This window comes from Mytilus californianus, unplaced genomic scaffold, assembly GCF_021869535.1.
Source record: "Mytilus californianus isolate M0D057914Y unplaced genomic scaffold, xbMytCali1.0.p SCAF_31, whole genome shotgun sequence".
Lineage (NCBI taxonomy): Eukaryota > Metazoa > Mollusca > Bivalvia > Mytilida > Mytilidae > Mytilus > Mytilus californianus.
In genome coordinates, this window is record NW_026262681.1 from 859376 (window position 1) to 1070613 (window position 211238).

At 33.2% G+C, this 211238-nt stretch overlaps 8 protein-coding genes and 2 long non-coding RNA genes across 10 annotated transcripts in view; 6 read left to right on the top strand and 4 right to left on the bottom strand.

The window, feature by feature from the left end:
• Positions 1-18546, bottom strand: part of LOC127736434 (DNA polymerase theta-like) — a 38650-nt gene extending 20104 nt beyond the window's left edge. The window contains exons 1-13 of the mRNA XM_052246978.1: positions 17535-18546; positions 16577-16726; positions 15871-16025; positions 12545-12701; positions 11421-11547; positions 9114-9478; positions 8652-8789; positions 7447-7662; positions 6799-6941; positions 4394-4723; positions 3744-4068; positions 2141-2384; positions 1-1794 (exon numbers count right to left, since the gene is read on the bottom strand). The exon at positions 1-1794 is cut by the window's left edge and continues 989 nt beyond it. Coding sequence (XP_052102938.1) covers positions 1-1794; positions 2141-2384; positions 3744-4068; positions 4394-4723; positions 6799-6941; positions 7447-7662; positions 8652-8789; positions 9114-9478; positions 11421-11547; positions 12545-12701; positions 15871-16025; positions 16577-16726; positions 17535-18534 — 5144 coding nt within the window. The 5' untranslated portion in view covers positions 18535-18546. The remainder of the gene's footprint in view (positions 1795-2140; positions 2385-3743; positions 4069-4393; positions 4724-6798; positions 6942-7446; positions 7663-8651; positions 8790-9113; positions 9479-11420; positions 11548-12544; positions 12702-15870; positions 16026-16576; positions 16727-17534) is intronic.
• Positions 18547-22449: 3903 nt separating this feature from the next.
• On the top strand, positions 22450-41559 carry LOC127736457 (chromatin assembly factor 1 subunit B-like). The gene is made up of 13 exons (XM_052247003.1): positions 22450-22624; positions 27101-27223; positions 28111-28216; positions 28686-28712; positions 30579-30690; positions 31738-31841; positions 32288-32384; positions 34882-35154; positions 35568-35674; positions 36498-36552; positions 38112-38237; positions 39102-39255; positions 41182-41559. Exons 2-13 carry the CDS (start codon positions 27101-27103, stop codon positions 41476-41478), a joined length of 1581 nt encoding a protein of 526 aa, XP_052102963.1. The 5' UTR covers positions 22450-22624; the 3' UTR covers positions 41479-41559.
• Positions 41560-56158: 14599 nt separating this feature from the next.
• On the top strand, positions 56159-57291 carry LOC127736437 (uncharacterized). The gene has a single exon (XM_052246982.1). The coding sequence runs from the start codon at positions 56162-56164 to the stop codon at positions 57272-57274; it is 1113 nt and encodes a 370-aa protein (XP_052102942.1). The 5' UTR covers positions 56159-56161; the 3' UTR covers positions 57275-57291.
• Positions 57292-65149: 7858 nt separating this feature from the next.
• Positions 65150-87331, bottom strand: LOC127736458 (betaine--homocysteine S-methyltransferase 1-like). The gene is made up of 7 exons (XM_052247005.1): positions 87204-87331; positions 75689-75879; positions 71917-72111; positions 70948-71059; positions 68881-69059; positions 66426-66507; positions 65150-65630 (listed from the first exon to the last, which is right to left on the bottom strand). Exons 1-7 carry the CDS (start codon positions 87223-87225, stop codon positions 65341-65343), a joined length of 1071 nt encoding a protein of 356 aa, XP_052102965.1. The 5' UTR covers positions 87226-87331; the 3' UTR covers positions 65150-65340.
• A 3462-nt stretch (positions 87332-90793) lies between these two features.
• On the bottom strand, positions 90794-96752 carry LOC127736459 (uncharacterized). The gene is made up of 2 exons (XR_007998972.1): positions 96709-96752; positions 90794-91874 (listed from the first exon to the last, which is right to left on the bottom strand). It is a non-coding gene; the product is annotated as an uncharacterized LOC127736459 (long non-coding RNA).
• A 5790-nt stretch (positions 96753-102542) lies between these two features.
• On the bottom strand, positions 102543-120397 carry LOC127736461 (uncharacterized). The gene is made up of 3 exons (XR_007998973.1): positions 120221-120397; positions 115806-115969; positions 102543-104133 (listed from the first exon to the last, which is right to left on the bottom strand). It is a non-coding gene; the product is annotated as an uncharacterized LOC127736461 (long non-coding RNA).
• Positions 112463-117030, top strand: LOC127736460 (uncharacterized). The gene is made up of 5 exons (XM_052247006.1): positions 112463-113111; positions 114012-114225; positions 114704-114774; positions 115875-115991; positions 116760-117030. The coding sequence occupies exons 1-5, from the start codon at positions 112751-112753 to the stop codon at positions 116972-116974; spliced, it is 978 nt and encodes a 325-aa protein (XP_052102966.1). The 5' UTR covers positions 112463-112750; the 3' UTR covers positions 116975-117030.
• An 8835-nt stretch (positions 120398-129232) lies between the features above and the next one.
• On the top strand, positions 129233-165094 carry LOC127736463 (uncharacterized). The gene is made up of 8 exons (XM_052247008.1): positions 129233-129377; positions 130941-131085; positions 131984-132099; positions 157899-158556; positions 159776-160004; positions 160810-160880; positions 163068-163184; positions 164646-165094. The coding sequence occupies exons 1-8, from the start codon at positions 129270-129272 to the stop codon at positions 164840-164842; spliced, it is 1641 nt and encodes a 546-aa protein (XP_052102968.1). The 5' UTR covers positions 129233-129269; the 3' UTR covers positions 164843-165094.
• Positions 144303-146362, top strand: LOC127736462 (3-[(3aS,4S,7aS)-7a-methyl-1,5-dioxo-octahydro-1H-inden-4-yl]propanoyl:CoA ligase-like). Its single transcript, XM_052247007.1, has one exon. The coding sequence runs from the start codon at positions 144406-144408 to the stop codon at positions 146050-146052; it is 1647 nt and encodes a 548-aa protein (XP_052102967.1). The 5' UTR covers positions 144303-144405; the 3' UTR covers positions 146053-146362.
• A 29450-nt stretch (positions 165095-194544) lies between the features above and the next one.
• LOC127736464 (3-[(3aS,4S,7aS)-7a-methyl-1,5-dioxo-octahydro-1H-inden-4-yl]propanoyl:CoA ligase-like) lies at positions 194545-196671 on the top strand. The gene has a single exon (XM_052247009.1). It carries the CDS (start codon positions 194863-194865, stop codon positions 196504-196506), a length of 1644 nt encoding a protein of 547 aa, XP_052102969.1. The 5' UTR covers positions 194545-194862; the 3' UTR covers positions 196507-196671.
• Positions 196672-211238: the final 14567 nt, after the last annotated feature.

Here is a 211238-nt window from a genome sequence, read left to right on the forward strand (position 1 = left end):
TCCTGCAAATTGTGATACTGAGAGACACCATTAGGCAGCTGCTTCTCATGCTCTTCAAAAACCCTTTCCTGTCCACTCTGAAAAGGAATATGTAAATCTTGGTAGGATTCGTTTTGTGGGATCTGACCTGATTCCTCAAATATGTCCTCTGAATTAACATACATGCATCGCTCGAAGTTACTAGCAGCAATTAAAACTACAGATTCATCATGACCATTTTTCTCAATGTAAGCCATCTTTGGTGATGCATCATGGGTAGCTGCTAGTGGGACTGACATAGCAGTCTTGCATGGTGGTTCTCCAACAGGACTTATTTCAATGATATCACAATCAACTGTTGGAGATGTCGATTTGTCCTTAGTTTTCATAACTGTTTGATCATCACTTAATTTTGGTTCATTATTACAATTTCTTTGGAATCCTTTTTCATTTAAACTCTTAGCTTGCATAGCATTTGTATTGTTCCCATTTCTGATGATGTTACCTTCATTTTTGTCTTCAGTATACCCTAAAAGACTTTCAGAATTGTTTTCATGATGGGAAAGTTCCATAGCAACTTGAGTGTTTACACAGAAACTATCTGCAAATTCATCATGACCATTGTCAGTATTTTCATCTCTTTCCAACTCTATAAAGTTTCCATTTTCATTATTTGAATGTATTTTCTGATCACTGGTTCTTTTCCTGTCTAGATTACATAACTGCTTTAAGTCTGAGTCATAGGAAAGTTTATCCTTTGCATTTTCATTTGTGTGATGTTGTATGGCAAATGGCTGACATGATACTTCAAATTCCTGGGTTAAACCAATGAACAAATCTTCACTTTCTTGTACCTCATTAATTTTTCTTTTATCACTCACAATGTAAATTCCATTCGAGAACTCACCAAGCTTTTCACTTCCAATATTTAATTTGATATTTTGAACTACTGGTTGATCATTTCTCTTTTCAGTTATATCATTTGGAGGGTTTTCATGTCTCTCAGTTTCAAGAATGTTTAGATCATTTATGTTCTTGTCGATGTTTTCAACATTTGTACAATGTTTCCCAATTGTAAAATTTATTTGTGAAAAATCTTCTAGATCATTAGTCAAATTACAGTCAAGGTCAACTTGCATTTTTTCCTCACCTTTACCAACTTCATGATGAACATCAGCTTGTATTGTTACAACATTTTTGCTCACATTTTCAATTTCCACATCTACTTTATTTGGAACAATTTGACATGGACGGCTGCTTTCAGTCTTACTTACTTCCCCATTGTTCGTATTGCTCACAACTGTGTCAGTTTTTTTCACTGTAGACTTTTCACCAGTTTCATTTAAATTTGATTTTATTTTCTTTCCAGAATCATGCTTTTCTAAGACAGGTGGATTTACAACAACCTGACCATGCAGCTCATCATTTGCTATACTAGAATTTGCCGATTTCAAACTCCGTCTTTTCAAACCTGTAGATGAACGCCTTCTTCCTTTACTAGTTCTTCTTCTATGAAAACTATTAGTTGATGTCTTTTTCTGCGTTAAGCTGTTTTCAGAATTTGAAACATTTGGAGTCACCAATACACTTGATCTTTCATTTTTATCTTGGTGAGTTTTATTGACAGAATCCTGATCATTTTTCCACTGAATTCCAAGACCACCAAGTTCCTCTTGTATGAGTGACTTTGCCTCACTAATAATAGTCTCAGCTGCTTCAAGTTCTGTCACACCTTTACGACCAGTCAGCCAAATACACCTGCTGCTTTGTCGTTGTGCTGCTTCATATTCTGTTTCATTTTCATGCTGTTTCTTGCTGAAAATTAGAGTCAAAAATGGGAATTTTGATTACTCCCTATATACTATTAACCAAATTATTTTTGCAGATACTTTTTCGACCCCATTTCTTGCTGACTTTGCAGGGATTTCTTGTGATTTTTCTCACTTGGTTAAATTTTTCATATTAGAGAAGATCCAGGTTTGGCATACTTGCAACAATTTATATCCTGAATATTTTTCTATTTGCAAAAGCCCCTTTAATAGATCACTCGCTCTACTGTATTTGGGTGCTGATCTTGAACCATTACTTATCAAGTTCAATTTAAAGATTCTACCCACCTATATAAATTGTTTCTAAATAGTCCTCTATAATAATAAAAAACCTTTGAAATGGAGCAGCATTCTTCAGAACCAATTCAACATCAACCTCAGTAGCATTAGCCAGTGCTGTTACAGTATGGTAACCAGCATTGTAAAGGACCCTGGCTCTCTGGCCATTTAATAATGTCAATCTGACCAAATCACACAGCTCTCTCTGTATACCAAATGTTAAACGATTCTGGAACTGAGAAAGGATCAACTCTAGGTTATGCCATCCAAGACGTGCACAGAAAACAGTAACCATACCTAAAATATATAAATTTGTTCAATGGCTATACAATAGCAAACACTCTGATAAGGGTTATTTCATTGAAATAAAGTTAGGAGGGTAGGAAGGGAAATTTATTTTTGGACATGGGCCATGTTTGTTTGTTCATTTGATAAAAGTATAATTACTCCAAGAAAGTATGTTCATTGTTGGGGGATTTGAAAGTCCCTTACTACCCTCCAACATCTGTTTTAATCAGATACTGTGGATTCATTTATTTTCATTGGTACCAATTTTCGTGGATTGAGGAAAACTTGCACTTTCGTGGATATTTAATTTCATGGTTTTTCAAAAGTCTGCATATATTCATAAAGCAAATTTGTAGTTCGTTGAATAAATCAATTCGTGGTTTCCACTAAAATTGGTATCTAACGAATAATAATGAATCCACAGTAATGTCTCCTTTCATACCTCCTTTCTGCAAAATGTTTTAAAATATTTTTTCTAAAAAATTGCTTTGTTTTATTCTGTATAAAGCAAATGTTTCATATTTTTTCCCTTTTTTTAACTAAGTCATTTAACTATGATGTATCATTTAGCATGCCTTTTTTGATGATGGTCTCCCCAGATATTTTAATAAGTATCATGGCATAGTGAAAATGTTCAAATAGTTGGTGATATCAATAACATCAGGGTAAAATAAAATTGTACATAAAACCTAAGGGAAATTCATTTCAGATTGGATCTAGGTAAAAAAACTATAGGATCAGTTATTCCCTGGTACTAAATGTCATATGTATATAACATTACATTAACCACTTTTCTTTAAACACTACTGTTTTATGAACCACATAAATTAATTACCAGTTGAACTTCCAATATATTTGAATATAATTCATTAATTACCAGTTGAACTTCCAATATGTTTGAATATAATTCATTAATTACCAGTTGAACTTCCAATATATTTGAATATAATTCATTAATTACCAGTTGAACTTCCAATATGTTTGAATATAATTCATTAATTACCAGTTGAACTTCCAATATATTTGAATATAATTAATTAATTACCAGTTGAACTTCCAATATATTTGAATTAATTAATTACCAGTTGAACTTCCAATATATTTGAATATAATTAATTAATTACCAGTTGAACTTCCAATATATTTGAATATAATTATTTTGAGTCAACATAATACAACCAAACTGTCAAGCTAAACAAACAATATATTATTTAGAGTCAACTTATGTACAGTGACACATAGTTGATTGTCAATAGGAGTCTGGACTCTGGAGGATAGTTGTCCCATTGTCAATCATATCACATCTCCTTATTTTATATTATACAATACAAACATACTGTTATAAATGCTTAATGTGTCAATACAAACCAGCAAAAGTAGCAGCTGACTGTTGTAATGACTGCAGCTGTCCTTTGTTACAATTATATTTCCTGGCCACCTCAGGAAGAGGAACCTCATGTACCAAATCATGTAATATAAGAGATGTGTAAAATCTTCTATGGATTGCCAGACTTCTCATCTGGGTCTCAGTTTTGGTCAGAATCCTTCCCCTGATGGCACGAGCTATGAAGCTCTCTTGTACCCCAACAAGCTCTGCTACTCTTTTCATGCCAACAGATAAGCTTTCCCAGAGGCAATAGTATTGGTACCAGTCTAAACTGCTACCAAAGTCCATACTATAAATAGGGGTTACCTGTAAATTATGGATAAATATGAACCAGACATTTTGACTGACTCTTTTGTTTTCTCCATTTTCTGTTGTTAAAATATATCTATTTGAAACATATTAGTTTGAATTATAACCTTATTCAGACCATAAAAGCCACTTATTACACTTAACATGCTAAGCAAAAGAATCAAACTTTCATATATACCAATATCCATTTTGCTTTTACTTTAGTTCATACTTTTTCATTTTTGGTTTTTGGTTAGGTTATTCTAATACTATAACACTGTACTTTTTAAAAAAAATCTTGTCAATATAAATGTAAAACAAGCAGTTCTGTCAAGTGTCATACCAAGTAAATAATATGAAGTTCATTTTCTAGGACAAAGCATTGCCTAGCTTTCTGTAACTCAGCAAACACCACCAATCCTTCACGTGGAGATAGTGATGAAGCTAAAACAGCTGACCCCAGTTGTGTTGGACAAAATCTTTCTTCTTCCTTCCCATCAGCCATAGCAACCTTTTGTAGGCATACAAACTCATTTTCCTGTAGGAATTTGACACAGGCTGCAATCATGTCTTCATTTGCATTGTCGTCTGCTGAGATAGCAGCAGATAACATGGTACAGGATGTATACAAGGCAACATCTGCTGGGACAGTGGCGACACCACTTACAACAATCTGGAAGAAAGATATTAAAATTTCACAGGACATGTTCATACATGTAATGGTCTGTAAAACTCAGATCAGGAGATTGGGAAATTTTGGTCAGGAGTTTAGACCTCAAAGCAGGAGGTTTTTTATCGACATAAATTTTGTCGTAAAAGTAACCGTCTGATGTAAAAATTGTCTTTTAAAGTGTTTTTTCTTCAATCTTCCATCTGAATGTAATTTGTTTCAAGTACCCTAGTGATTGATATATCATTTGAAAGAAATATTTAGAAGATTCTGTTTCTTGCTTTGTTTTTGATTGTTGAATGTTGACTGCCCATAAAGAAAGTAAATTTTTTGTACTATGATTACCTTTTCTTTGAGTGCTAAGAGAAAATTAAAGTCTATTGTTTTATTCATGCCCCCTCATCTTTTTTTATTTGTACTCAATGTCATTGGCAAAGAAATATAAGAAAGAAATATGCTACACATTTATAACATGATAAATAGATGATAGTTTTTAAGCATTAAATAGTAATTTTGCTAGAAACCTTAAGACTCATTGTTTCAAACACTGTAAAATATATTAGCTATTAAAAAAAAGTCTTTATTATATTGACAATTGTTATTTAATAACTGATGCACTAGTCTATGAACACTGGGTCATGAAATAAGTACAAGCTGACTTGGCTGCCTTCAATACAATTATATACTAAAGTAATCCGGATCCTGGTAAGAGTTTGTGTAGTTGTTTATCTCAACACTGTGAAGGTTGTAAATTGTCTTTGAGTCAATGTTTTTCTGCTGTGAGATTGGATTTTCTTGAGAATGTTGCAGGTCCTTTAATGTCCGCATTGGAGTGTGAAATAGCTAGTTTAACTTTGCTGATCGAGTTGAAAGTTTATTTAATGTTTTTTTCTGCATCAAAACCTTCCGATCAATGTTTTGTCTTTTGAAAACATATTCCACATTTCTATCATTGCCAGTATTTACTTTTAATCATCCTTGGTGTGTGCCATAAACAGAAGACAGATCGAGTGATTGATATCCTATCACCTGTTTATTGTTTAATCAAACTGTTATCACTTGTTAATTAGCCGCAGCTGTTATCACTTGTTAATTAGCCGTGTATGTTCTATACACTCAGGTTTTTACGTCTTCAATAATAAACATTTGTAAACATCGTAGTAAAAATGGCGACTTCAAATTTTCATTCATGATTTTTTTATACTTGATTTTTTTCTCTTCAACGGGAGGACGGGAGGAGACCCCTGAAAACGGGATTATTGTACTCTAGTTGGGAGGTTCACATGTATGCATGTTTTCTATTAATATTGAATCTAGAGAGAATATCAGTGATGTAAAATTTTGATATATCAAAAACATAGGTATGCATGATAACATGAAATAAAGAACAATACTTTCATAGTAATCAACCAATTGACAAGAAAGAAAGTTTCTTTCATGTACGTATACTGTACCTGAATTCATTTAAACATTAAGATTCAAATAATATTGAATTATTATAATGTTAGTTAGATGGTTTTAAATCAAGTTTCATGATTTTTGGTCAACCATGAAATTTCAAAGCGTCATTCCCTGTTTTCAGATGTGGAAAATCAACAATGGATAAAAGATATGTTAAGTCTTAATATGCATTACTGTGAACCAATTTACACATAATTTATGTTAAGCCTTTTTTAGCAGACAACACGATGATTTTATTTTATGATTTTCTAATTTTCTTGATGTATTTATATATGGGAGGTTTCAAGTTTAACATATTCCCAACAATTTTTATTCTCATTATTCTTCTACTCACGAAAATAGATCACTTGTTGGTTGTCAATGCGATATATCCAACCAATGTGATCAAACATCTTGAGGATCTATGAGGACTAAATCTGACTTAATGAGGAAATGGAAAAGTGGTATGATTTTTTAATTCATGACACTAAATTCCTACACACAATTAACCAACTGCAAAGGAACAGTGCTTTCATTGCTGTTCTTCTTCACAAAGTCACAGTGAGGCCTTCAACACGAAAGCAAGGCTCACTCTTCAGTGGAAATTTAAGACAGTCCCATTGAATGAATCTACTGACCTCTAAAATTGCTCTTTTTAAACTAGAGCTGAGTTCCTGTCCCTCCCTACTGACCAGACAACTTTGAACAGGAGGTAAGGAGGAGGATATCAATGTTACAGCTTTATCTCTCTCGTTTGGTCGGCAGATTAGAATACTCTCTCCTGAAAAGAAAACAAGACTAATTATCAAATCAGGTACATAATATTATGCAAATAGAAATTAAGCATGCAAAACGTTTCATAAAAAATCATAAAGCTTAATTGTTTTCTGTTTCTTCAAAAGGTTGTTTTAAAGTCCCATATTCAAAGAATAACAGGATGTATACACATTAATGAATACTTGCAAACATCTTGATGCATTAAGTTTATTTCAAAGCAAATCAGGAGTCCTTCCTTTTTCAATTGCTCTAAAAATTCACCAACCATTGCCCTTCTCATCTGCTTTCAAGAATCAAAAGCTTGATAAACAGTTTTACAGAGTTCCCATATTACAATATGTCAAAATAAAAAAGTTCATCAGTTGAATGGTTCAAAAGTTATTGCACAGAACAGCTGGAGCCACCAATCCAGCAGCCTTCCTAAACACTGGTCATACAACCACAAATCAATAACCAGTTTCTGTCAGAAAACCTGATTAAAAATGAATTCATTTGAATGCACAATTTACCTTCAGTATCAACTCCTTTTCTTCCAGCTCTTCCAATCATTTGTTTATATGTTAAAATATCAATGATCTTGCCAGCATGGAATGTAGGTGACCTTACAATCACTCTACGGGCAGGTAAGTTTACTCCCGAGGATAGAGTTGATGTGGCTATCAGAACTTTGATGATTCCCTGTCTAAAACTTCCCTCGATAATGTCTCTCTCATCAAAAGTCAGACCTGAAATGAAACAGTCAAAACATTTAACTAACTGGTATTCACATATCCTTGTTACAAATATTTGTAACATAATCTTGAGCTGTCTAACTAAAGATAACCAATAAAAGGATCTTAACTTTTGGACATGAGCATCATCAGACAGCCAGAGAAAATAAGTTTTAAGTTTAAGGTTTTTAGTACTCAACCCTCCCACTTCTAAACTGGGTCATTGAAACAACAAAAGGTTTATAAAAAAAAAATATATCTGTATAAAAGATGTAAATACTGTATGTCACAGAAGTACTTTTATTATCAAAACACTAGTACTGAGCAAGTGTTTAATACTGCATATCAAAGGCACAGAAGTACAATTTTATTATCAAAAAGCTAATAATCTCTTGTTGAAAGATCTCTTAACCAAAGCAGTATGATGTTTCATTTTACATACAGCTGGTCACTGAAAACAAATATATTTATAGATCAGTAACAACTGGTTCTATTTTTATTTCTTAGGTGAAAAAAGTATCAGTGCACAACAGACTGAACATAATTTTTATAATCTTTTATGAAAAGAATTTTAATAAAAACATAATTCAATAATGTAATGTGGATCACAGATCTTCATCTTTCATCTGGGATTTCCTTTACTATCGATCTTATTTGACCCTGTTATTTTGCAATTAGGATATTAGCATGCTTCCCTTAATTGCATGATTTCCTCTTACAAATAGGCTATGCAAATAACTCAATATACTGTAGTAAGCTGTAATAGTTCCAGGCATAATAAAGCATAAAAAAATTCAAATGAGAAAACCAACTGCCTGTAGAAAATCAAATATAGCAGACAGCAACCAAATAGCAACACTGAATTACAGGCTTAGGTTTAAGACAGGGGTATACAGTTTGTGGTTGGGTTAAACATGTCTTATTTGTAATGACTTTAGAAATAAAAATAAAAAGTATACAAGAATAAGAATAATGAATACAGTATATAAATTTAGATTGTAAACCTGCATGATGGTAGGCCACACCAAATGGTACTGTTCTGCCAAGTGTAGTATCCAGACCTACTGGTGTCCTCTTCAACTGTTCTACAACATCCATTAAACTGTTACCATTCAGTGGTAAAGGTAGTTCTTCCTTCTCACCTTATAAAAGAAAACAATTGAACATATGTGTAAATAGAACTCTGTGTCAAACCTTCATCAATTAAGAAGAAAAGCTTAGCCTATTGTTGATTTGATATAATCTTTATGACACAATTGTTAAGTATTTAGCATAGTTTCAAAAGTTGCAGCTTCATAGGCCTATTTAACTGGAAAGTTTTCTCCCTTCTGCTACAAAAAGGTATTTGTAAAGATCAAATATTTGGATTCAAAAAAATTTAAAAGAAATCTTTTATTATTTTTTGTGTACCAGTTAGCTTATCACCTTGTAAACAACAGCATATTAAAGTGCTAAAAACAACACACCATTTTGAGGTTTTGAATTCCTTAAAATCATGTAAAACTCTTTGGCTATGGACTCTGACAGCTTTTCACACCAGTTCTTGGTTGGACAAAATATCAAAACTGAATGACCTCCCTTCAATGTTTCTAAGCACAGAGGTATCACATGATCAGAGTCATCTTTAAAGGTCATGGTCAAATCAACATCCCTAATTTTCACTAGGGAACTATCATACAGAGCTGTACCAATCTTCACACATTCTGTTAACGGCACAGGTCTATAATCTGTATGATACAATTCAGCCTTCAGCCATTTGGCCAAGAGATCTAGATTTGGTAGTGTGGCACTCATTCCTACAATCTGCACACCATTGATAACTTCTGTAGATCTGAAAAAAAATTGTTTTTATCATGACTGTGAAGCTTCTATCAGATATACAATTTTGTATTCAAGTTTATGAGTTTGTATTGAATTTTTATTTATAAAATAAAATAAAAGAGAACAAATGAGAGCAATCTTACCAGATGACTGACCATACCTTGGTAATAAAATGTTGCAAAGCATTTTTTCTTATCATTTTTTTTTATATAACATTATATTTTATTCATCAAATCTTGCTTGATATAAAAACCATCAAGATTTCAAGCTTCACTTGATGTACACTGTTACACTCCACTGACTACCCAGGGAATAATCAGTTGATTAGACTTATTGACATACATGTATACATTTTTGTTTAGAAAACACTAAAATAACACTACCGTAATTGGGCTTGTATAGTTCGCACTGGTACATAGTCCGCACCCCCTTCTCCCCACAAAATATCAGGTAAAAAAACTTTTTGTAACTGTTAGAAAAGGTTAATGAAACTCCGGTAATTTTAAATCGTGTGTGGTCGTTTGTGATATTTTCTTGTAAAAACCTATTTTCCATCACCAAACAGAAGCTGAAACTGCTTTTAAATGGTTCTAAAACACTTCACGCTGGTTAAAATAAGTCTAAATCACACAAAAAACAATTCAGAAACTTGTGTATGTTTAAACCGGAAGTTTGAAAGGCACGTGTAAAAGATGAAAAAACCCAGTGAGAGTCGAAATCCGTACATAATAGATATCACTATAATACGACTTTGAATGTAAAACAGTTCCCTCCTTATGTAAAACAGTGTTTAATATATCTATCACATTAATGTTTGAAGGGTCTTAAGCTAATACAAAACATATTTGTCAATAGGAAACACCAAAACGGAACGAATAATAACCAATTACGTTTTGTAGTTTACACATCATAAGCTGGTTTACGGTTGTCTTTTTTAACTTTTTTTATACGATTTCATTCAAGCAGATACCAGTTTATATTTAGCAATGCATTGAAAAGAAAAGAGAATTTTGTAATGAAGCATTTAATTTTTAAATTTATCAGGATTAATTTGATATTGAATAAAAATAACTTATTAATATGGATTGGGTAAAATTATTGGTTTGAAAAATGATAAGAGCGCCCTCTACAATGTCAATAACAAACATGGCGGAACGTAAACAAACCACATCGCGAAATTGAAATTTTCTCTCTTATTTCTTGCTTATTGTACTCTATAGTCCGCACCCCTGCTGTCAGGGTCAATTTTGGAGAATAAAACCGCGAACTATACAAACCTTTTAACGGTACTAAAAAAAAATTATTCATTGCTTATGTTCCTTTTAATTGTTAGTAACATTGGACTTGTTATCTTATGTCCATTACTATTGGTGTCTACTCTATTATTATATTCATTCACAAAAATTCTGTAAACGTCATCTATATTTTTTGTTTTCTGCTCAGATTCATAATCTGACTTATGTAAAGAAAAACTAAGTATTGTAATTAAAAAAAATTTATTGAGTAACACTTCTTGTCGGTGATTTTGTATCCAAATATTAGATGTTGTAGCATTTTTTCTTATTCTTCAATATCATTTTAAATGAAAATCTGATGTATTACAAAAATTGTTTGCTTGCTGTAAATCCCAGCAAATACAGATTTTAGAAATTAGAAATTAAACAGATATTTACAACTCTGCAGCAATTTTCACGACATGATTCCTTAATTATAGCAATCAATGATGTGCAAAATTATGAATTATCTCCCTTTGTTGGATTTTCCTACTCAATTTTCACAAGCTATTTCTGTAACTTTGGATCATCAATTAAAGATGAATACGATTTCATAATATAACTATACACACAAAAGCACAGAGAGATTTATGAGGTTTTTATCTGTATTGCATAAATTGCACAAATCACAAAATACCACAGCTTAAAATAGCAACAACTGGGTCTTTGAAATCTTACTGGTTGCCTTTGTTCATCTGTTCCTTTTCCTTTCTCATTACATAGCAAATCTTAGTCAGCATAAGTTCCAACAGATAGCCTCTGTGGGAATCTCCTACCAAATGTAACTCATCTACAACTATAATTCCTGGAATAAAATAAATATAATTGAAAGTCAGTAGCACTAGCTGCACTGCCATTGGTATAGCAGGATTTACATGTATTGCGATTTTAAAGCAGAATAAAATTTTGTTTGTTACAGTTTGTTTTTTATCAAAACAAATATTTGCTAGTGAACTTTATTACTATCCAACATCTGACACCTGAGTAAAAATGTATTATCATGCCTCTACGACTTTAAGTTGCTATAATATGAAACTAAATGCAAAATCAAAGTCACTCATACACCAAATGCAGGCCAATGAAATATTGTTTTTAATGGAACTTCATTTACTTTATAAAAACAAGTCAGTTGACAAAATATTCTTCTCTAACCTGTAGTTGCTTAGATTTAAACCCTATCACAGAACATTTTCAGTGTCTTTTTAATTGTAGAGATCAGTTATTGTGGAGTGAGTTATCCTTTGTGATTTTTGATCATTTGAATTAGGGAAATGTTTGAAGTTTTACACAATTCTTGAAATGGTGACCCTGAAGTAAGGACTCTGTTGTTCATTATTTGTGCTTGATACTTTATTTTTGAAAACTCATTCCATTCTGGTTGCTTGATACATTAAATTGAGCTTGCTTTATGGAGTAATCTCATTTGTACAAGTGCATTCATATATATGGGAACTCTCTTCTTAAATGCCATTAAGGGACTTCAATATGCATTCTATATTTATTGCTTAATTAACTAATCTCACTGGTTAAATCTCCTGTCAGAATGATAAAATTAGTTTATTGGTAGTTGGTGTTTAAAGCCACTTCAGCACCTTTGGCTATATTCTTGCTTAACTCTATCTGAAAATATAAGCTAAAGGTTTTCTTCAAGGGCCATAAGGTAATTCTGCATAACAGTCCTGAAGTATTTCATTATTTATAAACAGTGACTGAGTGTTCATAATTTCTATGGGTTGTTGGGAGTTTGTGATAAAATAATAATAATGTAACATTGTTTATTAACATAAAGGTACTGCACATACCCAGCTTATCTAATTCTTTATGTTCCAGTAACCTATTAATTAGACCATTTCCTTTCTCTATTGTACAAACTGCTACATCAACAGATTTGAGGCCTCCAGGAGGGGAATGACTTCCCATAAAACCACTCACTCGGATTCCAGCATCTTGGTAAAGTTGCTGTTGATAATACAAACAGACTGTAATTGCAAATAATGTTTACATAGCTTCATTTTGAGACCTCATATTAAGACATGAGCCAATGCCTTACCCAAAGAGATATTTTGCTTCAATGTGTGGGCATTCCAACAGAAAATTTTGAGAGTTTTCATATCTTAGAAAAAAGATGCAGTCTTCATGTTACATGATATATCATGTACTAAGAGTGTTTTTAAGTTTTGAAAACATATGTTGAGGAAAAGACATTTTGAAAGTGTGTGATTTTCCATTCTACAATTTTATTATTATATTTTTGGATAGAGCAACTTTACTCAGACTGCAACTAGGTAAACTGAATGATTTTTGCTACTATGGTTGTTATGCTCTTTGATTCAGATTACCAAAGGAAAAAATTGAAACAAAAATTCGTAAGGGTTCCGCGGAACCCAGTGTCTCGCCTACTTTTTGCTGTTAATCACAGGCTCAGCAAAAATGAGGAAAAAAATTAATAAAAATATTCCTCTCTATACTATCTTTTGATTGTAAGTAGCTTCTGTCCAAGTTTGGTAAAAATCCAGGATAGTTTATGAATCTAATAAATGTTTTAAAAACTTAAACTGCAGACTGTATGTAATGTTAACTGGAAGAAAAACTAAGTCCATTTATAAGTAAAATACGGAAAAAATGGAACAAAATTTCCTTCTAGATACTAGCTTTTAATCATAAACAAGCTTCTGTCTAAGTTTGGTACAAATCCAGGAAAGTTTAAGAAAGTTGTTCAAATTTTAAAAACTTTAACCACAGAGTGAATGTAATGTTAACTGGCAGAAAAACTAAGTCCATTTATAAGTAAAATACGGAAAAAATGGAATTTTTTTTTACAAAATTTACTTCTGGATACTATCTTATGATCATAAACAAGCTTCTTTCTAAGTTTGGTAGAAATCCAGGATAGTTTAAGAAAGTTATTAAAATTTCAAAAACTTTAACCACAGAGTGAATGTAATGTTTCCTGGCAGAAAAACTAAGTCCATTTATAAGTAAAATACGGAAAAAATGGAATTTTTTTTTTACAAAATTTACTTTTGAATATTATCTTATGATCATAAACAAGCTTCTGTCCAAGTTTGGTAGAAATCCAGGATAGTTTAAGAAAGTTATTAAAATTTCAAAAACTTTAACCACAGAGTGAATATTTGTGGACGCCGCCGACGACGACGACGCCGACGGAATGTAGGATCGCTATGTCTCGCTTTTTCGACAAAAGTCGAAGGCTCGACAAAAATGAAATAAATCCTTGAGAATGCCTTTATGATATCAAAAATGTCCATAAAGAAAGAGATCAATGTGGTGTCAATGGTCATTTTGTTTTCTTTATGCAGATAACTATTTTAAACATTTCCCATTCGCAGGGTTTTTTTACCTTATAGGATTGAACGCCTTTTTAAAGGAATTTATTGGTGTATAAACTCGACCAATTCACTCACAAACAAATAAAAGTCCGAAGGACTTTTATTATATGTTTTGTGAGTGACTTGGTCCAGTTTATACACCAATAAATTCCTTTAAAAAGGCTTTTAATCCTTATAATTCTTTAAGATTGGAGATAAGGAATATATTTTTCCACACTAGTAACCTCTATCACACGTAAATTGTATATTTGTGTCATTGAATAGGCCTGGGGCATGAATTTATTTGTTTTTGGTTATTGCAAAAATATGTACTCAATGAAATTTGCAATCTGTTAAAAAAATAAACTACAAAAACTCTTATTATCATTCAAATGAATGTTTTTGTGTTGATTATTTAATTTAACGCGATCAACGTGCAGTGAAAATAAATTTTGTTAACGTCGGTGTTTTTATCGCCGCCATCTTGTTAACATTGGTTACGAAAAGAAGTTCGGTCACCGTCGCATATCGAAAAATAAACAACGTCAAGATCAACTAGCGGAAGTCGTCTCGACCAATCATATCATCGTATTCCCTAATATGCAATTCATATAAGAATTATTTCAAAATATAAAATGCCTACAATATCTCTTTCACATAAACTGTCACAGAGATATGTCTGCCTATTTGTTATTTTGATAATGCAAATGTTAAAATTAAAATAGCAATACTTTAACATGTAAGTTATGCAAATATTCAAAGTCAATGAACCATGACGGAAGGTACATGGCTAAACAATCTCCATGGAAATGAGATGTGCCAATGCTAATACAATTGCATACCAAATACCATTAACTTTTCATAAGTCGTTCCCTTTATACAAACCTTAACACAAACATTAACTTGTAAACTATGTAAAAGTTTCAAAGTCAATGAACCATAATGAGGGGGTGGGGTTATATAATCTCCATGGAAATGAAACTTGCAAATGCCAATACATTTGCATACCAAATATCACTGACTTAACATTAGTGGTTCATCTTAAACTGACCTAATCACAAACTAATACATGTCAACTAAGCAAAAGTTTCAAATTCAATAGACCATGACTGAGGGGTAAGGACCAAATATTCTCAATGGAAATGAGACATGCCAATGCTTATAGAACTGCATACCAAATATCATTGACCTACCACTAGTGGTTCCCCATAAACTGACCTAATCACTAACTAATACATGTAAACTAAGCAAAGTTTTAAAGTCAATAGACCATGACTGAGTGGGGCGTGGCCAGATAATGGTAATGAGATGTGCCAATGCTAATTCAACTGCATACCAAATATAATTGACCTACAACAAGTGATTCATCATTAACTAGACCTAATCACAAACTAATACATTGTTGTTGCCGCCGCCGCCCAAACCGGAAACAGCATACCTATGTCTCGCTTTTTGACTCTGTCAAGGCGAGACAAAAAATGTTGATGTGGCTAAAACATCTTTTTGGTTAAGACCTAGGCTCATATTTTGTTTTGGCTAAATCTATGTGCTAAAATGGTCTATGTCAACTGTCATGATTTTTTTTACTAAAATGTCCAGATTATATAACCCTATTCAATTATCAATAAAAGTAACATTATTTTGAAATAAATGAAGAATCTAACTATTTTTGCAATTTCAGGGGAAAGATAGTCCCTTTCTTGCTTTTTTATCTGATTGCTGCTTTTTACTCCCTCATTTCAGCATATTTTACATACATGTACCTTATTTTCTTTATCAAGATTTTTTAGAAGCCTTACCTGTAAATAAAACATTTTTTCTCTGGCAACTGATACAAAGGGTAATATAAATATAGCTTTCTTTTTAGTTTCCATAACTCTCTTCAGTACCAATAGTTCTGCAACCATGGTCTTGCCAGCACTGGTTGGGGCTGAGTATACTAGATTACCACCAGCTTTAATGGAAATCAGCACATTTTAACAAAATATATACATGGGCTGTTCTATATAAATATATATGTCATTCAGGAAAAGATATACATTGATATACACTGAAGCACCCATGTGTTGGCATCTCCATTATTTTATACTCTTTCAGTAAATGTGAAAATCCAAATAAATATGAAAATTGTTGCATTATATGTTACAATGGGACTGTTCCATTAATATATTAAGAGAAATATATACGTTTAATTTTTTCATCAGTCTTAATTTCACACTTATGGACACTCATAAGACCAGTTTGGCACCTGTTAAAACTTTTAAACCCGCTGCATTTGTTTGCACAAGTCCCAGGCTCTGTGTTGAAGGCCGTACTTTGACCTACAATTGTTTACTTTTTACACATTGTGACTTGGATGGAGAGTTGTTTCATTGGCTCTCATACCACATCTTCTTATTTATATCAAAGAACAAGATGAATTTTGACAATTGAAATCATTTGAATTTCCATTTTCGTCGTTATGCTGTTTGATAATTAAAATAAATAAATCAAAACTATTGTTACCCAGAGTATTTCCTTTACAGAGGCATTCTGCTTGCCATTCAAACATTGCTGTGATCCCTTTACTGTGATACTGGTTTATAACTGGTTCAGGAAGGCCCCAGTTGCTAAGGCTAAGTTTATCTCCACTGATATTCAGCATAGAAGATTTTTCTAAATAAAAACAAAGTAGATACATTTAATATGCAATTCTAGAACTTTCAGTGTTCTTCCCATGGACATTCAGCATCATTGTAACATGGTGCTATCTGAAATAATTTTCTTATACATTTATTATATGGATGCATGCTATAATTTCTTGAAACAAAATAGTATTTTAAAATTCCTGGTAAATCAAGATCCTTTATAAAATTTGTGGGGAGATCATTGAATTATTGCTTGATGAACATGACAAGGGTTTAGTTAAGTAGTTTGGATTAGTCCTATCAACCATACTGGTAACTATGCCAAAATCATATCAAAATCAAAATTAGTAAGGTAAGTTAATAATTTCAGATATTCTGTGTGATGTTGCAATTTTTCCCAATGGGGTGGGGTCTTTTTACAAGACCCTTATCACAAGGAATGCTTTAGAAATCATATACGATAACAAATATCCTAAGAAATAAAAACATCTTAAAAACAAACATAAATGAGTAACTCTCAAATTGTACTTTCTTGTTAATTTGACCTGTTGATACTATTTAGACCGTTGGTTTTCCCGTCTGAATGGTTTTACACTAGTAATTTTTGGGGCCCTTTATAGCTTGCTGTGTGGTGTGAGCCAAGGCTCTGTGTTGAAGACCGTAGTTTGACCTATAATGGTTTATTTTTATAAATTGTGACTTGGATGGAGAGTTGTCTCATTGGCACTCATACCACATCTTCTTATATCTAAAGACATGCAAATCAAAATCACCAATCTATTAAAGTATTTATACAAGCTAATTTTGAAATAGAACAGACCCCCTAGTATTCTTACCATGTAAATCTGATTTTCTTCTCATATTTTTTTCAATCCTATCTTTTTGATTATTTTTATGAAGTTGATCTTTTGGCAGTTGTTGCCTGTCAACATCTCCATCAATGTTTGCAACTTCTTGATGTGAATTATTCACCATTTCCAATAAAGATGTCTTACACTTACTGACAGCATTTTCCTTATCATTTTCTTTAACAGAAGGGTTTTGTTTCAACAATTTATTTTGTTGTACTTCTGACTTTTTTGCACTTTCTAGACAAGGAGATAAAATTATATCAGATATATTCATAGAAGTTTCAAGTGTAAATAACGATTTTAGCAGATGATTTTGCCTCTTTACATTTGATGCTATCAGTTTTCCTTTGCGAGAATTAGGTGTAGTTTGAGGAGTTGAAGCAATCTTTGGTGTCTGCCATGAAATATTATCATCATTTCTAAGATGATGAACAGATTTTTTAGTACTTTGATTCCAAATTTTTCCGTCCGTTGGATTATAATCTCCTGGTGACTTAAAGATGTCATTATTTGTAATTGATGTACTGGTTCCACTTGGTGTTGTAGGGTGGCTCTTCATTACTGGAATAATTTTTGCACCAGTTAAAGGTTTGCTTCTAAGAAATCTAGTTGAATCAGCAGCAGCTGATTGTGGTTTCAAATTATCTGCTAAATTTTTGGCAGAATTAGCTCCAGAATTAACAGTTGTCTTTTCTGAAGCATTATTGATAAATTTAGTTCCTGAGCTACTTGTTGTGGGTGACTTTGTTGTCGAATGAATAGCTGAATTTTTGGTTACAAAAGCAGATGCCTTATTTGTTGGATTTGCAGGTGACTTGGTTGTCTGGATCTGAAGTTGACATCTTCTTGATTTTGGAGTATTGGTCTTTTTCACAATGAAGTTTTCCTCCATCTTATCCATTACGTCTAACATTTCAACATCCAAATCAGTACAAAATGAAGAAGAGAAAGATGCCAACATGTCTTTGTTTTGATTTGACTTCATGTTGTTAACCTGGTCCTGTAGAAAAGAATATAAATAATATTATATATAGGGTTAATAATTAGGATTCTGAACTATGAGGGAAACATCAAATTCAGAAATAAGTATTATCCGACTATCTTCCAATTGATACTAACATAAAATTTATAATTTTGGGTCAATCAGTTGATATATAAAAATATTAACAGACGAAGAAAGTTCAAAACATGATAATTGTATATTGAATAATGAGTTACTACCGGGTATCTTAATTTGATTCTTTCCATGCTACAAGGTGTGGTATAATAAAATTTTGAAAGGATAGCTACATGAGATAGATATCAGATAAAAAATTATGATCCTTTATTTAGTATCAGGAGGAAAGTTGTCTCATTGGTAGTCATACCACATCTCCTTATTGTTATGTTTATGTCAAGCAACCATTTGTTTTCAAAAGGATAAACAAAGTGGTGACAGTATGCTTTCCCAATTATCGTTCTTAAGATGCAAATTAAATGTAAAATAAAATTGAGAATGGAAATGTGGAATGTGTCAAAAAGACAACAACCCGACCAAAGAGCAGAAAACAGCCCAAGGCCACCAATGGGTCTTCAACACAGCGAGAAAAATCCCGCACCCAAAGGCGGGCTTCAGCTGGTCCCTAAACAAAAATGTGTACTAGTTCAATGAAAATGGATGTCACACTAAACTCCAAAACATATAAATGAACTAAAATTAAAAAACATACAAGACTAACAAAGCCCAGAGGCTCCTGACTTTGGACAGGCGCAAAAATGCTTGTTTCTTGCAAACACATATGTTTTGCCTGGCTGTTTTGTACAATATCATGATGATAATTGTTACAACTGCCAACTTGAAAGACTTTCAAGTCAACTTGGCTTTTGATATTTTTTAAGTTCTGGCAATGAACAAGGACTTTAACAGTCTTAAACTGCTTTTAGCAGGTAAATAGAAATTTCAAAACCATGTTGTAATTCTGTTGTGTCAAACTTGTGTGCTAGTATTGGATGGTTTTTCCTTACCTGATTTTGATTTCCATCTATGTTTTTTACTGTGGAATTTGGATTCAAACCTCTAAAAATATACAATTACATGATAATAATAAACATACAACTATTTTCCACATTTTGTGATTGTTTTATTTAAAATTGGAAAATATAAAAATAAGAAAAAAAATAAAACAATATATGTCAAGCTCTAAAACAAGCAAATTTATGACATTTTTTATTATTTCTTGCTAATAGTAATAGTATGATATGTACCACCTGCCCATTTGAATTCTGGAGCATAATAGTGCATACAACAATGCATAACTCTTCAAGTATGCCAGTGCTGAAGCAATTAAAGAACCTTTGTGAGCATGCTCACATACCCCATGCCCCCACATTTTAATTGGGGAAGCAAAATCTCACTAAATTCTCATAATTCTTACAAAGGTCAAATGAAAAAAATATTGTAGATGTGCACATCTACATAGTATGTCCTAATTATCTACAAAGATTCATGAAAATCAGTTATGTGGTTTCAGAGGAGTTGTGATGACAAACTGTTGCAGTAGTATATATTTAAGAACAAAATTCAAAGTTCAAAGGGGCATAACTCCTACAAAAAACATTGAATCATAATTTCCTGTTGAAAAGCACTTCTACATAGCATGTCCTTATTATCTAACAAAGTTTCATGAAATTCTGTTGTGTGGTTTCAGACGAGTTGCAATGGCAAGAACAGGATTGACGGACTGAAAGACTGGATGGACAACAGACAGGTCAAAAACATTATACCATATGCAACTGCACACGAAAAATATCTAACAGTCCATTACAACAGATTCCAGTAGACTTTGTACAGCAGTGTAAGAATACTTCGTTAAACCAATCATCAGCCCATAATGGGCATTTTACATATATATAATGATTACAAATAGATATATGTAAAGAAACAATAATGATAATGCTTATGATAATATGGAGTTAACAATATCAGTTGTTTTCTTATGGTAAAACATTTAAAACAAATCAACGCCACAGTTTTGCATATTTCTTCATATTCACATGACAGACGCCAAATAAATGTATGATTTCTAATATCTTGGATTTGTAGGCTAGACAGTGCATAAATGTGTTGTGTTTTTTACATGTTTTTCCTTTGAGCTGCTGTAGTAACAGGAATTCTGCCCAATCTTCTTCTTGATGTCTGAATCTGTCCTGTTGCCATGGTAGCACTCCAGCACACTGTCAACTGAATCCATTACTTTTCATTTTGATGTAACCTACATGTATGAAAACAAAAGAATCATCATTATAATAAATGGTCAGTATAGATAGTATTATGTTCATTTCTGATTTCATTGATAGTACTGGTATATTTCTACTAGTTGAGGTAAAGCCGAGGACTAGATGGTGTAAATTATATCCTCTAGGAAAATATGACCAAAATTATTTTTTTTCTACTAATTGCAACATTTCTATTATTTTATGATTTACATGTACATGATGTAACTTAAATTTCAAAAGTGTAAATTTTCAATTTTCCATCATTTTTTTTTCTCATCTTATTGTCATTCACCAACACTACTGTATATACCATTTTCTTTTCCTGGTATTTTTAGAGGAAAAAGTGTCTATATGTATGACACAATTTTCTGCTGAATTATGTATGAGATATATTGGTTAATTGGTCTATATGTATATGCAATAAGGGGCATTACTTGAACAAACATTTATTAGTCCGTCAGTTCTTGGTCCTATTTAGCCTGAGGTATTATATAATTTTGAGTTATTTGTTTTCCAAAATTAGAAATAAATATGTATTTACAGTTAATAAAAGTGGTACCAAGTCACTTCACTTTCTGATAAGGGGACAAAGTCCCCTATTACGGTAGAAAAATCAATAAAAAAAAAAATAAAAAAAAAAAACGGGAAAATTTCCCGAAATTTTCATTCTACTAATGAACTCAAAATCGTTAACTTTTTTATTTTCCCGCATTTGCGCAGAAATCTACTTCCTTTTTCCGGTCTCGTTTGCATGAGTCTTTGAGTAAAATATATATTTATCAGTCTAGTAAAATATAGGAAGGAACGCAATACCAATTCCATTTTTAATAATTCCTTGAATGGCTTGATATGAAAAAACATTACCTGATAGCGTTTCTTTGTTTACATTGAATATGACGTCATAACATAAATACATCACAACTAAAATTCCGAACAACAGAACCGAAATCGGAAACTTAAGGGTATTTCCGTTTCTTTTTTGAACAGATTTTGAAGTTAAAATATATTTGAATTAAAAAAAAATAATTCATACAGACTTCGTCCCCTTTCACAGGTAACGCCTGCCTCATATTATTTGCCATAAATGTATATCTGGTGTATGTTCAGTCCCACTGTGACATATATCAAGGTGCTGTCAGGTCTTAAACCTTTCCAGTTGCACAGGTTTGTCAGCACACAACACATTTTGTGATGTAAACACAGTAATTATTTCGTCAGTGTTATTATAAATTCTGTGTAAAAAGTCGATTAGTGCAAGTTTTCTTTAAAAAAAACTATAAAATAAATTTAGAATTAAGGGACAGAAGCAGTTTTTCAAAGTTTACTAACACTAATTTGGTAGCCTGAAAAACTTTGTAGACTACAATTAGTCTTTCAAAATTTCCGCTTTCATCAACGTCAAAATTATGCTTGATTTCTAAAGCTTGGTTCAAGTACGGACACGTCATTCCGGAATTTATTACAGCAATATAACGTTAATATTTTCATGATTTTAACAATCTCTTACCTCTAACCAGCGAAATTTAACAACTTGTACTTTTTGAAATGAACACTTAGCCATTATAATCTAATTTTGTGATCCAGTTGATTTTTTTTATTGGAAACGGATATTAAGCACTAAACTGATTAAGACTAAACTACCGCCAAATTTATAAAGCTGTGTACCACAAAGAAGTAAATAAAAACACAAGAAGGTGCCTTTACAGAGACCAAAGCAAACTTTTTAATACAAAGAACACTAAAAATTACCTTAATCATTAAGAAAAAATGTCTAAACTCTAGAAAGGCAATAAAAATATTGAAAGATCTAATATTATACAGTAAGTTACATGTAATGTAAATCTCAACAAGTCAACTAAAAATTATGTTAATATCAATAATAATTGCTGAAAATTTAATATGCTTTCTAAAGCAGCATTTATGTTAAAATGGTCAATTTGGGTCTATACCATAAATGGCTATGATGTAGAAAATGCTTCAACAACACGGTGTTTTAACTTCTTGTTGGTTTTCCTTTATTTGGGATTTTTCTTGAAGGGTCATCAAATGATCCAGAAATGTCATGCAATTTCCCACAAATTTGTATCTGATTACACTGATAAGGAACATACATTTTCCTGCAAATTTGTCTGTTTACTGCATATATAGTACATGTAGTACTTAGCACTGCAGCTAAAATTGTGTCAAAATATCACTTCATTGGCTTGTACATGTATTAAACTTGATTCATATTTTAGCAAAATGCCTTATGAACAGTTCTTTTTGTATTAACCTCCAGAAAATAAAATTATACCGGGACAACTTAAAAAATGGTCTCTATCCAGTCAGGGGTACTACTTAAACAAGTGATTTCAGAATCACTCCCTCGAGTGATTTTGGCTGTGAAATATTAAAAATTTTCACACAGACTTTTTAAAATCACTGAAACAAGTAATTTTAGAAGTTAAAATGTAATCACTTTAATAAGTGTTTGTAACATTTTCTTGATATTTTTCCCACGAGCTTGATATTTTTGTTGGTAAAAAGACAACAATTCCATTGAAAAAACATCTATGTATATGCAGAAATTGTCTTGCTTGATAAGCCTGACACTTTTACAGTTTTTTTAAAATATGCAAAAACTGGAATAGTTTGTAGATCAGGTCATAACCTTGAAGTAGATCATTCTAACTCTAAAGAAAACCAATCAGGTTACCTAATATTGTTGATCTTTGTCTGATAGTAAGAGTAGTTAATGAATTTTTGATTACAGAAAAATTCCCAAGGGTACTTTTAAAAGCTTTAGCGCACTAACTTACTACCCAAGCGCACTGGTGAAATTAATATACAAAAAAAAAAGGGATAATTGATTTATGTAGGAAAATTATAGAAAAGATTGTGAAAATATGGAAAATCAATGAAATTAGCATTTGAAGATCAAAGAAAACACTAAAATCACTTAAATAGGTGATAACTGAATTTATCAAATCACTGAAATAAGTGATGATGAAATCACTTGTTTAAGTAGCACCCCTGACTGCTATCAGAACTTAGTTAACTGTAACATGCTTGTACAAATTCTGATGGACTGTACATGTACTCACAAAAGCATTAACTATAGATTCCATATGAAACATCAACAATACATAGATCTAGAAAACCTCACACGACTGTTCTGCTACGACATGCATACCAGTAGAATGAGGCAGATGGCAGGGTAGGGGCGAGGGTGTAATGACAGTTTATGTAGAAGCATATTATTTATTAAAAAATAACAACCATCCGTATGGCTATTTACCTACATGTATCGTTTATTTGGCCATTTTACAGCATAGTGCTTTTTCTCTTTTCCTGCATATTAACCGCATAGTGCTTTAGTGTACCTAAATTTTAAATATATCTACATATTCTGCAGATGAACGCATATATCAAATATTAACAGTATGTCCAAAATATAAGACATTAACATTTAGTGCTTACCTATAGACTGCTATAAAGCTAATGTATATATTCGCACACCTAGCATAAATTAGCAACTAGTATTTTAAGCATGGAGCAGTGAAGATGATCACATCCATCTTAATCGTAACTTCACTGTAATGTACAATGTATATAATATGTAAATAACAACACAGTATTTGTGCAGCACGCTTTTACCGTTACCGTTACAGGGCTCACTCTAGCAGGCGACTGGGGCGATAAAGTCACTTTCCCCTCCGTCACTTCGCTTTGCCCGACCGTCAAAAGGGAAATCTAGTCGCCCTGTTGTTCACCATACTCGCTTTCAGTCACTTTCGTCATCGGACATTTTCAATTTTTCCCAAGTCGATGAAACATCAATCTTTTATTGATAATTAAAGAAATTCAGACATAAATGATTCATTTTCTGAAGAAAAGAGGTTTAAGCATTGACTTTACGGTGTGTAGCAGGTTATTTAATAAAAAGACAACTTTTTATCACTTCATGCACTTCCAGTACTTGTTACTCCAGACAGACGAGAGCGTACAACAATTTAACTTTCGGCGGCAAAATAAGTTTGTTACTTCATTTGAACGTGATAAAAGTTGCCTTCAGTAAATGTTTAATCCATTTATTGCATTAAAAACGTCATATTCCTTTCCAAATAGCTTGTCAAACATCGTTTATTTTTGTAAATTTTCTTCGTCCGCCATTAACTGTTTACTATCTACGGATCGGAAACGGACCAGCTATGACTGAAATCCGTATTTTTACAATAATAACTATGGACGCATAAATGGAACAGCTGACAGAAGAATATTGATCCCAAAAGGAAAAATTACGCATTCCACACGCACTAACAGACTTTTGGTTAGATCTGCTTGATTAATGTATATAATTCCATACATATGGATTGTTTCAAAATATTGATTAAAGTTGCATAACTCTGTGACTATAATACTATTATATCAATATATTATGGTCCAGCTTAACTTTGTATATCTTTTGATGAGAAACACTGAATTTCATAAACATGATAAACAAGATTGTGTTTTAATTGAATTGTAATTGATATATTATAATTTCTTTACCTTTTTGACATAAAAAAAAATATTTTTTTAGTGCTAGATTATTTAGTTGGTAGTTTCTCACAAGAACCTAAACTTAAACAACTTTGAATTTGAACTGTTACTTTAATTGTATACTCAGATATGAATTGAACAATATAAAAAAACATAATTTACATATGACCCTTTGTACGATAGGTAGTAAAAACCAAACATTGTAGCGCAGCACGTGAAGGAGCACTTCTCTTTCAAATCTCACCACTTCTCCCTATCAGTTTCAAAAAGAGAAGTCACTTCTCCCTATGATTCTGAAGTGGTGTGAGCCCTGCCGTTATATATATATATGCAGGAATTGGTGGATTAGTGGCACATTCCTTTGTGTGTAATATGAGTTTTTAGTGGGTGCGGGTGTATATTTGTATATAGCCCATTAGCCATCCTACTATGTAGGAGTGCCCCGATCTAGAACGGCGATTCATACCTGTAGAAAGAAAGAAAGAAATTAACTGTACATGCTTTTTTTACCATTTTGTGTTGCTCATTATCTGGTCTTACAAAGAAGTTACTGACAAACTTTGGTAATGTTCTAATCTCTGAATGACATCTGATGAAGTTGAACAGACCTTGCATTCTTTCAAATGTCATTCAGACCACAATGGTCAACTTTGCATTCTTTAATAAAGATTGGCAAAAGACGTGATATGGCTATCATTGAGTTTGTCAAACGGCCGTAGAATTTAAATATATGCTTTTCTGCTTAGGCCTGGCAAAAACTTCTTTCAAGTGATAATTTGTCTACCATGATCATACCTTTTATAAATCTGACAAGCAGGCAGACAAATCAACTCTAAAGTATCAAACAAACTTCAAATCTTGTATGTTTGCCAGACCTCTAATAATCAGGAGATTAAAGCATGATAACTTGAATGACCAATTTTGATTGGCTAATTGTTGTTGATTACAATTGTTTCCCTATTGATTTGGAAAGTTAATAAATCTGGAACCAACAAAATGTTTGTGTAGATTTTCACAAAATCATGAACCACATTACTAGGACTATTTTTACGATCAGAACAAGGAGTCAAATTTGTGTATTGCACTTCTAAATGGTGAATGATGGCAGCAAGTAGATAAATTAGAGTTGTCTGGTTTCAGCTAAACATTAGTTCCTTTATTCATGTTATGGTTTTATCTGCTCTTCAACGTTTGTATGATTTTGGATTTTCAAATATTTTGGCCTTGAGCATCACTGAAAAGACATTAATTATTGAAATGTGCATCTGGTGCAGTAAAATTGGTACTGTAAATTTTATGGCATGTGAGACTTTCTGATGTATTCTTGTGACTAGTAAGTCACTAGTTTGTGAAAATCAGATCTCAAACTCAGTTCTTCAATATTGCTAAGCCTCTGTACGGCAGTGAATTATCTTTTGTCATGTTTATATTATGCAATTTGGCACCTATTTTTCGTGGCATAAGGAAAAATTGTATTTTCGTGGATATTTGATTGCTTGGTTTTAAAAAGTCTGCAAACAAGCCTTCAGAAAATTTGTGGTTCACCGGAACCCATGAACATGATGAAATTAATAAAAATTGGTATCCAACAAATAATAATGAATCCGCAGTATTTTTTATCAATAATTGAATTTTATCAGAATTTTTACAGGTTTGGAATATTAAATTAAATGGGTTATAGCAACTCATTTTATATCTATCATGTATAAATTCACTATAATTGACAAATGATTGATAGCTAATTAAATAAAACAAGTTATAATGTTGTTTTTCAGATGAAAGTAACAACTCCAGAAATATCTTGGCATGAAAGAGATCCAATATATAGTGTAGATTTCCAACCTGGTAATAGAAAAGTCAAAAGAATTGCTACAACTGGTGTAGACAAGTTTATACGTGTAGGTATATTAAAGTAAATGACTGAATCATAAACATGAGACCAGTACTTTGGTTAATTAAGAAGTCATGGCATGCATTCATTATTTTTAAAGAATGGACAAAAATGCAAGATTATTTATTGCAATTTCAGGAAATTATGCATAGAAATATATGTATCAGATATCAGAATGCAAGCTCTTATTATTGCGATACATAATTTCTACCAAACATGCGCTAAATACCAGATACATGTACTGACTATAATTCAGAACTGGTTACTGGGAAAACAGTCAATTTTTTTCCTGATTTTACTGAGTGATGAGTTGTAGCATGTGAGCACTTTTGAATCTGTCAGATAACTTCTTCCTGTTTGCCAATACACACGATACATTGAATTTTCAATATGTTAAATGAACTTAAATTTTTTTTGTCACTCATTTCACCAATACAACAGAACAAAATGACTTTACAAAGCTGCTCAACAGTAATAAATTGTAATGTGTGTGTGCTTTTGGGATCTGTCAGACACCTACTCCCAGTTTTCCAATACTTTGAAGTATGAGTATGGGTATGCTAAACGAGACAACACATACATTTTGGTTATATATAATTATACCCCCGCTTTAAAAAAATGGGGGTAAACTGTTTTACCTCTGTCTGTCCATCCATCCGTCCGTCCCATGAATATTTTGTCATGGCATCTTTCTCAGGAACTACATTACAAGGATTTCTGAAATTTGGTTTCAGGGTTTATATGAGTCAGCTATACCGTGTGATGCGTTTTCAGATTCATCACTCAACAACTTCCTGTTTACCTTATACTTGTAGCGGGGCGGGGGTATCATTAGTGAGCAGTAGCTCACAGATTCACTTGTTGCATCCTCAATTGGATTTTTTTTTCCAACAGATATGGGAAATAAAAGTTGGTGGTGATGGTAAAGGGACAGTTGAATTTATATCTAACTTGAAAAGACACACAAAATCTGTCAATGTCTGCAGATTTTCTCCTGACGGTAAGACTTTTACATCTATTTCAGTAATTTTTTCATCCTTTTGTTAGAGATAAGAGATTGACAGAAATGTATCATATAACAACAGTATGTACATAGTAATTGTATTGATAAGCTACATGAAATAAAACAAGAATAATAACTTAAATGCCAAGTAATGTGGTATTTTTAGAATACAAATTATGAAGAATGTTAAGATTTGGGTTGACCAAAATTTTTCTGTTCATATCTCTGTAAACCTATCTGGAGGTACTATTCTCCAAATTTTTTTTGAAGAGTCTATCCTGAAATTTGAACTAAAGGAGTTTTACTATATTTCTATAATCTTCTTATAATATTGTTAAAATCCCAAGCCTGTAACTTACAAATCTTCATTTACTGGCTTTGAAGTCTGTCACAAATATCATGAATATGTAATGATATTTACTTAATAAATATGCTTATTAGGTAATATTAATTTGTTCTGTTACAGGAGAAGTGCTGGCCACAGCAGGAGATGGTAGGTAGATTTTAACAGTACATATATTCTACCGTTATTAGTAGTAAAAGTAATACATTTGAGCAAAAGAAAGTTAACAATATATGCCAATTCTCATTGATTCATAGTTGTTCCTCAGAAATAAACCCAAGCAAATTATGAGCAAATTATGATTTTGTATTGATTTTTGAAACTAGATTTTATGATACTATAGAAAAACTAAAATATTGTCATCAAAGGAACATATTATATATAATCATTCTCAAAACTATTTTTAGTCATGCACTGTGTCTTTTCTTCTTATTTTTACATACTGGATTTCTAAGTTACATGTATATTTGTCCATACTTGTTTCTTCTGTATCATTGAATTTACTTTCTATGCCTTTGATTTATTTTAACTGAAATTTTACATGTTCTATAAGGTCCTCAATGCTCTTCAACTTCGTACTTTATTTGGCCTTTTTAACTTTTTTGATTTGAGCATCACTGATGAATCTTTTGAAAATGAAACGCGCATCTGGCATACAAAATTTTAATCCTGGTATCTGTGATGAGTTTATCTACAGAAAAGCTACTGTCCATTATGCTTTTTATAATTCAATGATTTATATGATCAATCAAAAACATATTCCTTGAGTTATAGTACAAACAAGATGATTTAGAGAATTATCTCTCTTTGTGGTTATTTTTCAGAAAAGGAGTGATGTCAGACGACACTAAAGGAATTTTATTTTAACAGGACATTCGGTCTGGTAAACAACCTAGCTTTACCAGACCGATTGAAATTTTACCAGACCAATTTTTTTTTACATCTAATTGTATATTATCTGACAAAATACAAAAAACTTATGACTTGTTGTGCCCTACTCCTCTCCAAAAATGCACAAAAACAAAATCATGTGACAAACGTGTAAAAGTGATGAAAGTTGTGCACAATTGCTTGAATGCATTTCAGTGATAAAAAAAAGTAATGTCACACTTTATTGGATTTTGACATGAAATATATTTGTGAACTAAAAATAATTTAGAGTTTCTGTAGGAAATATTTCCTCTTTCCCCTTTCTTTTTCATATATCTTTTGGTTTTCAATTCTAGTGTTTATATTTCATAGCTGTATTTTGTGACCTGTTTGGTTTTTTTTTTTTAATTTATTTATTGTATTTGATCTGCAAACCCGGAATTAGCCTTATCTGTTCCCGGAATCTGATCCATTATTGTCTAGATTTCCGGTTGATGGCAGTCATTGTTGTTTTTGTCAGTCAGATATGTTTTTACTCAGATTTACACATTACTTGTTGGCGATTTTCGGCATAAAGCTAGCGGTTGAACAAAATAAACATCGCTGTCATGAATAATAAAGATGAAAATGAACTTTGAGATCGTTTGGGAATTTTGCTAGAATGCTAGAAAAATCCATGAAAAAAAACCACCAGACATTTGGACTGGAATTCAACAAAATTTTACCAGACCGATCCATAATTCACCGGATTGGTCCGACGGTCCGACGAATTTCGTGTAGTCTGTGATGTGTGGTGTGGTGACCCCTGTAATATACTACTGCAACAGTTTTTCCGCACAACTTCTATGAAACCACACAACAGAATTTCATGAAAAATTTAGTAAATGCGGACATATAATGTAGATGTGCATATCCACAAGAAATTTTTTATCAGTTGACTTTTGTAGGAGTTTTTGAACTTAAGAATCTGCGACTCTTTTCACAAAAAATCTTACGATTAAAATTGATCGTAAGTTATACTGAAATGTGCATGACTTACGAGTATTTTTACTCTTAAGATTTTATGTGAAAAGAGTTGCTGGTGAGATATTTATGTCAATACTCTGATAATGCCTATTAACATATTATTTGATCCTTATTTTTCAGACAGTGTAATTGTGTTTTGGAAGTTAAGTGACACCCCTGTACCACAAAATAATATTTTTAATGAAGATGAAGAAGATAACAAAGAGAATTGGACAGCATACAAAATGTTAAGGTATTAACAGTTTGTTAGACAGACAAGGCAAACAAAAATATAGACCTTTTTCCTACCTCTTGACAGACCCTAAGTTTGATCACCACCCTAAAAGATTTATTGACTATTCAAAGGGGTCTCATTGGAGGGGTCTGAACCTGGATCCTGCTTATTGTTTTGTCAGAATCCTGTATCCCGCTTATCATTGCAATAATAGCGCTTGTAATTTCACGTGTCCTGCCCGACTTCGTTTCCTGTTTTCAGGCAAAATAATTTGACTTTCACACATCACGCTAAGACTCCAATGAGACCCACTTCAAAAAAATATTCAAGAAATAATGTTTTGTGATGTTTGAGAATGCTACAAATTCTATTTCTTTGGAATTTTTCAGGCATGCTTGTAATAAGATTGACCAAAATCAAGTGAAAAAGTTGTCAAAATATTAAAATTTTTAGATATGTATCATTGTGCATGTGTGAAATACTGAATGTGTTGTGTAAAATGGGATCAGACTTGGGAGAAAATATCTAACTTTTTCTTGAGTTTTGTCAATATGCCAAAAAATTCTGACCAACCCTTTATTTTAAGGCTGCAGGCAAAAATAAAAAAAAGAATAGCTTGAGGTGTAAAGGTATAGAAGTCAATTTGTTTTGGTATCGGACTTCATATTGGTAAGCTATTTCATATCTATTTATCTACTTCCTGTTTGTCAAATACATATCAATGTATATGTTTTAAACATTGAACACTTGTCAGGTGAGCTCAACTCCAATCTTATTTGACTGGGATTGTCAGTTTTCCTACTAAAGGTCAATGGTTCTCTCCAGGCACTCTGGCTTCCTCCAACTATAAAAACTTGTATCAACTTCAAATCGTGGCTTCTTGATATTTGGTTTATTATTGGTATTAAAAGTGTACTGTGTGCTTTATATTTTGCACTTTCAGTCATGGTTCATTTACTTTCAATGTTTTGCATAGTTTAAATGTTTAAATATTCCCACTACAAGCAGATTATATAGCATATCTGTCAGAAATTTGAGGGCTGTGTCTCTGTGTTTTTATTTCAGAGGTCACTTAGAAGATGTTTATGATTTGTGCTGGTCAGCTGATGGAAAAAGAATGATCTCTGGTTCTGTTGATAATACAGCTATAGTGTGGGACATAGTTAAAGGTAGGTAGACATACAATGCTAATACTATAATATAGGGGGGAAATTGTGTAAAAGTTTAAATTTAAAATGTTATATGAGAAAGTTCGGCAAAGATTTTACATTTTTTTACAATTTCTGCATATGTTCATTAAATGGGAAAAAAACATTTCCTCAGTTTGCACAACTTAAATAACTAACCACTGTAACAGTTTATTATCATACATGCATGGTTTTCGTAAAGCACACTGAAGAAGAACCACTTATTTCAGAAAGAGATGAATTGTAAGTGTTGAAAAGTACTTTGGTCTTGCACCCGCTGCCTATCAAAAGATGTTATTGCACTGTGATACGTTTGTTCTTTTGAATGTAAAAATGTTCTCCAACCATTCCATATCTCAAATTTCCACATTCACAAATTTTTTTCCTTCAAAGTTTAAATATATATATTTTACATGTTTTACTTCCAGGTGAAAAGTTGGGATTGTTTAATGATCATAAAAGTTTTGTACAAGGAGTAGCATTTGATCCTTCAAATGAATATGTTGCTACACTAAGTACAGATAGGTAAGGTAAAAGTAAAGAAATTATGCAGAACTTTAATTGTCAAACACTCAAGTGACCATCAAAATCTGTTCTTATTTCAGGGTTGTTCTACCGGGGTAATTTTAAGTATACTGGCTTATGTCTGTCAGTTTCAGATAAAATTTTGGTTGCATTTTTCTTGAGAAATACAAATCAGAGCTCCCTAAAATTTGATATCAAGCTTCATGTAATACATTTTTACATCAATTATCAACTTTCTGTTTAAACATACTTCTTAGCAGAGGTGGTATTTCTAAGCAAGTTCAACTTGCTTGTACTACCATTTTTGTACAAGGACTTAAAATGTTTTCTAAAATCTGTGGTGTTCTGGGTGTTCTAGAAATTCTTGAAGTGCAAAATTACTGTCATGGAGATTTAAAATGTTTGTCATTGATATATAGATATATTTTGCATGCACACGTACAAAAATTGCGGTTTTTATCCAATGCAATCATAGGTTTGAACCTTGTTTTCAATTTAGACTTGGATATATTTATATATATATATTGTAGTTTGTATATAACCTATTCATTTTTCAAATGAAACAATTAAATTAAGGCTCACATATTAACATGCGAGACATTGCTAATTTTCCTAAAAAATGGATGATGAACATGATGAATGAATTTGATGCCAGTGGCAAATATAACGCATATTTGGATGAGAACATGGTAATGTCATATAAATTTGAACCTTGATTTGTACTAGACTAGGAAGACATTTCACCGTACCCAGACACATTAGATTGAAAATTGAACTGTCATTATTACAATAACACTTTCAGTATTACTCAAGAAATTTATTAGATAATGCTTAATTTCTTTAATTTAGCTTTAAATAAACTCATCATAGATACCCGGATTAAAATTTTGTATGCCAGACGCGTGTCATCAGTGACGCTTATATCAAAAAAGTTTAAAAGGTTAAATAAAGTACGAAGTTAAAGAGCATTGAGGTCCCAAAATTCCAAAATGTTTTGCCAAATAAAGCTTAGGTAATCTATTCTGGGGTAGCAATTCCTAAGTATTTGAAAAATATCAAAGTTTTGTAAACAGTTAGTTTATGATTATGATTATGATCATATCAATGATAATTCTAAGGTAATATCCTGTGTTTAAATTTTTGTCACTTTATTTCATAAATTTAAATTCATAATTTCATGTATGCATTTATTATTGTGCATCTGTCATAAACAACAGTAATGATGATTGGTTCATGGGAGTTGTTTGCATACTAGATATTTTAATAGTGATTTTCAATTTCTAAAATCGTAAATATATCCTTTAACAGTTTGACAATACAGTGTTGATCCTATTATTATATGTGCTTGAAGTGAGGGTTATTGTTAATTGACATACTGCAAAGCAAACCTTTTGATGGATGATGAGAATTAAGAAAAAAAGTATTGGAATATTTTTAAAATAATAAATTTTTTATACAAGTTTGGTTTAATGTCCTCAATCAACAATTTCCCATGGGGCTGATCCAGGATTTTTGAAAGGGAGGCGTTATTCCTTAAAATGGATTATATTCAGTAAAAAAAAAATATAAACATGAAAAACATGATATAATAAAAATAATTTGGCAATGTAAGGGGGGTGGTGGCAAAATGCCATTTAAGCAGTTTTTTCTTTTATATATATGCCCCCACCCCATTGGATCCACCACTGATCCCAAACAACAATGATACTGGAATTATTTAAATTTCGGAATGAAATTTTTAATTTGATTAAGTGTTATTCATAAGAAAAAATATGATATAGCTTTACAAGTTAAAGGATAAAGTTTAAAGTCGGGAGATTTTTCTTGCTTTTGAACAGTTTTTGTCATAACAGTTTTCTTTTCTGGACAATCGTTAAAAGATAAAGAGGAGACGTAAAACTTTGCCTCAAACACGTGTGTTGCAAAGTTGTATATAAATCCTTTAGGTGACATGTGACGCCATTTAACCACATCATTTCGTAAAATAAGACAATCAACACCTTTATTTATTAGTCCATTGTTGCCTACAGCTATAAAATGCAATCAGCTAATTATTGATTTTCTGTCAAAATCTTAACGAGTTCAATATGAATTCCGAGTATTGTCTGATCAGGTAAAGTCCGAGAGACCCAAAAAAGTAAACAAGATGGATGAAATGGAATCGTTATATTTCTTTCGCAAATTCTTTCACCAATAATGAATTTTAATCGGCACAATTTTTATTTTTTTGCAAAATGCGAAAAGGGCGACCGCCAATGGAAAACCCTGGTTGATTTGTACCGGTAGAAACAAAGTTGACAAAACCCAGTGTAAAACATCTAGGAATATCAATTCTTCAATTTAATAGTACATTCAATAACAAAGTGGACAAGTGAAACCTCTGTAATTAAGAACTACAGCAAAAGATAGTGTTAGGAATTGTTATTTTTTCTGTTGAAATAGATAAGATATACACTAAAAGCAGCTTCATGGTTGAATATTCTTTTTTTTTCTTCAGGTCTTTGAGAATTTTTAGTCTTAGTAATGATAAATGTTTACATACGGTTTCAAAGATGTCGTTACCTCAACCAGCAACACAGTCGTCAGACAGCCCATCAGAAAATAAGCCAAAGTCTTTCAAAATGTTCCACGATGATACAATGAGATCATTCTTTCGTCGTTTGACTTTCACACCAGATGGAGAAATTCTGATTGTTCCAGCTGGATGCTTGGAATGTGGTGACAAAATGATTAATTCTACATATATGTTTTCACGACAATTGCTTACCAAGTAAGTATGGACAATTTATAGGAAATCTGTAAATGCTGTATGTTTACAAAAAAAATTTTTTTAATAAGGTAATAATCAAAGAAGTTAGATTATGCAATTCACGTTTTAATTTTTCATTCACTCTTTTCAATTTTCACCAAAATTCAAGTTGTTGGAAATAAAATTGAACATACATATCAGTGCATTGGCATGAATAGTTTAATTACGAAAAGAAGCTGAAATGTATTGTTTGTGTGGAAGATTGCTAAGTAAGAAGAGCTTGATATTTTTCTAAGAAAGATAATCTCTTTAAGTTGTTAATTAAATTCTTTTTGCTATACATTAATATAGGACCCACAAATTTGGACCAGCATCACCAAATCGAGGCAATAGAAGTTCAGCGTACTGAAATGTATTTATTTGTTTTCTTTCAGACCTTCTGTATATTTACCTAGTCCAAATAAAGTAACTGTATGTGTGCGGTGTTGTCCGCAGAAATTTGAGTTGAAAAAGATAAGTCGACAAGAATCTGGATCAGAAGGTATTCATGTGTAGATTTCTCTTCTGTAGTTTGAAGATAGATAGTGACTTTGAGGTAATTAAGGGGTAAGGGAAAGAAATGAAATCTAGGAATAGGGTACTTTAGCAAAGTAAATGTATCGAATATCTGTTTATTTTTAACAGAAAACCTGATGAAGAATGAAGAAAATAATTTTCTAGAAGAGTAGTATTATCAGTTCCTAAAAAGTAAAAATATCGGCAATATAATTGGCCTCAAAAACTTATCAATGCCAATGGTCTGTTACTTCATTGTATTCAGGAGGTACTGTAAACCAACTAGTTTTCGCGTGCTATTTATTTTCGTGACTTTTGTGAGTAGAAAAATAACATAGATATAAATCTCGCGAACATTTAAAACTTGGATCTTTTCTATTCTAACTACATCAAGTGAGTTTGAAAATCATGAAATTAAATCGTCATGAAGTGGGCTAGAAAGGGCTAAACGTGAAAAAAAGTATTCACGAAAATAAGTTGGTTTACAGTATTTTAAATTATGCGATTTAATAACTCAATAACTACATGTATACAATATCTTGCAAATTCAGATTGAACCAATATGACATTCAGAAGGTTAAAAGTACTGCAGATTCCTTTTTCGTAACTCTGTGAGCAAATATTTATAGGCATGATGAGAATTCAGAATTTATGTTCTTTTTAATTGATATTTTATCAAGAACAATCGGTAACATCCTTTTTATTTTTCAGGGTTTTTTTTGTTGTATGAAATGACTATTTTTGAATTGAAAACATAATGAATGCTTATTGTTTGAAGTCAGTTGCTAATTCAATGATTTCCCTTTCAGATCAGACCAACAATAACAATTTGAAGGAATGGGAGAAATATTCAACAATGTTTAGGTAATTATGAGGTGTTAAATCTTTTTCAAGTCTAGGATGTTTAAAGCAATATAAATGCAGTAATTTAAGTGAAAATAATGCATTTGTAAATATAGTTCTTGGAAATTTAAATTTGTATCATTTACAGAACAAAATCACAAGTCTTTAAAGAAAATTTGTCTGGATGTAATTAACAAAATTTAAACATTTTATTTTACGGAATTATAGCAGAGTATAAGAATAAGTATTAAGAAATGTTCAGGAAATGCTTTGCAGATGAGTGAAATTTATTGTCCTGATACATTTTTGTCTCGCCTTGACAGAGTCAAAAAGAGAGACATAGGTATGCTGTTGTCGGCGCGGGGAGGGCGGCGTCAACAATGTATTAGTTTTTGATTAGGTCTAGTTCATGGTGAACCACTAGTGGTAGGTCAATGAAATTTGGTATGCAGTTGTATTAGCATTGGCACATCTCATTACCATGGAGATTATTTGGCCCCGCCCCCTGTCAAGGTCTATTGACTTTGAAACTTTGCTTAGTTTACATGTATTAGTTTGTGATTAGGTCAGTTTATGGGGAACCACTAGTGATAGGTCAATGGTATTTGGTATGCAGTTGTATAAGCATTGGCATATCTCATTTCCATGCAGATTATTTGGCCCTGCCCCCTCATTCATGGTCTATTGACTTTGAAACTTTTGCTTAGTTTTCATGTATTAGTTTGTGATTAGGTCAGTTTAAGATGAACCACTAATGTAAAGTCAATGATATTTGGTATGCAAATGAATTGGCATTTGCAAGTTTCATTTCCATGGAGATTATATAACCCCACCCCCTAATTATGGTTCATTGACTTTGAAACTTTTACATAGTTTACAAGTTAATGTTTGTGTTTAGGTTTGTTTAAAGGGAATGACTTACGAAAAGACAATGGTATAAATTTGGTTTGCAGTTGTATTAACATTGGCACATCTCATTTCCATGGAGATTGTTTAGCCCTGTACCTTCAGTCATGGTTCATTGACTTTAAATATTTGCATAACTTACATGTTAAAGTATTGCTATTTTAATTTCAACATTTGCATTATCAAAATAACAAATAGGCGAGACATATCTCTGTGTTAACAGTTTATTATAGAACTGGTACAAAAAGCACCTAATACATTGAAAATAAAATAATAAATCTACTCTGGTACTCTATTTTAAGAAGTGAAGTCCTATCTTCTATTGTCTTGAACTTAAATCATTTAAACATCAAAAGAACAACTTTGGTTTACAGTGGTTAACATTTTATTAATGGTTTTGTATTCACTTTACAGATGGAGGTTAGAAAAGTATTATTTTTAGATTAAGATAAAGGACGGGGTAGATCTAAGATAAGAACTAAATTAGATGTACAATTAGGTCCCATGTGGTAAAATGTGAACACAAGAATTCTATACCAAACTTTATACCTGAATTAAGCTACTAAAGTTTCAACTATATCTGGGATAGACGAGAGATGTTTATGAAGAAGTCAATTAAGTTGTGGTTGACTCATTTATAGTTTCTGGAATCAATATGTGTTTTTTATTGTCAGTTTACCGTACAGAACAGTGTTTGCTGTAGGAACAGAGGACTCAGTATTGTTCTATGATACACAACAACAGATGCCATTTGCTCATGTGACTAATATACACTATCATCAAATTAGTGATTTGGCATGGTAAGATAATTTAATATTTGTATCCTCTAAACTTCTAATTAGAGTTTAAAGAAACTCATCAGATATCCTCAAAACTTCTAATCAGATCTTACTGAAAATTCTCAGAATCTTCACCTTATGATGAAATTGTGCACCTATTATTTTTTTTTTTACTCAAATTTTTATTGAGGTTTCCCTTAGCTAATTATGGACTTATCCATTGCTTTTTCTTTCAAATACATTTTTGTATTGTGACTCCTTTTAACTCACTATTAGAATTTATTGAAACTTTCTCAGAATCTCAACCATATTATAGCATTGTACACCTAATTGCTTTGTTTGAATTGTTTTTGGGTTTTCCATAAGCAAATTAAAGACTTGCTCATGTTGGGAAGGGGTATCAACATACAAATTTGGGTACAGATGTCTGGCTGGAGTTTGAAAACCATCCTCGTTCATATATTGATTTATACAAAAATCCCTACCCATTCATATATTTCAAATGAAACAACCCAATTATATATATTTCCCAGCTATCATGATCTTATTTTTTATGACCCTTTGACATATAAATGTTTACCCATTAGTATATTACCTCCGTGAAATAGCACCCCATCAATGTAATAAGACTTTCCAAAAAAGTTACAAATACCAGCAGCACATCTGTGTATATTTTTATATAAGAAAAGATACCCCCCACCTGTGGACTTGCCATTTTGGGACTGGGGTTTTATTTTGTGAGCTTTGCTTGCAGTTCCTCCAGTTTTGTGCAGTGAAAGATCCTGATATTGCCTTGTGAGTAGTTCTAGAGATACATTTTGTGAAATTAAAGGCCGTCTAATGAACAGCTTCTCATTTCTTCAGATGATTTTTCTACCATTTCAGGTCTCCAGATGGACAGTTTCTCATTGTGAGTTCTACAGATGGATATTGTACCATAGTAACATTTGACAAAGAAGAACTTGGTGTCCCATATATTGAACCTGTTAAAGAAATTGAGAAATCAAGTAGTCCTTCAGCATCCTCTGTTAGTTCTAAGGTATTTATTTTTTATGTTTTAAACTGAATATATGTTAAAATGTCTTTATTATAAAATTATTAAATTAAACATATTATTCTCTTAGCAGACCTGCCAACTATCCCGATTTTGGCGGTATTATCCCGATTTTCATGCCTCAACCCGAATCCCGATATCGGGTTCCTAAAACAAGCAAAAAACCCGATTTTCATAAATTCTACCCGAGAAAATTTTATTCTTACCGATTTCCGGTAATGGAGGACAACATAGAGATATTATCCAATCAAATTCATCGTAGTATCTGATATTCGGGTCATGTTGATTTACCTGAGGATTATCGATCTGTTTTGACACTTAGTATTATGTAAACATATACACGTGCCTCAATAAAATCAATGATTTGTCAAAGTTTTATGGGTCTTAATTGGTAATAAAATTATTGATCTTTGTTATTTATACCGATCAGCTTGGGAGTTACATAATTAACTGTTTTAATTTTTTTACTTATCATTTAATTGAGATTAATTATATTATAATCAAGTTAACTAGTTAAAAAAATTCTTTAATCAGGTGAACATAGTTAATAATTATCTTAATTATAACTGATCAAAGGAATTTTGCAAATTAAACGTAAAGGCTTGGATGCTGTTTGCACATTGAGACAATTGTTATAAAAGGATATGAAAAATGGAATTGAATCATAACAGTTCAAACTATCACAATGGTTGCTACTCCACCCAGCAAGAAGAAACGTTTGCCATGCCGTTTTCTTGAAAAATGGCAGAATGACCTGAATCAATTTATTTTAAATAGATACAGTGAAAATACAAATAAAACACTGAAATAAAACAAATATAACACTGAAATAAAACAAATAAAACAAATAAAACAAATGAACCAAATGAAAGAAACATCTTTACACAGAATGATACACACAGCATCAAAACAATCTCAAGAGTTCAAGAAACAAACCAAAATTGATCCTAAATATACATGAAATACTTTCTACTGGACATTATAAAAAAAAAACAGTCACAAGATGAAGCGATACATTTGAATTTTTTTCCCCGGGGAAAATCCCCCATGGAGGTTTTCAAAAGTTGGCAGGTCTGTTCTCTTAGTCTCAGTTTAACTATCACTTTGAGACAAAAGGAAAATGAAGAATTAACAGTAACACATAATTTTGATATTTTTTTACAAATTGATCCTCGTGATCCAAACAAAACAAATCACAGATGAAATCTTTAGCCATTTCTGACATGAACACTATATGAAGTAGAAATACCATTATGTTGGTATGAAGTAAAGTCCAGTATGATGCAAACAAAATTCTCAGTACATTGATGGAGAATATGAAATATCAAACATATATGCTTGCAGTTTCAATCTTCATCTTGTGAAGAGTCTAAAAACAATTAATGTAGACCTTTTCATTTATTCACATATTCTCTGCATCATATGGGAGCGGTTTTCCTGTACTTTTTAACTTGACAGTGTAAACTATCTGATGTGATAGCTGAAATTGCATTATTCAAAGACATCATTGTGTTTAGGGGCCAGCTGAAATCCGCCTCCGAGTTAGGGATTTACTCGCTGTCTTGAAGACCTATTGGTGGCCTTGGGTTGTTTTCTAATCTCTTGTCCGGTTGTTGTTTCTTTGACACATTCCTCATTTCCATTCTCAATTTTATTATTGAGTCAGTCTGGGTAAATGTTTCTGAAGTCAAGTCCTTTATTTATAGTCAACACAAATGAGGATGATGAATATGGAAATAATTTGAGCCTTCAAGTAATGGCAGTATGTCTCAGTTCTTTCAATTCAATACATTAGTAGAGTGAAAGTTAAAGTATATAACAAGCATAAGATAATGATGACTTTTAATAGATTTGTTAAACTTTTTTTTGTCTTGTCTTTGATAAAGTTACTGATTTCTTTTTCTTTTTTAGAGTGAGGAACCAGTTGTCATGGATATTGACAGCGAAGATTTAAAACTGGTCTTGGAAACAAGCACAGATGATGTTCAGTTGGCTGCAAGTCCTGTTACTAAGGGAACAAAAACTGACCAATCAGATAGACCAGCAAGTGAAAATGGTGAAAAAAATCAATCAACAGAGGCAGACAAAAATAGTGCAAATAAGAAAACTCCTGCAGCTCCATCTACAGGACTTACAATAAAATCGGCATCAGGAAACCAGAAATCTAGACGTATTCAGTTAATAACATTGTCCTCAAATAAATCTTAGTAAAATCATGTACGGTAGAATGTCACTTTAATGTATTTATATCTATGAAATAAAAATGTATGTATATTTTTATTATTTTAATTTAGTACTTAATCAAATTATAGTTTCTATTTGACATTTTTAGTTCACTTGTGTTCGAGGCTTTGGACTATAAATTAGTTTATTTTCACAAAAAGAGTTGGGTTGAGTATTAACTTACAGTAGGATTGTTTGTGATTGCATCTTGTCCTTTTATCAAAGGGACCTCGATGGCCGAGTGTTATAAGTAGTTCATCTACATTTATAACTAGCCTGTCAACACTGGGAAAGTGAGTTTGAATCCCTGCTCCTGACAATGTACATACACCTCTCATGTTATTGACTAGGAGTGCTAGGTTCTCTCTGGGTACTCCAGCTTTTTTCAGCAATATAAAACTGGCCGACAATGATATAGATGTGTGCTGAAAGTGGTCTTAAACCTCAACAGTCAATTAAGTTTAGAATCAAAATAAAAAAAAATTTACAATGCATCAAGTAATTCTGTTAACGGTTGCAGGAGAGTCCTTATATCATTTCATCTATAAATAAAATTAAAAGTAAGCAAAAAGGTTGTAATGATCTACTTGCTTTTTTATACAACAAAAATGTTGGTAGGAAAGAGAGTGAAACTGTAGATTATATACTTACTAGTACTTTATATCTACATTTGGGAAGTCTTGATTTGTTTTGGTTTTATTGTCTCGTCTGGGACGAAAGTCTCGGAAGGGGAGAAACGGTTGTTGCTTTTCCAGCATTGTTGGCGGAGTCAACAATTGTTAAGTTTTCTGCTTAAGTAAGTTTGAAAGGAACTACTTGTGATTGATCAATGATGTTTTCAAGAAAGTTGCATTACTATCAGTACATATCAGGCTGACGACTATTAGAAGGCCCCATCTCCTTTTGTCAGGATCCAGTGACTGAATTAATAACCCATTCTCAATGTTAAGTTTTCTCCTTAAGTAAGTTTGATAGGAACTACTTATGATAGACATTGATATATTCTATAAAGTTGCATAACTATCAGTACATATAAGGCTGGCGACTATTTCAAGGCCCCGACTTCTTTTGTCAGGGTCCAGTGACTGAATTAATAACCAATTCTCAATGTTAAGTTTTCTCCTTAAGTATGTTTGATAGGAACTACTTATGATAGACATTGATATATTCTATAAAGTTGCATAACTATCAGTACATCTCAAGTTGTGTACCATTTCCAGACCCTGCTGCCTTGTTCATCGTACAGCGATATTGAATTAAATAGCAATGTTGCTGTCCATCAGACTGTCTTTTTCTGAATTTTCTGAAGGTCATATTTCTGTGTCAACAGTTTGTTGTTGTTTAGGACAAATGGATGCAAATACATGTATAAACAGACTTTTGTTTAAATTGGCTTAGAGATTTTATTCAATGCATTATATTTGTCTTGCCTTGACAAGAGTTTAAAAGCGAAATGTAGAAATGTTGTTTACAGCATGGTTGGAGGCGTCAACAATTTGTTAAAGTTTGTGATTAGATCAGTTTATGGCGAACCACTAAAGCTAAATCCTTTGATATTTGGTATGCAGTTGTAAAAGCATTTGAATATCTCATTTCCATGAATATTATTTGGCCCTGCCCCCTCAGTCATGGTCTACTGACTTTGAAATTTTGCAATGTACATGCTTAAGTTTGTGATTAGTCTGTATTTAGGGAACCATATATAAGTCTTTAATAGTTTATATGCAGTTGTATAAGTATCAGTACATCTCATTTCCATGGAGATAAGATTGCCCTGTCCTCTCAGTCAAACCGTGATGGGAGTTATTGCCGAATATTGCCCCTAAATAGCAAATACTAGAACTTTTACCTATTACTTTGAAAGCTATAACAGATAGACAGAAACTGTAAAAGACAAATAAGACCAATAAAAGATCTACAGATATGATCAATATCATTTCAATGCTCAATTAAGTTTTTACAAGAGTTATTGCCCTTAAATAACGACATTTAGCATTTTTGCCTGTTATCTTTTAACTATAATCAGGTGGTACGGGCCCCCTTTATGGAGCTACATATATGGTTAATGCATGGACGTTTTACATGTCCCACTATAGACGTTGACTAGTTTGCCCCCCTCCCCCTTCGAAATCTTGGATCCGCATCAAATAATAGATGGAAAGAAACTGTAAACAGAAAAAAATATCTGCAATAGAAGATCTACTAAAATTTTTGAATGAAATGCTTAATAAGACCATATAGGCCCTTAAATCACAATTGTTTTGTCTATTGTCTTGAAAACTACTTATTGATAGACAAACTGTTAACACAAAATGATCTTCAAATATGCCAATTCGATTGAAATGCTAAATTAACCCCTAATAGTTCTTATTGCCCCTTTTGGGGCTTGAATGATGATTTTTGACAAATTTTAGTTCTTTTCCTAAATCTTATTTGGCAGCAAAATCTGTAGCGCGTCTGTTCCAATAAATAGTTTCTGTTCACAGAACAACTGACATTGACTCTGTTACTTCAAATAGCAAATAGAAGTAGCATGAATCCATCTTTAATGATGATGCTACTTATGATGCTACTTCAAATAGTATTTAAATTATTGTTAGTATATATTTGTGTTAAGATACAGTGGATCTATTTGACATCGTACCTGTTGAGCAAAATGACAACCATGAGACTAAGAAAATGAATTTACTCCTCTTGATAATACAATGTTATAAGCTTATATTTGGTATATGATTGTATAATATATTAACATTTCTCATGAATTTCATTTTTGTCGACCTGTAACATTGATGTCGCGAAAACGAGATATAGCGATCCTAGATTCCGTCATCGGAGGCGTCAACATTTAGGTTCAGTCTGTAGTTAAAGTTGTTTCAAGTAGACATCAACAACTTTGTCAAACCTTCATGGAATTTTAGCAAATTTGGATAGAAGCTTGTTAATGACCAAAATATATTATCCAGACCAAATTTTGAAAATATTTATTTCTCATTTTTTCCTTATTTTACAGATATATGGACTTACACTTTTTTGACATGATACATTTGCAATTTGTAAACCTTCATGGATTGTTATGAAACTTGGACAGATGCTAATCTTCAAGACCATGAAATAGCATCTAAAGAAAAAGTTTGATTTTTTTTTTCAAATTCTGTATATTACTGATAAATGGACTCACTTTTTAAGTCAAGATTACACTTTTACACTGACATCAGCAATCGCAGGCGAGACACAGGGTTCCGCGGACTCCCTTACGAATTTTTCTTAACATATTTATGGCTGCTTGGCGCAGGGTTTGATGGTCTTTTTGGTGATTGATGGCGAAAACACTGATCCGTATGAATAGAGAAGTTGAATATGATGCCTCGTGTAGGATGGGTTCTTTGGCTCTCTATGCGTTAAAAAAATCTCTTGTAACAAGTCTCTGAGGGGTCAATAGGTGGCTCGCAGTTAAAACAAAATTTCTGTCCCTATCCAACACACCCTTAATTTCCGGTGTCATTTGAAGTTTCCTATCCTTCATCTCGGCAGACGTCAACCTTGAAGATCCTATACCTCTCTTATTGATGGTTAAAACGTTCCGTTGTCCAGAATACGCATGAAACAATTGCTATTGGGTGTTAAGCAAGCAACCATCAACCAATCTAACCTAAATATGATTAAGTTAAACATTCTACTATGTTTTCAACCGGCAGGTTGACCTGATTATTGGCATATTCTAAATAAAATTACGTTCTGGAACTTGACTATGACTGCTCTCGATATTACTGCGATTAACCTTCAACATTTATTGCGAAAGACATGAAACTCTTCCATAGAATCATTTGCAGTTTACCTATCGATTCAAAATTTTGTCAGAAATCAACTTTTTATGATTAAATCAGTGTTTATGTTGAACAGATTGCATGAAAATATGTAGGACTCTGAACCGCGATGGTACTCGGAACCACGATGGTCACGCTGAAGTGCGATGGTTGGACGCTGTTCAAAGTGCGTTTTTGTTCACGCCGAAGTGCGATGGTGGCATTGTGCCGCTATCTTGTTGATAGCTACACTGAAGTGCGTTGGTAGTGACGCTGAAGTGCGATGGACTACATAAACTATATTTTCAATGCTTTTCATGTCGATGAAAAAGTCTATTTGTTTGTTAGAAGCAGTTTTTCGGGCTTTTAAGTTAATAAGGGGCTTATAAACTTTTATTACTATGGGAAACGGGGAGTAATTGGTGGAGAGGGGAAAGTTAACCTTCTGTAGGGGATTTTTTTTCGAAATATACAAAAGGTTCTCTTATTACACACTGGTCCACAGACAGACTCTTCGTATTATTATATTACGGTAAACGAGGAACTCATGAGGGATCAAATGCCCACATGCATAAAATCAAAGAGGACGATCTCTCATTTAGTATGCAACTGTAACTAAGGACATACATAGACTAGACAATAAATAATGGAAATTAATCTACTAACTATTAAAAAAAAATCTACTTCTCATAATATTTGCACATCTGCAGATTTTAACTAGCCATCACGCGTCATATAGACCATCGCACATCAGCGAACGGACCATCGCACTTCGGCGCAGACCGTCGCACTTCAGCGTCCCCATCGCACCTCCGAGTCCTACAAATATATTATTGATATTCACATGTTGATAAATATATTTTCATCTACTTAGAAGATATTTTTGTTCTTCAGCTAAATTAATCAATGAGTGATGGATTTCTCTTAGAAGAAATCTAAACGTCCCAGTGAATAAACTCCCCAAAGAAGAATAGCTGTTGTATTTATTCAATGGGACAAGAGAACTGACAAAAGTTTTAATCGACAGGTAAACTGAAAATGATTCTGTGGAAGAGTTTTATTTCTTTCGCAATATTACAAGAGTATTCCAGAGACACAATTTATTCATTCTGCTAAATCGGAAAAAAAAAGGTTCTGCAAGGACTAGAAAAAGTTCAAATGGAAAATGGACGTAAGAATTATTCATTGTTACATATCACAACAATGAAGGTTGATAGGTACATTGACGCTATTCATTTTTCTAAATTGTTATTTAAAAAGAACTTAATTTTCTTTCATTTTTTTCATTTTCCTTGTTTGATGTTTTCCATAAATATTTTCTTACACCCAGTGTACACTAAGCATTCAATCGGTCATAAATATGCTATTGGCCGCTTACAAATAATATTGACATTAAAAGACAGAATCAAATTTACGTACAAAGTAAACAATTTGACTAAATGTAGACCTTTGAAATTAATCTTAATTTGTTCGAGATTTTACCTTTATCAACTGTTTTTATTCGATTTATACAAAAGCGATAGAACCTTTAAAATACTGCAGTAGAACCATAGAAGTGTTGTAGAAAGAGGTAAGATAAAGTAAGTTAATGTTTGGTTGACGTGCTTTTGATGTTTTTCTGTATAACTTCAAATAACATACAAACTGCAAACCCAGCATAAGTAAGTCAGATTTAAATTGAATTTAAAGTTTTATCTATTTCTTTGACGTTTTGCATGCAAATGGTTAGAGTGAAAATAAATTTATTTGATTTTATATGTTTCCATAAATAACTAGCTAAACGCTTTTCTAAGGTTTATATAATTTTATGTAAATGGGTGTATATACCATTCAAGACAAAAAGTGGTTGTTACTTTTTTACGCTTGTACAAAAATGTTAAATACAGCTCTTTAATATCCGTAAATTTAAAAACAAAAAACCAACGCAATGTCCTTATATATATATATATACAAATATTCAGCATGCTAAAAAAGATAAATTTCGCAGGTTTTGTCAGTTTGCTTTACTTTTCGGGACGTCGGGATTGGGCCATTATTTTTGCGGGAATTCCGGATTTACACTTATCGGGACTCGGGAGTTAACGATTACTTTTTCGGGATTCGGGAAAGAATGCTTTATTTTTCCGGTAATTCGGGATAACACCCCTCCTAAGAGCTGATAGACTTAACACTTTCAGACAATCAGAAGACGTGTTACATCCAAAATTAAATTATTAGCATATAACTGTGTTATAGTGTAGAAAATGAATAGTATACAAAATAATTTCGATCGACTACATTACTACTATTTCAAAAACACTATTACGAATCACACAATGATTAGTAGTAGGATTTGCAGAAACAACTATTTCAAGTAGAACTGTAATGTATATAAACCAGCTTTACAATTAACAATGGTAATAGTACGTTCAAGTCAAAACGATTGAAAGTCCAAAAATATAAAATGTGGTCAGTCTTGTCTGAGTGAGCAGCAAGCATATAGTTAAGTGCAATACACACTGAAATACTGAAGGTACAGTCTTCAAGGTGAACATATTTTCTTTATGGTTTCTTTTTTCATATTTATGTTCAGAATACAACTTTATCATTTTATCTTTTGTATTTTCCAGTTTGTTTTTTTTAGATTCCTGTTATCAATTTAATGTATTATGCACTGTTGTTTGAACTGAACGGTGAAACATGGTTGTTGGTACTTTATGCAGGTGTGAGTCAGGAGCCTGTTTTTCAGTGGTTGTCGTTTGTTGGTGTCGTTCATAAGTGTTTCTCGTTTCTCGTTTTTTACATAGATTAGACCGTTGGTTTTCCTGTTTGAATTGTTTTACACTAGTCTTTTTAGTGCCCTTTATAGCTTGCTGTTAGGTGTGAGCCAAGGCTCCGCGTTGAAGGCCATAGTTTGACCTATAATTGTTTACTTTTTACACATTGTGACTTTGATGGATAGTTGTCTCATTGGCACTCATACCACATCTTCTTATTTATATATAGTAAATATCGTTGGACATTTCAGTCGTTAAATTGTATTGACACTGAATACTTGTATATGCTGCTTATATTGGTAAATGTTTTCTCAAGGGCCATCTTATGACCATACTTAGCAACTGAATTGATCGTTAGGGTATATTTACTGACAGGTAGGCGACACTTCTGTCGTTTACAAATAAAATAAATCTTAATTGTCATTTTAAATTCTGTTCTATGTCTTATTGCTACAGTTGCTTCATTCATACGAGTATTATTTACATGAAATACTAGTCCGAGACGATTCTGTTTTTTTTTCTTTTTTATATGCCCGTTTACGGGACGTACTATGGTATACCGTTGTCTGTCCGTTCGTCGTCAACATGTCGAACAATTAAACCAATTTTCATGAAACTTTGATGAATTGTTTATTTCTATTGATGTATGTTTATTTCTATTGATGTAAGCTCCCTTTCGATTCTTATAAATTTTAGATTTTACGTTTCCGAGTTATGGGATTTTATTCATAAAAAGGGGGAGGGATTTTCCAGTTTTCGGACAATAACTCAAAAATGCTTTGAGCAGTTTTCATGAAACTTTGGTGACTGGTTTATATCTATTACAATAAGATCCCGTTAGTTTTTTTTTTATAAATTTCTGATATGACATTGAGGATTATGGAACTTTATTCGTTGAAAAGGCGACTGGCGTATCATGAGCTCATGGCGCAGCTCTTTGTTAATTTTATCTTATTTTTATGGGTTTGTAGGATGTGAGGTAATTACATTGTTGGGTCATTTAAAGTATTTATTGGTTTAATTCATATATTTACAACTGTTTAATTGAAAGGATATGGTGAACTCAAACAAATTTCTGGAATGAGTAGTCATGATTTTTGAATAATTTTGTTGTTATATGATTGCACCCTTCTTTCTTCTGCCTCAGTGGGAAATCTAGTGACAAAATATTACCTCCCCTGTAAACACTGGAAACTTGATCTTCTCAATATTTGTCCCATTTTAGCAAGGACGCTATCAATTATGGATTCACGGAAAAACGTTCTGGTAAATAGTAAAAATAAAAATAAATTGAAATAAAAACAAAACTTCCTCTCAATGTTATCATTTTCCTCCTTAAGTAGCAAACGACGAGTAAAGCGGCCATAGAAGCTTGGTGTAAAATTGGTTTAAAATGTTGCTATGCGAATAAATTACCAACTTCAATTATTTTTTTTACTGTCTGTATACCTCTCTGGAACATGCTAATTATTCTTATATATATATATATATATATATACAGCTAGATCAGAGAAAGTCAGGGAAAAAATTCCAAAGGAATCGATTGATATGCAGCAAAGATTGGCACTTTTGAAATTAAGTTACTAAGAAAAATCAAACAGTCCGTATCTCGATGTAAACATTGAATGTGAATAGATCGAGAAAACCGCAAATACTTGTACAAAACTCGAGACGACCTTTTTTTAAAATTATATACAAAATAGTAGAAAGATACATACTTTATAAAAATAGTTATCTTTATTTTTTTAACCTGCACAGACAGACTTTTAAATGTTTATATTCACGAAAAGACAATAGTTCTCTATTGAATGTACATGTGACTAGCAGACCGGTGTGCTCGATAACTTAGGTGTTAAAAAATAGGCATACTTTGGGAAATTGTAACATGCTAAGGACTTTTTGGAACACTAAAAAAATTGGTGACCCGAAAGATCTTTCGATCTTGTATGTACATGATTTTTTCCATTTTTTTTTTTCAATATGCAGCAAAAATTGCCAGTTTTTAAATTTCAGTTTCACAAGCTTCTAAAGCAAGTATCTCGATAAATACTGAACATAGAATATCGTGTATTTACATGTATATTTCTAGTAATACAGTTTAACAAATAATTTCTTAATCAGTATCGTCACCGGTATTGTTTTATTATTGACTTTCTCGACTTAATCAAAAGAAAAGTGAATTTTCATTTGTTTTCGTTCACTGGATATCCCACTGTGTCTGTTTTACATCAAATTGGTTTATTTAAAAAAACAAATAACTAATTTTATTTCGATTTTTATTTATCTAAGCGGGTATGATTTTCGCTATAGACTCCATTAATATAATGTCCGTGTTCTATTAGTTATATTCTGCAGCATTTCGTAAAAATTATGAAAAATGAACTAGTATACGTGTTTGCAGGGATCTATAGTACCATTATATATGTCTCTGGTGATGGCTATGGATTTTATGTCAATAATATCACCTACAAACTTAATTTGAGAGAAAAGAAGAATGCTGTATTTCAACGACCGTTATTTCGTTATGGTTTGATAAAATGCAACTCGCATACAAGTTTATCCTGTTTTGATTTTGCATTTAGTTTTATAATCACAAAAAAGTTAAATACCATCAAATCTGAAAAACTTCTTTAGCAGACATGGACTTAAGTGCGTCACTGAGAAACATCTTGCCAGACTATTGACAACTTATCTTAACTCGTGAAAACAGTCTTATGAAGTCAATGTTCCAAGTGCCATGGAATCACATCCTTGAAAAAAAAAGACTTCTGAAATACGATTTTTGTTAAAAAAATTACACCTTGCATTAAAAATATCCTCAGGTAAGACATATTGTGTTATCAGAGTCATTTCATTTTAGCTGTTTGTTACTGAAAATCCAAAACGGTAAATTGACTGTCTCATTTTCAAAAAGCAGCTTGAAAAATCGTGTATTTTTCCACTTACAAAAATGGATACTTGACAAAAGGGATAATTATTTCTGTCATTTTTGTATGGAATTTACTATCCCTCCATGTAGAGGAAGAAATTCAAATATAGATATAGCGTTAGTGCAACACTTGACAGAATGGCGAGTTTTTGGGAGAAATTGGTATTTTTTTAAACTTGAAAGCTGAAAATTGAAAAATGAGTTAATGTTGGGAGATTGTGCACATGATATCGACAAAACATTCAGCTAGGTGTCGTATTTTTAGGCACATTAGTTTAGTCCGTATCCCTTGGTCAACATGTAATGACTAGTGGTCCTTAACTTTTTTGTCGAGTGCATATGCTTAAATATTTCTCAGAGAGTTTTATTTTACCAATTAGTTTAAAGAGTTTCTGTGGTATCCAACTATGCAACCAGACAGAAATGACTGTCGTTATAAGTTACTTCAGTCAGTACTGTGGAGATAAATCGCCCGTCGTTTCACTGACGATGTGTTTCCCCAAAATTACCAGTGTATATAAAGTGTTTCATGTTTTAATAAATCTATTAATTTGTGATACCATTGGGTTGAGAACGTTTGTTCTTTAACTTGCATAAATATATTATCTTAAAAAATTCTATTTCATATTAATAATCGAAAACTTCTACTCGATCAAGGGAAGACAATTAAATTTTACAATAAGAAATAATCATGTGTATTTAATGTGCTTTTAAATAATTGGCCTTTTATCTATTATGTGTTTTATTTAAAAATGAATACAATTAACTTTCCGATTCAAACATGAAATTCACTAATTTCTTTAAAAATAAAGTTGTTAAGTCTAATCCCATTATTCCTGTAAATACAAATTTGTTTAAGATCACGTAATTCTATTTTTTTCATATTTCTTGTCTCCATTTACGCACTTTCAAATTTAAATCATTCCCTTTAGGTGAGAGGGAACATACTCTCCGTGTTATAGATTTTTTTTTTCATTAGGAATAACTTTCAGACGTACAGTAAAAAACCTGAAAATTGTGTGGTGTCCGCAACAGTTTGTCTTTTTTGCATTTTGTACTTTAAAGCAAGATCATAAGAATTTTTACTCTACATGAATATGATATCTGACTAAGTTCTGGATATGAATATGGACCTTACCACGTGTGATTATTGCAATACTGGGGGTATATACCCTGCGTGTGCATCTGTTCTATGGCCACCTAAGGTAATGTGTTTTATATTTTTTTTTATTTTCTCTCCATTATTTTTTTTTTAGTTGGTCAAATAATTTAGTGCTTTGTGTGTTTTCTCACTGGAATTTACATAGACACGATCATGATTTTGCACCAATGCGGGGTTAAGCAGCCAGCAATCAATCAATCGCTGAATTTGGGGTTTGTGAACTTTTTTGTAGCCGGTTATTGTCTCCATTGCGACATCAGGCAGTTCTGTTGTTACTGTTATTGTTTCAATTGCAAAACTCTTCGCGCGAATGCTTCGTCAAAATTGACTGAACATTAAACTTAAGTATATTAAGGGTGTTAAAAACTTTAATAAAGTAATTTAATTTTGTGTTAAATTTCATGAAAATTGGACCAACAGTGTTTTTTTCACATGAAGATTTTGATTTTTTTCTCCTTCAATGAATTAATTTATGACACTTTAACATTCCACATTCCATGTTTTAAAGTTTTGAAACTAGTATGAAGTTCAAATATGAAATATTCAGAACTCGAATGAGATTTCTTAACTGGGTCCAAGAGAACCACCTATAACAAAGATTTGAAGAAAATATTTGAAATTTGTTCAAGTCTGGACCCGATTTTAACAGTAATATTTTCTTGGTTATTACTATGATAAATAGTTTATGAACCAGTTCTTCTATTCACATATCTAGTATCCCTTCATGTTTCTTTATCATATATCTATCCGTATGTTATTTATCTAGCTGAACAAATTTTCTAGTTTTCTTGTCAATATCTGGATCTGTCTTATGGATACACAATTATTCTATTTACGGTGGGGTTTGCTGGTTTTGTAGCTAGTTATTTAAGTTTGTGAGTTTCATTGCCACATTTGTTTAGGACAATTTAATATAAAATTGTATTTCTAATCTTATTTAAATTCAAAAAGATATAATTAACGCTTTGCCTTTTTCATTGTATATCATTTGTATATCGTAATGAATAGGTGTAAATGAATAGCAAGCTCACCGTCGTCCCCCATTTCCGGCCAAGGCACCAAATTTTGTTCAATATTATCAACCCGATAGGGCATTAGGGGGATCCATACATAAAAGAAGTTCCCAAACTCTTAATCAAAGTCCACGCTACTGGTAACTGGACCATGTGTTATTCGTAGTTGTTTTTGTTTGAACGTCAGTTTGTTTTTGTTTGTGTTTTGTATGCCCCCGCTGTAGTCATTAAGTGTTACCCTTGACCGTCCGTCTGCTTCCCTGTCCGTCCGCCTTTCCGTCCTTTCGTCCGTCCGATTTTCGTTTCTGCACTCTAACTTAAGTTTACCTCGTGCAAATTTTATGAAACTCGTACACAATGCTAAGAACCAAAACTAGCAGACATAGTTGGGCAGTGAGTCACTTACCGTTCTAGAGTTATGCCCATTTTTGACTTGGAAAATTGCAAAGCTTGAGCGGGGGCATTCATGTCATCAGACACATTCTTCTTTTATTATTTAGGAGTCGGGTGTTCGATATGATATGTTGTACAGTCCGGTATTTTTGTTGATTCCCGTTATCCATTTAATTGCATGTATTATTAAATTAAAGACACAACTAAACTATATCAACAGGTGAATAAGGTACAAAATTGAGAATGGAAATTGGGAATGTGTCAAAGAGACAACAAACCCGACCAAAGAGCCGAAAACATAACTCATTTTTTATTGAAGATATTTGTATTTCTCCATAAGTTTGAACCAAATAGAAGTCATTCATGAATACCTCGGAGCATAAAAACAATACACACTTGACCTAATGACATATTTCATTTTCTGAATTATAGTACTTTATATTAATACTAGTTCAATTATGATAATATTACTGCAATAAAGCACTAAATGGGTTGTTGAATATGCATTGTGACAGATACAAGACCCTTAATGTATTTGTATACGCCATCAATCCAATATCAATTGAACATTCCATTTATATATTTTGGATAGTATAAGTTAGGGGAAACCGTTGAACGAGATTACAACTCCTGTTATTTTGTTATTATTTTTTATCCTGTATTCAAGTCCAATGGATGCAGGACATCCTTACAAGGTGTGTTGAAACACATTTAAAAAATATTTTTATTATTATGATATTTTGTTTATTGTTGCAAAAGTAAAGTTTTACGGAAAAAAATTAACCCCAGGCCCCTATCAAGAAAACTTTCAATCGAAAACAAGATATTCAAATTAAAATTCCATTTCTAAAAGTAATATAAAATTTATACAGCTCCCTAAAATATGACCATTGTGTCACTTATCCGTTTACAGGTAAGATGCGTATAATTTTACTTTCTTTGAAATACTATATTTTAAAGTAAAAAAAAATATGTGATTACATTTTAGAAGACGGGATTTTTTTAAGTATAATTCAGGAGATGGGAAGTTCAATACATATGTTACTTTTTGACGAAGGTAAAGATATTGTAATCATCACTGAAGTTGCTGGACTAGTTCATAACATTAGTGCTAATTTTTATTGAAACTATGAGTAATAACATGAATACGACTTTTCACTGTAATACAGGGGAAGGGGGGCTGAAAAAACCCTTATTCGATATCTCCTTTATCACTGCTGGAAAATGATTTGGCAACATGATTATTTCAGTAATGATATAGTGTTATAGAGGAATTATACGCTCATGTCCATCCACAGTTGATATACACTTTTGCAGAGACATATAATACAACAGTTGTTTCAGTTTATGTCTTAAATAATAATTTATAGTTACACATTATATTTTTCCTCTTGTCATAATATATATATCTGACTTTTGTCTTTTAAAAAAGTATCAGAAACAATTGTCGGATCATCAACCCTACGGAGTGTAAATCAATCATTAGTTTCCGTTCTTTAAGACTTTTCCATTTTCATTATTATTATTCCCGAATAAGATTTTTACATAACGTTGACCTTTTATAAATGTTTTACCATAAGGAACATAGATTTCATGTAAAGGTAGCCGTAATATTTTAAAGTAGTACCAACTATCACGTTAGGAAAACAGAAAGTGTATAAATCAACGTCGCTGTTATCACCAAACTTTAGGTGTTCGACACCCCATGTGAAAGGCTTATCTTGGGCAGGGAATGTTGAAAATCAACATCAAATGTTACAATATAATTGTGGTTAAATAAACTTCCAGACAAGTTCTGATAAATTTTTGAAATAAATCACCTTTTAAAGATTGTTGTAAACCAAAACAATATCAATGCATGAGACATTTTCGCATGTCTACTTTGAAGGCTCGTTCCGATGACTTTTGATAAAAACGTATGCTGTGACGAATCTCAACATATCACATATATATACTGGAATATTAAGTCGTGATATAAGGTAATTCTTAAATAGTTCCTTCCATCAGAAATTATTATAACGATATAAATCAGATACATTTATGGCCTTTAAAATATTATTTGCTCTATTCTGTCGTCTTTTTAAACGTTTGAAAACAAAAGTAAATGTGAATTCTGTTAAAAAGCTTTAAAATTATCTTATACTTTAGAATAGAAATAAAAAATTATAACTAGATTTGCACGTAAGATGCCAGATGTTTTGACCAGCATTGGAAACCGTTCCTATATATTTTAACATAGAGAAAATTTTCGTCACATAGTCGAAAATATGTATAATCTTTTAATATTTGCAATTAGGTATGATATTTTGTAAAAAGACGTTTTATTTGAACAATCCGGTGTTTCCCCTGAAATGTCAGCAGTTTTTAAAATATTAAGATAAGATTTCAAATTTAAGCCAGTGTGAACTATTGGGACAACTTGTAGGTCCGCATTATCCGTATTGGCAAACAAATCCGCCGTTCAAACATATAGATAATAAATCTTCTTTTAATTTTGATTGACTGTTATAAAATTGTATTTACATTTTTAGCCTTCAGAAGTGCTGATCAGTCACATAGGCTTCCGACATTCACAACTATCAATTTTTTTTTTTTTTTTTCAGGCTAAAGTGATGAAAATGGGTTCAAAATCTTCTTCAAAGAAGAGAAAAAACGGTCCTCCCAAATATATGGAGAAAATGTTGTTTATAAACCATAAAGAGGATCAACAACTTCAATATAGATTGGAACAACTTCATTTGAAATCACGTGACCGAGAAATTGAAATGGATCTCGCAAAGAACCGTGTCGAGAAAGAATGGAAACAAAATAGCAAGAAGCAGATAACAATAAGCGAGTTAAATAATGCAATGGGAAAATATAACCGAAATGGATTTATACCGGACACAGCGACAAGAGCACGTGCCAGAAGAACGTCTGCTAAAATGGCACAAGATTTATCAGTAAACGATTATCTTATCGAGGAACATCGAAAACTATCATCTGTCATTCCTGAGATTTTGACTTCTTTGACTATTCCAAAAAATCAAAATTCAAAACAGTTAGTACCAGATACTCCTCTCCTTCAGCAAGGTCATGTGACAGATTTAGATGTTAACAAAATTGTCAAGATGACACACGCAGTCAAAATACTGCGAAAAAATATATCGACGAGAATGAAAGCAAATGAACACCAACCTCCGCTTACTGTGGTTCTTAGACCTTCAAGACATGACGGAGATCTTAATGTTTATACAAACGGTGCATGTGCACTAATGAAACGTAAAATTGACAGAAAACGGAAAGAGTCAAATGCGAATTATGAACTGCCGCCATCTATGCAGAGGAAACTTGCTACTCTGGAAAAGCAAATGTCCGACCCCCGTCGTCAATCGGTAATTGCCAGTATTCCTGACGTATCAAAATTGAAGAGCCAACAAAAAAGACATTCAGTATGCGTTCCTGCCATGCAAAGGGCACAGAGCATAGCAGCACTGCCACCTATTCCGACAACACCTGGAATGTTAAGAAGTCTCACGAATGTTTCAATGAACAGTGCATTAGATCATCGTAGAAAAAATTCAACAGAGGGAAATTCGCAGACTATTGACGAAGACGAACTTAGATCTAGACAAAAAATAGCCATGGAAATGGAAAGATATGATGCTGTCAGAAATAAGATAACAAATTTCCTAGACAATAAGATAAGAGAGATTGACTCTAACATGTATATAGATGCTAGATGATTGTTATTTTTCATTAAATAAATGTTCCAAAATATGTTGATAATTATCGAAATTAAACGAAATATAACACTTCACTTTATTGTCGATCATAACAAACACTACAACGAATATCAAAACGATAGATAAGAAATACACGAGGCTTTCATGTGGGCAATCAATGTACAGTGCATATATGTCGGGATCTGCTGAATATACGACCGTGTATATTAACATGATATATCACTATTTAACCGTAAAACTCCGATACAATACATATATGAATAAATAACGATCTATATTCTCGGCTCATGGGTTTTCGTGCTATTAAGAATGCATTGTGACGTCACAATTTCCATTGAAAAAGCATGGATAGTACGAATTCATACGACGTACGAAAACATATGATCTGACCATATATATGTTACAGGCATTTTCTAAATTTAGGCATTTTGTAAAATGCCTTAAAACTTTAGGCATTTTCTAAAATGCTTGCAAGATTCAGTCACTTTACATAATGACTAATTTTTCTATGCATTTTACAAAATGCCTGGAAAAATGTAAAGGCATGTTACAAAATGCCTGAAATTATTATATAGAATGAAATGTTAAAAAAACAATTGAAAGCTTTGAACAACAGAGAGTTTTATTTATGATAAATACTGAATGTTAAAGCTTGCATTTTAAGAGTTTTAATAATCAAAAATAAATTTTACTGAATTATTCCAAATTCACACAAGCACAGAACTAGACAATTATTTGTTATTTCTTAAAATGTTTGAATGACAGAACTGTTACACAATATTTGTCCTGATTTTTCTGCAAATACATTGTTTGGCGTAAAATTTGGTTTTAGCGCTTCGACCACATTTGGGGAAACCTGGATCATGACACATTTAGCTCTTTCATTCCCTTTTCAGATAAAACACTTAACGTTCGACAACATTGGGTTTCGCAATAAGCAGACACATCACACATGAATATCTTCTTTTTCATATGTTCCCAAAAGATTCAAAGTACATTATCATGATTAGTTTGACTTGTATCTTTTGGCTTATAGCTTTTAACGGAATGAAGCAGATCTGCCCATGACGGGTGATGCAGCTATAGCAGGAGACGCTTACCCTGTCAATGCACCGTTGTTTGTCTCGTCTATGTCGATTTTCGAGATTTTAACCACAGTTAACTACTGTTCGGATTGCAAAGACCCAGGAATTCCCTTGAGGCAGTGAAGATGAAGATACTCATATCTTTGCATCACAACCAAACACGACCTTGTATGGCGAAACCAATGCTATAGAGGGGAATTTGTTTGGATGAGGATGTATAAATTCTCATTATTTCTGAATGGGGACAGTGAATATATTGCCGCATGTTAGTAAAGTGCAACACTCTCTGCACGTTAAGAACTCTATGACCGTTCTGCAGGTGGAATTTTCTGTTCCTATCCAAAATACCTTCATTTCAATTGCAAGCGGCAGTCGAAATTTCATAATCCTTTATACAGGTCAATCCACTGCAGAAATAACCCATATGAATTATAACCAAATTATTCTCGTCTTAAAAATGCATGCAATATTTGCTACTGAAAGCAAACATACAGCAATCAGTCTTTTTAAAACGAACTTCTTTTTCTCTGCTTCATATGTTTCACTTCACTGTTTTGAATCTCGATTTTCTAAAAATTCGTTTGTAAATTTTGAAATTTTGTTCTATTGAAAGAACAATTTGTCCTTCTGCCATTTTAACAAAATAATCATAAATTTAATACTAGTATTTGAAATACATCTAGTGAGTACATACTTAACATAGTTTCACTAAACAAAAACATATCATATGACATACAAACTTTCCCAATTGTTTTTTGAAGAATAAATGAATTCTAACGAACCATCAGTTATTTTCTTTGCAAGATGTTGTGTTTGTGTCCACTTTTTGTCATATGCATCTCAATGATATCCTTTTTGTACAAATTGCCTGAAACCGAACAAGCAATTTATTGAATTTTGTTTCAAAATTTCAGTTATTTTACAAAATGACTAGGTATGTTTAGTCATTTTATATAATGCCTGTCAAGGTTAGGCATTTTTTAAATTGCTTGAAAATTCAGTCATCTTACAAAATGCCTGTAGCATATATAAACTAAAATTGCGCAATGTCGGGCAACACAGAAGGTTCTCTCTTGGCTATTTACATTTTAAAACGTTCGCAATATTTTACTATCAAAACTATGTACACTCTGGTGTTGCCTAGCTAATTACAATAACTCCAATCACTGATGGTCCTTGAAAAGAAAGATTGGTCGTGGGCATCTGTACTGGTTCTTTCTTGGTAGAAGCGTTTTTTTTACATCTGGTTCGATAACAATTGGGGTCAGATATTGTTGCCGGTCTATGTCGATTAGATCATGCTCGATCTTGAATAGCATGCATTTATTAATCTGTTTGTTTTCCTCCGTTCTTCAAGACTCTCCCATTATAATGTTTTAACCATATTTGTGACACCGCCATATTTTCGGTCGGTGTAGTTGTGCACAAATCTTGCTGCTCTTTTCAGTACCTGCTCTATTGCCTTGATCTTATTTTGGTTTGTTGGATCCCACCCTGTGCATGTATATTCCACTGCTGCCAGGTCTTACCATGAATACATATGCAGCTGCCTATAAAGGTTTTGTGCAGCATTTGAGATTTCTGCGGATATATCCTAATGCAGTATTTCCTTTGCCATCTGTATTGTCGATATGTTTATCCCAGGTTAGGTTGATCCTAATTGTTATATTCCTACGTATTTGCTGGCTTCAACTGTGTCTAGAGTTTGACCGTGGAGTTTGTATGATGTTTGTATCACTGGTAGATTTTTCTTTTATATTCTTATAACAGTTAATTTTTTGGCTTAGAAACTCATTGCCATTTGTTTTCCCTGTCTCCCAATGATGTTTAGTTTTGATGTTATATTTGTTATTCTCATCGGATTTTGTCAAATTTCTTATCGTTTGTAGTTGTAAATCTTATTTTTTTTCTGTTCTATTCGTGTGTTACGGTAAAGATAATTAATCACCCAGTTCATTTATAAGATTTTAGTTTGGGTCAACTAAATTTCTACGATGTATTTGGTTTACAGTTTGATTTAGAAGAAATACCGACATAGCTTGATAATACAATTAATTATCTAATTACTACCACAATTTTGTATTAATAAGTATTGCAATTTTCATTGTTATTAATACATGTTATATCAGTATTACAAACCTAATCTTTAACTCTATTCTATTTTTTTGGAAATTTATAGAAATTTAAATGTGACGTCACATTGTGCGTCGATTTCTTCGGCTAACATATAATACGTTGTTCGGCTGTGCCTTTTTTATGTGCTGATTTAGGTTGTTTTATGTATTCGTTTTTATTCTGTAGTTAGTGTTAACATGTATATCTATTCTATAGTCCTTTTTATAAATTTACTGTTTGCAAAAGTATGAATTATTCTAAATACTAAGGATTTTCTTATCCCAGGCATATAACCATAGCCGTATTTGGCACAACTTTTTGGAACTTTTGGTCCTCAATGCTCTTCAACTCTGTACTTGTTTTGGCTTTCGGGCTTTTTTGATCTGAGCGTCACTGATGGGTCTTATGTAGACGAAACGCGCGTCTGGCGTATTAAATTATATTCCTGGTACCTTTTGATAGCTATTATTTTTAACATTTAACATTGCCATAAAAGCGGTAGGTTTGGCTAGCCACAACCAGGATCAACCCACCATTTTTTCTTAAAATGTCCTGTACCAAGTCAGGAAAATGGCCATTATATTATAGTTCGTTTCTGTGTGTGTGTTGCATTTTAGTGTTGAGTTTCTGTTGTGTCGTTGTTTTCCTCTTATATTTGATGTGTTTCCCTCAGTTTTAGTTTGTAACCCGGATTTGTTTTTTTTTTCTCAATCGATTTATGAATTTCGAATAGCGGTATACTACTTTTGCCTTTATTTAAGACTTTCTGAAGACGGTCACTGTTTGCTTGGTTGGTGATGGTTCAAAGCAGTTTGTTGCCATATGCGAATAATTTGGTCTCTGATGCAGTTGCTGTTTCTGGTATGTCATTAATGTCGGCCAGGAACAGTAATGGTCCAAGAATACACGAGATTACTAGTTCTTCCGTGGAGACAGCTCCTTCTTGTATAACGATCCGTTTCCTGTTATGTAGGAAGGAGCGAATCTATCTGTTGGTTTTATGGTTAATATTCTAACTTGTGTAGAAGGCGATGATGTGGCACATTGTCAAATGCTTTTGCAAAATCTAGAAGAAGGATATCTACTAGACAGTTTCTTTTTAATTTTGATGCGATGTCGTAAATTGTTATGATAAATTTGTATTCGCGGAATCCATACTGTGCATTAGTCAGTATCTTAATTCTGTCGAAGAGGTCCATTATATTGTTATGTACAATATGTTTTAATAACATAAACGGTACCAACTTTAATGCACCAGATGCGCATTACGACAATTAGTGTCACTTCAGTGATGCTCGAGGCCAAACTTTTTGAATATACAAAATCTAATGCAGATGTTGAAGAGCGGATCAAACCAAAAAGAACTTAAAGTATAGCCAAACCAGGACAAGGAATCACCAGCCCAGTAGTCAGCTTCTGTGTTGACATGAATTATCATTGATATGGTCATAATTATAAATTAACTGTTTACAAAACTTTGAATTTTTGAAATACTAAGGCTTTTCTACCTCAGGAACAGATTACCTTAGCTGTATTTGGCAAAACATTTAGGAATGTTTGGTCCTCAATGCTCTTCAACTTCGTACTTTGTTTGGCTTTTTTAACTTTTTTGATTCGAGCGTCACTAATGAGTCTTTTGTAGACGAAACGCGCGTCTGGCGCAAATACAAAATTTCAATCCTGGTATCTATGATGAGTTTATTTTCTTAATTCAAAATAATTTCAAAAATTTCATAACAGCAAATTTTAATCAAACAATATTCATATTTTCATGCCAGTACCGAAGTACTGTCTACTGGGCTGGTGATAAATGTTTCTTCAGTGGTGCTCAAGACTTTGCATGTGATGGGAGTAAGAGATACTGGTCTGTAATTAGATGCTAAGTGCATGTAGACTTTTTTTGAAAAGTGGAACTCCACGTGCATTTCTACAATCTTGCGAGACTTCGCCAGTGTTCAGTGATGTTTGACATAGGTCTGTAAGAATGCCGCTGCTTTCAGTATAAAGAATGGTACTGGATCTGGACCAGAGGCTTTATGAGGGTTTTGATTTTCAACAGTTTGTGGACTCCGTTAGTGCTAATTTTAATATACCTCATGGTGGAATATGGACTTCTCCCTTTATTTGGGTAGTTCTTATGGGTTTCTTTGGTAAAAACTGACAACAATTGACCATTTAGAATGTCCGCTTTGCCCTTGTTGTCACTTTGAAAAAAATCCATTTAATGTTTTAACGGTGCAACTCTTGTCTATTCTTGGCCTTTGCACGTGAGGTATGACCAGAATTATTTTGCGTTGTCTTTATAGTCTTTATAATCAGAGCGGACTTGTTCCATTTACTTCTTATTCGTTTGCCTGATTTTCCGTTGTACATCTTGTTTTAGTCTCTGATGCCTATCCATGTCTCTTTCCTATTCAAGATTTTCTTGTCTTCATGTTTGCTTTTTATTTCTGGTTTATTTTGCGTTTTATTGTATTAATCCATGGATAGGTGTGTCTTCTTTGTGTCATTTCTTTTTATGGTAATCTCTTCTCTGTGGTGGTTTGTATGGCTGCTTTATTGTTTACGATTTTAATAAAGCCTGGTAGGTTTTGGTAGGATACTGTATGTGGTCAATTGTTTGTTCTGCCCAGTTAAATGTCTGGTAAGTTGAAGTCGCCACCAATAAGGAATATAACTTTTTGATGTTCCGCTCTGATGTTATTATTTCGTTTTTAACATTAATATTAATTTTGTCCAGGTAAGTGTCGTCTGTTTTATCTGATGTTCGATAGAATGTACCAACACTCATTTTCTTTTTTCCTTTTATATTAATCGTGCCAGTCTGCAGTTCTATATCTGCTTTTAATGATATTTCTCAACTGTAGTATTTGTTAAGCTGCTATCATTACTCCTCCGTTGGGGTCTTTTGTGCGATCTCTGCGTTCCATGTCATAGTGGAAGTAATCTGGTATGATCTTACTTGATGTGATGTTGAAATCTAGCCATGTTTAAGTGCCTATTATTACGTCTGGTTCAGTTGACTCAATAATTGCTTCAAGCAGTTTATCCTTTTCTCTCAAGAATTTGAAACTTAATGTTTAATAGTCTTTTTTTTTGTAGGCTGGATTGGTTTTAGTTGGTTATGTCATGATCGGTATATCTGAGCTGTTTGCCATTCATAGATTGTTTGAAATATTAAATGTTGAGCGCTTGTTGTCATCTCCATTTGGTGAAAAATATATTTTTGTTGACGAATTGTTTGGTTCGGACCAAGATGGGCAATATCATGTGTCTTCACTTTTGCCTAGGTTGCTGAATTCAGATGTTGACATCCGAATGCAATTTCTATGCGTCCACTCGTCACAGTTGTCGCAAGCTATAGATTCCGTTTTACATGCTTTTTGGCATATAGTGAATGGCAATATTGGTTGTCTCTGGCCTGGTTTTGTCCATATGCCACTCAGTAAGAGAAAGATGAGTCTTTGTGTACCCCTGTCCCTGGCAATTGTATATTTTGGGTGAGTCAATTGTATATGGTGGTTGCAGCTTTTTATGCAATAGTTAGTTTGTACAGTTGATGTTACTGAATAAGTTGTTCAGTTAAGTATATATTCCCCCTCCAATAACATTGGTTTGTAAATGGTCCTGTTGTATAAGTTTGTATTCATGTTGTGGGGTAAGTATTATCAGATGTACAATAAAAACTTGTCTTTTCCAAAGAGTAAGTGTAGCATGACAGTACATAAAACATGTTGGCTGTTGATCATGTTTCTTATACTAACGGCATTACTAGATGAAGGATGTTTCAATCAATTTCTCATCGAAGTTAAACGTGTCAAAGATTAACATCAGGAACATCTCAGACAATTTCGAATATCAGCACCGACTGAATATATTTCGGAAGTCATACCCCTTGGAAATTTGTTTAAAAATAAGCATCATAAGCGCTCTGTGGCTACTTTTTTCATCGGAATTAAATGAAATTTATGTCAGAGTTACATCAACAATATCTAAGAAGACTTCGATAAAATCAGCACCTATTGATTTTTTTGGGAGGGTATGCCCCTTGGAACTATAATTCATACAATTGGTTGATTGTGATTGTTGGTGTTTTACGCCCAAACACTGAAAATAGGAAAGAAAGGGAGTGGGATTGGATATAAAGAAGAAAGCCTAGTTCTGACTGCCACAGATAATATATATAGAGAGTTGGTTAGGGTCAGCAAATTTAGCTCAACATCGGCACCAATGAGCCTTCTTTTAATGGACGAAACTGATCGATACTAGAGGGGTATTTTTCGTGCAAGGATCATAGCACTCTCGAATCACCTGCTGCATATTTGATATGTCCACCATAACATCAGACGTTTGCAAGAGGATCACAACCTCAGTAGGACAAACTGGATCCCATTTCTATACCTCTGGGTTCTTTCCGGGGATGAAAAGGTTTGAAAAGTAGTAATATATGATCATTCAAAACCTTGAAAAGAAAATAGGCCCATACCGACTTTATTTGTGGTAGAAAAGCTCAAATGGGATGGCATGATTCCCAAAATGATAATTATTTTTTTAAACACCGAAGGATAAACTTGCTCTTAATATGCTCATTAAGTTAACATATTAAATATGAAAAATGAAGGCCACTTAAATGTTCGGTGTAATTAAAAAAAATATCAAATAATAAAACCTGACAGCATTCTGAACGTTAAATTTTATTCATTTCTATTTGTATATATTTGACATTCAACAAAATATGTAGTGCAGGTTATATAGACTGTTATACATATTACAAATGATATGCATAGTCAATAACTCGTCTAACCAAAATGCAGTGAACAGGTGCAGTAATCATCAAACTAAAATCATTAATATTTAAATCATAGCTTATTTGGTGCTTTTTCCTGAAACCATGTACTGCCTTAGCTTGTCAGAGCTTGAATATTTTTTACTAATTTTTTCCCCAAAAATAAAGCTTTGAGATATGTCGGGTGAATACTTTGATGCTTCTGGCTGTCTTCCATAAACTTGTGCTAATTCTCGGAAATAATTTGGTGCATTTCCGCAACATAATCCTATATATTGTATTCCAATTTCTTTTGCTTCAGTTGCGAACTGTCGAATGTCTGAACGGCTACACATGGCACAAGCTAAATCTAGTGGATACAAAGATTTACCTACAAGAGACGTAAATAATCTTACATAATGTGTGCAAAATTATATACATTTGTATGCACAAGAAAGCTGTAAGGAAGGGTAATGAAAAAAAAAATATTCATAGTAATAAAAACTTGTTTCTATTAGGTTATGACAATACACATAAAACTATCAGTCTAAATTAACACATTGTTCTTTAAAGTTTCAATAACATTTGTATCTAACAAATAATTGATGCATCAGACCATTTACCAACGTTAACAAAAAAGTCAGTCTTTTGCTCAATGTTTACATAACAGACATCTCTAAGAGTAAGTGGTAATATGTCCAATCTAAGCTGTATTAGTTTCACTCAGAAAGTTAAAATCGAAAACATATGTTGAAATCTACATGATCTTTTAACTATTCAAACATTTAAAAAAAATATCAGTATAGTTATGCTACACAAAGCTGCTGAACACATTTTTTGATAGACTTGTAGAATATTGAAAATTTCACAAATTTTAAAAGACACCAGAAACACACTTGGATCAAACTTTACTTGGAAGACAATACATAGATAGGCTTTTCACAAACTTTTAAATTTGATTTGATATCTCCTTTCTTTTCCAAGATATTTAAATCAATCAATATTGCAATTATAAAACATTTGTAAATATTCATGGTTTAACTAAATGATAAGAAATGTGTTATGGTGTTAGAACCTTAACAAACATCAAGATGCAAGATTTTAGGAAAATTCCCCAAAATAGACAGGAAATTTGGTTTACTTCCTTTACATTTTTATATATCTTTGTCATGCCTAATGCACAAACCTGTTTCCGGGTCCAATAAGGACTGAAATGTTCGATGGTCATCTGTTGTGCGGAAAGGTACCGGCATTGCAGCTACTGGACCCTAAAATATTTTCATTTTTTCACTTAAATAATTGTAAATGACAAATTAAGCTAGAACTTTTGGATTTGAAACAGTACTATAGCATAACATATAAGAACCAAGAAGCATCTCGTTTGAAGCGACGATTGACTATACATGAAGAAGTTCAGAAAAAAAATTATCAAAGATATCTGGCCTATAATTTTGTACACCAGACGCGCGATGCGCCTACAAAAGATTCATCAGTGACGCTTGAGCATTGAGGGCCAAAATTTCCGAAATGTTTTGCGAAATACAGCCGAGGTAATATATTCCTGGGGTAGAAAAACCTTAGTATTTCCAACAATTTAAAGTTTTGTAAACAGTTAATTTAAAAATATGACAATATCAATTATAATTCATGTCAACACAAAAGTGCTGACTACAGATGCCAGAAAAATCTGATGTACATTGTATTGATCATTGGCTTTGATGTTTTACAAAACTTGACACTTTAAAAAACCAACTGTTGTATTAAATTGCTCTACGACAAATGTCGTACATGTGAACAAATCATATTTGTAAAACTTCACCGCAATGAGAACATATTCCCAACATACATATAGTCATAATAGGTCTTTTTTGGGATATCATTCCGTCAAGGTCAAGTTCACGTGATATTACAAAACATCTGTCAATCAACATATTTCCATTATGACAACTGGCTAAAACACATTATATTTGTCAAACTTCATCGAGAATATGAGAACATATTCCCACGGTTAGTATTGTCGGTAGTTCTTTGGAATATATTCTGTCAAGGTCAAGCTCACGTCTTTTAATGATTTTATGAAGATTATTGGTTAAATGAAGATATCCGCGATCTCCTATATTGAGAGTGAATGTAATTAGAGGCTCTAAAGAGCCTGTGTCGCTCACCTTGGTCTATGTGCATATTCAACAATAGACACTCTCCAACATTGTCGACAAGAATAAAATTCATGACATAAATCTCTGTTTTGTTGATCTTGTATTGCAGATCATTTAGTCTGTTTAGTTTCTTTCTGTCTTCATTAGTTTTTGCTCAAAACACAAAAGAGGGTAAAAAAATCCTCATTTATTAGAAATCACTCCTGTGAAGAATGACAGTTTACTAACTATATCGGCAAAAATTGACTTGTTAGTAGTAATAACATAAAGTAAAACGGTACCAATTTTTCTGCACCAGATGCGTATTTCGACAATTAATGTCTCTTCGGTGATGCTCGAGGCCAAAATATTTTAAAATCCAAAGCTTATTAAAAGGACGAAGAGCTATAAACCAAAAAGGACAAAAAAGTATAGCCAAAGCCGGGCAAGGAATCAGATCTTTGCATGCGAGAGATACATTCCTTAATTTAAAATAATTTCAAACATTTTGTAACAGCAAATTTTAATAACACAAAATCCGTATTTTCATGCCAGTACCGAAGTACTGTCTACTAGGATTGTGATATCCTCGGTGACTATCAGTCCACCAGCAGAGGTATCGACCCAGTGGTAGTAATAACATAGACGGTACCAATTTTTCTGCACCAGATGCGCATTACGACAATCAATGTCTCTTCAGTGATGATCGAGGCCAAAATATTTGAAAATCCAAAGCTTATTAAAAGGATGAAGAGCTATAAACCAAAAAGGACAAAAAAGTAAAGCCAAAGCTGGGCAAGGAATCAGAGCTTTGCATGAGGGAGATACATTCTTTAATTTTAGATAATTTCAAAATATTTTGTAACAGCAAATTTTTATAACACAAAATCCGTATTTTCATGACAGTACCGAGGTACTGGCTACTGGGATGGTGATACCCTCGGGGACTATCAGTCGACCAGCAGAGGTATCGATCCAGTGGTAGTAATAACATAAACGGTACCAATTTTTCTGTAGAATTTGCCTTGCTGATCATTTTTGTGATTAAAAGTGTCTATTTATCTATAATAACTTTTATCATTAAAGGCAAAACGCAAAAAAATGGTAAAAATCGTCATAAAAGGGTAATAACTCCAAAAAGGAGTCGTCAGACGATTTCCTCCATAATTGTCTTAATTGTAGATCTGGTCTTGCTGATCATTTTTGCTTCTTTAAATTTCTATCTAACTATTATAATTTTAAAGATCTAAGGCAAAAACGCAAAAAATTGTTTAAATTCGTCATGGCAATAACTCTAATAAGGAGTCGACAATAAACGAAAAACAAATATGACAACAGCAACAAACGACCACTCAATGAAAGACTCCGGACTTGGGACAGGCACATATAGAATGTGACGGGGTTTAACCGGTTTGCGGGCGCCAAACCTTCCCACAACCTTGGACAGTGTTATAACAGCACAACATAAAATAACTTTGAACAAAATAATATTTATAGGATACTCACCTGACAAACCTTTTTAATTTCTCGTAACAATGGAAGCATAGTTCTGGGACCTCTGCCACAATTAATCCCAACGACATCTGCGCCAGCCTCTTCAAGACGACGACAAGCTTCCGGCAATGGTACATCGTCAGTTGTTTCATCAGGAATATATGGTGTAAGAGTTATTACTGCGGGTACACCTAAAAGATTTGCAGTACATTACTATTTAGAAAAAAAATATTTACCTCTTTTTTTGTTTTCGACAAAACAAAATAGTTTAATATAACAAATATGCCGATTTGTGACATTAAGTTGGTATTAGCAACACGTACTAGCACCACAAATGACACTAATGGGACAGGAACTGCCTACCCTTCTGGAGCCCTGAGTTCACCCCAGTGTTTGGCGGGGTTCGTGTTGCTGTATCTTCAGTTTTGTGTGTTTTGTTTTGTACTTTTGGTCGATTTTTGGCCAAGAGGTGTGTCTAAGTTTCCCCCGAGTTATGGGTTTTTATTGTCCCTTTTGTGTATTCCTTTTTTGGACGAAATAAGTATCTTAATGAGTTTCTGTGAATAATACAAAATGATAAACTGAACTTTTGCTCAAAAGTATATAGAAATAAAGGGAGAATGTGTCCATGGGACACAGATTATGCCCCCGCTTGCATAAAACGTTATAAAGGGACATACCTAGAGAACTGTCACTTACATCTGATTTACAAAGAAGTAATAAATAAATGTTTTATCTTTTCTCTTGTTCTTAAAAGAGCTATTAGTTTGATAAAACAGGAAAAGTGACATTATCTCAAATTTTCCAGATGCAGTAACACTTTCAGAAGATGTTTTGTAGTTATGGATTTGGAATGAAATGTTAATTGCGTCTATTTTTCTATCAAATTAATACCTTATCACTTCTTTTATATGGCAATTTGAATCGCCGTACTATCTTATCTTTTTCAGGTTCAATTTCCAAAATCTGAACTTTTTGTTGATAAATGATAACACTTCTATGTAAGTAAAGAAGTTGACACGGATGGATGATAAAACAAGTTTTAACGAGCTATGAATGATAGACGATGTAATGTATATATTAATATACCTGTGCGATTGGTCAACGACCTTTTAAAAGTTAACGACCTAGATAGATGTAGATGATTTCAGTTTCTTACTGTCAACTTATTTTAACATTCTCTAGAAATAACAAACAAGATACCCATCCTATGGCATTTACGTCAATTGATACGATTTAGGAGAAAATGTAGAAATCTATTAGCATATATTGGAATTCTGACTTGCACTGGATTTAAATTAGTATAAATAAGAATTTAAATTTCTACTAATATAAATTACAACTACAATAGTACTTTGATTCCGATTCATACTGAATCATAATTTGTACTGTAACATATACATTCAGTAAACATTGGCATTTCTAAACTAGCGGCTCCAAGGAGCTTGTACCGTTCACCTCGCACTTTTGCATAAAGCTGATTCACAGTTCAACAAGAAAATTGGTGTACAATGAGAACTTGTCTTGCTGATGGTTTTTGGTGGACTGTGGTGTTGTTTATCCATTTAATATAGTTTTCAAAATAAAAAGCAACATGATTTTTTTTAAATGAGTTAAAACTGTGATGTAGGGCCAACAGAGTCGATTAACGTTTTCATATCAAATGACTCATTTGCAGATCTTGATCTCTCTTGTAGATAATTTTTGGGTTTTAAAGTTTCTTTCTATCTATTATAGTTTCATGACTTAGCCATTGTAGCCATGCTGGTTTGCAGATGGGATCATCGGCCATATTTTTTAACAAGATACTCTAAGGATGAATGTGGCTAACGGTTGTTCCAATTGGTCAAGAAGATTCAGAGGAAAGGATTTTTGTAAAAGTTAACAGTCAGACGACAAGTGTTGGCAATAGTTCATACTAGCCCTTTGGGCCAGGAAATGCAAAAACAAAACGTATATAATCAGTTACTATGTTTGAAATTTTAGATAATGCTAAGGTTCGAGATTTACAAATAGTTCAAATTAATACATGTGCATTTTGTTTTAACATATAATGATAGCTTTTAAAACAATACAAACCATTGCCGTATTTTTTTATTGCTTCTAATGCTAACAGGCCCTCTCCTAGGTCGTTGAAAGTCTCTCCGATGATGAAGTCTGCTTTCTCTTCTACTGCCCATTCTACTTGTTCCTTGAAATGTAAATAATACTGTCGATCTCGTGTACTAGACTTTATTTCTGTATACTTTAATTTTTAGGTCATTTTTCTCTATTCTTTATATCTTGTTACCATTAATCTTAATTCTTCATTATTTTAGCGCCCCATTATTCTCTATTTTATTGGCCTGTTTTTCTCTATTCTTTATTTTTTGGGGATCATTTTCTGTAGATTTGGCCCATTATTCTGTAAACCCAATCCAGACTGGCCCCGTTAATGTCATTTTATTATCAAGACAGTCGGGACCATAAGGTGTATGTTAGCAGTTCTGACATGGGTTCGGGTTCAATATAGATTTATTATATAAGGTTGAACAATGGCTTTTGAGGGTGACCAAAATGTAAGTTAAAAAAGAAATACATGGTTATTTCGCCATGCAATAGTTTCGCTCAGAGTCAGTACAATAAGTTCAATGAAACCTAGGAAAAGAAGTAAATAATATTATATACGTCAAAGATATTTTTCAGAATTTTTACAAAGGTCTATAAAACAAAATGTGATTCAGCCCTTAACGAGATTTTTTCTACAATTTCGCAAATAAACATGCTTTCGTAAAAAAATCTCATTGAAGACACATACTTACTTATTTACTTTAATAATTTTGCTATTGGTATACTCCAGGTTTGATCTATTCATTTATTTTCTTTATTTCAGTTTCTTAATATTTGATGTTTACAGAATTTACTTTGAAATTCCGATTTTTATTTGCGTCTATTTATTTATTAATTTGATTTATTTACTCGTCCATCTATTCAGTAATTTATTCATTAGTTATTACTATTATTATTTATATTCTGTTCCAATTGAAAATGTATTCAAGACAGATTTACCTTGAACATTGCTCGTATTTTGTCGCTAGCTTCTTCATCCCCGGCTACATATATGCCTGTGTTGCATATTCCTCCCGCCATCAGAGTTCCAGTTTCGTCTGCAACTTCTCTTGCTATTTTTAAGGCAATGCGATTGAGTTTCTCTAAATCGTCTTCACGACCAATTAAGCGTAACTTTTCCCTATGGCCATAATACTGAAATTTTTACAATAGAATCGAAATGAAGACTTGAACTGAACAGTTCACGGTTTTAAAAAATAGTTTTAAAATAGGCATTTCAGCTAAAACAACGTGAACAAATGCTATAGTCTTCACGTCGTAGATGTTTTTTTCAACTTTATAAAATGACTGAACCTGTTTGATTATCGTATTAAACATGTCGAAAGTAACTTTTAACAAAATCGTTTAACGAAAACGATAGCAAGACTGAAATTCAATACAATACTACAGGAAAGCATTTGGTGTTGAAAAAAAACCCCAAAAAGCAGCCAACAAGGCTGTTGTTTGAACTTAGCTATCTCTCGATTCATTCAAACAGAAATAAATTCTATATAGTACTTCCATTCCTTCTATTTCTTCTTACAAAAAACGATATAGCCTCAATAATGCTATAGAATGAAGTGGGTTTTTCTGTGAACTCATTTTTTATGTTCATATAATGTACTTTTTTTTTCGCTGATCGACATACAAAAAATCGGAAAGTTTACACACTCAAAACTCTAGATTATTCTCGCCACATGTGCGTTCAAAAACTCCGGAACCTCCTCAGTAATTGTCTTTCTTGTATCATTGTGTTTTGTAATTTTATAATTCGATAATGATGGCAGATCTTAGTAGTCTCTATGTTATTTATTCACAACATATCTAGACTTAGGGCGATTTAGATACGACGTGTCGGTGTTTCAACTCACTAGCTACATATTTTCCCGGTCTTAAATCTTTAGATACCTGGGGCCAGTATCATGAAAACCTATCTTAAGTTTCATTTAAGAGAAGACTTACGAACGCTTTGCGAGAACATTACGATGGTGCTAAGAGCGTATCTCCAATCCCTTCGTGGGTTTCTCTTAACAATTTAACGCCTATCTTAGTATACAACTACGACTTTGAGTTAAGATGGCACTCTTATCGACTTTTCCGAAGTCTTTGATTTTTTAAGAGAATATTAGAATTCGCAGAAAAATCGGTAGTAAAATTCATGTGTGCGTTTAATAGAATGCTCGAAAAACATACTTAAATTAAAATTGAATTTTATAGTTTATTCTATGTTGTACTGTTACACCACTGTCCAGGGTGAGGGGAGGGTTGGCGCCTTTAAACATGTTTAACCCCGCCACATTCTATATGTGCCTGTCCCAAGCCTGTAATTAAAGCATGGGTTGCCGTTTTTTTTCTCTTATTGTTGTCGTTGTTTCGTGTCTGTCATATGTGTTTTTCATAAAATGTTTTGTTATAAGTTTACTCAATTGAATTGTTTTATGTTTTTCATGTGGGGGCCTTTTATAGCCGACAATACGGTATGGTTTTTTTTTCATTTCTAAAGGCCGTACGATTGCCTATAACTACTTATATCCACTTCATTTGAACTTTGGCCGATATTTGTCTCATTGGCAATCATACCATATCTCCTTATTTTTATGTTTACGTTATAAAAATGTTTGTGTTAACGAAATATTTTCAAACATTTTCCCTATTGTTAATTTTTCTTTTTTGAACGGTGATGTTCCTTTGCCACCGTCTTGTGGTGTTTATATATCCCAACTCGTTCGGTATGCCCGTGTCTGTAGTAACGTTTTAGATTTTAAGGAACATAATCTATGTATTACTGGTAAATTATTAAGTCATGAATTTCGTTACCATAAATTATTTAAAACCTTTACTAAATTCTTCTATAGATACAAAGATTTGATTTAAAAAGGTTTGGCTGTACCTGTAGAAAGATTTCAAACGGAATAACACAGCAAAACTTTTACGGTGATGTTGTTTACCGAGCCCGGAAATCTAGATACCATCTAGGTAAACTTATCAATCCTTTAAATAAACTTATTCTTAAAGGTTACCAATTCAACACTGAGTGTAATTAGATCTTTGAATATATTTTTTTTGTATTGGTTTAAATATTGATTTTGTTGTCAGTAAATTAAAACCATACTAAATGTTATTGTTTTACACATATATGCACATTGTGCTGTAACTCCGCTGTCAACTAGGGGAGGATTGAGCGCTCACAAACATGTTTAACCCCGCCACATTCGTTACGTGCCTGTCCCAAGTCGTAGCCTGTAGTTTAGTGGACAGGTTGTCGTTGGTTTATGTCTGTCATATTTTTTTTTGTTTTGTTATAAATTAGGCCGTTGGTTTTCTCAATGAATTGTTTGACATTTTTCTTGTCCCATTGTTGAAAGTTGTCTATAATTGCTTACGTCAACATCATTTAAACTTTGGAAGATAGTTGTCTCATTGTCAATCATACCACATCTCTTTATTTTTTATGAGAAAAGCCAACTTTAACAAAGATGATTTGGAAACAATGCTAACAGCTATTCAGCAGAACTAAATGCTGTTACTAGGGACATTTGCCGATTCTGTAATCACGGACAATCTTACGGTCGTCTAGAGGAAAACCAATTGATTTGTTCGATCTCTGAAGACCCTTTGGTTATCCTATTTTCTTCTCTTTAACGCACATGCAAGAACATTGCAAGCGCTAGTTTATCAACTAAGAGAGAGATAGGGGTGCCCCTGACCACTCTTGGAATTTTCTGTTAAGTTTTCAGTATAAAAAAAGAATGCTGATACACTTAGAATTTGCTAAGAATAATCAAAGACAATCTTAAGTTGATTACCGACGTTCGAGATACCCAGTCGTTAAGATTAAAACTAATAGAGCGTTCCGAGAAGGGCAAAGAGTACTCTTAGGGTTGCGAGTGGTACATGCATTTTAAGGGCTGTCAATCATACTAAGATTAATTCAAGATACACTTTTAGCAGATAAGATGATCTTAAGATGATCTTAAGCACTAAGATTGCTTCATGATACCGGCCCTAGCATAGTCGTCTGATCTGTAATTTAACCGATTGTAACATTATTACTGAGTGTGAAGTCACATGACGGGTGGTGCATGCATAGCAATTTCTCAATTTCTGTGTGTTACCTTTATTTGCCTCTCACTAATCGATATACGATATTTGAACATCGGTTAACTATTCTTGCCTTAATTTAGAGCTTGTCATATGGAATAGACGCATGTCATGTTGGAGACCTTATATGATCTCTTCATGTTTAGATTTTTTGTTGTTGTTCATTTTCATAGAAGTGTTATCATTCATCAGCAAAAAGTTCAGGTTTTCACACTTAAACCAGAAAAAGACAACATAGTACAGCAATTCATATTGCAATACAAAGGCATCAATTTGATGTCAGACTGTAATAATTGATGCGATAACGGTTTCATTTCAAATCCATAACTACAAAACATCTTCTGAAAGTGTTACTGCATTTGGAAAATTTGAGATAATGACACTTTTCCTGTTTAATCAAAACTAATAGCTCTTTTTAGAACAAGACAAAAGATATAATATTTATTTATTACTTCTATGTAAATCAGATGAAGTCGCATCATATCTTCGGGGCTGACGCCCCTCAGATATGAGAAGCCTACATCTAATACATGTTATGTTTTTTTGTTGTTTTTTTTTAAATTTTTGTGAAGGGTAGCGGAGTTGCAATGTTTTTTAGCTGACGTCTCCTTTCTATTTATATCAAACTTACAGTAAACGCCTCAACAACGTCTGTGCCTGCATGTACAAATTCTAAATGCATCTGCCGTATAAGTTCGGGTTTTTCTAATACAACTTCTGGAATAAAAGCCCCTGCCTTAAGATATCCTCTTCTTTCAAATTCCCACATGTAACCCTCAGCATTAAGGATACACTCTCCATTCTTCAAACGTTCAACTAATCCTTAAATATAATTTAAAATGATTTCATGAATAATCAGAGATTGATTGGCGGCTTCTTAACGTCCAGCGACAAATATTACATACATGTTCAGGACGTTTACATATTAATGAATTGTGAATATAACCTGCTTTGAACTAGACCGACATGCTGAGTAGAATTTTTAACGTGCTAGCTCACAAGAAGGCACTAACTAAACGTATGCATATTGCTATCAACAAAGTTGTACACACCTGAGTTCTTTATTCCTTATAGTTTGATTTCAGACGGATGTGTAAGACTGCCTTGTTGAAGATTAAACTTTGTCTTATTGAGACACCAATTATGAAAGTATTTTCCCAAAGTATAAAGCTTTGGTATAATTCATCATACTCAGGAAATACTTGTATTTACAATAGTTCAACTTGTAAGGGCATAATTTTGCACTAATAAAGTTACCTTTGAAAAGTTTCTTGTTTACAGTCTGACACACACGTTCATGACATACTATACATTTTTTCTATACTAGTTTACATAATATTATTATTAGTGATAATAGTATGTATACATATCATGCTTTTTGGTACGCTAAACTGGGTCAAGAATTGAAAAAAAAAGGATTGAAGAATACAATATGTTTAAAAAACACACACACGTTATGAATATGTGTACATAGTTATGTATCTAGGCATAATGTGTATATAGAGAAAACATGTGACATCCATGAGAGCTTGCTGTGCTCGTCCTCTGTATTTCTGACATTTAAGTCCCAGAACTGGAGAACTACAAAAATTGAAAGATAATAAAATGCGTCGCTGAGCGCAGCTGGATACGACCGTAGAGGTCCAACCCTGAACAGTTGGGGCGAAAATGGACACAATATTCGCGCTTGATACAGGTCTGAATTTGGATTGTAATTAAATATTTGACACATTATAGGTTTCTGACACCGAATAACTGTAGTCAAAGAACTTAGAATTGGTTATATGATTTGAATACTAGTATATATTCAATGTTTTTGCTTTAGTGCAATACACTATGCTGTTGCAAATTGACAGCCTCCGCCCCCCCCCCCCCCCCCCCCCCAACAAAAAAATAAATTTACCCCCCTTTTTTTTAGTTTTTGTCAAAAAAAAAAATATTTGAAGAAATTTTCTTTTTAATTTCTGAAATCTGAAATGAAAAAAAAAAATGCCCCCCCCCCCCCCCCCACAATTTCTTTTTTTGACAATTTAAATTGCCCATTAACCAGGAAACCCTTGTTTTTTTCCCTTACAACAACCGTGTTCTAATAACCCTTACGCAAGATAACAATAACCGTGTACTAATAACCCTTACATGGGATTACAACAACCGTGTACTAATAACCCTTACACGGGATTACAACAACCGTGTACTAAAAACCCGTACATGGGATTACAATAACCGTGTACTAATAACCCTTACATGGGATTACAACAACCGTGTACTATTAACCCTTACATGGGATTACAACAACCGTGTACTAATAACCCTTACATGGAAATACAGCAACCGTGTTCTAATAACCCTTTCACAGGATTACAACAACCGTGTACTAATAACCTTTACACGGGATTACAACAACCGTGTACTATTAACCCTTACTAATAACCCTTACGCGGCATTACAACAACCGTGTTCTAATAACCCTTACACGGGATTACAACAACCGTGTACTAATAACCCTTACACGGGATTACAACAACTGTGTACTAATAACCCTTACACGGGATTACAACAACCGTGTACTAATAACCCTTACATGGAATTACAGCAACTGTGTACTAATAGCCCTTACATGGGATTATAGCAACCGTGTTCTAATAACCCTTACATGGAATTACAACAACCGTGTTCTATTAACCCTTACTAATAACCCTTACGCGGCATTACAACAACCGTGTTCTAATAACCCTTACACGGAATTACAACAACTGTGTACTAATAACCCTTACACGGGATTACAACAACCGTGTACTAATAACCCTTACATGGAATTACAGCAACTGTGTACTAATAGCCCTTACATGGGATTATAGCAACCGTGTTCTAATAACCCTTACATGGAATTACAACAACCGTGTTCTATCAACCCTTACATGGGATTACAACAACCGTGTACTAATAACCCTTACACGGGATTACAACAACCGTGTTCTAATAACCCTTACACGGGATTACAACAACCGTGTACTAATAACCCTTACACGGGATTACAACAACCGTGTACTAATAACCCTTACACGGGATTACAACAACCGTGTACTAATAACCCTTACATGGAATTACAGCAACTGTGTACTAATAGCCCTTACATGGGATTACAGCAACCGTGTTCTAATAACCCTTACATGGAATTACAACAACCGTGTACTATTAACCCTTACATGAGATTACAACAACCGTGTACTAATAACCCTTACACGGGATTACAACAACCGTGTTCTAATAACCCTTACACGGGATTACAACAACCGTGTTCTAATAACCCTTACACGGGATTACAACAACCGTGAACTAATAACCCTTACACGGGATTACAACAACCGTGTACTAATAACCCTTACACGGGATTACAACAACCGTGTACTTATAACCCTTACATGGAATTACAGCAACTGTGTACTAATAGCCCTTACATGGATTACAGCAACCGTGTTCTAATAACCCTTACATGGAATTACAACAACCGTGTACTATTAACCCTTACATGGGATTACAACAACCGTGTACTAATAACCCTTACTCGGGATTACAACAACCGTGTTCTAATAACCCTTACACGGGATTACAACAACCGTGAACTAATAACCCTTACACGGGATTACAACAACCGTGTACTAATAACCCTTACATGAAATTACAGCAACCGTGTACTAATAACCCTTTCATGGGATTACAGCAAATGTGTACTTAAACCCTTGCACGGGATTACAACAACCGTGTACTAATTACCCTTACACGGGATTACAACAACCGTGTACTAATAACCCTTACATGGAATTACAGCAACTGTGTACTAATAGCCCTTACATGGGATTACAGCAATCGTGTTCTAATAACCCTTACATGGAATTACAACAACCGTGTACTAATAACCCTTACATGGGATTACAACAACCGTGTACTAATAACCCTTACACAGGATTACAACAACCGTGTTCTAATAACCCTTACACGGGATTACAACAACCGTGTACTAATAACCCTTACATGGAATTACAGCAACCGTGTACTAATAACCCTTTCATGGGATTACAGCAAATGTGTACTTAAACCCTTACACGGGATTACAACAACCGTGTACTAATAACCCTTACATGGAATTACAGCAACTGTGTACTCATAGCCCTTACATGGGATTACAGCAACCGTGTTCTAATAACCCTTACATGGGATTACAACAACCGTGTACTAATAACCCTTACACGGGATTACAACAACCGTGTACTAATAACCCGTACATGGGATTAAAGCAACCGTGTACTAATAACCCTTACATGGGATTACAGCAACCGTGTACTAATAACCCTTACACGGGATTACAACAACCGTGTTCTAATAACCCTTATACGGGATTACAGCAACCGTGTACTAATAACCCTTACACGGGATTACAACAACCGTGTACTAATAACCCTTACATGGAATTACAGCAACTGTGTACTAATAACCCGTACATGGAATTACAGCAACCGTGTACTAATAACCCTTACATGGAATTACAACAACCGTGTACTAATAACCCTTACACGGGATTACAACAACCGTGTATTAATAACCCTTACATGGAATTACAGCAACTGTCTACTAATAACCCTTACATGGGATTACAGCAACCGTGTTCTTTTAACCCTTACATGGGATTACAACAACCGTGTACTAATAACCCTTACACGGGATTACAACAACCGTGTACTAATAACCCTTACATGGAATTACAGCAACTGTGTACTAATAGCCCTTACATGGGATTACAGCAATCGTGTTCTAATAACCCTTACATGGAATTACAACAACCGTGTACTAATAACCCTTACATGGGATTACAACAACCGTGTACTAATAACCCTTACACGGGATTACAACAACCGTGTTCTAATAACCCTTACACGGGATTACAACAACCGTGTACTAATAACCCTTACACGGGATTACAACAACCGTGTACTAATAACCCTTCCATGGAATTACAGCAACAGTGTACTAATAGCCCTTACATGGGATTACAGCAACTGTGTTTTAATAACCCTGACATGGAATTACAACAACCGTGTACTAATAACCCTTACACGGGATTACAGCAACCGTGTACTAATAACCCTTACACGGAATTACAACAACCGTGTATTAATAACCCTTACATGGAATTACAGCAACTGTGTACTAATAACCCGTACATGGAATTACAGCAACCGTGTACTAATAACCCTTACATGGAATTACAACAACCGTGTACTAATAACCCTTACACGGGATAACAACAACCGTGTTCTAATAACCCTTACATGGAATTACAGCAACTGTGTACTAATAACCCGTACATGGAATTACAGCAACCGTGTACTAATAACCCTTACATGGAATTACAACAACCGTGTACTAATAACCCTTACACGGGATAACAACAACCGTGTTCTAATAACCCTTACATGGAATTACAGCAACTGTGTACTAATAGCCCTTACATGGGATTACAGCAACCGTGTTCTAATAACCCTTACATGGGATTACAACAACCGTGTACTAATAACCCTTACACGGGATTACAACAACCGTGTACTAATAACCCGTGCATGGGATTAAAGCAACCGTGTACGAATAACCCTTACATGGGATTACAGCAACCGTGTACTAATAACCCTTACACGGGATTACAACAACCGTGATCTAATAACCCTTATACGGGATTACAGCAACCGTGTACTAATAACCCTTACATGGAATTACAGCAACCGTGTACTAATAACCCTTACATTGAATTACAACAACCGTGTACTAATAACCCTTACACGGGATTACAACAACCGTGTTCTAATAACCCTTATACGGGATTACAGCAACCATGTACTAATAACCCTTACACGGGATTACAACAACCGTGTATTAATAACCCTTACATGGAATTACAGCAACTGTCTACTAATAACCCTTACATGGGATTACAGCAACCGTGTTCTTTTAACCCTTACATGGGATTACAACAACCGTGTACTAATAACCCTTACACGGGATTACAACAACCGTGTACTAATAACCCTTACATGGAATTACAGCAACTGTGTACTAATAGCCCTTACATGGGATTACAGCAATCGTGTTCTAATAACCCTTACATGGAATTACAACAACCGTGTACTAATAACCCTTACATGGGATTACAACAACCGTGTACTAATAACCCTTACACGGGATTACAACAACCGTGTTCTAATAACCCTTACACGGGATTACAACAACCGTGTACTAATAACCCTTACACGGGATTACAACAACCGTGTACTAATAACCCTTCCATGGAATTACAGCAACAGTGTACTAATAGCCCTCACATGGGATTACAGCAACTGTGTTTTAATAACCCTGACATGGAATTACAACAACCGTGTACTATTAACCCTTACATGGGATTACAACAACCGTGTATTAATAACCCTTACACGGGATTACAACAACCGTGTTCTAATAACCCTTACACGGGATAACAACAACCGTGTACTAATAACCCTTACATGGGATTACAACAACCGTGTACTAATAACCCTTACATGGAATTACAGCAACCGTGTACTAATAACCCTTTCATGGGATTACAGCAAATGTGTACTTAAACCCTTACACGGGATTACAACAACCGTGTACTAATAACCCTTACATGGAATTACAGCAACTGTGTACTCATAGCCCTTACATGGGATTACAGCAACCGTGTTCTAATAACCCTTACATGGGATTACAACAACCGTGTACTAATAACCCTTACACGGGATTACAACAACCGTGTACTAATAACCCGTACATTGGATTAAAGCAACCGTGTACTAATAACCCTTACATGGGATTACAGCAACCGTGTACTAATAACCCTTACACGGGATTACAACAACCGTGTTCTAATAACCCTTATACGGGATTACAGCAACCGTGTACTAATAACCCTTACACGGGATTACAACAACCGTGTACTAATAACCCTTACATGGAATTACAGCAACTGTGTACTAATAACCCGTACATGGAATTACAGCAACCGTGTACTTATAACCCTTACATGGAATTACAACAACCGTGTACTAATAACCCTTACACGGGATTACAGCAACCGTGTTCTAATAACCCTTACATGGAATTACAGCAACTGTGTACTAATAGCCCTTACATGGGATTACAGCAACCGTGTTCTAATAACCCTTACATGGGATTACAACAACCGTGTACTAATAACCCTCACACGGGATTACAACAATCGTGAACTAATAACCCGTACATGGGATTAAAGCAACATCGTACTAATAACCCTTACATGGGATTACAGCAACCGTGTACTAATAACCCTTACACGGGATTACAACAACCGTGTATTAATAACCCTTACATGAAATTACAGCAACTGTGTACTAATAACCCGTACATGGAATTACAGCAACCGTGTACTAATAACCCTTACATGGAATTACAACAACCGTGTACTAATAACCCTTACACGGGATAACAACAACCGTGTTCTAATAACCCTTACATGGAATTACAGCAACTGTGTACTAATAGCCCTTACATGGGATTACAGCAACCGTGTTCTAATAACCCTTACATGGGATTACAACAACCGTGTACTAATAACCCTTACACGGGATTACAACAACCGTGTACTAATAACCCGTACATGGGATTAAAGCAACCGTGTACGAATAACCCTTACATGGGATTACAGCAACCGTGTACTAATAACCCTTACACGGGATTACAACAACCGTGATCTAATAACCCTTATACGGGATTACAGCAACCGTGTACTAATAACCCTTACACGGGATTACAACAACCGTGTACTAATAACCCTTACATGGAATTACAGCAACCGTGTACTAATAACCCTTACATGGAATTACAACAACCGTGTACTAATAACCCTTACACGGGATTACAACAACCGTGTTCTAATAACCCTTATACGGGATTACAGCAACCATGTACTAATAACCCTTACACGGGATTACAACAACCGTGTATTAATAACCCTTACATGGAATTACAGCAACTGTCTACTAATAACCCTTACATGGGATTACAGCAACCGTGTTCTTTTAACCCTTACATGGGATTACAACAACCGTGTACTAATAACCCTTACACGGGATTACAACAACCGTGTACTAATAACCCGTACATGGGATTAAAGCAACCGTGTACTAATAACCCTAACATGGAATTACAGCAACGTATACTAATAACCCTTACATGGAATTACAGAATCCGTGTACTAATAACCATTACATAGGATTACAGCAACGTATACTAATAACCCGTACATGGGATTACAGCAACCGTGTACTAACAACCCTTACATGGGATTACAGCAACCGTGTACTAATAACCCGTACATGGGATTACAGCAACCGTGTACTAATAACCCTTACATGGGATTACGTCAACCGTGTACTAATAACCCTTACATGGGATTACAGCAACGTATACTAATAACCCTTACATGGGATTACAGCAACGTATACTAATAACCCTTACATGGGATTACAGCAACCGTGTACTAATAACCCGTACGTGGGATTACAGCAACCGTGTACTAATAACCCTTACATGGGATTACAGCAACCGTGTTCTAATAACCCTTACATGGGATTACAACAACCGTGTACTAATAACCCTCACACGGGATTACAACAATCGTGAACTAATAACCCGTACATGGGATTAAAGCAACATCGTACTAATAACCCTTACATGGGATTACAGCAACCGTGTACTAATAACCCTTACACGGGATTACAACAACCGTGTATTAATAACCCTTACATGAAATTACAGCAACTGTGTACTAATAACCCGTACATGGAATTACAGCAACCGTGTACTAATAACCCTTACATGGAATTACAACAACCGTGTACTAATAACCCTTACACGGGATAACAACAACCGTGTTCTAATAACCCTTACATGGAATTACAGCAACTGTGTACTAATAGCCCTTACATGGGATTACAGCAACCGTGTTCTAATAACCCTTACATGGGATTACAACAACCGTGTACTAATAACCCTTACACGGGATTACAACAACCGTGTACTAATAACCCGTACATGGGATTAAAGCAACCGTGTACGAATAACCCTTACATGGGATTACAGCAACCGTGTACTAATAACCCTTACACGGGATTACAACAACCGTGATCTAATAACCCTTATACGGGATTACAGCAACCGTGTACTAATAACCCTTACACGGGATTACAACAACCGTGTACTAATAACCCTTACATGGAATTACAGCAACCGTGTACTAATAACCCTTACATGGAATTACAACAACCGTGTACTAATAACCCTTACACGGGATTACAACAACCGTGTTCTAATAACCCTTATACGGGATTACAGCAACCATGTACTAATAACCCTTACACGGGATTACAACAACCGTGTATTAATAACCCTTACATGGAATTACAGCAACTGTCTACTAATAACCCTTACATGGGATTACAGCAACCGTGTTCTTTTAACCCTTACATGGGATTACAACAACCGTGTACTAATAACCCTTACACGGGATTACAACAACCGTGTACTAATAACCCGTACATGGGATTAAAGCAACCGTGTACTAATAACCCTAACATGGAATTACAGCAACGTATACTTATAACCCTTACATGGAATTACAGAATCCGTGTACTAATAACCATTACATAGGATTACAGCAACGTATACTAATAACCCGTACATGGGATTACAGCAACCGTGTACTAACAACCCTTACATGGGATTACAGCAACCGTGTACTAATAACCCGTACATGGGATTACAGCAACCGTGTACTAATAACCCTTACATGGGATTACGTCAACCGTGTACTAATAACCCTTACATGGGATTACAGCAACGTATACTAATAACCCTTACATGGGATTACAGCAACGTATACTAATAACCCTTACATGGGATTACAGCAACCGTGTACTAATAACCCGTACGTGGGATTACAGCAACCGTGTACTAATAACCCTTACATGGGATTACAGCAACCGTGTACTAATAACCCTTACATGGGATTACAGCAACGTATACTAATAACCCGTACATGGGATTACAGCAACCGTGTACTAATAACCCGTACATGGGATTACAGCAACCGTGTCCTAATAACCCTTACATGGGATTACAGCAACCGTGTACTAATAACCCTTACATGGGATTACAGCAACGTATACTAATAACCCGTACATGGGATTACAGCAACCGTGTACTAATAACCCGTACATGGGATTACAGCAACCGTGCACTAATAACCCGTACATGGGATTACAGCAACCGTGTACTAATAACCCGTACATGGGATTACAGCAACCGTGTACTAACAACCCTTACATGGGATTACAGCAACCGTGTACTAATAACCCTTACATGGGATTACGTCAACCGTGTACTAATAACCCTTACATGGGATTACAGCAACGTATACTAATAACCCTTACATGGGATTACAGCAACGTATACTAATAACCCTTACATGGGATTACAGCAACGTATACTAATAACCCTTACATGGGATTACAGCAACCGTGTACTAATAACCCGTACGTGGGATTACAGCAACCGTGTACTAATAACCCTTACATGGGATTACAGCAACCGTGTACTAATAACCCTTACATGGGATTACAGCAACGTATACTAATAACCCGTACATGGGATTACAGCAACCGTGTACTAATAACCCGTACATGGGATTACAGCAACCGTGTCCTAATAACCCTTACATGGGATTACAGCAACCGTGTACTAATAACCCTTACATGGGATTACAGCAACGTATACTAATAACCCGTACATGGGATTACAGCAACCGTGTACTAATAACCCGTACATGGGATTACAGCAACCGTGCACTAATAACCCGTACATGGGATTACAGCAACCGTGTACTAATAACCCTCACATGGGATTACAGCAACGTATACTAATAACCCTTACATGGGATTACAGCAACCGTGTACTAATAAATTACCCTTACATGAAATTACATGTACTAATAACCCTTACATAGGATTAGTGAACTTGTTTTATCTAATAGTAATTTATATCATCATGAACTTTGGCAAAGTATTAGGTGTACCCTTGTAAATATAGATAATGTCGTATATATACATCCTAGGCTATATGGGTCTATATATATATTACTTTATTACTATTAAATAAGTAAAAAAATATTCAGCATACGGCAGATCTATATTCTAATTCATTTCAAATACATAACAATATAACTGTTAAATGAGAATTTTTTTCTCTAAAAATACAAACTAGAAAGAAACAAATATAAATATGGAGAAAATGGACTGTGCTCATATTTTAATAAAACGATTAAAGATTAAATTCATTAATTTAATCTGTTGTGTTTCAAAAATTCGACTATTATATATATACTGTTCTGAACGAATGACCTCGAATTCTGGTAACTGATTACAATTCCAAAATCAAAACCCTGTTTGGGAAGGAAAGTGGAAATTTTAAGCACAACTAATTCCATACAACCGGGAAAATTATTTTAGTTTGGATATTTTGTTTCATATTCTCTGTTCCCTTTTCTTCATTACATGTAAATATGTATTTCTAAATGAAATGATAAAGATAATGCCACTTGACGGAAGAGACCTCAGTGACTGGTATTATGTAGTACAAATATAACAAAAGTGTTATAACACAATTAACACACAAGTAATGATATACGATATCCGTGTACACTACAAAGGTAAATCTACAAAAATACTATCAAATTTCACAACACAAATTAGCACAGTGTATGTTTGAATTATTTTTTATTTTGTTTCCGATTTGCTATATTGTACCACTTGAATGAAAGTTAAAAATAACACAAAAAACACTGAAATTAAAACAATAACAGGTTAAGATATGGGTCGAACAACTTATCAAATTTTAGATGACCGATAATATGTTACACTTATATCCCTTATCACAAAAGATTACTGGTATTGTTTTGTTTTTAAGTAACACGTGAAAATATTAGAATGTTAAAAGAAAGGACGATTACAAAATATATGTAAATATATAAAAGTTGTGCTACTCACCACGCGTTGACATCTTTTTCATGCAATGTACTAACAGCCCGACTGAACTACCGAATAACGCTGATTTAACTCGGTCAATGTTTACCACCGAGCATTTATCAGGGGTTAATATATCAGTCTGATAGTTATAAATATATAGTTTTTGACGAGATAAATAGAAATGTTCTAATTTCTAACTCCATAGATAGAAATGGTTATATATTATTATGATGTAAACCATGAGGCAATATTTAAAGTTAACAAACAGGATTAAATATGCGAGATGTAAAGGGATAATTTCGTGCAACGTGTTGGCGATTGTTATTCATATGTTCACGTTATTGAAGCTCATTATTCAGTGTTTTCTACAAATTGCAAATTGGGGGGAAAGTAACGCGTAAGCTATATATTTTTTTTATATTCGTTTATCGTATTTCCCGTTTGTCTGTGCACATATCCCCCTTTTTACTACCCCCTTTAATTGATTGATTGTTGGTTGCTTAACGTCCAGTGGCAACTATTTTATGCGTGTTCAGGATGATACCCTCTTTAAATATGGGATAAGCTTGTCAATGAATATAAACACGACGGGCGTCAGATAACCAAAATCGCCAACATTGTGACTGACCCTTTTAGTTAAGATAAATCGTTTTCTTCAAATCTGAAATAAAATTTAACATTAGTTCAGAAATAAATGTGTGTAAAAGACTCCAATGGACCGTAGCTGATTAATTGTATGTTATTGTAATACCTTTACATGATTTAGGCAGCCAATCTTTCAAACACTGCCCGGGACTAGCATGACAGTTTCGAACAAGCAAGTTTTTTTTGTCACATTTTTTTATCGTTTATTCCCCGATATCAATAAACGGCAGTACACATTGTATGAATTTGCTCATTGCTTTAAACAATCAACGATGGACATACCAAAATCTTGGCAAAATATTATAAGCTTAATCTTCTTCCTTTCCCCTTATAATCACAACACATCAAATGACAAGACGGTCATTCGTCATTTCGAGAAAAATTATCGTGAAAGGATAAGCAACTATATATGGTCAAATTAATGCGATTAGATCGGTAAGGTCAAATATTGGATCGTGAAAGAAATCTTTATCGATAGGACACATGCAATGTGGGTAGGACAAATAATGGGGAAAAATCAAACTGTCTGTCAAAATGATCAGTATCTAAAAATATCAAAGTTTAGAGCTAATTTCTTAATGCTTGTAGAGTAAGACTTTAGTTGGTTTGCTTGCTTTGTTTTCTCAAGCATTGTAATTAAAATTGACATCTGCAAACAATATAGATAGGAGTTAAACCTGTTTACATGTAAAATTGAATGTTCCTAACCTCCAGGATAACTTCCAATCAAATTTAAGTATAATGTATACAGGTTTAACTCCGCCTATCTATATTGTTTGCAGATGTCAATCTTAATTACAATGCTTGAGCAAACGTTTATTTAAACAAATCAAGCAAGCCAACCAAAGTGTTACTCTACAAGCATTAGGAAATTAGCTTTAAAACTGCACCGGTTTTACATAGCCAAAGGAAGATTGCTCATCAGCATATTAATGACACAAAATTGATACTAGTAACAAACATGAATGAATGACTTAAATACTATTCTCCGAACAAGGTCGTTCTATGTTACTGTTTCAAATGGTTGTTAAAATAATTTTGTAGTAGCTTAATCACAAAGATTGAAAAATTAAATATTTATAGAAAAAAAAATGATATTTCTGATCGTGAAAGATCGGGTACCGCTTTTTGATGACCATGAAAAGAATCCTGAAAGATCCGGTACGCTTATTTTTTTTGCCAAATCCAATCATTATGTAATTATATGATAATTGATCATTGTAATTGGTATAGAAAAAGACGATCATTGCATTATTTATTCCGGTTCACTTTTGTTGGGGAATAGGGCTATGATGGTTTAATGTCATTAGATCTGGTTCTTTAATAAGGCTACGCCAACTAGTAGCTGATGCCCTAAACAGTCTATCTTTACATCCATCAAAATGTTTATGTCGTTTGATAAGGAATGATTGCTGCATCTTATTTCACTCAATTGTATGCTCAGCGTGTATATCTTAAAAAGGAAGGTCCGAGTCGATTTTTGTAAAAATTGGAAAAAAATACATTGTAGTTTTAAAAATCACTTAAATCTTTTAAATTCATAAATTTTGAGAAATATGTTTTTTTTGTTAGGATTTCGATGAAAAATGATATGTAGGTATAATATGTTATTCGTAGAATAATTCCAAGGATGTCAAATTTTCGGCATCTGAAAATTTGGAAAAAGTGCGTCAAAACATTTAAGTTTTTCTCTAAATAAGAATATGAAAAACATCGTTATAGTCCCTTTCGTGCCTTCGAACTCTTTTTTGAACCTGAACAAATCAGAAACCTTTTGAACATGCAAATATAAAAGGTATTGAACCCCATCAAATTTGAAAGCTATTGAACCTAAACAAATCAGAAATGTATTGAACCCAAACGAATCAAAAAGCTACTAACAAATCTGATAGCTATTGAAACTTAACATATCAGAAAGTTATTGAACCTAAACGAATCAGAAAGCTATTGAACCTAAACGAATCAGAAAGCTATTGAAACTAAACAAATAAGAAATTATTTGGAACTAAACAAAATTGAAAGGTATTGAATGTAAACAAATCAGAAAGATATTGAACCTAACCAAAATCAGAAACCTATTAAACCTAAACAAATCAGAAAGATATTGAACCTATAAACAAATCAGAAAGTTATTCTACATAAACAAATCAGAAAGATATTGTACCTAAACAAATCAGAACGTTATTGTACCTAGACAAATCAGAAAGATATTGTACCTAAACAAATCAGAAAGTTATTGTACCTAAACAAATCAGAAAGTAATTGTACCTAAACAAATCAGAAAGTTTCTGAACCTAAACAAATCAGAAAGTTATTGAACCTAAACAAATCAGAACGTTATTGTACCTAAACAAATCAGAAAGTTATTGAACCTAAACTAATCAGAAAGTTATTGTACCTAAACAAATGAGAAAGTTATTGTACCTAAACAAATCAGGAAGTTATTGAACCTAAACAAATCAGAAAGTTATTGAACCTTAACAAATCAGAAAGTATTTGTACCTAAACAAATCAGAAAGTAGTTGTACCTAAACAAATCAGAAAGGTATTGTACCTAAACAAATCAGAAAGTTATTGTACCTAAATAAATCTGAAAACTATCAAACGTAGACTAATCAGAAAGATATTGAATCTAAACAAAACATTCCACCTACTAAATTTATGGCATGTTGATATGTATGCAACTTTTTTTATTTAAAAGACATCTATACGGTCTGGGATTTTCTCATTGTTGAAGGCCGTACGGTTGCCTATAGTTGCTTACATCCACTTTATTTGAACTTTGGTGGGTGGTTGTCTCATTGGCAATCATACCTCATCTCCTTATTTTTATATAATATCTTGTTAGGAAGATCGAAGGGAAAAGAAACTCTGTCCATTTTCAGTGTTATGAAGAAACATATATACGTTTACAAAAAAAGCAAGAATCATTTTTTAAGTCGACGGGAATATAGTCAAAACAAATGTAACTGTTGTGTTTTATTCAAATATACTGACAAATAAATTTACTTGAGAATCTACGTGGACGTGCGAGCAACCGTCACTGCTATATCCCCTAGTTTTGCGTTGCAGTGGGGAGCAACAAATGAACCATGATTGTTCAATTTTAAGTCAAATAGTTTTTATAAATGAAGACCGATTTAAGACTGTTATTAATAACTAATAGTTCATTCGTAGTGTGATTGTAGGCAAGTCCTTGCGGGCTATATATTCCATCTTTGACCGTCAAAATAACTTCTCCATGGCCATCACTTGATATCATGTGGATCGTATTAGAATCATTACCCGCCACGTAGACATTGTCTTTGCTGTCTATGGCAATACCATATGGATATTTTAGTTCAGGGCTGCTGTAAAACATTTCTTTACTTCCGTCGCCATGTACTCTGTATATCATTTCGTCATATAAACTTGTATAATACAATGTATCCGAACAAAGAGAATGACAAAAGTCCCACATAGGAATTGTTATTTTCTTTGTCGTCAAAGTTTTTCCATTCACATCAACCTTGTGTAGGGTATTTTTATCTTTCTGAATCCATATATCATCATTCACACAATGCATAAATCTTACAAAGTCAGATCTAATAGGTTCTACTAACTGTAAAGTTGATGTGTCAATAACTTCAATGCCGAAAAATCCACTAACAAAGGCTTGATTTATACCAATTGCTACTGAGACGTCAGATGGTTTATCGTCGAACGTAAACCTTTTCAAAATACTCCCATTTGCTTTACATACGTATACAGACTTATTTTTTTCGTCAGATATAAGCAGTTTGTTTTTGGGAAGAAAGCACGCTCTTTCAAAGCGGATGTCAGTACCCAGCTCAGAGGCATTAAAGGAATTCAATAGTTTAATTCTAGACCTAATCCTCATTCTTTTGCTTAACAAGGACGGATTTTGCTCGTCATTTCTGTCTTCAAGGGAGGTTTTTTCACTTGCTCTTTTCATTGCGTTTCTTGTATCCAGATCCAAACTTCTTGTTGATATTTATCCCTATTATTTTTTTAAGATAAACATATGTATGTCACCGTGTTGCTGACCTGTAAAATCATATGGAGAACATGAATATAAAACTCTTATTGTTCAAAATAAGCCGTTAACACATATCAAAATAAATTTAAGAATTATTAAAAGCTTCTTTTTGTTAACGTCTCCTCGGAGACGTTATAATGCTGCGTTCACATGTAATTCGAAAGAGCGTGTGAACGCGATTAGCGAATTCGAATCGCATTCAATTCGAATTCAATTCGAATTAATGCTGCGTTCACACGTAATTCGAATTCGATTCGCATTAACTGATTCGAATTAGTTTAATTCGCATTCGAAACGTTTAACGTCCAAACGTAAATTCTAATGCGAATTGCAATGCGCGTCAAATTCGCTTTACTGTCCTAACGACGTTAACTTTTAATTCGTATTAACAAAAACGCATTTCTAGTGCGAATTGGATAATGCGATTTAGCCAATTCGAATCAATTCGAATTAAAAAAGAAGAGTGTGTGAACGCGATTAGCGAATTCGATTCGAATTCAATTCGAATTAAATGTACGTGTGAACGAGGCATTAATGTACGTGTGAACGAGGCATAAGAATTAAACGATGGACAGTCAGTGCGTGAATGCCTCTTACTACCTGATTGGAAGATATTACGAGACGTGAATAATCAAAGTTTGTTGATTGGTTAGGACAATCCAAACATAGTAAATGTCTTTCAATCCGTAGAGTATCGGATTTGTCCTCTCTATTTTAGCAATTAGATTTGCCTGGTCATTTATCATGCATATTCATGAGATAGATACACAGGTAACTTTTATCTATAAATAGCCGAATCTTCTAGAGTTTTGTAAACACACACAACGTTAAACGATATACTACTTCATAACGTGTGACCTCACGTGAGTGGTAAAATTTGTTGATTGATATGCAAGACTATTCTGAATGAATTAATCTACAAAGCGAGAACACTTTCCATTTTCATCAGCTAAGAGACGGCTAGCCTTTTTTTGAAAAGCTATTACTTGTAATTTTATTGGGGTGCAAAAGCGTTGACCGAGGCACATGTTTTAAGAAGCACGATCCAACTCTATAAAACTACAAAAATAATTCAAATCTTAAAATTTAATTACATTTTTAAATTTTTGCCGTGAAATTTTTTTGTTTTTATATGCATTGCTTTAACGTTTTCACGGAGAGCACGTACAATCATAGATGCTGCATTTTATCAGAAATTAAAACATTAATTTTGGAATGCCTTGGACAATCAAAACTACAGAACCTTATATGTAATTGATTTAATTATAATAATTCATTCCACTGACCGGGTGTGGTTACAAATGCTTTGTAATTTGCTAATAGTCATTGAGTGATCTTTCAGAATGAAACTAGAAGAACTGCGAGCCTAATTACTCACAATAAAGCAATGAACATGTCTTTGATTTACTGAAATCACAAAATAATTCAAAATAAAAAAACAAAATACGAGGTTAGCAATGTAAGTATATGGTTAAAAATCTGAGAAAGTTATAATAAATTTGAATTAGATTTAGGAGGATTTACGGATATTAATTGGGCAAAGGATACAGCGAAGGCAAACCAATGATTCGTTGGGGTAACCCTCAAAATAATTTAGATCCGATAGAAAAATAGGAGCCGCAGAATGGCATTGAATGGAAAGATTCTAATACAAAATATTAAATTCTGATTTAAGGTCAACTTAGAAGAGAAGCGGATACAAATGTGTACTGTAGTGTGTGGACATAACAAAGTTATCATGTAATAACAAAGTTATCCTGTAATGACAAAGTTATCCTGTAATGACAAAGTTATCCTGTAATGACAAAGTTATCCTGTAATGACAAAGTTATCCTGACATGACAAAGTTATCCTGTAATGGCAAAGTTATCCTGTAATGACAAAGTTATACATAACAAAGTTATCCTGTAATGACAAAGTTATCCTGTAACGACAAAGTTATCCAGTAATGACAAAGTTATCCTGTAATGACAAAGTTATCCTGACATGACAAAGTTATCCTGTAATGGCAAAGTTATCCTGTAATGACAAAGTTATACATAACAAAGTTATCCTGTAATGACAAAGTTATCCTGTAACGACAAAGTTATCCAGTAATGACAAAGTTATCCTGTAATGACAAAGTTATCCTGACATGACAAAGTTATCCTGTAATGGCAAAGTTATCCTGTAATGACAAAGTTATCATGTTATGACAAAGCTAACCTGTAATGACAAAGTTATCCTGTTAATATAAAGTTATCCTGACATGACAAATTTATCCTGTAATGACAGAGTTATCCTGTAGCGACAAAGTTATCATGTAATGCCAAAGTTATCCTGTAATGACAACGAAAGTTATCCTGTAATGACAAAGCATGCCAAGAAATTGCCTCCGTTGAAATTTTTCAAACGTCCCATAAAGCAAATTACACGGATGATTAATATTGACCATTTGGTATATGGCTGTGTTCTAAGCGACACGTTTATGCAGGTCACAAATTAATTTGTTGAATGAAATCAAATCTTTAACTACTAATGGGTGCCGTAGGAGGATTTCTTGGTATGTAACAGATAGAAAAACTCAGGGTTAGAATTCATAGAACAGACAAGGGGCAGTGGCAAATATTTCATATATAGTTTGAACACAAAGAGGATTACCCAGACACCCTTTGCAAAAAAAAACGAACTGTTTCTTCTTTGTGCCTTCGGACCTTTATGTTTTGAATTATAGTTTCACTTTCCATATTCGGTATTTATTCTAATGTAAGCTCCACGTGGTAAAAAACACGTGGTGAAGGAATATATTATCTTGGAGTTAGGCTATTTCCTTCTTTTAGGCGGGGACTCCAAGCAGACAACATGCATGTGTATAACGGAACTGTAGATTTTCTTATTAAATAAAGAGAGTTGCCGGTCCGGTACATGAATAGATCGGTTAGAAAGCAAGGTTTTGATTTTTTATTAGATTGATAAGCTTAAATCGAGGGTTCAAAATGCAGAACGCCGAAAAGGGGGGGGGGGTTCACAGGGAATAATTTTATTTATGAGCTCTACATTTGAAAGGTTTTTTTTTTTAATTCAATTAAAAGAGAGAAAAAAATGTTAAACAAATTGTGAATGGTCTTTCTTCTTTTCTCCCATGCCAAGAAATTGCCTCCGTTGAAATTTTGCAAACATCCCATAGAGAAAATTACACGGATGATTAATATTGACCATTTGGTATATGGCTGTGTTCTAAGCGACACGTATATGCAGGTCATAAATTAATTTGTTGAATGAAATCAAATCTTTAACTACTAATGGGTGCCGTAGGAAGTCGACCGGAATTTTTAGCGAGAATTTCTTGGCATGGTTAAAAAAATGAAAACAACACGTTTAATAATTTATTGCGTCCGAAGACCTGATGACCTGTAATGACAAAGTTATCCTGTAATGACAAAGTTATCCTGAAATGACAAAGTTATCCTGTAAGAAAGATTCTGTTAAAATTTCAAAAACAATCTGTTAAGCAGTTTGGGAGCAGAGGCGGATACAAAAGTGGGACGAATGGACGAACAGGCGGACAACCCCATATTATACCGCACTTTTCACAAGGCGGAAGGGATACCCGAAGAATTGACTGGGGAATAAAAATAAAGGTATCCCTTGATCTTCTTCCAACCGGTAGTAAAACGCTTGCCAAAGTGATGGCATCCGTGTGGCTGTGCGTAATGTAGAAATTTGCAGCCACGTCCGGTCAGATTGGGGAAGTTAAATCCGATGTTTCGTGTTGAGAGAGTGTGCTACGCTCTCTGCACATTAAAAAACCTTACAACATCTCTTTCAGGGGTCCGTAGGTTGCCTATTGCAAGGATAATTGTCTGTCATTTTCCAGTAGCATTCCAAATTTACTGCCAATCATCTCAGTCGACTTCCTATTGCAGGACCTAACTATTGTGTTTATTGTTAATGTGTTCTCGTCCTGAACATGCATGACATGTTTGCCACTGGACGTAAAGCAAACAACAATCAATCAATCAAAACATAAAGTGGGGAGTATAATGATATATTATTTTTGCATTTGAAGTTACTTTACGGCAATTTAGAGGGTGCTCTCCAAATATTTTGTGTATGTAATATTTATTTGGCTTCAGAACATTTTGAAGCCCGATACCCTTTTTAACATAAATCCCTGGATATGTCGTTGCAGATGTGGATTGATTGAGTGTCGCTTGTTTAAGTTTGATACATACCAGGCCGAGACAAGGAGTATATTTAAAATTTTGCTCATTCAACGTTTCCAACTCAGCAATAGAAAATTTGATTGGAAATTCTAAATAACATCCTGCAATTTATATGTGTTACTTTCTATGTTTTGAAACTTGTACAATGTTATAATTCTTATATGATTTGCATAAATACTTGAAACGGATTGGTCAGTTAGAATTTTTTCCCTTGGTTTACACTTCGATAAACTACTTTCATAGCCTTCACTGTTGTCTATTCATACGCGATACACATGCATTCAGGGATCCGATCTCCGTTACTTGTACGCCTCAAATTCGGATAATATCTCAATAAAATGAAGTTTTTGAGGTAGTTGCTATTTCATTTTAGATTCTGTTGCATTTATCGAACATTTACGACTTTTAGAAAGCGCTTACTCACAAACGAAACATAGCCTCGGTTTACACATCAATGAGCACTAGAAATTGTGTTTAATCCTATAATGAAATTGTGTATCTATCTTTCTTTTGTTGCCGTAGTATACAAATCTGTTCATGGAAAACGATGTAATAGACAAGCCTGATGCAGTTGTGTAACCTGCAGATCAAAAATATATAAACAGAGGTTGAAATGTATATTTACTTTCAAACATACCTGTCGTGCTTCAAATTAAAACTTGCTTACGTCTACAACTTCGTTCTAAATATAACTATTATTTATTTAAAAACCAATATCCATAATGAATCGATATTCACATTAAAGTAACGGGTGCGATACAGGGTATATACCCGTTGACGTGATAATGATCATTCAATCTCCCGATGTTTCCGTTTTTCTAATGCAGAGACGTGGAATATAATCAGAAAAAAAAATTGAAAATGTGACTTACAAAACAAACAAAAAATGAGGTAACATTTGGGTAAATATAATTTCATGATTTAAAGAGTTTTCTTTGAAATAAGCACAGAACATATACGTGTTTTGTCACTTATTTCTAAATGCACAATGAAACTGCCAAATCTGGAAAATGTCAGTAGAGAACCATATAAAACTGTCCATTTTTGGTCGGCAAAATTAATCAATTTGGGGGCATGCAATACATTAGTTTAATTAAGTTTTGAAATTTGAAAAAAAAAAAAATGCAGACAGGTTTTTGTGCACGTTAAACTGACAACATCAATGTATGTTACGGCAATGCATTTGAAATGTATGGATAGGGGGATACTTTTGAGAATGATGGATCGGGAGAGTAGTCTTAAAAATGTATTAATCGGGATAAAAGTCTTGAAAATGTATGGATTGGGGGATGCTGGAAAATGTATGGATCGGGGGGTAGTCTGGGAAATGTATAGATCGGAGGATAATGTAGAAAATGTATGCATCGGAGGAAAAGTCTGAAAATGTATGGATCGGCAGGATAGTCGGGGAAAATGTCTGCATCAGGGGAATAGCCTGGAAAATATATATGGATCGGGAGACAAGTCTGGAAAGAGTTCATTATATTGCATTACAACAGGGCATTTGCTGACGCATCCAAACAATTGTTTACATGGTTTTGTTATGCTTAAAGCTACTATAGCTAAGTCTTATCCACATTGGGCATTGGATTTAACGTCACCATATTGACCAAACCTAGCTGCGAGTATATGCAAAACTAATTGTGTCAACTGGATTAAACTGTTAAGTTACATATAGTTTGCGATTTTGTTCTAAATAGTCTAAATATACATATCAATTCATTCCCCAGTTTATTTCCACCACAAGTTTTATGTCATGTGATCATCTTCAGTAGCGGATCCAGGATTTTTGAAAGGGGGCGTACATTGCATAAAATTTTGACTTGGATGGAGAGTTGTCTCATTGGCACTCATACCACATCTTCTTATTTCTATGTACATGTACTGCCGAGCGACGATATTTTGCCAGAAAAATATAAATTTTCCAATCAAAATGGGGCGACCAATGCCCTCTACGCCCCCTCTCGAATCCGCCACTGACCTTCACCTTCATATACCTTTTAACACTAAATAGTTTTGCTTGATGTAATTTGTCGTTTTTAGACTAGTGAATAGTTTTTTTTATAACATTATCAGTATTATTATTATCATTATTTCAACTTGAGATTTTTCATACCCAAAATATTGCGATATGTCAATGTCTAATACATTTATTATTTTTGTATTCCCTTTGCATAATTTACATTATACACGATTAGATTTATTCACAATATTTCCAATGTATGATATTAATATCATATCACAAGTATGATTATGATACATGTAATATTGCAAAATCGATATAAATTGCTCTGTTCACTTATACATTTATTCGATGCTAACCGATATGTAATTATAAAAAAAAATGTATTAGATATCTATGTGTTAAAAGTAATTAGGTAGACTATCACATTTAATTTATACAATTTAGGTAGTATGGGTCTTAGAACGTGCACTAAAAAGGTACAACGAAACAACATTAAAGTATATAACGTCAACATTGTATGTGTAATCCCTCGGAACAAGCTAAATTTAAAGCAATTTATGTGTAAATATCGCAGTGTACTTTAGGCCGAAATCGAAGGCATCAATTGACTTCTACCTGAAGAAATTCAATGCCATAGAGATATTAAAAATTTTCCGGAATCGCGTGTCAGACCCGAACAGAACATTCTTGGTCTAATGAATGTTTTTTTTTAGTTTTAACTATTTTATTTTATAGTTTCCTTTCATAGTCCCCAATTCGTGACCTTCAGACCCGCAGAACGGAGTCACTTTGTACCATATTGATAAAATTGATAAAATGAAACCGAAATAAAAATATATTCGAAAGTGAAAAAATACAAACAAACAAAAACACAGAAACAAAACCTGTCATAAATTTATGATACTGCAAAGCCCTCCATAGAAGGTTAACTTGATTACCATTTCACCCACTCCTTATTTAAATGATCAAATTTAGGCAATGCATTTTGAATTGATGATGAAATCGGATACATGGCACCCAGCTGAAAAAAATGACCAATATTGGTTTAATAATTGGGTCGTTTTCAAAGTCCGTCCATATATAAGATAGAAATTGAGAAAATATTTTTATCAATTAATTCAATTTTAAATATTCTAATGAACTCTTAATAATTTATATGAACAAAATCTAAAATATGCAGTCTTAATGAAACTGGGAAGATCATTGTAAATGCAAAATGAGATAACAGAAATGACGGAATTTGTCAGCTACATAACGATAGCAATTGTGCTGATATTTCAATGTTTGCTACTAATAAATGATGACCTTTTCCTCAAATATTATAAGATAAATTCACTGTTTTCTAATTACTTCGGTTATTACAGTGTTCAACATACGATTTTGACTATTGCTTTTTGTCACCTACATAACGATATTGTCAACTACATAACAAAAATGTCCACTACATAACAAAATTAGGTCAATTGTTATGTAGTTGTTATGTAGTTGACCGTTATGTAGTGGACGTATTCACACTTTGGGGCATTTTTTAATACCACTGATATTTCAACATCACACAAACACTGTGCTTTTTTTCTATAAACACATAACATTTATCATAATGATATAGATATGGACGTGATGTTCCATTGTTATCTTGAAAAAAAAATCCCGTTACCAAGTGGACAAGTTAAAAGATATGGGGCTACTTCTACTTACTAAAATGCCAATAATTGTTGATACCATTTACAGAGTTATCTTTTTATGCTTCCATTATTATAATGATCTGTAGAGTAAGTGCTGAGGCACTTTCTAGATAAAAAAAAAGGTGTCAGAAGTTATATTATAGCAAGCAAAAACGTTTTCGTTATGTAGTTGACAAAATATTAAGGAAACTATAAAACATTAAGATAACTCTGAAAACATAGCCAACAACTATTTAAATCCTTTATAATATCAATCTACATTGTATTTTCTATCTTAAAACAGAAAATTGTAAGATTTGTGTAGTTATAAAAATGTCTATTTTGATTCGATATTTGGTATTTTTGTAGTTGGGACATGCAGTTTGGGCTCATTTTAGAGCTTTGAGTACCCTTTCCAAGAAAACCCACGGACCTTTTCCTTATGTTTCTTCCGCAAGTATAGTAGAACTTACGTTGCACTATGCAGGACACCAACATTCAAATGATAATAAAGCCGTATTTTCCTCACAGGTCAGCCGGACAAGAATATAGACGGATTTGGAAAATGACCCATTTGCAGGCTGTTGCTTTCGCATCAAAACCATTGATTTAAGGTAAAAAAGCGTGAAATTTTTTATTTGTAGTTTTACTGATTTCGAAAATCACTGTTTTTACGCCCAAAATTTCAAAAACCGATATTCGAACGTAAAAATTGAAACATATAAATTAAATTTTGAATGCCTTTGTAAGTATTTGAATACTGAATTCTTATTTTCGAAATTGGGTTCCGATTTTGTCATCATTTTCCGCAAACTAACTTTGACCTTTGTGTTCAATAACAGTATTTTCCCACTTTTCAACTTAGTCAGATTGTCTTATGCATATGATTGAGAAAACCAACATTAATTTTGTTATATCTAAACAAATCAGAAAGATATTGTACCTAAACAAATCAGAAAGTTATTCTACCTAAACAAATCAGAAAGATATTGTACCTAAACAAATAAGAATGATATTGAACCTAAACAAATCAGAAAGTTATTGTACCTAAACAAATCAGAAAGATATTGAACCTAAACAAATCAGAAAGTTATTGTACCTAAACAAATCAGAAAGATATTGAACCTAAACAAATCAGAACGTTATTGTACCTAAACAAATCAGAATGATATTGAACCTAAACAAATCAGAAAGTTATTGTACCTAAACAAATAAGAATGATATTGAACCTAAACAAATCAGAAAGTTATTGTACCTAAACAAATCAGAAAGATATTGAACCTAAACAAATCAGAAAGTTGTTGTACCAAAACAAATCAGAAACTTATTGTATCTAAACAAATCAGAAAGTTATTGTACCTTAACAAATCAGAAAGTTATTGTACCTAAACAAATCAGAAAGATATTGAACCTAAACAAATCAAAAAGTTGTTGTACCTAAACAAATCAGAAAGATATTGCACCTAAACAAATCAGAAAGATATTGAAACTAAACAAATCAGAAAGATATTGAACCTAAACAAATCAGAAAGATATTGAACCTAAGCAAATCAGAAACTTATTGTACCTAAACAAATCAGAAAGTTATTGCACCTAAACAAATCAGAAAGATATTGAACCTAAACAAATCAGAAAGATATTGTACCTAAACAAATCAGAAAGATATTGAACCTAAACAAATCAGAAACTTATTGTACCTAAACAAATCAGAAAGTTATTGTACCTGAACAAATCAGAATGTTATTGTACCTAAAGTAATCAAATCAGAAAGATATTGAACCTAAACAAATCAGAAATTTATTAAACCTAAACGAATCAAAAAGCTATTAACAAAGCTGATAGCTATTGCAACTTAACATATCAGAAAGTTATTGAACCTAAACGAATCAGAAAGCTATTGAAACTAAACAAATAAGAAAGTTTTTGGAACTAAACAAAATTGAAAGGTATTGAATGTTAACAAAACAAAAAGTTATTGGACCTAGACAACTCTGAAAGCTGTTAAACCTAACCAAATCAGAAACCTATTGAACCTAAACAAATCAGAAAGTTATTGAACCTAAACATATCAGAAAGATATTGAACCTAAACAAATCAGAAAGATATTGAATCTAAACAAATCAGAACGTTATTGTACCTAAACAAATCAGAAAGATATTGAACCTAAACAAATCAGAAACTTATTCTACCTAAACAAATCAGAAAGATATTGAACCATAACAAATCAGAAACTTATTGTACCTCAACAAATCAGAAAGATATTGAACCTAAACAAATCAGAAAGTTATTGTACCTCACCAAATCTGAAAACTATCAAACCTTACCAAATTAGAAACCTATTGAACCTAAACAAATCAGAAAGTTATTGTACCTCACCAAATCTGAAAACTATCAAACCTTACCAAATTAGAAACCTATTGAACCTAAACAAATCAGAAAGTTATTGAACCTAAACAAATCAGAAAGATATTGAACCTAAACAAATCAGAAAGTTATTGTACCTACACAAATCAGAAAGGTATTGAACCTTAACAAATCAGAAACTTATTGTACCTAAACAAATCAGAAAATAATTGTACCTCACCAAATCTGAAAACTATCAAACGTTAAGAAATCAGAAAGATATTGAACCTAAACAAAACATTCCACCTATTAAATTCAAGACATTTATACGGTATGGATTTTTCTCATTGTTGAAGGCCGTACGGTTGACTATAGTTGCTTACATCCACTTTATTTGAACTTTGGTGGATAGTTGTCTCATTGGCAATCATACCTCATCTTCTTATTTTTATATATATCTAGTTCGGAAGAGTGAAGAAAAAAGAAACTCTGCCCATTTTCAGTGTTATTAAGTAACATATATACGTTTTTACAAACTAGAGGCTCCCAAGAGTCTGTGTCGCTCACCTGTATCTACTGTTGTTTTGGAAATCATGTAAAATGATACTCTATTGAAAATTGTGGCTAAGTTTAATAATATTTGATCCAGTAGATTAAGTGGAGAAGATTTTTGTAAAAGATTACAAAAATTTACGAAAAATTGAATATAAAAGGCAATAACTCCTTAAGAGGTCAATTGACAATTTTGGTCATTTGACTTATTTGTAGATCGTACCTTGCTGAACATTATTGCTGTTTGCAGTTTATCTCTATCTATAATAATATTTAAGATAATAACCAAAAACTGCAAAATTTCCTTAAAATTACAAATTCAGGGGCAGACAACGACGACGACGACGGACGACTGACGCCAAGTGATGAGAAAAGCTCACAAGGCCCATTGGGCCAGGTGAGCTAAAAACAGCAAGAATCATTTTTTAAGTCGACGGGAATATAGTCATTACAAATGTAACTGTTGTGTTTTATTAAAATATACTGACAAATAAATTTACTTGAGCCTCTACGTGGACGTGCGAGCAACCGTCACTGCTATGTCTACTAGTTTTGCGTTGCAGTGGGGAGGAACAAATGAACCATGATTGTTCAATCTTAAGTCAAATAGTTTTTATAAATGAAGACTGATTTAAGACTGTTATTAATAACTAATAGTTCATTCGTAGTGTGATTATAGGCAAGTCCTTGCGGGCTATATATTCCATCTTTGGCCGTCAAAATTACTTCTCCATGGCCATCACTTGATATCATGTGGATCGTATTAGAATTTTTACCTGCCACGTAGACATTGTCTTTGCAGTCTATGGCAATACCATATGGATATTCTAGTTCAGGGCTGCTGTAAAACACCTCTTTACTTCCGTCGCCATGTACTCTGTATATCATTTCGTCATATAAACTTGTATAATACACTGTATCCGAACAAAGAGAATGACAACAGTCCCGCATAGGAATTGTTATTTTCTTTGTCGTCAAAGTTTTTCCATTCACATCAACCTTGTGTAGGGTATTTTTATCTTTCTGAATCCATATATCATCATTCACACAATGCATAAATCTTTCAAAGTCAAATCTAATAGGTTCTACTAACTGTAAAGTTGATGTGTCAATAACTTCACTGCCGAAAGATCCACTAAAAAAGGCTTGATTTATACCAATTGCTACTGAGGTGTCACATGGTTTATCGTCGAAAGTAAACCTTTTCAAAATACTCCCATTTGCTTTACATACGTATACAGACTTATTTTTTTCGTCAGATATAAGCAGTTTGTTTTTGGGAAGAAAGCACGCTCTTCCAAAGCGGATGTCAGTACCCAGCTCAGAGGCATTAAAGGAATTCAATAGTTTAATTCTAGACCTAATCCTCATTCTTTTGCTTAACAAGGACGGATTTTGCTCGTCATTTCTGTCTTCAAGGGAGGTTTTTTCACTTGCTCTTTTCATTGCGTATCTTGTATCCTTATCCAAACTTCTTATTGATATTTATCTCGGGTTTTTTTCATGATTTAAACACGGATGTCGCAATAATGCTGACCTGTAAAATCATATGGAGAACATGAATATAAAACTCTTATTGCTCAAAATTAGTCGTTAGCATATATCAACATGAATTTAAGAATTATTGAAAGCCTCTTTTTGTAATTTTATTGGGGTGCAAAAGCGTTGACCGAGGCACATTTTTAAGAAGCACGATCCACGCTTTTCAGCAATATAAAATTACAAAAAGAAGAATTCAATTCTTAAAATTTCATTTTTACATTTTTGCCGTGAAATTATGAGTTAAATCAATATTTCATTTGTTTTTCTTTTCACTGCTTTAACGTTGACACGTAGAGCACGTGCACTCATAGATGTTGCATTTTATCAGGAAATAAAACATTATTTTTAGAATGCCTTGGCCAATCAAAATTACGGAACATTATGTATAGTTGATTTAATTATAATAATTATATCACCTGAACGGGTGTGGTTTAAAATGCTTTGTCAACTGCTAATACAATGTAGTCATTTAGTGATCCTTAAGAATGAAACTAGAAGAATTGCGAGCCTAGCACACAACTTGATACCCCTGTCCCAGCATACAGCAATGAATATGTCTTTGATTTACTTAAGGAAATCACAAAAAAAAAAATCAAATAAAAAACATAATACGAGGTGAGCAATGTCATTTATGTGGTTAAGAATCTGAGAAAGTTATAATAAATTTGAATTAGATTGAGGAGGATTTGCGGATACAAATGGGGTAAAGGATACAGCGAAGGCAAATCAATGATCCGCTAGGGAAACCCCAAATAATTTTGATCTGATAACAAAATGGGAGCCGCACAATGGCATTGTATGGGCAGATTATAAAACAAATCATTGAATTTTGATTTGAAGTTTAGGAGAGAAGCGGATACAAATGTGTACTGTAGTATGCGGACATGACAAAGTTCATTTCATGCCAAAGTAAACCCCAAAAATCATTGGGGTGAAGACAAAGCACATCCTGTAAGTAAGATTCTGTTAAAATTTCACAAAATTCTGTTAAGCAGTTCAGGAGCATAGGCGGATACAAAGGTGGGACGAATTGACGAACGGACGGACGGACGAAAAGGCGGATAACCCAATCTTATATCGCACGTTTCATAAAGCGGAGGGGGAACCCGAAGAATTGACTGAGGTATAGAAATAAAGGCCTCCCATGGTCTTCTTCCGACCGGTAGTAAAACGCTTGCCAAAGTGAGGCGTCCATTTGGCTGTGCGTGGTGTATAAATTTGCAGCCATGTCTGGTCAGAGTGGACTGTCTCGTGTTGAGAGAGTGTGCCACGCTCTCTGCACGTTATGAATACTTGCATCAACTCATTGAGGGGTCCGTAGTGTCCTATTGCAAGGATAATTGTCTGTCATTTTTCCAATTGCATTCCAAATTTACTGCCAATCATTCCGGTGACTCCCTATTGCAGGACCTACCTATTGTGTTTATTGCTAATGTGTTCTCCGACCGAACATGCATGACATATTTGCCACTTGACGTAATGCAAACAACAATCAATCAATCAAATCATAAAGCGGAGAGTATAATGCAGATGTTGATCAATTGATTGGTGTTAGCCTAACGTTCAGTGACAATGTTTATGCATACTCTGTATTCCATTGGATATTTTTTTAAATTGTGTTCATTCAACGTTGTTAACTCAGCAATAGAAAATTTTGATTGGAAAGTCTAAATAACATCCTGCAATCTATTTGTGTTGCTTTCTATGTTTTGAAATTTGTATAATGTTATGAAATTGCGTATCTATCTTTCTTTTGTTGCCGTATACAAATCTGTTGGGTGAAAAAGATTTAATATAAACCTGATGCAGTTGTGTTTTGCAGATCAAACATATAAACAGAGGTTAAAATGGATATTTACTTTCAAACATACTTGTCGTTGTTCAAATCAAAACTTGCTTACGTCTTCAACTTTGTTTCTAAATATAACTATCTTTTATTTAAAAAACCAATATCAATAATAAATCGATATTCACATTTATAAACGGAATGCGATACAGTTTCAGGGTAGATAACTTTTGACCTGATAATGAACATTCAATCTCCCGTTAATTCCGTTTTTCTTATAGTGAGACTTTGAATATAATCAGAAGACTAAAATTTTGAGAAAAAAAATAAAAATGACCAAAAGCTACTCTTCGAATGACTTAAAAAAAATGAGGTAACATTTGGGTAAATACAATTTCATGATTTGAGTTTTCTTTGAAATAAGCACGGTAACATATACGTGTTTTATTACTTATTTTCAAATGCACAATGAAAGCCGAATCTGGAAAATGTCAATACAGAACCATATGAAAGTGTCCATTTTTTGGTCGGCAAAATTTACTATTTTGGAGGCATACAATACGTTAGATAATTTAGTTTTGAAATTTAAAAAAAATGCAGACAGGTTTGCATGTGTGCACGTTACACTGACAACATCAATGTATTTTTTGTCAATGCATTTGAAATTTATTGATCGGGGGATAATGTAGAAAATGTATACAGCGGGAGGAGAGTCTTGGAAAGGTATGGATTGGCAGGATAGTCGGGAAAATATATGCATCAGGGGAATAGCCTGGAAAATATACATTGATCGGAAATATATTCATGTTCAATATATAGGTTCAGATATATTGCATTACAACAGGGCATTTGCTGACGCATCCAAACAATTGTTTACATGGTTTTGTTATGCTTAAAGCTACTATAGCTAAGTCTTATCATCATTGGGCATTGGATTTAACGTCACCATATTGACCAAACCTGGCTGCGAGTATATGCAAAACTAATTGTGTCAACTGGATTAATCTGTTAAGTTACATATAGTATGCTATTTTGTTCTAAATAGTCTAATTATAGACATATATTCATTCTCCAGTTTATTTCTACCACAAGTCTTATGTTATGTGATCATCTTCAGTAGCGGATCCAGGATATTTGAAAGGGGGCGTAATTGCATAAAACGTTATGTACTGCCGAGCGACGATATTTTGCCAAAAAAATATAAATTTTCCAATCAAAAGGGGGCGACCAATGCCCTCTACGCCCCCTCTGGAATCCGCCACTGATCTTCACCTTCATACCTTTAAACACTAAATAGTTTCGCTGGATGTAATTTGTCGTTTTTAGACTAGATATATATAATATTGAATAGGTTTTTTTTATAACATTATCAGTGTTATTATTATCATTATTTTAACTTGAGATTTTTCATACCCAATATACTGCGGTATGTTAGATTTTTTTATATTAACAGTCCATAATTTAAAAGATAGACAATTTATGCGGTTATCACGAGACCGATTTGATATCAAATAATCAAATGAAAGATTAAAACACTTTATAATAATAGAAATTAAATACAAACAATGATGAAAAAATCACTGGAAGTTTTAATAGTATCCCTGTTCTTTACGTTGTCATGGGGACATCTTTGTTTAATACATCCACTACAGAGAGGTGACATGGAAATAACTATGGTAAGTGTACGTGTTTTGGTCTAGAGAAATCTGATTAAAATAAAGATCCTGTGTCCGAGCTTTGCTTACAAGACTGATAATTTCTACAAATTTTAACTTTCTTCGTGAATTTTTAAGAATTTATACAAACTAGATTGCTTCGCATCACGGTGTAATGCTTTTAGATTCATGCAATAAACACGCCATCTGAAATTATTATTTAACAGCCGTACTTCTGACTGGTTGTTGCTTCATAGTATGGTAAAGGTTCTATTGGTTTGTATGATTTATAGCATTGGGAACACATCACGGGTGATTAGAATTCGGAGTGAATTAAATAACAGTATGGGTATTCGAGACCAGGTCGATGAATGATCACACATTGTTGGTGCTGATAGTAAAAGTTAATACATTTATTATTTTTGTATTCCATTGCATAATTTACATTATACACGATTAGATTTATTCACAATATTTCCAATGTATGATATTAATATCATATCACATGTATGATCATGATACATGTAATATGGCAAAATCGATATAAATAGCTCTGTTCACTTATACATTTACTCGATGCTAACCGATATGTAATTACAAAAAAAATGTATTAGATATCTACACATGTATGTGTTAAAACTAAACGTAATTGGTTAGACTATCACATTATTCAATTTAGGAAGTATGGGTCTTAGAACGTGCACTAAAACTAAAAAGGTACAACGAAACAACATGAAAGTATATATAACGTCAACATTGTATGTGTAATCCCTCGGAACAAGCTAAATTTAAAGCATCAATTTATGTGTAAATATCGCAGATTCGCTGTGTACTTTAGGTGATGATGCCGAAATTGAAGGCATCAATTGACTTCTACCTGAAGATTTAGAGATATTAAAAATATTCCGGAATCGCGTATCAGACCCGAACAGAACATTCTTGGTCTAATGAATGTTTTTTTTAGCTTCAACTATTTTATGTTATAATTTCCTTTCACAGTCCCCAATTCGTGACCGCAGAACGGTGTCACTTTGTACCATATTGATAAATGGTCAATAAGTGAAGCAACGAAAGAAACGATACAAGGCAATGCATTTTCAATTGATGATGAAATCGGATAAATGGCACCCAGCATAAAAGAATTGACCAATTGGTTTAATATTTGAAGGCTGATGCTTTTGCATCAAGACTATTGATTTAAGGTAAAAGCGTGAAATTTTTTATTCGTAGTTTTACTGATTTCGAAAATCACTGTTTTACGCCCAAAATTTCAAAAACCGATATTAGAACGTAAAACTTGAAACGTATGAATTCAATTTTGAATGCCTTTGTAAGTATTTGAATACTAAATTGGGTTCCGATTTTGTCATCATTTTCCGCAAACTAACGTTGACCTTTGTGTTCAATAACAATATTTTCCCACTTTTCAACTTAGTCAGATTGTCTTATGCATATGATTGAGAAAACCAACCCTAATTCAAATAGCGTTATGTGTCTTCTTAATATGTATACCAAGTCTCATAATTATTCTTTTTAACACTTTCTTAAAAATTAAGTCAAAAGTATGATTCCTTAGAAAATGCCATGCATATAAAGGATGCAATAGCAAATGCATAACAGATAATAGGATTTGCGTGTTCATGTACTTGTACATAATTGGTTTCCATTGTTTGGATTTGAGAACCATTCATGTACTTATACATCATTGCTTTCCATTGTTTGGATTTGAGAACCCAACACAAATCATGTTTAATAATTAAAAATGAAGGAAATAGATATAAAGGGGTTATCAAAAAACCTTATTCGAAGGAAGACAGACAGCAGAAACACAGATGAACAGAAAAAGAAGAATCCACAAAACACCACACAGAACACTAAAGATTAAGCAACACGATACCCACCAAAACAAGGGGTGATATTCAGTTTCTGCTCGACCAGTGTACAAATCAAATTAAATATATATATATATATATATATATGTGAACTTACTTACTTTGTAGGGTGGAAGTAAATCCTGTGCTCGTCACGAACCCGAATGTGGAGGTCAACCACCCAAGACACCAGTTAATTGGTTCATGGGTGGCAAACAAATGTGGATAAAGTGGCAGCAAAATTATAATCATTACGATGTAGGATATCCAGGTATTCAACGCTTGATCAAAATGGTACAATTTGAATAAATACTTACTTCTAATAGAGGTATCGGATTTGTCGATTTATCCTACGTATAAAGCATCTATGACTTTCGTACAAAAGAACAGACAATGACAATCATTTAGAATAATGACCAGAAAATCAATCTATAGTTCAAGAAAGAAATGACAATATTGAAAATTGAAGTAAAACTAAGTAAACCGAGGATCAATTCGCGAATTCGAAGCCCACAGCTGAAATATTACGTGTATCTGCGTTATAAGCAATTCTTGTCAAGTCCGGTTTTACTGTGGTCTGCTTATTATTATATAGATATAAGAAGATGTGGTATGAGTGCCAATGAGACAACTCTCCATCCAAGTCAAAATTTATAAAAGTAAACCATTATAGGTCACAGTACGGTCTTCAACACGGAGCCTTGGCTCACACCGAACAGTAAGCTATAAAGGGCCCCAAAAAATTACTAGTGTAAAACCATTCAAACGGGAAAACCAACGGTCTAATCTATATAAAAAACGAGAAACGAGAAACACTTATGAACCACATCAACAAACGACAACTACTGAACATCAGATTCCTGACTTAGGACAGGTGCAAACAAATGCAGCGGGTTTAAACGTTTTAATGGTACCAAACCTTCACCCTTTTTCTGAAACAATAGTGTAACATCACAACATAGAAAGACACACTATAAAATATCAACTGAAAAAGCTTAACTCAATCAAAGGACATATTAACACCATTGAACATACACTGAACAAATAAATTTGACCTATGACACAATGTAAATACAAAATAAATAAACTAAGGGAAGAATAATAAAAGTAACATGTTATATCGGTAAGAAATGTTAAACAATTAAAGAAAAACAATATGCTCGAACAAAAATACCATCCATTTGCAATAACTTTAAACACAGGTAAATGAAAATAATTTTGTTGTTAGGTATACCTGTACAGTACCAATAGAGAAAGGAAATATTTTTACAAAATAAATAATTTTGAATACAAAATAAATAAACTAAGGGAAGAATAATAAAAGTAACATGTTATATCGGTAAGAAATGTTAAACAATTAAAGAAAAACAATATGCTCGAACAAAAATACCATCCATTTGCAATAACTTTAAACACAGGAAAATGAAAATAATTTTGTTGTTAGGTATACGTGTACAGTACCAATAGAGAAAGGAAATATTATTACAAAATAAATAATTTTGATGTACATAGTACGAAGTGAAAATTTATAGTTATACCAAACACTTATCAAAGCTGGTATATAGACCAGATATAACCCTGAATAACATTAAATAACAAAAAAGCAATACAATTAGTATCAACAGGTCAAATAAACAAGAAAGTACGATTTGAGAGTACTCGCAGTTACTGACAGCTAGTTAAAAACCAAAACAATTAATAATAAAAAATCATGCATCAGAGACTAAAATCAACTAAAACACACCCAGGGATTTAGTATTTTAACGTCATGGACAGTCAAAGAAGACATGACTAGTGCAATGCCAAAAATAAATGTATCGACAGACAGTAGGATAGTTAGGAGTTTAACCTCTTTATAGATCTAAACGAACGTGGGTGTGTCTTTATACATCCCACTTGAAAAAATAAAAATTTAGTTATGTTTTAATTTGCTGATGACAAAATCGATATTAGTGCCAATGTAAACTATATTATATGACTGAATATGTATGGGTATATTCTGTGATATGTAAATCAAGTACCACCATGCTATGCAGAGATCAGGTGATTTTTTTTAAGTAAAAATAATAGATACATGTTACATATTAAAGCAGTCATGCCGTAGCCATAAATTTGTAGATATTTATGATAAAAAAAAATAAGACAAAAGGACATAGAATTTAAATGCAATTCTCATTATACAGAACATTTTATCTTTCATATAATTTTTTAGCATGATAAAAATCAGTTAAAAGTAATATGTCAACAAGTACAACAATGCAAAAATAATTGGTTAGCAAAGAAACAATTTTAATTTGACGCCATACATCTTTTCTATGTATAAGGAATTTTTCTTACTAATAACGACTAGAACAGTTCATACTAATTTATTTCTTAAACTTGCAGGGTATATGGATGTGGCGTACGCACCGTTGAATTCATCGAACTGGAAAACTATAGCTTATGTGGCAGATGAGTATTTTTATGCTCAGGATCACCAAAGAAATTATACAGCGATAGTTGTGAGTGCTTTTGTTTAATATTGCGAAACATGATTGCAGAAAGTTAAAAAGTAATATTCAAAATTAAGGTGTCAAATTATCAAGACAGAAAATAAAGATGAATTTATATATGTTACAGAGTATTTTGAATATAAGCAGTTCTAAAATAGACTGTTTAAGATTTTGATTTTCAGGTCAACAGTATTCTAAAATTAGTTTTAGATATCAATTTAAGCCAGTCTACATATTAAGTACTATAGAGATTGGGCAATTTACTTTTTATTCCAGATTATGTAGTAGTGTAGGTCTATTATTTTCAACGAATTTTCGACGTTTTAATTTACATTGAACGTTCCTGTCGTCTGGGTAATTTTCATTAAGAAGACGGGAAGAAATGGGACCAGTTTGGGGCGTTACTCTTAAAGTCTTTACAATGCAAGTAGTTATTTCATCTAGTTCTGGTCAAAATATCTTAAGACTTTAAATTACCAAAAGGTATTTTAATTTGATTTTGATTTTTTTAAAGGTTCTTCCAAACATTGAGTGTGCTCATTGTGTTATCAGAGCTCGGTACCAGTCGCACAAACCAGGAGAATCGATATTTTACCAGTGTTCGGATATTTCCATAAAGCAAACATCGGCAGAACCAGAAAAGGTAAAGCTATTACCACCACAGCAACTAGAACTTGACACTCAGTATGGATCTATATTGAAAAAATATCACAATTTAAAAAGAAAACACGAAAGTTCTCAGTACATCGATCAACATTGTTTTATTGGATTTTCATACAACCCCTTAACTCCTTTTGATGGTTTCTTAATGAGTGTGAACTTAAGGACAGGTGAAACTAGAGAAATGGAAGAATTTTATATCAACATTGCCCTTAGACAGAAACAGAGTCCTAAAAGGTATCAAATAAAGGATCTTGCGGGATACGGTGATTTTGTGTATGATGCCATATCTGCGATTAACTCGAATGGTAATTTTGTGAATTTATACCACACCGGGGAAACGGCTGACATTGTTAATGATTTTGTCATGGAGGTTGACCTAAAGCATCCAGGAAATGTCATTAAAAGGGCGAAAATTGTCAATAATTTAGACTTTCCTATCAGCGCAATACTTCCTTTTGCTGAAGACAGTTATTATACAGTCACTCTGGCAGATCGTGTTACTAAAGGTAAGAGTTCCAAAATATCCACTTTCACACTTTCATAACACTGAAGGGAAACAAACTGTAGCGCGTGCACATTTTTCGCAACTTCTTCACATTTTTGCTCCTATCCGTATGCTTTAATTATTTATTCTCCTTTATTTTAACGGACTTACTCAAAACCAGAGAAAACCAGTCTAAGCTATGAAAAAGGTGGCGAAAATACCAAGAGGTGCAATCAAAATCTATGAGCCAAAGAAAAAAATACAACGGCATGGCTAAAGGAAATAAAGACGAACATTCAAACAACAGTTCACAGAATATATAATACACGGAAATATAGGAATTGGCAAGACGAACCCCACTGAAAACCTTGGGCGAACACAGGTGCTACTGAAGGATATGCCGTTCCTGTTCTACTTGTAGCACCCGTCGTGCTATTCATGACAAGTAAAATCCGTCAATATAATGGAATTCTATGCGACTGTCATACAAGTGAGAGGTTTAGCTAGCTATAAAACCAGGTTTAATCCACCATTTCCTTCATAAGGAAATGCCTGTACCAAGTCAGGAATGTGACAGTTGTTTTCCATTCGTTTGATGTGTTTGAGCTATTGATTTTGTCATTTTATAAAGGACTTTCTGTTTTGAATTTCCCTTGGAGTTCGGTATTTTTGTTATTTTACTTTTTCCCGATAATAATTTGACTTCGATGGTGTTATTAAAGGGGGAAAGTGGACGAGATTGTGGCTACGACACGTGGAAGATTTTCAGTATTCATGTAAAATCTCCTACTATAACAATGCCAATATTCGAATCTTATTTGTTTTATTATTTATACTTATATAGTTTAATTGAAAATATCGCTATGGAAATCATCGGAATAATGTCCGTTGTAAATGCATTGTGTATATTGTATATATTTAGGGCAATTCCAGTTCATTCTTGGACAGTTGACATATACAGCAACTCAGCAATTCTCTTACAAACCAATTCTGTGGTCAGTACCAGAATCACTATATGTAAATTATCAATGGGCGGAATATGACAGTGTGAGAAATCTTGTGTATATACTGATGGGTAACGAGAACTCACCCGATAGACTCCAGGCAAGAATATATACATACGATCTCACAGAAGGGTACGGAAATTAATGAACTGATAGTCTATTTCCTTGAAAATTTGTTTTGTAAATGTATATACCATAGTTCTATAAACCATTTTAACTTTTCGTTAAGCGCCATCATTGAATAATAGTTCCTTTTTTCTCTTTGCTGAGTGTTGAGCTTAAATTAAACAACTTTTCTTTCCTTCAAATTATATTATATTTAATGTTTTAGTATATTGTTTTAAAGTATGACTGAAATATGAATTTTTAATATTGATGAATAAAATGTGAAGCTGGAGGTTTTAGCATTTGATGAAGTTTCGCTTATATTAAATTTGGAAGTATCCTTTTACACATGGCAACAATTGTTTCATTTACACCGAGTCATTGCGCCCTCTGTTACCATAATCAACATGTTCAATTTTAATAGCTGCTGGAAATAGCATGATATATTACAAATTTCCTCGTCCAACTTTTAAAATGCTTTACAAGTATACTTTTTTTACTACAGAAATGTTTCCTGGGTGGCGGTAGATGTTTCTGATTATACATATATGTCTATGCATGTTCATAAAAAGACAGGTAAGTATTCAATTAGTTGTAACACTTCTTTTTCATTAAAAGTTGCTATTGAAGATTTTTCCCCGCCTTATTTAAATTGGTAAAAAAAATTAATTGCACATGGTTAAATGAGAAAGCAAAATAAACAGAATTTAAAATAAAGAATTTTGAAAGAGTACTACAATTCAACAGTGCTCCAAACAAAGCCTGGTCGGAAGTAGAATGTACATTTAAAGTAAAAAAATAGTAGAATTTACTAGGATGAACCATTAATCGACGTAAGTTTTATTTATATTAACGGCAACGACCTGCTAGCATGGTTGGTGTGTGTAATGTTTATTCCAGTTGGTTCAACAACAACAACAAAAAATAACACTTTATAAATTTGTAAAGTCCGAAATGCTTTTCTGTTCATCAAGAACGCTCATACCAAAAAAAAAAAATAAAGCCTAGAATGCATATAACTACTTCATCACGCGAAGAGCTATATGATCAAAAGAAGCCTTCAAGAATAACCAAATCCATCTTAGGTTTCATGGGATGAGATTTTTCTTAACGTTTAACGACGAATAGACCAGTCGATTCATTACAAATGTCTGACTTCAAAATATTTTGGTTTTGGTAAAATCATAATGACTTCCAGGAATATCGTTTTCTATTTAATTAAGTCAACCTGATTAAGTTCATTTCAAAGATTTAGAACAACAATTAAGCAATAGTTCACTTGAATTAGTTAGATATGTATCATTACCAAGCATTTTGGTTAAACCTGTGGATCTTGAAAATAAATTGAGAAAATAAAAGACTATTTTGAACGATAAACATGTGCTCTTTAACTACAAACACAACTTATGATTGCTTAAACAACTACCAAATGGATCTCAAATATGATTACAGATTTTGCATTGCGCTTTGTATGAAGTGAATATAAAATGTGTCTTTTTGCTATATCTGCAGATTTTTTTTACAATGTATTTGCTTTGAGTTTGGCAGATGGTGTTGTACCTCAATCAATGCGTTCACATTATGCTTTAAATATAAAGGATATAAACCTTGAGCATCTTAGGTATTTTCTCTCTTTTCCATTCCATATTGTTTTTATAACTTGTTTCTTTTTTCAGGTCGTCTTCTTGCAGTTTCACCTGGACTTACATATCATTTTAATCCATATTGGTCACTTATTGAGGTCGATCCACTTACGGGAAAATCTAAAAACCTGAAAATTATTGCTTATGGTGGTAAGAATAAGACGTTTGTGTGCCATTGTAACCTTATCTGTTCTATGTTTTCTTTTGGTGACCTTTTCGGACTCATTGGGTTTAGTTTAAACATATTTTGATTGCATAAATACAAATAGGATAAGACACAAGTCAGACAGACTTATCAAGTCTTTTCCATTTAACGTGTTTAACCATACAATATACAAGAGCATGCATACATTAACTATTATGTCAACATTTGTATAAATTGGATAGTATATTTATAAGGCGAAGAAAAAAGAAAAAAGAAGCTTGAGGTGGTATTAGTGTCTTCTACCATTTTGAATTGGAAAATAGCAGAACATAATAGGTCTAGAGTTTTACAGGAATGCCATTAACCAATAAAAATGTCCATTCAAATGATCAAATTTATGTAACCTTAGCCGTATTTGGCACACTTTTTGGAATTTTGGGTCATCAATGCTCTTCAACTTTGTACTTGTTTGGCTTTCTAAGTATTTCGATCTGAGCGTCACTGATGAGTCTTTTGTAGACGAAACGCGCGTCTGGCGTATTAAATTATAAGCCTGGTACCTTTGATAACTATTATGTAATCTTAAGATATAAATACTCATATTATTACAAAATTGAATATTTTTGCTTGATTTCAAATTTTTTAAAACTTTATGTATTAAGGGGAGGTAACTCAGAAAATTTATAATTTATAAAGGAATCTTAATGACATTTTCTACATTATGTTATAGCATTCATAGCTAATCAAAATTGAATCGTGTATTCTATTTTCAGGATATTTTTCACTATATTATGGTGGAACCATATTCAATGGAATTGATGAGGAAACTAATACTTTGTACCACGTTTTTAGGTTGATTGACACAAATGCTGACGTTATCGTTGGAATAAATATAAACACTTACAAGATGACATTTTCTGAAATAACAAACCTGAGACATTTACATAATCTATCATATATTCGAGCAAACAATACTTGTTTTCTCTAAATGTCACACTCTTTAGGCTTTCTAAGGCAACAAAAGAATAAAGATATATTCCTATATTTAGTCTGGTTTTTTCTCTCACCTATAACTATAACATCTTAGAATATGATAGGCTAGGAACCGGTGTCATATAGGAAAACAAAAAGGAAGTAAAAGATTTACCTTCCACCAAACAGTTTGCAAAGCCTACTCGATGATTTGTAAGAATATGTAAGTGGTGTATAAGAGAAAGTGCAGTTAGTCATGTGCTATTTTACATAGACTGTTTGCTGATGTTGTTAAACTTGCTGTCTCATCAAAGTTATTCAATGTTTATCCTTTGATCATCGTGACTTAGTACATAAGTAGTATATACTGTGATATTTGGTTCACCACTTAAGTGCCGATGACGTAACCATGTGTTGTATTACGTAAACAAATATGGTATGCAAAAGGAATGACGAAAGCAAACATGGTTGAGAGAAAAGTAAAATAAGAACGATAAAACAATAACGTTATTCTATTTACACAAGCATTTCGTGGTAGGTCAAAAAATTCAGATTTGTTTATTCTTCATTTTAAATTTATCTAATAACATGTCTAGATGGTCTATCAAATTATTTTCAACTACTTTCTTCTCAAGCGTTTATTATTGATGCGCAATGATTAGAAACACGGTATTGGCAGTATTTGGCCACAACTTTATTATAAAATTATAAACACATATATAACTAGGTAAACAGTTAAGATATATATATGTATAGTAAATAGATATTTGAATGAACGTAGTCACCTTTCATATTGGCAAACTACGACACGATAACTAGATAACTAAATAGATAAATAATTAAGCTATATATATAGTAAATAGATAATTAATTAAACGTAGTCACCTTTCATATTGGCAGACTACAAAAAGATAACTAGATAGATAACTAGATAGGTAACTAGATAACTAATTATATACAATAAATGAAGCATCCAATTAAATGAATCCTGGGAAACAGAGATTCGTAAATTTTTGTGTGGTGGTCCTGGGATACAGAGACCCACAATATCAAATGTTTTGGATGCTAAATGAAATATGACGCCAAATGACGCATATTTAACGGAAACGCAGCGAAATGTGCCAAATTGACCAATATATTCGAGCATGATGAGAAAAAAAAAATGTGGAAAACTGATTATTAAGTAAATTTTTATTAAGTCCAGGGACCATTACTCTGCACAAAATCACCAAACCGGAACAAAACTCGAAACTTGAGCAATTAGTTGTCATGATAAAACTATATACCAATTATTAAAGCAATATCTTCAAGCATGACAACAGCAAAAAATTGAGGAAAACTGATAATGTGTTTGAATTCATAGAATATTAAGTCCAAGGACCAAAACTCAGCTTAAAAATCAGCAGACTGGAATAAAATATGAACTTGATATGTAACTTGACATGATAAAACAATGTACAGATTATCAAATCAATATCTTCAAGCAATAACAAAAAAAAATATTGCGGAAAACTGATTATTTGGGGGAATTTTCTTAGTCCAAGGACCATAACTTTGAACAAAATCATTAGACTGGAACACAATTCGAACTTGATCTATAACTTGTCATGATGAAACTATATAACAATTATCAAATCGATATCTTCAAGTATGACGAAAAAATATGCGGAAAACTGATTATTTGAGTGCATTTTCTCAGTCCAAGGACCATAACTTTGCACAGAATCATCATACTGGAACGCAATTCGAACTTGGTCTGTAACTTGTCATGATAAAACTATATACAATTTATCAAATCAATATATTCAAGCATGACGAAAACATGTGCGGACAACTGATTATTTTAATGAATTTTCTTAGTCCAAGGACCATAACTTTGCACAAAATCATCAGACCGGAACACAATTCGAACCTGATCTGTAACTTGTCACGATAAAACTATATACCAATTATCAAATCAACGTCTTCAAGTATGACGAAAAAATGTGAGGAAAACTAATTATTTGTGTGTATTTGACCTCAACTCTCCACAAAATCATCCGGGGCAGACCGGAACAACATTCATACTTGATCTGTAACTTGTCATGATAAAACAATACACCAAATATCAAATCAATATCTTCAAGCACGAAAACAAAAATGTGGAAGACTGATTTGCCGAATTGACAGGTGGACAGACAGACAGACGAACATAGTGAGAACCTTAAGTCCCCTTAAACTCAATCGGTAGGGGACTTATAACAAAGCAATTGACCAGCGACAGGTCTAAACTTGTAAATAGTAAGTTATTTCGTTTAAGCAAAAATAGGATAAGCATCTCTAGGCCGCTCATCAATAACGTGTGTGGTTCCTTCGAAGCACTGGTCGGTCTTTAAAGTTAGATAAAATTAAATGGAGTTCAATACTATATATATTTTTCTTGATATCTGGCGAGATGACAATATTATTTGTAATTTAGTTCATTTGTTCGAATATTTTTTTTTTTTTTTTATTAGTATTAATCATTAGAGTAGAGATTGTTTGTACACTATTTTCGATTGCAAGTTACTTTTACAAACTTGAGCACCAAAAGTTTTGATCTTTGAAAAGATTATCGTCTGCAAATCGTTGACATGAATTGACAGAGAGTTAACGGTTTCCTTACATTTACTATATATCATTTCTAAGGTCAAGAAAAGTTCAAATCGTAATCGGCATCGCAGCTTGTAGATACATTACGTTCGGAATTTATTATCTCAGACTGTAACGTATCTAATTAGAAAGATTTTGTATTCGAAAGAGAAACATCGAAATGTGTGTTAAATAATGTGAACAGTTGTACAAGGACTATCAAGTATATATTGTAAACATTAAACGTAGATAACAGAATATTCGTTTTAATGACAGCCAAATCGATAGAGGATATAATAATACTGCTATATTAACGTAGTCGTCGAATGCCAAGTCCCAAACCGTCGAACTTTATATCGAGCTTAATTCCACTGCAAAAGTATCTCAGCAACAATATATTTATACTCAAGTTCAATTTCTTTATTTGTTATTTTTGTATGAGGCAAAACTGGTTTAATAACAAGATTCCCCTGTTCATATGACACTTTTTGCTGGTCATTATCAATTATAGAGTTGTTCCTAAGTAGAACAAAAATGACATACTCGCCCGTTTGATTTTTTGATTTTATTTTAAGTACTGACTAACATCATAATCAAGACTAGAATAGTAACTAGTTGTTTGCGTGAGAATGATCTATACCGATTGCATTACCTGGTCGATTTACTACATCAAAAGAACAACTATCCTCCTGAAGTTGGGGGATCGTTAGATGCTGGTACTGAACTTGGTTAAAGATGTGTTTCCTCTTGTCTTGATGCAGCTTCTAATGTTGCAGTGGCTTTCCATCTTTTTAATGACCTTCGTGTATTCATCCTTAATAGTGCCAAACAACTATAAGATTAAATTGAACAACCAAAACAGAATATTGCTTTGTACTATAAATAAAGAATTTGTCAATTAGCGACCTTTAAAAGTTCATTGACGCCTATAACCAACCAGTTTAACATTCATCTGTCAGGAATGAAATATTTGTGTTTACGTGAAGTGATACCGTTGCACAAATGTCGGTCAGCTTCCGATAACAATAAAATATTTTGGGTTACACGTGCGATGAGGCTGATTAAACAATCTGTACCGAATGACGATGCTGTTAAAAATAGCGCAAGTGAGGTGATATGTGCTAATTTTATATTATAAAATCGGTCAAAGTAAACACAGTGGTAATTTAACAGAATACTAGACGATATTTAAAACACATGTACTATTATATATAACTATCTATAATGATGATAATAACATCTAGAATGATGATAATAATATCTAGAATGATGATAAAAACATTTATAATGATAGTAATAACATCTATACTGATAATAAGACAGCTAACAAATTGTTGCTATTGCATATATAATGATGCTTACAGTTAAGGTTATGGTGATGCATACATAAAGAGATAAAAATAATTATGTTGAACATGCGTAACCTTCAATTAGCATTAAGCTGTGACCGCCGGAGTGAAATGTGCAGATCGGTGTCAAGCGTTGAAATGAAATGGAATAAAACGTGTATATCTCTATGTAACAGTACATAAAAAAAAATTAATAGCTCAATTCTTATACATAAACACCGATCGCTACCTCCGGATAGTAAAAGTATTATAACATGTAAAAATAAGCAAAATAAGCAATAAATTGAAATTAATTTGCTATAAAACACTGATATTCTATTAAATATCCCACAATTGTTGCGGGAGACTAATTCTAATTATACCACCCGAGTTCCAATTGTAGAAAAGTGGTACAAAACCTGCACAATGTGGATCCTATATCTTTTTAATCACCAAAATAATTTTCTTTAAATCACCAAATAATATTCCGTCTGTTTCTTTCAAATGTCGGAATGAAAAAGATCGCGTGCGCAGTCATATTGCGCATTGACAAACATACATCTGATAGCCTACATTTAGGGAAAACGGTACTATTTATGAGTAATTTATTCTGTCATAGGCGACAATACTAACATTTTCTAAATTTACCACTTTTTATAATAAAAACCTGGATAAAATAGTTATGTGTGGTGTTAGTACTTTATTATTCTGTTTTAAAAATTGAAGCCAAATAGTATCATGACCAACTTCCAACGGAGCTTGTTTATGTTATCCATGCCCACCGTCATTTTACACCAAATTTATGAAATTTTGGAAGTCTTTTCGAATAATTCTCTAGAAAATATTTCAATGGGTTTCAAAATTTATATTGTAAATATACACACTGCAGTTATTTATAGATAAATAAAAAAATATATTGTACCCTTACATCCAATCACAGCGCTCCTAAGTTGACTTCCTTCACCTGCCTTGGGTACACAAAAGGCCAACCTAATGCTGGGAAAATGTAATAGTACCGTTTTCCCTTTAATAGAGGTGAAACAGCTAATAACACAAGTAATCTATGCTTACACTAATAACCGAATTCATGCTGAATCATAAATTCTATTACATTTCTTCAAAGGGTGTGGATAGAACTCCGAGTTTTTCCGGCAAAAGACGGCAAAAAATACGCTTCTGGTCAATTTTCCCATAGTTTTCAAATATCTCTGCATGTCAACAAAAAATGCCCTAAAATTTTACCTGGTCATGTGATCGTCGGGACTTTTTTAATATTTCGACTGAAGAGTTCAAAATTCTTGGAAACAACGTATCCAAGGGACCAAAAACTGCTTTATGTAGTATCTTATACGTAATTTTGTTAAAAATATATTATATCATTGAAGAAAAAAAACAAGGACAATTCATTTTTTTTTGTTTGTTAACAATACATTCTTTTGCATAGGATGAGGTTCACGTTTGGCATCATCTCAAACCTGAACTGTAGTCGAATTACATTGCATGTGTTGAGTATAAACTCTAGCATTGTATTACATATAATCGAATGCCACCTATTGTTTATATGGCAAACATTCACAATGCTAGCATGCAATTTATAAATTTAAGAGGATAATTTAAAGAATAATATTGGACAGTTATCACTAAAATAACAAATCTAAAACAATGGCTATGGACTATCTGTTGAGATTTATCCTGATTGGTATATTTGTGAAGTGTTCCAAGGTGGAGGAAGGAGGCTCATGTTTTCGCGACTTGGTAAGAATTTATAACAGGTTTATGTTTCAAATATAACGTAACGTATCTTTAAAATAAGTATGCGATTGATAAATGGTTGTTTGCTTAATGTTCACTGGCAACATTTCATGCATATTTAAGACGACTCAGTATACGCGTTAATCGTTTACTTTGGGCTTTGGTAAAGTTTTCTCGTACATTTACTGAAGCTAAATGCCTTTCCTCGTACATCTATTCATTTGATAAGAAAAAAAAATATTTCAAAACCATCGGAACTACTTTCCTGCAAAACCACCTACACAATCATGTATAATGTATTAAAATTACAAAGGATAACATACAGAACAACTCTGCATCAGATGAACACATATAATGCTCCGTGTTGAAGGCCATACTTTGACCTATAATTGTTTACTTTTTACACATTGTGACTTGGATGGAGAGTTGTCTCATTGGCACTCATACCACACCTTTATATTTCTATAAACAATAAAAATCAACAGGAAATTAAGTACTGGCAAAACGAATACCTACTTTATCATTCGTCGAATCAAACGTGTTACTAAGTTACAAGGAACCCGTTTTTAAACGTTTCTGTCTTTACACATTATTTTTTGTATACATAGTGAGGGGATTCTTTTTTTAGAGAATATATATATAGATAGTGTATTAATGAACATTTGATTTTAGAAAACAAGATCTTCGACAACCTATTGGATATGATTGTTGATATAAAGTCTGGATCCACAGAGCCAGGTAATGTTTTATAATTACGATGAATATTTAGTACCTGTTTACCTTGTATCAAAAAAGTCCCCAAAATAGTTCACTTTAAATTACCGCAATAGTATTTATATTCTAGTAAGTTGATCATAATTGTCGAATTTATTTTTTAAAATTTACAAAACTTCAATTTCTTGTTTTCTTTTCAATTTTATTTCAACTTGAGTCACTTGTAAATTGACACACATGTATTATCGTTAATAGTAAGTGTGCTGATTATGTAGGATTTGTCTATGCTCAAACTTATACAACCTTTGATGAAAAATTCTTCCCGTCAACTTTTTTTAGTTTGTCTATAATTTCATTTTTGTTTGACCATTACAGATTTAAACAACAGACCTGCCTTTACAGTAACCCTTAATACTCACCCCTTGACACTGAGCGGAATTGTCATTGCTAAGTTCGATAAAGTAATTTTGAATCGTGGCGATGGTTATGATTCTAAAGAAAGGAAAGTTCACTGCTCCAAAGTTCACTGCTCCAAAGTTCACTGCTCCAAAGTCCAGTCTTCATCAGTTTTCATTCACAATAATGTCGTACAATGGAGGACAATTGCATATAAATGTGGTCAAAAATGGGAAAACGATAATGGGTTTGTATGGTTCGAAAATCCACGGTGGGACTGAAACTGCAAATCCAGTTCTGTAACTAAAAGAAGGTGATACCGTGTATTTGACACATGGGTACTCTGCAATGCAGCAGATGCAAGGTCAAAACTATTCTCATATGTCTGGATATTACATAGGTGAATAATTCAAAATAAATAGTTATGCTACTAGTGTCTTTTTTCATTATTTTTCTATTACAGGTAAATGATAACTATGGCTTTTGGTAGAAAGACTAAATACCATATTTCAATCCAAAATTGCTTCTGAATAAAGATATATTTTATATCTACTATGGGTTTTATTACAGCAACTGTTTTCGACGTATAATGTTAAAATTTCTTATGTCTTTGTTTCATTTACTTGCTGACTTTTTTTGTTCCTGTTTATCATGCGAACTTTTGTTGATAAATTTGAATTATAAAGAAATAAAGGTTCAAAAATTCTCAGGCAAAGTTGATTGTATTTGGATTGTGCTCTTCTTTTTGTGTACGCTATGGTCATACTGCTCCGGGTGTATTAAAGCGTTTCGGATGCACTAGATTTACAATCAAAGAGTGTTATTTTCATTTGTAAAATGCATATTTATCAGAAATACCTAGTACTTTTAATATTTCCCATAAGGTCGCGTCTTTTCTGTTGCAAGTTCTATTTGCAATTACTGAAAATGTTGAAAAATCGTACTATGAACTTAGTATATAAAAAAATGGATTGATTTTTGTGTTTCTGCTGCCAATGTTTGAAATATATTCAACTTATAAAATGTCCTTGGAGTACTAGTACTTGAGAAGTATTTGACAAGAAATCATTTGTAAATTTTTTTATCTTAAACTTTATAAGAAATATGACTATAAGATGATGTGGAATGATTATCAATGCGATAACATTCCACTAAAGGTCCAAGGAAAAGGATGTAAATAACAGTTACTACAGGTCATCACACAGCCTTTAATGTTCAAAAACTGATGACACAGAGATGTCTCGCCTGTCGGCAGAAAATTCAGAAAACTAAAATCGGATGGACAGCAACATTGCTAATCAATTCAAAGTTGCTGGACCATGACATGACAGAGCGTCAAAATGATCGTCAAACTGTGTTGTACTGATAGTAATGCAACTTGATAGAAAATATCTATGATTATCACAAGTATTTCCAATCAAACTAACTAAAATTGTTTCATATTTTTCATGTCGGGGCCTTTTATAGCCGACCATACGGTATGGGTTTTGCTCATTGTTGAAGGCCGTACGGTTGCCTATAATTGCTTACATCCACTTCATTTGAACTTTGGTGGATAGTTGTCTCATTGACAATCATACCACATCTCCTTATTTTTATAAGCAGAAAACTTAACTTTGAAAATTGGATTTTAATTAGAAGTCAGTGCACCATGACCTAGGGGACAGGGCCTCGAAATAGTCATAACACTGATGTGTACTGGTAGTAATGCAACTTTATAGAAAATATCATTGATCTATCACCAGTATTTCCTATCAAAAGCAACACCTACGTCTCGCCTCCCGCAACTTTCGTTGGAGGCGAGACAATAAGGGTAAATATTTACAAGGGATATGTTGTGATGTAACACTATTGTTTCAGAAAAAGGGTGAAGGTTTGGTACCATTAAAACGTTAAAACCCGCTGCATTTGTTTGCACCTGTCCTAAGTCAGGAATCTGATGTTCAGTAGTTGTCGTTTGTTGATGTGGTTCATAAGTGTTTCTCGTTTCTCGTTTTTTATATAGATTAGACCGTTGGTTTTCCCGTTTGAATGGTTTTACACTAGTAATTTTTGGGGCCCTTTATAGCTTGCTGTTCGGTGTGAGCCAAGGCTCCGCGTTGAAGACCGTACTGTGACCTATAATGGTTTACTTTTATAAATTTTGACTTGGATGGAGAGTTGTCTCATTGGCACTCATACCACATCTTCTTATATCTATGGTAGACGATTAGACGGTAAATTAAGATGAAAATAGTTTATCAATGTTCAATGTAACATGTAATGCAGTAAATCTCTCCCATGGATAAAAAAAAAACAAAAGAAAATATTTTTTGATATTTTAAAAAAAAAATTTTCCTTCTTTAGATAAAGCCTTTACCAGTATGATCTCAAAATGTTTGGGTACTGCATGTTATTATGTAAACCAAAATGATTTTCCGAAAAAGAAAGTGTCCTTATATTCGTATGGTTGAATAGTTTCGTGAGCTAGGCTATGCTCTACTGAGTTCCAAAATATGTGTTGGTAAGTTACTTTTGTCAACCGGAAGTCTTTTTTTTTTAAATACGTTATGCCCTTTTTTGATTGAATTTTTTTACGCAACGATGTCCTGCTGAATCGCAAAGTGTATGGTAGCTATGTACATTTCCGAGAGAGAGAAAAAACCAAGTTAATCCGGTTTAATGTTATACCTTCAATGATGACAGGGGCCTCGGTGGCCGAGTGGTCTAAGTAGTCGAACTACTGTATCACTAGCCAGTCAACACTGAGGTTGTGAGTTCGAATCCCGCACGGGGCAAGTGCACTCGACTCCAATCTTAATTGACTAGGATTGTCAGTTTTCCTACCGAAGGTCGGTGGTTCTCTCCGGGCACTCCGGCTTCCTCCAACAATAAAAACTGACCGCCACGAAATAGCACAATAGTGTTAAAACACCAACCAATCAATTAATCAATGATGACAAATTGCTACAGTTCTGGCACATTCGATAAGGAATATTTTTTGGTCAAAATATAATGCAGTTGATGCTCGTATCTATCATATCTTTCATCATTAACGTTTCTATATCATGTACGAATTCTGATTTTGAATTTGTGATTACAAAATGTGAATCAGTTCATAAAGATTGGGTACAAGAGAATGGAATGATGATGTATTTTGTCTGTCGCGACATTTTATGTGATATAACACAACATCCGATTACATATGATTACGTCATCGGTACATAGGGAGGTGACTCAAACGGCACAGTTATACTATTACAATGTTGAAATATGAATAGGATTTATGTCAATCAGACATTAACCAAACAGCACAAATTACAGAAATAATTTAAGATCAACTTCAGGGGCGGATCCAGGATTTTGGAAAGGGGGGGCGTTGTATATAAAATTTCGCCAAGCCATGCAAGCGGAGCGAGTCGAAAATTTTTTTGGACCTTTTTTGGGCTAAAAAACATAAGTGTAAAATGCACATTTTTAGTGACGGTTCCTAACGTGGGGTATGAATATTTTATAGTTAAAGTGTAAGCTTGGGTTGGACATTTTTGATGCCGCATTCTCCCCATTAATTGTCTATTATAAAATGATTGAATGGATCTAAAGCCATGTACTAATATATTTGATGTGGGATTTGTCAGTAAAAAATGGACATGGCTGGGGCATGTGGGGTTAAATATATTTTCGTAGGTAAATAATATTGTCGTGGAACTTTTTTTTTCATGAGAGTGTAATAGAGTATTACTTTCTGTTGAGTGGAAATATGAAATATGAAATAGAAGTCAATATGTTCTTGCTCAATCCTTTGTTGCTTTGAAGGTGTCATGCTTGTCATCCTCCGCCTAAGCAATGTGTTACTGTAATTTGAATTTCAAAATGACTGAGTGACGTTTCAAACGTACTGATCAACTCCACCGTAGCGAAACACATGACTGACATAATCAATAATATATTACAGTAAATACGACCGAAAAATATCTTTATAAGTAAAGAATTGTCGCATAAAAATTAAATACACGACCGGGAAATGGCAAAGTTCATGAAGTCTAGTCCGATTCATCATTTTACAAAAAAAAAAAAGTTCAAGCAAAAGGGGGGGGGGGGCGTACACCCTCTACGCCCCCCTCTGGATCCGCCACTGAACTTAGTGTATTCAACAATAAACAGGAGTCTACTAAATATGTCAAGGTCTAAACGGGTATCACCAGATTCAATGTAAGAACAGAGTAATGACGTGATAGAATGTATGTTCTAACTAAAACTTATCTAAATGTTGCAGTTGGCCTGAAAAAATAAATCGTCATAAAAAGGGATGTTAATTTAGCCCCAAAGAAGTAGCTTTTGTGAAAGGCGTTGTATTTATGAGGGAAAAACTATTATAGTACTTGTTGCAACATTAACATAATATGCTGATGATGGCAGAATCCCTTTCTTCATATAAGGATTTCCTTTTAAGAGCATTGTTAATAGCTAGGAACTTCTGAAACAAAGGATCAAATGGTGGAAACAGTATTGCATAGTATCATGTTGCTGAATCAAATGACAATTGCGAAAAATAATATCCCCAGTTATTCTCGAAACCAAAAAGAATTGGGAATCCGAAACTTTAAAAAGTACCGAATCATTAAAACCAAAACAGTAGTGCAAAAATAAAGGGAATTGTATCAATGCAAAAAGACGGTCCTTCATAGCTTAAAAAACTTCTAATTTTGACACTGCAAAATATTTGTCACAAATATCGGAACATTCTTGCCAGTACAAAACAAAACTGAGTAACTGGTCTATTAAGATCCACCTAAACAAAAATAATTGATCAGGGCTATCGACCCAGTCCGTGACAATTATGCCATTTAACAGTGGCAGTTGCGCCATTCGACAAATGTTTCAGTGCATGATGATCAAAGAGCTGCATTAAACAACAAAGTAGAAAAAAGTAGACCCAAAGCAGAAAATTTATTCATAGAGAAAATTTGTATCATCACTGAATAGCTGCATAAAACAAAAAGAAAATACAAATGTTATATATTAGATCTGTTTAATAAAATCGTTTTTAAGGACGAACTGTGTTACGGTATATCTCCACTCAACCAAAAAATTCCCAAAACTATCTCCTTATATAGTCACTGTAATAACATCACTGCCAGCAAGCCACACCATAAACGTAAAGTTTCTATGGCTTATATCTGTATATTTAATACTGTTATTTGTTTGCAATTCTATGTAATAAGTATAATCTTGTTATAACTGCTTTGTCATGATACATGTAAAACATCTATGTCATGAAAGTAAATATTCATGTGCCCGATCTGGTGATTTGTTAACGTTTGCTATCTCAAAATCGATATCAAGTTTGTCTTATGATTTTACAAAGGTTAAGTGTTATCATTATTATTATTATAGCTACTATAAATATATCATTGAACCATGTGATAATATTTCCCACGTGGTCTTAAAAGTTGGAAAATTTAAATTGTTTTTGCCGAGACATTATTGTTCAGTTGTTTAGTTTGGCTTTGACATAGCATCTTTGTCATCATGGAGTACAGAAATATATTGCTTCTTTTGTTGATCGGCGTTCCACAGTCATGGTGTCATCTTTGTTTGATATTCCCAGAACAAAGAGGGGCCATGGATATCACTAGGGTAAGATTTTGTATAATTGGGTGAGTTTTCTTTGCTTGAACTGGAATGGAAGAAATATTTGCATGTAAAGCATAAGTAGAGACACATTACAAGGTTAATGTGAAATAAAAAATCATATGTGTCGTGACACAACAGCAAATATCAAAAGAATTTTTGTCTATTAGAAAATTTATAGGATTTACTTCAATAGGCTTGAAAATTCAGATTCACTTGGAAGCAGGAACATAGAACCAATTTGGATCTAAATTACTAGCAAAAACCGTTGAATATAAACTTTATCAAATGAACATTGATTGAAGAAAGCCCTTGCTTGGCGGTGTTTTTTTTTTATTTAATAAACACAAATATGTGTAAATATCTCTCCAAATGGATAACCATTTTTTATGTTAATGCGTATTTTACACAATTTCCGGTTATAAATACTCTTTGATTTGCCTTTGTAATTGTTTTCATTCGAGCGCCACCGATGAGTCTTATTTAGGAGAAACGCGCATCTGGCGTACCAAATTATAAGCCTTGTTTCTTTAGTTTTTATTGCCATTAAAGTAGAGATGATATTAACAATTTAAGTAGAGATAGAATTGACCATTTAAGTAGAGATGAGATTAACCATTTAAGTAGAGATAGAATTAAACATCTAAGTAGAATGAGATTAACCATTTAAGTAGAGATAGAATTAACTATTTAAGTAGAGGTGAGATTAACCATTTAACTAGAGATGCAATTAACCATTTAAGTAGAGATGATATTAACCATTTAACTAGAGATGCAATTAACCATTTAAGTAGATATAGAATTAACCATTTAAGTAGAGATAGAATTAACCATTTAAGCAGAGATAGAATTACCCATTTAAGTAGAGATGGGAATCCATACAGGTGTAGAACGTTCTTTTTTGCAAACAGAGTATCAGACATTGCAGTTATTTTTAAATAAGCCAGACTAATTTGTATGCTAGATCGTATAGAAATATTTACTATTGCAAAAAGTTTGATTTGGAGTTAAGGCTGGACAAAATGGCTGTAAAGTCTTGTCTGATTCCGATGTAAAAAAAATGATGTTCAGAAAATCAGTTATATTGTATTGCGGCGAAGTATTGTTGTGATTAACTGGATTTCTTATATTTCATATGAAGGAAACTGCGTGCTATTCATTGATTGTAAGGCTGAGAGGATCCACTGGAAGTCAACTGCCATGTAATGAATCCATAGTTCCATAATTTGCAATATCAATATCCTATCCATAGATTTATTTCTGTTTTCTTTTGCTGATATGTTTGTGTCTAGATTGACTATTACGTTGCATTGATTACTGATCTTACACTTTGTTTTTAACATTTGAGTCGATATTATATTTGTTATATTTCAAATATCTCTTTAAGTGAAAATAATGAAAACCTAGGAGGCAATGAGTATCCTGTCAAAAAATCTAATACTGCTATTTTATGTGTTTTGAGTACTGTTTGATATTTGGTATTTGCCTTTTATTTGTATACTTTTTTGTATTGTACTTCCAACTTTAATGACAGTTTAGTACATAACATTTAATTGTCATTCATTTCAGAGTGGTAGTAGTACCTGCTTCAGGCATGGTGCTCCATGTGGAGGACAACCACCTGAAACACCAGGAGTCACTCCGTATATGGGCGGACAACAAATGTGGATAAAAATACAACAGAACTATAATCACTATGAAGTTGGTTTTCCAGGTAAGTAACAATGCAACCCATTAACAATTATTATACGACTGTAATCATTTTATTGAATTTAGCTACGCCTATATCATACCGCTAAACTCTGCGGAAAATCTCGTATCGCAATTTTGCGATGTTATGCTGCATTAGTATTCGTTGGAAACTAATTTTCTTGAATTTCGCGGGTAAAGGTGAACCACTTATTCAAAAGTTCAACGTAATACAAATGTCTGTATGCTTGTGTTCAGAATTTGGAATAATACCGGTTTTCAAGAAAAAACATTTTTTCCGGAATCCTAGAAAATTGGTTGCCACGAAAATATCTAGTTTAAAATGTCACAGAGTTATTAACGGCTTCATAATATATTGTTCCAACGATATTAGGTTTTTTTTCAACGTTGTCATGGCAAGCTTCTAACAATATCAAATATTTTATGATGTCGATTTAGAGAGCAGTTGATGAACAAATCGGATTTTCGGCATTGTTAAATATCAGCTGGTCGTCAGATTATGAACAGCTCAAAATGACTTTTGTTTTGTATATCTTCAATTTGTGCCTATTGGGCGTTTTGTGATACTCCCATCGTAGAAACCATGATATTGGCTGGTCATAAATCAACATTGCGAGACAATACAACTACTCTACTACGTATAAAAGGGCTTCCTATAGCGTTTAACGTCATTTTTCTTTCCCTTTTATAAGACATTTCAAATACTGGACTTTTAAAGTCATGTAGTCTACATCAAGTGAACTGTGATAAGGAATTTAATCATTACAGTGCATTGTCTGTACTTTTTTACTTCTTTGTTCAGTATCTTGATTGTATTGTTTTGTGAGGTACCCGCAAATATCCCAATGTGTTCAATAGACGCATTTAACAGACACAATAACAATGTCTTATTTTGTTCGTAGGATATATGGATATTGCTGTTGCTCCACTAAATAGTACTGACTTCCAGATGTTGGCATTTACACCAGATTATTATGTGCATGCGCAGGATCATCAGAAAAATTTTACAACTATAGTGGTAAATATTGTTCAGATAAAAAGCTAGCTTTCGATTACTTTCATTCTATCATACTTAAGAAACCATTTTCCCCGATAGTTTTCACGAAAACGAGGGACTCAAACTGAAAGAGATATAGTTTAGGTTGTACAGGTTGTTCTTGCATTTAGAAGTTATCCTTTACAGCTGTTATGCGGTAAAGAGGGGAAGGGCAGACTGAGGCAGTTGCCTCCCCTCTCCCGCTTAAAGCGCTACATTGTGCGATAGGGTTTTTACATTTTAATTACGACAGATTGGGGGACTGTCGTTCACGTTCTTTCGAGGCCTCCTGGTGAATAAAACAAAGATGTCTATATATGTTTATTTCGATTCCAACCATAAGAGTAATCATATAAAATACATAAATATGAAATAAAAGAGTTTGATTCTTAAAATGAACTTAAATTAACGATTGTCAAAATACTTTATTAATTAATTGAAATGGTTTATCATGATATTTATTGTAACTTTAATAAAGAAAGTTTTCTGTTATAAAATTGTTACATTTAAAGATTAATAAGGTTACGTTGTATTTTTCATTAAACAAAAACTATAAGTTTACGAACCTGGTGAATACAACAAAGATGTCTATATATGTTTATTTCGAGTCCAACCATAAGAGTAATGTTTGGTCCCTTAGGGTTTCCTATTTTCAACACTAAGAACACGTGCTGATTGGACTCGTTTTATTCACCAATCAAAATGCCTTTTAGAATAATTCATTTTATGAGAACAGTTTCTATTGGTTAGATCTCTCTTATCTAATTTACATTTTTACATAATTTGGGGTTACTATTTTAAGTTACTTAATACATTACTTTTACGACCATTAGGGGAAATCCGATTAGTTGGTTAGATCGAATTCTAGGTGAACAATAGAAAAGAATTAGATATATTTGCTAAAGGAAATACTTCTAAGAGTTTAAGCTGTCAAACCTTATTTATATTCTAAGTGTCAAGTTTAATCAAATAGGAAGAATTTCACACCAAATACTTATATATTAAAAGTTACATAACATTATAGACACTCTTATTATATCTTTTTATACAAAAACTTTTATACAAGAATTGGTTATTTTCTACAATTATATGGAAGATTCACTTAGTTTTATATGAAATATTAAAATTTATTTCTTTAAATATTTTACCTCAATTTACCACCATTATACAGCCATACAGTTATATCACAATCGATGTTATTTAAAAAAAAGGGTTTTTAACTAAAATAACAGTATATGCAGATTTGCACGTGTGCTTAGATCTTTTTTCTGCTAACATTGTATCATATTTCTGATTAGGAAGGACATTCTCTTTAGACTCGTTACGATTTAGATCTTAACAGTTACATATTGCATAGACACTTATCTTAAAATTGAGAATGGAAATGGGGAATGTGTCAAAGAGACAACAACCCGACCAAAGAGCAGAAAACAGCCGAAGGCCACCAATGGGTCTTCAACACAGCGAGAAAATCCCGCACCCGGAGGCGGGCCTCAGCCGGCCCCTAAATAAAAATGTGTACTAGTTCAGTGAAAATGGACGTCACACTAAACTCCAAAACATATGAATGAACTAAAATTAAAAAACATACAAGACTAACAAAGGCCAGAGGCTCCTGACTTGGGACAGGCGCAAAAATGCGGCGGGGTTAAACATGTTTTGTGAGATCTCAACCCTCCCCCTATACCTCTAGCCAATGTAGAATAAACAAACACACAGCAATACGCACAGTAAAACTCAGTTTAAATGAAGTCCGAGTCCGATGTCAGAATAGGTAACAAAAGAAACTAAGCAAAATGACAATGATACATAAATTAACAAAGGACTACTAGCAGTTACTGACATGCCAGCTCCAGACCTCAATTAAACTGATTGAAAGATTATGTCTTCATCATATGAAAATCAAGCACAATCCCTCCCGTTGAAGACAGTATCCTCTAGATTCTTTCAGATGTTTTATTCAATGGGTTGCTGTCTTATTGACGTATAATACCCGTCTCCTTTTATTCGTATACGAATATATACATTTTTACTTTGACAATGGTTAACAAGTTTTTTTTAATAGGGAATAGACCTGGTTAACGCTAAGGTATAAATTACTCTTGTAATCAGTTTCGCGTTTGTAATTCAAAGTTTCATTTATAAAAGCATTAATATGACGCAGAATTATTTTTTTGTTAATTAAAAGCTTATAATATATTTACAAACATTTTTGACACAAACGTACCAGTGTTTAAAAAAATCCTAATGGTCTCTTTCAAGTCAGATTTCATATGTATTCAAAACTAGACAATTCGCGTCATGGATTTTCATTAATATTCAGATTTTTTATCCAACATTTGGGAAATGGATTATTTTTTTTTGTGCAGTGTTCAACACCAAATTAGCATAGCCCTCATATTAATTGTTTTTTTTTTATATCATTCAGTGAATAAATGTATAAATTTATGTTAATTAAAAAAAAAGCTGCAACAGCTGGTTTGTTATACTATATCATAGAAAATATGATAAGGGACCTTTTGGCCCGACTAAATCAAACACGAGTTGTTTTCTTTTTTAATTACCACTTTCTATATTCTAGTCCTAACTAAGAGCTAATAAAAAGAAAAGATTCCTGTTGCACTGCCATAATGGCATGATGGAGCAGACATCACTAATTTCTTGATTCGTACCACGGTATTTTGTACATGTATTATCAAAATCATTGATTCGTAAGGACTGGTCGTGGCCGTCTTACGAAAAAATAGAAAATCCTTTAATCGCCATCAGATTTTCAGTGGATTCAGTGGTGGACATTCTGAATGACATTTCAAACCAACTTAGATGAAGGTTTTTACAACTTGTCGATGTAATACACATGATAATGTCACGGAACGTTAACTTATCAATGTTATTCTGTCATGATATATTGAAGCGAGTCTATACTTATATGTTTTTTTTTCTGAATGTTTGAAGTTTTTCTACCTATGATACCTTTCCAAGAAATTATGATGTTAAATATAATCTCATATCATTCTAGAAAAATAAACAACTGCTACCGTACCAAATTATACAAAAGTTTGGTTTTATTTAAGAATTGAATGCTTCTTTTTGTAATTTTATTGTGGTGTAAAAGTGTTGACCGAAGCACATTTTGTATGAAGCGCGGAAGCGCTTCATTCTAGAAATGTGCGCACGATCAACACTTTTACAACCCTATAAAATTACTAAAAGAAGCATTCAATTCTTATAATTACATTTTTATGCTAGGGTCATGAAAAATCGATTTCTATCATTTATTTCTTTAATTAACCTGTGCACTTTATTGTGATGGCACGTGTCATCATGAATGTTACACTTCATTGGGATATGAAGGTTAATTTTAGTATGACGCGCAAGCGTTGTTATCCAATCAAAATAACGGATTCTTCTGAAACATACATGTAATGTAATTATATGAAGTTAAATGAGTGCATGCAGAAAGGACTTGCATGGTGTCACGAATAGAAACTGGGTGTATCTTGTGACTGGGTGATGTGTGTTGGCCTGCAACCACACACACACAATAAACAATACGACGACTCGAGTCTGCACCGACTCTAACTCTGGGAACTAACTCTTGCAACAAATGACGACTCTAGTTTCCGCGATATATAATTTAATAGTTCAGCATGGAATACGATTGTACAGAGTTGGAAATCCTTTGTGTAATACTAAATCCAATCTGCCATATCGGAGTGATAAAACAGTTTATATAACAAAACAAAATACTTGAAAAGACTTGACAAATATTTCTCTAAATAGAGGTTTCCCGATTTGTTACCGTACCAACCGTAGTACGAAATAGGAGCCGTCATTGAAATTTGAAAATAATTGATATAAACACTTAATATCAACGTTTGTTTTATGAATCTTAATCAAAAGTATTCGGAGGATTTTTATCTGGAACTTGATATTAATTTTACGTGGATATTTTTCGTATTTATAGCAAATAAAATTGTGTGTACTCGATTATGCTTTCAAGCAACCGTTGCACGAACGGTTTCTGACGTAGATTTATTTCCCCTGAAATCGCAAAGGCAAAAAGAAGCTAAAATATAAAGCATTTATATTCTATCAGATTTTTCGCCTGTTATATTATTATAACAGTATAAAATGAATATGTTGGATTTTTTTGGGTAGGCTTTTAAAAAACATTAAAAAATAAGATGCATTTTAACATTCAAAATTAACATCATTAGTAAATGTATTAATGATAAAATAAGTATAAAACTATTTTGAAAAGAGTAGAACCTGTTTCATTTTTTTCAGATGGGCTAAAACAACAAGTGGGTTCGCGAAAAGTATAGTACAATATAATTTATTATCAACATAAAAAACAATAATCAAGTATACATACAAAGAAATGAAAAAGCAGTTAGAACATGAATGAACTAAACATATAAATATAGATATATTTTATATGTTGGGCCTCATGGGCCTGGTCTTTCACCGAAAATAATGAACCATGCAAGTTTATTTAAAGATGTAAAGATCAAAATTAACGACTGTGCAAGTTTCTAAAAGATTGGCAGAAATACTCATATACCATAAAGGTGATAAACCATTATTTTAATTAAATTGTCAGTATCAATGCTTCGCATTCTTTAATACGATTAGATATTGTCACTTATTTACGTTCAACTTTTAAAATATATTTTATCTTTACCGTTCTTATATTTTTCTGCATTTTCACACAAATCGTCTTGCACATGTATGAGAAATTTTACAAATAATAAAAGTATGATGTCGAAGAAAGGATCAAATTATATGATACGCTAATAAACTATTAAAAAACACGAGTGTCAGTGCAATTTACTATAATTATAAGATGATGATAATGATGGATGGCTGTTTAACGTCCAGCGGCAAATTAAATGCATATTCAGGACGAGAACATGATAATGTATTATGAATATTAATCCCTGCTTTGTACTAAACCGACACGCTGAGCCGCATTTTTAACGTGCAGTTTTACAAGGCAATAGTCCGCGGGAAGACACCCTTCCCAGACACATTATACTGGCTCCGACCCGAACGTTCTTTGCTCTTTCTCAGCTTAGCTGAGAAGCAGCAAATACCAATATTAAAGTTTTTGTTTGACCAGGCAGGGACCTCCCGCAATCGAGACAAGCATGCTACCACGAGATCACCGAAATTGTGTTTTTTTTTAATTCAATGATTCTAGACATTGGTGTTTATAGTAATTATTTATTTTTCAATATGTTTTTCAGTTTCTAGAAAAAAAATCTTCAGTTGTAGATAAAAAAAAAAAGAGAAGAGTGCCCTTTTCTTACTCAAATGGTTTGCTGTAATGATTGAAATAGATTTTGTAATTAATAACACTAGTTACTTATATTAAAACCATGCAAGAACTACTGAGAAATCAACACAATTGTAACATCTTCACGCACGTATATAATAACCACCATGCATCAGAAACACGTGTATCAGAAAGTCTTTCATAGACAGCATTTTAATTATTCCAAATTCTGTTTTTATATAAGAAAATATTATATATTTTTCTAAATATTAACAAAACAAAAACAATGCCTATAACAGAAACGCAAATCTATATTTAGAATGTAAAGGCCAATGTCAACTCTTTCGTGTAAGGTCTGTTTGATTCATGCACGTATGCACTAACTAAATAATCTCATATCAGTCAGGATTCTACTTCATCAAAATTATCTCCCCATTACGCCACCTAATTTTTATAATCGTAAAAATGGAAGCCATTGTAGTGACGACGCTCTGTCAATTTATCTCTTGAAAACCGATAAATTTATCCACATAGCATCATTACGATCATTATATGCCAGTTGTATTTCAATAGACAAATGTATCTACTAGCTATTTAGCATCATTTAATGTACTTTTATGCATTTGGTCAACTAAAAACTATTGTCTGATCGGTTGTCAGGGGGAATTTTCGAAAGTTCTAAAATATTTAAAAAAAATTCTAATTAAATATTTCGAGGAAGGGTAGACTAAAAATTTTCAGAGGTTGAAGACTAATTACCCTGGATAACACACACAGAAAATGAAGTTTTTTTGAAGTTATGCATTTTTAAGATCCACTTGAAAAGGTCCGTGTAACACTTATCAATTCAAAATTTTAAAAAGTTTTCAAATTTTAGGTTTTTTGGAATTTTGATCAAAGTTCTAACATATCAAAATTCAAATTTTGTAAAATTTTTGAAATTTTGAAATTTTCCCCAAATAATTAAAACTTTAAAATTCTAAAAATCATTTAAAAATTTGATAGTTTAGATATTTGATCAAACTTTAAAAGTACTAAACTTAACGTGCAGTTTTGATTATTTCGCTTTTTGAAAGATTGATTTTTTTTTATTTTTGATTAAGATATTGAAATAGAAAAACGGGCGAAAAGAGACCATACGTATCATTATTGCGTTTGGGGTACCTGTAAAGTGCGAAACGGAATAAAAGCTGAACGAAACGAAACGAAAAGAAACGAAACGAAACAAAATGAAATGAACAGTTACTGTTACTTAAAAGTTTTAATGTATAAAATAAATCAAGAGACAGACAGTTGTAAGCGGTGAAAAATTAAATAACAACATAAATATTTCTCAAAAGCGGAGAACTCATTTTAAAACAAGGCTCTGATTAAGATCATTCTTAGTTAGGAATAAAAAGCACGAAATATGTGAAAGGGTTCTCTTCCGGTATAAATAACAAGAAGACTTTCTAGAGTTCGGATGGTTTATTACCAGAGAATAAAAACTCTGAAATAACAAAATTATAAACATTAATGATATTTCATGTAACACAGAATATATTATACACATATTATATCACAGACAATTTTAATACAGTTTAAACAATTTCTAATATAATAGTGTTACTATAAACAGTAAATACACATTTACTATGGAATGTTCATTCATTCAATTGTGTAGTGAAATGTACATCACATGTCACATGTACTTTAATAAACCGGTTTCTCTTACCGACATCTAAATATAACGGTAATCAGTTTCATCGTGTTTACAACCAAATAGAATAAAATGTATATTAAAATTACTTCTCGCAAGTACATGAAAGTTTACATTTAAACTTCACAAATATTACAACATTCAAAAAGTATTTACTATGTCTGAATATCGACATATAAATTCTATACAACTGGTTTGCTAAAAATGCGCAAATCGTCAAAGGAAATAATCCATGACTTACTATTATTTCTATAGTATAAAATAGTACAAAAACTACAAATTATGCGCTTACCACTTGTGGAGTGATTTCTCCCGTAAATTAGGAACTTGGCACAAAGTATAAACAAGTAATCTACATCAGAGTCCTGAAAACCAAAATACAATAATAAGAACGGACTCTTAGTAATTATATAAAATACTAAACACATGACAATTGTATTCAATTCGTCTATATAATAAATCTCACATAGTAACTAAAAATAGCATTACGCAAACATGTAACTCGAATATTCTTTTCACAATATACTCTAATTTATCATACATGCCGCCATTTTTCTACATGCAGTATTCGTAAAATACTGTTATTACGATATCTCTAAACATTACATAATTACGCTATGACCAGCGGCAAATATAACATTACTCTATAAAAATATGACCTAGCTTCTTTACAAAAATACGCTCATTCAAATCTTTCATTCCGGTGTTATAAACATGCGATCTGAAGAGTATTTACTCGAAATAGGAAAGTTAACCAAATCTATTAAATAAATTCGTGTCAAAATGTTAATAAAGAGGAATGTGCAACTTACTACTGAGTCATGTCTAGAAAACTATAAAGCTGAATCTAGTAATATACAATCTGTAAATATGGTTTCTGAGTTATAACATCTGGATAAATAAATGGACGTCTTTCACTGACCAATGTCCAGGTAAATTCTACACAAAGAGCACAAAGGAAAAACTCAACTTAACCGCCAATAACTAAGAACCAATCAAAACAAGAGTTCAATTTCAACCTCCATGAATATGTATGAGTAACATTACTCAATACGTAAATTATATACTAAATCAAATCTTAAAGGATAAATATCCTTTAGTAACAATACTTTGCAAGAGTGAAATAATAAAACTAAGACTCCAATAAGAATTTGATAAGTAGATTTTTAATATAAATCAATGATTTCCAAAGTGCAAATTACATAATTTATGAAGCATAAAAAATCACTCTGCTACAATATATCAAATCATTTTTTATTGCAAAAAAAAATAATTTAAAGAAGAAGTCGTTTTTCGTTAAACAAATTGGACATCACATGAGATAACAGTATCCTGAAATTTTTAAGGTTTTGCATCTATTGAAAAAAAAAACATTTTTAAACCTATTTAATCCTGCATCAAACAGATTGATTTACTTTAAAAAATCTGTAACATAAGCTTAGCGTTTCAGATAATTAATTCAGAACTATTTGGTTTTCCAAGCGCCCATCATTTAGGAGTAACAAAATATGTATTAAATATTTTTCTTTTGTGCGTGATCAAGACAGAAAAGTCAACGCAAACACGCCTGAACATAAAAAGGTGTACTCGACTTTCTCTTTTCGATGAAATTATTGCCCATTTTGGGTTTTTTTCCCAAAAAAATTGTCGACGGGGGCAGAGATGCAAATTAATGCTTTACAAAGATCAATCTATTATCTCTCTTTGGATTTTTTTTGGCGGAATTTATGCTTATGCACAAAAAAGATTCACATGTATTTGCACCTACCACAATGGACTATTTTGTGAAAATTTGTTTATAATTTAAAAGTTTACAAATATCTCGAAGCTCCGTACCATAGTTTAAGTAAAAACACATACATGAGATGCATGAAATCCTAAATTAGGCACATTCATTAAACTTTTAAAGCCCATAGAAACAGATGTAAACAATTCAAATTTACCAACTTGGCCTTTTTGATCTTCTCTAACAAAGAGTTCCATTTCTTTTTGTTTAATTTCAACTGGATTTCCGCCTGATATAGAATCATAAACAGTGTTCTAGAAATGATGAAATCGTTATCAAATAAAAAGTTTAAGCTAGATTTTGATGATATGTAATTCGGTTTCTTTAACTTTATCACGGTGGATAAAATAATCTCGTGCATTAAATTATACCTCCTAAACAACACTAAGCGTAATTTTTAATTGTAGAGTTGGGAATTATAAAATAGGAATGTCAACATGTAAAAATACCAGTGTTATTGATTATGTTATTGGTACTGCTTTATTGTTATAACTTTTTTCAGATGTGCATTCATCACTTGCACTAACCGCACCCGATACAGTGACAAATACAATTAACGGATTACAGAAAAAATAGCACATACTAGATAAAAATTAACAATAGAACATGCAGACTTATTTATGGAATTAAACATTTACGAATAATAGATAAATTGAAGTAAAATGTCGTTAATTGAAAACCAAATTGAAACATGCGATTAGATTAGTTTCATCTTCCAAACTCGACTTAAACCTTTCACAATAAAAATTAACCAAATCCCTAAGACATATAGCATATATACAAGAAAAATAATGATTTTACGAAAAACTTTTATATAATGTCCAAAAAGTCTCAAAATCAAATTGTGTCCATTTCTCCACTGTGACAGTAGCTTATCTAGTCAAATGTCTATATTTTTTATATAAGTGTATATATCTCCCAATTGATACGATATTCCCGGGCTTGTATTTCCTATCATGATTTCCTTGATAGAGGATTGCTGCTCACAAGGAAGCTATTAAACCAAGAGTTCCAAATGGGGATGTGAAATCATCCCTTCGTAAATTTTACGGACGCCATCACGAGTTGGTTGGCCATTATGGAATAACCGTTTCACAGATGATATCGGATATGTTCCTTATGTCGTAACTACAATACCCTTCCCTTTTCACGAATGTGACCTACCGAATTAGACTATTTACCGGATTTGTAATAACATAAGCAACACGACGGGTGCCACATGTGGAGCAGAACCTGCTTACCCTTCCGGAGCACCTAAGATCACCCCCAGTTTTTTGTGGGGTTCGTGTTGCTTAGTCTTTAGTTTTCTATGTTGTGTCATCTGTTCTATTATTTGCCTATTTGTCTTTTTATTTTTGGTCATAGCGTTGTCAGTTCGTTTTCGATCTATGAGTTTGACTGTCCCTCTGGTATCTTTCGTCCCTCTTTTATGTAAGATTTTTTGTTACATTTTAAGTCAAATCACTTACATAAATGACAATTGATAGGACAAGATAATTCAATCTTCAACCGGGAGAATATTAAATTGTTGACGCAAAGTGTTGGTATTATGACCAGGTTATTTGTCGGATCGGTCATATAATGATATAAAATCCAAGTCGCTGGAAAGTTTACATATTTATTCCATGCATATATTTCAATTTCCAAATCTCAACTGCATAACAACATCAAAACAAATATAAAATACAAATTCAAAGACTGATTGACATGCTGAAGTGAACCAATCAAAATATCTTGTTACAAAATAATATAAATTCGCGTTTTGCCGAAAGCGGGGATTACGGAATAAAACATGTTTTGTTTCTAAAGTTTGTCAAGAGTCGCTTTCGGCAATTATATCAATATGTGTCAAATTATCTTTATTCTTTGTTGCGCAATGTTTGAACATAAAGACGGATATAAATCTTTAACAATTAATGTAAATGAAAGGATTATAGTTAAGCGTAGAATACATGTAACTTGTGCATATGATACAAATTGTGAAATATTAAAAGATATAAAATCAACAATAATAACTTTTGAACGAACGATTGTCGGGTCATAATGTATAGCAAAAACGTCATTTTGCTATAAATGCAGAAGTTTTGGACATTTCGCCAGAATGTGTTATTTTCACGGACAACCGAATGTGAAATCAAAATCCAAATTACGTCGCGACGCAGAAAGGATGAGAAAATTCAAAGAACAGAAAGCGATGTCAATTTTTGAGCTCATGGACTTCTTTCCGATCTTAGACTATAATAAGGAATTCATAGATAACGTTAAACTCAGGCATGACCGAGTGAATTCAGAAAGAGTGAAATTCCAAATCAAAGGTGTACATTATGAAAAAAAAAATTAAAGAATTAAAACAAAAACATACCAGTGTTGTAAGCAATTTAGACAAACTACAAAAACAAGGTGCAGATGATCAAAAGGAAAAGAAAAATTATGGGAACGCGTGACTAATCTAGAAGAATCTAGGTCTAGAATTAACAGTCAGAGACGTGAAGCTATCGATGAGCAATACAAATTACAACATGAAAAAGAACATATGCAAGATAAGATCAATAATCTAGAAGACGAATTTGACAATTTTCGGAAAAATGCAAGAGAACATAATTATTCCAACCATAACTATCGTTACAGAGGACGCCACAATCACCTCAAAAACTTTCGGAACAATTTAAGATGAAGAGTAAGACCCGAGACGTGTCTTCAGGGGCCGTGGGAATATATGACCGGACTATTTGCAGTGTGAAATTAGTTTTTAAACTACAGTTTATTAATTCAAATGTTTTAATGTATTTTCATATTTTGCATTTATCTTATTTCATTATTCTGGACTTTGTCGTAAATTTAGACATATTTGTATTTCACAGATTTAGCGTCATTATCTTGGACAAAGGACTGAATTTTATTTAGTCTATTCATTTAATTATTTATTCTCTGTGACAGTTTGGACAATAATTTACAATTACCTGTCAGACACTAATTACTATTTTAATCTATTGTTATTTCTCTTTGGCATCTGTTAATCTTGTTAATCCTTTAATTGCTTCAAGCCTTGTGCTTATATATATTGTTATTGTTGTTATGTTACATTACATTTAGTTTGGAGTTTGTTGTTCGGTCTTGCCGGACTGCTAACATAAAAGTTTAAGGAGCGAAATATATTCCTTTTTGATTCCATATAGTCGGAACGCCATCTTACCCGGCTTTATCATAATGGAAAATTCGCAATGGACTATTGGTGGACGTCTAAGACATCATGCATCGACAAAGCCAGACAAAACTGCGTTTATCATACGACATGCTAAAGGCACAAGAGATGTTATTTCATGCCAGGAGATTTATGAAATATCACAGAGAAAGAAGTAAACCGTTACAATTAAGTTATCATAACCTCTGACATATGCATAAACACAACATTTACCTTTTATCTGGTTAGATGAATACAATACATAATGCCATACTGATACACATGGTGTGAGTGTAATATTTAGGACAAGTTCATTCAATCTTCAAACGGGAAAATAACTAATGATGCAAAAGGTTGGTACAATGGAAAGATCGCAATGGACTATTGGAGGACGTCTAAGACATCATGCATCCATAAGGCCAGACAAAACTGCGTTTATCATACGTTCTGCAAAGGGCACAAGAGATGTTATGTCATGTCAGGAGATTTATGAACAGAGCGTTTTATTTGCCGCAGGTCTTTTCCAGAAAGGTTTACGTAAAGGTGACACAGTTGGAATATCCTTTTTTAACAGCAGAGAGTGGCTTATTGCAACTTTTGGTTGTCAAATTATTGGTGCTATTCCTTTTCACTTCAAATTTAGATCCGATAACGGGAAGGAAGTTTTACCCATCCTTCAAATTCTTGGAAATTGTACAGCAATCATTCTGGATTCTAATGATGAGAAGACCAATAATAAGTTTATTGAAGGGCTGGTTAACTCGACAAATGCCAAGGAGAAAACTGTCTTGTCTCATCTGAAATGTGTCATTTGCGAGGGACTAGACAATGAACTTGTCCAATGCATTAATTTTACCAATGTTATTGAGTTGGGTTCAGAATTTGACAAGTCACGTCTTCCCGATACTTGTCCAGATGATGTGATTATTTATCTCACAACTTCGGGATCAACTGGTTTACCAAAACTTGTACCGAAGACTCACATTCAGCTTCTTGATTATGGAGAAGGAGCTGTTTTTGCATGTGAAATGTCTGCAGATGATGTGTTCTTCAATGACCGACTCTTTGATTGGCTAGGTGGCTATCCCGTTGTTTTTCTAGTTAGTGGGTCTACCCATGTCACCTTAGCAGACCAATTTACGATTGGAAGTTTTTCGGATATATGTGATTTTATGTGGCTAGTTATGGAGAGTGAAAAATGTACAGTTTCAAAAATGTTGCCATTGTTCATCTTTGAACTGTTAAAACGAGAGAACCCTACATATCGACTAAGAGTTATCGATACCAGTGCTCTTCCCGTTCCGGCGAACTGTGCTGAAGTTCTAGGTAGATTTTGTGATGAGTTCGTTTCCCATTACGGTTCGTCAGAGATGAACTTCGTATCCTTTAAGCGCGTAAAAAGTCAATCAGAATTTTCAGATTACTGTGTAGGCAAGCCTTTACCTTGGATTGAAATGAAAGTTGTAAATAAAAATGGAGAAACTGCACAGAAAAACGAAGATGGAGAACTATTTGTTCGCAATAAGAAGAGTTTTAGTGGCTACTTTGGAAATCTACAGGAAACAGAACAATCTATTGATGCAGACGGGTGGTATCGAACCGATGATGTAGCTTTTATGAATGACAACGGCGAATATGTTGTACACGGTAGATGTTCCGACATTATTCTATGTTATGGGGCTCCTATTAAGCCGTCGAATATAGAAGCTGTTATGATGAAACATCCGGATATTGCTGAAGTTTGTGTCGTGCGCATAAGTGACCCGGTATCATTTCAAAAACCGTGTGTATGTGTTGTTCCAAAAGAAGGCGTTACGCCGACAGTAGATGAACTAGAAGCATTTGCACTGAAAGATACAATTAACATGAAGACAATGTTAATAAAGACACAAATGTATGTTATTTTTGAGAAATTTCCAAAAACTGTTTCTGGTAAACCGAATCGAAAGGAAATCCTTGCAACAGCTGTGCAAAGATTAAAAATATAGTTCAGTTATTTAATACCAAAACCATTCTGTAAAGAAAATGACAATATACAAGTAGTTTTCATACGAACTGTATGCCAACAGAGTAATTGTAATCAGATGTTAATCGGAAGAAAAATGAAACTGCCTGCTTAATACAAAGAAGTTTCAAATAAACCGAAAGAAATTGTATGTGTGATATTATTCTATCTATTTCTTGACAAAGTTGTCTCGCTCCGTTAGCAGGTTACTAACTGTCTGATCAAAAACATTAACCAAATTATACTTAGCCTAAGTATCCACGTTCTTTAAACTTGAAACGATAAAAATTAAGAGATTGTTAGTTTTAAAAATATTTAATCATAGTACGTTCTAATATTGGTAATCATGGGCATTGGTAAAGCTCTATGAACAGATATTCGCCAGCCTCATATTTGAATCATCCGTAATGAATACATAAATAAAGTAAGAAGAAGATATCAACAGGAGGAAACAAAACTGTAGAAATTCAGTTTAGTTTTTCAATAATAATTTTGAATTTTATTTATCTAGGTCATGCCATACCTTCAAACTTTCCAGTTGTATATGTCATTCTATACTCAGAGTAAATTTCGAGCCATTTTAGCCAAAAGGTCCTGTTGAACCTTATGTCCTATCTTGAATTTGAAATGAAACGGAAGAGAAAGGATTTGAGGGTCTGGATGGGGGATCCTTTACTTTTGTATTGTTAAGTTTTTAAAGCAATTTTTCTCTATTCTTTCTTTATATTTTAGCACCCAATTATTCTCTATTCTTTATTTTTTTGCCTATTTTTCTCTATTCTTTTTATGTTTTCCCTTTATTCTGCATATGTTTCCCATTATTCCCTATTCTGGGAAACCCCATCCAGGCCTTCAGAATATGATGTATCAATTAATGACACAAATTCACTACGCACACATTAAAAACTCAAAGCAAAAGAAAAGCGATTGTATTACTGTCTTCATTTGAAAGTCACGATAAGGCCTTCAACATAGTGCAAAAACCCTCTTCTACCTGCAAGTTCAAGACGGCCCCTTACACCGGTTTCTGCGAAATTGTTTTAGTTAGATGTTAACCACGCTAAATATGTGCATTGAGGAACACTGCTGCAAAAGACAGACAATATATTTACATATATAGGAACAGAATTAAGAAATAAAATGTTTAAAAATTTTGATTAGAAAAAAATCAGAAAAATGTATCAGGAACACATTTACACAAAAAAAAGCAGGGGTGCTACTGAAAGGTGGTCGACAGTTCCTGCTCCCCTGACACAAATGCATTGTACAAGGTTAAAATGGAAATTATAAACTTTGTATTTACACTGCTGCAATATCTTGTCGCATCACATACTAGTAGTTATTTGTCCATGAGCAATAATCCCAATATTTTTTGCTCTTTTAAACTTTGTTATTAGCGTAGGCGAGACCGTGTTTTCAATGCATAATACATGCCATTTAATTGATATTTCCATGGACATAAATCCAGTAAAAATTGTTGATCGTCGCTTGTAATCGAATTCGTCCGAAAAGTTGCAGATATAAGCTTTATTACAAATGTCTCCAAATCCGACAAGAAATGAAGGTATGAGAGCGTTTACAATACAGTTTTCCATTCAATATGCACACAGGTTTCTGTGCCTCTTTTTCCCCTCAGATGCATCATTTTTTTGTGCTTATTTTTCTCCGGTTCAATAATATGTTGTAATAATACAAGTGTGGACACATATCAGTGTTGATAGATACAAGAAGATGTGGTATGAGTGCCAATGAGACAACTCTCCATCCAAGTCAAAATTTATAAAAGTAAACCATTATAGGCCTTGGCTCACACCGAAATAGTATGTTTGGATGTTTGACAGTGTTTTCTGACAAAAAGAGTTCTCTGGTTTTTCCCCATAGGGTTCTATGTTGAACTGTTGTGCACAGTAACAGCCAACCTGTACCAAACACTGAAAATAGCAGTGTCTTTTATTTAATATTGAGTTTTAATGTTCGACTGTGATGTAGGAGACACTACTTTAAATCAGTGCCGACCGTTCATAGATTTTATTTAGCTAGACATTGCTTTTAATATCAAATCTACATATTGGCCAACGTACTATGAGTGCTTCTATGAGTACTTCGTGTATATAATATTAACATTCCTGTAAAAAAAATTTGTGCATGTGCAACGTTTCATTAGAGGATTTCCTTTCAACATTTTAACTTTGAAATAACTTCTATGTGCATGTGAATACATTAACATTTTTAAAAATGATCCAATAAGGGAACACAGCTAGTTGAGTGTGCTCCAACGCTGGAGAGATTTACGTAAAGAAGTGGAAGATTGGAAAGATTGCCAAATGATTGCGATAAAATAAGTCCAAAATTTGATTTTGGATAGCAGCAAAAACTCAAAATAAGAAGAGGACCACATTAGGTGCATTTCTGCATGATGTGATTTTAGTATGCAAGATGGTGTCCGAGAACCTGCATGCATATAATATTTGTATGGTTCTATTTATGTTCCTTTGAGCTGTTCATTTCTTACTTGGGTTTGTCCACATAAAACTGAAAATTTGTTCAGGATCTCCCCAGTATCATTAGTAAAAGATTTTGTTCAAATGTGGAAATTGTTTCTATGAAGATATATTATGGTTCTAAGTAACGATAATATACCAGATCCGGCAGATTCCAATACAGATCTCATAACTCCTACAAACTGATTTAAATTCTTTTAGATATGAACAGGATTGACGGACAATAGGATTAAAAAAAACAATTTATACTTACTAACACTGATTACCTGTATATATGTATGAGGGAGCTACCATTTGAGTTTTTTTTTTTTTTTGGGGGGGGGGGGGGGGGAGGGCTATGATGAAATTTGAAAAAAAAGACAGGACAGGAGTTTTGAGTAAAAAAAGGGCAGGATTAGCAACTTTGCAAAAAAAAAGGCAAGATGACACTTTATGTAAAAAAAGTCGGGATAAACTAGTAAAAAAAAGCAGGACCGAATAGAGTGAAAAATAAAAAGGCAGGACAGAGAATACAACTAAAAAAAATTGCAGGACAAAATTTTTCATCCTACCCCCCCCCCCCCCCCCCCCCCCCATAAAAATCAAATGGTAGCTCCCCAAGTGAATGATCATTTACACTCATGACTCACCAGCAGGCAGCACAGATGTTTAAAAAGTGTTACAAAACCACCTAGCTCATATTGTTAGTAGCACGAATAGCATTGTTTGGTAAATTTGTGCATTTTTTATTTGGCTTCTGGACAAAAAATGTTTGGTTCAAGAGTAAATAAAATGCTTTTATCTCCCTTTAATTACTTACATTGAATGGATGGTACAACTCCTTGTGCTGACAGTTTTAATCATCTTACCTTGCAGCAGATCATGTGCAGATGTGAGTTGTCTGTCAAATCTTTATTTCACAAAGAATGCATTTGCATAACAATGAACTGAGCTCAAAGCAAAGCACTTTAATAATACACTTGGACAAAAAGCTCAATCCAGTGATATACTTTGTAATAAAGGACTGTCATGAACATCCAACCTTCTAACCACCTCTATGATCTAACAAACATGCCAAACATGGATCAGAAGTCCTGAAAAAGACATGTATTTTTTTATATTATATGTACGTATACGTATCCCAGTTAAGCATTCAGTTTCTAGCAAGTAGTTCATGTGTAACAGTGGTTTGATTCCGCCAGTGTACTTTATCCGGAGGAAGAAAATCCCCAGTGATTTTTATCCACCAACAAAAAATCACTAGGTTTTTCTATCCGGGTCCAGTGTAAAACATCAACCAGTCATTATAAGGTTCTAAAAAGGGTTTTTTGAAGGGGAAACGTGTATAAAATGTAGCTTTATATTTTTTAGTATATTTGAAACTTGCATAGTTTATTTATGTAAAAAGTGGAGAGTTTTCATCCAAGGAATAGTTCACACTAGTGTTTTTAAACAAGGAATGATTGCAATTCTATAAAATCATATGCTTTTAAATTGTCACTAATTGTAATATTTATATTTATTGGATTGCCGAAGTTTTTCTGTGTATTTGCTTTTCGGTCGACTTGGATATAAAATCATATCTTCTATGTCAATATCAAAGGACGCTTCTATAATTGAAAATTTATGTAAGAACAAATCTGCTCTTTAAATTTGGTTTATATCAAGTTCAATGTTCTGGTCATTGATAAAGTATTTTGAGTTATAAAAACATCCTCCTCATTATCATCAATATCATTTACTAGATTGACTCAGATTAATTAAACCGGTTTCTTGAAAATCATTTTAATTTTAACCCATTTATTTATGTAAACAATAAACCGGTCTAATATAAACAAAACAACGATATCAGGTTCGACGCTTTCACACTATTTACATCCAATATTCTCTAGTGAAAAACAGTTACCCGGAATAAATACACGGCGGAATGAAAGTACGCTTACTAATTAACTACTTGCTGAGTGCCCCTCTTTTTGAAATAAGAACATACTTCCACCTAATCATTGTAAACAGGTGAACAAACATTACAACTATAAAATGTTATCAGACTTATCTATCAGTGTCTATTTACCATCACAACTGAATCAATATATATACATATATAAGACTCGGATTAAGTCCAGTCTCTAACCAACCCACATTCCTGAAGTCGACATCCAAATCTGACGTCATAATAAAATAAGATTTCAAATCTAAATGTATGACCAATTATATATCCCTGAAATAGACTTTTTTTTTGTTGTTCTCAAATTAATGTCCCAATAGTATTGGCTTCTCTAATTGATGTCTTTTTTGCAGACTATAGCCACAATGAAATCAAAGTTTTATGAAATGTTAGGTTGAACCTATAGCTAATACTACATGTACTAAAAAAGTTGTGAAAGATATAATATTTTAGATCTTGCAAATACATGCAATAATACATTTCAGCAATTGGCTGTACTTTAAGTTTTTTATTTTGTCTAGACCTCTAGACGTCTTTCAATTATCTTTGGCAGTGGGTTGTTTTTTTATTGTTGTACATGTATATTAATAATCCTTGTGGCATTTATTTAAATGAATATGAAAGGAATATGACAAAGTAGATCGAGAGGATGAACTTCTTACACCAAAATATTAATATGCATGTACATATACATGTAGTTTTTAAGATGATGTTGATGGTGGTCTTATTGTAATTTTCTGAGGTTTGAATTTTTAATTTTCAGCTGTAACATGCCCAAGATTAAATGTCAATAGACCACGACAACCATGACTAAGGGGGTTGACAACTAATCCCCATGGATGAGATGTTGTAATTCTGATACATGTACAACAACACACGAAATATTATTGACTTACCATTACTGGTTCCCAACAAACTGAACTAATCAGATTCAGCATACAATAGAGCTCCACATAAAAATTCACAAATGGGGTTTTTATGTAATTGAGTGAAATAGTTTTTTTCAATTCCATTATTAACTCCAATTCACCCTTCAAGCAAATATCCAATTGGGTTTTTAACCACCAAGCTCTTTAATGTATTGAGGTTTTTCATCATCAAAATATTGAATTTAGGCATGTTATAATGAAGTTATATCAAACCGAGATGTTCATCCATGTTTTAAATATGTTTCTTTCATTATATATGAGATGGCTGTTTTATTTGGTTTATACCTTGATAAGCAATTGTTCGTTTAATTTGAGTCTGGTAACTCTGGTTTGTTTTAACTGTTCAGCCAGTTTTGTATTTTCTCTCAAATTTATATACACTGGTGTCACTAGTGGGGCATGCTGTAACTAATTACCTTTCTAGAGCACATTCGATCACCGTTGATAAGTCATATTGAGATGAAACCTGTGTTTGTCATACAAACAATATTCTCGTTAAGGCACGTATAGTCACCCTAGATGCATGGTTTTCTGTCTGGATGAGCTCTGCATGAACCCGTGCTTCCAAGAAACGCTTCCTGATAACACTAGCTGGGTCTAGTTATCACAACTATCCCTCAGCTATCAAAAAGAAGCTGAAATAATAAATGTGGATAGTGTCCACATGTGGACACAGATGATGCCCCCGCTTGCATATCATATAGTTATAAAGGGACATAACTGAAGAACGATAAAAGTGACGCTACCCAAATTTGAACATGATATGAGTTTTGTAGTAATAAGCATTGTGTGTCAGTCTCATAACATTTGGTTGAGGATAACTTAAGTAGAGAACAGAAACTAAAAATTCAGCAATTTTTCTATTTGTAAACACGCATAACTCTAGAACGGTTGTGTATAAGTTTTATAACATTTGGTTGAGACAAACTAAAGTTAGAGAACGGAAACAAAAAATTCAGCAATTTTTATGTTTATAAACGGTCATAACTCAAGAATGATAAAAGTGTCGCCACCAAATTTCGTACTCAATCTGTATTATGTAGTAATAAGCATTGTGTATAAGTTTCATAACATTTGGTTGAGGCAAACTAAAGTTAGAAAACGGAAACAAAAAATATGTACTTGATCTTAGTTTTGTGGTAATGAATATTGTGTATAGGTTTCATAATGTTTGGTTGGGGCAAACTTAAGTTACAGAATGGAAACTAAAAATTTTGCAATCTTTCGATTTATAAAGGGGCATAACTAAATAATGGTTAAAGTGACACTACCCAAATTCAACTTGATCTGTATTTATCAGTGGAAGTCAAAATTAAACATTGCATTGTATAAAGCATTGATTGTAGTTGATTCAACTATAATCATGGACAAAGGAAGATAACTCCATTTTTATATATAACTTGATATTTAGAAGAAAATAAAAATTTTGCAATTTTTCCATTTATAAAGGGGCATAACTCTAGAACGGTTAAAGTGACGCCACCAAAATTCAAACTTGATCTGTGTTTTGTGGTAATAAGCATTGTGTATAAGTTTCATAACATTTGGTTTAGGCAAACTTAAGTTAGAGAATGGAAACTAAACATTTTGGGACGTACGGACGGATGTACGTACGTACGTATGTACGTACAGACGGACAAGGGTAAAACTTAATGCCCCCACCGCTACGGCAAGGGCATAATAAAATTTAGAATGGAAATGGGGAATATGTCAAAGTTACAATAACCCCACCAAAGAGCAGATAACAGCCGAAGGCCACCAATGGGTCTTCCATGCAGCGAGAAAATCCCGCACTCAGAGGTGGGCCTCAGCTGGTCCCTAATGGGGCTGAATAGTAAAATCTGTGTTTTAAATTAATATTCCCAAAGAGATGAACATAGATATGTTCTCCCTCAAACACACACTCCATGAAAACATGCTTCTATTCAACACTTTTACTGGAAATTTACTTTCGTTTTAATTCATTCATAATTTCATTGTCATAAATCCCGAGCAATACCAAAATAATTATGATCACTTACACTAAAGTTGATAAACACAGAGAATATCGAAATCTATATACATCAGCACTTTTACCTTTTTGAGCAAAAGACGATTTCAACAAGGACACAGATCAAATATTTGACTGATGATGTAACGATCTATTTTTAGAACGGACAGACAAGGGTTAAACTTAATGCCTCCTCCACTACGACGGGGGCATAAAAATAAAGGGAGGTTATTTCAATAGATATAAAGCAGTCAACAAAGTTTAATACTGTTCAAAGCATTTTTGAATTATTATCCGCAAACTGGGAAATCCCCCCTTTTTTATGAATAAAATCCCATAACTCTGAAACCTAAAACCTTAAATTTATAAAATCGAAAGGGAGCTTGCATCAATAGATATAAACAATTAACCAAAGTTTCATGACAAATGACAACTGCTTAAAGCATTTTTAGAGTTAAAGGACCGAAAACATGAAACTCCCCCTTTTTTAATGAATAAAACCCCATAACTCAATAATGTAAAGTCTAAAATTCCTTAAAATCTATAGGGAGCTCACGTCAATAGATATTATCAATTCACCAGAGTTTCATGCAAATTGGTGAAAGCGTTACTGAGTTAGTGAACAACATGCTGGCAACAGACAGATCAGGTCAGACAGACGGACAAAGGTATACCATAATATGTCTCATGAACAGGCGTATAAAAACTGCAGGTGCCATACCACGTCAAAACCCTCCGAAGGAAACACTATAAGGGAGCTTCTATTAGATTTTTATGACTTGTTTTTACATAAATTGTCAACCTGACTTTTTTTTTGTGGCAAAGTGTCTCATCCTGCCATTTTTTTTACTCGAAACTCTTGTCCTGCCTTTTTTTCAAATTTCATCCTAGCCCCCCCTCCCCCCCCCCCCCCCCCCCCCCCTTAAAATTCAAATGGTTGCTCCCTAAGTAAGCAAACAAATGATTTTTTCTGAATAAACTTGAAGCAGTATCGAGTCCATATAAAGTACATGTCCATTGAACTTAAAAATATGTGGTCATTGTCAAAGTTAGTTTTGACAGCTATCAGTTATATTAAATTTACAGTTTACTTTTCCGTTGCTTTCAATTTAAGATTAGAGTAGTTGTCATTGCCATTGAGTTTTTTAGTCTAGATTACTCTGACCTCCAAGGGCTGTTTTAACAGACAAACTGGAGCCGTGAAACGTCAGAGCTTGTCCGATATCAAAAAGTGGATATTTGCCCGTCCAAAATGGATGCACTGCTTCATTGCTTCTGGAGCTGACTGGATCCATGTAAATCGGGCCTCAATTTGTTCATTTTTCATTTATCTCTTCATTTATGTAAGTTTCATCTACCTGCCATACTTTATTTTATCATATTTGGACAGTCTTCACAGTGACCTATCGTTTCTGGCATTTTAACTTTCACTTTGAAAGATTGTCATGTGACCAACGAGAAAAAGTAATTTACAATGCATTATGGGAGCTGATTTATGCAAATGACCCTGGGTCAATATGAATACGTAATCTAACACCTCATTCATTTACGATGCAAATAAGCTGAATGGCCAAGTGTGTTCCGATTGTTATCATGGTTGGCTACTAAATGTTAAATGCAGAAAGTAGCATACTTGACAGTCTCGAGGCCGCGTAGTCTCTCGTACTCTCGCGTCCATTTGAAAATAATAGTTAAAATGTCGGAATCGCAAAACAGCCGTTGGACATCAGAGCTAGAGTTTGAGGGGGGGGGGGGGGGGGGGGGGGGGGTGTTCAAGGGAAGCAAATTCTTTTTATATTATGCGTGTTCCAAAAATTGAGAAAAAAATACAGAAAGAGTTGAGTAATTTTTCACAGACTTAGTTTATTAATCTTAAAGACTTACCTTCTAATTCTATAAAAAAAAAATCACAATTAACTACTGGACAGGAACACCAACACTAGTATGGTACAATGGAACTATGACTTCTGATCTGCAACACCTACTAACAGACACAGAAATATCATCAAATAGTGAAATATAAGATTGATTGCACCTTGTATGGATAATTCCGACAGGTGTTACATGAGAGTCCGTTAGTTTACAAATAATAATGTCACGTGATCACGCACTGACGTCACAAACTTTTATCGTCCGCCATTATTGTTATTACACAATTCACAAATACATAACCCACTTATCTTGCAGAAATGCACGATTAACAAAAAATACAAAAATATTGCATGCATGTACAGTTAATGAAGAAGTTATTTCATCAAATTGATCAGATTTTCACTCATGACACAAATCGACTGGGTTGACATTTCTGTCATCGGGGATAATTGATAAATGGGATAAATTGACCGTCAAGAAGGTCTAGAGAACCACATCTGGAGAACCTTAACAATAATGAGTAATACTTACCAAAATTGCTGATACTAAACGCTATTTTCTATTGGAAATGTCAAAAAGATGATGATAAAATAATTTAATGATGCAGGTTATATTTTCTTGTTTTGGCGCGAAATATTCTTACTCCTATTGCTCGACGTTACAAAATTTTTATAGAATTAAATTCAACTTTAGCTCAGCGTAAATAAAAGTAAATATGCAGAAGCATGAAAATACATTAATGATAAAATGTGTATATATTTCTGTAAAAGAATAGAATTTTACTTTACCAGTATACTTCACTTAGAATTACATTTGAGCGCAAGAAAATCTCTGTTTGTGAATCGGTTGAATCCAGGGGTCGAAGTTCAACATATAAACGGAAATTTTTGTGTGTGCTTTACATCGAAGCTTGCGTTGGTTTACCTCGAGGCCCGGCACAGTAGTTTAACCAATCGGGGAATGTTTATTTGGGGCATATATCTTTTTTTACTACAGGTTTTGGCATATTTTAATCGAAATTATAGAAAATGGAATGTTGTTAGTAGATACAAAACAGAAAATGAAGTATACTTTTAGCAAAAGATGAATTGGATCGGGGTCCTGTGTATTCACATTATTTGTACAACTCTCATTACTGATGAGATATTTTGGAAGTTCTGTGACCTTAATGGTTCGCGAAAATTAATATTTTTATATATAGTATACGGTAAATATGGAATTAATTTGAAATTATATTGTTCACCGTCAGATGGTCACCGTCTTATCATTTTTTCACATATCCCTATTTAAGTACAAATGATCGATATAAGCTCTGAGAAAGTTTGCTTTCAATTTTAGACAAATTTAATAAGTATGAAACAAATGTCACTTGGATAAAGTGGAAGCTATTGATATGTAAAGGCTTCGAGTTGAACCATACATTGAAATACGATATGTAGCTGTCTCGCATGCAAGGACAAATATCTGTTTCATTTCCGGGTGCAGATGTGTCAAAATAAGAACACATGAAAAACTTTTCGTATTTGGTTAATTTTGCATTAATCTGTATGCACCTTCATGATAAATGGATAATAATTACTTGTTCAATTTGCACAACGATGTTTGTTATCTTTTCAAATCAAGTACTAACAGGACGGACTGCTAAAAACAATGTATGACATAATATTTCTTCATACTCCATACATCTAGGTTTTCGCTGATTTCCGAACTCAATCGAGACAGCATTGATATCATTCTCATATAAATCTGACAAGAAATGTAGGTAAGAGAGCGCTTACAAGACCGACGGACGAATGGATCGACTCTAGCAAACAAGTTCAACCCGACACGTTCTATAAGTGCCTCTCCAAAGTCAGGAGTCAGTAATTCAGTGGTTGCCGTTGGTTGCTGTTTGTCATATTTGTTTTTCGTGAATTGTTTTGTAATATTAAACCAGGCCGTTGTTTATTTTCTTTTAATTGTTTCACATTTTGCCACGGGGCCTTTCATAACTAACTACACGGTATGGGTTTTGCTCATTATTGAAAGTCGTACGGTGATCTTTAGTTCTTTAACCTAAGCAATCATACGATATCTTTTTAATATTTGAGCAGAATTCGTCAAACATGCGCTGGAAAAAATAAAGTTCCAGGTACGCCTTTAAAATTCAATGCAGTAGTTTTTGTCTCGTCTGCTGCGACGGAGTAGCAGAAGCGAAACTTAGGCGTGTTTTTTGCCGAGTCTGCGTCAACAATTTGTTGAATTTATGATTAGGTCAGTTTAAGGAGAACCACTTATGTCAAGTCAATGATATTTTGTATGCTATTGTATTAGCATCGGCACATCTCATTTCCATGGTGATTATTTACCACTCCCCCTAGATTAGCCTATTGGCTTTGACATAATTTACATTTTAAGTTTGTAATAAGTTCAGTGTAAGGGGAATAATTTGTGGCACGTCAACGGCATTTTGTATGCTGTTAAATAAGACATAGCACATCACAATTTAATGGAGATTATTTGGAATTATTTTTGTATCAGAAAAAATCACAGAAAAAATCATTTCGTCCGCAATTTCAAAGGGTATAGTTTTACATATTTTCTGACAGCATTCCACTTTTTTCAATTCTACAGGTGCTGCCTAACATTGATTGTGATCACTGTGTGATTCGAGCACGTTATAATCCTCATAAACCGGGAGAAACCACTTTCTATCAATGTGCTGATATCAAAATAAAGAAATCTAATGGGTTAACGCAAAGCCAACCAATGTCTCTTCCTCCGTTGTCACAAAGTCTCGATCCTGAGTATAGAACTGTCAGAAAGAAGATTGATGTATTGAGACACAGAAACAGGTTTGGACCGAAAATAGACAAACAATATCTCATCGGCTTATCATATAACCCATTTGACAAAGCTACAGTAAATTTGATGAACATCTCCTTAACAACAGGTTACCCTAAATACGTCGACGGATACAATTTGCTGATTATTGAATCTAAATTAAAAAACGATGTTACAAAGCATAAATCGGTTACCAGGGAAACCGAGAAGATTTTTGGTTACATCTGTGCCGCCATTGGCGCCATTAATTCAAAGGGAAATTACGTTGGACTGTTTCATGATGAACAATTGGACGATGACTTATCATTCAGCTTCATGGAAATAGGCCTACATGGGGAAAACATTGAGTTTTACCCTTTGAAAGGTCTAAATGCACCAATCAATGCCATGTTACCATATTCCAATGGTAGCTACTATACTTTCTCGATTGCAGAGGGAGCGGAGAAAGGTAGGTAGCCATTTGTTGTATAATTCTCTTGGTATTGTTGCTGATAAGAACACCTTGAATATTTATAGTATTCTCATAAAAAAAAAAACAACAATTTTCCAAAACATCTTGTAATTTTTTTCGTGAAACATGCATGGTTTAAATTGATTCATCTGCAAAAAACCTTTTGGTTATACAAGAAAACGTTGTCTGTAAGTTAATATGTCTGTCAAGTCTGACTAAGTTATTAGTCATTTGTTCTCAACTTAATTGTTTCGAACTTTTGATTAATCAAATATTTTTGATAAAGAATGATATCGTGAAATATACGCACCACCAAGGGTATGATTGTTATTCTTCTAAATCTGTCTACATTTTAACAGCAAAGATTTTATTTTCATCAAATCACCTGTCCATTGCAACTGCTTCTTACTTGCAGAAAAAATAAAATAACACTTTATCAATTTTATGCGTCCGAAGCACTTTTCTTGGTTTACCTTCACCATGAACGCTCAAAGCCGAAATTTGAAAGCCGAATGGATAAATACCAAATTAAGTTAATCAAAGAGCTATACGACAAAAGGACCTACACATTTCAGTACATTGTCTTTTTCTCTCGTTCTCAATTTTTGATACTTGCATTTGAGCAAACAATTAATCAATCGATCAATCATTCAGTCAATCAATCTTTATCCGTTAACATTTTTCTAAGAGTTATGAAACTAAGAACTTAGTGCGTGCTTATTAGATATTCCGGTTTCAAACATGAACATAGCGCATGCATAATGTATGTAAATGTTCCGCTTAATTCAGTTTCCAAGGAGCGAGTTATTAATAGAACAAAACATGACCGACCACTAAAGATTGAACAATGCGAACTCGATTAAACAACTGGGTATAGGGTAGTGTTTTAGTGTTCTGGAAGGGCTTGTGATTGACCATAGATACTTTTGTATTATTTCGTAAAATAATAAAGAATCGCTATTGTTGCACTTGCACGACCTGTTGTAAAAACTTATAGTATGTCAATGAGCAAACGAAACTTAGCAGTCCTAAACAACATTATTTTTACCAACTTTATCAATGAATTAAACAAAAAATATCAAAGACATCAATTGCATGCAACTAAATGCATTCTTAGGAAAGACCAACAGACCGTAACACAAACCTTTTTCGTGTCCATGTAGCTTTCCATTCTCAATTTTATCCTAATATCTCGTGTATTCCAATTTCTTTGAAGGAGACTATGTATTTGAAGTAGGAACATTGATATTTCATCCAGATCCTAAGGATTATGATCCTTGGTATCAGTATACACCAATGGTAAAGTCTGTGCCGGAGAATTTATATATAAACTTCCAGTGGGCAGAATATGATCCAATCAGGAACTTGATTTATGTTTTGATGGGAAATGAAAACTCACCAGATCGTTTACAGGCTAGATTATATACTTTCAGTATTTTTAATATGTACGTATTTTGCTGGTTATATTTGCACTCAAAATCTTAATATATTTATTTTAGTCCATGATGGTCTCATGAAGTTGTTTGAATAATAAATAATTTTCCCATGTCACAATTCAAATACATCATGCACACAAGCTCGCATACACACACACACACACAGTGTACGAGAGAAAAGAAATAACGCAAAAAAGAACAATACAAAAGTTTTAGTTTTATTACTATGCCATGTATAAAATCTAGGCTTTATCATAAACTGTACCATTTAAATTTGTGACAAACAATTAAAGGATATATGTTTGTATATCAACATGAAAGTAATATATGTTCAGGTAAAACAAATAATTTGTTTACTTGTTCTTACTGAATGTTTATATCCTAATGTTTATTTCGGAAGGAGGTCCGTTTGCATTTGTTTAGTGACTCGAATTCAAAAGTGTTAAACTTTGCTTCATAGTATATCAATCGATTTTGTTTTCCTGAACCACTCTAGACTAGCTGCTAATATATACGGAGAATTGGCGTGATCTAATGACATTTACAACCAGCAAAAAAATAAAATTGAAATTATTCCCATAGCAACACATCAAACAATTTTGTTTTTCAAAACTCCTATAGTAAATAATTATACCAAGTAATTCTGCTTTATTTAAAATTTTTCATTATTTCTATTTACCAGAACATTTTCGTCTGTGAGAAGCGTTCTCGAGGAATACGTGTCAAACATTAAAAAATCTATTTCTAGGTGTTTGCAGTCTATGTAATATTTTGCCACTAGATTTTCTACTGGGACCGTCTGTTTCAATTTCAGGTCAATTGCAATTACAGATATTGACGTAGATGAGTTTACATTTACATCGATGCATTTCGATAAAAGAACTGGTAAGACTCTCTAGATCTCTTTCCTTTTTTTATTTTGAACAGTCAAATTGTTTAACATTTATTATATAATAAACGGCAGTAAAATTGTGATTAAATATAAGAAGATGTGGTATGAGTGCCAATGAGACAACTCTCCATCCAAGACAAAATTCATAAAAGTAAACCATTATAGGTCAAAGTACGGTCTTCAACACGGAGCATTGGCTCATACCGAACAGCAAGCTATAAAGGGCCCCAAAAATTACTAGTGTAAAACCATTCAAACGGGAAAACCAACGGTCTAATCTATATAAAAAACGAGAAACGAGAAACACTTATGAACCACATCAACAAACGACAACTACTGAACATCAGATTCCTGACTTAGGACAGGTGCAAACAATTGCATCGGGTTTAAACGTTTTAATGGTACCAAACCTTCGCCCTTATCTGAAACAATAGTGTAACACCACAACATAGAAAGACACACTATAAAATATCAATTGAAATGGCTTAACTCAATCAAAAGACACATTAACACCAGTGAACATACACTGAACAAATAAATTTGATCTATGATACAATGCAAATACAAAATAAATAAACTAAGGGGAAAATAATTAAAGTAACATGTTATACCGCTGTGAAATGTTAAATAATTTAAGAAAAACAATATGTTTGAACAAAAATATCAGCCATTTGCAATCACTTTAAACACAGGTAAATGAAAATAATTTTGTTGTTAGGTATACGTGTACAGTTCAAAAGGAGAAAGGAAATATTTTTACAAAATAAATAACTTTGATGTTCATAGTACGGAAGTGAAAATTTATAGCAATACCAAACACTTATCAAAGCTGGTATATAGACCAGATATAACCCTGAATAACATTAAATAACAAAAAAGCATTACAATTAGTATCAACAGGTCAAATAAACAAGAAAGTATGATTTGAGAGTACTCGCAGTTACTGACAGCTAGTTAAAAGCCAAAAACAATTAATAATAAAAAATCATGCATCAAAGACTAACATCAACTAAAACACATCCCAGGGATTTAGTATTTTAACGTCATGGACAGTCAAAGAAGACATGACTTGTGCAATGCCAAAAATAAATGTATCGACAGGCAGTAGGATAGTTAGGAGTTAACCTCTTTATAGATCAAAATGAACGTGGGTGTGTCTTTATACATCCCGTTAGAAAAGAATACAAATTTAGTTATGTTTTAATTTGCTGATGACAAAATCGATATTAGTGGCAATGTAAACTATATTCAAAGATCTAATTACAACATTGGTAAGATAACCTTTACTAATAAGTTTGTTTAAAGGTTCGATGAGTTTACACGGATCACATAGTGATTTACGCGCTTTAAGTACAATATTACCGTAAAATTTAGGATGTGAAATACCTTTTTTGATCAGCCAAATTTACTAATCAAATCTTTGTATCTATAAAAGAATTTCGTAAAAGTTTTACGTAATTTATGGTAACGAAATCCCTGACTTAATAATTTGCCAGTGATGCATTGATTACGTTCGTTAAAATTTATGACATCACTACACACACGGACATAACGAACGAGTTGGGATATATAAACACCGTATGATGGAGCCAAAGGAACATCGCCGTCTAAAAAGGGAAAATTAACAATAGGGAATGAAAAGTCGTCTCTTTTGTCGTAAATTTTAGTGTGTCCAAATCTAGAAAAGGACAACTACTGCTGTTTATGTTAGATTTGGTTAAAGTAAGTTCTTTTGGGTAAATTTCGGTAGTATATTTAGAGAACTCTGGATTATTTAACGAAAAAATATATCATCTAGATAACGGAAGGTATTGTTGAATGTATCAACCAAATGTAACAATGACGTGTCTTTACTGAGTTTGGTCATAAACTGAGATTCATAGCAATGCAGGAATAAATCTGCTATTAAAGGGGCACAGTTAGTGCCCATAGGAATACCTACTACTTGTCGATACACTTTATCGCCGAAACGATTGCATGTTTAATACTATTTTACACAAGTAATGATGATCCTTAATATATCAACCAAAAAATAAACACAATATTTTCCTCATATATGCTTCACTATTATACACATTCAAACATTCATTTTCTGTAAGCAAGGCCTAATAATATCTTTACATCAATGGTGTTTTTCGATATATTATATTTCCTATTTCCACCTTCTAAATATCTTGCAGGGAAGATTTACGCTGTGTCGCCTGGGCTTTTTTATTCGACGAACGTTCAGTGGCATTTGATAGAAGTGGACCCATTCACTGGCAAATCAGAAAGTGTTTTTCAGATCGCTACATTCGGTAAGATCCTATTTATTTGTTTATTCAATTATTAAATCTTTGTATCTATCTATTTATTCATTTATTTTATTTCATATACCAATATGGCGATGGAAGTTTGCATGATTCTTTACAAAAGATATGATTTTCAGAAAGTCTTGTTCAATCACATTTTAACACGATATAATACGGAAAACTATATAGAACAACTTATTTGCATTATTCAACCTTTCTCTAATCAGTTTGAAGTAAGAACAAATGGTAGCAATGCGCTGTTTTGGAACGAAGTACTTATCACGAACATGCGTGGTGGATGTTTAATATATGATGGATATGATAGAGAACAACTTATCGGGGGAAAACATATTAATAAAATATATAATATAATCTTATTATCATAAAAGCATTCAAAACAGCCGAAGTCAGACTAAAATAAAATAACATAAAAAAATATATACAATAGATTTTACAACAATCAGTTCATCAAGTTTGACTTAGTACTTCTTAAAAATTCTTTGTAGAGAAAGAATGCATTGTAGCTTTTTTTGTAAGCTAAACTGATGAAGACGCAGTATAGACAAGTTATTGTTACTGAAATTTTCTTTTCTTTTGCAATGGAAGAGGAAATAATTGCATCATGTCATCATTACTATAGAGCAAAAACTACATATTTTTAAGATTACGGGGTACATTTTTATATATACTTATTATATCCAATTCAAATTCTGATCTGTTCCTAGTGCTCTTATACAACTTCATGGTGCTATATTGGAAACCCCAAGTCGTTAAGAACTTTCAACAAATCAAAAGCACAAAGAACTCCCGTGGCTATTCAGTTATTTTCCAGGGTTAGTTTGCTCAAAAGCTCCCTATAATTAACATCTTACGGTAAAAATGTATTTACAAGATAGCAAATCAAGTCTACCACTAGAAAAAAAATCTCCAACATTTTGAAAACAGGTTTTCAAGTGTTAACGGAGCAATAGTCAAAATGGCCATGATAGCTGCCAGCAAACATTGAACAAAGGACTTTTTACGTCCTAAAAAATTAAAGATATTATGCCATAAAAGCAGTTTTTGTATAAAGCGGGAGAGAGACATAATCAAAACTACAAATAAGTGTAAATTAAAAGCCATATAGAATAGAATGAGAATTGAGAACTGAATTTTAAAGCGGGAGGCGATATGTATACATCTACAGTCAAAATATGGAACGCACAAATTACTCGTGATAGAAGATCTTAATTTGGAATAATGCAGGCAGTCTTACATACTGAATTTCTTTCCTTCTAAATCAGTCTTTATTTCAGGGTTTATTATGGCTTTAAATCATCACCCCCCCCCCCCCCCCCCCAAAAAAAAAACCCAACAAATCAAACAAACAAACAAACAAACAAAAAACAAATGAGCACAAAAATCCAAAAAAATGAATAGAAAATACTGCAAAAATTTATTCACTTAATTCTCTAATATTTTATACAGGTTATTTTGCACGATACTATGGAGGGAGTATTTTTAATGGAATAAGTCCTGAAGGTATTCTGTATCATGTCTTTAGACTTTATGACACAGATGCTGACGTCATTGCTGCAATTGACATCGCCAAGAAAACGGTTACGTTCTCAGAAATAACAAATTTAAGAAGTGTCCATAACTTAGCTCTTGTGAACGGACCATAGAGTAATAAATTTATGTTTTTGTTTTGTAATTGATTTACATAAATATTGAAAGTTCGATCACTTCAGAGCTTTACCGCTTTTTTTATATTTTGTATATGCATATTTCCTTTATAGGTATAAAAAAGCACTTTACCGGATTATTGAGCTAGAAGTGCTTCAAATTATTGACAGTTTCATCTGGTTGTTTTAACATGTACCTTGTTATATTTGCATGCAGTTTGGGTATAAAATGTTCAGTTTCTAAACATTCAATGCATGTCTTTTATTTTTTAGGTATATATTCATGAGAAAATTAACCATCGAAACAATCTCGTGTTTCAATTAGGTGCTTTTGAAAGTTCGCTTTTAAGTAATGTTTTGTTGCGGTTTTGCATTTCTATTTGTCGAACTTTGCCGGGTTTTTTTTAAGCATATCCTGTATATATTAATGAATAATATTTGCTGATATCAAGTGACGTAAATTTACTGAAAAATCCATAAATTATAGTTAACACATTAAACCATCGAAAACTTGCTGCACTGTCTACGGGTTTCAGCGGTTTTAAAAGGATTTTCAAGATAATCGGAATTGAAAATTTTTCTTTTTTTTGTAAGAGAAATTATCAAATTATATAACCCAAAATAAACAAAAAAACAATCCCTAAGATTTAATTAAACTCTTGATGAGTTTTTGACTTGGATCAGACATTGATGTATCTATATAAGGTTTGTCAAACCGTAATCTGATAGTCATCTTTAGTGTCCCAATAAAGGTACGTGTAGATGTGTATGTACATACTGATAGCTTATTTAAAGATCATGTGACAAAAGGACATTAGAAATAAAAGTCATGCATGCAGTAAATTGAATTCAAATCAGAAGTCTGCTCGAAATTTCGATAACAAATCGTGTGAAGTAAAGAAGATTTGAGGATTGCAATGAACTATTGGCAATATTTTGTTCCATCATACAAGAATATCCCCGCAAAATGAAGCTTTTATTAAACGCTTCGCAAGTGGTCCCCATGATATAATAACTAGTCCCAATGATATAATAACTAGTTCCAATGATATAGTAACTAGTACCAGCGAGGAGATTATTGAACAAAAATTTCTTTCGCTAAAGGTCATTTACACAGGTTTTACGTAAAAGTGACACAATAGGGATATCTGTGCTTGTAGCCACTTTCGACTGTCAGTTATTATGGGCAATTTTCGTTTCAATTTCAAATTCAGATCGGATCACGTGAAGAAAGTATATATCTTCCAGTTGATACCATATTCCACAGCTTGCATTTCCTATCATGATTCCCTTGATAGAGGGTTGCTGCTTACAAGAAGCAAATTAACCAAAGTTTCATGTGGTGAAGTTGAAATCATCCCTTCAAAACGAGTTGGTTGACCGTTATGGAATATCTGTTTCAAAGATGACGACGAATATGTTCTAATTGTAACCACAATCCCATGCACTTTTTCTCGAATGTGACATACAGAATTAGTAGAAAAACAAAGGATATGGGGTATCCATCCATGACACAAAATCAGTAAATATACAGCAAAAAACAAACAATAAGCAAAGGAACAGCGCTTTTATTGCTGTTCTTCATCTCAAAGTCACAGTGACGCCTTCAACACGGAGCAAAAATAACCTCTCACCTCACTCCAAGTTTAAGACGGCCCTTAGCACTGGCTTGAGCGGAATTCTTTGCAAAACTAAATTTAGATAGACTTTGTAAGATGTATCACCACCTAATCGTGCCCGGTAAAAAAAGAACATACTGGAAAGTAGTACATATTTAAAACAAAATAGTTCCTACGCATAGGTGTAAATCTAAAACTATGTAGCATATATTTTAGTAATTAAGGTATCATATGAAAGGCGAAGGACTTGTGATCCTTGTAGAACACATATTTTACTGATAATTTTGAATAATACAAAACAATATGAGTGAATTCTAAAATTGAGGGCAATAATTGCCTAGACTTATCACCCATCCACTTTCCCTCGAATGTGACATACTGAATTAGACTGATCACCAGTTTTGTACTTGCATGAGAAATAGGACGGGTGCAACATGTGGAGCAGGATCTGCTTACCCTTCCGGAGCACCTAAGATCAACCCGGTTTTAACTGGGGCTATTGTTGCACAATCATTAATTTTCTATGTTGTGTTTTCTATACTGTTGTTGGTCTTTTAGTGGTTTCTAATTTTTGTTTTTGTTATGGCTTTATCAATTTGTCATCGACTTATGACTTATGAATATCCCTTTTGTATCTTTCGCCTCTCTTACTATTCTCCATCTTCTAGGATTACGCTTTTCTTTCTTGTCCCTTTTGTCTATATACCTCTTTGGGTATTCGGCTACTTATAGATCTTTGCTTTTCAATTATTTAAGTTTGTGCATTCCTGATGCAGGCATAGCACCATTATAAAGTGTTGTTTTCATTGTCTAGCACTGGGTCGATGTCGGTGCTTGTGGACTGCTAGTTATCATCAGCTCGGTAGTCAGGGCTTCCGTACTGACATGAATTATATCAAAGCTTGCCTTTGAGAAGGTTATATATGGATTCTGCTTCATATGAGTACAAAAACAAGTTGGTCAGTAGTGGTGCACAATTTGTACCCATTTGAATACCGACTGTTTGCTTAAATATCAATCCACCAAACTCAACAAATACGTTGTCGATGAAGAAATGATATTATTTTCGGTGTATCTGATATGAGAATCAGTGTAGTTCTTCACAAAGTAAGATTTTTCATGACCTAAAACTGCGTTTCCCATTTGTGTAGAAAAAGCTCTGCTTCATGAGAAATGTCGTCGATCTTTCAATTGAGCTTTGGGAATAAGACTGTAAAGCATAGAAAAAGCAAAGGTTTTGATATTACGGCAAAATTTTCAAGATTGTGATTGCAATATTTTGGAGTAGATCTTTAGAACTTTTAAGAATCCAAATCTGATTGACACCACTGGTTGAATAAACCAGACGACATCGCATTCCGGAATGACAACGACGAGTTTGTCGTACACGGCAGATATTCCGACATCAGTTGTTGTTACTGTGCTTATATGTCTTCCATCATTGAATAAGTAAAGCAGCATCACACAACTATTGCGGATGTATGTTTTGTTCCAGTCAATATACCTGTTGCGTTTCAGCTACCTTGTGTGTATGTGTGGTATTAAATGTTGAATTTCAGTGTTTCGGTACAGATGAACGAAAATAATTAGCTTTAAAAGGTATTCTTCCGATGAAAAAAAAAAACGATTAAGAAGACAAATCGAGTAAAAAAATAGATTAAAACGGTAATTCGCATGAACTCCAAAAGGTGCCAGAATCGGCGTGTCGACAGGGTAAGTATCTCATGCAATGCATGCACCACCCTCCATATAAATTCACACTCAATCAAAATATCACAATCTGGAATAGGACAAAATTGGTAAAATTACAGATAAGATGACCATTCTGGAATCTGAAGATCTAAGATTGCGAACACATGAAGCATGCTGAGACATAGACATGTCGTACCGGTAAACTATTTCGTGATGGTGATCGTAGAGCTTATATTGTGTCTTCCTCATAGCTCTTTTGGATCAGTTTTTATGTAATTAGCACACCCGTGCCAATGAAGTCCGTTCAGTTTGAACGCACACGAGCTTAACGTATCAGTGGAGATATTTTAATGCCATACGATTTTGTAGAGGGTATGTTACTGCTGAGAAAGGGGAATTTGACAATTGGAAAGTTGAAATCATCGCGTTTGTCATATAGTCTATAGTTTGAAGTCGTCCATGTGTCAATATTGAGGAAAAGGTCAAAATATGCAGCAGACCGTCTAATTATGGTTGTATCCTTAATACCAAGTTCACTGTGATATGAGATGCAATCACTCACAGTAATAGGGGAGAAATATGAGTGACAGGAAATCATCAATATATCTGATAGTAAAATGAAAGAACTATTGAAGATTCCTTTTTTTTTTGTCTTTGAGAAAGTTGTGTACGCATTCTTCTACATCTGATTGACACAGTTGGTCGAATCACAAAGCTTAACGTTATCGTTACCAATCATCCATGTAAATAAGGATAAGGTCAGATGAAACCTGACAGACGGACATGTACACTTCACAACCATTCGTTACACCAAGTATCGTCGATTTCTTTCTTATAGTTTCTATAAAAGGACTTCGACAACGAAAACTTAACTTTGACATATGACCAATGAAAATAAAGTCATGGTTAAATGAACCCTGCCAGACGGAATAAATACCTTACAATTATTTCATACACCAAATACAATAAACCCATTACATATACGTTTTAGTATGTTATTAATCAAATATGAGAATTTGAGTCAAATCGGTGAACATGAATTTGACAGCTAATGCCCCTTTAAGCATAAAAGACGACGATCGTTGAAAATACGAACAACACAATAGTTTAAAACTTTCTTCGATTGGACACTTTACCCACTGTGATCATGTAAAGCAAAATTATAGCCGGTTGAAATATCATTCGGCGGAAAAAATATTACAGATTATATTGTAATATTTTTTTCTGGAGGAAATCATTTCACTGTGAAATATTTTCCATTGCGATGAAACTTTTTCCGAAAAGATTTACAGAAAGTAGAAGGTGTGCAATTGTTGTTTTCAGCCAAAGTAGTCAGTTTTAAAGATTAAAATATCGAAAATAAAATAAAAAACTAAATCTTTGCAAATACTATGGACTAATAACGGAGAAATTAAATAAAAGCTAAATTAGTGAATAAAAAACCAAATAATTGTATTATAATGAGAAATAATATCCCAGATGCAAATTGAAAAATAATATCCTGAAATAATTTTTAATTAAAATATCATTCGTTTGAATGACAAATTTTCTATTTCATAATCACAATATAAAGAGGAAAACAATCATCATGAAACATATGTGACAAAACTAGAAATAATTTCACAGATCTTAATTGTGAAATAATATCCTGACCAATAAAAAATAAGGTAAGTGAAATTCAGGTACAAGTGAGTTGTTTTCAGATGTCAGTACAATTAAAAAAATAAAGATAGATATATAGTTACATTACTACAGTAATGGAGCAATCTGAGTACGATGATATTTTTAACTATTTAAAAACACAAGAATATCGCATTGGAGCAAGTGAGAATTAAAAAAAAATTAGAAACAGAGTGAAGGATTTTATGGTAAAAAAATGGACAACTGTATTATATAAAAGACTCGTCTAAAAGAATGGTACTGAAACTGTAAGTCGAATCCTCCTCCAATGAAAGAGCACCTCATATGATGAGTAATCCTCCACCAATATGAAAGTTAATGTATCCCATGTTATATTTACATTTTATGAGTTGTCCTGAACCAGTAGTAAAAGTTAATTAATTCTAACATTAAAAGTGCCATCTATATACATCGAAATAAAACACTGCTCAGCTTTATATAATAAAATATTAAATACGTCTCCATTAATTATAGTTTATTAGTACATTTATATACACCAAAAGAAATTATAATGCTGCAATCTCAATGGTTTGGACTGGTAGGTTAACTATAATCATCTTCATAAATCAGTATAGTGTGGCAATATATCCACGCTCACTGTCTCACAAGTTGAAAGTGGGGTGGGTATTAAACGTCAAGTTTAACAGCCAATTAGTATAGTTTGGCATAATCCACGCTTACTATAATAAATCATTTAGTAAATAGTGTTAGGTACTCATTCTTGTCAGTAGAGTGTGGCGTAACCCACGCTTATTGATGTAATCATGTAGTGGTCGATACTGTAGACCCTCAGTATAGTGTGGTGTACCCCACACTTACTATAATAAAACATTTAGCAAATTGTGTCAGGTACTTATTCTTGTCAGTAAAGTGTGGCGAAACCCACGCTTATTGATGGTATCATATAGTGGTCAATACTGTAGACCCTTAGTATAGTGTGGTGTAATCCACGCTTACTGTGGCTAGTAAGGATGACTTCATTACTGTTGATTAAGAATTCTCGACCTGCTGGAATGTAGTAGGAAGCATAGTCTCCTAGACTGACATTCTATGTCCATTAAGATAGATTTATCACACTTGGGTTCAGTCAGTGTGATTATACTTGGATCAATTATCATCTGTATCAAGTCTATTTCTCTAGTTTTCTGTTGATAATTATTACAAAGCTTTTGTTGTAGCAGTTGAATATTCTGCAAGATTTGATTTCTCTAATTCGATAGTGCGGGACATATTATTAAAAAGTGCTCCATAGTTTCGTCGGACGTTTGACACAATGGACACGTTGCCGATATTCCTTTATTTTTCTAATGCTTTATTCTGTCAGTCATGAGTATGTAGCTTCCTGTCGCTATTCTTAAATTTACAGGTATCCTCTGTGCTTCTTTCATGGAACTACTAGCAGACAGATTTACCAATATATGTGTTTTCCCGGTATAAATTGACGTTTTAAATATTTTAATGAAGGATACAACTGACAATGACTCTCAATAAAATGTTTCCAGTATTTGAGACTCCTTTGTTTACGATGGACTTCCACTGTAACTTTGAAATTTGACTGTCTAATAAATATAGCGCAGATGGTAGATTATACTTGGTTGGAATAAATTTAACATTAATAAACCAGCTAAGACTCTCGTCCGTTTTTATAAGAAGTTGTCTGTACGTAATTTAGTTAAATGCCGGCTGGTATACATGGGAAAAATGGACTAGACATACAATCTTTAATGCATACATTTGATATCTATGTTTTCTCGGTACTTTTATATGGGCTAGAATTATTGACGCTTTCAGGAAAAAACCTAATCATTATTGACATATTCCACAAAAAATGTATCAAACAACTATTAACAATACCTACAAGTACAGCCACTCCCGCAATATATATTCTCTCTGGACAACTCCCAATAGAAGGCCAAATACATAAAAAAAAAGTCCTGTCATTATTTTGCAACATATGAAGGCAGCCACATGAAAGTTTAGAAAAACAAATTGCGTACAAACAACTTCTTACAAAAACGGACGAGAGTCTTAGCTGGTTTATTAATGTTAAATTTATTCCAACAAGTATAATCTACCATCTGCGCTATATTTATAAGACAGTCAAATTTCAAAGTTACAGTGGAAGTCCATCGTAAACAAAGGAGTCTCAAAATACTGGAAACATTTGCACGTCTTGCTTTTTGCATATTTTCATATATTGGGTCAGGATCGTCAGGGTTTGATGTACGTAGGATCCCCATGTTTGTTGTTTGATTAAATGGATACTACTGAATTACCTATATGCCATGAGAATGAAGGTTCTTGCTTTTTTCTTCGATTTGGATATACTGATAAGATAACACTCTTGACTGGTTGCAGCTTATATCTTTCCCTGCAGCTATAACTATATGCTAAATTCATTAGTACCTGTAGTTCCTCGGGTTGTCGCTTATGAGTGCCACATCGTCTGTACATGTACGAGCGGCACACAGAATGGACCCTATTCTTGCCCCTAGTTCCCATTGCTCAACAGCTTTCAAGAGATTATTTATGTATAGCTTGTACAGGTCAGCACTTAGTATACAATCTTGTTTTACACCGTTGAGTATTAAGAATGGTTCGGAGACTAGACCATTGAATTTGACTATACTGCTGGAGTCCATGTGAAGAATATGAATAAGTTTCCATAGAAGACCGTCTACACCCGCTAAGAATAGCTTTCTTAGGAGACTCTCATGCGTTACCACTTCAAATGCCGATTTAGCGTCTAGGTGTGCTATGTATATTGTTTTACCAGCATCTCTGTAATCTCTAATAAATTCTTCATTGAAGAAGGAACAGTTCATTGGTGCCGAATTCGCAGTAAAACTTCTTTGAAGTCTACTTTGTTCTGTTAATATTTTGGGTTGGACTTTAGCTGTTGCTACGGATTCAATTTATAGTTTCATCAATATTAGCATAACAGTGATCCCTCTATAATTGGTGGCATTCTTGTTACTTCCTTTATTCTAGAATACAGTGGTTAGGAGTCCTATTTTTATGATTTCAGATATTATTCCTAAGTTAAACGATGATACTGTTATATTTGTTATTATGGCTTGCAGTTTTTCACCGACATATTTACTATTTTCAGATGATATACTATAAGTATCAGAAGATTTATTTTGTTTTAGTTTGTTGATGGCATCTTGTACGTCTTTTCTGTTACAGAAATCTTATCAGTGTGATTGTTACATATATCAATCATATTGTCCAGATCTAATGCTAGTTGTTTGTAATATTCATCATCATAATCAGAATCATTTGCGGGTTGAGCTAATTTATTAAAATGTTGTCTTCGTCCTATTATGATTTCTTCATCAGATTTATATATATTATCTTGTACATTAAGTTCAGATATACAGTTTTTGAGTTTTCCTTTTTTTTTTTACCAAGTAACTTGTAAAATATTTGCTCACGTTTTGTTCTAAGTATTTAAAATTTCTTGTCTTTCATGTAGTACTTGCAGAGCTATCTCCTTTCTACATATTTTTCTGAGTTCATATTTAGCAGTTTTCATGTCACAGTATTTCTGGTTATCTTGTGAATTTGGTCTTCCGATTGCTTTCCATTTTGCAAAAGCTTCCTTGCATCTTTTACTCGCTTGATTTGTTTTAAATGACCTTATTTTTGGTTTATGTTTCTTTCTTTTGTAAACTTTTGCTTTAGTCGCTGATTCTATTACTGCATTTTTCATAACATTATTTACCTGTGTCATAATTTTAGTTAGTTCATGACCTGTCTGTATCTCAGTAGAGATTTCTTCCAGTGACTGGCTTACAATTTTCTTATGTAAATTGACATCAACAATACTCCATTTAGTTTTTCTATAAGTAGACAAAGTTTTTGTACTTTGGTTCCTATGTGTGAACTTGATGTTTACTCTACACAATATAAAGAAATGATCAGAAACAAGAGAACTACACGAGTCAAGTTTGGGATAACTGGCATTGTTTTGAAAGAGCTCTTCATCTAGTAAGATGTAATCAATGGAAGATATTTCTTCATGCTTATTATTTATGGATGTTCGTCCTAAGTCTTTTGTACATAGGCTATAACCTTTCATTAGTGTTATGACGGCCTCATAGCGTTTTGATGTACTTATAGCAATTATGTTTTCATTTATATTACCACCCATAACAATATGATGTGAACGGTTGTATAAAGTACATACAGAGTGAAGTTGTTCTATGCAATCTAAAAATTCTATTAATTTCTCTACTCTATTATCCTTGCATGGCATATCGATACAAATTATAAGAATGTCTTTACCACATGTGTTTGTTAGTTCAATACATTGAATTCTGTTATTTGTACATTCTACTTCAGTAATTATGTCATTAATACTATTTTTTCCATAATATGCAGACTCCACCATATCATCTCGGTAAGTGGGTAGATGGCAGTGGATGATCAGAATCAATTGTTTTTCCAGCACCGTTAAAATCAATATGGACATCATTTAAGAATGGCATTTGACAGTCAAATAACCAATACTCCTGCAGCAACACGATATCATGATTAATAAGAATTTCGCGAAATAATGGATCACATGTTTTAATATTTGTACAGTTAAAAGATAAAATGTTTACGCGTAATACTTTAAAAACGCTGTTTACATTATCATTTTCTTTTGGCATTACATTCTGTTGTTTATAAGTCCTTTCTTGTGAAAAAAAGTTTGGTGCTTGTAGTTGGATAACACTGGTGTAGGCATTTCGGTGGGTCTGTATATATTAAGTGGATAGACATGAACATGCCTCACTTTGTCTTGTGAATTTTAAGGAGCTGACGTAGATACATTTGGGTTGTTCAGATCATGAGAACACTGATATTGTAGATGTTATATTACCACAATTCCTCTGGGGCCCGGTGAATAATATTGCGATTATGCTGGTTGCGAGACATGGTGATGATACTTAGGCGGCTGATGTGCGGCATTCATTACCAGCGGAATAGTCCTAGAATTACTTAAAGTGTCTCTGTGCTCTATGTTTGTACTAGTATATATTTGTCTCTTTGTATAAGTCTCATCATTACTACTTTTCGGTGTTGTATTATTAGTAATTGTTGACTGTACTGGCATTTGTTCTCAATCAAGTTGGTCTATTTGAGCGTCCACTTTCTGTAAATTAACTTCTTTCACGCATGGCTATCAATAGATTATCTGTTTCTGTTACACACTTATGGTTGCAGCAGTTTCTTGCTTGTGAGTTGGTATCTACTTTATTGGATTCAGAGCCTGTATCTTCAAGGACAACTATTTTTCTGTTAAGAATTCTTATTGTGTTTTCCATTTCTGTTATTTTAGTTTCTTGCATAAGAATTGAGGATTGAAAGCGGATGTTTTCAGCGTTGATTTCTGAATTTCTCATTTCTCTTAATCGGATTTCATCTTCTTTCTTTTTTAATTTTATCTTTAGCTGCCTTAAGTCTTTAAATTTTAATCGTGCATCGTCAGTAACTTTGCTCTGATTTATACAAGTGTTATATTTATCTTTTTAATACTGGTTAATGAAATCATAACAGTGTGTACTGGCTGGTCATTATCGCGTATGCGACTTTGACACGCCTACATAGCTGATGAATATTCATGACTTTATAGATAAGGACAGCACGTGTAGCCAAACAGAGTGGAGTTGTAGATTTGTAGCATAACTGTACATATGTAGTTTTGAGAATACAAAATAGTTACAAAGATATAGTTTTTAATATTAATAATCCAAGCAAGTAAAACACGGATCTATCACAAGAATCATCTGTTTTGTTATTTGTTACTGTTCTTCGTTCCGCGATTGTACTGTTTGGGTCTTGTTCAATGTATGTAAACGTTTGCTGTTTATGCGGTGTTTTCATGATTGTGTTGTTATCAGGTTTATTTTCTGCTTCGTAGTTAGAGTTTATTTTTAACCTGCTCATCTATTACTTCTAACCCATAGCACACTTGACATTTTTGCATCGGGCAGTGTTTAACTATGCATGTCAAGTGTACTATATTATTACAGCTATCACAAACAGTTTCATCTGAATATTGAATCTCACTGTCACAGTTGGAGCATATTTGTTTAATTCTTTCTTCATTCAGAAGAATTTCTTCATTGGTCACCAATTGCGTATTAGGCGGACTTATAAACGCTTTTTGTGTTGTATTAATAGACACGATGTTACATTTACTGCTTTGAATAGATGGACTCAATAAGCTAACAATCTAAATAGAAGTGTCAGTAGTCTTTTTTAAGAGGAGCATGTGTATGAGCTATTGTTATTGTTTTCGATATTGCTAATATCAGGCTGCGCAAGAACTTCAAATCTGTAGTGAACCCACAGCTGACAGTTGTTACAATTAATGGCTCTAGTGACTACATTTCTATTGCACTATCTACATATGGCTGTCATGTTGTTATTTGTAGATCTGTTATCTACCACGTATTGCAATCGTACTTGTATTCATTAATTGGTTGTTCACATAGGTATTGTATATCATATGGTGAATTGTGGGTCATTCATTTACAATAAAGTAGGTTAATCCCCGCCATATTCTATATGTGCCTGTCCCAAGTCAGGAGCCTGTATTTGAGTGGTTGTTGTTTATTGCTGTTGATCATATGCGTTGTTTGTTTATTGTTTTTTACAGTTCTTATATTGTTCTGTTGCACCACTGTCCTTGGATAAGGGGGAGGGTTGGGCGCCCGCTAACATGTTTAATCCGCCACATTCTGTATGTGCCTGTCCTAAGTTAGGAGGCTATAATTCAGTGGTTATGGTTTGTTTCTGTGTATCATATTTGTTTTTCGTTCATTATTTTGTACATAAATTAGGCCGTTAGTTTTCTCGTTTGAATTGTTTTACATTTGTCATTTCGGGGCCTTTTATAGCTGACTATGCGGTATTGGTTTAGCTCATTGTTAAAGGCCGTACGGTGACCTATAGTTGTTAATTTCTGTGTCATTTGGTCTTTTGTGGAGAGTTGTCTCGCTGGCAATTATACCACATCTTCTTATCTTTATATATACAGATTTTTTATTCATTAATAAAGAAGCTTTTGTTGTGTAAGAATTTATGGAATAGGATTTGCCGTTCTTCAGCTGAACTTTAAATGTTTTGGACATGCAAATGCACCTCTTCTATCATGTTCAGATTGGAATGTGATTTCTCCTGCAGAAAGTGGATTATTTTGATGATAACTTGATAAAGCAGCAACAAATAATTCAAATGTTGCTAAAACGAGTGTGACGGTGATACCACCACCAGTCTTTTTGTAACATATATCGGTCCTTTTTGCCGATTCAACATAAAAATCAAGCTTGTTTTGCCGTACTTTATCAATATTTAGTGAATATGTTTTAGTTTTAAAATGATTTTGTATTTCACCAACACGATTGTTATCTTGAGTAGAGTCTGGATCCACCATTTTTTTTTCAAAGTATTTTGTTACTAAGGTCATTTTGTCGTGAGAATGTATATCTACATATACAGTATGCCTTCTTGTTTTTGGAAAGACTCTTTCAGATCAAAATTTAAAATCTAAGTGAGTTTAGCGTGGCGTTAGCCACGCTTACTGTAATTGAGGTATGAGTTTTGGCGTGTTGCAGTTTAGTGCAGTGAAACTTATGCTTACTGCATTAATGAAGCTTAAGGTGATGTGCTCCACATGTAATCCATAATATTTACAAGACAATATATATTGAACATTCGCCAGATAGTACTTAAAAACTATGTAGATATGAATATGCAGTATGCCCTATTACTTTGGAGAGTCTCCTTTTCCAGCTTTAAATTAAAAATCTAAAATCTAAGTGAGTTTAGTGTGGCGTTACCTACTCTTACTGTATTAAGGGTATCAGTTTTAACGTATTGCAGTTTAGTGTAGTGAAACCTACGCTTACTGTATTAATGATGTATCAGGTGATTTTTTTCACATGATTTCTATATATTTACAAGATAATATCAATAGAGCAATCGCTAGATAGTAATTAACAAACTATGTACATATACATATATATATAAGCTTTTATATCATTTCAAAAATTGTTACAGATGTTAAGTTGATTTTTGATCCAGTATAGTTTGGAGTAAACCCACGCTTACGGTAGTTAAAACAGCATCATCAGTGGTAGTTGTACATTATATATTTTGCAGTGTAGTGTGGTGAAACCCATGCTTACTGTATGGTAATGTACCTAAGAGCTTTAGTTGGAAGTATCCCAGCAGTCTTTGATAATTTGCTGTTCGATCTTTTTTAACCAGACTCTTGAAAGCAGTCGTCGTGGGTGAATACCATCAAAGTAAAGTTCAAACCTATGCAGTACTCGTCTTGTCACTTGATGGCTATTACGGTATTACCTTTTCTGTACTTTTCAATGAGAGTTAAATATGAGCTATATTTAGGAGAGTAAGAGTTGTTATTGGTGTTAAGCTCCATAATTTTGCGGTTAACTTTAACTATTTGTTTTTCTAAATCTTTGTCTTCCTGATAAAATCTTTGTAAGTCGTCTTTTCCTTTTCCCGTTGCCCCGTTCCAGGATACAATTGAGTATAATGGGATTTCCAAAATGGTTACTTTGCACCCTTGGTGAGCATTAATACATTGAATGATTAATTCTGCTTCTGTAATGATTTCATCTATGATACAGTCGTCGTGTGTCCTCAGGGAAATGTATCTGCCGTTCTTAATAGTGACTGGCCCATATATTTATACCCATATATTACCTTCCTCTTCTATAAGGGAGTCTATAGAGATCTCCAGCCACTCACGGCACTGTTTTATTTTGTCACCCTTGCTACAATACCAAGTTATATTATGTTCTGTTGTTGTGGATACTTTGGATTCTAAATTGTACCCTTTGCTATCTGTTAATATTATAGGTTTCAATTTTTGTGACCCAGAACGGGCAAGCCTGCTCCTTTGCAGGAATTTGATCAGCTTTCTTTGAATTAAAATGTATGATGGATTGATCTATATATTGTTTCTGTTTATAGTATGGTGAAATCAAAGTTTGTTTTGAATATATTTTCTGTCTTATTAATTTTTAATTAAAGTCATCAAAGTTTTGTTTTGAATATTCGCGGACCGGAAGTGCACAGGCCCGAGAAAGTCAAATTCAGTTGTGTGAAAATCTTTCTTAAATGTTTCTAAATTGGAAAAAAATGGGTAAATGTTGGTCTGTTTTGTAATTGTTCATCAAATATACTGTATTGTTCTTTTTATATGTTAAATTGCACACTATACAACATTGAAATAATGAAATTCCCAGCACCAAAAGATACGTCTACCATCACCAATAGCCTAAAGGAAGATCAGTCTGCATAGGGAGACAATTTAAACAACTGGATAGTATTCACCTGTGAAATATTTTCTGTCTTATTGATTTTTAATTAAAGTCATCATTTTATATTCAAAATGAGAAATAAGTAAACAATTTCACTATGAAATTTATTCCGGAATACTAGTATGATAAAATGAAAATTTCTCATAATTACCTCCCTTTGGTGATAAATTATAATAAATATGTTCTACCTTGGTGACACATTTATCATTATAGTCAGGTGTATATAGATTGTGAGTACTTTATATAGTAGACCAGCATCGTAGAAAACGGATAAAGAGGAGCTGACCAAGCACCTCCGTTCAGCTGGAATGACTGAGACGTGAAAGAACTTTATTTCTTTCGCTAAAGGTCATTTACACAGGTTTTACGTAAAAGTGACACAATAGGGATATCTGTGCTTGTAGCCACTTTCGATTGTCAGTTATTATGAGCAATTTTCGTTTCAATTTCAAATTCAGATCGGATCACGTGAAGAAAGTATATATCTTCCAGTTGATACCATATTCCACAGCTTGCATTTCCTATCATGATTCCCTTGATAGAGGGTTGCTGCTCACAAGAAGCAAATTAACCAAAGTTTCATGTGGTGAAGTTGAAATCATCCCTTCAAAATGAGATGGTTGACCGTTATGGAATATCTGTTTCAAAGATGACGACGAATATGTTCTAATTGTAACCACAATCCCATGCACTTTTTCTCGAATGTGACATACAGAATTAGTAGAAAAACAAAGGATATGGGGTATCCATCCATGACACAAAATCAGTAAATGTACAGCAAAAAACACACAATAAGCAAAGGAACAGCGCTTTTATTGCTGTTCTTCATCTCAAAGTCACAGTGACGCCTTCAACACGGAGCAAAAATAACCTCTCACCTCACTCCAAGTTTAAGACGGCCCTTAGCACTGGCTTGAGCGGAATTCTTTGCAAAACTAAATTTAGATAGACTTTGTAAGATGTATCACCACCTAATCGGGCCCGGTAAAAAAAGAACATACTGGAAAGTAGTACATATTTAAAACAAAATAGTTCCTACGCATAGGTGTAAATCTAAAACTATGTAGCATATATTTTAGTAATTAAGGTATCAGATGAAAGGCGAAGGACTTGTGATCCTTGTAGAACACATATTTTACTGATAATTTTGAATAATACAAAACAATATGAGTGAATTCTAAAATTGAGGGCAATAATTGCCTAGACTTATCACCCATCCACTTTCCCTCGAATGTGACATACTGAACTAGACTGATTACCAGTTTTGTACTTGCATGAGAAACAGGACGGGTGCAACATGTGGAGCAGGATCTGCTTACCCTTCCGGAGCACCTAAGATCAACCCGGTTTTAACTGGGGCTATTGTTGCACAATCATTAATTTTCTATGTTGTGTTTTCTATACTGTTGTTGGTCTTTTAGTGGTTTCTAATTTTTGTTTTTGTTATGGCTTTGTCAATTTGTCATCGACTTATGACTTATGAAAATCCCTTTTGTATCATTCGCCTCTCTTACTATTCTCCATCTTCTAGGATTACGCTTTTCTTTCTTGTCCCTTTTGTCTATATACCTCTTTGGGTATTCGGCTACTTATAAATCTTTGCTTTTCAATTATTTAAGTTTGTGCATTCCTGATGCAGGCATAGCACCATTATAAAGTGTTGTTTTCATTGTCTAGCACTGGGTCGATGTCGGTGCTTGTGGACTGCTAGTTATCATCAGCTCGGTAGTCAGGGCTTCCGTACTGACATGAATTATATCAAAGCTTGCCTTTGAGAAGGTTATATATGGATTCTGCTTCATATGAGTACAAAAACAAGTTGGTCAGTAGTGGTGCACAATTTGTACCCATTTGAATACCGACTGTTTGCTTAAATATCAATCCACCAAACTCAACAAATACGTTGTCGATGAAGAAATGATATTATTTTTGGTGTATCTGATATGAGAATCAGTGTAGTTCTTCACAAAGTAAGATTTTTCATGACCTAAAACTGCGTTTCCCATTTGTGTAGAAAAAGCTCTGCTTCATGAGAAATGTCGTCGATCTTTCAATTGAGCTTTGGGAATAAGACTGTAAAGCATAGAAAAAGCAAAGGTTTTGATATTACGGCAAAATTTTCAAGATTGTGATTGCAGATTTTGGAGTAGATCTTTAGAATTTTTAAGAATCCAAATCTGATTGACACCACTGGTTGAATAAACCAGACGACATCGCATTCCGGAATGACAACGACGAGTTTGTCGTACACGGCAGATATTCCGACATCAGTTGTTGTTACTGTGCTTAATATATGTCTTCCATCATTGAATAAGTAAAGCAGCATCACCCAACTATTGCGGATGTATGTTTTGTTCCAGTCAATAAACCTGTTGCGTTTCAGCTACCTTGTGTGTATGTGTGGTATTAAATGTTGAATTTCAGTGTTTCGGTACAGATGAACGAAAATAATTTGCTTTAAAAGGTAATCTTCCGATGAAAAAAAAAACGATTAAGAAGACAAATCGAGTAAAAAAACAAATTAAAACGGTAATTCGCATGAACTCCATAAGGTGCCAGAATCGGCGTGTCGACAGGGTAAGTGTCTCATGCAATGCATGCACCACCCGCCATATAAATTCACACTCAATCAAAATATCACAATCTGGAATAGGACAAAATTGGTAAAATTACAGATAAGATGACCATTCTGGAATCTGAAGATTTAAGATTGCGAAAACATGAAGCATGCTGAGACATAGACATGTCGTACCGGTAAACTATTTCGTGATGGTGATCGTAGAGCTTATATTGTGTCTTCCTCATAACTCTTTTGGATCAGTTTTTATGTAATGAGCATACCCGTGCCAATGAAGTCCGTTCAGTGTGAACGTACACGAGCTTAACGTATCAGTGGAGATATTTTAATGCCATACGATTTTGTAGAGGGTATGTTACTGCTGAGAAAGGGGAATTTGACAATTGGAAAGTTGAAATCATCGCGTTTGTCATAGAGTCTATAGTTTGAAGTCGTCCATGTGTCAATATTGAGGAAAAGGTCAAAATATGCAGCAGACCGTCTAGTTTTGGTTGTATCCTTAATACCAAGTTCACTGTGATATGAGATGCAATCACTCACAGTAATAGGGGAGAAATATGAGTGACAGGAAATCATCAATATATCTGATAGTAAAATGAAAGAACTATTGAAGATTCCTTTTTTTTTGTCTTTGAGAAAGTTGTGTACGCATTCTTCTACATCTGATTGACACAGTTGGTCGAATCACAAAGCTTAACGTTATCGTTATCAATCATCCATGTAAATAAGGATAAGGTCAGATGAAACCTGACAGACGGACATGTACACTTCACAATCATTCGTTACACCAAGTATCGTCGACTTCTTTCTTATAGTTTCTATAAAAGGACTTCGACAACGAAAACTTAACTTTGACATATGACCCATGAAAATAAAGTCATGGTTAAATGAACCCTGCCAGACGGAATAAATACCTTACAATTATTTCATACACCAAATACAATAAACCCATTACATATACGTTTTAGTATGTTATTAATCAAATATGAGAATTTGAGTCAAATCGGTGAACATGAATTTGACAGCAAATGCCCCTTTAAGCATAAAAGACGACGATCGTTGAAAATACGGACAACACAATAGTTTAAAACTTTCTTTGATTGGACACTTTACCCACTGTGATCATGTAAAGCAAAATTATAGCCGGTTGAAATATCATTCGGCGGAAAAAATATTACAGATTATATTGTAATATTTTTTTCTGGAGGAAATCATTTCACTGTGAAATATTTTCCATTGCGATGAAACTTTTTCCGAAAAGATTTACAGAAAGTAGAAGGTGTGCAATTGTTGTTTTCAGCCAAAGTAGTCAGTTTTAAAGATTAAAATATCGAAAATAAAATAAAAAACTAAATCTTTGCAAATACTATGGACTAATAACGGAGAAATTAAATAAAAGCTAAATTAGTGAATAAAAAACCAAATAATTGTATTATAATGGGAAATAATATCCCAGATGCAAATTGAAAAATAATATCCTGAAATAATTTTTAATTAAAATATCATTCGTTTGAATGACAAATTTTCTATTTCATAATCACAATATACAGAGAAAAACAATTATCATGAAACATATGTGACAAAACTAGAAATAATTTCACAGATCTTAATTGTGAAATAATATCCTGACCAATAAGAAATAAGGTAAGTGAAATACAGGTACAAGTGAGTTGTTTTCAGATGTCAGTACAATTAAAAAAATAAAGATAGATATATAGTTACATTACTACAGTAATGGAGCAATCTGAGTACGATGATATTTTTAACTATTTAAATACACAAGAATATCGCATTGGAGCAAGTGAGAATTAAAAAAAATTAGAAACAGAGTGAAGGATTTTATGGTAAAAACATGGACAACTGTATTATATAAAAGACTCGTCTAAAAGAATGGTACTGAAACTGTAAGTCGAATCCTCCTCCAATGAAAGAGCACCTCATATAATGAGTAATCCTCCACCAATATAAAAGTTAATGTATCCCATGTTATATTTACATTTTATGAGTTGTCCTGAACCAGTAGTAAAAGTTAATTAATTCTAACATTAAAAGTGCCATCTATATACATCGAAATAAAACACTGCTCAGCTTTATATAATAAAATATTAAATACGTCTCCATTAATTATAGTTTATTAGTACATTTATATACACCAAAAGAAATTATAATGCTGCAATCTCAATGGTTTGGACTGGTAGGTTAACTATAATCATCTTCATAAATCAGTATAGTGTGGCAATATATCCACGCTCACTGTCTCACAAGTTGAAAGTGGGTTGGGTATTAAACGTCAAGTTTAACAGCCAATTAGTATAGTGTGGCATAATCCACGCTTACTATAATAAATCATTTAGTAAATTGTGTTAGGTACTCATTCTTGTCAGTAGAGTGTGGCGTAACCCACGCTTATTGATGTAATCATGTAGTGGTCGATACTGTAGACCCTCAGTATAGTGTGGTGTACCCCACGCTTACTATAATAAAACATTTAGCAAATTGTGTCAGGTACTTATTCTTGTCAGTAAAGTGTGGCGAAACCCACGCTTATTGATGGTATCATATAGTGGTCAATACTGTAGACCCTTAGTATAGTGTGGTGTAATCCACGCTTACTGTGGCTAGTAAGGATGACTTCATTACTGTTGATTAAGAATTCTCGACCTGCTGGAATGTAGTAGGAAGCATAGTCTCCTAGACTGACATTCTATGTCCATTAAGATAGATTTATCACACTTGGGTTCAGTCAGTGTGATTATACTTGGATCAATTATCATCTGTATCAAGTCTATTTCTCTAGTTTTCTGTTGATAATTATTACAAAGCTTTTGTTGTAGCAGTTGAATATTCTGCAAGATTTGATTTCTCTAATTCGATAGTGCGGGACATATTATTAAAAAGTGCTCCATAGTTTCGTCGGACGTTTGACACAATGGACACGTTGCCGATATTCCTTTATTTTTCTAATGCTTTATTCTGTCAGTCATGAGTATGTAGCTTCCTGTCGCTATTCTTAAATTTACAGGTATCCTCTGTGCTTCTTTCATGGAACTACTAGCAGACAGATTTACCAATATATGTGTTTTCCCGGTATAAATTGACGTTTTAAATATTTTAATGAAGGATACAACTGACAATGACTCTCAATAAAATGTTTCCAGTATTTGAGACTCCTTTGTTTACGATGGACTTCCACTGTAACTTTGAAATTTGACTGTCTAATAAATATAGCGCAGATGGTAGATTATACTTGGTTGGAATAAATTTAACATTAATAAACCAGCTAAGACTCTCGTCCGTTTTTATAAGAAGTTGTCTGTACGTAATTTAGTTAAATGCCGGCTGGTATGCATGGGAAAAATGGACTAGACATACAATCTTTAATGCATACATTTGATATCTATGTTTTCTCGGTACTTTTATATGGGCTAGAATTATTGACGCTTTCAGGAAAAAACCTAATCATTATTGACATATTCCACAAAAAATGTATCAAACAACTATTAACAATACCTACAAGTACAGCCACTCCCGCAATATATATTCTCTCTGGACAACTCCCAATAGAAGGCCAAATACATAAAAAAAAAGTCCTGTCATTATTTTGCAACATATGAAGGCAGCCACATGAAAGTTTAGAAAAACAAATTGCGTACAAACAACTTCTTATAAAAACGGACGAGAGTCTTAGCTGGTTTATTAATGTTAAATGTATTCCAACAAGTATAATCTACCATCTGCGCTATATTTATAAGACAGTCAAATTTCAAAGTTACAGTGGAAGTCCATCGTAAACAAAGGAGTCTCAAAATACTGGAAACATTTGCACGTCTTGCTTTTTGCTTATTTTCATATATTGGGTCAGGATTGTCAGGGTTTGATGTACGTAGGATCCCCATGTTTGTTGTTTGATTAAATGGATACTACTGAATTACCTATATGCCATGAGAATGAAGGTTCTTGCTTTTTTCTTCGATTTGGATATACTGATAAGATAACACTCTTGACTGGTTGCAGCTTATATCTTTCCCTGCAGCTATAACTATATGCTAAATTCATTAGTACCTGTAGTTCCTCGGGTTGTCGCTTATGAGTGCCACATCGTCTGTACATGTAGGAGCGGCACACAGAATGGACCCTATTCTTGCCCCTAGTTCCCATTGCTCAACAGCTTTCAAGAGATTATTTATGTATAGCTTGTACAGGTCAGCACTTAGTATACAATCTTGTTTTACACCGTTGAGTATTAAGAATGGTTCGGAGACTAGACCATTGAATTTGACTATACTGCTGGAGTCCATGTGAAGAATATGAATAAGTTTCCATAGAAGACCGTCTACACCCGCTAAGAATAGCTTTCTTAGGAGACTCTCATGCGTTACCACTTCAAATGCCGATTTAGCGTCTAGGTGTGCTATGTATATTGTTTTACCAGCATCTCTGTAATCTCTAATAAATTCTTCATTGAAGAAGGAACAGTTCATTGGTGCCGAATTCGCAGTAAAACTTCTTTGAAGTCTACTTTGTTCTGTTAATATTTTGGGTTGGACTTTAGCTGTTGCTACGGATTCAATTTATAGTTTCATCAATATTAGCATAACAGTGATCCCTCTATAATTGGTGGCATTCTTGTTACTTCCTTTATTCTAGAATACAGTGGTTAGGAGTTCTATTTTATGATTTCAGATATTATTCCTAAGTTAAACGACGATACTGTTATATTTGTTATTATGGCTTGCAATTTTTTTACCGACATATTTACTATTTTCAGATGATATACTATAAGTATCAGAAGATTTATTTTGTTTTAGTTTGTTGATGGCATCTTGTACGTCTTTTCTGTTACAGAAATCTTATCAGTGTGATTGTTGCATATATCAATCATATTGTCCAGATCTAATGCTAGTTGTTTGTAATATTCATCATCATAATCAGAATCATTTGCGGGTTGAGCTAATTTATTAAAATGTTGTCTTCGTCCTATTATGATTTCTTCATCAGATTTATATGTATTATCTTGTACATTAAGTTCAGATATACAGTTTTTGAGTTTTCCTTTTTTTTTTACCAAGTAACTTGCAAAATATTTGCTCACGTTTTGTTCTAAGTATTTAAAATTTCTTGTCTTTCATGTAGTACTTGCAGAGCTATCTCCTTTCTACATATTTTTCTGAGTTCATATTTAGCAGTTTTCATGTCACAGTATATCTGGTTATCTTGTGAATTTGGTCTTCCGATTGCTTTCCATTTTGCAAAAGCTTCCTTGCATCTTTTACTCGCTTGATTTGTTTTAAATGACCTTATTTTTGGTTTATGTTTCTTTCTTTTGTAAACTTTTGCTTTAGTCGCTGATTCTATTACTGCATTTTTCATAACATTATTTACCTGTGTCATAATTTTAGTTAGTTCATGACCTGTCTGTATCTCAGTAGAGATTTCTTCCAGTGACTGGCTTACAATTTTCTTATGTAAATTGACATCAACAGTACTCCATTTAGTTTTTCTATAAGTAGACAAAGTTTTTGTACTTTGGTTCCTATGTGTGAACTTGATGTTTAGTCTACACGATATAGAGTAATGATCAGAAACAAGAGAACTACACGAGTCAAGTTTGGGATAACTGGCATTGTTTTGAAAGAGCTCTTCATCTAGTAAGATGTAATCAATGGAAGATATTTCTTCATGCTTATTATTTATGGATGTTCGTCCTAAGTCTTTTGTACATAGGCTATAACCTTTCATTAGTGTTCTGACGGCCTCATAGCGTTTTGATGTACTTTTAGCAATTATGTTTTCAATTATATTACCACCCATAACAATATGATGTGAACGGTTGTATAAAGTTCATAAAGAGTGAAGTTGTTCTATGCAATCTAAAAATTCTATTAATTTCTCTACTCTATTATCCTTGCATGGCATATCGATACTAATTATAAGAATGTCTTTACCACATGTGTTTGTTAGTTCAATACATTGAATTCTGTTATTTGTACATTCTACTTCAGTAATTATGTCATTAATACTATTTTTTCCATAATATGCAAACTCCACCATATCATCTCGGTAAGTGGGTAGATGGCAGTGGATGATCAGAATCAATTGTTTTTCCAGCACCGTTAAAATCAATATGGACATCATTTAAGAATGGCATTTGACAGTCAAATAACCAATACTCCTGCAGCAACACGATATCATGATTAATAAGAATTTCGCAAAATAATGGATCACATGTTTTAATATTTGTACAGTTAAAAGATAAAATGTTTACGCGTAATACTTTAAAAACGCTGTTTACATTATCATTTTCTTTTGGCATTACATTCTGTTGTTTATAAGTCCTTTCTTGTGAAAAAAAGTTTGGTGCTTGTAGTTGGATAACACTGGTGTAGGCATTTCGGTGGGTCTGTATATATTAAGTGGATAGACATGAACATGCCTCACTTTGTCTTGTGAATTTGAAGGAGCTGACGTAGATACATTTGGGTTGTTCAGATCACGAGAACACTGATATTGTAAATGTTATATTACCACAATTCCTCTGGGGCCCGGTGAATAATATTGCGATTATGCTGGTTGCGAGACATGGTGATGATACTTAGGCGGCATTCATTACCAGCGGAATAGTCCTAGAATTACTTAAAGTGTCTCTGTGCTCTATGTTTGTACTAGTATATATTTGTCTCTTTGTATAAGTCTCATCATTACTACTTTTCGGTGTTGTATTATTAGTAATTGTTGACTGTACTGGCATTTGTTCTCAATCAAGTTGGTCTATTTGAGCGTCCACTTTCTGTAAATTAACTTCTTTCACGCATGGCTATCAATAGATTATCTGTTTCTGTTACACACTTATGGTTGCAGCAGTTTCTTGCTTGTGAGTTGGTATCTACTTTATTGGATTCAGAGCCTGTATCTTCAAGGACAACTATTTTTCTGTTAAGAATTCTTATTGTGTTTTCCATTTCTGTTATTTTAGTTTCTTGCATAAGAATTGAGGATTGAAAGCGTATATTTTCAGCGTTGATTTCTGAATTTCTCATTTCTCTTAATCGGATTTCATCTTCTTTCTTTTTTAATTTTATCTTTAGCTGCCTTAAGTCTTTAAATTTTAATCGTGCATCGTCAGTAACTTTGCTCTGATTTATACAAGTGTTATATTTATCTTTTTAATACTGGTTATAACAGTGTGTATTGGCTGGTCATTATCACGTATGCGACTTTGACACGCCTACATAGCTGATGAATATTCATGACTTTATAGATAAGGACAGCACGTGTAGCCAAACAGAGTGGAGTTGTAGATTTGTAGCATAACTGTACATATGTAGTTTTGAGAATACAAAATAGTTACAAAGATATAGTTTTTAATATTAATAATCCAAGCAAGTAAAACAGGGATCTATCACAAAAATCATCTGTTTTGTTATTTGTTACTGTTCTTCGTTCCGCGATTGTACTGTTTGGGTCTTGTTCAATGTAATATGTAAACGTTTGCTGTTTATGCGGTGTTTTCATGATTGTGTTGTTATCAGGTTTATTTTCTGCTTCGTAGTTAGAGTTTATTTTTAACCTGCTCATCTATTACTTCTAACCCATAGCACACTTGACATTTTTGCATCGGGCAGTGTTTAACTATGCATGTCAAGTGTACTATATTATTACAGCTATCACAAACAGTTTCATCTGAATATTGAATCTCACTGTCACAGTTGGAGCATATTTGTTTAATTCTTTCTTCATTCAGAAGAATTTCTTCATTGGTCACCAATTGCGTATTAGGCGGACTTAAAAACGCTTTTTGTGTTGTATTAATAGACACGATGTTACATTTACTGCTTTGAATAGATGGACTCAATAAGCTAACAATCTAAATAGAAGTGTCAGTAGTCTTTTTTAAGAGGGGAATGTGTATGAGCTATTGTTATTGTTTTCGATATTGCTAATATCAGGCTGCGCAAGAACTTCAAATCTGTAGTGAACCCACACACAGCTGACAGTTGTTACAATTAATGGCTCTAGTGACTAAATTTCTATTGCACTATCTACATATGGCTGTCATGTTGTTATTTGTAGATCTGTTATCTACCACGTATTGCAGTTGTTCTTCTAGTAATTTATTTATCGTACTTGTATTCATTAATTGGTTGTTCACATAGGTATTGTAAATCATATGGTGAATTGTGGGTCATTCATTTACAATAAAGTAGGTTAATCCCCGCCATATTCTATATGTGCCTGTCCCAAGTCAGGAGCCTGTATTTGAGTGGTTGTTGTTTGCTTCGTAGTTAGAGTTTATTTTTAACCTGCTCATCTATTACTTCTAACCCATAGCACACTTGACATTTTTGCATCGGGCAGTGTTTAACTATGCATGTCAAGTGTACTGTATTATTACAGCTATCACAAACAGTTTCATCTGAATATTGAATCTCACTGTCACAGTTGGAGCATATTTGTTTAATTCTTTCTTCATTCAGAAGAATTTCTTCATTGGTCACCAATTGCGTATTAGGCGGACTTATAAACGCTTTTTGTGTTATATTAATAGACACGATGTTACATTTACTGCTTTGAATAGATGGACTCAATAAGCTAACAATCTAAATAGAAGTGTCAGTAGTCTTTTTTAAGAGGAGCATGTGTATGAGCTATTGTTATTGTTTTCGATATTGCTAATATCAGGCTGCGCAAGAACTTCAAATCTGTAGTGAACCCACACCTGACAGTTGTTACAATTGATGGCTCTAGTGACTACATTTCTATTGCACTATCTACATATGGCTGTCATGTTGTTATTTGTAGATCTGTTATCTACCACGTATTGCAGTTGTTCTTCTAGTAATTTATTTATCGTACTTGTATTCATTAATTGGTTGTTCACATAGGTATTGTAAATCATATGGTGAATTGTGGGTCATTCATTTACAATAAAGTAGGTTAATCCCCGCCATATTCTATATGTGCCTGTCCCAAGTCAGGAGCCTGTATTTGAGTGGTTGTTGTTTATTGCTGTTGATCATATGCGTTGTTTGTTTATTGTTTTTTACAGTTCTTATATTGTTCTGTTGCACCACTGTCCTTGGATAAGGGGGAGGGTTGGGCGCCCGCTAACATGTTTAATCCGCCACTTTGCCTGTCCAAAGTTAGGAGCCTATAATTCAGTGGTTATGGTTTGTTTCTGTGTATCATATTTGTTTTTCGTTCATTATTTTGTACATAAATTAGGCCGTTAGTTTTCTCGTTTGAATTGTTTTACATTTGTCATTTCGGGGCCTTTTATAGCTGACTATGCGGTATTGGTTTAGCTCATTGTTAAAGGCCGTACGGTGACCTATAGTTGTTAATTTCTGTGTCATTTGGTCTTTTGTGGAGAGTTGTCTCGCTGGCAATTATACCACATCTTCTTATCTTTATATATACAGATTTTTTATTCATTAATAAAGAAGCTTTTGTTGTGTAAGAATTTATGGAATAGGATTTGCCGTTCTTCAGCTGAACTTTAAATGTTTTGGACATGCAAATGCACCTCTTCTATCATGTTCAGATTGGAATGTGATTTTTCCTGCAGAAAGTGGATTATTTTGATGATAACTTGATAAAGCAGCAACAAATAATTCAAATGTTGCTAAAACGAGTGTGACGGTGATACCACCACCAGTCTTTTTGTAACATATATGGGTCCTTTTTGCCGATTCAACATAAAAATCAAGCTTGTTTTGCCGTACTTTATCAATATTTAGTGAATATGTTTTAGTTTTAATTTGATTTTGTATTTCACCAACACGATTGTTATCTTGAGTAGAGTCTGGATCCACCATTATTTTTTCAAAGTATTTTGTTACTAAGGTCATTTTGTCGTGAGGATGTATATATCTACATATACAGTATGCCTTCTTGTTTTTGGAAAGACTCTTTCAGATCAAAATTTAAAATCTAAGTGAGTTTAGCGTGGCGTTAGCCACGCTTACTGTAATTGAGGTATGAGTTTTGGCGTGTTGCAGTTTAGTGCAGTGAAACCTATGCTTACTGCATTAATGAAGCTTAAGGTGATGTGCTCCAGATGTAATCCATAATATTTACAAGACAATATATATTGAACATTCGCCAGATAGTACTTAAAAACTATGTAGATATGAATATGCAGTATGCCCTATTACTTTGGAGAGTCTCCTTTTCCAGCTTAAAATTAAAAATCTAAAATCTAAGTGAGTTTAGTGTGGCGTTACCTACGCTTACTGTATTAAGGGTATCAGCTTTAATGATTACAGTTTAGTGTATTGAAACCTACGCTTACTGTATTAATGATGTATCAGGTGATTTGTTTCACATGATATCTATATATTTACAAGATAATATCAATAGAGCAATCGCTAGATAGTAATTAACAAACTATGTACATATACATATATATAAGCTTTTATATCATTTCAAAAATTGTTACAGATGTTAAGTTGATTTTTGGTCCAGTATAGTTTGGAGTAAACCCACGCTTACGGTAGTTAAAACAGCATCATCAGTGGTAGTTGTACATTATATATTTTGCAGTGTAGTGTGGTGAAACCCATGCTTACTGTATGGTAATGTACTTAAGAGCTTCAGTTGGAAGTATCCCAGCAGTCTTTGATAATTTGCTGTTCGATCTTTTTTAAGCAGAGACTTGAAAGCAGTCGTCGTGGGTGAATACCATCAAAGTAAAGTTCAAACATATGCAGTACCCGTCTTGTCACTTGATAGCTATTACGGTATTACCTTTTCTTTATTTTTCAATGAGAGTTAATTAATTATGAGCTATGTTTAGGAGAGGAAGAGTTGTTATTGGTGTTAAGCTCCATAATTTTGCGGTTAACTTTAACTATTTGTTTTTCTAAATCTTTGTCTTCCTGATAAAATCTTTGTAAGTCGTCTTTTCCTTTTCCCGTTGCCCCGTTCCAGGATACAATTGAGTATAATGGGATTTCCAAAATGGTTACTTTGCACCCTTGGTGAGCATTAATACATTGAATGATTAATTCTGCTTCTGTAATGATTTCATCTATGATACAGTCGTCGTGTGTCCTCAGGGAAATGTATCTGCCGTTCTTAATAGTGACTGGCCCATATATTTATACCCATATATTACCTTCCTCTTCTATAAGGGAGTCTATAGAGATCTCCAGCCACTCACGGCACTGTTTTATTTTGTCACCCTTGCTACAATACCAAGTTATATTATGTTCTGTTGTTGTGGATACTTTGGATTCTAAATTGTACCCTTTGCTATCTGTTAATATTATAGGTTTCAATTTTTGTGACCCAGAACGGGCAAGCCTGCTCCTTTGCAGGAATTTGATCAGCTTTCTTTGAATTAAAATGTATGATGGATTGATCTATATATTGTTTCTGTTTATAGTATGGTGAAATCAAAGTTTGTTTTGAATATATTTTCTGTCTTATTAATTTTTAATTAAAGTCATCAAAGTTTTGTTTTGAATATTCGCGGACCGGAAGTGCACAGGCCCGAGAAAGTCAAATTCAGTTGTGTGAAAATCTTTCTTAAATGTTTCTAAATTGGAAAAAAATGGGTAAATGTTGGTCTGTTTTGTAATTGTTCATCAAATATACTGTATTGTTCTTTTTATATGTTAAATTGCACACTATACAACATTGAAATCATGAAATTCCCAGCACCAAAAGATACGTCTACCATCACCAATAGCCTAAAGGAAGATCAGTCTGCATAGGGAGACAATTTAAACAACTGGATAGTATTCACCTGTGAAATATTTTCTGTCTTATTGATTTTTAATTAAAGTCATCATTTTATATTTAAAATGAGAAATAAGGAAACAATTTCACTATGAAATTTATTCCGGAATACTAGTATGATAAAATGAAAATTTCTCATAATTACCTCCCTTTGGTGATAAATTATAATAAATATGTTCTACCTTGGTGACACATTTATCATTATAGTCAGGTGTATATAGATTGTGAGTACCTTATATAGTAGACCAGCATCGTAGAAAACGGATAAAGAGGAGCTGACCAAGCACCTCCGTTCAGCTGGAATGACTGAGACGTGAAAGAACTTTAGTCTGTATCAAGTCAGGAAAATGGCCATTGTTATATTATAGTTCGTTTCTGTGTGTGTTACATTTTAATGTTGTGTTTTTGTTGTGTCGTTGTTCTCCTGTTATATTTGATGCGTTTCCCTCAGTTTTAGTTTGTAACCCGGATGTGTTTTTATCTCTATCGATTTATGAGTTTCGAACAGCGGTATACTACTGTTGCCTTTATAGTTTGCTGATGGTTGGCTCAACGACGTACTACTTTCGATGACAGAAACCAATTCAATGCTGTAAAGTCTACATTTAGCTTGGTGTAAACGCCCGCGTCAGCATACACTCCAAAACCCATTATGGATGAGGGAGTTTTGTTATGCCAACTGGCGTCCGAAGACCTGTATTCGTGGTGTTGGATAATGGACCGCCTTTATACTGACTCATCGACCAAAACTTCATCATCGTCGTTAGCTGGTTGCACAGCTGACCTACCTGGCCCTGAGAACAGCCGTTGTGGAGAAGAACTTCAAAACCAAAATAGTCAACAAAACAAATCAGCATACGCAAAACAAAAATGGCGGTCGTCCTTTCCAACTTTACGACAACAACAAAATATTCAATGCTCACCAAACGCCGATGGGCACCGATCCTATCGTGCGAGGGCTTACCAGCCAGTTAAGGTCGTTAAAAAACCACCAGTTAGTTATATAGTAGACAATAGGATTGTATTTCACAAGGTTCTGTGAAATATGGACCGGAAAGGATTTACTGGTAAGTAATTTCCATATAAGATGGAAAGAATTTTACTCCTCCGGAAAAAATCTACCTGTGAAATACCATGTCTGGAAACTATTTACTGTGACAAATTGTCCGCCGCAAATAATATCACAGAGAAAGAAGTAAACCGTTACAAATAAGTTATCACAACTCACTGACATATACATAAACACAACATTTACCTTTCATCTGGTTAGATGAATACAATACATAATGCCATACTGATACACATGGTGTGAGTGTAATATTTAGGACAAGTTCATTCAATCTTCAAACGGGAAAATAACTAATGATGCAAAAGGTTGGTACAATGGAAAGATCGCAATGGACTATTGGAGGACGTCTAAGACATCATGCATCCATAAGGTCAGACAAACCTGCGTTTATCATACGTTCTGCAAAGGGCACAAGAGATGTTATGTCATGTCAGGAGATTTATGAACAGAGCGTTTTATTTGCCGCAGGTCTTTTCCAGAAAGGCTTACGTAAAGGTGACACAGTTGGAATATCCTTTTTTAACAGCAGAGAGTGGCTTATTGCAACTTTTGGATGTCAAGTTATGGGTGCTATTCCTTTTCACTTCAAATTTCAATCCGAGAACGGAAAGGAAGTTTTACCCATTCTTCATATTCTTGGAAATTGTACAGCAATCATTCTGGGTTCTAACGATGAGAAGATCAATAATAAGTTTATTGAAGGGCTGATAAACTCAATAAATGGCAAGGAGAAAACAGGCCTGTCTGATCTGAAATGTGTTATTTGCGAGGGATTAGAGAATGAACTTGTCCAATGCATTAATTTTACAAGTGTTATGAAGTTGGGTTCGGAATTTGACTCATGTCTTCCCGAAACTAATCCGGACGAGGTTATTATATATTTCACAACGTCTGGATCATCTGGTTTACCAAAACTTGTACCGAAGACTCACATTCAGCTTCTTGATCATGGAGAAGGAGCTGTTTTTGCATGTGAAATGTCTGCAGATGATGTGTTCTTCAGTGACAGACTCTTTGACTGGATAGGTGGCTATCCCGTTGTATTTCTAGTTAGTGGGTCTACCCATGTCACCTTAGCAGACCTATTTACGATTGGAAGTTTTTCGGATATATATGATTTTATGTGGCTAGTTATGGAGAGTGAAAAATGTACAGTTTCAAGAATGTTGCCATCGTTCATCTTTGCACTGTTAAAACGAGAGAACCCTACATATCGATTAAGAGTTATCGATACCAGTGGTCTTCCTGTTCCGGCGAACTGTGCTGAAGTACTAGGTAGATTTTGTGATGAGTTCGTTTCCCATTACGGTTCGTCAGAGATGAATTTCGTATCCTTTAAGCGCGTAAAAAGTCAATCAGAATTTTCAGATTACTGTGTAGGCAAGCCTTTACCTTGGATTGAAATGAAAGTCGTAAATCAATATGGAGAAACTGCACAGAAAAACGAAGATGGAGAACTATTTGTTCGCAATAAGAAGAGTTTTAGCGGCTACTTTGGAAATCTACAGGAAACAGAAAAATCTATTGATGCAGACGGGTGGTATAGAACTGATGATGTAGCTTTTATTAATGATAACGGCGAATATGTTGTACACGGTAGATGTTCCGACATTATTCTATGTTATGGGGCGCATATAAAGCCGGCGAATATAGAAGCTGTTATGATGAAACATCCGGGTATTGCCGAAGTGTGTGTTGTTCGAATAAGTGACCCGGAATCATTTCAAAAACCGTGTGTATGTGTTGTTCCAAAAGAAGGCATTACGCTGACAGTAGATGAGCTAGAAGCATTTGCACTGAAAGATGTAACTAACCTGGTGACAGTGGTAATAAAGACACAAATGTATGTTATTTTTGAGAAATTTCCAAAAACTGTTTCTGGTAAACCAAAGCGAAAGGAAATCCTTGCAACAGCTGTGCAAAGATTAAAAATTTAGTTCAATTATTTAATACCAAAACCATTCTGTAAAGAAAATGACAATATACAAGTAGTTTTCATACGAACTGTATGCCAACAGAGTAATTGTAATCAGATCTTAATCAGAAGAAAAAATGAAACTGGGTGCTTAATACAAAGAATTTTAAATAAACCGAAAGAAATTGTATGTGAATGTGATATTATTCTGTCTATTTCTTGACAAAATTGTCTCGCTCCATTAGAAGGTTACTAATAGTTATCAGGATTATAATTTAATACGCCAGACGGGCGTTTCGTCTTCCTAAGACTCATCAGTGAGGCTCAGATCTAAATAGTTATTGAGAACTGAATTTTAAAGCAAGAGGCAGATTTTGGAGTAGATCTTTAGAATTTTTAAGAATCCAAATCTGATTGACACCACTGGTTGAATAAACCAGATGACATCACAATCCTGAATGACAACGACGAGTTTGTTGTACACGGCAGATATTCCGACATCAGTTGTTGTTACTGTGCTTATATATCTTCCATCATTGAATAAGTAATGCAGCATCACCCAACTATTGCGGATGTATGTTTTGTTCCAGTCAATAAACCTGTTTCGTTTCAGTTCCCTTACGTACGTGTATGTGTGGTATTAAATGATGAATTTAAGTGTTTCGGTACAGATGAACGAAAATCATTTGCTTTAAAGGGTAATCCACCGATGAAAAAAAAAAGATTAAGAAGACACATCGAGGAAACAAACAAACTAAAACAGTAATTCGCATGAACTCCAAAGGTGCCAGACTCGGTGCGTCGATAGGGTAAGCTTCTCATGCAATGCACCCGCCATACAAATTCACACTCAATCAAAATGACACAGTCGGGAATAGAAGAAAATTGGTAAAATTACAGATAAGACGACTATTCTAAAATCTGAAGATCTAAGACTGCGAAAACATGTAGCATGCTGAGACATAGACATGTCGTACCGGTAAACTATTCCGTGATGGTGATCGTACAGCTTATATTGTGTCTTCCTCATAACTCTTTTGGAGCAGTTTTTATGTACTGAGCACACCCGTGCCAATGAAGTCCGTTCAATGTGAACGTACACGAGCTTAACGTATCAGTGGAGATGTTTTAATGCCATACGATTTTGTAGAGGGTATGTTACTGCTGAGAAAGGGCAATTTGGAAAGTTGAAATCATCGCGTTTGTCATAGAGTCTATAGTTTGAAGTCTTCCATCTGTGTCAATATTGAGGAAAAGGTCAAAATATGCAGCAGACCGTCTAGTTTCGGTTGTATCCTTAATATCAAGTGCACTGTGATATGAGATGCAAGCACTCACAGTGATAGGGGAGAAATATGAGTGACAGGAAATCATCAATATATCTGATAGTAAAATGAAAGAATTACTATTGAAGATTCCTTTATTTTTTTGTCTTTGAGAAAGTTGTGTATGTATTCTTCTACAACTGATTGACACAGTTGGTCGAATCACAAAGCTTAACATTATCGTTATCAATCATCCATGTAAATGACAGACGGACATGTACACTTTACAACTATTCGTTATCCCAAGTAACGTCGACTTCTTTCTTATAGTTTCTAACAAAGGACTTCGACAACGAAAACCTAACTTTGACAAATGACCCAGGAAAATAAAGTCATGGTTAAATGAACCCTGCCAGACGGACATAAGTACCTAACAATCATTGCATACACCAAACACAATAAACCCATTACTTATAAAACATAAAACAGAAACTGACTAACACGAAAACTTAACGTTGACTAATGAACCATAAAACTGAGGTCAAGGTAAGATGAACTCTGCGAGACGGGTATGCACATCTTATAGCCATGTGCACAATACACAATTCCAAACACAAGCTATATTTGACGTTTTGATTATAGTTTCCTAGAAACAACTTTAACATAAAAATGAGGTCAAGGTCAGATGAACTCTGTCGTCTTTACACATTGAGACAAAGGACAATGAACATATGACAGTCGAAAACTTTAGAAGAATAAGGCATCTATATCAAATATAAGAATCCAAGTCTTCTTAGTATGAAAAGAAAAGCTTTATTAAAATAGTTAACGTCGATGTCATCAGATTGGCACCCTGTATCTGCTATGATATTTCCTGACAAAAAAAAATCATAAAGGGATTTCAACGAAAATTGAAATATAGGTATAATTATACGCTATTCGTAATAAACTGATTGTAGATACTGCAGTACCAGGATTAAAATTTTGTACGCCAGACGCGCGTTTCGTCTACAAAAGACTCATCAGTGACGTTAAAAAAGCGAATTCTTATGCAATTATTTTGTATCAATGGTTCTGATTGGATGACAATAAGCGTAAAATCCTCTATCTCCCTGTCTGTAACTAAGGAAGCCGATATTTTGAATACCGGATTGTATTGACATGTGATTTCTTCAATAATAAGCCAAAAAACTCACATTTTGCACCTAGAAATCTTCTTTTTATCAAGTTTTATTACATTCTGAAGCGGACAAGAAGCCAGAAAACGTCCGGTGTTCACGTTTGATGCCGGAATCATGCCTATGACGTCACCTAGTTTAGGCGCCAAAGAAGATGACATCATTTCGCCAGGTAAACTAAATTTGCGACAGTAAAACTACCGATGGACGTCTGCAAAGCTTCAAATACAATACAGTTATCACTAAAATAAAGTACGAAGTTGGAAAGCATTGAGAACCCTTAAGTCCTAAAGTTTTGTTTTTTTTTTTCAAATACAGCTTATATGTTGAGGTGATCATTCTATTCCTGGGGTAGAAAATCCTTAGTATTTCGAAAATTTTAAAGTTTATAAACATTTGATTGATTTATGATTATGACCATATCAGAATTGAATCCCAGGGTCAAATGTGCAGTAAAAACTTATTTATGTTAAAAAAACAATCACAAATTTTGAGAAACATCTTTTTGTTTTAGGATTTCAACGAAAGTTGATATATAAGTATATATATATAATTTATTATTAATGATAATTAACAATAAACTGTTGACACAGAGATATAACTCGCCTGTCGGAATAAAATTCAGAAAAAAACAATTTGATGGACAGCAGCATGATTTATTAAGTCAGCCGCTGGACCATTATCTAGTAGGTATGGCCTGAAAATAATATCGTCAAACTGATATGTACTGATAGTAATGCAACTTTATACAAAATATCATTGATCTATCACAAGTAGTTCTTATCAAACTGATTTAAGCAGAAAACTTAACATTGAAAATGATTAATTAATTCAAAGTCACTGGAACATGTCCTAGGGGGCATAGCCTCGAAATAGTAGTCACACTGATATGTACTGATAGTAATGCAACTTTATCTTAACTATCAATGATCTATCACAAATAGTTCCTATCAAACTAACCTAAGCAGAAATTTCTATCAATTCAAAGTTTACTATCCACAGTGGTCGCTGATATATTATATATAGAGAACTTCTCTCTATATAATCTGGGACATAATAGTCCCAGATACTAGTAATATATCAGTGACCACTGTGGATAGTAAACTTGGAATTGATAGTAAATAGAAAATACAAGTTATTTGTAGTATATTAATGTTCGTATAATACAAAAAAAAAACACGAAAATAATTGAAATTAATAGAAAACAAAAAAAAATACGGATTTTGAAAAAAAAATGGGGGGGGGGGGGGGGGGGGCTAAAAAAAATTGTCCTATCCCCAAGTACCTATGGAACAGACATCCCTATTTAGTATGGGTCTTTTGTAGAATCGGAGAAGTCCTTTGATCTAGTCAATCTTCAATGTATATGTAGAAAGTGTGCAAGACTCCCTTAATAAGGCATCTGGGCCCTCGGTTATAAAACTTAACTCAGTACTCGGAGTACAAAATTTGTGCTCGAAACACCAAATCCAGTATTTTGATTGGTTGATTTCTGAGTCTGAGTACAATTATCGTGCTCGAAAGTTTTATGACCGCAAGGCCAGATTTCACATCCCAAATATTCTGACCGACTGTGTTTGGGTATAGAATGAGTTCATCTGACAGACTAAAACGCGTGCGTCTGGCGTAAAAATTTTAAGACATGTATCTATGATGAGTTAATTTACAACCACTGGGTCGATGCCACTGCTGGTGGAGGTTTTCTCTCTGACTGTATCACCAGCCCAGTAGTAAACACTTTTATGTTGACATAAATTATCAGTTCATTTTTTTCAAAATTCTAAGGATGTTCTACCCTAGGAAGATTATCTTTGCTGTATTTGACATAACCTTTCGGAATTTTTGGTACTCAACGCTCGTTGTCTTCGTACTATACATATTTGGGTTTTTTCACTTTTTTTATTCAAGCGTCACTGATAAGGTTTTTTTGTTTGTTTTGCTAAATAAACAAGAATTAATTATTGCATGTTCAAACTATTATTTAATATTAATTTAATAAAAAGTAAAAAATATTATTTTTTTTCTAAATCATTAGACTAATGCACTTTTGATTAAACACGTCATTAAATAATACAATACTTTTGATTTATCAAATATATTCTACAATGTTACGTTAATTTAAAAAACAGATGTCAATGCTGTATTTCATTACATTTTCTCTAAAGTTTTTGAATACATTAAGAAATAATGCATGCAATTTAAAAAAAAGTATAAACTCATTTACACTCTACTCTCTACACGCACTTGTTGATGGAGAGATGTTGCCACTAGTCTTTGCAATTTTACAATGGAAGTCAGAGGACATTAACACAACATTCCCTATACACTACTGAAGACTGCTTACACCCAACGTCAGATTCACCTGAACCCAACAACTTTCTTTATTGATAACGAAGCTGCTGTCCAGAATTCTGCCAGATCAGCCCTTCCAAGAATCACTATAAAGTGCAGTCAACAGGACTCGTCACCAACTATAAAGAGGAACCAGACTTCCATCAACTTATACGCAGGGAAGCAGTTCTTTCACTGGTACCACATGCAGAAATAAAAGACGTCTGGTTCCATCCACTTAAAACCTGGAAATTTCGGACTCAACAGCAAATAACACTCCGTTTACAGACTATGTCACAACATGCTGGGTTGAAGGCAACAGGTAGCTATGGAACTATTACCAAACCGAAGGACCAATGACGACAAACCACCTCAAACAAATTTATACACGCTACTGAACTACATTAGAAAAGAGCAGGCAGCAAACGAAGTGACCATCATTCAGTGCCAAGCCGGGGGTACGACCAATAAAGAGAAGAAAATACACACAAATCAATCAACGCCTACAAGAACTCAAAGATCGTCTTCAGAATAGTGAAGTTAGTGTGTTTCAGTATGCTAACATTGACTCTTATTTGTTACACTTGGACTAAATGTGTTGCAATTATATGATGTGTTGTGATGTTTATGATATTTATTATGCATAGTTTATTGTTGTACTTATGTATTATGTGCGCTTTATTGTTGTACCTTCTGCATTGTATGTGCTTTTAAGTATCTGCTCTTCATGTCGTGTGTGTGCTTTTTAAAATAAATTTAGCTTTTCATTATGTGTGCTATTTATATTAAGCTGTTTATTATGTGTACTCAATTGTAACTCTTTAGTACATATTTATATGAATTGAGTAGTGCTTGATATGTGTTATTTTATAACTTCATATTATATTGATTTCTATGTTTGATGATACTTCAATTTTACATACTATGTGCAAAATAAAATATGTACATATTACTATTTGTTCATGTTTATTTCATATTTTATAAGTTACATTGATTAGTAACCAGTAATTAACTGCTACACACTATAAAAACAAATTAATCACATTTAAACCTCCCAATTTTACCACTAACATATTCCCGATTGTCCCACCAAATTTCCTTACTTGTTTACCTGTAATTTCAAAAAGTGGGACAATCGAGAAGACACCGACATAAGATGTCAAGGCGGCCATATTTCTATACCCCAGCCAATCCTTTGGTGCCATTTTAAGCGGGATAAACATAAGTTATTAGATAATATTATTCATGAACAATTACATTTTTGTAGTCGTATGAAAAAGTAATAATTGACAAAGATGATTTTTTTTAGACATTTACCTAATGTTCAACTATTCATAGTTAACTTGGAATCAAGGTTAACAACTTTAACTTTTTAGTGCTGTTTTTCTTTTCTTGTTAGTTTGTTTGGTTTTAAGGGTGTGGGGATTTGATGGCCATAAGCAAAAAGTTCTTGTCCTTGAAAACTCCAGATAATAGTCACTTGCAGCTAAACTGAACCGGATAGAGACAACATAAAAAAAAACTCCCCACACCAATGTGGCACATGCATTACCTTCATCACTTTCATGAAAAAAGCATAAAAGGGGGATGAAGGGGAGATTGGTGGGATCTCTGAATTTTATGATGGGTAAGTATTTATTTTACAAAACCAAATACTAAAAAATAAAATTTTATTACAATACGTTACCATCATAAAAAGTCCAGTGGAAATTTTATCAAGTAATAATGGTATTTCCAAAATAAGAGGCACACTTGGTTCCCATAGAAATGCTAACGGAATGTTGAAAAAAAAGTGTTCACCAAACTTCTCTTTCATTCAGTCTTCAAGCTAGTAATTAGGAAAATATGCATCAATTGTAAAGAAGTCCAATATTTGGAACCATCTTCACTCTATTTTAGAATACACGTGTATATCAAATCTCTATATCCTGCTCTATTATATCTTAGGAAAAAATTTGGTGAGCCTTAACCTCATTGCCTAAATGGAAGCAATGCCACTGAATATGGAAGTTTTACTACAAGTATCACATTCACTAACCATTACCAATGTTCCATGAAAATGCGGTCAAGGTTAGACGAATCTTGCCAGACAGACATGAATATCTTACAATCATTCCATACACCAAATATAGTGGTTCAATTGCTTATAGTTCTGTAGAAACAGAAAAACCATAAAAAAAAACAATAAACATTGTCATGAACATGAGGTCAAGGTCATATGAAACCTGCCGGTTGGACATGTACACCTTACAATCATTCCAATTCTTATAGTATCTGAGAAATAGGTTAAACCACAAAAAATGAACATTGTCCAATGAACTAAAAAAATGAGGTCAAGGTCAGATGAAAACTGCCAGTCGACATGTACACCTTACAATCATTCCATGCACCAAATATAGTTGACCAACTGATTACAGCATCTGAGATACAGATTTGACCACGAAAACTTAACCATGAAATGGGGTTGATGTCAGGTGGACCCTGTCCGACAGACATGTAGACCTTGCAATGCAAGGAACTCATATACCAAATACAGTTGTCCTATTACACATCCTCATAAGTGAGGAATTCACAGGACAAAAAACTAGCAGGCACTGAACCATGAAAATGAGGTCATGGACAACGGACATATGACAGACAAGATACTTAGTCACATATGGTATCTGCATACAAGGTATGAAACATCAAGTTCTACCTTCTGAAATATAAAGCTTAATACAATTTACACCCTTGCCGTTGATGGATTGTTATGCAAAAAGATTCCTGTAGAAATTATCACCTTTTACTACAGTTGGAAACATTAAGGACATGTTAACTTGTTCAATTTTAATAAGTTCCAATTTTTTCCATAGTTTCACACAAAATGAAACAAGAATGCAAAGGTTGTCATAAGCCCCACTGATAATTGAATATCTGCAAGTTGATACTGTATTTCAGGGCTTGTGTATCCTATTATTATTTCCTTGATACAGGATTGCTGCACACAGAAAGGCTATTGGACTTGAGGTTTGTATTGGTAAAAGTGATTTCATCTTTTTGAAATATTTTACAGACATACATGTACTCATGATTTGGTTGACCATTTGATATATCTGTGTCACAAGTGACCATGCATATGTTTCACTTTTTACAGCCACAATCAGGTTCCCCCACCCCCTTTTACCTATATAACCACCAATTGCAACTTATCAGCAAACTTTCACTTAAAATTTATACTCTTTAAGACAAATGCGGCTAGAGGAGAAGGAACTGCTTACCTTTCCAGAGCACCTGAGTTTAACCAACTTTTTTTAAGAAGAATCAGTGTTACTTCTGCATTAAGTTTTCTGTTTTGTATTTGTGTTGTTTTATCTTTAATGATTGTATTGTTTCTATTGGTAAAAGTTTGTCTTTCTTTTGTCTGGAATAACTGTGAGGGATATAGAGGTATGGATGATAGATAAATTTGGTAATGTCTTCAGGTTTGACCAATTAGTTTTTGTGTGATTTTACATATTTGACATGTTTCCTCAACAGTTGGTATTACAACCAGTAACCCAAGTGAAGCATGAACTGTCATTCAGTAAATTAGAGTTCATCTATGGTTATTTGGGTGTATTTATATTCAGGAAAATATACCTATCGTGAAATTCAAGAAAACAAATACAACATGAAAATACAAAGACCCATCGAAACAACATCTGATTCAAAAATTTAATAACACTTTTAGATATTTAGATGATATATTGGCTCTCAATAATGACGACTTCAGTGTGTACACTAAAGAGATTTAATCTGCCGAACTGACTTTAAATAAAGCTAATACTAACAATGAACACTGCCCCTTCCTGGGTCTTGATATCTATATTTTTAACGGGAAGCTTAACCAAAATTTATGATAAAAGAGATGATTTTTCATTTCCTATTGTTAATTATCCATTTTTAGATGGTGACGTTCCCTCGGACTAAGACTTCTTTTAAACTGAGTTTTACTGTGCGTATTGCTATGTGTTTCTTTATTCTACATTGGCTAGAGGTATAGGGGGAGGATTGAGATCTCACAAAACATGTTTAACCCGCCGCATTTTTGTGCCTGTCCCAAGTCAGGAGCCTCTGGCCTTTGTTAGTCTTGTATGTTTTTTTAATTTTAGTTCCTTTATATATTTTGGAGTTCAGTGTGACGTCCATTTTCACTGAACCAGTATACAATTTTATTTAGGGGCCAGCTGAGGACCACCTCCGGGTGCTAGATTTTCTCGCTGTGTTGAAGACCCATTGGTGGCCTTCGGATGTTATCTGCTCTTTGGTCCGGTTGTTGTCTCTTTGACATATTCTCATTTTCAATCTCAATTTTACATATACAGTATTGTGGTTCTTCAACAAATGGTTTTTGATTACATATTTAGTATCTAACCCCCCTTCTTAATAAAAGGCTTGTTGAAATCCTTCTATCTTTTTAATATATTTATTAAGACAATAATAAAACTGTAACAAATATCTATTCCACTTGCACACTACCCATCCATACTTCTTTGAATTGAATTCTTTTAATTTCTGAAAAATACAAAACAAAGATTTAAGATAAAATTTGCATTAACATTTTTTAATGTATGCATAAACGAGTAAAATCCTGCCACTGTGCATGTGCCTGTTCATTAATGGTTGTCTTAACTTATTTCTTGATGTTTTTTGTATATTAGAAAATTAGCTGTTGAAGGGCATATCTTTTGGTTGCTGTCCTATTCATTTATGGCCTGGGGTATAACAAAAAAAATGGTGATGTAGGTATTGTTACCATAATTTTGAGGAAAAAATTCATCTTTCATTATAAAATTGAGAATGGAAATGGGGAATGTGTCAAAGAGACAACAACCCGACCATAGAACAGACAACAGCAGAAGGTCACCAACAGGTCTTCAATGCAGCGAGAAATTCCCGCACCCGTAGCGTCCTTCAGCTGGCCCCTAAACAAATATATATACTAGTTCAGTGATAATGAACGCCATACTAAACTCCAAATTGTACACAAGAAACTAAAATTAAAAATAATACAAGACTGACAAAGGCTAGAGGCTCCTGACTTGGGACAGACGCAAAAATGCGGCGGGATTTAACATGTTTATGAGATCTCAACCCTCCCCCTATACCTCTAGCCAATGTAGAAAAGAAAACGCACAACAATACGCACATTAAAATTCAGTTCAAGAGAAGTCTGAGTCTGATGTCAGAAGATGTAACCAAAGAAAATAAACAAAATGACAATAATACATAAATAACAACAGACTACTAGCAGTTAACGGACATGCCAGCTCCAGACTTCAATTAAACTGATTGAAAGATTATGTCTTCATCATATGAATATCAGGCACAATCCTTCCCGTTAAGAATGTTTGTTTAAAATTTTTTGCATTTCATATCGTATTTTGTGAACACTGTTCAGGAGCAAACACATGTCTACACCATAAAACAAATCTTTCTTCTCTAGCAGGTGGCTGTGCTACTTCCTTTTAACATTAAAAATCTCTAAAAATTTAACATATACATGTACTCACCTATGAATTCTATATGTAAATTCCGACCCATAATAGAAGGAAAACTACTCCAAATCCCATGAACACTGAGGCTACTAATGATACAAGTAGTTCTTTGGACAGATCACGGGTAAATTTATTACTTGTTACTTCATATCTGTTTTGTGGTAAAGGAAATAAATAATGTATAATGTTTAAGATGATTTTTTTACTTGCTGCATTATATGGACAATTGTCTTATATTTCATTCCAGTGCTTATAGCTACATTTATCTTATAAGAAGCATATCTCTTCAAAAATTCTGTTACTTGTTAAGTTATTATGCTTTTTTTTTAAAATTATACAAGTAAATTGCTTTGTTGTTTGAAAGATTTGAATAGAATTTTCAATCACTTCAAAAGTCATGATCATGTTTAAACTATCTCCGCTTAAATTTTTCAAAATTTAAATTCATGAAAATTAGTACCCAACAAATAATAATGAATTTACATTATATTTTTTTTTTGAAATAATGACAAAATACATTATCAGTGACTATGAATAATAAAGTTGGTCTTAAATTAAATATATAACTTAACATTAATGCAAATTTAGTCTTAAACATTTTCAGAAGATGTGTTTTCTTTTAAATTTCAGTGCTTTTTATGCATGTCACACATTGATTGACTAAGTGAAATCATAATGTCATTCCAACAGGGAGATAATTCATGAAACTAACATATTTTTGACTTCTATCAGTCAAAACTAAAACGACTTATTTTTGTTTTAGGTATGACAGATTAATATCATATTTTAATGTTTTGTATAGAGTGTATGTGTATAAAATAGATATTTCTTTCAAATCTAAAAATAACATGGTAAAATATGCAAGGATACACAAAAAACCATGCCATGAAGAAAATTCCAATTCCTAGAAGAACCACTGTCAGATGAGGGAATACTGCAGGATTAATTGGACTAACATAGCGACTCATGGAATCTAATGTCAACTCCTGAAAAAGAGATAATAAAATTAACATATCTACTAATGAAAACTTCCTTTGAGTTTTTATTATAAGATCAAACTTGTCACCTAAAACTGAACACATCACATGCAGACTGACTGATCAAATTTCAATCCAATTATGATGATTAATATTGATAACTTCAGGTACATGTGTAGATTGTCAGGTAATTACCACCTTACAAGTGACTTATCTTTAGTAGTTGATTCAAAGGACACAATTAAACTTGTTTCTTGTCAATATTATAACAGGAATTTATTTTCCATTTCATGCACAATTGCAGTAATGGAAAAATGTTAGGGAAACCAAAATAGATGATGATGCATCATGTGATAGGCATACTCTAATGGGATAAAACTTGAGGACATATAAATTTGCTTAAAAGGTAAACAAATTCTTACAGGTAATAAAGGAAGTCAATTAATTACAAATTATTGCTAGCCAATATATTTAAATTGATAATAATGTTATGGAGCACACCATAGCATGGATGTTACATGTTTTTCTATTCAACAGTAGTCCATTTTCATATTACAAACTGATTTTGGAATTTTTATAATTTCTGTAAGTATTATTTCCCCTAAGATTGGACAATGTAAACCTGGAGTTAAATTTTGTTCGACTGTAAATCTTGTTCAAACTCTTGGGGTCCCTTCTTTCGTTTTAGGGAAATTATTAAAGCAAGATGGTCCCTTGTCACATTGAAATGGCTGAAACAATGGTAGTAAGTGTGATGTTTAAAGGTGAATTTATTGAAGTATGCTTCAATATCAAACATTAGTTATATAACAAACCATTTTTATCAATGTGTTTTCTGTACATGACATAATCAGTTAATTTTTGCCCAAATTTCACTGATTTTAAGCTTGATTGTACTTCTTTCAGTTCCTCATACTTGACTGAAAACCAGAATGTCTTACCGTGGAGTAGGTAACCATACTTGCTAACATTTGAAAATCCCAAGTGGGCTTTGAGTGTGTGACATTTTTAAGAGTTATTTTTTTTTCAAGGCGTTTTTGCATGCACTGTGTTTTTAGCCTAGAAATAGTGTCGTGCATGTATCACTTCTTTTTCCTTATTTATATGAGCCAATTTTATAACAAGCCATTTTCTTCTTTTTATTTGCATGGTTCATGTACTAGTATTAATGTGTAGATAAGATAGTACATGTCATGTGGATAGAATACAATGTACGTATACGGTACCAACAAACTATTTTCTTATGTAGGAATAAGTGACTACATTATACATGTACTAAAAATATAATGTAGACAAAGAACAACATTTACAAATGTATTTATTTGATAATTTTATAACAAGAAGCACAACACTGTAAGGATCTGTTACAATAAGTGTTATGTCCATATAAGCTACTATTGAATATCTTCATGGTAGCGCTGTTACTCAAATTGTATCAAAGTAAGCACATGTCATTGATTTGTATTAAACTTGATACATATTTTAATATTTTAACTCAATTCAATGAAAATGTCTTATAAACAGTTCTTTTGTATTAACTGTACATGTACATGCTTGCTTGACCCTCTTGATTTGCTCTCATCATCCAGTCATACAAGGAAGTTACTGACAGACTTGGTAGTGTTCTGAGCTATGATGGACTTTTTATAAAGTTAACAGTCCTTGCATGCTTCAAAACATCATTCAGGCCACTATTGTGGCCTCTATAGCAGACTTTGCAAAAGACATGTGATATCACTATCTTTGAATTTGTCATTCAGCCACGCTTTTCTTCTTAGGCAGCTTACGTCAGAACATTCTTGATAATAACAATTTGTCCACCATGATCACAATTTTTAAAATTCTGATATACAAAGGAATACACAACTTAAAAAGTTCAATCTTTGTTTGTTTACAAGGCCCATTTATCAGGAGCTAAACACATAATCATAGGAAATACCAAGTTTGATTGGCTATAGCTAGCTAAATTTCAAACTAACAAACTTTTCAGGTAAATTTTCACAATTTACAAAAGTGTGTTTTATGTCTTTTTTCAAGATCAAGATCACAATCGTGCAATTGGGACAAGTGGTAACAATAGTGTAGTTCACAGCTTAATAGTGAATGTTGGCAGGCTGGATTCTCCTTGGAAGAAAATTTAACAATGGAGGAAATCTCAGGAGGACAAAACCCCACTTGCTTTCATTCCTACATTTCATTGTAAGTTATAGTGAATAGACTGATATATTGTTTATTATATTCATTTCATCGTTTCTCATTTTTTATATAGATTAGACCGTTGGATTTCCTGTTTGAATTGTTTTACACTAGTCATTTCAGGGCCCTTTATAACTTGCAGTTCGGTGTGAGCCAAGGCTCCGTGTTGAAGGCCATACTTTGACCTATAAATTAATTGTGTACTTTTTACACATTGTGACTTGGATGGAGAGTTGTCTCATTGGCACTCATACCACATCTTCTTATTTCAATTATAGAATAAACAATGTTTTCATTAATTGTCATTTGTAACAATTTCAATGTCAAGCCTGCATGGCTCCTCTTAGTCAAAGATAACCACAATTCAGCTGTCCTGTTAACCTCGAAGTTTTATCCTGTCAGAAGGTTTCCAGAGGCGTTTTCTCACTATTTTGTTAATTTTGTTAGCACTTAAAAATTGGGACCATTTTTCTCACTGTCAAACACCCCCTGTAGTAGTGGTGTCAAATTCAAATTCAGAAGTCACGAACCGGGATCCATGATTTGCAGCATCAATAACAAGAAGTTTCGTACCAATTTTTATAAAATGTTGAATACAGATTTGTGGACAGCAAAAGTTTAAAACTGAAATGGTTTTAATGACTTAAAATTGCAAATTCCACAGTAATAGACCATGGAGCATTCATCTTTCGATTCTGAATGTAAACCTGATGTATTAATATGATTGTAAACTATGAAATGAATTTGGAAGTATGATACGAAATTTCTTAAATTGCAGTTAATATTCCAGTATTTACTTTTAAGTGATTCATTATGATGGATAATTGTTATCTAGCATGAAATTATGTTCAGTTTTACAATTACGAGTCTAACCTTGTACTCTGGAATCAAAACAAGTCAGTAATATGAAAAGGGTCTATTGTAGGTCAACATGGGGATTCAGTCTAAATTAATGCATTTGGCCATGTTGGCAGAAGAAATGTTAAAAAAGTAGGAAAAAGTAAAATCACAAAAATACTGAACTCCGAGGAAAATTCTAAAAGGAAAGTCCCTTATCAAATGGCAAAATCAAAAGCTAAAACACATCAAACGAATGGATAACAACTGTCATATTCCTGACTTGGTACAGGCATTTTCTTATGTAGAATCATTTAACCTATAAATTTATATTCATATTTTCACATTCGTCTACCAAGCCAACAAAATTTTTCCTCATAGGAGGCAGGAAATATCTTTTTTCAATCTATAAGAAATATTGCCACGAAAGTGCAAATACTCCAAAAACTGGCCA

Excerpts from the sequence above, each read along its gene's own strand:
- LOC127736462 (XM_052247007.1), top strand. The coding sequence starts at position 144,406 with ATGATGCAAAAGGTTGGTACAATGGAAAGATCGCAATGGACTATTGGA.
- LOC127736457 (XM_052247003.1), top strand. The coding sequence starts at position 27,101 with ATGAAAGTAACAACTCCAGAAATATCTTGGCATGAAAGAGATCCAATA. Across the intron at positions 27,224-28,110 it reads GTGTAGACAAGTTTATACGT|ATATGGGAAATAAAAGTTGG; the intron begins GTAGGTATATTA and ends TTTTTCCAACAG. Across the intron at positions 28,713-30,578 it reads GCTGGCCACAGCAGGAGATG|ACAGTGTAATTGTGTTTTGG; the intron begins GTAGGTAGATTT and ends CTTATTTTTCAG.
- LOC127736458 (XM_052247005.1), bottom strand. The coding sequence starts at position 87,225 with ATGAAAAAGATGTCAACGCGTG. Across the intron at positions 75,880-87,203 it reads GAAAAAGATGTCAACGCGTG|GATTAGTTGAACGTTTGAAG; the intron begins GTGAGTAGCACA and ends ATTATATTTAAG. Across the intron at positions 66,508-68,880 it reads AAATTAAAAAGGTTTGTCAG|GGTCCAGTAGCTGCAATGCC; the intron begins GTGAGTATCCTA and ends AAAATATTTTAG.
- LOC127736437 (XM_052246982.1), top strand. The coding sequence starts at position 56,162 with ATGAAAATGGGTTCAAAATCTTCTTCAAAGAAGAGAAAAAACGGTCCT.
- LOC127736460 (XM_052247006.1), top strand. The coding sequence starts at position 112,751 with ATGAGTGTGAACTTAAGGACAGGTGAAACTAGAGAAATGGAAGAATTT. Across the intron at positions 114,775-115,874 it reads GCATGTTCATAAAAAGACAG|GTCGTCTTCTTGCAGTTTCA; the intron begins GTAAGTATTCAA and ends TTCTTTTTTCAG. Across the intron at positions 115,992-116,759 it reads GAAAATTATTGCTTATGGTG|GATATTTTTCACTATATTAT; the intron begins GTAAGAATAAGA and ends TTCTATTTTCAG.
- LOC127736464 (XM_052247009.1), top strand. The coding sequence starts at position 194,863 with ATGATGCAAAAGGTTGGTACAATGGAAAGATCGCAATGGACTATTGGA.
- LOC127736463 (XM_052247008.1), top strand. The coding sequence starts at position 129,270 with ATGGAGTACAGAAATATATTGCTTCTTTTGTTGATCGGCGTTCCACAG. Across the intron at positions 160,881-163,067 it reads GCATTTCGATAAAAGAACTG|GGAAGATTTACGCTGTGTCG; the intron begins GTAAGACTCTCT and ends AATATCTTGCAG. Across the intron at positions 163,185-164,645 it reads TTTTCAGATCGCTACATTCG|GTTATTTTGCACGATACTAT; the intron begins GTAAGATCCTAT and ends TATTTTATACAG.